The 288,358-nt window shown below is 45.7% G+C and overlaps 1 protein-coding gene across 1 annotated transcript; it reads right to left on the bottom strand.

Annotated features, from left to right (window-relative positions):
- Positions 1–47,934: 47,934 nt before the first annotated feature.
- ARV1 (ARV1 fatty acid homeostasis modulator) lies at positions 47,935–205,321 on the bottom strand. Its single transcript, XM_078649077.1, has 5 exons — positions 205,096–205,321; positions 182,920–183,039; positions 135,100–135,253; positions 109,343–109,567; positions 47,935–48,447 (listed from the first exon to the last, which is right to left on the bottom strand). Exons 1-5 carry the CDS (start codon positions 205,183–205,185, stop codon positions 48,341–48,343), a joined length of 696 nt encoding a protein of 231 aa, XP_078505203.1. The 5' UTR covers positions 205,186–205,321; the 3' UTR covers positions 47,935–48,340.
- Between the last annotated feature and the right edge of the window lie 83,037 nt (positions 205,322–288,358).

Genomic DNA, 288,358 nt, shown 5'->3' with positions numbered 1-288,358 from the left:
GCTTGAGTAGAACATCAAGGAGGGAGGCCAACACTGTGGCGATGCAGACCGTACTACCCACTTTCCAGGTGAGAACATAACCCACGCGAGTCTCTCTGGGGCGGGACTTATGGTTCTCCCCTGCCCAAACTGGAGACCTCCTGGTTGGACCTGAGCCCCATGCTACCTACACCTACTGACTTCCTGCGGTGCTGCCCCTGGTAGCCCACCCACCGATGACTGGAGTGCTGCTTGTAATTGGTCGGGCTCCTTAGAGGCATTGCTCTGGACTGCACGGGACTCACCGTGGCAACTGCAGCTCCATTCTCTTTTCGGGGAGCATCTTTTATTCTGGGCCCATACAGACCGGAACTCTGCCAACTAAGAAGTACCCACCCCCAACACGAGGGCCCCATAGGGCTACCTGAGTGCGCTACTTGGCCCTCGTGGCTGAGATCTGGGGCTGGCCCCATGATAGCACGGATTCTCTACTACCGGGACAGGGACACCATTCTCAGAGTCTTGACCGCATCCTGACCTCTGCTACGGGGACACCAAAGTGCTTCTTTTTCTGGCCTGTACCTGTGCGGTTCAGCAACGCCGGCGCTCATACACAGAGGTTAAGCAAAAGCTTTGAGCAATGGAACTTCAATACTGCTTGCTGTTCCCGGCACACCTCTGGGTTATCCACTTGAACAAGTCGCATTTCTTCAAGTCTTCTGAATCTACGTGGCAATGGCTCATAGAGAAACGCCCATTGCATGGCCTTGTTGCCTCCCCCTCACTACAACGGGAGGTGCCTGGCACCCCGGGAGCACCGGTAATGCCTAAGCCGCACAGACATCGCACCCGATCGTGGAGGGAGCCCAAAGTTGGACAATCGCTCTCTCCCTCAAAGTCTCTTCAGGAGCATCCCCATCTCTCTTGTCGACAGACCTCCAATCCTGCCTCTGGGGGTGAAGAAGAGGAAGTGGCAACCGCTTTGCAGGTGGCCTCCCTCCAGGTCTCTACCACCCTCCACACAGACTCTGATTTGTCACGCAGCCCCACCTTTGACTGCCTTTGATCCCTGTCGGCTGCGCATCCTCTTGACCTAAGATTTACTCCATTTGCTTGCTAGCAGCGGTCCGAGGACATTCGGGCAGCCAGGATACTGTGGCTGTTACTCTTGGATGCCTTGGGCCACGCAAGATGGAGCATTGACAGCTGGATATGATGCTGCAGAGCTTGTGGATGCGACAATCTCCCCATCTCTTGTATGCTCATTGATCCGCTTGCGGGGTCTAGCATGCCCTGCAGTCCTGTAACAAGAGGGTGCCTGACTCTAGTGGCTTTGTACCCTCCTGTTTTGTATGCTGCTTTACTCACTTCTCTGCCATGCTGTTTAGTTATCTTTCTCTTTGACTCCCGGACCCACTAGATAATTTAGGGGGCCTGATCTGCCTGCATGATGGAGGCTGTGGTTTTGACTTCTCGTCTTCCTATGCTATGATCGGGTTTTTTCTCCCCTTCAGATGTACATGACATGCCTTTTTTTTACAGGGCGACAGATGCTTCTTGGATAGAAGTGTGGGGAGGGGTGGGTGTTGGGGTGTGAGGTTATTTTTACACACTGTTGTTTGATGTCTTTGTTAACCTCCTTAGGTTTTGGCACAAACACTTACATTACTCTTATGCACAGTCCTGGGGTGACACCCCTTCACAATACTCCATTAGCACACTCCTCAGGTTTTCACTGCAACCAACGAGTCCTGCATATTGGGCTGACAGACGCTCATCCTTTAAAATAATCCCCACCTCACACCCATATGACTTTGCGAGTCATGTTGTGGAACGTTAACGGCGTGTTGGACCGAGTGAAGCGAGCAGCGGTTTTTGCTTCGCTCATCACAACCACCTTGACGTCTTCAGGAAACCCAACTCATGGGGTAACATTGCCCCTTCTTAGCCCGTAAGGGATATGATAAGGTCTTCCACGCGGGGTGCACCGTTCCTTCCCGCTCGCGGTCCAGTGCATAACAAGTGACCCGCAGGGAACTTAATTTGCTTTGGAGGGTACCTTGGAGGGGCAAGTGGTCCTGCTAGTGTGTGTCTATGTGCCACCCGCCTCACTGTCCCCTGGTCTTTAAGACCTCTCTCACCTTCTCACCCGCCTTCCACAAGGGCTGACAATCCTAGGAGGTGACTTTAATGCATTATCCGACATAGACAGTTTCAGTGCCCCCACGACCTCCCGTGGGATTGGCGCCCTCCATCTCACTGACTGGACCATGACACTGGGTCTCTGTGATGCCTGGAGATTCTGGCACTTCCGTTGTCGGCAATTCACACCCACCTCGGTGGCTCACCACACTCACTCTCGGATAGACCTTGCCTTCCTACCCGCCCTCGAGTGCCAATTGTTGACTCAGATTCTGATTCTGGCCCGCGGTATTTCAGACCACTCCCCCTTGTTCCTTCATCATGAGCGCCCTCTGGTGGGACAGCCCCCCCATATGTGGCGTATACATACTTGGTATTTTCACGATAAGGAATTCACTCAGTCCCTCGGTTCTAATCTGCGACATCAGTTCAACATTAATGTGGGCACGATTGACTGTATGGGAACCCTATGGGCTGTGAGTAAAGGTGCAATGCGAGGCTCTGCTACAAGCTACATTAGGGCCCGGGAGTGTGTCGTTCTGCTCTTGTTGCTCAGCTAGAGGCGCGTTCCCTTCAACAGGAGCAGCAGTTGGATACTAACCCCCAGACAGGCGCCCGCCAGTTAGAACTCATCCAGGAAGACATTCGTCTGCACTCTCTTGAAGCAGCCAAACACCTCCGGCAGACCACAACGGCTAGAATTTATGGCTCGAGGACAAAAACTGTAAACGTATTTGTTGGCCCGTCTCTTGTCAACAGGCCAATAGGATCGTTCCCGAGATCCTAGGGGAGGCTGATCAGGCCCAGTGGTCCCTCCCGGTGATAGCTTAAACTTTTGCCCACTACTATCGAACATACTCCAAGACAATAGGCAGGGGCGTGACCATACCCCGGTCTTTTCTTGACTTACTGTCCCCTTCCTCAGTTGCCTCCCTCTGAGGCCCACATGCTGGACGAGCCCCTTACAGCAGAAGATCTTGGAGAGAGACTATCCGTTATGACGTAGGGTAAAACCCCGGGCCCATATGGCTTTCCCATGGATTACTAAACTGTATTCCAGGAGACGCTCATCCCCTACCTTTCCTAACTCTGTCATGAGGTCTGTCACGTGGGGTCCTTTCTGCTGGAGCTAGACTCATACACTATAGTGGTGATAACTAAGACGCAGCCTCCCTCCTTGTGTGCAGATTATCTCCCCATATTGCTCCTCAATTGTGAGGTTAACATTTTAGAGGCAGCTCTTGCAAATAGGCTCAAGCGAGTCCTGACTGAGCTGGTGCAACCAGATCAATGTGGTTTTATGCCATCCCGGAGTACGAGAAACTGTATCTCCCGGCTGCACGTCTGGCTGAACTTATCAGTGTGGATCCCCTATACCCCAGTTGGGTGTGAGACACAGGCCATGAGGGTTGCATTGCACTGTGCGGATGAGGTCCTGCTTTATCTTGCCCGTCCAGCTGTGAGTGGACTCTGATGTCCCCTGCTACTTGACCACTTCGAACATGCCTGTGGATGAACCCCTCTAAGGCTGTACTGGTCCCCTTAGACTGGCAAACGACTATTCATCTTCGTCAGCTCAGTTTTAAATATCTGCGCATATGGATCGCTTTGCACCCAGAGCTCACCTTGGCCCTTAATCTCCGGCCCCTGGTTCGGAAAACCAAGTCTGACCTCATTAAGTGGCATGCCCTTACCCCCCAATGCCCTGGGGCGCATCACCCTTTACAAAATGAAGATCATCTCATGCTTCTTTTGTTTTTCAAAGTTTACCACTTCAATTACCCACATGGTTCTCTGCACTAGATGGTGCTGCTAAAACATTTTTGTGGTGGACTCGCGGCCACGCATTGCCTTTGTGCACTGTCACGGGAACCCTATAATAGAGGCCTGGGCATAATCAATCTCTATTGTTTGTACTCCCATCTCCTTGTCCTCCATGACTGGTTTAATGGGGGATGGTTTGATCGCGCCTACTCACCTTTTCAACTTTCGACAGGCATCGGACTGGATCTGGAAACGTTTATAATGCAGTACCCGTGCACGCCATTAGGTGGCATCATGCAGGTCTGTGCTGGTGTCGTTCTACTCTTGAAATGATGTGTGGAACCTCATATAGGCACAACTCACGTGTGGACGTCTGTTGCTTTCTAGGCCGTCAGTGCTCAAAGATGCAGAACCCAACATCAAATTTGCTGTTCATCAGTGCACAGATCACTATCCTTGGGTAATGTTTTAGTGAAAAGAGCCCAGTTCATAGAACGGGGAGGATGAGAAGGTCAGTGACGAATCTGTGGTTAGACTGAACATCTATTGGAAAGATGTTTACCAATGGTAAGTAACTTGTTCTTCTGATAGATTGTTCTAACTGTGATGCCTCGCCATTTTAATTTATCCCAGGTGTTGAGTCTGTAAAATGGCTTAAACCAAGAAATCCTGCAGGACAGAGTGAGCAAATGCTCATGTTGATGGACCTGCCTGCCCAGACAGTAGTGCTTTGTGAACGTGTGGAGTGAAGCCAACATAGCAGCTTGGCAAATGTCTAGAAAAGCACTCTGTGTGCCAATGCAACGGTAGCAGCATTGGCTCTGGTGAAATGCACCCACAACCCTTCTGGGGACTACTTCTTGGGCAGTGTATAGTAGATTTTAATACAGAGCACGATCCACCAAGAAATGGTCCCGTCCTGTTCTGCCTTGCCCATCCTCACTTAAGAGAATCCCAGAAAGAGTCTCACAATGTTCCCTGGTACGATCGATGTAAAAGCTTTGGGCCCTTTTTGGATCCACAGGATGGAATCTTTCCTGATCATTATAGGGTAAAATGCATGTAGGGTTATGCTTTGCCTGTTGTGAAAAAGAGCCCCTTTCAGAAGAAATGAAACTCCAGCTCTCAGGACAAGCTTGTCTGAGAAGAAAGTAGTGTATGGCGGGTTGACAGAGAATGCTTGCAGTTCACTGACCTGCTGTGCTGATGTTATAGTGATAAAGAACACTGTCTTGAGGGTGAGAAGCCGTGGTGGACAGCTGTGCAGCGGCTTAAAGTAAGTACACTTCAGGAAGATGGGGACCATGTTATGGTCCCCTGAGGCATGATAAAGGGAGAGGAAGGAAACCAATATTTCAAACCCTTCAAAAAAAGGGTAATTTAAACAAAGACGGCTGATCCCACAACCGCAGAAAGACAAAGACCCGCAATATACCTGTTAAGTGTACCCAAAGCAAGTCCTTGCTGGGTTAGGGACAACATAAAAGTAATGTTTTGGTTACCCTGGGTCAATCTCCAGACATAATGATTTTGTCGAGGAACCCGCTGGCTGCCATGAGGACATTTACAACCTCGGGAGGGAGATCGAGCACAGTTGGCTGTCGCTGCTCAATCGCTAAGCATAGAAGTTAAGATGGTGCAGGCCAGGCTAATGCAACAGAAGATCCTCTCAAGGCAGTGGAATCGGAGGACAGATGCTCATGCACAGAGGTTCATGACACAACACTTTCCAGTCCTAATCCAGTGCCTTAAAAATGCATAAGGCCTGGTCAGTCCTGATTTTCTTCAGAAATCAGAGCTGGAGAGGTAGCGACTGAAAGGCGTACTAGAGCCCCGAGCTCCACTTTAGGTGGAGCGCGTTTGGAAGAGAGAGTCACCTTGGAAACTCAAACATGCAAAGGTGCTGACAAAGCACATTCTTGGTAGTGGCGAAAAGATCAAGCCATGGTTCTCCGCATTTATTGAAGAAACCTAGTGCTACCTCCAGATGCACTCGCCATTAGTGATCAGCTAGGCGTCGACAGCGGAGTTCACTCACCCTGGCATTTAGAGATCCAGTCAGGTGGTGCACCACAAGGAAAATCTCTTGATATTCCAGCCATTTCCATAGGTGTAGTGCCTCTTGGCACTGAGACCACCCCCATCCCGTCCTGCTTGTTGCAATACCATATGTCACATGGTGGTGGCATTGTCTGAGAGCACCTGCACCAGTCTCCCTTTCATGGATGGTAGAAAGGCATTCAATGCCAAGCGGATGGCCTGCAGCTCCAGAAGGATAATGAGAAGCATGGACTCCGCTGGAGACCAGATGCCTGTGATCTCCACCCCTCTCAAGTGGTCAACCCAACCCTGAAGCGAATGCAATGGTCAAAACACTGAATTCTGGGTGGGGGAGGGAAAGTGGGCTGCCGCTGATCCATTTGCAGTGAGCAACCACCTCTGCAGGTCTGTTGCCATCTCAAAAATCTGGACATGATTGGAGAGTTTTCCTTATTCTTATCTGATACTCTGCTCACTGGAACTTCAGATGTGACTGCAGAGCCCTTAATGCGACTGAGAATGCTTAATCAGCAAGTAGCCATCAATCCCAGCAGCCTCAGAGGTATCCTTTCTGAGATGCAGGGCAGAACCAAAATATTGTGTTCATAGCTCGAATATACTGGACTTTCCATTCCAGGGAAAAGCACGAAAATTGCACTGTGTACATAATTGCTCCAATGAGGCGGAGCGTCTGTAAAGGAGTTCAGTGTGACTTCAGCATGTTCATAGAAAAACCCAAGTGACGTTAGGATCTTTGCCATTATCTGGAGGTGGGTGACAACTACCTGGGGCGAGACCGCCTTTGGCGTACAGTTAGCGACATAGGGGAAGACTGCAACCCCTGATCTCTTATGTGCAGCAACCACCGCCATCACTCTCATAAGTAACAGAGATGCACTGGTGAGGCCTAAATAGAGCACAGTGAACTCAAAATGCTCCTGCTTTGACGCAAACCACAGATAGCACCTGTGGGCCTATAGGACGAGGATGTGGAAATAAGCATCCAGCAGATCCAACGGTACCAACCGGTCTCCAGGGTCGAGGACACACAAGACCTGTGCCATGCTGAGCATCTGAATTTGTCCTCCGCCGGAAGGAATTGAGAGGGCGACGGTCTAAAATATTATGAAGGCCTCTGTCTTTTTACATCACCAGGGAGCAGTGGGAGTAACGACAAAACCCTGTTGCTGATGTCAGCACCCTCTCTATGGCTCCTTTAGACAGAAGGACCTGCTCTTCATGCTGCAAGGGGGTCCAGTGGTCCCTGCCCCTATTGTCCATGTGGTTCTGGGGTACCATGGGCTCTGGAACAATAGGTTGAAGCGTTTGCCAGAAAGACTGAACTTGCTGGCATTATTGGAAGCTGCTACCGTAGCCATGGAAGGGTTGAAACTGTTTATGTGGGTGACGTGGAGAGGTGCAGCCCAAGTGGCTCAGGTCACAATCTTTGTGGAATTCGAAGTGGTGCTGACTTAAGAAGTCCGAAAACACAATAGCCTGCACTTCGTTGCAGGCATCGGTGTCCATGCTCCAGGGTCTGGCGTGGGATCAGAGTCTTTAAAGCCGTTGATGAGGAAACCGTTGTGGGTCCAGAGGGTCCATCTGGTGCTGAGGGAAGATCTACCTGTGGAGTCCCAGTGGGAAACCCTCTCAATTTTTTGGAGTGCTAGAGGGAGTCGGTAATGAGCCGCAGCATGGCTTTACTGAATTTTTCGATTTGCCACAATGTCGCTGAGGGCCCTGGAAATTGAGGTTGCCTTTTTGCTCCTTCCACAGCACCCATGCGTATAATACTTGCCTCAAGTGGCCTTCAACACCTTTCCTTCTAAATGCTAGTTGTCAGGTTGCTGTTGGAAGCTGAGAGACGGCAGTCTTAGGATCATTTTGTAGGAAGGTAGGCAGAAGGAGTAATAGATAATACCTTACTCTCTATTTGTGGTAGTGTGGGTGAGCAGGTAGGCTTTATCAGAAGGTAGTGTTAAGCATTTATTGTACAAACTCAGGCAAGAATTGATAGCACACACTCGGACTGAACGTAGATCAATTGTTTTATATAAAAATATTATTTAATTGTATTTATTGTCTAGAACCAAGGAAGCCTGGCACAGGTAAGTGTGGTACTATTCAAGGCAGATTGAGCTATACAAGCAAGCTGAATGAAAATTACTTTTTTACAGGTTTGTAAATACTTTGAATACTGTTGAAATTACCGTTTGATTACTTTGCAGATTGTTTTAAGTTACTTTTCCTACTCAGTGTGATATGCCTAGATATCACACTGGGACACTTCCTAGAGAAAAGGAAAGTAATTCAGTTTTTGTACATTTGCAGTTTTTCAGGGTTTCATACAAACCAACTCCACAGTTGAAAGAATTTTTAAAGAAAAGTAGTCAATGCAATCCTATGGGAGGAAATGAAGTTATCTGTTTACAGCTAAGTACGTGGTTGTGGGAGTTGGGTTTCTGGGGTAATAACCAGGGTTCACCCAGGGTCGAGAATGCACTTGCAAAGCACTAGGGCAGCCGGGTGCAGAGTGCTGATGCCCAATGTTTTCGAATGGGGGATAGTGTGCCTCTGATTGGTGGCTGCTCACGAGCAGGCCACAAGGTTGTGGGAGCACAGCTCCTGATTTTAGGCTCGGGGCAAAAGAGGATCCAATTTAGAACACAAAGTGCACCCACAGCAGCACAGGGACGTCCGGGTGCAGGGTGCTAGTTTGCCTTCAAGTGCCCTGTTGATTTGAATGGAGATTCCCCAGTTGCAACAAACACTGCAGGCTCGGGACGAAGATCTTCTGGGGGCAACCACCAGTTGGAGAGGTAAGTTGGGATGCCTTGGAATACTGGTGACACCGTCGGTTGGGCCACCCTAGTCCGTGGGACTTTTGGTGCAGGGGTTTCTTTAGGCATCAGGTTTTTCTTACCGGCTGCGGTTGGGGGGGATCATCCAGAAAGGAGCAGAAGGCGTTGGATGGAGACTTGAGGCAGTTCAGGGATCACCAGATCCCATGTCTAGATCGCCGGGGAGACCTCCTTGTGATGTTGGGCAACTCTAACTTGGGACGTGGGGGTCGGGTGCAGAGTGGTGCAGACTGGCAGATTTGTCTGGAGCCAGTCTGTGGGTAAGCAAATCCGGTTTGGGAAGGCAGGACAGGTCCTCCGGGTTCTTGGAGGCTGCTGGCTGCAGAACACACCGGGATTTCACTGTAGTCGGTCGAGGTCGGGACAAGCCAGCAGGGCTGGGGCCACGTCAGTGGGTGTCTTCTTCTTCAGTATGGCTCTCCAGTTCTTCTACTTCTTGTCTGAGGAGACAAGGTTCAGGGTTGTCCCGAAATACTAAATTTCGGGGTGTTACAGGTAGGCAAAGGTCGAGACCAATGGATCCCTTCCATGGGGTGGGTACACCCCCTATTATGCCACCCTCCAGTGGGAACGGGGCATAAGCCTCACTCTGATTGGCTGGGTCCCCCCCATCTTCAAGATGGCGGGGACTGAGTTGTGCTTCACCTCGCCTCCCCCACCTGAGGGGTAGGGTTGCCAAAGGTGGGCACACCTCTCCTCCTAACTTGGTTTTCCTGCTGATTCTCCTGCCCAAAGTGGGGATCAGAACCGGTGGGGGCCTGTTGCTGGAGGCAGAAAATGGCTGGGGTAGCTCAAAAAAGCGGCAAGCCTTTGGCACTTCCCCTTTGTTTACCCTGCCCATCCTGGGGGAGGAGGCTTGGCACCTTGTTCCAGGATGTGCTTTGTTTCAGGACCCCGAGAGCAGCAGGCTTTCGGCCCAGGGATTCAGAAACATGTCTGATGGTGACAGCTGGCGAGCAGCCACTCAGCCAGGACACTCGACTTAGGTCGTTTTTCATGGGGCATCTCTAAGATGCCCTCTATGTGCATTTTTCATTAAATCCCAAACCAGCATCAGTGTGTGTTTAACGTCAAGAGAAGTTTGATGCCAAACGTCCCCGTTTTCCGTAAAGCTATTATAGTGCTGTGGAGTTCGTAATGACAAACCCCCAGCACCATACTCTTTATGACATTACTGCACTTACAGTGTCTAAGGGGTACAGGGCTCATGCACCTGTACACTCACCACTGGTATAGTGCTCCCAGCTAGAGGGGTGGCTTACCTATGCAAGGGCAGTGAGTTGTGGGTATGGCACAGGGGGGGTGTTGTGTGTATGTGTAAAGATATATATATATATATATATATATAGAGAGAGATATATTATATTACCTACTGGCGGTCGCCAGTAGGTATATATAGTTAGGATTTTTTCTCTATGGGATTTTTGAAAATTCTATGTCAAATAACTTTGGCGTTTGTGGACGGAATTGGCTGAAATTTTCAGGAAAATGGCACATTTTGTTTCTGAGCAGCCCCTGAAAATTGGGGGGGGGGTTCGTCCAGGGGGGGTCGAGAAAAAAGGGGGGTCCCAAAACGTGTTTTTAACATTGAGTTTTCCATAGGGCGGTTGGCCTCATTTTTAGCCCGAACGGCTGAATGGATTTGCACGAAACTTGGCAAAATTGTAGGGACTGGTAGCCCGATGTGCCTTTTGTAGGTCTCAATATATGTGCTACAGTGGATTTTGAGAAATTAACGTTTAAAAAAAGATATATATCTGTAACAGCGGACCGGGCAGCGCTCCAGTACGCGTACTTTTCGCGCAACGGAGCTTTGTGAAGCGAAGCTGATTGGTTCTCCGGCATCTGTAAACATTCCAAACAGTCCGTAGCGGCCGCCATCTTGTCTCTCGGTAGGATCGAGAGACAAGAGGAGGCCAAAGCGAAGGGGCAAATGACCATAAGGGGGCATAGTAGATCCTCGCTGACCCCCTAGGTTTGATGTGGAGGTTTTAAAAGGGCCCCGCGGGGCAAAAAATAATAATAATAATAATAATCGAACGGCTGAATGGATTTGCACGAAACTTGGTAAAATATTAGGGACTGGTAGCCCGATGTGCCTTTGCTAGGTCTCAATATATGTGCTCCAGTGGATTTTGAGAAATTAACGTTCAAAAAAAGATATATATCTGTAACAGCGCTCCGCTTCGCGTAACGGAGGTTTGCGAAGCTGATTGGTCATTCTGTCACTGGGCTATAGTTGGGCTACATCTGGCTGATATTTGGGCTACATTTGTTTTTTTTGTCTCTGGCGGCCATCTTTGGGCTACATTGGGCTACATTGGGCTTCATTGGGCTACATTGGGCTACATTGGGCTACATTTGGGCTCCAACATCTATATAGGCCAATGTAGCCCAATATATATTTTTCAAAGTTAATTTTCGGAAAAACCACTGGAGCATATATCTTGAGACATAGCAAAGGCACATCGGGCTACCAGTCCCTACAATTTTGCCAAGTTTCGTGGAAATCCATTCAGCCGTTCGAGCTAAAAGTGAGTCCAACCGCCCTATGGAAATGAAGGAAATGAATGGGTAATTTGTAATTAGCAAATAGCTCATCGCAAACTAGGAATGGTAAAGAATCGCTATTTATTCCTTAAAGTTCGCTATTTAGGAAATGCAAAAAACTTTGATGATACATATGGCGGTTCATCTCTAACAAGATAAGAAGCATAGGGATAGATTTATGATGACTGGCGCATCACCAGGGATGTGTTAGTCATTCTGTGCCGCTGTTCCGTCACCTATGGTGTGCTGCATTTACAATGCGGCGCATCATGGGGCAAAAACAGCACAGATGCGTGATGTATCTGTGCCGTAAAGGTGGCGCATTGCTGGAGTTGTATCGCAAGTGTGATGAAGCTCCAGCAAGGGTCGGGGGTGCCCCTGTCGCAGGGTTTCTGTTCTCACACAGAACTGTGGACAGAGGATTGGAACCTCGGCGAATTAGGGTGTCCCAAAACTCACCTTAGTAATCAAAAACCCCTTAGCAAGCTAGGTACAGTGTCACATTGGATATAACAAACTCTCAATGTTTAGACAATCCAGAATATGAACTTATAGTACCTCAGGATACGTGGAACTCATGAACAGTCGGTCGTTATATATTTCTTAGAAACCAGAACATGGAGTTAAGAAGAACACATGTGTATTTGAAATGTTTATTTACTAATGCCGTCTTCTCAGGCGTAGTATCTTAGATAATACAAGTACACATATTATCAGTAGCAAAATTACCAGCATAGTTACTAGTACATAAAAAGCGAATGGTGACAGTATGTTAACATGCTGTAAATGAATAAGAGTTAGCAACACTTATAAGCAGCCACGGGCCGTGGAGGGAGTTACGGTGGGGCAGGGAGGCGGGGAGGGGGAGGGGCAGGGTGGAGAGGGCTCCACCCTGCCCCTCCCCCTCCCCCTCTCCGCCTCCCTGCCCCACCGTAACTCCCTCCACGGCCCGCGGCTGCTTATATCTCACCCTCCCTAATACACATATTATATTATTTGCTAAGAAGGTCTGTTTGTGTTGGTTTAGGGCGTGCCCATACTTTAGTGTCTTAGATTTGAAGGAATCACATCAGCATACACCAGCTCTCTCTTCATGTGAACCGCATCAAGTGTTGTGTATGTGTGTTCGGCAAAGCAATATAAAACCCGCCTCATGCCCAGAATTGGCAGAAGCTGCACTTATGTTATGAGTATGAAGTCGTGGAGATCAGACCTCATAACAATTCTGTATCGTGTTGTTCTTGAAACTTCAGCACTCGCTGTACAGATATAGTTTAACAAGCAAAGCAGATAGTAGAGCAATAACATATTATTCTCATGTAAACCACGATGAACTACTAGGTTGAAAGCTAAAGCAACAACTAAGTGTCGTGTGCAGAAGTTGCAAAAAAGGAAAAATGGCGTTTAAACCGGTAATGAGCCCATGCTAACTTAACACGGTGTAAAGATATCCAGGACCTAGATGACACCTCCCCATGATCCGGAAACGAACTGAATAAGATAATAGAAGTGCCATCTCATGAGAGCAGATTGCAACTTTATATGTGGACGGTCCGCAAGGTAAAACATTAAAAACTAGGAAAATTTAATGCTAAAGAAAAATAAAACAGCCAAGTACTTTATCGAGTCTTAAGCCAATAGGCAAGCTAAATAATAAAAACTTGACAAATAAGTCAATGAATTGTCAATGAAATGCTAGTACTCAGCATATCAAACATGAAAAAGGTCTATGACATAACTGTGTATGCAAAATAAGCTGCAACAGCCTCCAATAGGAAGTCACCGTCTTCATCCGAAAAGAGTTCAGCCATCCAATTTAAAAGCGGAAAAGAACATACGTGCTCTCCCAGCACCGGATCCTCTATCACCATCAGAGGACAGCTCGGTGGGTTTTCAAGAAAGCTCTGTTCCAAGAAAGACTGTGTTGCCGCCAGTAAATTCCAGGGACCAATTAGTCCATGCATCAATGCCACAGCCATAATCCTTTCGCCAGGACAAACCAACTCGTGAGTAATGATAGGAGTCATCAGCTGATTAAAGTCGACGTCAGGAGAAACCGGTCCGCAGAGACACAAATCAATGGCCCAATCGAAATCACAGGTCAGGCAGTGAAATACAGGCTGGACACAGGTGAAGTAGGAGAATCGAAAAGATAATCCATATGCCGTGCTTAATATCGCCAACGGCATTGTGCCATAATATTCTAGCATGCGATTGCGGAACAGTGTCAGCAGCTGCAGGGCGGGAGCTTGCACAGGAGGGACATCCATATTTAAAAATGTAAAAAAGCACAAGAGCGTCCGCTGGTAATGCAAGTAAAAATGGGAATCCACGAAGCAGAGTGGAAAAAATAGAATGAAAGAAAGCAGGGATGACTCCAAAGATTTTCTCAAATGAAGTCACGAGACCACTGGTAACAACTTTAAAAAAGTGCGCCAGGGCCTTTGTGGAGGACGCGTTAAAGATAGTCCGAACCATGTCGCTGAAATGCAAAGGCGAATCAGTATTTAAAAGGGTCTGCACCTCTGTACGGGTGTTCGCTATGTGAAGCACGAAAGTTCCACGGGCCGAACTCAAGGCCACCTCTCTCTGAGACAAAAGAGCTCTTATTCTTGCCATGCCGTTGAAATGTGCTCCCAAGGTTGGTATTTGTGGCCAGATTGAAAACTCCCTATGTTCATGTGTGGGAGGAAATAGAACATTTCTGCAGCAAATAACCCGTTCACTTACTGTTACGATAAAAGGAATACTTTTAATTAACCCAGAACAATCTTCATTATTGAGCATCAAATAACTACCATTTTCCAACAACTTGAACGTGGGGATGATAGCAGGAACTGGCGTGCCTTGCAACACGCAAGCCATATTTGGTCGGTGTTTGTTGCATGAACCGTGTAACTGTATGTGCCTACACATTAGTGAATGATCTGGCGTCTCAGTGCATTCCTCTCCATTCAGATAAACTTCTTGATCATCTTTGAAACATCTGTATGTGTATGGAAGCGACCAGACCTCATGAAGAAAAGCACTACCTAAAGGTTCATAACGACCTATTGGTATATATTTCATACAATTTGAAAACTTATATAAAGCAAAAGGCAGCGTTATTAAACCGTGGATAAGGCACGTTGCCAAAAAACCCGCAATCCTCTGCTGATGATGTCACTGAGCATGTCATGAATGATGTAATATGTGACATCATCAGCAGTGGATTACGGGTAATAGTATCTCTAGTTTACTCCCCTATAGCTGTCTTTCTTTTAACATAAGTGTCTGTTTCCTTCCCTTATACTTACTGTTCTTTTTAAAAAAAAAAAATTTTGGTTCACTTCCGGTTCGCGTACCGGCGAGCGAACTGGGAAGCGAACTACGAGAAATAGAGGTTGGCACAGTTCCAAATATTGTACCAATTTTTTAATAACGGGGAGGTAGTTCTGAAAATAACTTTTTTTTTTATTGTTTTTGTTGTTTTATATTTTTTTTATTATTTTTCTGAACATTTTTTTACTTTTTTGAATTTTTCTGAACAGTTTTATATTTTTTGGGGTTTTTCTTGCAGGGGGCAATGAAAACGATTCATTGTAAAGGGCTCAACAGGAGCAACAAAACAAAAAAAAAGTATTTATTATTTGGGGCGTTTCGTACAAACTTGCATATGATAGTCAATAGCTCTGTTGATCAGAGTGATGCTTCTTTCTCCGTAGCAAATGAATCCATTGCAATGTACGCAGACGTGTTTTACTTCATGAAATCTCGTTTGAATATTTGGCACCATCTCCCTGCCCTCTGGTCCCGTTACTTCCGGTACAACAGATCTTCTGGCCATAATAGGGAGATTATCTAGGTCGTTACGAAACTGTGCAGCACTGTAGTTGTTAGGATGCCACCTAGTCATATGGCGATGCATTGTGTAGTTTCCGAAACTGTATTTTTTGTCGGTCCCTCTGGACAGTCTATCTTGACATATAAGGCAAGTTACGTATCTTGCATTTACTTTTTTCTGACCTTTGGGAATTTTAAAAAATTGCCAAATGAAGTTTTCTTTCCGGTGAGACGTCCTGGGCTCCTCAGGCAAAAAGTGCCTCTCTTCGTGCTCGTCTTCCTGTTCCTCTTCTTCCTCTTCTTGCTGAATTATAACTTGAGCAGGTGGTCCACTCTTCCTTGGATGTGGTGGAGGTGGTGGGGAAGCACCAGCTGAAGCTACTAAAGAAGCCATTGCTCACTGGTAACAAAGGGTCTTTCTCTCACAATGATGAAAGTCAGAGTGAGGAAAGAAGGAGGGATTTTCATCATTTGGGAAAAACAATAGTTCTCAACCAATGAAAAGTGTTCATTTTAGATTATATGACCTAGTCTTACATCATTAGGAAACCAAAAGTGAAATGAACCAATGAAAAGTGTTATTACCAAGTCACATGACCTGCTGTGTTTACGTTAAGCGCTTTGCAGGGCCTCCCGGTTTGCTTCCAGAAACCTGTGCTTTGCGACTCGGTAAGCGTACCAGTTCGCTAACGTAGCACGTCATATGACGTATCACGCGACAACGCGAAACGTCATGCGGACGGGAGGCGTCACGATGTTGTTTTCTAACGCGGCAGTTGCGGTAAAGAAACGTTTACCGGCTCGCGGTCTATTTCGCGGCATCAAGGTCAGCTAACGGGAAGCTTCCCGATTCGCGAAGCGGGAACGAAGAAAAAAAAATATTTAAAAAAAAATTATTAATAAACATATAAAATATATTTTTGGATTTAAAGAAGAATACATTTTACAGCTACAGATATTAGCTGTTAAAAAACCAATGAAATTCACTGAAAAAACCATAGGTTATAGACCATATATAGTTAGGAATTAGCATTTACAAAACCTTGAAAATTCACTGAAAAAACCATAGGTTATAGACCATATATAGTTAGGAATTAGCATTTAGAAAACCTTATTTTACTCACACAAAACCATTGAAATTCCATATATAGTTAGTTGCACTAACTATATATCGCGCACCCGCAATCCACTGCTGATGATGTCACATATTACATCATTCATGACATGGTCAGTGACATCACTGATGACATCACTGATGACATCTCAAATGACATCACTGATGACATCTCATTTGACATCAATGACCACATCACTGATGATATCATTCATGTGACAATACAATGCATCTCCTCATATTTTAATATAACCTCTGTTTCACCCAGTGTTAAATACAGAGTATAATTTTTGAAACCATTGACACACCAATACTAGTTACTACATATGTACTCACTGATTCCTACGTCTACACACACATTCACTCATTCACCCATACAATCATTCATACATACAATCACTCATCTTTACAACACTATCATATGCACTCATACACCTATACAGACACTCACACTCTGCCACTCATCCATGGAGTTACTCACACACCTAGTCAGTCCTGTAAAGAATCAATCACACTTCCATTTTCTTGTCTATATAGTTAAACATAGAGCACCTTATATTTTCAAACATATACTAACACATACTTACCTTGTTATACAATCATTGATATAAGTACACATTGATCTGCACAGAGTCACACACCTCCCAGCCAGCCACACACACACTCAGTCTCCCATACAAATACTTGGACAATCAATCAATAACCCATATAGTTACTCATATAGCTATTGATCAACACATGCAACAGTTTACAGAACAACAGACATAATGATGCACAAATTAAGACAGTTTAGTAACTAACCCATGCACTCAGTGAGACACATTTAATCACTCACTCATACAGTCAGTCATGCACCTACTAAATCCTTCGTCCAGACACTTATACATCCACTCATTCTTCAATATGTAAGACATATTTAAACTTTACAGAAACATAAAATCACTGGATGTTGTTATCAGTGATGTCATCAGTGATGTCATTTGAGATGTCATCAGTGATGTCATCAGTGATGTCACTGACCATGTCATGAATGATGTAATATGTGACATCATCAGCAGTGGATTGCGGGTGCGCGATATATAGTTAGTGCAACTAACTATATATGGAATTTCAATGGTTTTGTGTGAGTAAAATAAGGTTTTCTAAATGCTAATTCCTAACTATATATGGTCTATAACCTATGGTTTTTTCAGTGAATTTTCAAGGTTTTGTAAATGCTAATTCCTAACTATATATGGTCTATAACCTATGGTTTTTTCAGTGAATATATATATATACTATATATACAGGGATTCTAAGGCTGGCACAATAAGTGTTGCAGGCCTTAGAGGCCTTCCCTTGTCACAGTGCCTATGGTACCTTTTACAAGGGGTTTACATGTGGCCAGAGAGTTGCCAATTGGGTTTTGCAACAGTACAGTTTAGGGAAAGAACATAGGCTCTGTGTACCTGGTAGGCAGGAACCCAGGGCACACTTAGTCAGAGTACATAAACAGTTTGGCAACCATGCAAATAGGGGCACTTTCCTACACCTTTACCTCAACTTAGGTGCATAGGATACCGTTTTCTTTGGTTCGCTCCTTCTCAAAAAGTCGGTGGCAGGAAGTTGACATCAGTTGTTACTGCTTCAATGTTATGGTCCAAACAGATCTCAATACCCTCACTGAGGTAGAGTTGGTTCAAGCTTAAGAGAGGTTGTCAGGACATTTTGGCTGGTGCAAATTCACCAATGATTTTCCACCAGGCCCCTTCTAAAGCGTTATTTTTCATTGTTATTTTTGTGCAATGAGTGAGTCCCCTTTTGTACCCCATCTCTGCACATATTTAGTAGTAAAATTCAGGGCGACTCCTGGAGGCAGCATATAGAGTTAGGAGCATCTGAGGCAATGTGAAAGTCAGCAATGCTACATGAGATCTGAACAAAAAGTACTCAAAAGCAACAACTGCCACGCAAGTGCTCCACCAGTCCAAAACTTTAAAGCACTCTGATTACTTCCCCGCCATGGTATCACAGATTGTATACTTGCAGATAACAAATTTCTATTGTTACCTTAAGTGTTTCTTCATCAAGACACTTCTTGCGATCTCTGTGGGAAGAGTTAGAAGTCAGCAGATTGCTGCAGTCCGCTTCAAGCCTATGAGAAATGAAGATTCAACACTTCCGAGTGTTATCACTCTTTATAGTCACCCAACACTAACCACAGAGACCCTGTCAGCCGCTCATCTTGTCTGTCCTCCCAGTCAGCCCAATGTCTCAAGCTATCACATTTTTTAACAGAGGGAGAGAACTGGACAAAACAGCCTTGGGGCAATCAAGTTTCTCCACAGAGACTGCTCCCCTGGCACCTACCCCAGAAGCTCCAGTGCTCAAGGAGTGACCGACCCCAACAGGTATCTCTAGCACAACTCCTAAGGGCTTCGCTGCCTAGTGGGAGGGAAGGTGCCATCCAGTCAGTCCCACCTGATGGCTTTGGAACAGTTCAGCCAGTACCAACTCTTTCCCTCTTCCTCGAAAGTCAGCAGCATACAGGGCCAGTCTGGGGGAGGGAGGGTACCTCCATCAGCTGCAGTAGCTCAAACACAAGGAAAGGGGCGTTAATGCAGCTCCCGTATTCAGCATTGCATAAGCGCCCTCATGAGGCTGCCGCACACAAGCCTCGCCAGCCAAGAGGTAGCCCAAGGGACAGGAGGGGGGCCCGCTTTCCTTGTTGCGTGAGCAGCTCAGCTGTACGGCAGCAGTTGGTTTAACACACTGCAGACTACCCATCAAGTTCTTCTGTTTCTGATGGCAAAAATCAGGGCTTCGCTATTTAAGTGGCGCAAGACACTACAGGATGTAGAAGCAAGGGTCTGGGAGCTCTGTTGCCCTGCAGCCATATTTATCTGTGGCTAGGCCACACCCTTCACAAAAGTAACATTTTGAACAAGACACATTAAGGGAAAAATGTACATATTCAGATAGATAGAAAAATAAATTAGATGCCAAAACATAATTTGTTATTTTACAGCCCGCACTAAATAAATAAGCTTTCAAGAGAATGTATTTGTGATATAGCTAATCTGCATTATAAAACAGCCTTCAAAATGAAAATGAAGTCGGAGGGTAACATATTTTGCCAAACAAGCCTGTCTAGGACGACCTGGTGGAGTGGGCCGGGCGCTTGTGGTGAGGTTGAGAGCAGCACAAGGAGATCCGGCGGCCCAGGCCGGGACTGCCTCTGCAGACGGAGCCGCCAATTGTGAGCTACCAACCGAGACCCTTGACGGCAGACCCCCTCATGTTTACCGGGCACCTTTGAATACTGCAGCAGTGCTCCCTCCTGGCCCCTGAACACTGCGGGCTGGTGCTGGGGTTGTGCTCTGGGCCCGCTGCTGCCTCCTTTGCGGGCTTCAGATTAGCTCTGCCATCTTGGGACCCCTCGTGGGGAGCCTAAGCACTCGATGTGGAGGTCGCCCACCTGAGGCCACGTGGAACCAGACTCCCTGGTCCCTGCACGGCTGGACGATTGTGCCCCAGGACCCATAACCCTGCGCTGGGCCTCCCCTGGGCCGCCGCTCCTGGTCTGCTTGTGGAGACGGTGTTGGCTGCCTCAGCCCAGTGGTGGCTCTTGAAGACATCGCTGAGGCCTGAAAGGAGTCGCAAACTCTGCACCTCTGCTGACCCTCGACTGGACCTATGGACCCGGCTGGGCACCTGGACATCAGTGAGGGACTTATATGACGGCGCTGGACACAGCTGCTAGCTCTCCTACCTTCCGTTGAGGCAAGCAACCACAAGATCAGAGGTAAGGGGTAGGATCGGCTGCGAGGCTGCACAGCAGGCCCCTTATCCACACCCTCCTTGCAAGCGCTATCTGGGGCTTCCTGTTGGGTCCTGGAACCGGGCCTGACTGCATCGGATGTGCACGCTGCTCCTGCACCCGAGCTGAGGCCTCCACCCTTCTTGCTGCTAGAGATCTCTGCGCAAACAGGTCCTGAGGGCTGCTGCAGCAAGTTAAAGAGCCTTGCCATACCGAGACTTCCAATTACCTGACTGGCCCTCCCTGATCTTGCAGCCGCCACCCTCAATGAGCTGGAGGACACTTTTCTACCCCCGGTCCACCAGTCCTGTAAGGACGCACACTCCGCGGCGACCGCCAGGGCCCCATGGAGCCCCCTCATGTCCTGAGGGAAGGGTCCTATGACTGGCAACACTGAAAAGGGACATCTCTGGCTAACACCCAGTGCTCCCTCGGGGACCCCTACGGCACTGATGCTGCTTTACACCTGGATCTGGCTGGCATTTTTAGCCCTGCAGCATTACCCTACCCTTCCTGTCCACCATCTACACACCAGAACATATAAGATTAATTCAGCTCCCACTCTGTGTACCGGGTGATACTCCTCTGGACATGCCACGCACCGATGCCGGAAGAGATACCCTGTACACCCCGGCCAAAGACAACCCTGTGGCTCAAATCTAACCTTCCCCACTGGCCAACACAGAACCTGCCGAGGCAACGGCCACCGACGACCCTGCGCCAGCTCCTCTAACGCAGTCCTACATGAACAGCTTTCTACAATTAATCAAAGTGGAAAATCAGGTCCCTTAAAACTGAATTTAAAGCCTGCCTTCACGAGCTCCGGTGGGATGTCGCAGTAATTGGGGATCAAGTTGACGATCTTGAGCGTTCATTGGATGTACAAACGGAGGATCATGAAAATCTATGGCGGCACTGGAGGACCAACACATCTACCTGCAGCTGAAGCAGGAGGACTTAGAAAATAGGAGTAGACTTAATAAACTCTGCATTGGAGGGGTCCCCAGTGGAGCAGAGGGATCGGACATTATGACTTTTAATGCAGAACTACTCCAGAAGTTTAGGGGCAACAAGCGCCCATCGCGTTGCTGGTAACCGAGGCTGCCCTGACTTCCCTCATGATATTCTTACGCGAGCCCACTTCTTTGCTGAAAAGGCAGCCATCCTGCATGAGGTGCGAAGCACCACAGACCTGGTCTACAATAGCTACCCCATCCAGGTTTTCCAGGACATTGCTCCTGTAACGCTACGCCGGCGCTAAGACTTTAAGCTGGTCACTGATCAGCTCCATGACCTCAATATAAAGTACCAGTGGGGCCACCCTTTTGCGCTAATCTTCACCTGGGAGGACAAATGTCGGAACTTCTGCTCTCTGCAAGATGGGAAATAACTCTTACTGCTCCCGACAATGTCCAGAGACACCAGTCCCGGGCTGCCTCCAGAGATTATATCAAGCCTGAATGGTCCATGATCAACCCCCAAAACCCAGAGCTTGCACCAAAGAACAGGCAACTTCCCAAGCGAAGGAGGTTATTATCAAACACCTCCGTGCCATGGACAAGATTAATCACTGGCTCGTTCCCTCACGCTCTCTGAGTAAATGATCATACTACATCATATCGGCCCCAACCAGGCCATGGCTCGCACTTTGGCCTTGTCCCGGGGACGCCCTGGTCTGGTACTATGGAGCGTGCTGGATGGACTCTCCGCCTCTCTCGGGCCCACTGATCTCCAGCTGGATCTTCTGAGCGGGGAACCTCTCGTGCCACTCCACCCCCTGGTGAATGACAATTTGCAGACAGGTCAGCCTTCCTACTGTAAGGGGCCATGTATGGCACTCTTTGTCTCCCTGCTCAAGCCCTGCTGTGGAATGCGGCGATAAGCACATTGATGTCGCTTCCACCCATGCCCTGAACGTTCAACTGGTCTCCTTGAAGAGCGACTTCTTCAGACTGGCCCTTGTTTTGACTTTTGAGCTGTTCCAGGATGATGCTATACCTTATAGGCCCTGTTGGCCACCCTCTTTTAATCACACCTTGCCCCCCCTTTCTACCCTTATCTCTTTACCCGGGGAGAGACGAGCCAGACGGGGGGCCTCCTGAACACCTACCCCGCACACTTTATTCTGAGGGAACTCCATTCCTCCTGGAACATAGGCTGCACACATTGCAACTGACCCCCCCTGCCCACTAACATGACCACTCATTAAATTGTAGTGCCTTAATATTAAATGACTTAACTCCCCCCAACAAGAGACGAAAGGTGTGGCACTGCCTACTTATACAAGACCCCAACATCATCTTCCTCCAAGAAACCCACCTGAAATCTTCCGACACGTTGCATGGCCCACCCCAAATACCCATGTCAATTCTGGGCATTCTCCACATCCAAATCAGCTAGGGTTGCAATCCTATGTAAATCTAGATGTGGGTCCACGGGTGGTGCGGGACAGTGAAGGCCACTATTTAGGAGCGGGGCATCTAGTTGTGTTCGAACCTCTAACTCTGCTCAATGTCTATGCACCTAACCAATTGCAAGATGTTTTCCTGAGATCCCTACTAAAGGGGCAGTTGACGCGACAGAAGGGACATGTGATCCTCGGGGCGACTTCAACCTAGTCTGGGGTCCAGACATGGATCAAATCACCTCCTCCTATCAGGGCACAGGGGCAATGTCTGCCGCCCTCAAACGGGATATAACTGACTTTGGGCTAACAGAGGCTTGGCAATATCAATTCTCTGTCTCCCAGTACTACTACTTCTCCCACGTCCATTGCTCTCACTCGCGTATTGACTACTGTTTTCCCTCCCTCTCTCTGGTGCGGGCCCTGGAATCAGCTTCCATCTCAGATATCTCTATAATGGACCACGCCCACCTAGCAGTGGTCCTGCAGAGCACTGGTGGAGGCATTGGTTCCCACTCTTGTTGGAGACCCCCCACCCCATCCCTCGCGACCCTGTTGATATCGTGGAGATACGCCGGGAGATTACAGGCTTTTTTACTCAAACTTACTCCCTGACACCCCTGAGCACAACCCTCTGGGACGCGTTCAAAGCGACTATTCAGAGGGTTCATCTCCTATATAGCCATTTCCCGATCTCGGGAAGCACGCCTGGTTGAAACAAGCCTGGTTATGGACTTCAAGAAACTAGAGCAGCTGGATCACTCAGCACCCTCAAGGCAACATAAGAAACGCCTAGCTATGCTCCGGGCCTATTAAGGGTCCCTCAGACAAAGCAGCACAATCACTTATTACACTAAAACAGAAATTCTACGATGGGGGAGACAATGTGGGAACATACCTAGCTTACCACCTCCGCATCCATGCTACTAGGGTCTACATATCTAAAGTCACAAAAGCAGACTCCACCTGGGCCACATCAGAACACAACAAAGAACAGTCATTCTGCGCCTTCTATGAAGACCTCTATACCGAGACCTCCCATGCCCCGGAGGAGATATCCTTCTTCCTTGCCGCATACCCCTGGGACACCATTGCCTGTCAGCACGCCCAACTCCTTGATGTCCCAATCACGTTAAGATGAGCTACACAGGGCACCTTCCGCCTGGGAAATCTCCCGGGCTGGACGGCTTCCCTATGTCATTCTACCGCATCTTCCTCCCCCAGCTCTAGGACCACCTCCTCTACCTCTTCAACACATTCTCTGAAACCTCGGGTCCTACCCCCACAATGTCAGAGGCGGAAGTTGTCCTCATCCCCAAACTAGGAAAAGATTCTAGTCAATGCGCATCCTACTGACCTATCGACCTGTTCAACACTGACACCAATATACTGGCGAACCGCCTTGAGGCGTATCTCCCCGGGTTGATAGACCCGGACCAGGTTGGATTGACACAACACTGCTGGAGAGCAGATAACATCCGCTGGGTGGCACATCTCACCGAGAAGGTCCAGCGCTGGGGTATCCCTGGATACAGAGAAAGCCTTTGACCACGTCGATTGGCATTTCCTGTGTGCATTCTTACAAAAAATAGGCCCAGTCATGATTTCTAGGCTCAGGCATCCCCTGTATCCCCCAAGGATCTGCATCAATGGTCCTCTCTCCCCATCCATCCCTATGAACAGGAAAACCAGGCAGGGGTGCCTGCTCTCTACCTTGCTCTTTGTCTTATCAGTGGAACCCCTCGTCATCGCGATACGTCAGTCGGCGGAAATCACAGGCATCCTCTTTGGAGGCCATGAGCACAAAGTAGCCTTTTTTCGCAGACTATCTCCTACTCTCATTAACTGACCCTAGCACATCCCTACCGGTGCTAGCCTCCCTCCTCCACTCCTTTGAGAAGGCTTCAGGCTTCAAAATCAACATGGCCAAATCCCAGGCCCTATATCTAACTCCCTCTCCTCACGAGGTGCAACACCTCCAAGTCCTTGTGACTGGGCTGCCCACTCGATCCGATACTTGGGCCTAAACTTAACTCCCTCCTGGTCCCAGGCTAACTGGCCAGCCTGCAGGCGGGATGTCCTGGAAGACCTCCGCCAATGGAAAAAACTCCCAATCTCGTGGCTAGGCCACCTGAACACAGTTAAAATGTCTATTCTACCAAAAGTACTGTATCTATTCCAAACCTTGCCAATGCCTATCCCCCAAACGGACATCCAAAGGCTCCAATGCTACCTAAATTCCTACATTTGGGGGTAAGGGACAACCGCACTTTCCCAATAAACTGCTTATGCAGCCCCAAGAACACGGGGGTCTAGCCTGCCCCAACCTTTTGGAATACTACTGGGCATCCCACCTCCGCTATATATTGGAATGGGTTGTCCGCAAACGTTTGCACACACTTGGTAACCTCTAATTAACCAATTCTCCAAGCTAGAGCACTCTCGCTATACTCCCCCTAGGTTACGAGCCCTCCAACTCTTCGACAATGCAACCCTGCCATACGACAGAGTCCACAGGCTGGACCTGTGCTCTCCAGGTCCGGAGAGGAAACCCGTTCCTACTCTGTTTCCCCAGTTGTGTTACTTGGTCACCATTGAGGGCTTACCCTCTCTTAAAGCTTTTGATAAGCTGTATATCCCTCTAGATGTTGGGCCGCCGATTTTTTTTTCTTTCAGTACTTATATGTGATAATCTAATATAAGGCGTTAGTTATGGTGTAAGCTTGTACCCACATCCTGCTGGATATTCCTGCCCCTGATGCACCTACATTCAGCCTTTATTTAGAGGCGGTGAGGTTACCCCCACTTTCCCTCCCCATGGATTCGAATGTCTTAATCCTTGGAGCATTTACCTACTATTACCTAGTTTGATTTGAGTTGTGGAGTACAAGGGGTTCCTAAGTACTAATTCTCTTCTCTGAAACATTCACACAGTCCCCCCTACCAAATCGCCTAGCCGCCCTTAATCAAGCTGTACAAGAATGCAAATTGCTGGAGACCCAACTAATGCATATTTCCCTACGGGCAATTATGATTAAAATCAATAGAAGCTGCTCTGATAATAAAGCCAGCATGAATCCCCAAAATATTCCTAGACAGGCTTACCTCTATTTTTCTTTTCAAAATGGCAGACAATATCTTACTCACTTCTAGCCAATAAGCATGAACTCCTGGGCACTGACAGAACAAGTGCACATCATCTGCTTTGGCCAATCCGCATTTTGGGCAGCACCTGATTTCCCCTCCTATTCTGGATAGTGTCTTGGGGGACTAATATACCCTATGTAAAGTAAAAAGATGATTCTTTCTTTATGGAGCATATTTAATAAATGACCAGAGTGCATTCATAGATACCTGCCAAAGAGATGTTAAGTCAGTATCAGGTAAAACATCCCTCCAGGGGTGTGTTATGGCAATCTTCCTCCTGGACCAGCATCCAGTACCATTTAGTGATGTCTTTTTTTGGAAGGCGTTACCACATAATGCTGTCTCACGATTATTTGAGCCACCTACAAGTACTTGACTTTGAGCCCAACTTGTTAATTACAAATATATTAATTGTGACATCTGGTTATTAGTTTTCTTTGATAGATGTTCCCAGTAGATTGCATTATGCTCATCCGTTAGTTGGCCCCATTTCTCAATTGGGGCTTCCATGAGTGGTATGGACAGTGAGTCTTGTAAACACGCAGGAATCCCAGGTGATTTCCAGATTTGGGCCAGCTGGCTGTAGTAAGGTAGTCTAATATTCTTTGAACGTGGATCCATAATTTACATGCCGTGCTCAGAAACTTTAGGCGAACCTTTTTGAAAAATTTAGGATACCAGTATTTAAACAGGAAACTGCTGCCTTGTTCAGCAAAGTCATAAGTTAGAGTTCCATAGCATGGCTGAGTCGTTTAGCAATTTTCGGTTAGCAGCTTCTAAATTTTTCAGCTGAAAAGCCCAACAGTACATCTGGAAGTTCGAGCCCACCGTATATCTTTTTTTTTTTTTTAAGTTCAAATTTCTTTATTTGGTCTTACACAAGTAACACAGCCGCACGCCTACAACCCTGGGGCTGGCAGCATGTATCAAGCAGCAGGTTCAGTAGGATAACACAGCCCTGTGGCCGTGAACCCGGGGGTCCGGCGGCAAGTCATAAATGCATATAGTGAGGGTGATCAACTCGTGTAGAATAGAAATGATAAAGCATTCTGTTTGAACTCAGTTTTGATTTTAGCATATAGTGCAAACTCACAAAAAAAAGGAAAACCAAACATTGATCACTGCGCCACAGCATTCTCCCTCCCGTCACTGTACACTTATATTTTGGCCTTTAATAGCGTGTCAAACCTGTCACCTTTAGCGGTCGCGCTTTCAGATAATCAATTAAATAAATCCAGTAGTCCTTGGGCCTAGAGCTGGCCGGGAGTTCCTCCTCATAGGTCGTCAGTGTGTCTTTGCAGTAGGTGAGGTCCTCCAACCATTGCAGCAACAATGGACACCTCGAGCCGCTCCAGCGGAGCGAGATTCTACGTTTCGGCATTAACAACGCTATAACACAGAGCTTGCGTTTCGTCGCTCTTACCTGGGGGACAAGGCCCAGTAAGCATACCCGTATTGGACATTCAATGTGTACCTCCAGCATAGCACTTAGAGATTCCATCACCTGAACCCAGTAGTCCGCAATTTTCGGACAGTGCCAAGCCAGATGAATGAAGTCGGCATCTTCCATTCTACATCTTTTACATCTAGAATCTGCACTCAAACCGTATTTATAAAGTCTGTGTGGTGTAGAATACATTTGGTGTAAATATTTATAGTGGATTATTCTCAAATTACCATTCGGTGTCAGCATGTTAGTTAGCATACATGTTGTGGTCCATTCTGCTGTGGATAGCGGTTCAATCAAGGTATTGTTCCATTTGTTCCTCAGTTTCTCAGTGTTGCCTGCAATATCCTCCTGTAATCTAGTATATAGTCTAGAGACTATGTGAGCTGCGGTGGGTGCCGTTAATAGAAACTGCAGTGAGGTCATTTGCTGGGGTTCTACTGGATAGGTTTTGTAGAGTTCTTTCATTGCCCTTTGCAGTCGGTAGTATGTGAAATTAAACAGTAGTGTTGAATTGCTGATATAGCTCAGTCTCTCTAATGGCTGAAACTGTCCCTCATTGTATAAATCACCCATTTTGGTTATTCCGGCTTGTTGCAACATACCCATGCCAGCAGCCTCTTGGGTGACCGAGAGCGCCGGGTGATGTGCTAATGGTAGGTCCGGTGAGTATAGTGGAAGTTTGCCCGCCAGGTACCAGGCTGTGTTAGTAGCGTCTATAGTGTTTATGTCACGGGTGTGCAATGGTGGTCGTTTGTGTGGTAGTATGGCCGATAGGGGAATAGGGGAAGCATCTCCCGTCTCAACCGCAATATGCGACATGAACGGTATTTCATGATACCAATAGTGTGCAAATTGTGCTTGCGCACATAGATAGTAAAGAAAGAAATCCGGAACTTTGAATCCTCCCTTCGCATATGGCAAAGTGAGCGTCTGCAATTCTAATCTGGCTTGCTTGCCTGCCCATATGAGATTTAGGACTAATTTGTTTATATTGCGGAAAACTTCCGCTGGCGTCTTGATAGGAATGTTGTTGAATAAATAAAGGAATTTAGGCAGACGTACCATTTTTACTATGGCAGCTCTGTCCGCCAGTGAAAGTGGCAACTTGTTCCAGTGATTGATTTTCTCCTCCAAATCAGAAATAACCCTCCCATAATTCATGGGGATGACCAGTTCAGGGTCTCTGTGGTACCAAACGCCTAGATATCGCGTGGGTTCCTCCCGCCACTCTAGCGGGTAATCTAATGCAAACGGGACAGTGCTATCTGATAACGCTATTACTTGGGACTTAGACCAGTTAATTTGCAGGCCGGAATGCTGACCGAATTTTATGTATTCACGCAGTAAGGGGTTAAGGTTTTGGACCGGATCTTTAACATAGAGCACCATATCATCCGCATATAAGGATATGGGGAGGGGTCGTGTTGGGAATTGAAGTGCCGAGTAGTGATGGTGCTGTCTAATCTTGCACGCAAGTGGTTCTAGTACCAGTGCAAATAGCATTGGGGACAGGGGCATCCCTGCCTTGTTCCCCTATCTATTTTGATCGGGTCCGAGACATAGCCGTTCACTTTTATGCGGGCCGCTAGGTCATTATATAGCATCGATATCCATTGCGTGAACATGATCAGAAAGCCCATACGCTGCAACACTGCATGCAAGTATGCCCATTCAATTGTGTCAAAGGCCTTGGCGACATCTAACAGGACCGCCGCAGCTTTGGCCTCAGGTGATAAGTAATGTGATAGAGCAAATAACGTTTGTGTATTGTGTGTCGTGGACCTCGCTGGGATGAAGCCGGTCTGATCCGGCCTAACTAGCAACAGCATTAAGGGCTTGAGCCGTGAAGCAATTACACTCGCAATAATCTTGGTATCTACGTTTATAAGTGATAGCGGCCTGTATGAATCAGTGTTCTTGATCTTTACCCGGCTTCAGCAGTGCCACAATAATTGCTTCGCGGAGAGACGCTGGCAGAGTTTGCTTTTCATGAGCATCTCCATACATTCTTACCAGATGTGGGGCTAACAAATCCGCGTATGCCTTATAAAACTCGCCTGTAAAGCCATCCGGACCCGGCGCTTTGCCGTTAGGAAGGGCTTTAATTATGTCAGTAACTTCCTCAACCGTGACAGGGCGGGATAAGTATTCCCTATGCCCACCTGACAGCCATGCAATTTCCACGTCCGCCATGTAATCTAGCATGGCATCCGTCGACACATTGAGGCGCGATTCATACAGCTGTCCATAAGTGGCCGAAATTCATCCAGCATGCCCTTCATGTCATATTTGACATTGCCCTCAGGGTCTCTCACTGTGTGAATATATTGTGCAGCATGCCCGTGCAGATTTTTTGAGCTAGGGCCCTACCAGGTCTGCCTCCATCCCCGTAAGCCCTCGCTTTCCAACGTTTCGAGATATAGTTAAGTTCATCTGTGGCAAACTCCTGGTAATCTGACAGAACCGTCTTTATTTCCCCTAGTATGGTGGAGTCTTGTGAATGTTCATATCGTTGTTCTAACTCACGCAATTTAGATTCTCGAATATGTAATTGCTGTCTAATATCTTTAAGGATTCCTGCAGTGGTGCTAATGCATTTTCCCATTATTGTGGCTTTGAAAGCTTCCCATAGCAGCCCCGGGTCCTCAGTAGTTGGAGCGTTGAGGTCAAAATATTCCACTATAGCTGTGTGAATTGTGTCTGTATATACGGAGTCTAGAAGTGTCGCGGCATTAAACCTCCAGGTGAAGGGGGGAGGTGTGTAATATGGCATTTGTAAGGAGAGTAGTACTGGGTTATGGTCAGAAAGTGTGCGCGGTAAATGCTTGATGGAGGTCGTCCATAGAGAAACCTCCCCCGTCCCTAACCAGTAGTCAATTCTCGACCAGCTATTGTGCGCTGCAGTTACGTGTGTGGCTTCTGAGTGGTCTGTGTGTCGTGTCCTCCAAATGTCGCTTAGACGCAAATCTTTTATAGCATTCTGTAGCGCCGCCAGTGCCTTTTTGTGTGGTTCTGCAGTATTTGGTGAGCGGTCTAGTCCATCCTTCAGTGCAATATTTAAATCACCTCCCCACACTAGGTTCGCTACGCGTATTTCTGAAATGTTGTGCCATAGTTTAGTGTAGAACCCAGGGTCGTCTATGTTCGGACCATATGTGTTTATTAACGCTACATTCTGATTACGAATAATGCCAATCACTATGACATATCTACCTTCTTCATCTGTGAGAACACTCGAGACCTTGAAGTGCACTCCCTTGCGTATAAGGATACACACACCTCGTGAATAGGAGGAATAATTTGAGCAGTGTACCGCTTCAGCCCATCTATTACCTAGTGTTGTTGGCGCAGTAGCTGCAATGTGCGTCTCCTGGAGAAATGCAATATCCACCTGGAGCCTATTAAAATAAGCCAATATTTGGCGGATTGTTTTGGGGTTATTTAAACCCCACACATTCCAGGTGATTAGGTTCAGCTGCGCCGATTTTACCACATTAGCGAGTACAATATGTGCAATCCCTTAACTTGGTGACCCACGTCTGAAGTGCCGCATTATTTGGTAGAGCATTAAAAACAAGGCAGTCAGTAACGACGTTCATTCTGTGTGATCTGGAGTTTGCAATCGTCTCAGGTACAGTGATCCATAAGTAACAGCCCCAACTACCCCCTCCCTCCCCCTCCCACTTCAGCATCCCAACCTTGCCAAAGCCATTTCCCTGAATTAAATATACTGTAGAAAAAACTTGTGTTGGGGGACACCCACATAGGGGGTCCACTAGGTGCGCACTTCTCCATCCACATAGTGGATGTGGACGGGTGCTCTGCTTCAGTTAATGAACGTGAACACAGTGCTGCAAATCATATAACATCTGGTGCAATGATCAATTTGCAATGGGGGAGTGATAACATGCAACATTTCAGCATTTGGTCATAGCGAGCAATACCGCCTGGTTCTCCACCCAGTTCATGGCAGCTGAGTTCCCCTGTTAAGCCGCAACTTGTCTGTCATGTAAACAAAGGCAGTATGTGTAGTAGTAAGATAGCTATCATGCCATAATTGGGCGTGCGTAAGTTGGCGCACACTGAGCCGTCCAACCTCCCGGAACTCCCTATCTTCTGGTAGTGCAAAAGGGTAGAGTTCAGCGACAGCCAGGTGTGGAGCCACTGCGAATATTAACATTAGTACAGTTCGCTCGACTGTTATCGACTAACAAAAAATATAGCAACTATGAGGCATAGGCAATAGCTCTAAATACTTTAGCATTGGTGGCAGTATTTAACAAAGGTGGCGCTCGTTCTGTTATAGGGTTCTATACAGATTAGGGAATTCGAGTCCACCGCCTCGCTGTCTCAGTGATGAAACATTATTACCTGAATGGCGTTGCTCAGTCCTCCTCGCTCTGTTGGTCCTCTTGCCCAGCCGTCTTTCGCCGTCGGCCAAGTTTTTTTATATATTCATGTGCTGCTTGCGGCGTGGGAAGTATTGTGGAGCGGCCTGCATGAGTTACTTTGAGTTTTGCTGGGTAGAGCATGGAGTAGTCGACTCCTAGGTCTCGTAACTTTTTCTTTGCTGAGTGGTATTCTTTTCAGGCCAGTTGGACTGCCATGGTATGATCCGGGTAGAATTCCAATTTATTACCTTGATGAGTGATGTCTCCTTTTTCCCGTGCCATTCTGAAGACCGTGTCTCCATCCCTGTAGTTCAGTAGACGAGCAATGATGATGCGTTGGGGAGCACCCGGCTTTGGTCGAGGCGCAAAGGAGCGATGTGCACGCTCCACCAGGAACACTGGCGATAATTCCCCTTCTCCGAAGAGGTCTTTAATTAAATCTTCCACATATTTTTCCATTTTCCCAGTGTTCGTCGATTCCGGAAGGCCTGCTATACGAACATTATTGTGGTTGGACCGCGCTTCCAAATCCTCTGTCTTGTTACATAGTGCTTCCAATGTTTTCTCCATGCTGGCGCAGGACTTAGTGGTGTTACTGGATTCATCCTCCACCGCCGACAGCCTCGTTTCCGCCTCTACTAATCTCTCTCCGTGTTTGTCCAATTTGGCGGCCATGTTGTCCACTGTTTGCGTTAGATTGTCCAGTTTCCCATTCATTTCTTGTAGACTACGCTGTATGGCTCGGAGCACTCCCTCCATTCCGTTGCCCTCTTCTGTTTCATTGTCCCCCTCCGCCTCTGACAGAGCAGCGGCCCCCTTGGTTTGCTTTTTTGCCTCAAACTGGAGCTTCGATTGCTGTTTCTCTGGTTTACCCATTTTGTTTGTGTGGCACAGTAGGCCCCAGTTTTCACGCGGGACAATGCTGATGGTGGATAGCGCTCCAGTTGTTATGGCCACTCGAAGACAAACGGGCCACTTGAGCCGTGATGTGGGTGTGATGCAACAGGTGCCAGGGGGCAATGACCAGGACAACAGTTTTGCGAGTAGCGCGTCGCAGCTGTTCATCACACAGGAACACTCAGAATCATAGCCAATGATACATATGGGGGACACATCAACATTTCAGTTAGTGGCCGCGGGTTTCACTTTAGGAGCGTCGGATCCGTCGGCTACGCGCTAGTGTGGTATAGCGGATAAGTAAAAGGCGGGCGCAGGTTGGGCACAGTTGCAATAAAGGCCGTTCCCCCTCCCAGTGTCCATGTTAGTCAGACAGGCAGGCTTAACATCGCTCACGGACGGGGACCGATGTCCCCGCCACCACCTACCACCCCCTCGTCATCTTTTACGCTTAAGGCCCACGTCGCATTGCACCAGAGCCTGTACACGTGTGTTGTGCGTCGGTCACTTTAGGATCCTCGAGCCGGTAGGAAGGCAGAGCGTTGTATACACGTTTGGTCTGGGAGATCTAGATCAGCGCCCGGTCGCCACTGCAACTCAGTCATCGAGTCTTGCCGCTGCGGGAGTGGTGCCGCCTCAATGCGCCTCATTCGCCAATACTGGTTGGATGCAAGGGCAGAGCGTCTCATATCATGCGGTTGGTGTTCACAGCGGGTACAGGCATTAAAAAATCGTCTTCGCTCCTTTTACAGTCTTATCACAATCCCTTTTGTGTTGCGTTCCACCGGAGCCGCCATTTTGCCCGCTATTGATGTCTTGTGAAACGCATCCCCTCTGGTACTCACATGACGCCTATTATGTGGTGAGGTGTCGATCGCTCCCTCCTACAGCCTCGCCAAGTCCCAGAGAGTCTGCAAAGATCACCTCAGGACAGACCCCATATGCCGTGGAAGCTCCTCATTGCTCCGGCTTCACATCGCGGGCGCCGCCATTTTGGGACATCAGCCGAAGCGCTCTCTTTTCTGCCTCACGAGAGGCTCTTCAAGGGGTTATCAGCACAATGAACACCCGCTTGTCATTGCCCAGGTGTTCCGACGTCGATATCTTCTTATAAAATTTATAGCACTGCCAGCAGCACAGCGTTTTTCGCGGCAACAGTCACCCGTCCGGCGGAGCTGCCTCAGGAGCCAGCCATTCCGCAGTGCGCCCTCTAACGCACCCGTATATCTTTTTTTTGCTTAGCTTTTTCCAGGTGATTCTTGGATTCTTGCTAGCCCAGATAAGGCTGATCAAAGTGCGTTGTAATTTCCTAAACCACTTTGTCTCGAAGTGCAATGGTAAAGCATTAAATATAAAGGTGAACTTCAGGAGGATCATCATCTTCATCAGATTTACCCTGCCTATGATTGAGAAAGGCAGGTGAGACCACAGTTGTAGAAGCCTCCTGGTCTCTCGCATGAGTTTCCAGAAGTTTATCTGGCCATTTCTTCCAAGTTTTTGACCCCCTGGACTCCTAAGTATCTTATCCCTCTTTTCACAATTTTTTCCCCAGGGTGGTACTAAGTTGTACATTCCACGCCAATATCGCCGTCTTTTCTTCATTGACCTGATAAGCTGCTACCTTTCCAAAGTCCTTTAGTAAATGCATGATAAATGGAAATTATTCTATGGGATTTTGAGTATATATGATTAGGTCATCGACGTAGAGAGCCTCTTTCTTAACCCAGCCTGGATGTTGAAAGGGCCAGATCCTATGTTCTTTCCTGATTCTCCTAGCTAGGGGCTCGATGTATAGGTTGAACAGTACCTCTGCCTATCGTAAATTGTTTAGTGAGGGAACCATTGATTAAAATCTTTGCAGAGGGGCTTCTATATATATTTTTTATAGCGTTCTGAAACGTATCCCCTCACCCATCATCACTCATTACAGCATAAAGGAAAGGCCAGCTAACCCTGTCAAAGGCCTTGGTGGCGTCAACTGGCTAATGGAAGGTTTTTATCTGTGGCCAAATCTATAGCACACACCAAATCATGAGTGAGGTCATTTAGCTGCCTGCCCTTCATGAACCCTTTCTGTGAAGTCCCCATTAGGTCTCCTAGAACTGAGTCTAATCTTTTAGTCAGTATATTAGTGTATATTTTATAGTCCTTTTTAAGTAAGGATATCGGTCTGTAGGACTTGCACTTTTTGGGATTTTTGTTTAGTTTCAGAGTTAGAGTAATTATAACATCTTTCCAAGAATCCAGGACAACAGTTCTTCTATATAGACTGAATTAAGTAATGAGGTTAATGTGGGGGTTATTTCATCTGCCAAAACTTTGTAGACTACACTAGGGATTCCATCATGCCCTGGGGCTTCTTCAGATGTTATTAGTTTATTGAGAAGGAGTTTCTTATCTTGTGTGAGTTTTGGCAGGGGATCATTTAGAATCCAATTAGATTATTGCTACTCAAATATTTGTGTCTCTTCCTTATATACATTCTGAAAAAAGACAATGAAAGCGCTCCCAATACCTTGGTCATCATAGCAACTTTCAACCAACCCCTCCAGGACTATTTCCTTTATCGAGTTCCTTACTAGGTCCCTCTTAGTCTTCCATGCCAGTAACTTCCCACAAACCTCCCCATATCATAGTTTGAGAGTTTACTTGCAAACCATGTTTTCTTTACTATGCCTTCAAAGTGCTCTACTAGGTCTTTTTTCCCTCGTCAATTTGTGCCTGAATATTATTAATTGAATCTAAATCAGATACATCTTGCCAATCTTTTTGCCAGGGAGCTAGTCTCTTCTCTTTCTCATCGATTTTGTTATAATTTCCTTTCTTCCTACGGATGGCTTAGCTGGTTATTCTACCTCCGACTAAGGTTTTTTACGTATCCCATATAACACGCAGGGGGCGGAACCTGCATTCAATGCAAACTATTCTTTGGTGTCTCATTTCAAGTTTTCTAATATTTCATGTTCGTCTAGAAGGGACCTATCTATTATCCATCTGGATCGAGGCAACTCATGGTCTGATAAGTGGGCTGGCTGATGTAGAACTGCCTTAACCTTATTACTTAATCTGGCGTCAATCAGGAAGTAGTCTACGCGGGAAGCCAAGCAATATTTCTTTATTCTTATTCTGAAGTGTAAACCCTTTATTTCTACCAGCTTTCTGTCTCCAGGGGTCTATCCATCCCAGATTCTTAATCACATTTTGGATAAAAGTCTCATCTTCAGGGTCTTAACTGTTGGCCTAGGAGTTGATCGGTCTAATTCGAGATCGAGCAAGGTGTTAAAATCCCCCTGCCACTTTAATGGGATTATCATCATTCAAAATCTGTTGGAACAGATTCTGTAATGGTGATGGGTCATCTATGTTTGGGCCATAGTAAATTATCATAGAAAATTTGGTGTTGTGCACTCTAATTGTAATAATGACCCATTTCCCTTTAGGGTCTGAAACTGTTTTTATTATTTTAGCTGGGCCGAATTCTTAATCAAAATTGCTACCCCTTTGACATTGCAGTTCTGGTTAGTACATGCAAACTGTTGGACCCACTTATGTCACTTAAGTATTAACTACTATTCTGTATGCCGCAGATGCATCTCCTGAGCATTATTAATTCACTTTTTGACTGTTTAAGAAATTAGAGGATTCTCCTTCTCCTACTCTCAACCCATTTATGTTCCACCTTAATGATGTGTTTTTTATTGTTGTATAGCTCCTATATATCCTTATATCGTGTTAAGTTAGCATAGGTACATTTGAGATTTAAACGCCATTTTTCCTTTCTTGCAACTTTTGCACACGACCCTTAATTGTTGACTTAGCTTTCAACCTAGTGGTTTGCCGTGGTGTATGTGAGAATAATATGTTATTGCTCTGATATCAGTTTTGTTTAATAAACCATGTCTGCACGGAGAGTGCTGAAGTTTCAGGAGCAACACGATAAGTAATTGTTATGAGGTCTGATCTCCACGCCTTCATAGTCATAACACAAGTGCGGCCTTTGCCAACTTGGGCTTGAGGCGGGATTGATATTGCTTTGCACGAGAATTTGTTAACACACTTGATGCGGTGCACATGCAGAGAGAGCTGGTGTATGCTGATGTGATTCCTTCATGCTAGGACACTAAGGTATGGGCCCGCCCTAAAACAACCCAAAGAGACCTTCTTAGCTAATAATATAATATATGTGTTAGGGAGGGTGAGATATAAGTGTTGTTAACTCTTATTCATTACAGCATGTTAACATGCTGTCACCATTCGCTTTTTATGTCTTAGTAACTATGCTGATAATTTTGCTACTGATAATAAGTATACTTGTATTATCTAAGATACTGCGCCTGAGAAGACGGCATTAGTAAATAAACATTTCAAATGCACATGTGTCTTCTTTACTCCATGTTCTGGTTTGTAATGATAATATAACGAAAGAGTGTTCATGAGTCCCACGTACCCTGAGGTACTGTAAGTTCATGTTCTGGTTTGTCTAAACATTGGAAGTTTGATATGTCCAATGAGACACTGTAGCTAGCTCGGTAAGGGGTGAGTTGGTTGCTAAGGTAAGTTTTGGGACACCCTAATTTGCCGAGGTTCCACTCCTCTGTGCACAGTTCTGTGTGAGTACAGAAACCCTGCGACATGGCGCCCAACGGTTTCGGTGGTCTTATATCATGACACTCGAGTAGTTTATCGTTCATGCCTTAACCCCTTCACATCCGTTTCCGGAAAACGGGGTGTCGGTGAAACCTACCTATTTTTTGAAATAGGTCTTTATTCAAGCTTGATTCTTTCTTAAACGGTTTCTTTGAATTACTACCCAGTTGTGCTACAAAGTATTCTTTGTGTTTTCTTGTATCCAGTGTTGTCATGGCGGCGGTGGCTATTGCGCAGCATAGTCGCGTAGCGGTTCGCAACCATCTTCAGACGTACCAGGTCCCAGTAGATGGGATGGCTGTGATTTTCGTGGTATGTGCAGATCCGGCGTTTCCTTACGAGTTGTTTTACTCTTGGGTTACGTTTCCGGCTGTGGACGCTAATTCTGGTTTGTTCCACTCCTACACCGCCTCGGATGTCCCGGCTGAGTATACGCCGTACAGGGCATTGGAAATACCTATTGATCATTGGCAGCATCGAGTTTGGTTTGATGGCGCCCTCCCCCACTCTTTGTCCGCAGCGAGGTTAGGTCCGCTCTCAATTCCAGGTACGAATTGGCCTGCGTTGGGTGGCTTTACCCCGCACCCGAATCACGGGGCTTGTACCCTAGCAGAAATTCGCAGGCTACATGTTGTTTCCGTGATTCGTGCTTTAGTGCAATACATCGGTCGACATCTTCCTGGTGGTCCCCAGGGGGGTGCGGCCGCTCCCATGGATCGAGGCGGAATGCGTCTCAATCCAGTGATGGTTAATTCGGTTTTTGGTGCGCGTCCAGTTGACAACGATGACTTCCCATTCTGGCTAGCAGAGAAGTTTGATCAACTTGAGGCGGTTTTTCCGAATTCTACTCCTGCTGATAAACATGGAATGTTAACGATTACTCTACCGAAGGATATAACTCCTGAACTTGTTGACTGTGAAAGCTGGGGAAAAACATTTGCGGCAGTTTATACAAGGTGCTTCGGCACCCCGTCTATGACTGCCCTGCCTGAAATCATTAGACGTGTTCAGAATGATCACGGTCCAGAGGCAGCGGTTGAATTGGGTATGCGCCTGGGTGGTTCTTTTGAGATTGTAAGTGATCTCATTCTCTCCAATGTTAAAGGAGATGCAGTTAACTTTCAGGTGTCGAATGCTTTGGCTGCTCTGCCCGATGCCGACAAACCCCGCCAGTTAGCAAAGATTGTGGTGGCCGCTTATAAGACAATTGGCCGCACAAGTTGAGGTCTGAAATATTTTCCAGTAAAGGAGAAAAAACAACCTCAGGGACGATCTGCAGTGACAGATGTCCAGCCCAAGTCCAAAAAACAAAATTGGCCTAAGAAACAGACACAGGGGAAGAAGAATACACAGACTCAGGATTCTTTTCCTGCAGTACAAGCACCTGCGCCGACAGAAAAAGTTTATGATTTGCGCGATCGCGCGATGATTAAATCACCTGATCGATTTCAGGGTTCTGATCAACGCTCTCCTCGTTCCTTTCAGGAAACATCGGCCCCGAAGACCGGTGGAGGAGGAGGGGGTGGACGTGGACGTGGTGGCCAACAAGGACGTGGTCAGTCCCGCCAGACGGACGGCGCAGTGAAGCAGGAGGATTCTACGCCTAAGCGTCCGCAGTTTGCGAAAAAGAAAGTCGCAGCCTTAACAGCGCATAGATATGCCACAGATAGTGAGAACGCGGCTTCGGAATCTGACGTGGGCTCTGACCTTGCTGGACAGCGCGGCGGAGATTACCATAGTCAGAGAGGCGCTCCGTCCACTACTGAGGGTGACAGCGACTGAAGTGTTTGTTGTAATAGAAACAGCCGGTACGAGATTAGCTCCCCCTGAAAGACTTTTTGAAATTGTCCTGTTAATTGAAGGTGACATACAGCGTACTGTCAGAGGGGTGTTTTGGGAGAACCTTTCGTCTACGTACGACATTTTGCTTTCCGAGGCTGACTGGCCCCCACCTTTTGTGCTCGCAGCGCCGCGAGGGGAGGAGGTAATCCTTCCCAGTTTCGCGCACACTGTCTCGACTGAGCATGCGCAGCATTTTGCAGAAGAGTGGGCTCGGGCTCTTGCACCGGCTCTCTACCGCAACCAATGTGGTTGGGACAAATTGTCCCCTTGCCACGAAATTCCTTTGCGGTCTGAGCCGCAGCCTCGGCCTCAATATCCCATACGGCGTGAAGCTAAAGCGGCCGTCGCAGAAATCCTTGAACAATTGGAATATCAGGGAGTTATTGAAACGTGTGTGTCACCAATGAATAATCCCCTTTTTACTGTGACCAAACCTGACGGATCATATCGTTTGGTATTGGATTACCGGCATTTGAACTCGCATTGCCGTAACTGTGCAGTACAGAATACTCACGGCTCTGAATAATTCCTGGGACGGTGGGTTTCACATACCTCACTTTTAATGAAGGTGACACAGTACCTATTGCTTACAAGTCGCACTTGTACACTTCGGCTGAGTTGCGGTTTCCCACAGTGGAAAAGGTTTTAACTGCTGTACAGATGGCAATTCTTAAGGAACGAGCACTGTCTCAGGGGAAACGCATGCTTGTGGTAACACCCTGTCCTCATTTGGAGGCAGTCACGAAAGCCAGTGTACCAAATTCAAAAGCTTTGCACCCTCGGTGGATTCAGTGGGCTGCGTCATTGTCATCCACGGATGTCATGTTTATTTTTGACGCCTCCTTACGGTCGCAAGAGTACTTGCAGTATGAATTTGTTCATCCTGCTCCTCTGGCTATGCGACCTTTGGAGGACTTCCATTGCATCATTTACACTGATGGGTCGGCGCAGGTTGCGCATGGCTCTAAACATGCCTACGTTTCCGCATGCGCCATTGTGGTCGGTGCTATGTTGAATGATGAGTTCATTTCCAGGGAGGTGCACACGATGCCCCTGGGCGATTGCACCGCACAGTTGGCATAGCTTCGTGCTCTATTACTAGCGTTAGAGTACGCGGATCCAAGTGTTACAACTCTGATTGTGAGTGATTCTTACTACTGTGTTCAGTCTTACAATGAAAACTTGTTCTTTTGGATTCAAAATGATTTTCATGATTCCAAGGGTAGCACAATAAAACATAAAATGATCTGGGTTCGAGTGGCAGAGCTTAAGGCTAAGTTGCCACTCGTTTTTGTTATTCATACTCTCGGTCATCAGCGCGTAGGAGTTCACGCTGTTGGCAACTCGCTTGCTGATGAAGCAGCGAAATCAGCAGTATCTACATACTTAGTTGCAGCAGTTACTAGGTCTAAAACCAAGATTGATAGCGACATCTTGGCAGCAATTGCTGCCTCTGAGAAGGGAAGTAAACATCCTGCGGGATTCCCTTCGAAGTATAAATACCACTTAAGTCCCGAAAAGGTTCCTTTTGTGACAATTCCTGATGTTGGGGAACGGCTGATTCCCAACTCGGATCGCAGAGCAGACTTGATTACAGCGGCTCATGAAGGTGTGGCGTCTGCGCATGCGGGCGTCTCGGCCACTGTAACTCAATTACAATTACGTTTCTGGTGGCGGGGACTGTACAAACAGACGCGTGATTATGTCCTTCTGTGTGACATATGCCAGCAGATTAAACCTTCCACTGCTACGCGTCCGCCACAGACTCAGTTGTACATTTCTAATAAACCGCTAGGCTGTGTTTATTTAGATCACTGCGGTCCTTTTTCATCTGATACTGCATATAAGTACATCTTAGTAGCAGTTGACTCATGCACACGCTTTGTGTGGGTATGGCCACATCGCAGCGCTGATTCACGGACTGTCATTAGAGATTTGCGTATCTTTATAGGGATTTTTGCCTGTGGTACCTTCCATTCGGATCAGGGTCCGGCTTTCGCCTCTAAGGCGTATAAGGATGCCATGACTTCGATGGGGGTCCAAGTCAAGTTTTCGTCACCCTACAGACCTGAGGGTAATAGTGTAGTTGAACGAATGAACCGTGATTTAAAGCAATCTTTGACAGCCCGAGTTATAGGCACTGGCAGAAACTGGCTGGCTCACCTCTATGGCGTGCAGCGTGCTCTTAATAATCTCCCTAGAAGGTCTCTGGGTGGGCGGACCCCATACGAGATGCTCTTTGGCATCAAGATGTACGTACCTGACCTTGACGGTCTAGACTTGGTGGTTCGCGCCACTTGCTTTGACGCAGATGAACATTGCAATGTTTTACAGAATCTACAAAAGACCAGAGACAGTCTTGCAAAGGAACATTTGCCCTCCACGTCGGATGATGCGTTGCAGATCCCGGTAGCTGGCTGGTTACCTCAAGTTGGCGAACTGGTTCGAGAGAAGATCGATAACAAGAAAGAATTTGGTCCTTCCTATCGAGCTCCGGTTCCCGTCCTTGGAGTGAAGGGCACAAGAACAGTCATTTTACCACCACTTCCTGGTCGTAAGGAAAACAGGTTTATTTCAATTGACAATGTCAAGATACACAGAGTGGCCGATTCTTCTTAGCATGACACCGGCTGTTTCCTGTCCTTCCATTGTGAGAAATTCAGTTATGCCCACTGCTTCTAATATTGAACCTGAAGTGGCCATCGAATTACCTGCTGTTTCCAGTCCATTATTAAATAATTTACCCGGAACTAACGTTGATGAGTTGGACTATACATACCCCACTGATTTGTCCATGCCTGACCTGCAAGCTCGTTTAGCCACGGAATCCAGATTTTCATTTGACTCTGCTTCCCTTGCCTCGAAAAAACCCTCTCAAATTGCAGTATATGCTAGCCTGTTTAAAAAACATTTTTTGATACCTCCTTGGACATACATTTGGCTGGTCCTTTTTTCGGTTTACCTTTTTATGTCAATTGGTTTTGTGTTTTATTTTTTTCGAATTATGAATGGACACTATGTCGAGGAGAGAACTTGCATTACTCATTTAAATGGAACTTTGGCCCCACTTTCCTCTTCACATTCTACACACAGATTAAAAAGAGACTTGACTTTGGTTAACATCACAGCATGGCCTGTTCTGGATGGAATCGCGTGGGATGCAGTTCGTTTTCAGATTCATGGCCCAACGGAAGTCGTTAATGTTCCTAATGTACTAAGAGTGAATATGGGGGATGTGGTGAAACAAAACATTCGGTCTGATGATTGGGATGTTAATGCTGTGGAAAGTTTGTTTTCTGATTTGAAATACTATGCTGCTTTTGATGCTGAGGATTTATATTTAGAATCTGCTAATTATGGTGAATTGTTCTGTTACCAACATTATGGCAATCACTTCTTACACAAAACATCTTCCCGAAGGGATGCTGTTAATTTTACTCAGTGGGAACATTGCCCGGCACCTACACAAGGGAGTTCAGAAACGTTTCTTAAAAAGTATACTTATTTCACTGACTTTAATCAGTCCAATCCCGAGTCCTTTTATTTTAAATTTCACAAACAGCCACTGTCCAAGGTTAGACTTACCGATACAAAATTGTTGTATTCGAAGGCCTTCCTAGATCAATTAGTTACTGGGGGCTATGAGTTATGGAAGGAAACAATAGACCTTAAATCGGTTTGGGGTTCAAGGTCCTGGCAGGTACGAGGCACTGAGGCTTTGCACCGTGCATGTCTCATCCCGAATCATATGTTGTTTTTAAATGAAACCATTTCCCAGACCACATGCTTTGGATTGGCTACATCTAAAAGGTTAAACACCCCGTCTTTCCCGGAGTTGGAGGAATATGAGGATTGGAGTAATTTTACTCAATTGTCCATTAAAGATATACAGGCTCTGCTTCTTAATTCCTCCTTTAACATTTCCAGTATGAATCCTAAGGGTTGGCTGCTTTGGCACCGTAGTGCTGATTCTTGCCAAAAAAGATTTTTAAATATAACTGACGGTTTAAAGACTGTTAGATCTGATCCCCGGTTTGATTTGAGTCATACTGTCACCTCTTACTCTGTGGGCAAGTTGTGTCAAGCTTGGCTGAAACATTCAACTTTACCTGCGGTTAAGTATCACCTTTCCAAACTGAATGCAGACGTGGATTTGAATGATTTCATTAAAGGCCCAGCTGGTGGCAGGTCGAAAAGGTGGTTATATGGGGTTTACAATGAAATTTGGAAACTGTCACAGATTGAGGCTGCTTCACGCCTTAGGGCTATTGATCAGGCGAATCTTGAGAAAGTGCTTGCAGTTGTTGACAATAGCATTAACGTGCTTTCCTCTAGAATTTACACATTAGATAATATTGTGTCGTCTGTTGTTGATATTGTGCATGATGAAGTGTCAGTGTTATACCATGGTCAAAATCAATTACGGTCAATCATGCAGTTTGCATGGACACTTCAGACTCTGAAAATGGGTAAAGTTCCCTGGGGATACATGAACGTTTCCTCTTTATTTGCACCGTTTAATTTGACAGACAAACAACGCTTGCTTTCAATGCGTGATGCTTCCTTTTCTATGCTACATATTGAAAGGTTGGAATCTTTACCTTTTTCTGTGGCAGAAGCCACTGCTGCTACGTGGCTTATCCACGGTTTAATAACACTGCCTTTTGCTTTATATAAGTTTTCAAATTGTATGAAATATGTGCCAATAGGTCGTTTTGAACCCTTAGGTAGCGGTTTTCTTCATGAGGTCTGGTCACTCCCATACACATACAGATGTTTCAAGGATGAACAGGAAGTTTATCTAACAGGGGATGAGTGTACTGAGACGCCAGATCATTCTTTAATGTGCAGACACATACAGTTACACGGTTCATGTAACAAGGACCGACCGAATATGGCTTGCGTTTTACAGGGCACGCCAGTTCCTGCTATCATCCCCACGTTTAAATTATTAGAGAATGGTAGTTATTTAATGCTCAATAATGAAAACTGTTGTGGGTTAATTAAAGGTATAGCTTTCATAGTAACAGTAAGTGAGCGAGTTATTTGCTGCAGAAATGTTCTTTATCCTCCCACACGTGAACATAGGGAGTCTTCCATTTGGCCACAGATACCGACCTTGGGAGCAGAATTCAGCGGCATGGCTAGAATAAGAGCTCTATTGTCCCAGAAAGAGGTGGCCTTGAGCTCGGCCCGTGAAACTTTCGTGCTTCACATTGCTAACACCCGTACGGAGGTTCAGGCTCTTTTAAATACTGATTTGCCTTTGCATTTCGGAGCCATGGTTCGTTCTATCTTTAACGCATCCTCCACAACGGGCCTAGCACATTTTTTTAAAGTTGTTAGCAGTGGTCTCGTGACTTCCTTTGAGAAGATTTTCGGAGTCATCCCTGCCTTCTTCCATTCTATTTTTTCATCCTTGTTTGGAGGATTCCCGTTTTTCCTTGCATTAGCGGCTGGCGCTTTGGTGGTTTTCTGCCTTTTTAAATATGGATGCCCTTCCTGTGCAAGACCACGCGCAAGTGCTACTGACGCGGTTTCGCAACCGCATGCTTGATTATTATGGCACACTGCCGTTGGCGACTCTAAGCACGGCGTTTGGATTATCTTTTCGGTTCTCCTATTTTACCTGTGTCCAGCCTGTATTTCGCTGCCTGACCTGTGATTTCCTTTGGGCCATTGATTTGTGTCTCTGCGGACCGATTTCTTCTGACGTCGATTTTGATCAACTGATGAGTCCTATCATTGCTCACGAGTTGGTTTGTTCTGACGAAAGGATTATGGCCTTGGCGGTGGCACATGGACTAATGGGTCCCTGGGATGTGTTGTCGGCAGCGCAAAATTTCTTGGAACGAAGTTTTCTTGAAAACCCACCGAGCTGTCCTCTGATGGTTATAGAGGATCCGGTGCTGGGAGATCACGTATGTTCCTTTCATCTTTTAAATTGGATGGCTGAACTGTTTTCGGATGAGGACAGTGACTTCCTCCTGGAGGCTGTTGCAGCTTACTTTTCATATACAGTCTTATCATAAACACTGCCTCAAATTGACATGCTGATTGATAGCATTTCCTTGATTTTATTGACTTTTGGTCAAGACATTTTATTTTTGCTTGCCTATTGGCTTGAGCCACATTATACTTGTGGGCTATTTTTTAGCATTAGTTTTTATAATTGAATTTTTATTCATGCTCGTTTATTGTTGGATTCTGCTCTCATGTGATGGCACTTCTGTTATCTTATTTAGTCCGTTCTCGGATCATGGGGGGGTGTTGTATAGCTCCTATATATCCTTATATCGTGTTAAGTTAGCATAGGTACATTTGAGATTTAAACGCCATTTTTCCTTTCTTGCAACTTTTGCACACGACCCTTAATTGTTGACTTAGCTTTCAACCTAGTGGTTTGCCGTGGTGTATGTGAGAATAATATGTTATTGCTCTGATATCAGTTTTGTTTAATAAACCATGTCTGCACGGAGAGTGCTGAAGTTTCAGGAGCAACACGATAAGTAATTGTTATGAGGTCTGATCTCCACGCCTTCATAGTCATAACACAAGTGCGGCCTTTGCCAACTTGGGCTTGAGGCGGGATTGATATTGCTTTGCACGAGAATTTGTTAACACACTTGATGCGGTGCACATGCAGAGAGAGCTGGTGTATGCTGATGTGATTCCTTCATGCTAGGACACTAAGGTATGGGCCCGCCCTAAAACAACCCAAAGAGACCTTCTTAGCTAATAATATAATATATGTGTTAGGGAGGGTGAGATATAAGTGTTGTTAACTCTTATTCATTACAGCATGTTAACATGCTGTCACCATTCGCTTTTTATGTCTTAGTAACTATGCTGATAATTTTGCTACTGATAATAAGTATACTTGTATTATCTAAGATACTGCGCCTGAGAAGACGGCATTAGTAAATAAACATTTCAAATGCACATGTGTCTTCTTTACTCCATGTTCTGGTTTGTAATGATAATATAACGAAAGAGTGTTCATGAGTCCCACGTACCCTGAGGTACTGTAAGTTCATGTTCTGGTTTGTCTAAACATTGGAAGTTTGATATGTCCAATGAGACACTGTAGCTAGCTCGGTAAGGGGTGAGTTGGTTGCTAAGGTAAGTTTTGGGACACCCTAATTTGCCGAGGTTCCACTCCTCTGTGCACAGTTCTGTGTGAGTACAGAAACCCTGCGACATTATCTAAACTAGCAATTTTCCAATAGTATCACGCTTTCCATGCTTCCTATTCTGTGTGATTTTCGCATAAAAGGATCATGTTTTTTTTCTCCTAAATGCTCTTAACCCAGTGTGCTATTTATATAGTGTGTATGAAGCTTCCCTATCCCAGTCCCGCTGCCCACTCCCCACCCACCCCAGGTGAACCCTCCCTTCAAGAAAATTGGGCATAATCTACCCAGCCACCCTCGACTCTCCAAGCTTTTATGTGTTTTGGGAATGGCCATGGATTTAGCCTATTTATGTCCTTATTAGCTTGATGAAGCTTTCTACCGCCTCAGGGTCTTTAAAGGTATGCATTTTATTGTTCCACATCAGTTTTAATGTAGCAGGGAATTTGATTTGGGTGGTAGCTCCTAGGGATTTAAATTCCTGTATGTACCCCCAGCTCCCATTGACGTGCTTGGGTTTCTTTTGCAAGGTCCGAGCGAATACGAAAAGACCATCCGTCTTTATTGTAAGATCCAGCTTTCAATACTTCAGAGAGTATCTTTTCTTTAAAGTAAGTGTTGAAATTGACGAGAATTTTCCTGGGCTTGTCTCTGTTAAGATTACGTCTAAAGGGATCTCTGTGAATTCGTTGAATGTCCTGAAAAAGATCTAAGTCCCGGACTTTTGGTACTATTTCTTTAATCACGGTTATGAAAAACCCTTTCAGATCCTCGCCTTCCTTTCCCTCCGGCACGTTGAGGAGCCTTAAGTTGTTTCTTCTAGAGTTGTTCTCGATCATTTCGATTTTTTTCTTGCAGAGCTTTCTCTTTCTCCTTGCAATGTTGTATTTCTTTGCTGTTACCAGCTACCTCCCTTCTCATGTCTTCTGTGGAAGTTTCGAAGTTCCTAATCTGTAAGTTTTTTTCCAGATTCTCACAAGCATCACAGATTTTGGCTTGACTTGCTTCTGACATTGCCCATCTATTTTGTAATTCCCCAGAAAGAGTTTGCAATAGCTCCCCAATGTTTTCTTGCATCAAAGTATGTGTAGGTGCCCCCTCGTCTGGTGGAGACACAGCCAGCATGGGCTCGCTCTCAATAGGGGGCATGGATCCAGGGAATGGAGTGCTCTCTTCTAAACCTCGATATCTGTTAGTCTGAGGTGCAGATTGCTGGAGTGAGGAGGGCTCACAGCTGACGCCTTAGCCGGCCGCCATGTTCCCCGGGGCTCCGACTCTTGTAGACCTTGAGATACATTGCATGTGTTCAACATTCATATCTTGCTGATGTACGATGCCTAACAGCCTTACACTAATGCTTCAATGACTTACGCTTTGTATGGTGGTGACTGTTTATTTTTTTCCCTAATCTTCACTAAACAGATTCACACAAAAATACTGTTTGCAAAATTTGGAACACTTTACTTGTACATCTACCCCTGATTTTTCAGTGATCTAATGCTTTGCCTTACAAAAATTAAAGGTATGCACCATTTAAAAGGAAGCTCATGTACGGGCAACCTGGTTCTCTCCAGATAGTTAGGATAGGGCAAATACAAAAACTTCTTCACCTAAAAGTGGCCACAGCATCAACTACATTTGGGGACAGAGTGATTTGAGCACAAAGTGGCTGTGACACACACCTGATCGGGTAACTGTGTAAGAACAAACATGGACTATTAATATACTATTTAGAAAATCTTAGTTGACACTCCACCTGGTGACACAGGTAACCACATGTCTACTAAGCACACTCAGACTGAGAAAACGGTTCAATCGAATTAAAGTTAGATAAATAGTAAATAACAGAATACTTACATAACATCTGTTTTCCAGAGGAATTGGCTGATACCCAGCTTAAAAAAAAAAGAACATGCCAAAAAGAGAGAAGGCTTTTTCGACAAATGCTATCATAATGGGATACATGTTTAGTAAAAGATATAGCAACTATAAGCTACAAATCACAAACTTACTGAGTTTTTTTCTTTTGGTTCATTGCTACTTTCTGATTTGCCCATAAAAAGTTCAAATATGAAAAAAGTAGCCTGGTCGCACATATTGAGTTAATCATGTGAACAAAATGAGCGGAAGAAAAGAGTGACACAAATTCTTTCAGCGAGTAATTTGAATTTACACTTCTCCATACAATGTCTCTTGAGGTCCCACATCTCCCTTAATTCATCTTGAAGTAAGTTTTTTCTCTGTATAATGTTTATATTCGGCCTGCTCTCACAGCAGATGTTTTCCAAGCAGTCTATATTGTGGGTTGAAATCAGAAAACGTTGCATGTTTCTGATTTCTGCAGTTTTGAAGACATGTTCACAAACTCCATTCCATCTTCTTGCAAGAATCTACGACAATGTTTTCCAAAATCAATCCAGCGCTGATGGCCAGCAAGGACATTTTTTGACTTGTGTTCAAAGTAACTGAAATATACAAATGGATACATTATGTAAGGCTTTATGAACCATGCCTGTTAATAGTATACGTTTGTCCTGAGAAAACTCATATCGAATCCAACAATTTCTACTGTGCATAATCAGACTCAATGAAGTGCTCAACAATCTCTGATACAATTTATACAAACACTGCTGTCTTACTTATTTTTATTTAAAGTGTTTTATAAAGCACGCACATTACCCAGTGGTATCAGAGCGCTGTACATAGGGTTGAAGCAAACAAGATGAAAGGTATAGAAACAGATACCTCTAGAGTAAAGAGCCCCTTTGGGCTGTTGCAACAAATATAATAATTATAAAACTGTCAGTCCATTAAAATTCCGTTAGTCTTCACAGCTCTAGCGACTTCGTGGTGGGTATTTGCTGCTGCTCTGAAACTATTCAGAACCACGTACCCAGAGGATCAGTGTTCGAGGGATCTCCAGTAAACAACGTGCCTCTTACCAATCTAGAGGTTGCTGGCATTGAGACGTCCCTTGTGCCCTGTCTCTCCGAAAGTCTATGCCAGGAATCTATTCATTAGGATCTTTTTTTACCTCTTTCTTTTTTGAAGAAGTGGATCGATGGATTTGAGAGTTCCTTTGTTGGTAAGGAATTTCAGATCCTTGGTGCTGCTCCGGAGAAGAATCGTGTATACATTTTTTGCTTTTGGAATCTAGGAGGTTTCAGGCTGAGAGAGTTAGCGCTTCGAAGGTAGCGGCTGTCACAAGATATTCAAATCTTTTCTGCCAGGTAAATTGGTTCTTTAAAATGTAATGCTTTGTGTGTGAGGATGGCAATTTTCAGTTGAGCTTCTGCTTTAAAGTTTAGATACCTGAGCAATGGGGTGATGTGGTCACAGTGTCTAGTTTCTGTTACAAGTCTTGCTGCCGCATTAACAGTTGCTTTGAGTGGAGCTGTTCTTGTTTTGGGTAGTCCTCACAGTGTTGCCGCATCATATTCTAGTCTGGAGATCACAAGTGCTTGTACTGCTTGTTTGAAGTCTGAAGGTAGTAATGGTGTCAGTTTTTTCAGTATTCTGAGTTGGAAAGTTGCAATGCGTGGGGTCGCACTGATGTGAGCTCTCATATTTAGACTTTTGTCCAGTGTTATTCCCGGGGATTTAGTGGAATCAAGATTGGTAGGTGTGCAATTGAGTGCGCCTAGGTGCTTGAGCCAATCATGGACGAGTGAGGAGCTGTTTTGTGGGGAGATAAGAAGGAATTCGGTTTTCAGAGAGTTCAGCTTGAGGCTGTTTTGAGAGATCATCAACAAAAAGGAGCAAAAGAGGGAAAATTATAACCAGGTTGCCCTCAAATCACTGAACCATAATACACAAGACCTAATTATAAAAGAACACTATATCTTTTTAAGGACACCAAGGGCAGTCTGACACTATCTCTGCCCAGGAGCTGGCTTTGTCAAAATGCCAGAAATACCTGGTTCCCAGTGTTCAATTTTAAATTGTTTGTCAATACACCAAATAACATCTCATCTTATGAGAAAAAACTGGAAAAAAGTGTGAGAGGTCAAAAAGTACCTCATGTAAGTATCACCAAGGGAGCTGCTGGTTGTTACTCACCAGTTTGCTTACGCGATCATCATTGGTAACTTGCATTACCGTGAAGAAAGAAAAAAGCAGTGTCCTAATTTTGGAGGCGAAGAAAAGAATAGAATTAAGTGGAAAAGAATGCAATATAAATGCTAGTGTCATTCTTCGCCAACCGGACCCCAATGTGAGAATGAAGAAAACTGCTTCTCCAAGCTAAAATGAGTTGTGACTCCTGTTAGAACTGGGGGTCTCTAGTTGGCAGAGGTAGGTACCACTGTCCAATTAGGGACCCTTGCTTCTAGTAAGGAGGAAACCCTCTGAGATAACCCCTGCTCACCCCCTTGGTAGCTTGGCACGAGCAGTCAAGGCTTATCAAAGGCAATGTGTAAAGTATTTGTACCAACACTCACAGTAACACAGTGAAAACACCACAAACTGACTCCACAACAGTTTAGAAAAATAAAAGTATTTTAATCTAAACTACACAAGACCAAAACAACAAAAATCCAATATACACAGTTCAAGATTGTGGTTGCAAAAGAGTTCTTGAAGTTGCGATAAAATAATCCACAGTTGCGTGAAAAGTTCACAGTTGTGTCACGTTTAGTCAACAGTACCTTTAAATGCGGCAAAGTTCCAAAACAGAAGCTGGTGTGATGGAAAATAAGCGATGCGTCACTCCTGAGACCCTGGGGAGGCGATGCGACAACCCCGCTGGATGATGCGGGCGTATTGCGGTGACTCCGGTCTGTATGGGGAGTGAGGCGGTGGCTTCCGGTGCGGAGGTTCCGTAGTGAAAAAGCTCGCAAAGGCACGATGCGATGATCTCTGGGGATGCGAAGATCAACGGGGCGACGATGCGTGGACCAGCGGTAATCTTCCTCTCTCAGCTCCTCGATGCCATGGCTCTGCGACGACACTCGCAGCGACGTGATGCGTCCGCAAGCAAGCGGTGCGACGATCTCACCCAGCGACGACAGATCTGTTACGACACTCGCAGCAACGGTAATCTTCCCGCACCGGTCTGGTGCGTCCCGCAAACGAAGGATGCGACGACTCTGCAACGATCTCAGCCTTCGTAGCGGCGGGAATTTCCTCGCACTGACTGTGATGCGCTCCGCAAGCGAGCGACGCGATAAAACTTACAGAAAGTCTTTAAAATCTTGGTTTCCAGCTTCCCAACACAGGCACTACTTCCAGAAGCACCACAACTGGCCCAAGCACTCTAGGAAAGACAGAACTCTCTCAGCAGAGTTCAGGGAAGCTGGGGGTGAAGTCCTTTTGTTCCTGAGACTTCTTAACAGGGAGCTAGCTCTTCTCAGGCCCTTGGAGATTCCTTCAAGCAAGGGGACACAGCACCAAAAGTAAAGTCCTTCCCCTCTCTTTGGCAGCAAAGCAACAGCAGGTCAGTCCAGCAGAGCAACAGCAGGACAGTCTTCCTTCTTCCATTTCAGCTTTCTCCTTGGCAGAGGTTCCTTCTTGATTCCAGGATGATTTAATTTTCTGTAGTCAGGGGTCCTGTACTTATACCCCTAAAAGTCTTTGTTCTCTTTGTGCAAGTGGGCCCTGAGCCCGGTCTGAACCAGTTCTGGGTGTTCCTTGAGCACTTTGTTTTCCTGGCCTCTCCTTTCCTTTCAGGGAGAGGGGCAGGGTTGTCAGCCGCCCAGCAGGAGGTGGAGCCAGCATTGTGGAAGACAGGCACAGCCCTATTCAGGCCCAGGGGCTATCCCCTCCCACCACTCAAGATGCAGATGCAGTCATTCGGCCTAGGGCTGACTCAGCCAGCCTCGTGGTGGCTCCCAGCCTCTGTCACTCTCAAACCAGACAATCAATTCACAAACGGGCCAAGGCACACAGAAAGGTCAGACAAAAGAACAGCAACTTTCTAAAAAAGCTGTTCTCAAACACAGGATTTAAAAACAACCTTTCCTAAAAGATGTGTCATTAAATTCTGAGTTCAGGGATACCAGACTTTTATGTCCTTTGCTGCTCCTATGGGAAGATATGCTGGGAGCCACTGTAGTAAGCATTCCCCTTGATAGCCTATGGGGCAAGATAGCCTTACAATAGTGAAAAACGAAAATGGCTGTAATTCACTACCAGAGCATGTCACCTGCACAAGTACATGCTCTACCTTTCACCTACACTGCACCCTGCCCAAGGGGGTGCCTTGGGCCTTCCAGAGGGGTGACCAATGTGTACAGAAAGGGAAGGGTTAGGCCTGTTCAGTGGGGACACTGGCCAGGAGGACATGGCAGTTCACAGACTGCACACAGGCACTGCGGTGGCAGGCATGAAACACCATTTTAGGGCTACTCATGTGGGTGGCACAATCCGTGCTGCAGGCCCACTAGTAGCATTTGTTATCACCAGCCCTGGCACACTCAGTACACTTTACTAGGCACTTCTTGGTGACACAAATATGCCAATCATGGATAACCAATCACAATAACAATTTACACAGGGAGCACTTGCACTTTGACACTGAAGAGCAGTGGCAAAGTGCCCAAAGCATCTAAACCAGCAAAAACGAAATCCAGCACAGCATCAAAAATACAGGAGTTAGAGGCAAAAAGATAGGGGGGAACCACGCCAAAGATGCCAGGTCTAAAAACTCCCTTGCAGGTATACATACTTTATTGATTGCCGTGAGCACACTCAGATTAAAAGAACGGCATGTGTTAGACCATTTCAGTTAGGAAAGGCAGACATGTTTCATTGCCAATTATTTGCGGCAATTTCATCAAGGCTTGAGGACCAGTCTCCATCTCACTGCTTCAAGCATAGCCTGTACTGATTGGCAAACGATAAAAGAAAGATGGTGCCAACCATTAAAAACACATTAAAATTGTTTATTGGCAACATTGCCCAGACGTTGATGCATGCGAATTTACTAGGTAATGCCATATTTACCAGCTGGTTGCTAACAATGTTCGTACCAGCGACACATCATCGGGGAAGCGCATACAGCTTTTAGCCACACATCCCCTGCAGAGAGTAGCAGTCGCCGCTCATCAACCTGTGGGTATACGTACATACATATTTGTGGATCTGCACTGATCAAATCTCCTGGGTGTCACCCATATTTTCCATTTAGTTCGTCAATGCCCCCCTCACATCTGTACATCTATCCCGCTAGGTACTATTCTCAATCTTCAAAGCCTAGCAGTACGATCGTATTCACGCTGTAGGCATCACTATGTTCTATATTGTTCATATTTTGCGGAAACCCCCACACAACACATCGCAGCACTCAACAGTACTTTGCAGTGACCAGTGCTGTCACTTGTTGAATTACCAGGCATCCTCACAACCCACAATCACGCTATCATACTCTTACCGCACTTGGGAATGTCTCTGTCTTGCACTGGTTCCGGATGCCCGGAGTGCTTACGCGTTCCTTCAAGAGCGTGGTGTGCGTCCCGGAAGAGCAACAAAAAGCCCACCCATTGACGTCAATCGGCATCCGCCCCGTAGTGTGAGGCAGGACACTGGTACACGTCCTGCTCACCCGCAGGTGTCATCTTAGAAAGATGTTAGTTAGGCCAAAACTGTGCATGAGGAATGACACTTATGAATTCATATCTATGTTGTATTGCGCCATTAAAAAAAAAAATCTTTTATTACTATCTTCTCGTGTTTGAGGGTGGGTTTGTACATTCATTTTGTAAGGAATGACACATTCACTACAATGAGTTGCTTAACTGAGCAATAGTGAGCTGGCCTGATTTAGTAACACTGCAATGGGAAACCTATGCACTTTGCATGATAGAGAAAAATATGTGGTTCTCTAACAAGGTCTATCAGTCATGTTCTACCTATGACTGATAGTTATGACCATAACCCCCATGTGCCCAAGTGGGTCCCTAGGTGTCCTAAAAGGTATACATCAAAGTAATGATAACAGTGTGATATGATGTAACATTACAACAACCTGTATTTTGAATTGTAATGAGGATCCCATTCTATCCTTCCCAGGCATACCCTAAGTAGTGCGAGATCCTCTCACATGCTAATGCCCCTGGTATGTCCCACCCACAACAGGTTCCTATCTGCCGACCTTGTTCCACTAAATACAGTAGTTCAATCCTATTCGGTCCACCTTTTCTGAAAAAATCCAATGCATCTTCTTCCTACCAAGTACATCTTCAGCACTATCTGTGTCTCCCACTATTCTCTCAAGCACTGTCCATTTCAGATCCCTGAAATAGTGTTTCTGCTCCTGATAATGCCAAACCAGTGACAAGGTTAGTTTTCCTGTCTTGAGGGTGCTGATGCGTTTGAGTATCCTCACTTTCCAGGACGTGAGACCAATATAGTGCAATCCACACGCACAAGTGAATCTATAAATGACATTTGTGGTGTTGGTTGCTAAATTAATTTAGATGCCACGTCCTGCCATCCGTCAACTGGACACTTTTGGACACCTGCGTAAGATCACACACTGAACCACTCCCACATGGGAAGTGCCCCGATGGTAAGCCTGATTTCATTACAAGACCGAAGGCTAACATTATGGAATAACTTTTATGCTGCCCACACATGCAGCCCTTTAACGAACATGTATTACATCATGAGGTGAGACATTCCATAGAACATAACAAAACATTGTGGTAACCAGGCATCTTCCTCTTTTATTTGCTGTCCTTGGACAGCTAAGTATATGTTTATTCTATCTCTCTATATTGTACTATTCTAAATATAAGAACTACCATTATAAGATATTGTTTACCGATTCTATCAAACCCAAAGATGACCTCCTTAATTACAGGTAAGGAACTTTTTGTTATACTATATGAGTTGTATTTTGCATTTTGACCACCTTTTCGCTGTAGGGAATACCTTTCAGCATAGAAGGTGAGTAAACGACCCCCTTCGTATTGTCACCCTTCCAATTTGTGGTCGGGTTTGCTTATTTTTTTCCAACTGTTTAATTTATCCATCGCAAATCTTTAAAAAGAAATAAAAAAACTTGATCAAGCGCTCAGCGCGAGACTCGTCTTCTCCTAACCCCAGCTGACTAAATAACCCAGACCGAGTGGCTCGCATCCTGCCTGTTTACCTTCGCGACCTGCGAGCCTCCGAATGTACCCCGGCCTCGGCTGACGTTAACGGCTGGGACCGTGTCAGTCACGGCTTCCCCTGTTGTTCACAGCTTTCTGCTCTGCCTCGCTGGGCGGGGCGGGGCTTGCTAACTTCCGCCTCTTTTGCTCGGACGGGCTCCCTCTTTGGGACCAGCCACAGTTATAGACGATTGATAAAATCTCCGAATGATTTTACAACATCCTGGAGACTGAAATCTCTGAGCAGCGCATGCGAGCAGCTGCTCCTTAGAAGCGCATATTTCTTCCGTAGGTACCAACTGGAGTACAAAAGTCCTTAAGTCCATCCTTGCAGTGGTGCCAGGTGGCGTATCCTTCCAGTTGGGAATTCATCTGTCGTCATCATTCCCAGGTCCATTATGTATTCCTCCAATATACTGGATCTGGAGAAGTCTGTGCCGGGTTTTCGCGCTGACCGCCGACTGCGAGGCTGTGAGGAACGACGCTGAAGGACGCCGAAAGCGCTGTCTCGCGCCCCGTGGCTTCCCAACTCTGCCTGAGGGGGTGTGCTGCGCCTGGGATTCACGGTGGTTGGCAGGCAGAGAGCGCACGGAGACCGACGACCCTCTGATCGGGACCAGCGTGTGGAGGAAACTGTCCCGGGAGTGGTATTGCGCGCAAAGATACAACGGTGCGCGCGAACAAAGAGACCGCCCGAGCAGAAGGCCGCGCGATTTGCAGGCGGGAGAGGTTAGCCTGCCTGCCTGCCTGGGGCCGCTGGGGAGCTTGCGCCTGCTTTAAGCCTGGTGTTTGAGCTACCGAAGGGTCCCGCCGGAGAGGCGTTAAGAGCGCCCTGAGTGCTACGCGGAGCAAGTGCTGGGAGCACACAGCGAAGCTGCTGCACAGTGGGTTGTGTGCAGAGACAAGGACTGGACTGTTCCCATGGGGCACAGGGTCAGCGCTGATTTGCATATCGCCACTGTCTAACCCAGGGTGGTGTGGAGTGGAAAAACGATGGATTTGGGCCCAGATCTTTGGACTGGGGTGAATGTGTGACATTGATCCACATTCTGTCCATCATTGTTGTGTTTGCAATTACCGCTCTAAGTGTACTGGGGATGCTCAGACATGAGTCCCAGGCACTCCACACCACTGGAATCAAGCTAGCCGGGCTGATGAGAGGTGTTACCTCGAAACCGGGCCGGTCCTCGGATGCTTGTTTCCGTTCTGGGAAGGACATGGCTTTTGTAGTTCGGACTGGACTGTTCCCATGGGGCACAGGGTCAGCGCTGATTTGCATATCGCCATTGTCTAACCCAGGGTGGTGTGGAGTGGAAAAACGATGGATTTGGGCCCAGATCTTTGGACTGGGGTGAATGTGTGACATTGATCCACATTCTGTCCATCATTGTTGTGTTTGCAATTACCGCTCTAAGTGTACTGGGGATGCTCAGACGTGAGTCCCAGGCACTCCACACCACTGGAATCAAGCTAGCCGGGCTGATGAGAGGTGTTACCTCGAAACCGGGCCGGTCCTCGGATGCTTGTTTCCGTTCTGGGAAGGACATGGCTTTTGTAGTTCGGACTGGACTGTTCCCATGGGGCACAGGGTCAGCGCTGATTTGCATATCGCCATTGTCTAACCCAGGGTGGTGTGGAGTGGAAAAACGATGGATTTGGGCCCAGATCTTTGGACTGGGCTGAATGTGTGACATTGATCCACATTCTGTCCATCATTGTTGTGTTTGCAATTACCGCTCTAAGTGTACTGGGGATGCTCAGACATGAGTCCCAGGCACTCCACACCACTGGAATCAAGCTAGCCGGGCTGATGAGAGGTGTTACCTCGAAACCGGGCCGGTCCTCGGATGCTTGTTTCCGTTCTGGGAAGGACATGGCTTTTGTAGTTCGGACTGGACTGTTCCCATGGGGCACAGGGTCAGCGCTGATTTGCATATCGCCATTGTCTAACCCAGGGTGGTGTGGAGTGGAAAAACGATGGATTTGGGCCCAGATCTTTGGACTGGGGTGAATGTGTGACATTGATCCACATTCTGTCCATCATTGTTGTGTTTGCAATTACCGAGACAAGGACTGGCACATTGGTAGACTCCTCTCTGGGGGGTGTTTGGGGGACAGGATTGAACTCTGATTCCCACCTCACAGGGGGGGGGAGCACCTGCCCTGCCTGAGTTTGAAGAGAGTGTGAAGGAAGCAATCCAACAGTGGCATCTGGTCTGGAAGGTGCAGGTCTTGAGATCAGAGAGCAACAACCAGTAGCAGCAGCAACCAACAGCGAGCAGGCAGCTAAAAGGGAGCAGCCAGCAGATGTAGGAGTAGGGAAAAGGAAAGAGAGCGCGGTCACCCTTAGGGTTGACGGCAAAGTGCATGCCCAGTGAGTGAGCGGAGCGGCCCAGCTTGCAGCTCAGCAGCTAGCCCTGCTCTCATCATTATTACTCCTGCATCCCAGCCTGTTTGCGCCATTCGTGTCTCCTACGCTGCCTACACAGACAATTTCGAAGGCCTAAGACGGAGCATTTGGCTTTCTGTAACTTACCTGGATACAGCTAAGGATGCGATCTGGAATGCAGAGGGACATGACCCCACGAAAGAAAAAGAAGCAGAGTTGCACACAAGACATGGACTGTAGACACAGTTCAGATACTTGACCTGTCGCCAAACATATCTGGAAGCACTACAGTCAACACCCTCCATCAGCTCTCACAGGAAGCTGGATCCGTTGGCTATAAATCCTCTGGCATACAACCAAAAATAACGTCCAAATTTGCCTTTCTGAAAGACGCAGGGTGAGCCATCTTCTCTAGCAATATGAAAATCAAGGGCTTACCTGTTCCTTTGAGCCCCACTGTGACCATCTGCAAGGGAAGCCCTGGCGGGAACATCGAGTTTGGCAAAATGCAAAACAACACAGTCACAGACACCAGCAAGCTTGAGGAGCCAGGCACATACCACGGGGGAGGAGACTAACACTACCACGTTGGGCAGATTTGGGGTCCCACCAGCTGCCCCGGCTGAAGGGTGTATCAAAACCATGACTACATTAATTACCCCAGAGATAATGAACAACTTCGCAGCCACTTCCGCGGCCATTCCCCATGCAAGCTCAGACCTCATGTCCGAGCTCACCAATTCACCAATAAAGCTCGGCATACAGGGCTGTGTCAGTGTTATAACAGAAGGGAGAGTGGAAACTTCTGCAAACACACTGTACGTACCACAAGCGCATTCATTACAATGCGGGACGGTGGGAGAGAGCTCGCCCAGTGCTCACCCCAGGGGCAGGGCTGGAGTATGCCTTTGCCATATGTGGAAGATGCTTGCATCTTGGAGAAAGATCTTTCCTTTTTTTTTTTTTTTTTTTTTGGGGGGCGCTAGAGGGCGCACAAGCAGAATGGCCGCACTGTAGTGAGGCTCCTGCCGCCTGACTACATAATCCTGCATTGATCCTTTTCTCACCAGCGCCAAGCCTCTTCCCACTGCCAGTGCCTTGTGATAAATACTGTGGAGCAGACTCGGTGAAACTTTGACGGCGATCGGAGGCACCGGCTTGAAGTTCTAGCTGTGGAGAGACTGCACCGAGAGCTGGTCCGGAGCGTGTCGGCTGGCGCTGCCCGGCCTCTGTGATTACGGGAGGCCGCGGCTGCCCACGAGGCGTGTGGGCCACACCAGACGGCGTGCAGAGGTGAGCCTTGCTGTGTGTCATCCCCTGGCCCCAGCGACTTGATCGGACTCCTGGCCGGCCCTGTACCCTGCTCTTATCGCTGGTGGCGCTTGGCAGGCACAATTGATGTCGGACTGGAGGTCTGCTCTGCCTGCTGGTGAGCTCTGTGGACAGTGGTGAGCCATATGTCTGTGGGGGAAGGGCGGCCGACCGTTAGCGCATAGGGGGCTGCTCTCTGGCTGTGGATCGGCTGCCTGTCATCGGGGCCCCCCACCTACCGAGCTCGCGCAGTGTTGGGCAGCGTCTGCTGCATTCTTCGAGACCGGCTCGTCTCGCCTGCCCGCGATCTCTGCCCTGCCGGCGGAGGCTTCTCATCGAGGTGGCGGCGGCTGTACCTGCATCGGAAACGGACCGCGGCTGAACACCTGGTCGGTAAGGAGCGGGGGCTGACTGTGCGCCCCCGTACTATTGGCGGGGGGTCGTCGCTGCCACATCGTGTCCCTGCAGGGGCCCCTTGCCTGGCCCTCTGGAGGGCTCCTTTGCACGCTGAGCCTCCGCTGCGCTCTGATGGCTGTGGCAGCGCCCGAATAGACTGACTGGGCTAAGACTTCTACTTGCTGCGGGCCACGTGGGTCCCGTTGTTTGGCCCTCCACATCCTCATTGAGCTGCGCGGCGCGCTGGCATATTAGGCCTGGCCTGGCATACGGGAGCAGCTCGCCTGCAGCCTGGGGCTCTTCAAGAGTGCTTCCTTACCTCTGCTATATGGAAAGTGATTTGGAACTAGTCCCTATTGTTGGAAGTGGAGCTGACTGCAGGAGGCTCTTCCCCATGGCCTGAGGTACACGCTCTGCATGCCCCTCATACTTATGTGCATGATCCACAACTACTGCGAGTACCCGCCGGATTTGCCCTGCCCATCCTCCGGAGCCTGTGCTGCACTACTGGGGACTCCAGGACTACCGGCTTCACCGAAACACAACTTTAATATGGTTCCACTGATTTCTTCTAACTACTGATATCGTTTTGCATCTCACATAGCTGTACCTACCTGAGCCTCCCTACAAGTGTGTATGCAGCTCCCTCTCTCTCTGCTGACGTTTTGTGCTGACTATATCTAGCCTACACGACCCCTTCACATTGCTTGTGCGGAGACCCTGTTGCTTGGCGCTGTGTTAAGACGTACTTATCTATCGCCGCTACAAGGAGTGATTGTGCTGCACCAACCATGGGAAAGCCAGATAACAGACAATCTAAGTTATCCTTCGACTCTACAGCCCCCAAGAAAGGACTGAAAACTACATCGGAATCGGGAGAGCTTCACGGCGCTGTGTCATCTGGTGCGGGTTCCGCCTCGGCGCCAGCAGATATGCAACAACTGATGCAGGAAATGCGCCAAGGGTTTGCCACCATAGTGGATAAAGTAGATCGGATCTCTTCTAGGATGGATGCCATCGCGCAAAAAATAGATATTCATGAGGAGCGCATCACGGAAGCGGAGAGGCGCATCTCCACTACTGATGACACCACTGCCTCTCACACGGCGCAACTCTCTAGGATGGACAATGTCCTTAGAGTTATTGCGGCTAAGAACGAGGAATTGGAAGCCCGAAGCCGTCGCAATAACATTCGCGTGGTGGGCGTGCCGGAGTCCACCAACACAGGGCGCATGGAGGAGTACGTAGAGAGGCTGCTCCTGGCGGCTGTGGGTACTGACGCATTCTCCAAGCAATTTATTGTAGAAAGAGCGCATCGTTCTTTGGGCCCGCAGCCCCAACCTGGAGCTCCTCCTCGACCCATCATTACGCGCCTTCTCAACTACCGTGATCGGGATACAGCACTGAAGGCGGCACGCACCAACCGCACCTTATCATATGAAGGGGTCAACTTTTCCATCTACCCAGATTTCACACCTGTGGTGCAAGAACAACGTCGCAAGTTCCTTGATGTAAAGCGGAAGCTACGAGACCTGCAAATTGATTATGCATTGCTGTACCCAGCCAAGCTACGAGTCACTCACCAGGCCAAGCAACATTTTTTTACGACTCCACAACAAGTGAGCGAATTTCTGAAAACCCTGCGCCATGCGCGCTCCAGTCGCAGGGGTGCTGACAGTATGCCGCAGGAGGATGCCCAATCGCTGAATGGTGATGGCTAAAGGACAGATTTGATCGCCTAGGTGCCTTGCTGATCCGCCGCTTCCATCCTCTGCCTGATGAACTGCCTCACGTTATAATATGTACTGCCATCGATCTGGTACACAGTGGGTGGGCGTTGGTATGCTGGTGGTACTGTGACTCAGGCACCACCCCCCCTCCTTAACCGCGCCAGCCCCGGGCCGTACAGGACGCAGGGCGCGGTGGTGGGGAGTGGCTCTGTGCCGCCCTTGATGACCCCCGTATGGAGTACCCCCTGGAATGTGTTTGCTGCCTCGCAGCTGTTGGGATGGTTACTCATTGGTGTGGGTGGTGGGGGGGATGTGATTTCTGGCAAGTTTGGGTTGCTTCAGTGGGAGGTGGGGGAGGTGGGGATCAATGGGTACGGGGGGCAATTCTATCGCTTCCGCTTTGCTTATATTCAGCTGCTTGACATGTTTGACTTTAGCATGCTGATGGTTTTTCCTGGGTGGGGCGGGGGGTGTTCAATTTGGAGTATGTTGTTGTCTGACCGAAAGTTCAAAGTGTTCTTGCGTTTTATACTGACAGGATGTTATGCAGATTATCTGCGAGACTGTTCTCCCGCAGGGCATTGTGTACACACGAGCATTATTCCGCAAGCCTCTATTGGTATACATTTTCATTCACGACCTGCACTGTTGATCCATTGGCTCCTAGCGCCTCGATTGCTAACTGTTGAACCATTACCTTTCCATGGGGGACGCTGATTTGAATGTTTTAACGTGGAATGTGCGGGGATTGGGAGACCCCAGGAAGCGGCGCCATGTACTATCATACTTAGATCGCCATTCAGTGCACATCGCCCTTCTCCAGGAAACCCACCTCAGGGTACAGGCATCCCACACTTTTGCTTCCAGATGGGCGGTACACACGGTGTTCTCATCCTACTCTACCTATGCTAGGGGCACGGCGATACTTGTGAAAAGGGGTACGCCCTTTGCCATGACTGGTGTAAGGGTGGATAGCCAGGGGCGATATTGTATGCTATGACTCTGGTATGCTGCTATGGCCCTAACATTGACGACCCACACTTTTTCACAGAGCTTTGGGCAACAGTGGTGGGAACAGGTCCTCAACACATTATTTGGGGAGGCGACTTTAACACTACTATAGACCCTGCAGTTGATAGGTCTCTTCCTTCTCCGCACCATTACACTAAAGCAAGGGAGACGCTACGATCGGTGCTCACTGAATATAATTTTATGGACGCTTGGAGGCATTTACATGCGGGCTCCAGAGAAGGTACACATTTCACAGCACAGGCACGCTCTTGGGCGCGACTTGACTACATATTTTTGACCCCGCAGCTCTCTACTTCACTTACTAAGGCACTACACCTCCCCAGGACGTACTCTGACCACTCACCTGTGAAACTCACATTACGTTCAGCTGATCTAAGCCCCCCCACAACGGCATGGCGGATGCAACCTACGATGCTGCTTGACGCGGTGTTCCAGGAAGAATTACGCTGTGAATGTCTTGAATTTTTTCAGAGAAATAAAAACTCGGTCGCTGACGTTGAGACCATTTGGGACTCGTTTAAAGTGACTTTGCGGGGGCTATGCATTGCCAAGGGCTCTGGGGTTTTACGGAGCATTTTGACACGATTGCGGTCGCTTGAGGCAGATCTTACACGCCTCGAGGCGTCCTTGGCTAGGGGCGCTGACAATACTACCCTCTTGGCTATCCGTGAAAAGGTCTCTGAGTATACTGACGAGGCTGATAGAGAAGCAAAATTTAGAGGCAGGTACTGGGCTGCTAGACGCTATGGAGAGGGCGAGAGGCCAGGTAAAGCCTTGGCTGCGACAATGAAATTAGCTAAAACACCTAATATCATACTGGAACTTGAGGACCCTACCGGAGAAGTGTATTTAGACACGGCTCGTATCCTCAATATTTTTGTAGAGCATTATAGCTCGTTATATACCTCCACTAGAACTGGTAGCTTGTGCCTGCAAGAATATCTGGCTGATGTATCACTTGGGTGGCTTAGTGATGCACAAAGAGCGTTCTTAAGTGCCCCTTTCGAGGTGGATGAGGTGCGTGATGCTATCATGAGCATGCAATCCGGGAAAGCTACGGGACTAGACGGAATCCCGATAGAGTTTTACAAGACTTACATAGACTTTATGGCTCCTGTACTGAAGGAGGTGTACGAGGACGCTCTTGAGGTCGGCCACTTACCGCCTTCCATGCGTGTGGCGCTTATCACGTCGCTGCTCAAACCCGGGAAGACGGCAACTAAATGTGACTCTTATCGACCCCTATCCCTCCTGAACTGTGATGTGAAGATTCTTGCAAAACTAATAGCGACTCGCATCAGCCTTTTGCTCCCAGCCCTGATCTTGCCTGACCAATGTGGTTTTGTCCCTGGCAGAGCCACTTCGCATAATTTGCGTACCTTTTTTTCGGTCCTTGATTCGGTCCATGAAGACCTGCCTATGGCTGCCATATTTCTTGACGCCACTAAGACTTTTGATTCCCTGGAATGGGACTATGTATTCCGTGTACTAGAAAGGATGGGTTTTCCGGCGATCTTTATCGCCTGGATTCAGCTCCTGTATGAACGACCGGTAGCTAGAGTTCTTATTAATGGCAACTCTCCTCGGAATTCCCGGTTACCAGGGGCACTAGACAAGGATGCCCTCTGTCGCCGCTTCTTTTTGCCATAGCGACAGAGCCCCTGGCTGCAAAATTGCGACAACATCACAAAGACAAGGGCCTGCGTTGTTTTCAGCGTCAGCTGCTGATATCCATGTATGCGGACGACATCACTCTATATGTGCGTAATCCATGCGACAATTTAAACCCCATCCTCAGAGAGTTTGTACGATTCGGTAGACTCTCTGGAATTCAAATTAATTGGGGTAAGTCATGCATATTCCCACTCACGGCGTCCACGGTTAGGTTCGGGCTGGACTACCCTATAGCTTGGTGCGAAGGAGACTTTAAATATCTGGGCATCAGCATCGAGAAGAATAGGGACGATATACTTAGAGCCAACTATGGCATAGCTATGATGCGCATCACTGATAACATAACCAGATGGATCACGTTGCCCTTTTCTCTAGCCGGTAGGACGTCCTTAATTAAAATGGTGATTCTCCCCCAGTTATTGTACCTTTTTCTGAACATTCCATTCTACCCTGGCAGATATTTCTTCCGGCAACTTCGGACGGAACTCATTAGGCTTGTGTGGGGAGGGAAGTCGCCTCGCCTGAAGTGGGAAACCTTGATTAGGCCCTATGCGCAGGGTGGGTTTGGAGTACCGGATTTCGAATTGTATTACCAAGCAGCTCAAGCCCATTATGCCTATTTCTGGATCCGCCAACCCCGTTATATGCCCCAACTGGCTGTGGAACATTGGCTGGCTCATCCTATTCCCATAGAAGGAACACTCTATGCCCTAGTACCAGGCAGAGATAAGACGCCTACGACAGTAATGAGCACAGTCACGGCGTGGTCTCGCCTTACTGCTAGGATGGAGGCGGCGATGCTGTATGCACCTCTGCTACCTTTGGTTTACCACCCAACATTGCCCCTGCTACAGGAAGTGGGTTTTCGCAAATTGCTATCTAAAATACACGTCACAACATGGGGGGACCTGTATCACGATGGCAAATTCCGCTCTATGGATCATCTCTATGAAAGCATACAACCGACCCCGCTAGATGTCTTCCTATACATCAGACTGCGTCAAGGTCTAAAAGCCCTCACACCTGACTTCCCTAATGAGCCCCCGACACTTCCCCCACTGCAACTTTTATTACAAAATGACGCCCCTTCTAAACTTGTGTCTACGCTCTATAGATCAGTACGCGCACATATAGACTACCCGACTTTGGCTGCTAGGCTGAGATGGGATCAAGAACTGGACACTCCGCTAACAGACGAACAATGGGGATTCTGTCTCCTGCAAACGGAGCGCATTTCTGCCAGCAGCAGGTTTAGGATTCTCCATTATAAATACATTCACCGACTATACTACACCCCGGTTAGAATGCATAGATTCCAACTTCGTACTACTGACACCTGTGACAGATGCAATGCCCCAGGGGCTGATTTTCTGCATTTAGCGTGGGAATGTGGGGAGGTGCAGCGGTACTGGGGTCAAGTATTCGCAGCCTTATCTAAAATGATTCATGTTGAACTGGCCCCCTCCCCTGTCTTAGCTTTGTTGGGATATGTGGAGCCCCTGCAAGCCGCGTACCGCAAATTCATTGCCCTGGCCCTCTTAATGGCTAAACGCAGAGTGGCGTGTCGATGGGGTAGAGGCAGAGCACCTAAGTTCAAGAATTGGCTTCACGATCTTACATATTGCCAGGAACAACTTCATGTATATTCTGAACTGCTACCACCTGCCTCGCGACCCAGGGACATATGGGCCCCACTGCAGTGCTACTTAGCTCAGGTGCATAATGACGCATTGGTTGCGACAACGCCTTGAGACTTTACACTGGCGAGCTGAGGTGTGGGTAGGATTTGACCTTGTGAGTCTTCTTGATTGCTAATGAACCCGCAATGCCCTTTTCCTAGGCAAATACAACTGCATACCGCGGAGGAGGATGCTATTCTCACTGTTATACTGGGGTGTGTGACCTGGGGGGGATTCTGACAGGCAGCACCCATCAGATCTGTTCACTGCTGTTAAGTCCCCATTGGGAGCATTTAGTTCTCAATATGTAAATCTGGACTATATTATGAGCGACTATTGCATATACTGCTGGACTAATTGCTGTTCTTCAGATGGTTATTTTTCTTTCCAAACGTTCTAGGATATGGATCAACTGATATATACATGCTCTGTGGATTGTACCTGTGTACGTATAAATGCCTTTTTTATACTGTAATGTACCTGAAATTGCCAAAATAAAGTTTAAAAAAAAAAAAAAAAAAAAAAGATCTTTCCTTTTTAAAATCAAAAGAATGGGAAAACTTGCTTTCATCATAGGCTAAGGACGTTCCCAATTACCCTAAGCACTCACCGGTCCTTAATGGGGGAAGGAGGAGGAATTCAAACAAGAGACGGCATGGGCCACTGCTTTGGACATTTTACAAAGGTCAGCGGATGCCATGACATACCAGGCCAATAAAATGGATATACAAACCAGCCTTTTGAACACACTGGCGATGCACGTCGCTAATATAGATGACAAAATCACCAATTTAAGTAACCTGATAAGACGGGCTCAAGCGGATGCCGACCCCCAGCGATAAGGCTGAGACTGCTCACCATTAATTGGCAAACTAAGTACGCTCCCAGAGATTATGACAAAGCTGGTGGTGGGCTTAAAAAAAATTACAATTGCAAAGCCTCCCCCCCCCCCCCCCCCCCCCCAGTAAAAGAGATGGTGCAACAAGCCCTGCCAACAACGTTAAGGTGGCGGCAAGCCCATGGGCAAGGGGGGTCAAGGCCAGGGATATGTCATCGCCCCCAGAAACACCCGCCACAAGCAGCGGAATGACCAACCAACAAAAATCCCCAGCTGCGGGTAAAGCAGAGTCCATTTAACCACCTCTATTAGATCAGGACACGGAGGATTTACACTGCAAGGGGAAAAGGCAAAGAAAGCGAAAGGGCCGTAATAAGATCCGCCGTATCATGCATGACTCCAGCCTTTACCCACTGTTTAACACCCACACACAAGCAGCCTCAACCGGGCATAACGATTCAAAAAGAACAGATGAGGTAGCTAAGGAATCAGAGAACCCAATAACCTCATCTGGCAACGCCAAAAAGCAGCAGATTGGCTCTCCATCCCTTAAGGAGGAGAAGGCTGCCGCTGGGGTAGACCCTGAGCCCATGGGAAAAAAGGGAAAAACAGGGCCAACTGTTAACAACCAACTGGCACTCCCGGGCCCCACATCTTTGCCTTGGGCAGAGGGCCCAAAGAGCACCAGGCATACAGACTTTTCAGGCAGCACCAAATCGCCTAATGAGGCCCAAGCCAGCAGCCGACATGTAGAACACTTGGGTAATTGCATTACACCCAATCAGGTCAAGGGCAGCGAGGCGCAAATCGGCCGTGGTGCAACCCAAAAGAGCCCTATAGTACCGAACAGGTTGACTCCTCCACCAGTTCAAAAGGCAACTAAGGATGCACCCCCAGACCACCCGCAGGAACCGTCTCTATGCACAAAACGCTGGGGTCAGAATCACTGCCCGGGCCTCCTGAGGTTCTCTCTGGGCAGGGACCTTCTTATAGGGAACGGAGACAAAGAAACCTCACTAATGGCGATCCAGAGACCACTTACACTGCAACCAATTATGAAAGTCTTCAGACCACTAGGCCATCTCACGGAACTACAACTTTCACTCTATTCTATCCAGAGTACAAGTCCAAAGGCAGCTGTGACATACTAAATCGTGGGAACATCATGAAACTGATAGAAGCCATAGGCCTGTCAAACGAAGTCACATCACAAGACATTACCTCCATAGAATTTATTGCACCAGGCCAGGGTCAAACAAACTTACCAAGGTCACCAGGCTGGTGAAACACGTTCAAGCAGTGGGCACAAGCTTTTGAAAGCTTTACGATCAACTTAAAACGTATCAAGTGTTCAGTTAATAATCTCCAGCTCGTAGCAACGGAGGCAAAACACATGATAGTTAACACCAGCAGGATAACTGAAGACCCAATTGCAATCTGGACAAGCTACACAAGGAATTTGATAGCTAGGCATGCAAAACCGACAAAGTATACAAAAGCGATCGGGTCCCATCAGCCAACCCCCTGTGGCCCTGTGATACGATCGGCTAAACGCAGCATGAACATGGCTATGGTGAGAACCTAAAAGGAAGCCAATGGACCCACTAATAATAACTAAACTGAGAGATGCCTGAAGTCACTTGAAGGCTGTTAAAAGGGAACATCGAAGGGATCATTGGAATTCCTTTTGGGCCAAACTATACTATGACATAAGGTCAAACAACCCTTTGAGGTTTTGGCGCACCATAAATAGCTTAGGGGGCAGTGTCCCTAAAGTTGCCTCGTCAAACATACTGGAATCTGAGTGGTATTTCTTCCTGCATAGTCATTTTAATGACTCACAAGACTTTCTGCCAGATGTAGGTGGCCAATTACCGGTCGGTAACGGCCGAATTCGGCCGTTACCGACCGGTAATTGGATTTTGAGATGTAGGGCATGCATTTACAGAATCGGTATTTTACCGATTCTGTATTTACCGATTTGGTAAAATTACCGAATCGGTAAATACAGACTCGGTAAAATACCGATTCTGTAAATGCAGATGTAGCTGGCACATGTCAGAGTGCCACAGGGCTTTAAGAATCGGTATTTTACCACCCAATCCAATTGGGTGGTAAAATACCGAATCCAGGTGTGCATGCACATGTGTGCATGCACACCTGTGCCATGTGACACACAGACATGCCCTTAGGGCATGTATGTGTGCCACATGGCGCACATGCCTATTTTTGGGGTGCCAGAGGGTGTCAAAGTGACACCCCCTGCACCCTTGCTAAAATCGGTATTTACCGATTCTGTAATTACAGAATCGGTATTGCCCATTGATTCCTATGGGCTGCAAGGCCCATAGGAATCAATGGGCAATACCGAATCGGTATTTACAGAATCTGTAAATACCGAATCTTAACGATTCAGTATTTACCGAACGTGAAATACCTACATCTCCCCCCCTCTATTTTACCACCTCTTAAATACCGATTCGGTATGAATCGGTATTTAAGAGGTGGTAAATTAAAATTACCTACTTCTGGCCCTATATCCTTAATCAGGCTACTGGTACAGAGGGCAACAAAGCTCCGGAGGCTCAAACTTGGACGGAGGGAAACTCGCCTCTAGAGCGTTTCCACAAAGCGCCAATAACCGAAGAGCGTTTTCACAAAGCGCCAACAACCGAAAAGCAAATCAATAGTTACAACCAAGTTAACATCATAGAATATAGTGCAGTCCCAGAGGATCAAAATCCAAAAGCAGATCACAAAGGGACGGAGAGATGGGGCCCCAGGACCAGGAGGCATCCTTCCAGCTCTGTATAAGGAGGATCCGGCTTTCTGGGCTTCTAAGCTAGCTCCACTCTACTCTACCATCCTAGAAAGGAACATCATCCCACCCTCTTGGCAAGGATCGATCCTCGTCACAATTTTCAAAGGAGGAGACAAAAAATCTCCAGGAAACTATCGGTTGGTTGCACTAATCGACAAGGAAGCGAAGTATTTTGTAGGGATATTGCTCAACTCACTTCGGGCATGGGTCACAGTACACTCAATAATCCCACCAAACCAAACTGGATTTACAGCAATACCGGCACTACGGTCAATCTTATGGAACTTTCTTGTTTAATTGACCAGGCAGAGACTAGCACCAGACCGTTTTACATGGGGTTTATCAACTACAAATAGGCGTTTGACAAGGTCAACAGGTCAAAGCTATGGCAGACGCTCTCTTCACTGAACATTTCAAACGGATTACTGAGGGCTGTGGAGCTTTTGCATCAGGACACATGGGTCAGGATCAAGATTGGATATGGCTCCAGACTGTCACGACCAATTTCGACAATGCAAGGCTGTAAGCAAGGGTGCGTCCTGGCCCCCACTCTTTTTAACGTATTTCTATCGGATCTCCCGGAAGCCCTGAATGCAGTCCACTCGCACGCACCCAAACTAGGTAGTCTCCATTTGTCAAATTTATTGTATGCTGACGATGCTGTCCTCTTAAGCCACACAAAGATAGGTCTACAAAGGCTCCTGGATGCAACTGCCACATACTCAAATAAGAATGGGCTTCAGATAAATAAGAAAAACTAAATCCTGTGGGTTCGCCCGGGAAGGCCCAAGAAGCTGTCATGGGTCTTAACCCGTTGGCTGCTGCCGTCGGCCATTGGCCGACGGCAGCACTACCTCGCTGGTGCTGCCGTCGGCCAATGGCCGACGCGACCTCGCCCGTTTTTTAAAACGGCCGCACTGCCGCCAAAAAGCGGAAGCAGCCAACGGGTTAAACTCGGAAAGTATTGAAGAAACCTAATGCTACACGTGTTTAGGAGTCTTCTTCAATAACAATGGAAGATATAAAAGCCAATTGGGCGAGCAAAACAAGAAAGGAACAGCGCTAGCATTCGCACTTGGCTCCATCCACAAGTAATTACTTGGCCCAACCTTCGCTCCAACACTTCAGGTGGCCCAAGCAAAAGTCATTCCATCTCTAACATACGGAAGCGAGGTGCTAACAGGACCGGATTGCGGCCAACTAGATAAAATCGTTGCAAAAATGTTTAGAACGGTCTTCCAGCTACCGTCACACACTTCACTGGCACAAATCAGGCTGGAACTGGGCATCTGAAAACAATCAACAGGCAGAATGATGACCTTTCTAATGAGCTGCCATAAGCTGAGGTCGTCAAAGAAGGGCAGTCTAGCGCAACATTTATGGACCAACCTGAACACAAAACTATGGCTAGCAGGGGACCGCTATATGTCCAGCGGGCTTACACCCTCGGCCGGAGCGAGGTGTGGGACCTACATGTAAGCCAAAAAGAGTTCAAGAGGCTAGCAAAAATTACTGCGAAAAAGCTTTCCTCAGCAGAAGACCGGGCAAGCCTTGCAGCTAGAAGCCATGGTTGGATGACCCTCAAGACATATGATCAGCTGAAATCTCAGAGCTATTTAACTTTCTCCTTCAGTGCTCGCACCAAGCTCCGCTTTTTAAAATTGAGAATGGGGGTGATTCAATTGATTTGCCATCTTCCCAAATGGAAAAGAGACCGTGCCCTGGAATCCTGTCGGCTTGGTGGCCATCATAGGGAGGACTTAATGCATGTACTGTGCCTGTGTCCTAACCTCTTGAAGGAAAGAAGGGCTCTTCTACGGAGGGGCTGGAACGACAAGGAGGTTGATCGTGCAGAGCTACAGTATTGGCCTGTTTTGATTCCCGGAATACCAACATAAATTGCACACTGGTGAGGTTTATGGACCGCGCAGCAAAAAAACTAGCGATGGGGAAATGCTTAACGTTACCTCGGCTGAAGATTCAGACCCCTGGCTCAACTCAATAGACGTTGAACAACTCTTTTTGCAGGGCAGCCAGGCACATGAATAATTGTCGGAAATACCAAAACAAAACGACTATCGGAAGGGGAATGGGGCATAGGCTGGCTAAATCTGGGACTCAAAAGCTACTTCAACTAGGACTATAATGGCTCCTTAAGGAAACACCATTATAGGATTTATGGACAGTGCACTTACAAGAGAGTTTTACTATTGGGATGTTAGGTGCTTTTATCTACAGGAACCAGGGTTCCTTTTAACAAATTTAATAAGTGCTATATTTTTACTTTTTGTATTTTGCAAAGGTTTTATCAAATCATGCAATAAAGTTTTCATACATTCAACCAAAGATCGGAGTTTCTCTGAAAGCCCGCTCCGTCTCGCGATGTGTGTTTCCATGATAATGCACAGCACAGAGCCCAAAGGCGAGTGTTACGGAGCCGTTATAAGGAAAGGACAGCTTTTCAGCGGTAGGAGAGCAAATATTACATTACTATGTTTTTTTAAGGAACAAATAGCCTTGAGATCAGGGCAGACAGTGTATAAACACTGCACTGTACCCTGCTTTACGAAATTAACGCTCAAGAAGCGTTCAATATATAATTAACGCTCAAGAAGCGTTCTATATATAATGAACGCTCAAGAAGCGTTCTATCTATACAAATAACAATTATTAAAAGGGAACGTTTTTTCTTGTCCTAAATACCTTTAAAAAAATAAAATTCAGAAAACGAAATACAGTTTAATGGGGATATATTGCCCTTACAGAGAATTCTTTAATGAATTTATTTAAGAGACAACTGAAATCCGCTCTGAAAGAGGAAGTAGAGGCAGCTTTTACCAAAAGAAAAAGGACCACATTCCCATGGACAACTCAGCTGATATCTCTGAAGAGGAAAACCCTCTACCCAAGAAATGAGGTAAGGCTTTGAAAAAGTCAAAGCACCTTGAGTCACATGGTAGCCTGCACGCTACAAAAGACCCAGTGTTATCCCTAGGTAGCCTGTGCGCTACAGATGAGCTGGGTGCCCCTAGCAGCACAAAGAGAAAGAGCGACCTTCTTGGCGCAATAAGTGCAGGTGCCCCTCGCGGCACAAAAAGACCACGTGTCCTTCTCAGCACAAAAGACATCAGTTCTATAACCGATGATGACTATGACTATTTGATATTGACGATGAGGAACGAATATATATTGGATCCACTCGAAAAATTTGTGATGACCTCCTTGATGAGGATTTAGAACAACCCAGTAACTCCAGCTCTATTAAGGACCCAGCTGGGATGGAGATGTTTAATCCCTCTCACATTACTCCTCCTAGGGGATCTGACTGGTGGCCCTTGGACCACATAGCCAAGTTGATCAAATTCTGGATAAGAACACCACATGATAAAGATACATGAAAGCTAATGAGGTCAGAATGCCCTAGACCCTTTTTGGATAATGAGTCAGGAATGATACCAAATTAAAGAACCAGAATTATTGAGCTTCCTGTTTAAAACAGGAAGGGACCCTAGGAAAGGTCTGGAACATAGCTGAGGAATCCTCTATTAAAGGCACTCCAGTGGATACCGAAATCCTCAGAGGATGGAGCCAGCGAATCCTATGCCTTCTTGGCAATGCCACTGCAGGCCTTACCTTGGAAAGGAGAAGAGCTATACTGATGTGGAAGTACCCCAAACTAGGAGACCTGGCAAACAAGGATGTCCAGGGTGACCCGAATGGGTTACTCTTTGGAGAAAACTTTGTTAAAACCATGGGGAAACATGTTTCCACCATCTCCACCTTCAGTAAGGCCCAGTCAAGCATGAGATGCATGTTTGGAGGTAGAATTTTTAGAAGGGCTGACAGGACGGGCTGGTTGTCAGCTGCGGAACTACAGGTCTCCCTTCTACCAGCAGAATCCAAGTGGCTATGGAAGATATTTCCGCAGGAACAATTCCTTCTTTCCGCAAAGAGGTCACAGCAATCGCACACGAAGCAGAGGAAGATTCCCAAGCTATGGACAACAAGGTAGGGACTCTTCCCTCTGGTTCTTCCCTCCCACAGGTAGGGGGAAGGATTTGCCTTTTCTACCAGAATTGGTCTTTATTAACAAACAATGTTTGGGTACTAGATACTATAAAAGGATTCAGAATCGATTTTGTTACAACTCCATACCACATTATCCAACCCAGAGAACTTACCCTAGACCAAGAACAATCAGCTCTGGTAGACACCAAAGTGAGTCAAATTCTATCAAAAGGGGCGATTTCCAAGGTATCAAAGACTGGTCTGCGTTTAGTGAGCACAATTTTTCTAGTAAAAAAAAGAGAAAGGTTGGCGTCCCGTAATAAATTTGAGGGAAATAAATACTTTCCTTGTGTACAGACACATCAAGATGGAAGGTATCCATCTTCTGAGAGACATCCTCCAAGAGAAAGATTGGCTCATAAAACTGGACCTCAAGGACGCTTACTTTACAATTCCTATGGACATAGAGTCTCAGAAATACCTATGGTTCATATGGAAAGGTGTGACCTACCAATTTCTTTGTTTCTCCTTCAGCTTCTCCTCAGCACCATGGTGCTTCACCAAGGTCCTGAGACCAGTGGTGGCCTCTCTGAGGAGAAGAGAATTCGACTAGTAATATACTTAGACAATACTTAGACAACATTTTGCTGAAGTCTCAAAGTCAAGAACAACCTTTTAGAAGGTTTAGGATTTATTATCAAAACACAAAACCTTGAATTCCTAGGTTTCCAGGTAAACACCATTTCGGCCCAGTAACAACTTCCCTTAGAGAAGTTGTCCAAAATAAAAAATGAATTAAGTTATGTTTTATTGAAAAATGTAGTGAGCTTGCGGGACCTAGCGAGAGTAGTTGGTCTCTTATCCTCTACGATCCATGCAATCTCCCTAGGACCTTTTCATTACAGGGCCTTATAGAGACTGAAATCGTCAGGGCTGAAGAAGGGCCTTTGGTAGTCAGACAGAGTTCCCCTGTCATTGGAGGCTCGAGAAGACTTTTTTGATGGTGGAACAATCTAGAAAGCTGGAATGGGAAAGCAATATTTGGGAACACCCTGGATCACACTCTGGAATCAGATGCAAGCAATCTAGGCTGGGGTGCCTGTCATAAATAGCAGGTAGTATACACGCACAACACTAGAGATGGATGTAAGAAACGAGTGAATAGGGACTACAGCTCCTAGAATACCTGCGGAGAGGCTAGCACCGATCACAGGGTAATATAAGCCCCGCCTTTACATGATCAGGTGCTTGTCAATCTTTCTTTGCAGTAACATAGAGCGACATCGCCCTTCGTCCGGGCTGGAGTGCCTTGCCAAAGGAACTGCCATTTCTTGTTATCCGGGCTGAGGAGCCTTGTGCTGCACAATTATGGTGCTCTCCTCTTCAGCCTTTTAAAGCATGTCCCTAAGTGTATGCGTGGGCGCGCTCAGCGAAAGAGCCATTGGGAAACTCTGCTTCCGCTGTTTCTGCATTCCTACCCGACCGCGCTGGGGCGCATTTGCATATTTCACCGCACTGGAGTGCATTGCACATTTTCTCCACGTGGATATAAGGACAACTCTGACCCCATATTCTTTCAGTCTTCCGAGGGCCCTTGGAGACACACAGAAGTGGCACAGGAGCGCTACACAGAGTAATTAATGGCCGCCTTGTATAGTGGATGTTAAAGAGGCATTTACATCCATCGTTCATTCTTGGGTTGGAGGCAGAGGCTCTGCCAGGACTCAGCTTTATCAAAGGAACGGAAAGTGTGGGGTTCCTACAAGTCCAGATAAGTACATTGTGTTGAGCAGTGACATTTTCTTCTCATATCGTTTATGGAACATTAATTTGGTTAACAGACTTGTTTGTGTGTTTCCTAGCAAGGAGGGTTATCTCATGATCGCTCATTTCCCGTAAGCTTGGATATTTATTCTTTTGGTTATCTTTGTTTTCTGTCTTTTACATGAGGCTGTTTGCCACAATGTGGAGTAAGTGTGTACATGTAGATCTATATATTATACCATGCATGTGGGCATGTATAGGGAAGCACAACACATCTTCTTTTTGTCTTGCTACAGGGAACACAGGGCTAGATAGCCTGAGTAATGAGAATAGAACTGGAGCACTACGTCCTGACGAAGGTCTCGCCTCTCGTGTCTACTACAGCCACAACTTTATTGTTTCTTTTGTCCCTTTTTTCCCTTTCCCCCAAATGGTGTTTCCTGTTTGAGTGCTATTATTTATATGCTCTCTGGACACTCCATGACAGGGAATAGGGTGGCCTAGCATCTTCCATCGCCCGCTGTACTCAAGACCTAAGGTTAGTACATTTCCAGTCTGAACTTGACAGATTGACAAGCCCACCTATACCTACGGCCCGGGCGATGGATACCAATACTGTGCTTACTTCAGTACTGGAGTACTTGACCGTCTTGCGGATGGAGGTAGATCCTTTCTGTGGGGAGAACCTAGAGTTAAGAAACAAGATGGGTTCTATGCGAAGAGAAGTAGCTGGATTTTCTCGCAAAAGCCAAACTAGCAATAAAGGGGGTTCATAAATAAAAGGATGGACGTTGCTGCCTCCTCTTCAAACACATAACACGGACACTCATCTACTGGGCCAAGCTCAAGGAGGGGGAGAAACTGGGTCTGGGCCTTTCACAACCACATTTTCAAACCCTTCCCCATCCGGTCCCTCCTCTATACAGGTGATTCAACCCATGCAGTTGCCTCTGGCCCCACCGGAACGATTCTTTGGGGACCCCAAGATATTTTGTAGTTTTTTGGGAGATTGTAGACTACATTTTATGTGTAAACCTTCAGTGTTTCCTAACAATCAAGCCAAAACAGCGTTTGTCATATCCTATTTGGGTGGTAACGCAGCTAGTTGGTCCTTCCCCTTAATAGAGAGAGATGACCATGTGTTGTATAATTTTCCGGATTTCTGCATTGAAATGCATAAGCTGTTTGATAGAAAGGCCCATCAGTTGTCCCAGGATGGAGAACTAATCTCCCTAAAACAGGGTTTACAGGACTTGCTTACATATATCACTTCATTTAATAGACTTCTTGTGGAAACTAATTGGCCTACGGAAAAAAGAACTTTGTGACAGAACCCCCTCTCAATGGCCGACGCCCCAACAGCCTACCAGGTTTAGATCGGTACTGAAGGTGAAACCGCCTAAGAAACCCTGGACAACTAAGGTTGACCCTAGGTTCCCAAGACCTGTCCTCAGACCCATACCCTTTGCAATAAACAAGATAGTGCACCCACCCCCTCACAAGTTTGGAATCGAGAACACGTCTGACTTCATATTCCTCTTCCCCATCACATCTATAGGAATGGGTTTTGCGGGTAGTCTAGTCTGTGGAGGGCAAGGACGTAACAAGGAGACGTGGAACACAGGATGGATGTGCCACGAGGAAGGGAGAGACAGCCTCATATGAACCGAGCTGATCATCCTGTCTATAATATATGGGCCAAAGAATTTGGGTTTTAATCTAGTGTTCCCTTTCATTCTGAGATGTTTCGTGTTTAACCAGACTCTATCCCCCACCTGATGAGAAGGTGCTGGAGAAGGTTTCTTGTCTGCATACTGTTTGTCATACGCATGTGCCTTGGCTAACTGCGCTTTGGCCTTCTTTAACACTGCTCTTAAATGTGTGTGATGCTCCTAAATGGAGTGATGTTTAGACTGCACAGGCCATTCAAAGGGCAACATATTAGGATGGTGTTCATTCAGGCAATAAAAAGGGGAACAGCCCAAGGTGGAATTCTCAGAATTATTGTAAGCGATCTCCACCATCCATAGTAGCGTCCTCCATTCCTCTTCATGTTGTAGCATAAAACATCATAGGTATTGTTCAAGGGTTTGGTTGAGTCTTTTGGTTTTGCTGTCCGTCTGCGGGTGATAGCTTGTGGACAGACGGGCGTCTACTTTCATTACGTCACATAGCGCCTTCCAGAAGCGCGAGTTAAATTGCATAACTCTGTTGGTGATGATAACAGCTGGTATACCATGTGAGTGTATGACATGCTGTAAGAAGGTCTGGGCCAATTCTATGGAGGTTGGTAGCCGTTTCATTGCTATGAAGTGATCCATTTTTGAGATGGTCTATGACTGCCAAGATGGTGTTGCTGCCTAGAATAAGCAGCAACTCAACAATAAAATCCATCGAGGGAGTATGCCAAGGTACTAGAGGTATCGGTATGGTTTGTAGAATCCGCTAGGTTGTTGATGCTGTGCCTTTCCTTGGGCACAGATGGCACATTCAGTAACGTATTGGGTTGTATCCGCCTGTAATGTGGTCCATCAGAAATGCCGCTTCGGGGGTTGAACGGTTTTCCGACTGCCCAAATGTCCTCCCAGGGTAGAATCGTGAATCCAATGTAATACCTGTGCCTGTAAAGATCAGTCCAGTACGTACAATCTTTTATCATGGTACAGTAAGTTGTTGTCGACTGTACAGTGTTCAGGGTCCTTCTGCAACCGCACCTGTTGATCCACTTCAGCTGTCCGTTTTCTTCCTTCGTCCAAAAAGTCTTGCTGAACGGTAACCGCAATGATTCCCTCCTGAAATGAACACTTTTGCAGAATGACAGGAGGATCGTCCTTAGAGGTCTTGCTTTTCTCCATGTCATGCCTAGGTCTCGAAAGGGCATCAGCCTTGCCGTTTTGGGGTCCTGGTCAGTACTTTATCACGGAGGCATAGTTTTAGAAGAATAACAACTAGCGTAGCTGCCGAGGGGTCAGTGCCCTTGCCGTCTTCAGGAACAACAGGGGTTACGATGGTCAGTGTATATTTCAACTGTATGCTGAGCCCCCATTAGGTGGTGCCTCAACTTTTCACAGACTCTTTTTATGGCCAAAAGCTCCTTGTCAGTGATGCTGTAATTCACTTCACAAGATGTCAGTTTCTTCGAGAAGTATGCCACAGGATGTAGCTGCCCTGTGACGGGGTGTCTCTGGGATAGAATGCCCCCGCCGCATAGTGTGATGCATCTGTTTCTACCACGAACGGAAGGGCTGCATCAGGATGTCTCAACCCAGGGCCGAGTGTGAAGCATCCCTTCAGTGTTTGAAAGGCGTGCTCTGCGGACTCATCCCATACAAAAGATACTCATTCCCATAACAGGCGTGTTACTGGTTGGATGATTTTGGAAAAGTCTTTTATAAATCTCCTATCGAAATTTGCGAAGCCTAAGAAGCCCTGCAAGGCTTTGACACTGGAGGGTGTTTCCCATTGAGTTATGGCCTGTTTCTTTTTGGTATCCATGCATAGCCCGTTGGTTCCTATGATGTACCCCAGGAATTCTACTTCTACAGCGTGAAACAGACATTTCTCCAGCTTCACAAAGAGAGAAAAACGCTGTAGTCGTTGCAGCACCGCCTTCACATGAGGGACATGTTCTTCCATGGATGCCGAGTATATAAGGATGTCATCAATGTATACAATGCAGGAAGCATCCAAGAGCCCTCTTAATACCTCATCCATAAAATACTGAAATGCGGCAGGCACATTGCACAAGCCGAAGGGCATCACCTGGTACTCTTATAGTCCGAACTTTGTCCGAAAGGCAGTCTTCCATTCATCTCCTCGCCTCAATCGCACCAGGCGATAGGCTCCCTTTAGGTCGAGTTTGGTGAATACTCTCGCTCCTTTCAACTGAGCCAACAAGACAGGAATCAAGGGCAACCGTTATCTATTTTTTATAGTTACTCTATTGATTGCCCTGTAGTCTACACAAGGGCTCAATCCTCCTTCCTTCTTAATTATGAAAAACAGAGGCGAGGAGGCAGGAGAGGAAGAGGGACGTATGAACCCTGACAATAGCAGTTCTTCTAGGTATCGCTGCAGGTGTATGGTCTCCGGTTTTGTAAGAGCATAGATCCAATTGCATGGAATGGAGGGTCCTGGCACCAAGTTGATCCTACAATCGTAATCCCTGTGCAGGGGTAGCTTCCCTGCTTCCTGCTCACTAAAGACAGTATGAAACTGTTTATATAAATCCTGTAACGTAGAAACACAAAACAAAGTCTTGTCATTGCATCCGATGGAAAGATTAGCAGGGTTTTCTTCTGGTTCTATGCTGGATACTTTTTCCCGGGTGCAGTTGTCTCTGCAGAATGAAGAGTTCATCATGACAGTACGTGCCACCCAATGCATCGTAGGATCGTGATGAGTTAACCACGGCATTCCCAGTATGAGCTTAAAATGAGGGGCATCGATGAGGTCGAATTGAAGTTTTTTCAAAGTGGCTCTCTCCGACTTGCAATTTAATCAGATGCGTGTGATAGCATACAGGTCCTTACGTCAAGGCTGTTCCATCCACTGCCTTTAATGGTTTGGGGAACAACTTGCGTATACAGGGAACCCCTTTTTCCTGGGCATACCTCTGATAGGTAAAGTTGCCAGTGGCTCCTGAATCACACAAGGCATGTACAATCACAGGCTCACCAGGGTTTCGTTCTGGCTCTACAGTCTTTGATAAGGTGTCCAGGCTTCCCGCAATACATGAATAACCTTTGCCTCCGTCTCTTTTCCCGTTCTTCCTGACTTAGGGGCCCTCTAAATCTACTGATCTGCAGGGGTTCTGTTCCATCACTGGTGTGCAAGTGTTCCTCAAGCACAGGCTTAGGACGTGGTGCGTTGTACCTAACGTCAGCTCTGGTTTTGTCTCCTTTTCGTTCCTGAAGTCGGTGGTCTAACTGCACAGTGAGGTCTATCAACTCATCGCAGCTTTGGGACATATGGCCTACTTATGCTAAAAAGTCTTTTAGTTCCCCTCTCAAACACCGAAGTTCATGGTCACCTATTAAGGAATTTTTTTTGTAGGCACTGGGAAATTAAGTGATTTGTAGAGAATCACAGGATGTTGAACAGACGGTCTAACTGGAACCTGGTTCCCCAGCTCCGAAGTCAGCAGCTTTGAACATTATGACACATCCTCTCCCCGCTTGTAGGGTTTCATGGTTAGCAGTTAGTTCTGTTATAGGTGGTGCTAATAGGAGCAATGGTCTGGGGCAAGGTGCCTCCTGACTAGAGCCCCAGCACTTATTTTTTCACAAATTAACCACTGGCATCTAGTAAAACGCAGGTTGAGAGACTGAAGTGGAATGGACTTTAATGAATACAGGCACCTGATTAGTTATTACTAATGTACTAAGTATGCACTGTTGCTTATTCTGTGGGCTGTCTCAGGGGCTCTGAAGTAAGCTGGAAATACTGTCAGTAACTTCAAGCTAAATTTAAATATTTAGAGAAGGCGCGTCAGACTAGAAGAAAAGACCAGAATATTTATAGTAAAATCGCTTGCGCAATCAATTAAAGACAGACCACTAACTTTTCAAGCAAAAACGTGGACCTTGTGCTTTTGTGCTTGGCGTAACCTATGCCCCAGAATGTTACCACAAAGGAGAATATAGCAAAAAAACTCTCTGAAAGTTTATAATGCCTATTTCAAAGTTACATACTCTGCTAAATCAGTTTACATTGATTTGAAGCTGAAAAGGAATGATTAAGAGTAAAATAAAGTGCTGAAATAATACCGCTAAATTTCACTTTTTGCGCAGCTAAATTTGCAAATCTATGCCGCAATATCCTGGGGGGTCTGACTTAGGACCTAAGGTTAGTACACTTCCAGTCTGTACTTGACAGTGCCAGACTGGGAAATATGGAAACGAGGGAAATGGTCCCAAGAGGAACTCACACTACACATAAATTGCTTAGAGATGTTGGCAAGCTTAACTGCATTAATGAGCTTCAAGTCAATCCTAAAACACAACGTGGTCTTTATCAAACTGGACGTTAGGGCTGTCTCCTCCATCTTATAAATACAAAAAGGGGAGACCCAAGGAGCTATATGAAGGTCCAGTGTCCGTGCTCCCAAACCAATATCTCAACAACAAAGAGGACACTGTACCTAGACGTGAGATGCAAAAAGTCATCTGAAATGTCAGGGTGCAAAAAGTCACCCATTCAGTCTAAAGTAAGAGGAAAAAAAGGGGAAGACAAGACTAGGTGTGAAAAGAGACAATATTGTCCATAGTAGCCCTCACACACCCATAGGATGTCATGCTTCATCATCGGGCCATTTTGCTCCACGTAGGGCCGGCGCTGCAATTCCCTACGGGCCCCATACAGGGACACTTTGGCGGAGATCTTTTAGGACAGCCGGATGGTGCATGCGGGTGTGCGGGGTATAGTTGATAGAGGGAAAGTGCGTGCCAAGTGAAGGTAAGGGTAGTAAAAAGGTACATATGCAACAGTTTGTCATATGGGTGTACATATAGCTGTGATGGCTTGTTTTTGTAGGCATGTTAACCCCAAAGTATCATAGGTCGACATGTTTCACGCCTTTATCGCCAGGGTGGTCGTTGGCGTTTCATCAGGACCAAAAAGCTTAAAGCAACATGTGCACGTGAAATGTGTTAAAACCCTCTGGATTTAACATGGCGCCCTATCTTTATTCCATACGAACTGTGTTTGTGGTATCTCGCGTGCTTAGTTCCTGTTTTATCTTTTCTGTGTTGATAATGTGCACGCTAAGGTGGCACACGGTATGGCATCAAGTAGTTACTGGTGCACATATACATATATACATATATATCTGTGTCTTTCTTCTTTTCTAGGTGTTACAGAAGCGGGACACTTATTGAAGATATAGCCTGCTCCAAGGTATATAATCTTTTTGCCCGCCATGTTAAATCCAGAGGGTTTTAACACATTTCACGTGCACATGTTGCTTTAAGCTTTTTGGTCCTGATGAAAAGCCAACGACCACCCTGGCGATAAAGGCGTGAAACATGTCGACCTATGATACTTTGGGGTTAACATGCCTACAAAAACAAGCCATCACAGCTATAGGTACACCCATATGACAAACTGTTGCATATGTACCTTTTTACTACCCTTACCTTCACTTGGCACGCACTTTCCCTCTATCAACTATACCCCGCACACCCGCATGCACCATCCGGCTGTCCTAAAAGATCTCCGCCAAAGTGTCCTGTATGGGGCCCGTAGGGAATTGCAGCGCCGCCCCTACGTGGAGCAAAATGGCCCGATGATGAAGCATGACATCCTATGGGTGTGTGAGGGCTACTATGGACAATATTGTCTCTTTTCACACCTAGTCTTTTCTTCCCCTTTTTTTCCTCTTACTTTAGACTGAATGGGTGACTTTTTGCACCCTGACGTTTCAGATGACTTTTTGCATCTCACGTCTAGGTACAGTGTCCTCTTTGTTGTTGAGATATTGGTTTGGGAGCACGGACACTGGACCTTCATATAGCTCCTTGGGTCTCCCCTTTTTGTATTTATAAGTATTTGCACGGCGGATCAGCCGTAGACCCTTATGTATCTTTCTTCTTCTTTTTTCTTCCTCTGGAGCAGGCACGCGAGATACCCCTTAATTTTACACAATTGGACCTGCCTTTGGCCAACATTGTGAGTGGTACCTATATTTCTTATACCACCACCGTTCGTTAAGGAACCCTTTAGGTATTCTGAAATACTGCCCCATCATGGTTCCTTTCCTTATAATACAATAATACATTAATATTTTCGTATTTTGAGTGGTCTACTAGCAGCTTATTACACTACACATGTTTTTGATTTTTAGGGGGCCTGCGTATTCTGTAGGCTCTCACCTGGACTGCAAGACGTGGTCTGCGTTTATCATATGATTTTCCATTTTATTGAGAGCACGTATGGAACAGGAAGCTATCCACCCAGCCCAGGGACCTAAATAGTGTTTCCCGGCTTTTTGCTCCTGTGAAACTAACACTCTGCGCATGTGCGGAGGATTAGTTATACGCTTTGTGCGCTAGCGCACCTTACTCGCGTATCTCGCGCAGACGCTGGTCTTGTAGTCACCGGAAGCTTTCCGGCAATATGCCGCATTCTGGGTGCATTCCTGCCCTATTTAACAAACACAGAGTTCCGGGCTTATTCTTCACTGGCCTCGGGACGTGCAGGTGCTCCCTTGGAAGCACCCTCAAAAACGTAAGTGTTTATTAAGCCCCATGGAGGATTTTTGTGCCCTGTAACTCTAGGACTATTCCGGCGCGAGCTACAGGTGCCACTCAGCTACTTACTTTTGCCTCTCTCCCCCCCCTTTTTTTGCTCAGTGATCGTAACTTTGGTACGGTGTGGGCGCGTATTGTCCTTGCCAGTAGGGACACCCCTCAAGAACGAGGTGAGCATACCATCATTTAGTATGGCGAGCATTCAATTTGGTCCCACGAATAACGAGCATTTGTTCTGGTCCCTGAATATTGTTACTACTATGTGTTCTAGGGGATAATTTTACTTGCATTTGACATTTAGGACCCCTACAGGCCATTCTACTAACGAGTCGTTAAGACTTTGTCCTTAGTATAGGGCGCCCTATCTTTATTCCATACGAACTGTGTTTGTGGTATCTCGCGTGCTTAGTTCCTGTTTTATCTTTTCTGTGTTGATAATGTGCACGCTAAGGTGGCACACGGTATGGCATCAAGTAGTTACTGGTGCACATATACATATATACATATATATCTGTGTCTTTCTTCTTTTCTAGGTGTTACAGAAGCGGGACACCTATTGAAGATATAGCCTGCTCCAAGGTATATCATCTTTTTGCCCGCCATGTTAAATCCAGAGGGTTTTAACACATTTCACGTGCACATGTTGCTTTAAGCTTTTTGGTCCTGATGAAACGCCAACGACCACCCTGGCGATAAAGGCGTGAAACATGTCGACCTATGATACTTTGGGGTTAACATGCCTACAAAAACAAGCCATCACAGCTATAGGTACACCCATATGACAAACTGTTGCATATGTACCTTTTTACTAACCTTACCTTCACTTGGCACGCACTTTCCCTCTATCAACTATACCCCGCACACCCGCATGCACCATCCAGCTGTCCTAAAAGATCTCCGCCAAAGTGTCCCTGTATGGGGCCCGTAGGGAATTGCAGCGCCGGCCCTACGTGGAGCAAAATGGCCCGATGATGAAGCATGACATCCTATGGGTGTGTGAGGGCTACTATGGACAATATTGTCTCTTTTCACACCTAGTCTTTTCTTCCCCTTTTTTTCCTCTTACTTTAGACTGAATGGGTGACTTTTTGCACCCTGACGTTTCAGATGACTTTTTGCATCTCACGTCTAGGTACAGTGTCCTCTTTGTTGTTGAGATACTGTCTCCTCCATCAACCGCTTGAGAGGGGCAAGGTCAAGGTTACTTGCAGATCTAGCCAAGAGGATTTGCTTCTTCTGCTAAAGTCAAAACATTGTTCTAAAAGCAGAATTCATCCCTGGCCATCTAAAAACGAGGGCAGATTGCAATTCGAGATTCCTAAAAGACTCGAGCAACTAGAAACTGAATTCAAGTCTTCAAAAACATTCAAGATTTATGGGGCCCTTTCCAAGTGGATCTTTTTGCCAGCAGACTAACTTTTCAGATAGATCTGTATTTCAGCTGGAGGCTGTCGTGACCAGACAGCTGGGCACTAGGACCCACGGGTCACGGACTCTGGGGAAAGACAGCGGACACCACATCCCGTCAAGGGGCCAAGGGGCAGAGTACTGGGAGCGGGGACAAGGGAAGGATGCATCCACATGAGGCTGTACGAGAATAGAAATAAAAGTACCTGATTGAACATACCGAGTGTCCTGTCATCATTGGGGGGACCCTCTAAGACACCACAGAGGCCAGACCTCAGTGGCGGCCAGTAAGTTTGGGGGGGAGGGGGCGGACGGCACACACACACACACACACGCTCACATACACATAACACTCACAACCAGGCGCACAAACAAACACATTCATTCACAACACTCTTTCCCAAACATTCACACATGCACGCACGCACGCACGAAACAATGTAAAAAGAACTTAAATCACACTTACCTTTAGCCAGCTCTGCTCTGCCTCAGAAATTCCAGGAGGCTTGGGACTGCTGCCTTCCCTCAGCCAATGAGGGAAGGCAGCAGTCCTATCGTCATCACAGATTGGGATGGGGTCAGGGAGACTACTGACCCCACCCCACTCTGTGATGAAGTGTCACTGATTGACACTCAACCCTGGGCGCTTCAGGGCTTAAAACTGAAGCGCCCAGGTGCGAGGCAATCAGTGACGCTATCCCTCGTCACTGAGGGGAGGGCCTCAGCAACCTTTGCTGAACTGAGAAAGTCACACCCAACAGAGCTGTGACTTTCTCAGCCCAGCAAAGTTCAGTTCAGGCAGCCAGCGCTAAATGCGCATGTGTGTCTCCTGGCTGCTTAACCCCTTCCATGCTCATGACGAGCTCAGCTCGTCATGCAGTACACTGCTCGTGTGCTCATGACGAGCTGAGATCGTCATGAACAATGGGAAACAAGGGTCTGCAGCACAGCAGGATAATCTCCCTAGCAGCCAAGGTGTTAAACTTTTGTTCAGCCTGACAGACACTGTTCCTACGGGGAAAAAGGGGGCGGGCGGGGCCCTTCTGCCCAAATGGACCAGCCGCACCTGCCAGACCCCCAAGCTGCTGCAGTGGACTTTCTGGTTCTACCTTGGAACAAATGGAGATGCTATGCCTTCCCTCCCTTCGAACTGATTCAGAGAGTTTTGCTCAAAGTTCGAATGGAGCGTTGCCGCATTGTTCCAATTATGGTTTCCAGGGGTGATGGAGTTGGCAATGGAGGTCCCACGCCTTATCCCAGGGAATTTAGACTTCTCCAGGGGCAAGAAGGAGAGGAACACCCTCCTCTTTTGTAAGGAAATATGAACCTTCTTGCCTGGAGGATTTCAGCGGCTCACCAAGATACTCTGGCCTTTCAGGAGAGGCTAAAAGCCTACAGGATGAGTCATGAGCACCGGGAACAAGGAAAAGATACACTGGTGTATGGAAAAAAAGGTGTAGTTGGTGCCTGGAACGGGATCTGGATCCCCTGGACACTCCTGTAGTAGAGTTAGCCAATTACCTAGCAGGTCTATTTAATTCAGGTTTATGCTCAGAACAGTAAACTTTTACAGATCTGGAATTTCAGCAGGCCATTCGCTGTTAAATGATTTTTCTATTGGTACCAATCCCTTAATACGTAGAGTAATGAAGGGAATACGACTTAAGCATTCTCCAAAGGCCAAATATGATTTACAATGGAATGTTAATCTCATCTTCGACCTTTTCACCTCTTGGCCAGATAACTGTTATCTTTCCAGAAAACAATTATTAGTAAACCTAGCAACATTACTTTGTCTAATATCTTTTAGAAGAGTGTCAGATGTTAAGGCTTTAGAAACCTGTAACAGAGTCTATTTCCCAGATGGAGTACTTTTTGAGATATGGAAAAGGAAAAGAAATATGTCTGAAAATATTTTTTATGCTTACTTTACTGATTACCTCAAAATATGTGTGGTGAGTTGTATGAAAGTGTATGAACAGAAAATGAATAATTATAGACCTAATAGTGAACGTCAATTACTAATATTGTTTGTAAAACCCTATAAGGCAGTCTCTTCTGCTACAATTTTGAGATGGGTTACAACAGCAATGTTGAAAGCAGGGATAGACTTATCCAAGTTTGGCGCACACTCTTTCTGTGAAGGTTCCCTTGCGGATATTCTCAAAGCAGCAGACTGGTCAAATGCTTCCACATTTGTTAAATTATACCTTAAACTTGTGGAACATATAAGCAATATAGCATTAAAAAGCATTAAACTTGCATAATGGTAGCCTCCGGTCTTGTAATGAAATGACGATTCTCCAATTAGCATACGGAGAGAATCTTGATTTCATTAAAGGCTACAAAGATTGGCATTATCCATCCCACCACTCCCTGGTGGATTTTTAAAAGATTGTATTATTTGTTTTATACATACGTAATTGTTAAATTTTACGACTTACTTTGTCTTATAGTTTTGAATTACTAAGCAATAGTTATTACTTGCTCTCCTTCTTTTTTTCCAGACACCGTGTCACTGTGAGAACTCTTTTCTTATCAAGTGTAATTAAAATGGAAAGAGTAGAATCTACAAATACTTTACCTTGTAGCAGCTCTAAAAGGAAGATGCCTGATTACCACGATGTTTTGTTAGGTTCTGTGGAATGTTTAACTTATGATGTAATACATGTGCTTTAAAGGCTGCATGTGCTGGTAGCAAAAAAAGTTATTGCATAATGTTAGCCTCTGTAGTCTTTAATGAAATCAAGATTCTCTCTGTATGTTATTAGGAGAATCGGCATTCTCTTTTATGCTGGATTGGTCGGGTGTGGACCAGCCGGTCTCTTAGATTAGGTGCTCTCCTAAATGCAAACCTTGGAGGAGAGGCATCTTGGTCTTACTTATGTCCAGCAATGTCCAATGCTTTCTAAAAATCTGCCTAATTTTAGTAGACAGGGGTCAAAGGTGGTGATCACTGGTAAACAAACTTCATTGCGCCTCTCATTTCTTTCTAGCAAAGCCTCACGGGTGGGGTGTTAAGCGCTCTCTTTGCGTGCCCGCTTAACCACCTTAGTTGGATAAGCTCTATTTTCAAGTCTTTTCATCATGTCCTCAGATTGTTCCATATACATTATGTAGATGTACAGTTCCTACGATATCTGAAAAACTGCTCCATGGGAAGATTATCCCGCAGGGTCCAAGGATGGAAGGAATGATAATGCAACAATGAGTTTCTATCAGTGGGTTTTTGATGGACAGTTGTGTGAAGTTTATTGTCAATTGCAGCAATGTCCAGATCTGATTAGACAGCCGAATGCCTACTGATGGTCTATGTAAACCAGAGGCAACTATCTGCCTCATTAAGCCATCTCAGGAAGTCAAGCAGTTTATCCTCTGGCCCAGTCCAGATACACAACTCGTCGTCAATAAACCTCTTCCAAGGAGAGAAGTTATGTTGGATGGGGTTGGAGACATGATGGACAAAGTGAGGAGGGCATTCACTAATTAAATTGGAGTTATGGGTGACACCCAGCAGATTTGATCAGTGCATATCCACTAATATGTTTGTACGTATACCCACAGGTTGATGAGCGGCGACTGCTACTCTCTGCAGGGGATGCGTGGCTAAAAGCTGTGTGCTCCCCCGATGGTGTGTTGATGGTACGAACTCTGTTAGCAACCACCTTGTAAATACGGTATTACCTAGTATATTTGCCGGAATGAATGTCTTGGCAATGTTGCCAGTAAACAATTTCAATGCGTTTTTAATGGTTGGCACCATCGTTCTTTTATCGTTTGTTAATCACCACAGGCTATGCTTGAGGTACCAGTGAGGTGGAGACTGGTCCCCAAGCCCTGATGAAATTGCCGCAAATAATTGGCAATGAAACAAGTCGGCCTTTCCTAACTGAAATGGTCTAACACATGCCGTATTTTTAATCTGAGTGTGCTCACCGCAATCAATAAAGTATGTATACCTGCTGGGCTGTTGGACGCGCGACTTCTGCGCGGAAAAAGAGAGCGCTGGGCGAACTGTGAACTGTCCCGACCGCTGGAGGGACTCCTTGTCCCAGGAATACCTAGGCTAAGCTGTCACCTGCTCCCCTGAGCAACGCCCACCACTGCCTGCAGCTACTTAATTGGCCATTATATCACCTGCGCAGAGCGTCCCGGGAGAAGCCCGGGACAAGGGCGGGACCGTCTACGGCCGTCCGAGGCCGGTGGAGGCCGGGCTGGGCCCACTCTCTTTCGAACACAGTATTAAGTATTGAGACAATCTATTTCCTACTATATATTCATTCATATGGTTTTATCTTTTAATTAATATTATTGTTTAGAGCCTGGATAATCGTACTGTTACTCATTGCTTTTTCTCTTTACCTTTCACAATCCTTGCTGTACCTCACTATGGCGGTCCGTCCAAGGAACGTGAAGAAGCTTTCATTTAGTAACATTGGGGGGGTCCGTGTCTGGTACACTAGACCAATTTATTACTAGAGCAGCTGTTGTATTAGAAAGGGAAATTGAACTGACTGAGAAGAGGTTGTCACTAGAGCTTCTCCCATCGAAGAGATCTTCACTGGGCACAATTATGGCAGCTGTAACCCCAGAGCAGTACCCTGTTAACGGTGTCTTGTGCCAGGAATCTGGCTCTGAATATGCTGGGATAGAAGGGTCCCTGGTTTGTAGCTCACTAAATACAACTACTGATAGTATCTTGCTATTAGAAACCAGACCAAGAGACCCCAATTCTACTACCATTCCCAACTCATTCCCGGTTAATGCGACATCATTTCCCTCACTTGTAAACGCAAACAAACCCAAAATAGCCACTGGGAAAAGAAAGCGTGTGGGAGGAACCCAAAAGGGTAGATGTGCCAAAATAACAAAAATCTCAAAAACAATACAACCACCCCACATTTTGGCAAATTCCCGCCCCACCACCACTGCTACCAGCAATAAGCTAAATGTGTCAAAATCCCGTTTGCCAGCGGAAAAACATCTATCTAAGGGTTTTATGGATACACTGGAGCAGCTGTTAAAATCAGTGATTCTCCCTTTACTTGAAAGGGTAAAGATAATAAATGAGAATGTGGGGAAACTAGAACAAGCTGTGCTGGCTAATTCAGCAACCCTGGAAAAAGTCACTGGGATTGCCTCGGGCTCTGAGCCCTCGCCCCCCGCGAGAGTGGCCATTGATCGTACACGTCTCCCCTCAGTTACCCAGCAGGACCTACCAAACATCCGGAATGGCCAACAAACTTTTAATGCCCATGACCACGGCAGAATAAAATCAAACGCCAGGGATCCAAATAGTGTGGGATCCAAAAATACTACCAATGTTGTTAAGGAAAAGCCGGTCACCCCCGAACTGAGAGCAGAACTAAAAACTAAAGGGCCGGATGGCCCAAGGAGTATGGGCCTGACACAGAAGCTTCCGTGTATTAATCTACCCCCAGAGTCGGTACCATACACGTTAATCTTATCAGGTGTCCCTGGGATTCAAAACCACAACCTAGAAACCCACAGTGAGCTGAAGAACAAAGTAATTCACTGGTTGAATAGAAATAGGCCTCCTCCAGCTTTTATGAATGCTGAGATCCTGCATGTTAGAAGGGTGGCCTGGTTGGGGCATAGAATCAAGGATCTGCAGGGTGACTGCATAATCGTGAATTTCAGGGACCCTAGAATGGTTAGATTCATATGCAATGAAACTGGGAATAGGGGATCCAGTGGAATACAAACCCATGAATTGAGTTTCTTCTATCCCACTTCCTTTTCTAGCCCAAACCGGGCTCATCAAAATAGCTGGGCAACGATATCTAGACGCCCATTTAATGCTTGTAGACAGGAATTCTTTCCTCCCATGATGAATAGATTTGAGTCATTATTTGACTTGGAGGGGGTGGACTGACTGGGATTTTCCAGTAACAGCAACAGGGTCGGATGGAATATGGGACATGGTGAGAACTACTGGACAGATAGCAAAACTAGTGATAGTAGAGAGGGCGTACCACTAGTTGGGGGATCTGAGGTTCTTAATGTAGCCGCCATTGAAACCCCAGTCAGCATTATCGTCACACCAGGGTGGGAAAACAAGGAGGTCCCAGATGAGATAAACCCGCTATGCACTAAGCTAGGGACAAATCTGGGAATGGCGCCACTGGGGGAAAACTCGCTGGAAGAGGGAAATCTAATGGGCATGGCTCCTGCACACATAGTTCATGTTTGATCCAGCCTGGTTAATGTTTGTACTTTGGATCTGCCTCAGGATATGGTCCCACCCAGCCCTGTATAGCATACGATTCACATTTGGTCAGGTTGATCTCGTGGAACATTGCTGGTCTTAGGAGCAAGATGCCATCAGTCGAATGGTCAGACCTGGTGGAAAACCATGATATATTGGTCTTTCAGGAGACATGGGCAGTGGACCCCTATATCACCTGGGGTACATAAACTTTTATAAAGCAGCACTTAGAGGCATGAAAGGTTGACCCTCAGGGGATCTAACTATCTGGGTTAGACAAGCAATCAATCTCAGAGTTTCTGAATTGGTAGTTGATAGCCCCATATCCCTGGTCCAGCCTGACTCTAAAGAAATCATCATTGTAAATGTGTATACAAGGGGACAACCGGGAGGGCGCGGCTCCAGGACTTTTATCGAACTGGATACTTTCTTGGATTCAGTTAAGCCAGGCTGTAATGTAATAATTGCAGGGGATTTTAATTGCTCGTTTGAGCCGCTCCACTGTGATGGAGAAACCCTTTTAACAGAGAAGGATGTCCAGTGGAACATACCCCCCTCGATCTTAAGCCTATTAAGAAATGGACGGAATCTGCACTGCAGTGGACGAGCCTCTGCCTAGAGCGTGGATTCAGGGCTGCTAATGGTCGGTCTACTTCAGATAAAACGGGAAGGGCAACGTTTAATAATGGCCTTTACACAAGCAGAATAGATTATATCCTCATTAAGATTGAGTATTGGGGCATACTTGAGGATATGGTGATTTTGGATCGCCCGGAGAGTGATCACAACCCCCTTGTGTTGAGTCTCCGCTTAAACTGAGCCATAGAGCCCAACTCCCAGATTGGGATAGTTACTGCGGATGCCATCCTTACAAATGATACTCGCAGGGTTCGGTGGGTGAGGATTATTATTGATTCTGGGGCTCGGGAAGAGATCAGGCGATTGGTAACATGGGCCCTCGGTGTATTGCGTTCACTACCATCTCAGGAAGTCATCAATGGGAGGATAACTTCTTTACATGTAGACCTCTTTAATGACCTTAGAGCCCACTTTTCTAAGCCCAGCAAGCCCCATAAACATTCCGCACAACCCATGTGTAAGTCATGGTATAACAAATTGTGTCTGGCCTCTTATGGTAATTTGGCGCTTGCTATTAGATCTAAAATTATGCCCGATATTAGGAGGGCTAGATTGGACTATTGTAGAGTCCGCAAACGGGCTAAACAAGATTGGGACACTAAACACTGGACTGGACTACTTGGCACTAGTAAAGAGAAAAACCTAACTAAGTTTTGGCACATAGCCAAATGGGGAAATAACTTCCACTCTCAGGTTCCGACCAACCACGTTCCTACTGAGGTTTGGGTGGAGCATTTTGAGTCCCAGTTTTCTGGACAAGACCTGGATAATGATTATTTCCCCATTGACCTAGGTCCCACACCGAACCTAGATGCTATAACATTTGACAGTAGGGAAGTAGAGGCAGCTTTGAAAAGGATCTCTAGCGGAAAGGCCCCCAGAATGGATTGCATCCCAGCCGATCTTTTTAAGTATGACCCTTCGAATTGGATCCCGTACATTGTATTTCTGGGAAATGCAATTGCTAGGGGTGCTAGTATCCCGGACTCCTGGCGAGGAGCCGAGATCTTGCCTATTTATAAGAAGGGGGACCGCTCCATTCCGGGGAACTACCGTCCAATCAGTCTGATTGACTCTATACAAAAAATCGTTGCAAGGATGGTCCTGGCAAGAATCCAGAGCTGGATAGACCTTGAAGATATATTATCACCCTTACAGGCTGGGTTTAGATCCTGCATAAGCACAATCGAGCAGGTCTTTAGGTTTCTTCTGATATACTGGAAAGTAGTCAGTTTAGGTGGTGGTACTATCTATGCCGCCTTTGTTGACCTTAAGTCAGCATTCGACCTAGTTCCCAGGGGTAAACTGTGGGGGGTTCTAAGAAGTCTGGGGATGCCACAGGAGCTCTTGAACATTGTAATTAAACTACATGAGGCAAATTTCGCACAAGTCCGCTGGGGGAAGCATGGGCAGGTCACTAATAGATTTCCTGTGTCCCGAGGTGTCAGGCAAGGTTGCGTTCTAGCGCCAACCCTGTTTCTGTTATTCATAAACAGGGTTGTGCAGTATTACACAGCCTTTGCGGCTGATGCCCCCTCTTTGGGTGGCACAAAGTTTCCGCTACTTATGTTGGCGGATGACACGCTTATACTATCACAGACACAGGTGGGCCTGCAAGCGGCGTTGATTAAATTTTAGGAATTCTGCCATGATCATGATTTACAGATTAACGTATCCAAAACCAAATTCATGATCCTTACAAAAAATAGGCCTGTGGTTGGTCATGTCATAATGAATAATACTAAGTTAGAGCAGACTAATGTCATGACCTATCTGGGAATTCTTCTAGAGAGCAAAATGAGCTGGAAACCCCAGATGGATACTCTATCCCTCAAGCTTGCCCAGCTTTCAGGGTGTTTGGTCAAAGAGCAGAGATCGTCGTTGACGAAAAGGATTGGACCCGCATTGAAAATTTATAACTCCAGGATAGGTTCAGCGATCTTGTACGGAGCAGACCTATGGGGATTTGCGGACCTTTCCGCTTTGGTTAAAGCACAAAATAAATTTTTAAGGAATTTAACTGGCCTACCCTGCTCCAGCCCCATGTTGCCGCTACTAATGGATCTGGGTAGCCAATCGATTGATGATATTGCTCGCTTTAAACCAGTAGCCTTCTGGAGGAGGATCTGGTCCATCCCCGAATTGGCACCTTTTGCAAAATCAATTCTAGATGTCAGATCTATAATGGATTCGGTCAATATCCCTTGGTTTAAACATGTCAGATTACTCCTAGAGACTATGGGCTTGAGAAATCTGTGGACTGATCCTGCTAAAAACCGTTTTCCACCAAAAAAGGTATTTAAAAGTATATACTGGTCAGTCGTCCGTCAGAAAAACATTGGACAAATATCACCCTCATCTCTGTCTGGTCGGTTCCTGGAGTTTAAAATCGATCCTTCTCTGGAAGATTATTGGGACACTATCACCAAACCTAGTGATAGAAAACTCTATCATCCTACTAGAACATTTATTAAAAAATGGAAGGGCCAGGAGTCTGAATTTTGCCACTGGTGCCCCGTCCGTAAGGAGTCCATCGCACATATACTTTTTGAATGCCCGGCGTATGTGGCTCCTCAGAAAAAATGGCTTAAACCCATTTGTAGTAACATGGGTACTAGGGTTGGGTTGGAAGCCTTAAGGATCATTAGGCCAGAGACAAGCGATCCTATTGTAATCGCCGTAGCGCAATTCTTAGGATGGGCATGGGTTATTAGGGCTAAACAGTAAGCAATTGATGGTTTTACGCGCCACGATCTGATTGTTTTTAATATCATGTTTTTTATGTAAAGCCAAGAGCATACATGTCATTTTACTTCCATTTTTTTAAATTGATGCGTATATCTCTTTTAAATGATGTATTTTATTATTGTACAGTCTTTTATGATGAAATAACTCGAAATAAAGACATATGAATGAATGAAATGTATACCTGCAAGTGACTCACAACTCATTTTAGCTTGGAGAAGCAATTTTCTTCTTTCTCACATGGGGGTCAGGTTGGTGAAGAAAGGCGAGCATTTATATTGCATTCTTTTCCACTTTATTCTCTTTTTTTCACCTCCAAAAGTAGGACACTGCTTTTCTTTCTTAACGGTCATGAAAGTTACCAATGATGATACCATGAGCAAACTGGTGAGTACCAACCAGCAGCTCCCTTGGTGATGATATAGTGAGGTACTTTCTGACCTCACACTTTTTCCTGGTTTTTCTCATAAGATGAGAGGTTATTTGGTGTACTGACAAACAATTTAAAATTGAACACTGGGAACCAGGTATGACTGGCATTTTGACTAAGCCAGCTCCTGGGCAGAGACAGTGTCAGACTGCCCTTGGTGTCCTTAAATAGATATAGAGTTCTTTCATAATCAGGTCTTGTGTATTATAGTGGTTTTTACTAAAGTGTTATTTATTTGAATGACGTCGTTTAGGGCGGCGATCTTTAAGTATAGTTGTGTATCGTCTGCCTACATGTGGAATGCAATGTTCGATTGGTTGAGAATTTCCGTTAGTGGTTCCAAATATAGGTTTAAGATTGTGGGTGAAATGATCGACCCTTGGGGGGCTCCACATCTCACTGGTGAGGAGTCAGAGAATGAGTTGCCAAGTTTGATGCACTGTGAGCGATCCTGTAGAAAGGAAGCAAACCAAGAAAGCACTTTCCCAGACAACCCCATTATGTGTTCTAGTACTTTTAGTAGGATGTTGTGATTGACCTAGAAGAGAGAACGAGGAGGATGAGTAGGCACGAGTCGTTGTCGTCTAGTATCTTAAGTGTGTCATCCGTTATATGCACGATGGCTGATTCAGTGCTGTGTCCATATATATATAGCATTGATCCATTGGATTCAGAAGGAATGAACAATTGAGCACTTTGAGATAATGGCAAAGAACACAGTTTTTATCATAACTTTTTTCCTAAATATTGGGAAAATAGGTCAAATAGTGAAAAAACAGTATCAAGGATGCTGAGCATGCAAGCACAAGCCACCTCCACAAAGAGCAATACATTTACCACTTATATGAACAGTCAGTATTTCTGAGCTACAACATCTGGAAAAACCTATTCATTTATTGGTGATTTCTTAGACTCACTTATAGCACAAGAGAAACGCAGGGCAAAAAGGAAAAGGGGCGGGTAAAAGGAAACAGGCTATCAAGTATGGTGCTTTCACAGTTTCCATTTGTCGCTTTCCAGGACCTATTTGGCAAGTAGCATAAGGCGTCAGACTTGACTACCTCAGGTGTGTCATGAGGCGGAGTCACTGTCTCGTGGTTCCAGTGGTTTGGGGTTCATGTGGAGTCTAGGTGCAGTGTAAGAGCTCTATTCCAGCAAAGGGGCACTAATACTCCGAATCCTCCACAATAGGTTGATACTAACCATTGGCAACAAAAGCAATGATGAAAAGTTAGTGTTATTCTTTTTAAGACCTCTTCGAGCAACACAGTCCAGGCGGATCAATATGGGATGCAAAACAACAAGAAAAAGAACTACTGAGATAAACTGGCAAAATTGCAGCAAAGCTTTTTCAGTTAAGCACTTAATTACAGAAACCTGTGTCCAAGCTGCAGGTCACATGTTGAAATCCTTAGCCTTCGACACTCCAGTGGATAATAATAATAATATCGCATGCCCTTAGACACAGTTCAGTTTGTGGTGCACTATGTAAATTTGGTCAATAGGACTAGCAATGTTGTTTAACATTGTTAATAATGTTGCAGTCCCCACTGTATATCACTCCCTGCCTCCTGCTGCAACTTCATAATTCGCACTGCCCAACAAACCCCTGAGCTGTCCATCACCCTGTATTTACCTGATGCACTGCACCTGGTGTTCTGTTAAGACAATTCACTGAGTCACCCGTTAAGGGCCATTACCCAGTACTCCTTGCGGTGCATCACTAGTGCTCTGTTCAAGCACATCATGGTGTGCTCCATGCTGGAAAGCATTCTGTGCCTCTGATGATGCGCAGCACAAGTCGACTCTGGCTGCACATAGGTATGTATTAATGTTCGTCAGTGTTCATGGATGCCTGCATGTTTGGAGGTCTGTGTGCGCAGGTGCATGTACATCCGCTGAACTTTGTGAAACGAGTGTTCCCAACCGTGTTAATCTCTTGTAAGTGAGCAAGTTCTGTAACGCATGCATCTCCTTATCTTGAAAGTCCCTGTGTCCATGCACTATGCAATAGCCTCAGCTACAGGCTTTTTCAGCGCTGGCTTTGAGAATGTTGATATAGGGGTTTGATTTCAACCCCCTTTCTCTTTTAGAGTCCAGTGCACATGGTATCAATACAGTTTCTCTGCCGGTACCATCACAGACAATTTAGGTAATGTACATAATTCAACTTGGCAAATTGAAAGTCAAATTTCCTTCACTTGGCCCTTCATTCATTATTTCATGTCTTGGGCTAAAAGTTCAGTTCCATAAGTAAATTCGCTTTATTCTTCATTGCTAGCAGAAATGGCTAGGCAATACGGCACAGCCAATCAAAGTGATGACAAAAACATTCAGGACATTCCTAAATAGAGTTTTTCCCTTGACAAAAAAAGACCAGAACGCTTCTCATACATCAAGCATTAACAACCTAGGATTAATGGTGGATTCTGAAGTTTAGGCAATCAATATGTACTATCCCCCCTCAAAAAAAGCGACAACCATTAGTGCAAGTCCAGTCAAACACCATCGCTCCTAAGACAAAGCTCCTGAATCATACTGAAGAATCCAAGGAACACGAATCTTGGCCAAAAAAATCTGCATTTGATTCGACTGTCATTAATCCTTGTGGACTGCACGCAGACTTCCGATAGAATTGATACTATAGAGGAGATGGTTGTATCAGCAGCTGCAGTGCTACACTTCAGGGCTCCTGGCCATGACGGCCCGAGACCCAAAGGGCACAATATCTCAGCCCATTATGGTGGCATCTGCGGTTAGCACTAGGCAACTAGCGCTTCGGTTCCAACTCACTTGTGCTTCCTCGTCGCCAGTGTTGACTCGGACGCTCCAGAGACTGAGCTCATAAACCGTTTGGAACACGGAGTCTCATGCTGTTTTTGATTGAGGTAAACTCCAGAGTGATGATACACTCTAGTGACAGGCTATGCACCAACAGAATTCCTGTCAGGCATGGTGTGGCCTGAAGGTAAGCTAAGATCGCTTGCTGAGTTGTATGCTCCCCTCCCCCTCAAAAAGTTCATAGCAAGGGAACACATCACTAGGATTGCCGAATTTTGCAGAGAAGGCCGGTGGGCAAATATGCCTGCCTAGAAACGATGCACAATGTAGCTGATGGGCTTGCCCCTTCATTTGCAACATATAAAGAACCTGCCCAGGTTCCCCATTCTTCTGTATGAACGTACCAGAGTGCCACCTGGTGCTTGAACCTAGGTTTACTGCCCATAGGTACCCTTTGGAAAACGAGTCAGATGGGCTGCCAGGATAAAGCGAGGAGAAAGTGCCCTCGCATTCTACAGTGGCCCATAGACAGTTCTCTGCCCACCACGGTTATGGAACTGTAAGGAGTTAAATCCACAGGTGTTTCGCACTAGGTGAGAGGATTAGCAGATAACCAGTGAGCATCAGGAAGATAGTTCGAACGGACAATACCCTGGAGGCACCAGATTGTAACCTACGTCTGGCCAGGTATTTCCATCTATATGCACAAATGTACTGCTCCAAGGTGTGGCAGATATGCTAAATGCCTTAGATAAGGGTGTCAATTTGGCACTGTTTACAGAGATGTCATCTTTAAATGTAGCTTTTTGCAGGAATGGAACTGCAGCACACATATTATAAGGACCATGGGCAGCCACAAGGACAAAAGTGGTTCTGTCGGTGCATTCTAAGAATACCAAGTATTGTGTTATGTGGGCAGTTCAATATAGTGTTGTCATCCCATGTACCCATCAACAACTTGAAAAGGTGTGTAATTATGGGTTATCTGATAAGCGAGAACAATTAGACTTGGTAAACCTTTTTCTTGTACCTAGATATCACACGTGAAAGAACTTTTGGCCTGCTCAGTGTGGGTGGTCCACACTAAATATTTTGAACAGTTGACCAAGAAAGCCGATATAACAATCAATATTACTTACATTGGCATTTGTAAAGCACATAATCTGTCTCTAGTATAGCACTGGAGCGCCGTTCGGTATTCTGGGGGATCACTCTCCTCCATGTGATTCTTAAGTTCCTAACACACACACAGGAGTGATATCACTCAATGTGTCAGTACTTGGTGAGCACACTGGGTTTGCTTAATATAATACAGCTATACACGGACTCAAAATCCCTGGATGCAAACCTCAAACAGTGGAACTTTGACAACAAACTCAATTGATCTTTCATTATTATAGGCTCACATTGGGCTACAGAAGGCTTTCCACAACATAAGAAAATGTTACACAATCTCTCATGCTGGCATGTTAAATATATTATACATGAGATAAAGTATTTCCTGCTATACATTACAAGGATACAGAAAGTCACTGAGGACTTCTTTGACTTTATAGAGGACCAGGGCTGAGTTTCTTTATAAGGTCATGGGATTCCCTGCAGTGGGTATTTTATTACTTATAATATGAGGTCCTTCCACAAGTCACTTAAATCATTGGTGCCTTGCTTTTTCATAGGAAAACGATTATGTGGTTTCAGACACGAAGAATATGATTAGACTACGTATTGCAAAATTAAACACATCAAAAAGCATTTAAAAATGTGTTGCCAAAAGATATAATTATCAGTTTAAGATAAGTCCGATTTAAAAATGCTGTCGGTCGGGAGGAGGAGCTACGCTAGCAACCAAGATGGCCGCATAAGCTCCCAGCTCCTCCGACCTCCGATTCCAGCCTGAAGATCCTGTCTTTAATCCTGATTTCTCGCCCTGCCTTCGCGTCTATGAACCGGTCTAGAACGGAACGCTGCTATCCCGAGCTTTCTACCGGTTCGGAGTACAAAGATACGGTGTGTGGAAGTTTGTGGCCTAATCCAACTTTGAAGCCTGGGTCTCAATTACTGGCCCAGCCAGGGCTCAGTTGAACAACATCGGCTGTGGTGGAGTGGCAGGGTCCGGTCTGCTGAAGCAAAAAAAAAAATTCGGATCATTGTGATTGACGGTCTGTATCCTTGGCGAATATCAATGGAGGGGTGACGGTACACGACTGGAGTGGTGGACGTAGGTCCCTGGCCCGGTGGCCCGGAACGGCCCCCACTGGCGCTTGCTGGGCTGGGATCTCTGATTTGCTGTGGCGACGCCCGGAAACCCACTGTCACAAATGCTTAGTCCCCCTTGGCAGTGCTCCGTTCCACAGTTACCTGTTTCCCACGGAGAGACCATGCTCTCGGGGGACGTGAATTGGCCTGAGACCGATCAAGACATGGTGGAACAGACCGACACCGAACCGTCACTAAGAACTGTACTGGCGGCCTTACGATCGCTTCATGTTTGTCTGGAAGCCCGCTTTCAAGGTGTGATGGACAGACTGTCCGAATTTGTGCAAGTCAGGCCGGACCCTGCTCCACTAAGAGAAGGGGAAAGACTCGTGACACACAAGATGGCCGCATTGATGGAGAAAGCAGATTCCGCACTGTGGGAAGTTTCGAAACCCCTAACAAGAGTTTGGTGTGACAGTAGTGAGCTTGGTGCCACATTTTGTTTGTTCGGCCCACGATCGTCGATTATTGTGGGAAGAACACTGGATACTCCCTTTCCGGAGCCTTTCGATGGGAACTGCGACTGGCGGGGGACTGCAGCTCTCCCCCACACATCGATACCACCAAGATGGTTGGTGACACACCATTGTGAGACTATAGTGGGGGACTGTATCTCTGCACCTGATGGCGTTTTCTGCATTTTCATCTCCCTACTAAGTCTTGGTTCGAACTCTGCTATGGCTCTGCGGTGTTCTGATTATCCTGCGGAAGTGATGACTCGTCCGGAAGGGGTTCGTATGTCAGTGCGGAAGGGTCAGGGATGAGATGGAGTAACCGTCGACGGCACCGAGTCTTGCTGGACATGGGGTTTGCTAGTATACAATTACCAGAAGGCTGGGCAATGTTTTTTAAGTTTCCCCTGTAGCATTACGTATTTTGTACCAATATAATTTTTTGACCATATTTGGGGATTCTTGGTTCTGGCGGGGGGGGGGGGGGGGGAGACCGGGGGCATGTATGGAGATGCCCTCCTCAATTTTTCCTACTATTAGGGTTTTAGTTTCGTTGGGGCGACAGGCACGCTGCTAGTGGGGTTAGGCTGTAGCCATCTGCAGGGGTGCAGGGTGGGGGGTAGGAGGGGGGGGGGGTTTATTTTGTCTTTATTAATTTCTATGGCCCTTTTTCTTTCTTCTTTCCTTCCTTTTCTTTCTTCTTGGATCAGTGTTGTTGACTAATCATCCTGATTCTTATCGTTCTATGGTATTTAGTGCTTCTGCTTTCTCTATCATCTTACTTTCGGTGGGCGGGCCCAGAGAACTGGCATTTAACGTAGAATATACACTGTGTTGCTATCTGTATTGATGCATATGCATTAGCGCCAGCGTCCCGGTGATAGCAGTTTTTACGATGTATATCCTGCTTCTCGACCTGTCCTTCGTAGTATTTTGTTTGATTATATGGCACCTGATCCGTTCATTTAATATTATAAAATGAAACCTCTGTCTCATCCTGTGATTGAATTATGCGTTCCGATACAAGTATCATCCTGATTCGCTGCCGGACCTTGGGTCGTCGGCTGATGAGCTGTGCTATGCCATGACGTAGTTGGTTTTTTTTGTTGTCTAGCGGCCGGCCCAAGTGGTTGTAGGCCCAAGCTTGTATTTTCATTGAACGTGCTAATAAAGGTTTTCAAAAACACAAAACAAAAAAACAAAAAAAAAAACAAAAAAATGCTGTCGGTCAGAACGTGTAGAAACATGGGAATGGATTTTATTTTTCTTGTAATGACCCACAGAACAAAAAATAAGCATCTTGGCAAAAATATCTCCTCTGTGCTGATCACTATTGATTTTAAAAACGATCAGAAGAACAAAAAGTTAGTTCTCCTTTTTCGTTGTTTAAACTGCAAATGTATTTATGCTGTTTGACCAGCCTCTTCCCATGTCTGCTGGCTCTGACAGCAGGCATAATGACATCACAACTCAACTGTAATAAATGATTACAGTTGAGCTGCTAAGGCATGTTTTTATTAAAGGTGATTAGAAACGTCACAAGTTGCCTGTAATAAGGGCACACGAGAAGAGATTTTACACAGGGATTGTAAGTTCTCATGTATTGTAACGAAGTTTTAACCAAGCTGTATAAACTAGTCATAACTCAATGTGCCCACATATGTCTTAGTTTCACATTTTGCCTAGCAGGTAGAACCACACTCCTCTGTGGTTTCTCCTCGCACTGACTACAGGTATACAGGGTGAATATCTTATTTCTATTCCAATTCTTTACCAAAAAACTAAGATATTGGCCACATTCACATTTGACTATCGCACAAACCTCACAAACTGACTTTAAAACTGTGGGAAGCTGGCTTTTTATTTAGTGCACCAAAATGACGTACACTATGTAGAAAGTCCAGACGACCCGTATTGGTTTACAGGGCTTAAATTAATAATCCCAAATGCTCTCTTTGTTGTAGTGTGGGCGAGCAGTTCAGGCTTATCAGAAAGCGGTGTTAAGCATTTGCTGTACACACAGAGTTAATAAATGAGAGAAACACTCAAGAAGAAACTCAAGACCAATTTATAAATATAACAGATTTTTATATAATTTTAGACACTAAGATCATTAGAATCAGGTAAGTACTTTAGATGTTATAAGAATAATTTACGCGCCAGGACAGTCTCGACTAACAGTGCGCGATACAAATCAGCCTATAACATAACATAACATTTACAGTAGAAAATAACAGTGTTAGATTTGTAAGGAACAAGCCTCGAAAGTGGTAATGTTAGTCTATGAGAGAAACATTCACTGCATAGGTACACTTACAGATGACTTACACGACTGTTCTTCTGGATTTAAGGTAAGTAGAGGCCAAGGTACAAGAAAGCACCAGCATCAAGTTTACCTGCCCTGGGGTGTCCGGGTGCAGAGGTGCTATACGCGGTGGTAGCCTTAAATGCTACATGCTAAAGTCTATGGGGAAATTACCTGTAAGAAAAAAGATGCAATGGTGACTGGGGGACCAGTACAGCAGATCCCAAGTGGCGGCACGGTTTTTGAGGGTCTCAGGACCACAGGGACACCAATGGTTTACTCAAGCCTGGGGAGCTCAGGTGCAGAGTTGTTTTGTCCAGTGGGTTGGTGAGTTAAAGGCTCTCACGGTTCTTGGTGAACCTGTAGAAGAGGGAAAAGACACACTGTCGGACCACTCTTGGTGTGGTGCTGGCCTTTCTTGAAGTCCCTCGACATCCAGGTACGGTTTGGCGGCAGTGATGTTCCGACTGAACACAAACAAGCTTTGGTTTTTACAACTGGTGGCCTGGGTATTGGTGCAGGGGGGGTCCTGGAGGGTCTAGCAGCTCAGTACTCGCTTGGGAACTGAGGCTGACCTCTAGGAGCCTCGAAGTGCTTCTTCTGGGGGCTCTGATCCCTCGGTGGGCCCAGGGGTTGACAGAATGCTGTACCAGGCAGATGCAGTCGGTGAAGAGGCTACTCCACTCCAAGGTAGATGTTGCTGGGTCGATTAAGTGCAGGGCAGATCTCCAAGGGTTTGGGAAGGCTGTTCTGCTTCTGGACGAGTCAGTCTCAGTGATTGTCAGGCCAGCAGCAGCCAGGCAGGGTTTTGTGCCAAGTTCAGTGCTGATCCACAGTTCTTACGTCTTCGGCTCTTCTTTGTCATTCTTCTTTAAGGCAGACACATCTGAGTTCCTGATGTAAGGGGGCCACCTAAATACTAAGTTTAGGGGCGTTAACCGAAGTGAATGGTAGCAGGCAATTGGCTACTTACCCCTGGGATCACTACACCCCCTATATGACTACTTCCTGCAGAGAGTGGGCATAACCCTGTCCCAGAGTTCCTAATTCCACCAAAAATAAGATAATGATACCTTCTTTCGTGGAGCACATCAGGTAGCCCACCTTAGGTGTGTGACTAGCCTGGAAGTGCAACACACCTACTTGCATAGCTAATTGTCCACCTTTCCTGGTGTCAAATTAGCCTCAGGGCAGGGGGTGCCATTCTTCAGGTCCGGAGGAAGCCCGGGCTGCATATCAAAGTTGGAAGAGGCTTTGAAGCCTCTGGCCTTGGTATGTAGATTAATTAGCCATCCTGCTGGAGGAGGTAGTAGCACCTCAGGAGCTGGTATTGTTTCCTGACCTCAGAGAGCACTGGCTCTCACCTACAGGGGTTCAGACACTTGTCTGTGCTGGCAGGCTGAATGATACCAGTCAGCCAGCACACTAGAAGACTAGTGGGGTTCAGAGGGCACAGAGGTGCCCTGTGGGTGCCTGTCATAATAAATCCAATACTGGAATCAATATGATTTTCTTAAGACAAGGTGTTTAATACCAAACACCATAGGTTTCAGTGAAGCCATTGTGTAGCTCACAAAGACCAGTGCCCAATCCATACCTTAAGATGGCTTCCCTATTCACTAGCAATATCTAGTAATTGGACTAGACACCACAGGGGAATATCTGCTCATGCAGATATGTCCTCACATAAAATATAATACACCTTGCCTTAGAGCTCTAAGGCCTGCTATAGGGTTGCCTCACATATATTATATGCAGTGACTTTGGCATGTGCACACTGTGTGTGCGCCATGTCGTGTTTTCACACATTGTTAGCAACCTGTCAAACAGCCTGCAATGGCAGCCTTCATGCAATTTGTATAATGGTCCATTAGGGTGGCAAAATACATGCTGCAGCTCTTAGGGACCATCTTTAATACCCATGCTCTAGGTACCAGGGGTATCATTTACTAGGGGCTAAAAGGGGTGCTAGACAATATTCAACCTCTCTCTGTCCTAAGGCACCAGGCCCTTCAGAAGAATAGACCACCTCGCCTGTGCGGTTTCATAGATTACAGCACTTCTTTGGAAAGATTAGATAGGGCTATCCTCTGGATGAAGCTTGCGTCGTGGCGTATGCCAACGAATTTGCTAATAGCTAATACATCACTATATACAGAGACCTGGGTTCGGGTGAAAACTAGCGCAACAACAGTAACACAGAAAGTAAAAACAAACTGTGGGCTAAAACAGGGTTGTGTATTGACACCTGTTGGTTAATTTGTATGTGGCTGATCTAGGGAAAGTACTGGGCGGATGCAGTGTGGTTCCCCCTAATCTAAGCGCAGTCGGATCACAAATAGTTCAATACGATGACGATATCGTGGTCATACCAAGTCGGGTTTGCAAAGGGCTTTAAACGCTCTGGGTAGATTCAACAAGGCTAACCACCCATTGGTAAATCAGTCCAAAACTAAAGTCCTGATATTCGGGGGTTACCGAAGGAAAGAAGCTGGCAACTTGACAATTGGAAGGTAAGACCATTACTGCAGCAAGGCTTTATAAATATCTGTGTGTGGTTTAGTGAATCTGGTTCTGCTGTTGCTCAAGTTAAAGATCTTAAAAAGAAAGCGGCAGCTATTACTTATGGAATTGGTCAACTGAATCGCTTATTAAGTAGCGCTTCTGCTTACCCTATTTTAAGAGTAATAAAGGCAACCTTCACCCCAGCCCTGCAGTATGGTCACTTTGTTTATCCTGGTGCACTGGATGATGCATTGGAGTTATGTCACATTAGAGCATACTAAAAAATATTCCATCAACCACGACACATCCGATGCTCTGGATTAACACTGGAGCTAGGGTTAGTAATTTAATCAATCAATTGAGTGTAAGGCACCCATGTTAATAGATTTTATCAAGTGTAGGACAGCTCTCAAGAATGCGTTAAAAAAATCTTTCAAAACTGATTTACGAAAAACCTGGTAACCCATGGTCTAGACAACTTAATGAGGCGATTCTATTATTTAAGATTGAGGAGTCTGCCTTGGGGGGGACGGTGATATCCCGTATCTGGCATGGAAGACAGCTATTAACAAGCAAATGAAAGAGTCTTCCTGGCAACAGGACTTATGTACCGTCGAGGGCCGAGGATTGGCACAACCCCTAAAGGATTCCTATCATGTTGGGAAGCCACACATTTTTTTCCGGATCTCATTAATGCAAATACTCGGGATGAAATCCTCTACATGAGCGTGCTTGTACTACCAATAAGAGATGTTAACCCGCGCTGGGCTGGCTTAGGGGGTGACATCAATTGCAGGCTATGCTACAACTATCGAGAATCATGGTTTCATTTTTTATGCTGTTGCCCTTCCCTATATCATCAAAGGAGACTACTGTTAAAACCTATCTTTTTGGCAGAGGGAGTCCGTTCTTGTGCACAGGCATCTTCCTTTTGCTTTAGCAGTAGATCACCTGGGGGGCTGGGGAGATGTGCTACATTTGTGAATATTTTAAATAAAATATTATCGAATAGCCTTTCCACTGAAACAACATCCGTTAACAATTACATCATTTACAATTCGTCCTGAGCTACCTGTTCAACAGTTGGGATGTAAGTAAGAGCAGATCTGGAGAAACGTGGCCCCCTATGATGGATGGTGCCCGTTAGTGAGGTTTAAACCTTCTTAGAAGGAATATTTGGCATTTTATGGCTCATAAAAGAAGATTATGTTGGACATTTTCTGGGTTCCCTTGCATGTTGGCATTCCCCTCTGGAGATGGAGGCACCAGGAGGGTAGGTCAGAAGCAATAGGAGGGACAAGTCCAGTAGGCATTAAGCTCAAGCAGGTATATCGGAGGCTCTAAGTATAAGACTAGAGTGCAATAATCATCCTGTCCTCCTAGATTGTACTACTCCACTGGATCCCGTGGAAAGGAGTTAGGCATTATTGTAATTAGAATCACCATAATTATAAACCAGATCTGTGTATAGATTGCTGACTCTGTATTATGAACATTTTATATTGAATATGAATTTTAGTGGTATGAGATTATTTTGTATTTTTATGAAGGAAATTGCTTATTTAGATTGGGTTAGATCTAGGCACTTGGCACTTTAATAAGGTATATTGCGCAGAGTACCTGAATAATGGAACATTGCTGATTTTATTGTTAATTAAGTACTTGAAAATGTAGTGTTTCATGTTGATTGTTTTCTTTATTTCATGTTTAATTGTTATGGTTTTAATCAACTATACAATAAAATGCTACAACTTTACAGGGGTGCTACAGTGTATGCCAATAGTAACATCATTAGACAATTTTACCTTGTTTTTAGGGAAACAGCACTGCCACTGAGGCCTGGTTAGCAGGGACCCAGTGCATACCAGTCGAAAACCATCAGTAACAGTAACAAAAAGTGGGGATGACCATAACAAAAAGGGGCACTTTCCTACAAACACTTTCACAGGTTATCTGGAGTACATGCATAAGAGCTCATCCACACTCCCCTTTACAAGCCATACTGAACAGGATTCTACAGACCACTACACTAATCGGAAGTTCCCCCAATTACTTAGATCATACTCACATAAATCAATGGCCATGTTTTCTACACAGCAGAGGTGTGGTTATGGAGGCTTCTGGATATCACAATTTTCTCTTCTTTGAGTAGCCCTCATCCTGAATCGTTTCTAAGGCTCTGGAGGCCTAAGCCAATTGTGTGGCTCCCACGAGAAACTGTGAGGTGGGCAGCATTTAAGCGCCTAGTGATTCATCTTCAGAAATGTCATGACCAGTTCTTACTGAGCAGTGCTCTTTAGTAGGCAGTAGGGGTGAAAGGTGGGACTGCAGCAACTATTGTTTATGGTGAGGAAGTTTCTAGGCCAGGCCTGTCCTTTTGTCTTTTACTGATTACTACTTCATATAGGGTGATTAAAGTCAGGTGCTGAAAACTCAGAGTTCATTGTGCCCATTTGTGGGAGCTCCTGCTTGGCGACAGACCCAGTGCTACCTGCTGTGAAAAGCATCACTTTACCCGAGGGCTTAATCAGGAGAGCAGCCTGAGAAGGAGACTTGAAAGAGTATTGCCTCCACACGATTTTCAAGTCGGAATAAGTAGGTCTGCTTCCAATGTCTGAAAAATGTGGATAAAAGGGGGATGCAAACCAACCCTCTATGTAAACCAGTCCCAAGTTCTTCTTGATCAAGGAAGCAAATACTCCACAGAGTACTGGAACAGTTGCTATAACCAGGCCTGGAGTCTGCCTGACAACCAGTCTAGCAGAGGTGAGAGGATATCACCTGAAGTCACCACTTTCTGCTGAAGGAAGCCAGGATCCTGACTGAAGAAACCTAGAGGCACATACACTTGCTGAAAAAAGGGAAGCAGTGTCCTGGTGCTACAGGAGATGACGCTGTCCCAGAAGGAGAGGCACATCTTGCTCTTGACATGAAAACAACCCAGAGGCAGCTGACAAACTCAAGAGAGTGATCCAGGAGTGACCCGTGCTGAGATGGGGTCCCATTTACTGGTGTTGCCATAGCAGATGTCAAAAAGTGCCCGAAGTGGGAAGCCCCAAGCGAGGTCTGACTGCCACAACAAACAAGTAGGTTAAGAGCAGAGCTCCTACTAAAGAAAGCATAGTATTCATCCTTGAAGCATGAGTTGAATTAGACTATTTTTGCTCTTTCCTACACAAGAGGAGAATAAGAGCTAGCTGAACATCTAGAGAAGCAAGGGTAGGATTTCCAAGCTTTCAAACTGGAAGGGAGAACTCTTGATTTAATGTCTGATTTTTCTCACCTTAGGGTTGTTGAAGCAAAGAAGATATTTGCTTCTTGGTCAGTGCCTAAAGCATTTTATGTTAAGTATTTTGGTTCCATGAAATTAATTGCTTCATCTGTAAGGCCTTTCTAAGGGTGAAGGGAAAATGTTGTGAAAGGAACATGTCTAGATTTTTAATTAACCAATTCAGCAGAAGTGTCAGAAGGAGGATAATTTTTAGAAGTCGATAAAGAATAATGCATGTCTGTCTAGGTGAAATTACTAGTCTGGAGTTGGGATCATAGGTCAGATGTTCCATAAGAGGTGTAATTTGTAAGACACTGATGTCACAATCTTGGAGACATGTTTCAGTAACAATAGATTAGAATCTAGGGTGAATTCTGGAGGGTGGGTGGGCAGAAATGAATGCGTTCACAGGAGCACTGACAGAGAAACCCAGTTCGGTATTCTGACAAGAGTCACTTTTGTAAAAAATGTCAGACTCCTGCTCGCTCATGCTTTTTGAAGAATGAATACATTTAATGTTAGATTCTAGTAAGGACTGATTTTATGAGTTCGTGTTAATAATAGAAGAGAGCATTGGGCAGTGCATATTGTCAGCCGCATAATATTACCACTTCATGCATTAATTGACAAACATGGATGACCAAAACACAAAAGAATACCTCAGGATAGAAGCTACAGGGGAGACGCGGAAGATTACATTTCTTTTTCTGACCGAAAAGAACATGGTAATTGCTCCTTGAGTAATGGGTGTTGACTTGGCTGGCTTTGAGAGCAAACGAGAAAGATACATATTTAAGACAAGATTTGAAAAGGAAGAGGTTAGTAGAGGCTGAAAACTTAGGCTACTGACTGCTCAGGTAGGACTTGGAGCATGCAAGATACCCAGAATGTTCACATGATAAAAACATGAATCATTTTGTGTACTAGAAAAACATCTTTTTTCACCCATGATGGGCCCTCTCACTGGGTAGCACTGTGGGTACCTGATAAATGTGGCTCATTAGGTACTCAGCTTTAAATGGGAGTATTATCCTACCACTCTTCCATTCCACCTGACCCTGAGGGACATCTTCATTGGTGGCTTAGAAGGTAAAGATATTACACGAAGTTTACAGTTCAACACAGAAGTGTACTAGACTGGATATGAAAGATTTTGTAAACAGGTGTTCAGCATCCCCAAGGCTTAAAAAGATGAAAAGCCACCTGTAGTTCACCTTGGGATAACAATGTCATACAGAAAACAATCACTTAAAAATGTTGGAGCTGCTTTTTTACTATAACGGTTTAAGATGATGACTATATACATTTGAACGCAGTCTGCAGCAGTAAACATATAGCAAAGATAACAGATAATTACCTCGAATTGCTTGAAAGTTTGACGTCAGCACAAAGAGTTTGATGAGTTTCAGGCTCACAAATGTGTAATCGTGTTCCCAAATGACAGCTGGGATCAGCAGCAGCTTCCCATAACTAGACAACAGAAGTGCTTTCAGAAGAAGGATAAAATCCAATTGTGTTTTCAAAGTCTCACATGTCATAAGAAATAGGGCAGCAAAGATGCCCAAAAAATAGGCTGATTGTTCTGAAAATGAAAGAAGAACCAACAAAGCATTACATACCCCAGTTTTCTCTTTTTACTTTTCTTGACACAAATGGATAGTTTTTGTATCTATTAATTTTTTCCAATACTTATACCCATATGGGCCTTTGATGTGAGGGAAACTTCAAAGAGTGGGTCTGAAGTGCACCAGTATCCTCTTCAACACAGCCCTCACTCCAGACTATCACTAGGGGGTCATCAGTCCTTTGTGTGGGGTCAGACCACTACCATTGGAAGTGTAAGCCCCTTCGTCCCATCTGCCCAGGAAGACCCATCGGAGTTCAAAAGGATGCTAAATCTCGGGGTGAGCGGAGCTTGCAGAGTTTTACTCCGCGGAATTCTACAAAGTAACCTAAAAACTCCATGAGCGGCAGAAATCCAATCACCATACAAGTTTGTGTGAAGTAAATCAGTTGATCCCCCACTTCAGAGGTCCGGGGTGGGTTCCTTCTGTTCCCCCTGGGGCATTGCACTCTTTTGGGAGTGTCATTGTATTGCGTTCTATTCGTCCACATTAGCACTAGCAGTAGCACATTTAGGGAAGACGCAGCGTTTTACCTTCTACGCCATGATGCAAGCATAAACCTGGTTTAAGTTGGCGCGGCAAGGAGGCCCGTCAGTTACCCCAGGAGACAAGCCCAGCACGTTTCTATCAGTAACAACCCTCAAATTTTTACAAAAAAAGTACAGTCAGTAACCCATGGTCCAAAAATACAGACCCACCACTTTGATGACAGCCCAGACGTTAGTATCTAACACCAATATCACCCACATGAGCTGAAGAACTGGAGGTGGTACGTGAGGGGTGTCAACTGTCAAAGAAGACAAACTGGTGCCAAAAAGAACTAGGTTTCCCAAGGCACTCCGTGAAAGCTGCCTTGAAACTGAAAGTTGAAATTTTAGCCTATGCTTGATGCCTTCACATAAGCGATGCGTGCCTGCATCACAACATATGAAAGACATGGAATGGGGCATTCATCAATAAAATTGCCAGCAGTTTTTTCCTAGCTTTGCAGCATATTTATTTGGCAAAACTGCTTTGTGAGGGTGTATCACAGAAGAAGGGTTCTTTTTATTAGGGGTGAGCAGGCGCACAGGTAAACTCCGCTCCACTGGCGGTAAGCGGATTCTTTTTTCAGAACTACACGCTCCCAAGCAGAGTACAGAGTGGCAAGACTCTGGGAACTCTGCCGGCGGAGCGGAGTTCATGCCCACCCTTAGCTAAATCCCACCTAGCCCTTCCTGTGTCTGTGGATGTCTAGAAGGAATTCAGAAAAGGAACTTTCACCTAGCCCAGACGTGTATTAGAGACAGGCTGTTAGGCACACATGCCCATACATTGAATGTATTAGTCCACTAAGCCACCAGACCCGGCTTCTAGTACAGTGGGGTAGAGTACACTGGCACAGAGTAGAGTGGAGCAGAGTAGAGTAAAGATGCATGGAGTGAAGTGGGGGATAGAGTACTGTGTCATAGAGTGCAGTAGTGCACAGCAGATCAGAGTGGTATAGAGTAGATTAGCGTAGAGTACAGTACTAATAGAGGGGATTGGCGTAGAGTGGAGTAGAGTGGCGCAGAGAAGAGCAGCGCAGAGTAGAGTGGCATGGCGTAGAGTGAGTGCCGTCAAGTTCACCGGTGTAGAGTGAAATGGTGTAGAGTAGAGTGGTGTAAAGTAGTGTGGTGCAGAGTGGAGTGGTGCAGGGTGGAGTGGAGTGGAGTGGTGCAGGGTTGAGTGGAGTGATGCAGAGTAGAGTGGCATAGATTGCATTGAAATAGGCCAGTCAGTCAGTCAAATAGGCTTTATTTCGATAAAAGCATATCTTTAAAAGCAATACATACAACAGGATAAAAAAGATAAAAAGCCAAACATATACATACAATCATAGCTAAGTGTAAATAGAATGGCAACAATAAATTACCTAAGACGGTCTAACATAGTGACCAAAATTAAACAATTTCATTGAGCCTTTTTGACCTGATCACCCAAGCCCAACCTAAAAACTTTGCCATGCCACATACAAACAAGGGGCGGGTATCGGACTTCAGAATTCGCAAAGTCACAATATAATTTCTGGTACCCAGCTCCTTGCACAGGGGTTTCAGCCACCTAGATCGGGGAACTTTATAGGCAGGGTATTCAAATAAAAGGTGGGGCACCGACTCAATCCTAAGTGCACAAAATGAGCAAAAAGGAGTAGTTTGGGCCGGGATTTTCCAACGCGCGGTCAGTTCCCCCACTGGAAGTACTCCTATTCTAAATTTAAAATACAAAGCCATATATCTAGGTTTCGAAATTATGTCGAGGTAGAATTCTCAGAGGGCCACGTCCTTCACCAGGATAAATTCGCTGGTGGATCTGCATAGATTGGGATCAGTGATTCTCCTATCCGCTACCCAATTCCAATAGACTCTCTTCAGGACAGACTTAGGGGGGGGGGGGCAGTTCTAGTCTGCCAAGCCTCCCCCAGTCCCAACTCCCTAAGCAGGAATTTAACGTCCCTCAGCCACCTTATTTTTGACCAACCGGGCAACGATAACACCTCCTTCAGCCCTTCCGCATAACTGGAAAGTTCAGGGACTCTCCATAGGCGGGCCCAGCGTAGAAGGGGGCGCAATTTTGCCTGATCTTTAATTGGGCGGCAACCCATGTCCAAAAGCAGGGGCAATGTGGGGGTACTCTGTGGGAGGACCATCAGGTCCTTCAGAAATGTATTCTCTGAGCAGGATAACTGATCAACATTCAGGGAATCCCAAAGCTCTGCCCCATAGGGAGCCGCACTAACACCTCTTGCCATATAAATATCCAGCACGGGGGCAATGGGTTTAAAGGAGGATGACCGCTGCTCCTTAAGGAGAGCCCTCACCACCCTTTTATGACTCAATAACATCTTTTGGAGATGGGAGTCCCACCGCATGGTATCACTAAGACGGATGCCTAAATAGTCAAACTCCTTAACCCTTTCCAAGGGCACCAAATTTAGTACTGGTGCTCGTCCGAGCTTTTTCGGGGGGTTCAAGACCAGATATTTGGTCTTTTCTGTATTAATTTTTAACCCCTTGATCACGCAAAAAGATTGGAAACTGTTAAGGAGGTTCTGTAGACCCACCGGGGATTTTGAAATCAGGAGGGTGTCATCAGAAAAATAATAAAGTGGGTATTCTCCTGCCCGCCAGGGAAGGTGCATCAGCAGGGTGTTCCAAAAGATGCTCCACCACTCCGTTCACATACAATGAGAACAGAGTGGGGGCAAGGACACATCCCTGGCGGACGCCCCTGTTCACTGAGATTCTATCAGTCTTTTGACCCTGCTTACCCCACCTCACCTGCGCGAAGTTCTCTGAGTGGAGCTTCATCAATAAGGATAGTAGGTAAGCGGGCATTCCCAGATCGGACACTACCTTCCACAGGCAACCACGGGGCACTAGGTCAAAAGCAGTCCGTAAGTCAATAAAGGCAAGATACAGGCTGCCTTTGCCTAGTACAACCACTTTCCAATAAAGGAGCAGTAGTCTAAAAGTCTGCTCAATGGTCCCGGTGCCTGACCTAAATCCTGCCTGAAAATCAGAAAGTATTTTATTATCTACTGCCCACTGGAGCACTCTCCCAAGGACCACCTTTCCTGCCACCTTCTGGGAGGAGTCAATTAAGCTTATGGGACGGTAATTTGCTGGGTCGTCCCGAGCCCCCTTTTTGAAGATCAGGACGACCTCAGCTCCCATCCAGGAGTCAGGGAGAGTGGCACCAAAATAAGATGCGTTAAGCAGTGAAGAAATAAGTTTCCCCCATTCAATCAAGTTGAGGCGTAGCAAGTCCCCCGGTAACCCATCAGGGCCTGCTGCTTTATTGGGGACAAGGGCTTTGAACACATCTTCCACTTCCTTGGCTGAAAAGGATAAGTCCTCACTCAGCCCAGGGGAGCTGGAAAGACTGAGGTCATGCTTTTCGGCAAAGCCGACCAAATTTGGTCATCAGACTGGTGGCCAGTCTCCCTCGGTCCGTGTCCAGTCCCCAATCCCTTTGTCAGGAATCTTGGAGTAATCATAGACGATAAGTTAACCATGTCGGAACACATCAGGAAAACAGTGGGAAATAGCTACGGCCAAATGCGCAGTCTGAGGAAGATTTTTAAATGGATCCCACTTTCAGCACGTATGCCCCTAGTCCAAGGACTCTTTGTAAATAGGATAGATTATGGAAATGCCCTTTTTTCAGTCATCAACGTAACACTACTGAATAGACTGCAAGTCCTCCAGAACACTGCTGCTAGGCTGGTACTAGATCTACCCCCTCGTACCCCTTCAGCCGCCTGCCTCAAGACTCTGCACTGGCTACCTATACACACACGCATAAAGTTTAAATTATGCTGTCTAGTCCATAAAGCTGTAAATGGTCAGGGACCTGTTTATCTCGAACATAAGCTCAAGGCCCATGTCCCAAGCAGAACGCTGCGTTCTTCCAGCAAAGCCCTTCTCTCTGTACCCAGAGTTCGAACAGTCAGAAATGGAGACAGAGCCTTCAGTAAAACTGCCCCAGAAGCCTGGAACTCTCTCCCCATTCAGTTGAGGTTAGAGCCTGATCACGTGAAATTTCGAAGACAGCTAAAAACCTGGCTCTTCTAGCTAGTTGAGCCCTCCTACTTCCTGGATTTGTTGGTCATGATGTTCCTTCGCCTGCTAGCGCTCTGAGACCTTCGGGTGATTTATGCGCGATACAAATGAAATAAAATGGAAATGGAGATGGAAAGATGGAAAATCAGACACCCCCATCCTATCATCCTGGGTGGAAGTATAAAGGAGGGAGAAGTGGTTAAACCATATCACCTCAGGTAAGTTGCATGTTATCAAGGACTCAACTGGCCTATTCCCGGTCCTAACTAGGTCCCAAAAGCCCCTGGAATCCCTCCTGGCACTAGCCTCTTTCAAATTGGACCAAAACTCACTGTCCCACTCTTTCTTTGCTACGCTAATGGCGTACCTATACTCCTTCCTGGCAGCACGAATCCGCTTGTATCCCTTACTTTTAACTGCTTCAATTAGGACCCTTTTCGCCCTCCGGCAATTCATGGAGTACCACCCAGGATCGCCCTTGAGTCGCCGACGAACACTAACGGGAGGACCCGGCTATGTGTTAGAAATAACTCACCCAGGGCTTTAGTAGTGTCACAAAAGAAAAAGGATACCTCCGGATATTCCAAGCTGGTGGTTTCTAGCCTGCTCAAAGCCTTAGCCATGATTGATCCTATTTCCAGAACCTTCCCCTCATCCAGGGCAACCTTATGCCAATTCAGGTGCCTGCCACAGTTCGAGGGACAAACTTCGCCAGTTGTCCGCAACACAGACTTTTCCTGGGAGCCTCTGCACACCAACCACATTGAGGACTGAGACAGAGAGAGTGGGTTGTGGTCACTGTCCGTAGAGGGAAGTACTGCCATATCCCGCAATTGGGCCCAGAGCTTGAAGTCCAACAAGATGTAATCTATTCTAGATGTATGGTCTACTCTGTTGAACGTGTGGGCTCCACAAGGGTCCGAAGGAGTTCTTCCATTCACCGCCCTGAGACCAAATTCCAATGTTAGGGCATTAAGCTGCATTGCCCGTTGGGACCACTTCTTAATAGGTGCTATTGACAGGGGGGGAATACCCCTCCTTGCATCCTCATCTGAAGTACCCAGAATGTCATCTGCCGCTAGGGGCTCAAAGGTGCAATTAAAGTCACCAGCGAGCATAATATACATATCAGGGCTGCACTGACTAAGTTCTTCTTCAAGCCCTAATAGGGTTGGGGATGGCGAGCACCCTTTGGAGCCTCTAACATAAATATTAAAGATCTCCAGAGACCGCCGTCTAAGAGGCCCTCTGACTGATAATCTTAGCAAGTCAAGAGACTTGGATTCTCTGTGCCTGATCTGAAAGCCCAAAGAAATGCTTATCCAAATGAGCAGGCCACCAGAAGGGCGACCTCTCCCTGTGGTGGGAGCGATAGCTGGGACAAAGTAAGTTATATAACCGACTTTATAACAAGGCTCCAGGCTCCCAGGTCTCTTGGAAGATGCATATTCCAAAAGACTCAATGAAGCTATTCCAATCAGGGAGATCTAAATTTCTGGAGATGCCCGCAATGTTCCAGCTAACAATCCTCAGGTCGCTATTCGTTAAAACTTGCTCTCCAAGGAGTCGTGGTGTGGGCGTGCTAGGGCCAGAACGGGGATCCATTGATAGGCCCTCCGACACCCCCAATGTGCAGTGTTTGACGGGGAGGGAGCAGCCGGGTGTAACCCCGTGTGGGACATCAGGCGAAGGAGGAGTAGAGAGTTTGAGTGAGAGGATGGTCCCAGGTATATCCTGAAACAAGGTCAAATAACAACTCCCAGAACTGACAGCTATAGCAGGAAGCGTCTTGGCCGATTGTTGGTTGTCAGGTCAGCAGCCCCACCCCGGCCAATAGGGGCTTGGGCCTGGATTCTGACTAAACGCTCTTGGAAAAGGGAAATGATGATGAAAATACCTGTTGTCCCTACCCCCCCAGGTTGGCGGACTGGCAGGCCATGAGTTTGCTGAGTGGGGATTAAAGTAGCTAAGGTCGCGAGTGCTAATACCTGAGCTACCCTCGCTAAAGTGTTGGTTACAAATAAACCTAGCTACCTTAGCGTCTTTAAAATTGACCAGAATACAGACTCCCCTTAAATCCTTAGGCCTGGTGCCAACCCAACTAACCCGTCTCACATGGAGAACCTGGCCGTCAAATGAGCTGGGCAAAGGTCTATTTTCCCTAAGCCAAAACATAGTTTTGTTCTTAAGTTCGTTGTACGATTCGTGTTTACCCAACTTGAGCATGGGGACCCCAGTAAGTATGGCTACAAAGGGCTGGCAGTCGGGGGGTAAATTAACATGGGGGATACTGGGTGCACCCCTCTCCTCCACTTTCTGCAATTTAGACAGGGGGATTAAATTGTCAGTCCTGGCCCCATTGCCTCCCTTGCTGGTGTTAGAACTCTTGTTTTGAGAGGAACGCCTATTAGCGGGACCTGAAGGCCATTTAACCAAGTTTGCGTTGTTTTTGCAGGTCGTTTGGGCTATAAGTTGAACAGAAGAACTCAAATCAACAGGCCCTGCACTCCCATGTTCCCCATGTGTACCCTCTGTGAATGCGGTAAGTGCATTCGACACTGTCACCCCCGATGCTTCCCCTGGTGTATTAATAGCAGTATTATCATCTATGGGTATTGCCTGGTGAAAAGTGTTCCCCGTAAACCCATCGTCCCTGATTTTAGAATGAAGTTTAATTAAGGACTTGAGAGAGAAAAAGTTGTCAAGAGTGGCCTGCTCAAATCTGTCAAGCCGCTCCGACACCCCCTTCACTCTCTCAAGAACCGGGAGAATTAAGGATTTCATTAATTGCTCAATTGGGGCAAATGAGGGAGCCTCAAGTGGGGTACCTGCAGTAAGAGTGGATTGATATTTGGCATTCGTCTGCTTGCATGGGGTACAGGGCGACTGCCCTCCCGAGAGCCCTCGAGGGCCTAAAATACACTGTCTCGCCCCCATCCCAGGCCCCCTAGATTTCGCACACCCCTTGATGTAGTTTAGTCTCAACTTCTTAGGGGGTTTGAGTTGGCTACCCTTACGAGGACTTATAGTGCGTTTCCTTTTAAAGGGGACTGCTCCAACTGCTTTTACGGCTGCTGCCCCCGAGTGGGGAAGGGAACCTTCTAGGGGAACAGCAATGCACAGGGGAGCAGGAGACACTGGTGGCTCAGCAGGCAACGGTTCAGACGCGGAGCTTACGCGCCCACACAGTCCTAAAGTAGAGAGCCTGTCAATGCTAGCCCATATAGCATTTACCTTTGGGCAGTCAGAACCAGGAGTAACAGAGTCAGAAGGCACAGTGATATGTTCTGGGGAGGAAACTAATGCCAGGTGCCCCAAGGATGAACGTCTGTGTACAAGAAGTTCGCGAGAAACACGGCATTCCTTAAGGGCAATCTCCTTCTCTAGGACCGAAAAAGCACGAGTAATGAACTGGTCCATAGTGCCACTTATGCTACCCCCCCCCCCCCCCTTCATGATTTTACCGGATCGTGTTGTCATTGGCATAAGGAATCCCACTGATAGATGAAACTGGCCAACTACTGGTCGTACAAATAACAGTCAACAATAATGATATAATGTCCAAAGCCCAGAGGAGACCAAACCTTAGGGGGGGGGGCCCAGCCCAGCCCCGTTCAGCCACAGACGGCCACAGACGGCCCGCCCTTGTCCCGGACTTCTCCCGGGCTCCTCCCGGGACGCTCCCGCGTAGCAGTGGCCCGGAACTATTATATAGAGCACACTCTGTCCAGGGGGCGGGGCTGCCCAGCGAACGCGGACCAGGTGGTACAGGTGAAGCAGGGGCTCCTGGTAGATGGAGTCCCTGCAGCGTTCAGCGCAGCCCTCCTGATGCCTTCCTCAACCCCGGGACAGGAAGGAGAGCGACAGCAGCTCTCTGATAACCAACACCTCCTGAGAGTCCAAGTATGAAGCAGCACCCGCGCAGCGGGTGCGGCAAGTCGTAGGCTTCCTCCTCCTCAGGCAGAATGCGATGGCGGCGATCCTTTCCAAGCACAAACAAAGTAAGTTCCCAATAGGTGGAAGGAGGTGGGGGGTTTAATACACGCTCTGTCCAGGGGGCGGGGCTGCCCAGCGAACGCGGACCAGGTGGTACAGGTGAAGCAAGAGCTCCTGGTAGATGGAGTCCCTGCAGCGTTCAGTGCAGCCCTCCTGATGCCTTCCTCAACCCCGGGACAGGAAGGAGAGCGACAGCAGCTCTCTGATGACCAACAGCTCCCCTGAGTCGTATGCTTCCTCCTCCTCAGGCAGAATGCGATGGCGGCGATCCTTTCCAAGCACAAACAAAGTAAGTTCCCAATAGGTGAAAGGAGGTGGGGGGTTTAATACACGCTCTGTCCAGGGAGCGGGGCTGCCCAGCGAACGCGGACCAGATGGTACAGGTGAAGCAGGGGCTCCTGGTAGATGGAGTCTCTGCAGCGTTCAGCGCAGCCCTCCTGATGCCTTCCTCAACCCCGGGACAGGAAGGAGAGCGACAGCAGCTCTCTGATGACCAACACCTCCCCTGAGTATAAGTACGAAGCGGCACCCGCGCAGCGGGTGCGGCGAGTCGTAGGCTTCCTCCTCCTCAGGCAGAATTCGAAGGCGGCGATCCTTTCCAAGCACAAACAAAGTAAGTTCCCAATAGGTGGAAGGAGGTGGGGGGTTTAATACACGCTCTGTCCAGGGGGCGGGGCTGCCTAGCGAACGCGGACCAGGTGGTACAGGTGAAGCAGGGGCTTCTGGTAGATGGAGTCCCTGCAGTGTTCAGCGCAGCCCTCCTGATGCCTTCCTCAACCCCGGGACAGGAAGGAGAGCGACAGCAGCTCTCTCATTGAAATAGGGTGACGTAGAGTAGGGCAGGGCAAGTAAAGTGCAGTGCTATAGAGTGCAGAGGTGTCCAGCAAAACACACAAAATGATGGACGGAATGTTGCACAATGGCAAAACATTCACCCCCAGTTACAGATCTGGGTTTAATCCATCGTTATTTTGCTCACCTAGCCACCCCAGTTCAGACATGGCCATATGCAAATCAGCCTTGACCCTGTGCCTCATGGGAACAGTCCAGCCCGAACTGCCAAGCCATGTCTTCCCTGGACCGGAATCAAGCATCCTAGGACCGGTTTCTGGCTATCAGCCGTCAGCAGCCAGGATAGCTTGACTCCAGTGGTGTGGAGAGCACGGGACTCACGTCTGTGCAGAGGTGTCGCGTAGAATGCAGTGGTGCAGAGTAGACTACAGTGGCGTGGAGTTGTGTACAGAGGAATGGCGCAATGTGGAAAAGAGTTGCGTAGAATGCAGTGCTGTACAGTGAAGTGGTGCAGAGCAGATTAAGGTGGACTGGCGTAGGGTGCAGTGGCACAGAGCGGAGTGATGCACAGTAGAGTGGCGTAGATTGTAGTGCATACAGTGCATTGGCATAGAGTGCAGTAGAGTGGCAAAGAGTAAAGTGGTGCAGAGTAGAGTTGCGTAGGGTTCAGTGGTGGAGAGTGCAGTGTTGCAATGTAGTATGGCTTAGAGTGAAGAGGTGTAGAGTGTAGTGGTGCAGAGTGCAGTGCAGTGGTGCAGGGTAGATGGGAGTGGCATGGAGTGGAGTAATGCAGAGTACAGTGGCATAGATTGCATTGAAATAGAACGACGTAGGGCAGGGCAAAGTGCAGTGGCATAGAGTGCAGTGGTGTGTAGTAGAGTGGCATAGAGTGCAGTACGGTAGAGTAGAGCGGTGCAGAGTACAAAAGTGTAGTGTGCAGTTGACTTAGAGTGCAGTGGCGTACTGTGTTTCAGAATAGAGTATAACGGTATAGAGTGCAGTGGTGCAGAGTAGATTGGCACAGAGTGCAGTGGCGTAGAGGGCATTGGTTTTGAGTGAAGTGGTGTAAAGTGTGTAATCGTAGAATACAGTGGTTAGAGTAGAGTGGTGCAGTGTAGAGTGGCATGGCGCAGAGTGCCCTGGCGCCCAGTGCAGTAGCACAGAGTAGATTGTTTCAAAGTAAAGTGGAGTGATGCCTGGTAGAGTACAGTGGCATACTGCAGGGTGGGGTAAAGTGCAGTGGTGCAGAGTAGATTAGTGTGTAGAAGAGTGGATTGGCATTGAGTGCAATGGCGTAGAGTGGAGTGGTACAGAGTAGAGCACATATGCGTAGAGTGCAGTGGCATAGAGTGCAGTGTTACAGGGGTGAGTGGCATAGAGTGGGGTGGCACAGAGGAGTGGAGTGGTATAAAATGCAGTGGCGAAGAGTCTAATGGTGCATAGTAGAGTAGTGTGGGGTTGAGTGCCCTGGCATAGAGTGGAATGGTGTAGAGTACAGAGGTGTTGAGTAATGTGAGTGGAGTGAAGTGGTGCAGAGTAGAGTACAGTGGAGTATGCATGGTGTGGTAGCGTACTGCCATTACAGACACCACATCTTTAATTGAAATTACCATTAAATTTGCACCTTTGCACAGACATACAGTTTACTTATAAAAGTATACCGCACACAAACGATGTGTGGAAATGTCTTCACCTAGTATTGACTTGTTTTGATCGTATTCAAATATTTGTTTCCACCCAAATATGTGCTTCTGATATATTCTGATATTTTGTAGTGTGCCATGCTAGAAAGAAAATTACACTGTACAGACTACTTCAAGCCAGCAGTAGCCAGCATAATTGTCACACAAATCCTCTCACTTTGAGGTCAGAGAAAGAAAAGTAAACACCAAGCTCCCTGGAAGACAGAGCCTAGCATTTGACCCCTGTCTTTGAAAGCACAGCAAATGTGACAAGATAAGAAAAAGATTTAAAGGCCTGTTTGCAGAAATCCAGCACTGGTGGAAGAATACAGTAAATGGAGTTTGGGAAAGGGAAGGGACGAACTCAAGCTGGACAGCCTAAAACAAATAGAGCCAGCAAATAGAAATCAAGCGAATGTGAGGGCGTGGCCAACAGCATGGCCGGTTAGGGCGTGCTAACGCAGAGCTCCTGCAGAGCTGCTTCCAGATCCGACGAACTACTAACTTGTGCTATCCAAGAAACAGCTGTGATGAATCCGGAGGTGTCCTACACCAGTTAGGGGCAGGATACCAGGGGAATTTCTGCGCTCCGGACGAGAAAATCGCTCCGGATTCACCCGCTCGTGTGACCCGACTACACCAAGATGGCGGCCGTCAGCGCCCGGGAGTACTGGGCATCGAGATAGCTGGATCCTCGCTCCACCGCTGAAGGATATCAAGTGTGGGGGACGAAACAGAGAGCCTGCACACCCTGAACAGACCCTGGAGACAGCCCCCCCCCCCCCTGCGGAGACCGAATACCGCGAGAAGACCTGCACCAAGATGGCGCCTGAAGTCGCGGAGGAGCTCCGGCGGTGCTGAGAGGCATGATTTAAGTCCCCGACTGGCTAGCGAAGGTGGAGTAGTGACGGTGGGGGACCTAGCGGAACACAGCTGCGCTCCTGGGAAACGCTGCGAGTCACCCTTCCACCGACGGCGGAGCGCCCTAGCTGCGGGGGCCGAACATACCCTGACCACTGTACATCGGGCTGCGAGCCGGTTGCGGCCCCCCCCGCTGCTGGATCTCTACTTTGGTCTGGCTCCTGGAGGAAAACGAGTCACTTGGAAACACAATAGGCGGAAAACGCTCGCCTGTGCCAGGATCCCGGAGACGGCGAGGGAGACTGGCGGGGCCCCCGGGGCCGCTGCAGGCCACACGGCACCACAGCGGTCACACTCCCGAGAGCTTAGCTCTGGCGGCTGTCTCCCGGCCTGGGAGCGGGGCCCGCTGCTCGTGATCCCGGGGACTACTGGACGCGGCTAACAGATAATAGTGTGGAGACAGATAGTCCCTCCTGCCACCGCCCGCCGGAGTTCCGGTCAGCTGGATAAGTGAGAGGTGGACGTCGGTGTCCCGTGCGGGCAGCGAGTTGAGGCTCCTTCACCTGGCACCCTTGGGACGACGCGGAACCGGCTGACCGTCCTCCGGGCTGTGAGTGGCGCCCGGGGCCTGGGGTGCCTCGCGGTTCGCCCGGGGAGCTTGACGAGCTGCCCCAGCGAGCCATGGGGAAGAGAAATATCCCTCCGAAAGGGCCCAAACAGGGGACCATGGACAATTTTACTGCCCCGCGCACGGCGAGCCTCCACGACGCGCCGACTGCGCGTTCGGACACCGCGCTGCTGATGGAGGCCATCCAGGCCTCGCGAACAGATATTCAGGAGTCCAGAGCAGCCCTGGAAGTAAAGATAGGTGAAGTATGTTCGGAGGTGACACTCCTGCGACAGGACTTCCGGAACCTATCCGACAGGGTTACCTCGGCGGAGACGCGGATGGGCGAGGCGGAAGACTCGATCACTACCCTGCGCAAGGACATGGCGGAGCTGCAGGCATCCCATCGCCAACTTCTATGGAAGGTAGACGACGCCGAAAATAGAGCGCGACGGAACAACCTCCGCTTTGTAGGCTTTAGGGAAGGAATTGAGAAGACTGATATGGTATCCTTCCTACGCACGTGGCTCACGAAAACTTTCCCGACGGTGCAATTCTCCCCCTGCTTCATTATTGAGAGGGCGCACAGGGCCCTCCTAGCAAGACCTCCGGAGGGAGCAAGACCGCGACCAGTCATAGCGCGCTTCCTTAATTTCGCTGACAGGGACCTTATCCTGAGAGAGGCGAGGAAACTGGGTGAGATCTATCTGGAAAATGCACATATCATGGTCTTTCCGGACTATAGTCAGGAGGTGCAGAAGCAACGCCGCGCCTTCGACTCTGTGAAGGCGAAACTCAGAGACTTAAAGATCACATACATGCTCCTCTTCCCAGCAAAGCTTAAGGTGATATACAAGGAGCAATCGCTTTTCTTCACCCACCCGGAGGACGCTTGGCAATGGCTGGAGGAACGCCCGATCCTCAACAGCAGGGAAAGAGTTGGCCGAGATCCGCCAGAAAGATCCTTACGGAGTGCAACCCAATGGGAACTACCGAAAGCACAAAGGCTGAAAACATCGAGGAGGTCAAGGAGGCAAATCCCGACGACACCCTACAGTGGCCGAGATGTGGGACATTCACGGAAAGGGCGCTCGGCCTCTCCGACGGGTGATGCCGGGACAGGTTCAAGATTTGCTGGACTACGATCTACTGCTCGCTCGGAGGACGGAGATGAGGATGATCTGGATGGCCGTACGTCTGGAGAGGAAGTAGTAGAAAAAGGGAGTCAATCCGCACACCCGCTGGTGGAGGAGATTCGAGTGCTGGAACAGGACATCTCTGGACAACTAAGTGCGCCCGAATCAGAGATGCAAGACTCCAAATCCTGAACTGTGAGGACTCAGGCCACTGACTATACCTGGTGGAGTGCAGATATCCTCACGCTGACATGATCTTTGAATGGTGGTGCGCCTGGCACATGGGAATGGCAGCCCGACAGAGGAGAGCACGCAAGTTGACACGCTTCCCTGTTTTACACGTTTTATAGTTTTTTGGTTCTTTGTTTCTTGGGTACTTGGTAGGGAGGGTGTTTGTGGGTGGGCGACAGGCCTACTCTTACGGAAAGTTATGTCCTGTCCAAGGATAAGACTGGAAGGGGAGGGAGGTGGGGAGTGGGGTGGGAGAGGGGGTTTTCAAGTTTGTTCGGATAGGGGACCAGGGGGGGACAGATGGGGGGGGTACAATTTCACTGGAACCAAGCAGCAGCACACACTGAGCCCTCACATCACCTGCACATGCCAGGGTCAGGCCACATGCAACTACCACGTAGTCCAATGGCAAGTACCGTAGTCACCCCACGAGAGGGAGATAGGAGATTGAGCATCCTGACATGGAATGTCAATGGCCTGGGTTCGAAGATCAAAAGAGGCCTGGTGAACGCTTACATTAAGAGGGTGGACCCAGACGTCACCTTCTTGCAGGAAACACACATCAGGGGTACTCTGTGCGCCTTTATCGCTAGGGGGAGACACAGGGTTTTAGCGCATGCGGGATATACTTCTGACTCTAGAGGGGTGGCAGTCATCGTAAAAAAAGCCTCACCATTCTGCATTACCCGCACCTGGCTTGACCCACAAGGAACCTATGCCGGAGTACAGGGCACCTGGAACAGACGCACCTACACGCTAGTCTCGGTCTATGCACCACCTAAACTACAGTCCCGTACAATCACGGCGCTTAATCATATACTCCTAAATACCTCTGACACGATACAAGTAGTGGGGGGAGACTTTAACGATGTTATGAACATTGGACTTGATAGATCTGGGGACATGACTAGAGGCGAACACCAGACCACACTCTGTAGTCAGATGTCCGCCATAGGACTAACAGATATCTGGAGGTGGCTTCACCCGACACAGCGGACATACTCATTCTACTCTGGGGCGCACAAGGTGTTCTCACGACTCGACTACATTTTTATGTCCCACCAGTATCTGAGAGCAGACGATATTGCAGAATACAGGGCCAGGGGCATATCGGATCACTCGCCGCTGTATGTGAGAGTGGGTCGGGACCAGGGCAGAGACATGGGCTCTTGGCGTCTGGCGGCATGGGATCTGCAAAACGCGACCATAACGAGAGCCATCCGGGCTGACATTAAGGTATATCTGGCAGAAAATTAGGGTACGGTAGACTCGAGTGTCACCCTGTGGGAAGCCCTGAAGCCGGTACTTAGGGACAGGATACAATCTGGGCTGGGTGAGGAAAGACGGAGACTTCAGGCAGAGGTGGCCGCTCTAGGACAGGCTATCCTAGAGGTGGAGAGGGATTATCTGACTCATAAAAACACCGAGACCCTTAGACGGCTTCTAGATGCTCAGAGCAATACAGAGAACTGCTGTTTGCTCCACGGACCTTTGCCCTCGGATACTCGTGTGGGAGCCTCTCACTCTTTGAACGCCCACACCTCGCCGGACCCGCTCCGCGGGTCCCGCATCGCTCCTGAAGCCTGAGGGGAACTGTTGCTTCAAGGACAAGTGCTAGCTGGGGAGTTCAGGGCTGCTGCTGGGCTGCGAGCGAAGACCGGGACTACAGATCCCAGGAGTTCCCGGTCGGCCGATCACCATCACCTGGCCCGCTCTCCCTGCAAGCGCCGCCCCCAGCTCACAGGTGGGGTTAAAACTTCTCCCTTTACCCTCCTCTGTGGGACCTATCTGCTGTTTGCTGTTTGCTCCACGGACCTTTGCCCTCGGATACTCGTGTGGGAGCCTCTCACTCTTTGAATGCCCACACCTCGCCGGACCTGCTCCGCGGGTGCCGCATCGCTCCTGAAGCCTGAGGGGAACTGTTGCTTCAAGGACAAGTGCTAGCTGGGGAGTTCAGGGCTGCTGCTGGGCTGCGAGCGAAGACCGGGACTACAGATCCCAGGAGTTCCCGGTCGGCCGATCACCATCACCTGGCCCGCTCTCCCTGCAAGCGCCGCCCCCAGCTCACAGGTGGGGTTAAAACTTCTCCCTTTACCCTCCTCTGTGGGACCTGTCTGCTGTTTGCTGTTTGCTCCACGGACCTTTGCCCTCGGATACTCGTGTGGGAGCCTCTCATTCTTTGGACTGCAAGGCCCAGCATTCTCCACTTTGCGCAGCTGGTGCCTCTTCCCCCGGCGGCCACGCCCCCTGCCTTCACGTATTTTATCGGCGCAGCACCACCGCGCCGCGGGACACGCGCGGGACGCAGCACCGGGCGAAGACCGGGCAAAGAGCGGGCCGTTTGAGGCCGTTCGAGTACGGAGGAGAACGGGCCGGGCCCACCCCCCCTGCCCGTTCATCCTATTCAAGGATCGAATAGAACGTAACCCCAGATAAACTGTGTTTTGGTAGAAGGTATTTTACCTTCACTGTGTGGGTTTCATAGAGCTACACGTACATTGGATACTATTAGCGTGATACAATATAGGTACTGCTGGCCCAAGTAGAAGTAGATTGAAACATGCCTTTAAGATCAGGTAAAGATCGTACAGTCCAAATACAAACAACCAAGGGAGTTGTTTCGGGCCCACTCGATGTTTTTATCACCCGAGCAACAGGGATATTGGAAAAGGAAATAGCGATGGTGGAAAAGAGACTCTCCTTAGATCTAATTAGCGGTAAGCGCTCCTCGTTGGGGGGGATAGCAACAATTCATAGTCCTGCTGCCCATGCTTCATCAAATGCATCTGTTACTACTGAGGCACTGGTTCACATAGAAGGAGAGGGGGTGGGTCCTTCAGCTCCTCCGGTTAATGTTGACCAGAACTTGGATGATACTCAGCTAAGCAGGGGGGATGAAACTCAGAACAGTGGGGGGGATGAAACTCAGAACAGTGGGGGGGACGAAACTCAGAACAGTGGGGGGGATGAAACTCAGAATAGTGGGGAAAATGACGTTAGTTTGGAAATTCTACATTCATCTAATAATGCTGTCTTGAATCTTCCAGTAGAGGTGGACCCCTCGGGATCAGGATTAATATCCCGTAAGAGAAAGCAAGTTTTGAGTCACCAGGGGGGGAGAGATCATAAGATGCCCAAACTAAATGATCCTTCTGGAATCGATACTTCCGCCCCTGTGCATCCCCCAGATTCACTACTACCCTCTGTATTCCCTAACGTGCTATGCCCTCCCTTTATTCCTTTGAGGTCTTCTGATCCCTGTCCAACATGCCTTAATAGTGACGAAGTCCTATTGGTAAAAATGGAGGCCATGATTAAAACCCTCCTGCTCCCTGTTTTGGAGAGAACAAGGTTGATGACCACAAAAATAGATGCTCTGGAGACGGTAGTGAGCACAAATTTGGGCCTGCTACAAAAGCTAACTATCTCCAGTCCAGTGGGAGGGGTTTCTACACAGTCAGTAATTAAAACAAAATGTATAAACAATGCTTCCACTAGTAAAGTCAATAACCCAGCACCTACAGGGGTAGCCATTATTAAACCGACAGCGGGGGGAGGCCTAGAGATAATCCCAGCACCGCAGCTGTAGGTACATTGTCACAGGCTCTTAAGAAAAAGGTCATAGCTAAACCCAACCCAGATAGGTCCCAAGTACCCCGGTCGGCTGATCGAGTAAAACCTAACCCTAGCACCTTATTACAGCCACCCCCAGGGAAAATAGTTAATCACCAGACCATCAAAACCCCAATTGTGGGGAAACAAAATAAACATACTATTCCCCGCGCAGACTTACCCCCGGAGGCTACCCAATACACAATAGTGTTAACTGGTGTTGCCCCGTTAAAAGTTGGAACTACGGAGTCATATGGGGATTTACACAATAAAGTGATATTCTGGTTGAATAAAAACCGTCCCTTGCCACCATCATCTCCCACTGAAATTCTTTTCGTAAGGAGAGTGGACTGGGTAGGATATGGCACTAAAGATTTGGAGGGCGATTGTATATTAATATCGTTCAAGGACCCTTGGGTGGTGGATACCATTCGAAGGGAAGCCAGGTTTGCTAGACAGGGGGACGTACAAACTTTGGGGCTTGCTTATTTCTACCCCCAAAGACATAGTAACTTTCCATTAGGCCCCACTTACATGAGACCACCAGTTAGGAGGCGCCCTATAGTAAGAACACCACACCCCCAGCAATATCCTCTACTTTTTAATCATTTTGGGCCCCTTTCAGACCTTGAGGCTATAGACTGACTTCATATTCCGACTAAGAAGATTAAGTCTGTTGAGGACTGTGGGAATGTGGCAGTGATGCCAAGATGGGGGGTCCCACCTCTTGTAAATAATGGAGAGGCAAGTTTGTGGGTACAAGCAACTGAGGAATATGCAGCAGCAGCTGCTGAGGATTCAATAGATGTTATGTCAGTGGGGGTAAGTTTGGATAATGTTGACAACAAGGAGAGTAGGGTAGGAAAAGGGAGTGAATTGGTGACCCCGTCCGTATCAGTAACAACGGTTAACCACCCAGCTCCCATCGCAGTTCCCCCATCAGAAACATCTGAAACATTCAATATAGTGTCCTGGAATGTTGCAGGGGTTAAGGGACGTATGCACTCTGAAGACTGGCTGGAGTTTGTTGACAAATTTGATGCTGTTTTATTACAGGAGACTTGGGCACCAGATCCAATTCATAGGACAGGTTTTGTAAACTTTTTCAAACCAGCTATTAGGGGTAGTAAAGGGCGAGCATCAGGGGGGTTGGTGATTTGGGTGAAGCAGTCGTCTGGCTATCATCCAACTGAGATATCTGTAGAGAACCCGGACCTTCTGGCCATTAAATTAAGTAAGGATGGCCATCGGGACCTGATTATTATTAACATATATGCACGAGGCCTACCTGGTGGTCGCTGCCCTGGTACCCTGGATGTATTGGACAAATACCTTGCTGGACTGGATAGAGAAAATGTTATTATATTAGCAGGAGATCTGAATTGTACTTTTGAGCCTCTTTATGTTGCTGGGGACAGCTGGGGGTCCGCAGAGGACACAGCATGGAATATTCCGGATTTGATGACTAATAAAATTGTTAAAGTGACTGAGGCTGCCTTGAACTGGATGGCTCTATGTCTAACCTGGGGGCTATGGGCTGTAAATGGCCGCTCTTCATCTGATCTAGGCGCCAATTATACATTTGACAATGGATTAAGGAAAAGTCGGATAGATTATTTCTTGTTAAAGTTGGAATTTTGGTATCTGTTGGTAGACATGGAAGTGGTACCCCGCCCAGAAAGCGATCATAACCCCTTGACACTCAAGATAAGGTTGCAGGGAATGAAGAGATTGAAGGAACCAGACTTCTACCGGACAGGGGATGTTGTTTTGACTAATGACCGAAGAAGGCTAAAATGGTCTAGGCTAGCGGGGGATGACACCCTACAGGAGAGCATTGAGACTGTGGTTTCCAACATGTAAAAATAAATTTCGCCCGATGATTCAGTGGGGGGTAGCTCTGAGAACATTATTATTGACCTCCATGAGTGTTGTTTTGATCAGCTTAAGCTTCTCCTTTCTCTACCATGTCAGAAGGGAACCGTTAAATCACACGCACCCCGCCAGAAATGGTACAATAAAAAGTGCAGGGAGGCCCATAGTCATCTTGTTAAAGCGGTTAAGTCCCGAAACATGTGCGTTGTAAAGGCAGCTAGGGTGCAATATAAGAAAATTCAGTGGGAAGCTAAACGGGAGTGGGAGGACACGTATTGGTCCGACCTCTTGGTTGCCTCTACTTCGAATAACCAAACTAAATTTTGGGATTTAGTAAAATGGGGCAAGGCCTTAGACTCCCGTACTCCTACAAACCATGTGCCCCCTGAAGCTTGGGTGAAGCGTTACTCGGCCCAATTTAGTGTTGAGAACTCTGTACCCCCGTTTAGTTTGGGTGAGGTGCCCTTGACACCTATATGTGGGGAGAAACTGATATTCTCAAAAATTAAGGTAGAGCTAACTATCGGCCTGACCCAGCAGGGGAAAGCACCAGGGATGGATTTAATCCCTGCTGACTTGTTTAAAGCTAACCCCGCCCTTTGGGTGCCGTATATAACTAAGATAGCAAATGCAATAGCTAAAGGGGCAAGAATTCCCAAGTCATGGAAGGGGGCGGAGATCCTCCCGATCTACAAAAAAGGCGACAGGTCCAACCCGGGCAACTATTGCCCGATCAGTCTCATTGACTCCCTCCAAAAAGTCATTGCACATATGGTTCTGGACAGAGTTCAGGGTTGGATTGAACTAGAGGATATCCTTTCTCCTATGCAAGCGGGCTTCAGATCGGGTACGAGCACCATCGACCAGGTGTTCAGATTTTGTCTGATCTACTGGAAGGTGGTTTTGCTCTGCGGTGGAACCATCTTTGCCGCGTTTATTGATCTGAAGTCCGCTTTCGATCTCGTGCCGAGGGATAAATTGTGGTGTGTTTTGAGGGATTTAGGACTACCAATGGAACTACTTGATCTAATAGTTAAAATGCATGAAGACAACTATGCAAGGGTGAGGTGGGGAGATCAGGGACAAGTGACGGAATCCTTTCCTGTGACCCGAGGAGTCCGTCAGGGGTGTGTCCTGGCGCCAACAGTCTTCCTGTTATTTATTGATCAGGTAGTCAAATTCTTCGTAGACACTCCCACCGATGCCCCCTCGTTGGCAGGGACAAGGTTCCCAATGCTTATCTTTGCCGACGACACCCTACTCCTCTCCAAAACACGTAGTGGCCTACAGCGGGCTTTGGACCGCTTTGAGGAGTTCTGTGTCATTAATGACCTAAAGGTAAACGTGGGCAAAACTAAGTTTATGGTCCTCACTAGGAATCATTCTGCCCGGAGCTCTGTAAGTATGAGTGGAGACAACTTGGAACAAGTTGAGACCATGACGTACTTGGGGGTTACCCTGGATCGTCGCTTGCGATGGAAAGAGCAAGTAGGCGCCCAACAGCTTAAATTTGCCCGACTAACTGGCTGTCTTGTGAGTGAGCAAAAGAGATCGATTACAAAACGGGTCACCTCAGCATTAAAGATTTACGACACTAAGATCAATGCTGCAATCCTATATGGCGCAGATCTCTGGGGATACATGGATCTCTCAAGCCTATTCAAAATTCTGTGTAAATTCTTACGGAGTCTGGTAGGGTTACCCCAATCCTCCCCCTCTATACCCCTTTGCCAGGATCTTGGGTGCAACCCAATTAACGAGATGGCAAGATTTAGACTGGTGGCCTTTTGGAGGCGTATATGGACCTCCCCTGATCTTACCCTCTTTGCGAAGGAATTGGCTGAAGTCAAGTCAATTAGGGGTTCTGGGAGAATTCCATGGCTACAAACGGTAAAAACCATTCTGGTCGAAATGGGTCTGGAACAGCTGTGGGTATCTCCGAGTACTAATGCCTTTCCCTCCAAACAGGAATTCAAGGCATTATATTGGGCCTCGGTCCGCCAATCGTTGGTGACTGTTTCCAGCTCTACTAGTCTAACGGGAAGGTTCCTGACCATTAAGTTGGATCCCTCCCGTGAGACTTATTGGGATATTATCACCAGACCGCTGGACAAGAAACTTTACCATCAGTTTCGGGTAGGAGCCCTGCCACTGAATTCTTTCACAAAAAATTGGGTTAATGGAGGAACGGAATTTTGCAGTTGGTGTCCAGGCCACAAGGAAACAGAGGGTCATTTCTTGTTTGCATGTCCGACCTATTTAGCGTCACGAACAAAATGGTTAAGACCTCTGTTTAAGCGCCTCCCATTCAGAAGATCATCTGAGGCTATTTGGGTTTTAAAAACTAATACCTCAGAGGTGTTCGTGGTGAGCCTAGCCAAATTTTTAGGGTGGGCTTGGGCCATCAGGGCAAGAAGCAGAAAAAGCCATCAATAGGGCCTCCCAATTTAATCATTTAAGTATAACCGTTTTCCTTAAATGTAGGATAATGTATACTGTATTAGGAATGGTTTTATTTATCTTGTATTTAAAAAAAAAAACAACAAAAAAAACCTCTTTTTTTATATCTTCTGGTCAGGTTTGTTGTCGTATTTCTTGGCTGTTTAATAACTTTTTAACTTCGAAAGTGTTTTTAGTACAATCTGAATGAACTTTGACAATGTCGCTGCTACTGTAAAATGCTATTATAAAGGAATATTGTCAAGATGTTCAATAGTCTTAAACATGTTTTAATTGTTGTCTTTTATGATTTTGATATCGAAATAAAGACTTTAAAACCTGAAAAAAACCTGGTAACCAATGAAGCGAAGATCCAGTCCCTTGCCACCCTTCACAGGTTATACGACGTAGGGTACAAGTCGGGGAAGCTCCTGGCGTGGCTCAGCAAGAAAGAGCGGGCGGCGAGGTGGATTGACAGTGTAAAAGACGCAGATGGCGCTACTGTCAACACCGATGCGGAGATAGCCGAAACTTTTGCTACGCATTTTGAAACATTCTATGCAGCCCGTGACCTTGCCACTCAAGAGGAGGCGTTACAGTATTTAGACGCTACAGTCCTACCGGTCCTGCCCCCCGAGTTCATTGATGCCCTGGAGGCGGACATAACGGTGGATGACATCACGGAGGCCATTGCCAGACTGAGAACGGGCAAAACCCCGGGCCCTAATGGCTTCCCGGCAGAGCTCTTTAAGCGTGCGGCAGACCTTTTGTCCCGCCATCTTAGGGGCCTCTTTACTGGTGCCTTTGAGGAGGGAGAGCTTCCCCCAGACCTCGCTAGGGCTACAATTGTCCCAATCTATAAGGAGGGCAAACTGCGAGAAAGTTGCGCCTCATACCGACCTATCTCCCTACTGAATACGGAAGTGAAACTGTTAGCAACCATCTTGGCTGCCCGCTTGAGAGCGGTTATTACAGGTCTGGTTCATTTAGACCAATCAGGCTTCCTACCAGATAGGGCCACTAAATTGAACCTTAGAAGAACCCATAACTGGTTACAAGAAGTACGGGACCGCAGCGACCCCCATTGGTTCCTCTCCTTGGACGCCGAAAAGGCGTTCGACGCGGTGCACTGGCCTTCCTCTTTGCAGTATTACATAAGTTTGGTTTCGGACCGAATTTCATTAAGTGGGTCCAACTCCTCTACACTGCTCCGAGGGCCAGGGTGAGGGTGAACAGGACCATATCGCGTGAGTTTCAGATTCAGAGAGGCACTCTGCAGGGATGCCCCTTTCCCCCCTCCTCTTTACGCTCACAATAGAGGTGCTTGCCGCCAGGATCCGGCAAAACAATGACATTTGTGGGTTTACAAGCAGCGACGCTGACTCGATACCAGAAGGAATCTCGTTATAAGCAGACGATGTCTTGCTGTACGTAACCAAACCAGAAACCTCGGTCCCAGAGCTCTTCCGAGAAATAGAACGATATGGCGGGAAGGCCGGGCACAAAATAAACTGGCACAAATCCGTACTTTATGACCCTGGGGGTCGTAACCGATGGGGGAGACTATCAGAAAACCTACTGACAACCACCGAAGGCTTCCAATACCTCGGGATCTATATTACCACGAGTGAGACCCTCTCGTTCCGTAGAAACCTAGAACGGATCATACTTAATGCGGTGGCAGATATGGATCGGTGGAGACAGCTCCCATTGACACTCCTGGGCAGGGCGGCTATGTATAAAATGGTCACATTGCCGAAATTCCTCTATGCGCTGCAAAACGAATACTATCCGATACCTGCATCGGTCTTTCACAGGATCCATGCGGATTTGCGATCCTTCCTTTGGCTAGGCAAGCATGCCAGGGTGGCCCTGTCCACGCTCCAGAGGCATCAATACAGTGGTGGGATCTCCCTTCCTAACCTAGAGGCCTACTATTGGGCAGAACATCTAAAGCCAATAAACGACTGGCTTCATGCCCCGGCGGACCACCCGACATACGTTCTGGAAAGAACGAGAATGTCGCCCAAAAACTTACTATGCTATCTTTATGGGACCTTTAGAAGGACTCCCCTCCTTCCGGCCACGTCCGTAACACTCTCCGCATGGACGAAGGCCAATCGACGCATGGGATGGGATAAAAAGCCCACCCGGCAGACGCCATTGTGGCATTGCCAATGATTGGCGGAACTTCACAGACTACGAGGTTTCCAAAGGTGGGACGACATTGGCATCTCTACTATAGGGGATGTAATTGCCAAGGGGGAGCTCAAATCTTTCCAAGTCCTCAAGTCAGAATTCGGGCTCCATGACACACAACAGTTTAAATATATACAACTACGGCACGCCTGGAAGGCCCAAAATATCGCACTCACAGATATTTCAGAGTATGCACCTCTGGAGGGGAGGCTCCTTCAAGAGCAGATACCGGAAAAGGCGGTCTCCCTGACATATAAAACTTTAACTAACCATATGCTGGGGGATCTGGCAAGACTAAGGGCCAGCTGGGAGGCTGAGGTAGGCGAGATGGAGGACCTAGACTGGGAAATGGTGCTAATGCATCCCCGGGAGGTGGCAATCAAGTCACGACTGCGACTTATTCAGTTGAATGTACTCCATAGAACCTACTATGACAGACTGCGGCTATGCAAAATGGGGAAAGTAGAGGACCCACGTTGCCTTTGATGCCATCAGGGAGTGGGGGATTTCTACCACACAATATGGTCTTGCACTATACTACAAACATACTGGACCCAGGTGTTCAAAGATTTAGAGGAGGTCCTAGGGGCTTCGATCCCACAAGATCCCAAGCTAGCACTGTTGGGCATGAATAACGATGTAGATCTGACACGCCCACTTCTTATATTTTTGGTCCTAGCACTGGTCGTTGCGAAGAGGGACATCGCAAAGCACTGGGGAGCGCCGGAGCCCCCGGATCTGGAGGAATGGAGGAGAGGGCTAGATCTCTACATGGCAGCCGAGAGGGTAACCTATAAGGCTAGGGGATGCCCCAAAAAATTCCGCAGAGTTTGGTCTAAGTGGAGGCACTACCATGGGCTGGATGGGGGGCTGTAAGGGGGGGCTTCCTTGGACGGGTGTAGGACGGGTTGTCAGGACAAACGGGAGATATACACAAAGGGGGTGACAAACACTACTGAACTTGTGAACTATCGTAGGGTACCTGCGATTTATGGCTCAGAACGGTGAAGGGCACTACTGGCACTAGCGGGGGAGGGGTAACTGCTGCAAAGTTTTGTATGTAAATTGTTGAAGACATGAACCCTGTGTTTTATTGTTTATTGGGGGGGTGGGGGGGGATCCAGCAAAAAGAGTAAAAAGCAGATGCTTGGAATGCCCATTGAATGCACAGACCTGTATATAAGTGTGCACCAACAGCGCTCTAATGAAACTACCTGATTGTTTGTTAGTGGCTCCCAGTGAATCTGCAATAAAAAAAAAAAAGAAATCAAGCGAATGTGAGTTACAAACCACAAAGCCCATGGTAAGCAATCAGTGGAATTCGTTCAAGGGAAGCTTTCCGAATGCCCCCAAGATGTCATTAGCAAACCAGCTACACTTCGACCTACTGAAAAAAATTGACTTCCCTTTTTAAACCTTAATAAACAAGACTAGGCAAAATTATCTAGCTGTAAAGAGATAACTGAAAATGCTTACCGAGACATGCTATTCCAAACATCCTGTAAAAATCCCATTCTTTAGCATATCGTATGATGTCTTCAGGGTCGGTGGTCTGCGTTGATCCCTGCAGATGCAACCATCGGACGTATGCTTCACAAAGCAAGCAAAATATGCAGAGCTTACCATGGATCTAGAAATGGAAACAGCACAACTACCATCAACTGTGGAAAGTTTTAGGGGAAGAATTTGATTTATGTCGAGAAAGAAGTGATTTAAAATGGGACAGTTCGTACCTTTGTGTTTAACATGCTGGTCGAAAAAAGCAGTATTTGGAAATTTTAGTATTGCATCAGGAAACAAACTAGCAAGAAAACGATACTTATGTATTTTGCCTAACCACTATGAAACTGCAGCATTGAACAAAGCAAGCTTGGGTAGCCAAGCGCAAACTTGACATTCTTGACCGAAACACCGTTATATGGGAATTGTAAAAGGAAATTCGCAAATTGAAGGCCTAGATATCAAGCATATCCGTAACCCCATATTATTATATCGTAAACAATTTCTAGGAATATTGACTACAATTTAGACTTAATCATATAAATATTAGGGCGAAATTAAGCAGACAAGTGAAAAAGTATCATGCACATGGGCGTAGGAAGTGTGGGGGACGAGGGGGATATATCCCCCCAGATTTTAAAGTGGGGGGGACACGGGGGACAAAATGCATTTTCCCTCTCCCTTCTGTTTATCACAGGGCCATTAGCGCGCAAAAGCGCTAACTAATGGCCCTGCACTTGACCTGCCAGGAGTCAAAGAGTTTATAAAAAAGAAAGAAACCCACACTTCACATTTCACACCATTCAATTTCGGATGAAAAAAGATAAACAAAACTTAATATGTTTATCTTGGCAATTAATTGCGCCGTTTTATTCAGTAAAAAACAACCTTTGCTGAATATTCTTTAGGTCAAGAGAAATACCATTGCCTTTCATGTACTGACCATGAATGTCGTGATGTCTAATTTTTACAACACAACGCAAAAACATAAATCAAATTACATATACAATGTGGAAACATATAACTAATAAATAATGTGCAAAAAAGTGATGCCATATCACACAAAAGGGAAGAAAATGTCAAAGTATTTTTCAATCACATCATAATGAGCACTTAATCACAATATTTGACCGACAAGCGGACTTCCAATGAGTCTGCTGAAAACACAACCACCACTCGGTAGAAGTGTTAGTAGGCTTCAAATTCCTAAGCGTTTTATCTATATTTCAAGACTTAGGACTTGATCCTGTTCGCCTACGCGTTTCGAGTTTGGGAGGATTCTTCACAAACTCTCTTCAGGGCCAAATGAATTCTTTCCCCCGTTTCTTAAACCTAATGGTGAAAACATAAACAAATTGTGGACACTCATTATAAATTGCTCCCCTCAACCTGCTCCATCCTTCTCATATGTACAACTTTTCAAATGGAACGTACCTCAGGGGACTTGAGGTAAGTTCAGTTCATCCAAAACAACTTTCATGGATTCGTCGAGTCTGTGCGCCTTTCTAAAAAAACGTGTTTTCACATCAGGTACTGATTGTGTGCAGTTTTAGCAAGTTAAAATACAAATAGAAAAAAGACCAATTGTCTCATACCTGAATCTAAAGTGAGGGGAGAGCCTGTTGTATTTCTGCCGTTTCCTATTTTGAAATTTTGCCACTCGTTTTTTCACATAAAGCACTGAAAAAAATTTTTGGGGAATGCGGATTACTCACTTTTTAGTAATCTGTATCACCTTACTCCCAGATGTTATGTGCCGGAGCATAGGGTAACTTACTGAGTTTCTTTATGGTCGTCTGAAATTGTGAGTGTGGGCGGCTCGCGGGCCCCTCAAGAACGTCTTCGTTTCCTGAAGGTACCAGGGTGTGTCGGTTCCCCCTTTAGGCTGCCATCGGGTTCAGTGATCCTACATGAAGGAACACGGGCGCTAATTATTTGTAATGCAATCTTTCATTGTGCTTGTGAAAGGCTTATCAAGCGTTGAAAGCCGAACACGAGTCTTGGCTTTAAATCGTTGTGACGAAAGGCGCGCGCAGGATTGTTTACAAACGGCGCGGCAGCACTTTCACATCCAGATTCTAAGAATGGATTTATAAAAAACGGGGACGCTCTCTAGTTGACAAATAGTGTGGAGCCTGCCTCTCTGTTACTGAGACATAGACGCTGTATGGTATAGCGCTGGCTCACATTTCCTTATTCAGTCGGACTGTCTGCACGTACCTATCAGTTTGGCAGCGTGTTCCACTTCCTCATTCCATCACACAGAGTGAATGGGATTCAGTTGCACCGGCCTGTCTAAGAGGTCCGCTGTTTTCTTGACCAATCACGAGTAGCATGTGTTGGTCTTCCAAAATGGTGCATTGTGGGACTTGAAGTTTAGGTGACTGTGCACCATTCAAAGTCTGGTGATTTCACTAATTGAGTTGAGGCCAGTATTGATGGTGTCAAAGCGAAGTATCAGGTAGGCCTCTTTGCGCAACAGTGCCTTCTCAACATTAGGCGATCTGTGCTGTGTGTCCATCCCAGCTAAGACTGTCCATTTGAAATCTGTTTCTTTGTGCTTAGCGGCCAAAAAATGCTCGACTATTGGGGCATTTTGGACTTTTTTCTTTAGTCGTGAATGGTGTTGCGTTATCCTGACATTTACTTGCTGGCATGTTTTTCCTATGTACAATTTATTGCATGCACACAGAATCCCATAGATGACATTTTTGCTTTTGCAGTTTGTGTGTAAGCTATGTCTCCATTTCCTGCCGTTATGGCAAAATTCATCTCCTTCTACAACATTGTTGCAGGCCACACAAGTGCCACATTTATGGTGGCCTGTGATGGGTTTAAGGTTCCATTTAGCTATCAAATCACTTTTTGGTTTCTGTATGTGACTGTCAGCTCTAATAATCTGTTGGCCAACGCTCGGATTTTTCTTCATTGCAAAAATTGGCTTTTGTAAGGGAAATTCCAATCCCTCCAACAAGTGCCAATTACGCAGTATGATTTGTCGAAATTTGTTCATGTGGGCCCCATAGGTGGTGACACAAACAAGTTTCTCCAACTCCTTTCTGTTTTTTACTTTCAGCAATTCTTCTCGTGGAGTGAAGCGTGCTCTTTTCTTAGAATGCTTCAGAAGTTTTTTGGGGTAACCCCTTTTGGCTAATTCGTCACAAAAGGTGTCTGCGTGTGCATTGAACTCATCGAGTTCAGAGCAATTACGTCTAATCCTAAGTAGTTGACCATAAGGAAGGTTCTGTTTCAAACACTGCGGATGTGCACTTTTGTAGTGTAAGATTGTGTTTTTGTCTGTTGCTTTCTTGCATAGGGTAGTAGTGAACTTACCCCCTTCAGTGCAGACCGCCACGTCGAGAAATGTCATTCTTTGATTACTGCAATCAATGGAAAATTTAATATCAGGATGTCTCAGATTTAGCCATTCATGAAAGGCCATGAGCTCTGTCTGGCTCCCCTGCCACAGGAGCCAGACGTCGTCAATATACCTTAACCATTGTTTGATGTTTGTACTGTAGGGGTTATCCTTATAAATGAATTTCTCCTCATACTGTGACATGTACAGCACTGCCATTTCAGGAGCATAGGGACAACCCATAGCTGTGCCCTTGACCTGGACAAAAAATTCGTTTTCAAACTTAAAATAATTACTTTTCAATGTGATTTGGGCCAAAGATAGAATAAACGCGGTTGGAACTCTATGTGGTCTTTCACGTTGTTCCAAATAGATTTCCATCACCTCAAGGGCCTCTTCTTGGGGAATTTGAGTATAAAGAGAGGTAACGTCTAGCGTTACCATCAGTTGCGTTTCTGAGTCAAATGTCATTTCATTGAGTTTATTAATGAAGTCAATAGTATCCCTTAGATACGATTTGACCTCAGGCAAAAAAGGCTTCAGGAAAAAATCAATGTATTTTGATGCCGGCTCAAGGGCTGAATCACAGCCGGAGACAATTGGTCTACCTGGGGGTGTTGTGTTGTTTTTGTGAATCTTTGGTAGAAAGTAAAGAACAGGTGTTCTTGGTGACTTTTTGTTTAAGAATTCGAATTCTTTTGGACCCAAGAAGCCACTTTCTAATGCCTGTGATTCAGCCCTTGAGCCGGCATCAAAATACATTGATTTTTTCCTGAAGCCTTTTTTGCCTGAGGTCAAATCGTATCTAAGGGATACTATTGACTTCATTAATAAACTCAATGAAATGACATTTGACTCAGAAACGCAACTGATGGTAACGCTAGACGTTACCTCTCTTTATACTCAAATTCCCCAAGAAGAGGCCCTTGAGGTGATGGAAATCTATTTGGATCAACGTGAAAGACCACATAGAGTTCCAACCGCGTTTATTCTATCTTTGGCCCAAATCACATTGAAAAGTAATTATTTTAAGTTTGAAAACGAATTCTTTGTCCAGGTCAAGGGCACAGCTATGGGTTGTCCCTATGCTCCTGAAATGGCAGTGCTGTACATGTCACAGTATGAGGAGAAATTCATTTATAAGGATAACCCCTACAGTACAAACATCAAACAATGGTTAAGGTATATCGACAACGTCTGGCTCCTGTGGCAGGGGAGCCAGACAGAGCTCATGGCCTTTCATGAATGGCTAAATCTGAGACATCCTGATATTAAATTTTCCATTGATTGCAGTAATCAAAGAATGACATTTCTCGACGTGGCGGTCTGCACTGAAGGGGGTAAGTTCACTACTACCCTATTCAAGAAAGCAACAGACAAAAACACAATCTTACACTACAAAAGTGCACATCCGCAGTGTTTGAAACAGAACCTTCCTTATGGTCAACTACTTAGGATTAGACGTAATTGCTCTGAACTCGATGAGTTCAATGCACACGCAGACACCTTTTGTGACGAATTAGCCAAAAGGGGTTACCCCAAAAAACTTCTGAAGCATTCTAAGAAAAGAGCACGCTTCACTCCACGAGAAGAATTGCTGAAAGTAAAAAACAGAAAGGAGTTGGAGAAACTTGTTTGTGTCACCACCTATGGGGCCCACACGAACAAATTTCGACAAATCATACTGCGTAATTGGCACTTGTTGGAGGGATTGGAATTTCCCTTACAAAAGCCAATTTTTGCAATGAAGAAAAATCCGAGCGTTGGCCAACAGATTATTAGAGCTGACAGTCACATACAGAAACCAAAAAGTGATTTGATAGCTAAATGGAACCTTAAACCCATCACAGGCCACCATAAATGTGGCACTTGTGTGGCCTGCAACAATGTTGTAGAAGGAGATGAATTTTGCCATAACGGCAGGAAATGGAGACATAGCTTACACACAAACTGCAAAAGCAAAAATGTCATCTATGGGATTCTGTGTGCATGCAATAAATTGTACATAGGAAAAACATGCCAGCAAGTAAATGTCAGGATAACGCAACACCGTTCACGACTAAAGAAAAAAGTCCAAAATGCCCCAATGGTCGAGCATTTTTTGGCCGCTAACCACAAAGAAACAGATTTCAAATGGACAGTCTTAGCTGGGATGGACCCACAGCACAGATCGCCTAATGTTGAGAAGGCACTGTTGCGCAAAGAGGCCTACCTGATACTTCGCTTTGACACCATCAATACTGGCCTCAACTCAATTAGTGAAATCACCAGACTTTGAATGGTGCACAGTCACCTAAACTTCAAGTCCCACAATGCACCATTTTGGAAGACCAACACATGCTACTCGTGATTGGTCGAGAAAACAGCGGACCTCTTAGACAGGCCGGTGCAACTGAATCCCATTCACTCTGTGTGATGGAATGAGGAAGTGGAACACGCTGCCAAACTGATAGGTACGTGCAGACAGTCCGACTGAATAAGGAAATGTGAGCCAGCGCTATACCATACAGCGTCTATGTCTCAGTAACAGAGAGGCAGGCTCCACACTATTTGTCAACTAGAGAGCGTCCCCGTTTTTTATAAATCCATTCTTAGAATCTGGATGTGAAAGTGCTGCCGCGCCGTTTGTAAACAATCCTGCGCGCGCCTTTCGTCACAACGATTTAAAGCCAAGACTCGTGTTCGGCTTTCAACGCTTGATAAGCCTTTCACAAGCACAATGAAAGATTGCATTACAAATAATTAGCGCCCGTGTTCCTTCATGTAGGATCACTGAACCCGATGGCAGCCTAAAGGGGGAACCGACACACCCTGGTACCTTCAGGAAACGAAGACGTTCTTGTGGGGCCCGCGAGCCGCCCACACTCACAATTTCAGACGACCATAAAGAAACTCAGTAAGTTACCCTATGCTCCGGCACATAACATCTGGGAGTAAGGTGATACCGATTACTAAAAAGTGAGTAATCCGCATTCAAAAATTTTTTTTTTCAGTGCTTTATGTGAAAAAACGAGTGGCAAAATTTCAAAATAGGAAACGGCAGAAATACAACAGGCTCTCCCCTCACTTTAGATTCAGGTATGAGACAATTTGTCTTTTTTCTATTTGTATTTTAACTTGCTAAAACTGCACACAATCAGTACCTGATGTGAAAACACGTTTTTTTAGAAAGGCGCACAGACTCGACGAATCCATGAAAGTTGTTTTGGATGAACTGAACTTACCTCAAGTCCCCTGAGGTACGTTCCATTTTAAAAGTTGTACATATGAGAAGGATGGAGCAGGTTGAGGGGAGCAATTTATAATGAGTGTCCACAATTTGTTTATGTTTTCACCATTAGGTTTAAGAAACGGGGGAAAGAATTCATTTGGCCCTGAAGAGAGTTTGTGAAGAATCCTCCCAAACTCGAAACACGTAGGCGAACAGGATCAAGTCCTAAGTCTTGAAATATAGATAAAGCGCTTAGGAATTTGAAGCCTACTAACACTTCTACCGAGTGGTGGTTGTGTTTTCAGCAGACTCATTGGAAGTCCGCTTGTCGGTCAAATATTGTGATTAAGTGCTCATTATGATGTGATTGAAAAATACTTTGACATTTTCTTCCCTTTTGTGTGATATGGCATCACTTTTTTGCACATTATTTATTAGTTATATGTTTCCACATTGTATATGTAATTTGATTTATGTTTTTGCGTTGTGTTGTAAAAATTAGACATCACGACATTCATGGTCAGTACATGAAAGGCAATGGTATTTTTCTTGACCTAAAGAATATTCAGCAAAGGTTGTTTTTTACTGAATAAAACGGCGCAATTAATTGCCAAGATAAACATATTAAGTTTTGTTTATCTTTTTTCATCCGAAATTGAATGGTGTGAAATGTGAAGTGTGGGTTTCTTTCTTTTTTATAAAGTATTCGGGCCCTTACCCCACTTCTGTCCACATGGGCCAAACTCTTTTTTGAAAGACAGGAGTCAAAGAGGCCACCTGCCCTCTGCCCTTTGTTATGCTGCAGGAAGGCTCGGCGTCCTGGTGTGGTAAATAAATAATTAATTACCGGTACTATTTTTCTATACATTAATCAAAACAGATAGCTCAATAAATAAGAGGCAGGATCCGTGGAATCTGAGTCAGAATGGCTTTAATCGGATGGCTCGAGCCTAAAGACCATGAAGTGGCATGCAATGGAATGGAATGGCAGCTGCAACGTCTCATTAACAGTACATAGTATATATAGGAAAACAGTACAATTACATTGTATACAGTAGGCGTAACAAGTGACAAACGTAAGATAAGAACACATGGGCGTACAAAGAAGGCGTGCACAGGGCGTGCACGGAGACATGTGATGAAAACGTCACAGAAGTGTCATAAATGGGTGGGTACATGGAGGGGGCTACCTGGGCAGCTGGAACCTTTAACCTACTGGTGCGCGCAAACGGGCCATGACGTGTAACTGGGGAGAGCTGGGGGCTCTGACTTCTGCACTAGAAGAGGAGACTAAAGTCTGGGATGTCAGGACGACATGTACCTATAGCATATCTGGTATCTGGTGTTTGGAGTACATGTTGATAGAATCTAAATGTCATCAGGGCAAAGGCTACTTGACACTAAGGCTGGTGCATGCATATATTCTACATGTATTGCGTGTGCTATGAATCTTCTATGGATATTAATTCAGTAATTCTCTTAGAGGGAGACAGGAAGACTAGACTATAGCTGAGGATGTTTATGCGGTTCGTTAGCTTAGGAATGTGAAGCCGGGGAGCTGAACTGATAACTAGAGGCATAACATATTCTTGGCAGACAGGCAGGCAGGCCAGGCCGGGTACCGCGCTGCTTGGCAGAAAGTAAGCGAAAGGTCAGGGATGCGGGAGGGGCTGCATCGCTCCTCGGAGTGATTTCAGGAGACTGGAGCTTGAATCTGGTGTCCGGGCCCTTATGAGGCCTAGAAACGAGGACAACTCGATGAATTAACGTGCACAATGTAAAACGTTGGCAACATAGGCCTAATACTCGTTGCTTTCACGAGGACTGGAAACTAGCATACTAACGTTGGACACAACTATAATTGCGTCTTTATTCGGTCAAGGGGGAACATATGCATATCGATCATGCACATATAACATATAATGGGGAACACGTAGGGACACATGACAAGGCAAAATTCAATTTTCCTCATTCCCTCCTTGTGCCCTACGTTTCCTTCAGGAAACATCAATATTCATGATACCATCTATCTGTTCATAGAGCATCATTTGCTCGTCTCGAATCTTTTTGGAATGGGACTTAGGACTTGGAATACAAGAGGTAGCGCACAAGCCGCAAATCGCAGGGTCACATTGTAAACATAAACAACAACTGAATATGATCATTACTACTATTCCTAGGAATGACAATACTTTCCATCCCCAGGCAGATATTATACTCGAGAGCCAACCGGACCATGTCCAGGTGCCTGGATTCTGGTGTAACTGATGGGCTATTTTGTGAAGTCTGGTTATAGTTGAATAAACAGACGGTGCGTTATTAGGAATGAAAATGCAACAACTAGATCCGATGACTCTACAAGCTCCGCCCCTATCGGCCAGTATGACGTCAAGGACGAGATGATTTTGAAGCACGACAAATCTCATAGCAGATTGTTCTTCAGTTAAGTTACCTAGAGCGGAGGTAGTCTCATTCACTACTGCTTCAAGGGTTCTGGTTAACCTACGTATTAACTTACTATTCTGGACAGGACCTATGAAGAAAAAGAAACCTTTATTGAAGTCTTGATACTGTTCTAAGGCAGTTTCAGTTTGATCGACAATTGGGGACTCAGTCTCCCTTCTATGTCTAACGTGTACTAGATGTGTATTTCTGTGATAATCGGATGGGGCTAGGAAAACTGGTGGCAGTAGGAAGGCAATGTAACATGTTCCATCCCAATCGAGGGGCAGGCGTACATATGCGGTCTGACCACACACAAAATACGAATGACGCGAGGCTTTGAAAGTAGACTTCCCACTGTCACTATACTCGACCACAGTAGTACAATCACTATGTCCTAGATGTACTGAACCATTCTTTCTGACACATAATTCGCCTTTCACTGGTAGGACTGTAATAGCAGGCAAGTCTGGAGTAGTCTCGGACTGAACATTCAAAACCATGAAATTCGAGGAATAATTACCTAGATCATATACTTCATTTTCTAGATCTAACCCTGTTCTATGGGAAAGACCTTCCTTGTCTGGGAAACATGTTCTATTCAAAAGGGACTTATCGTCTGAGGATGACGTTATCGTAAACCATGCTCCACACGAACCATTGTGTGAAAACGGATAGGGAAAGAGTGGCAGAACTCCCTTCGGTGTCTGGAAAGGGGGGAGTCGACCACACACCCAACAATTAGTGGCATTGCTAGTCTGGTGTGAATAGTGTAACATTCGGATAAAAGTATTGTTGCGCATGGCAAGTCTGTAGGATAACTCGTGAGGAGGTAGTTCACTAAACGTGTGCTCTACTGTATCATTAGAAAACAAATGTACATGTGAATCAATAGGAGGAAAATATACATGTAAAACATAACTTATGCATGTAACCGTAAGACTCAGAAATAACATAAACAGTAACGTAATTACGCATCGACTGCGCAAATTTTTACAATAACGTATTTTCTTGGAGTTTCGACTAACTCTCTCACTATGGGGGTCTATCTCATACATGTCAGGAACCTGTCTAACCGCTTCACCCGAGAGGGACTTAAACAATTAAACTGTCTGACTTGCTAGACCTCAGTTTTAGTTTATACTCCTGCTGCGGAGTTTTCTCTAACAGGGGGAGTTTAGAATCAGTATCTGGGCAGTCCTTGAGAACGGGGCAGTCTTTGAAAAAAGTCTTTGGACGGAGTCCATGAAAACGTTTAACGTGACTGGAATGAATCCAGCCCTTGCGGCCCTCCACTTTGATCGCTGTCCTTGTGGTCATCAAAACGAGCTTCGGTTCTTTCCAGCGGGGCTCCAGCGGACTTGAACGATCAAAATTCCGGATCAACACCAAATCACCTGGAACGACCTCGTGCGGTTTCACTTGCGTGTTGTCTGGAAAGGCAGCAGCGACCTGTGAACGACAAGAGAGTAGTGCAGACATCAAGGAAGCCAGGTAATCTGTCAGCATATTACTGTCAACATCTGTAATTTTACGTGGCATTGGTGTACCCCACATGTTCGGGGGACGACCGAAAACAACCTCAAAAGGTGACAGACCTGAACGGGAGTGAGCGACCATTCTCATGTAAAAAAGGGCGACTGGCAGTGCTACCATCCAATCTACGCCTTTTTCTGCGCAAACCTTGGCAATGCGGATTTTCAGAGTCTGATTATGCCTCTCGACGAGGCCAGCTGCCTCGGGGTGTCGTACACAATGGAACTTCCACTGGTACCCTAACAGAAGAGATACTTGTTTCATGAGTTCGGATGAGAACGGCTGACCGTTATCTGAATACACGACCCTGGGCAAACCATAGCGGGGAAAAAACTCACGAACCAACTGCCTAGCAGTGGTCGCGGCAGTGTAATCTGGGACTGGATATGCTTCCGTCCATCTGGACAAAGCGCATACTACTACGAGGACATACTTGAAACCTCGACATCGATCCATCTGAATATAATCCATCTGGAGGACTTCAAAAGGGTGGTCAGGAGGATGGAATCCACCTTGTTCCACCGGAACACCTTTACCTGGATTGAACTGACAACATATCATACAGGTACGTACTTTCTGTTTGGCTGCTGCTCGTAAATGCTTGTTAAACCAAATGTTCTGGATACTGTCTAACATGGCTTTCTCTCCTAAATGTGCTGGACTATGTGCGGTTTCAATAATGATTTGAACCATAGAGTCGGGGAGAAACCATGTGGCTTTTCCCTTCGTCAACCATCCCTGATCTGTCTGGACCCCTCCTTGTTCAGACCATTTCTTGATTTCATCGGGAGTAACATGTGACTGTATGTCTAGTACATCTCGTGTAGGGTCTTTAACTGTCATACAAGTAGTCTGATCTGGAATAACTGTCTTTATCGTATTAACTGGAACGTCTAGAGTCTGGGCTGTAAGCTTGGCTGTTCGATCTGCTAGATCGTTACCTTGGGAAATGGTGTCAGTAGCTTTCGTATGTGCTTTGCACTTCATAATGGCAATGGCTTTCGGCAAATGTATTGCTTCTAACAGAGCTTGGATGAGGGGGCCATGCTGAATCTTGGCTCCATGAGAGGTCATGAAACCTCTTTCTTGCCAGAGTACTCCAAAGTCGTGCACGACTCCGAATGCATAACGGGAATCTGTGTATATGTTTACTTTCAGGTTCTTGGCTCGTATGCAGGCTTGGGTCAGAGCGATGAGCTCTGCTGCTTGAGCAGACAGGGTGTCAATACGATGTGTTTCTATAACTTCAGTTTCAGTAGTCACTGCATACGCGGCTACTAACTCTCCTGTACTTGTTCTCATACATGAACCATCCACATAAAGTGTCAGGTCGGGATCAGGTAATGCAATGTCAGTCAAGTCTTGTCTTGGCTTTGTCATGATGTTAATAACTTCCACACAGTCATGTGTGGCAGGGTTTGGAACAGTCGAGGGTAACAGTGTAGCAGGATTTAAAATATTGCAGCGTCTGATTTCTATGTGTGGCTGAAACAGTGTCAGTTCATAACCTGTTAATCGTGCAATTGTCAAGTGCTGAGTCTGTGTTCGGTTTAAAAGAACTTCCACGGAGTGTGGAACTTGTACTGTCAGGGAGTGTCCTAACACTATGGAATCACTTTGTCTGATAGCTAGAGCTGTGGCTGCAACTGACTTGAGGCACGCAGGCAGAGCCTGGGCTACTGGATCCAATGTGCTAGAAAAATAAGCACAAGGCTTGTGTTGTCCTGCTTGATCTTGTGTGAGGACAGACAATGCTGTACCATCACATTCAGTAACAAAAAGTGTAAAAGGCTTACTGTAGTTCGGTGTCGCTAACACCGGTGCATTACATAAAGCTTTCTTTAATTCATTAAAAACAAGTGTATGTTCCTGGGTCCAAGGGAGGACAGTCGATGTGGCTGCCTCCTGTGTCGTTAACTGTATCAGTGGTTTAGCTAGATATGCATACTGAGGAATCCATTGTCTGCAGTAAGAAGTGAGGCCGATAAAAGCTCGTACCTCCTTCTGTGTCTTGGGCTGTGGAAGATGTGCTATTAACTGGATACGGTCAGGTGTCAACTGTCTACCCCTCTTGGACAGTAAGTGTCCAAGGTATACCACTTGCTGGACACAGAATTGCAGTTTCGAAGGGGACACCTTGTGCCCCATCTCGGCCAGAAAATACAAGACTGTAAGTGACGCACGTTCGCAGTCACGTTCTGTACGAGCTGTGATCAATAGATCATCGACATACTGGAGCAGGGCAGTGTCAGTTGGCATGTGAATACTGTCTAGTTGTCTCTTAAGTGCTTGACTGTAAATACTAGGACTTTCTGTGAAACCTTGAGGAGCTCGTGTGAATTTATAGCTTCTTCCATTTAAACAGAATCCGAAAAGAAACTGGCTGTCTGGATGAATGGGGACACTAAAGAATGCGTTCTTGAGATCAATAACAGTAAAGAACTCTGCTTCAGAATCAATGGCTGTCAATAGGGAAGAGATATCTGGAACCACAGGGTACTGGGGTATGATACATTTATTAAGTTCTCGAAGGTCAATCACTAGTCGATAAACTGGAGGTGCATTTGGATCAGTACGTTTAGAATCGGAATGATAGGAGAATTACATACATTGGAGTCAGTTTCTACAACCACTCCTTGAGCAATGAGCTCGTCATTAATTTTCGATAAGGCTGCTACAGCCTCAGGTGGCAATTTGTACTGTCGGATTCGTGGTAATACAACACCTTGTTTCAGAGTGACACGATATGGTGTAATGTGCATACAACCTACATCAGTTGGACCTTGCGCCCATAAATGCTGTGGTACATTCAGTAATCTCGAATCAAAATCTCGTAACACATAATGACCTTTAAAATCACGTAAAAACAATCTCACTCCTTCCGGGGAACAACATATGACTGCACCTAACTCTTTCAATGTTTTAATACCAAGTAAATTTTCGGGACAGGATTTCGTAAGTAACAAGTCGGTAGTTCGGGACAATGGACCAACTTCTAGGGAAACTGGTTTCGATATTTCATTAACAATAGGCTTTCCTGAAAATCCCAGGGAAACGTTTCTTGAGCCTGAGAGTGGAGCCCCTGGAACCTCGTCATGACTGATGGTAGTCCTACTTGCCCCTGTATCAATCAAAAACTTTCTGTCTTTCCCTAATACTTGACTATGTACATAGGGACCCTCTTGATCTACAGGAACCTCGATGAGAGGCAAGCCAACCTCCCTCTCTAGGCTGTTTCATGAATACTGCTGATATTCTGGATAATCTGACTGCGCGTACTGGTACATCTGTTGTGTAACGTGTTGTGTGGCAGCTATAGGCTGCGGTACTGGAACTGTCTGTTGTGCGTTCTGCGGTGGCTGGGAATTCTGCGGAACTTGTTCTTGTCTAGGAGGACGTGGTCTCTCTTTCGTCTTACCTGTAGCTATGTTGTGTTTCAGAACTGCACATTCGTTTATATAATGACCTGGCTGTTTACAGTAATTGCAGGTCCCTTTAACAGGAGCTGCAGAATGACTAGTCTGATTTGTACCCCTCTTCTGACTATCTGGTTGAACAGACTGTGCAACTAGTACTTTCATTTTCGTGTCTTTCATACGTCTCCTTTCGTGTTCTTGCTCTTCCCTGATTCTATTCTGGTGATACTGTAGCATCTGGCGCATCTGAGATGGGGTATTAGCTTGCCAAGTACTCTCGACTTTCAATACTCTATTTTTAACTTGCAGTAAAGAATTCTCAACTAGTTTGGTAACAAAAAGATGTGGATACGACTCACTACTTGTTTTCAGACCGCTATTTATAATGAAACATTTCTCAAATCTGGAATAGAAATCACTAGTGTCCTCGTCTTGTTTCTGTTTACAGGCTGAAATGGCATCCCAATCTTCCTTTTTCGTGGCTAGTAATCTTGGCAAGACTTGTATTAACAGTTCGGGCAATTCTTTGGCTTTATCCCCAAGACCAGTACCTGGGACTCGTGCATTATCTTCGGTCTCTAATGCGGTCCAATCTATCTTTTTCTCTCCCACCTCCCATTCTTTTTCCTTAAGTTTTTCATATATGCCCGCAGGCAACAGGACCTTTAACATTTTTATGATATCAGGATACGTGTATTCTCCCATACGGAGCATGTCCTTTAATTCTCGATGGAACCCTGCTGGATCTTTATCGTGACAGGGTATTAACTTTTTCATTTCTAGTAGTTCTATTTTCGTGATAGGGGTGTAAACAAATACTCGTTCGAGATTACCCCCCTCTCCCTTAACTGGATGTACTTCTCGTAACGGATTCTGTCTGTCTATGTAGAACGGAGGTGAAACAGGAACAAAATGCGGAGTCAAGAACGTTCTGTATTTGTGGCGCTGTTCTAAAATGACGCTAATTAAATCGGTACCTAGACCTTTCCATCTGTTTAGGAGTAACTCGTTCAATACTTTGTATAAGGGACCTGGATCAGAATGCTGACTCTCGTACAGTGTGATGAGGTGCTGGATCATGTACATACCCACCAGTCGCTGCTCGCCTGGGGGCAGTTTCAGAAACATTTGGCCACCACTTCGTCTGGAAACGTGGCAGAGTCACTAACCCATCGGACTGCTGATCGGGCTAGTTCTTGTTCATGCATGGTACTAAGTTCATGGTAACCTATTCGTAATTTCAGAACTTTATCGGTAGCCTGGAATACTTGTTCAAGAGAACACTGTTCAGGTACGGGAGGAGGAAAAGCTTTCTTATAATCTAGGCGTTTGTGTCTATCTGACGGTCTCGTTCTACCTACATACGCTATTCTGCTGGGATTTTCGGTGTCTACATCTTCGTCTGAAGAATCATTCTCTTTGTCTGCTACTATTCTTGCTTTCTCTCTCTCGTGTATACCTATAATTTCTTTCCGGATCTTTCTGTACATGGTTTCTATACTATTTTGTGTCTTGTGTTTTCCGTCTGCTATATTGTCACTCCATTTTGTCAGGACTTTCATCTCTTCTGGACTTTTATCGGGACGATCCTGTTCTCTTATTAAACAATTTATCAGAAATTGCAAAATCATGCCTTGAGTCTCGACTTTCCTGTGTGCCATAACTTCGTGAATACTTTCTGGGTTCTCCCCTGTTCGGATAAAATGATATATTCTGTCTAAATGTTCTTTCATATCTGATATGGTGATCAAGAAGTTTGCAACTCGTCGTAAACGTACGGAGTATAATATCATGTGATCTTCGCCTGGCACTGGGTCATATCTACAATCAGTAAGGAACTTCTTGAGGGCTTCATACGTAGCCACTTTTGGCGTACGCTGTAATGCTGCATCTCTCAGCGTCAGGCGCTTTGTTTGAGGCGGGGTGGTAGGAGCACCTCCCCCTGCCCCTCCTGAACTGGAATCGTCAATTAATACTGGATGTGCGGCTGCTGGTAACGTGACTGGTACAGTAGGGATACGTAATGTGGGTTGATCCTGGGGGACTGGCGCATGGACAGGACCAACGACTGGAGGCACAGGAATTACATTATTAACAGGGGGCTGGACTTGAACTTGGACTGGCGGGGTAGGGTCTGTATTAGCATATTCTGGAACAGTGTCATCTAAATAGGAAGAAAGAAAAATTTCAGCTGCAGTCGGTTTATGACGCAGCTTAGTCGGAACCAAGGGTGGCGGTAAATTATGGAGTGCTTCCGGGGTCGCCTTCGGCAAACCCTCGGCGAGAAGAGGATACATACCTTTAATAAGGGCCTTTCTCTGTCTGTCTGACTGTTCTGCTCTAACTCGTTCACCTTCTTCTAGTAATTCCCTTTCTTGGGCTTTTTCTGAGGATTCCCTACTTAATTCTGCTTTTCTGAATTCTTTCTCGGTTCTTTTATGAGATTCTTTGCGCCATAACTCTATGGCATCTTTCTGAGACTGTCTGGCTTTCTTTTTCCATAATGCTTCTTCTACTCGCATGATGCACTCGGCATCCCATGTTCCTGATACAGGCCATCTATATTTCTCTTCGAGATGCTTGGTGTAATCAACCCATAAATCTAGATACAGTATGGCATCTAAGCCATGCTTGTGATACATGAAATGTCCAGGACTGTCCCTGGGAGGGACAGGAACTGATTCTTCGAGTAACCCTTTTCTGGTTTTTTCTGGTAACCCTTTTCTGGACCAGCGAGAGCCCTTCGGTCAGAACATGGAAACCTTATCACGATCCCTAAGGTGAAGAAGGCCCGCGCAGGCGGCCGTCGCTTCTCAGTCAACACAGCAAAAAAATGGAACTCGCTCCCCCCGAATCTCAGAGCAGAACCAAACCTCCTACGATTCAGGAAGTCCCTTAAAACCCTACTCTTTCCCTGAATCGTCAACATCCTCTCCCCTTAGGAGGCCTAGGTTCAGCGCTGGGATACCCACGGGTGACTACGCGCTCTATAAAAACCTAAAATAAATAAATAAATAAATCTGACGTAATTTCGAAAACAGCGGCATATTTGAACCGTACTTGAACTTGAACACAATACACAATGAACACAATAATGAATAGCAAAACAATCATTCATACCACGACATCAAGAACACATTAATAACAGTTCGAACAGAATACTACCTGATACATTGAAAAACACAATACTTGAATTTCTCGAGAACGGACTTACTAGAATTACTGGATGCACTGCTAAAACAGTACAGAACATACCGGTCTCCTAAAGAGACACGTCATACCGTATCCACCTAGGTGAACACGTCGGACCGGATCTGTGTACCCAAACCCGTCGGACCGGGCACAAATTAATGAACACCCGTCTAGATACCCCCAGCAACGGTACTCACCGGGAAGCAAACTGAAGGCCTCGGACTGGACTGGACTGCTACGACGTCTGGTTACTGCTACGCACTACGCATGCGCTTCGGGCTTTGGGCTTCGGTTACAGGTGGGCCTCCGGATACCTCGGACCTTGCTCTCTCGGCTTGGGCTCTGGTCGGAACGACCCGCCTTCCTCACCGCCTCGTCTGGATGCCGGACCGCAGTCTCCGTCTCCTCCGTGGGCCTGAGGGAGACTTGAAGCAGAAATATCTGCACGTGCACGGTAGAGGTTCCGTCACGGCTGTAGAAGGGTCAGGGGGCCTGCATTACATCGCCGGCGCGTGGGGAAGGGGCTCGTCCCTATTCGGGCGCCATTTTATGTGGTAAATAAATAATTAATTACCGGTACTATTTTTCTATACATTAATCAAAACAGATAGCTCAATAAATAAGAGGCAGGATCCGTGGAATCTGAGTCAGAATGGCTTTAATCGGATGGCTCGAGCCTAAAGACCATGAAGTGGCATGCAATGGAATGGAATGGCAGCTGCAACGTCTCATTAACAGTACATAGTATATATAGGAAAACAGTACAATTACATTGTATACAGTAGGCGTAACAAGTGACAAACGTAAGATAAGAACACATGGGCGTACAAAGAAGGCGTGCACAGGGCGTGCACGGAGACATGTGATGAAAACGTCACAGAAGTGTCATAAATGGGTGGGTACATGGAGGGGGCTACCTGGGCAGCTGGAACCTTTAACCTACTGGTGCGCGCAAACGGGCCATGACGTGTAACTGGGGAGAGCTGGGGGCTCTGACTTCTGCACTAGAAGAGGAGACTAAAGTCTGGGATGTCAGGACGACATGTACCTATAGCATATCTGGTATCTGGTGTTTGGAGTACATGTTGATAGAATCTAAATGTCATCAGGGCAAAGGCTACTTGACACTAAGGCTGGTGCATGCATATATTCTACATGTATTGCGTGTGCTATGAATCTTCTATGGATATTAATTCAGTAATTCTCTTAGAGGGAGACAGGAAGACTAGACTATAGCTGAGGATGTTTATGCGGTTCGTTAGCTTAGGAATGTGAAGCCGGGGAGCTGAACTGATAACTAGAGGCATAACATATTCTTGGCAGACAGGCAGGCAGGCCAGGCCGGGCACCGCGCTGCTTGGCAGAAAGTAAGCGAAAGGTCAGGGATGCGGGAGGGGCTGCATCGCTCCTCGGAGTGATTTCAGGAGACTGGAGCTTGAATCTGGTGTCCGGGCCCTTATGAGGCCTAGAAACGAGGACAACTCGATGAATTAACGTGCACAATGTAAAACGTTGGCAACATAGGCCTAATACTCGTTGCTTTCACGAGGACTGGAAACTAGCATACTAACGTTGGACACAACTATAATTGCGTCTTTATTCGGTCAAGGGGGAACATATGCATATCGATCATGCACATATAACATATAATGGGGAACACGTAGGGACACATGACAAGGCAAAATTCAATTTTCCTCACTGGGAAGGGCAGAGAAGGAAAAAAACTCTCTCTTTTCTTTCATACTCAGAGAAGGCAAGCACAGTGTCAACTTCTCCCGAGTCCTGATCTGCCTTGGCAGCGGCCCTCCTCCCCCTCTCTCTTTCTTTTTCCTCTATCTCTTTCTGTCTCGGTCTTCCCCTTGTTAAGTTCTGATTTCGAGACAGCTCTTACGTTCTCTCTCTTGGCTCTCTTTGTCTTTATTTGTTTCCCTGTGAAATGGATCCAAAATCGGAAGAACACTTTGGCTGGAAATGTCCCCATTTGCTGATCGTTTTATAATTCCATAGAAAAACCTCAGGACGGAGAGAAAAAATTATTAAATACCTAAATAAAGCGATATAGACAGGCCAGATTGTTATTTACACCCACACACATTAGCACCACTTTACATAGTTTGCCAGTGAAAGCGCTATTTTTTTTTTCTTCTTTCTTTGAAGAACATTGTTTTTTGAGGGTGGGGAAGTGCACCATCCCTAAAGGGACTGCAGTACCTGGTTGATGAGTGGAGTAGAAACGTTTAATATGATCGTTTTCAACTGTTTTAATTATTTTAGCTTATAAAATGTGTACTGCGGCTCTGTGTTCGGGATGTGGTCTTTTTTTAAACCAAACTGCTTACATTTTTTTTTTTTTTTTTTTTCCAGGTAGCTATTTTATTTCAACATCTTTTTATTAAGTCTCATTCTGAGACACACATAATAAAAGGGTCACAATGACACAGCGATAAGCCTACAACCCTCACGGGGCCGGCCGCGTTATATAGCTCGTGGCGTGGACTCTGCGTGGGTCGGTACCTCCAATCATACTCGTCGACCTGCACCTCAAGATCAGTCCAGATCCCATTAAGTCGCTCAGAGGGGGGGGTCCAAAATCGCAGTCCAGCACTCCCCAACTGCTTACATTTTGAAAGGATATACGCAATGGACGTTGAAACGGGTCCCTTCCTGACTGGTCCTGTAGCCATGTTCTGAAATTTACAGGCAAAATCACTTACTGATTTCTGAATAATGAGTTTAAAACTGTTAAGGTAACCATGTTGTTCCTGAATACATTTCACATGTTTTGCTTATTCTTGCATTCCTTATGAGTGTTTGCTTTTTCCAGGGTGTTCTTCGTTTTTTTCAGGCAGCATTTTACTGTTGTCTAGTGCATAATTTAAATTTAGTTGCAGCACAATTGAGTTGTAGCTCAAGGCAGTGCAAGTTTCTCTCAGTGGGGCAGTATGGTGTTCAGTGTGGGAGAGGATGTCGCACTCTGGCCAGAGCTGCTGAATTTGGAACTTGAGCATCATTTTCAGCCTTCATGAACAGTCCACCAGACCACACTCCTGACAGAGCTCATTCTGATGCTACACCTTAGAAGGCCCGATAGACCTTAGAAGCTCGGGTGTCTTAGCACCCGCAGGTGGACCCTAATGGCGGCAAGTGTGAGTTAACCTTGAAGGCCTGTACACCACAATCCATACTACAGTTCACCTCCAGTCTTGGGAGCAGGCATACAAAGAAGCACACCCTAGACACACCATCGACAGTGACTGTCACTGAGGTCACAAGATCCTTGAGGCCAATCCACCGCACCCATTGGTACCTCCATTGGACTTTTTTAGCAGTAGTGGTGCAACTCACAAGGGATCAGTAATGAAGGATTTGCATGCACACCAAACTTAAGGGGTGATTATAATGGAGGTGGGACTGCCCCGCCACCGCCATCGTTGACTGCATTACCGCCAGCAATATTACAATGGCGGGTGGTTCCCTGGCGGTCGGAAAGACCACCGCCACACACCCAACTGGCACCTTAAGCCCGCCAGTGTGGCGGAGGGGCTTGTGGTTCCTACAATGCTGGTGGTGCCTACCAGCCACCACAGTAGGGATTACGATACCCTTTACCCGCCAGCCTATACATGGTGGTTAACCCCCCATGAAAAAGTTGGTGGAAAGGGACATTGGGGGCCTGTAGCAGGCCCCTGTCCCCTCAGCCCCAGACATGGGACCCAGGGGATATCTAAGATGCCCCCCTACATATCACTGCACCATGTGGCAGGCACCTGATTGTGCCTGCCACTTAGTGCAGTGATATATATAACATGTCCTTTTTTACATTGAGGCGGATGATGCAGCCATCAGCACCTGCGGCAATGTAAAAGATAGGCCCTGCGAACGCCATAGTGGCGGTCACATTGTAATGCCTATCGTGGGGCTGCCACCTTGAAGGCCAGCGGTCCCATTCCCCGATTCGATGGCGGACGGACTGAAGTCCTCCTGCCATCGTAACCAGCTTCTAAGTTTGCAAACTTCATGGTCTCTGCTTCATGCACAAACACTTTTAACATGTGCAGCCTGCTTTCGGGCCACTGGAGTTATGCAGCAATGGAGGCCAAAAAGATGTTGCAGTGTTGACTAAATTATGCCACAATAAAAAGGCTGCAGCGTAATGCAGTGCATTTTTATGATACTTTATTATTTTGACATATTTATACATACTAACAGCCTCTGCAAAGCTTTTGCCTCATTAGTACCTGTGTAACATACAAATGCAGCAGTGGGAAAGGTGACCAGTCAACCTTTGCAAAGGGCCCTACACTTCACAGCAACATAAGTCACATTTCTCTTAGTAATTTTTGATCTGTTTGAGCAACAAAATTGTTTGGGTCAAATCTTTAGATTATGCAGCAGATGATGTATTATGTGGCAAATATGAAATGCATTGGAGCTATTTCGAGAATGTGTAATATGCTAAAGAAGAACAATTAACTCACATCAAAAAAATCATGAAGCTAATGATGAAATGTGAATACATTTTGGAAACGTCCAACATTGTGGAAGCTTGTTTTCTCGAGCACCGAAGGTGTGCACAAGACACAGCGATGTAACCAAATTGTGTGGTGGCACATTAACCACGTGCAAATATGACACAGCCATAGTTAAGAGGAAAACATTTTTCCACTTAACTTAATTTTGCCCCAGGATTGTAGTTGATCAATTTGCAAGTTCCCCAAAAGTCGAGTTTGGGCACAATTTGCATTTTAAAAGCAGTCCTACAACACAGGGCTACTTGTAAACTGACCTCAGGCTTCAGCAGTGCACACATGCAAACGCAGAAAGGGCTGCGGGCCTCAAAACTGCCATGCCCTATTATGTTCTAGGGACTTAAAGGTAGTTCTAATCCCCCTGCCCTATTATGTACTAGGGCCTTATAGGAGAGGCCATGCCAATCATAGTGGTACCCTAACCCATAGTGCACCCTAGTGTATGTAGGTGTTTTCACAGTATCTTTAGGTGTCTCTTTCAGAATAGCACTGGCCCTGTGCCTGTTCAGGCAGAGGCCAGGGTCAGTCAGGTACCACCAGTACCAGTCAGAAAAACGTTGGGGAGTGCCCAGGGCAGAGGATGGCTTTGCAACACTATAGAAGCACAAACTCAGAATTTAAAACATAACACCATGGTTGTGGGGTTCTCTTTAATAATCAGAATTGATTTCTATCCTAATGAACCCATATTCTAACATTAGGATAAGGAAAGACTGGGGAAAATCATAACGTTCTAATCTTTGCCTTGAAGTTTTCGTGCAGTTCTTTGATGATGGTTAATAGCTCACTGTTTTATGTTAGGATTTTAACTTATAAACTGCAAATACCAAAATAATCTCTCAGACAAAAGCAGTAACTCACTGACCTATTTACATGATGTGCATTTTGTGATCTGCGTGGTACACGTTCTTTGCAGCAGGCATATTACCCCACTGTGGCTACCTTACCAAGAGTCAAACCTTCCACTAGACAAACCTCTGATCTCTCAGAATAAAGGACATTAATCACCAAAGTTATCTTCACATTTTTATTGTTGCCTGAAAATTGCTGGAGACCAGGAATGCAGCAGCAGGTATTTTTCAAACCATAATGCACTTGCAAACACGACGCCCCCACCCTAACTCCGTGACCTTTGTTTGCTTGGTGCATGAAGATGCAAGATTCATATACATGTTTTTTTTAAATTTGGTCTGATTACTATATGAAATAACAAACAAGCATACATGCAAACTGTGACAACATGCCTGCTTTTCTCAATATTTCACTTCAAAAGTATGTGATTGTATTTGTTGAACGGGCGGTGATTTGTATAGGGTCACTGGGAAGTCCACAAGGTTGTCCCTGTCCCCCCCAGAATTTTAGTGTCTCCTACGCGCCTGATCATGCACAGTAGAAGGCATGTATTTTTTTCTCGCCAGATGCAACAGAAAATGACATTCTTCCGATATCTCTTATAAGTTACTCAATGCAGTACCTTTTGTGCCCTTCATCCTTCAGTTGCTTACTCTATCAGTCATGTTTGCCGAATATTGCCGGCTCCCACATGGCCTATTGGCAAACCCTTTTTGTTCCTTTAGCAAGACCTGGTGTATTTGATGAAGGATTTTGCTCCCGCCTGGTGCCTTCCCATTGGTTTACTACAGTATCACTGTCATATGCTGCTTCCTAAATGGTTTATGAAGCGATATGTCACTTCCGTTTTTACCCCGTGAGCGCTGGTCAAGTACAGTTTCATTCCGCTTCCATTCTTCATGTGTTGTTGCGAGAACTCTTTTTTTATAATTGTTCCACCACGGCATGCCAAACTGTATCTTTAAGTATGGCAGCCACGCCTTTCTTTAGCTGTGCACAGCGCGACTCGCCCTCTTTCATTTGTTTTTAATACTTCCACCACGCTTTATCTTAAACTTGCAGTTTCAGCGCTAGAACCATCTATCTTCTTCACCCGGTTCGCAGCTACTCTGTTGCTGCGGGCAACCTGGTGCCTGATATTCAGTTCAAAATCTTGTAAGTTTTATTTTAACAGCAAAACACTGGGCAAACAGCAAAGTTTTATTGTGTGTAGTTTACTTTTGTTAAGTTTTCATTTCACAGCCTGGAGCGCTGCCTGGTGCTGCTGCAGTGCGCTCTTGCACTTCCTGTTCCTGTTCTTTGCCCTGGTCGTGCACCTGTCAGCGGCTGTTGGGGGATGAAGGTGCGTGGGTGCCTTTGACTGTTGAGCCCCCCCACCAAACCACTGCCTCTGCTGCCAGGGGTGCAGTTGTCCCAGGGGACCCACTGCAGACTGCTGCCAGTTAATGCCGGTGTGGGCATGGGTCTTGTTTTATCGGAAGGAACACAGTGCTTCCTTATGAGCAAAAAACGGCCCGTTGTGGTGGTCACAAAGACCCATCTTGCTCGACACGTGATGAGCAGGGATTCTGGAAGTTGTAGTTCACTGGGCTCTACATTGGGGAAAAACTATACACCCGGCTTTCTGATTGGATATTGGGCTCCGGTGAGTGCTGTGATTCAGGGGTGCATTGCTTCTCTGGTTAAAGGATGTATCCTTCTTCAGAGAAAATAACTTCAGCCCTGATCTCTGGCCGCCCTTTACCCTTAGTGCCCGCACTCTACTCCTAGCCTCAGGGCTTCCCTTACCCCTAACTGCCTGCAATCTAGGGCCCTCATCAGGACTAGGTAGCAAAGCTGTGTGCCTGAGCCCAACGGAAGGAGAGCCGAAGAGTGAGCACAGGAGTGAGAACGGAGACTCAGCATTCGGGCAGTCTGGGGGTAAAGGCTGTGGGGAGGTGCACAATGATTAACACCACCGTGATACTGCAGTTTGGGCAACTAAAGTCCACAGTATCTGTGCTGCACTGAGCTCGTCGGAGCTTGTGTTCCACACAGAACCACCGACCCCTCTCAGAAGCTTGCTCCGCAAGTGCCTGCACATGCCTAGAAAGATTCTATCTCCCCAAAGGAACTTTGCAACGCCCAAGAACTTGCAGACCCCCCCCCCCCCAAAACAAGCATTGGCATAGAGCAATAGGTCGCTCCTTTGCGACCTTATAAGTGTTTAGCCATACAACAGTTGATGTTGTTGCACCAGAGATATTGTGCTGGATAACTAAACACTTATAAGGTCCCAAAGGAGAGACCTATTGGCTATGCTTTTTTAGGTCTCGCTTATGCAGCGCGCATGCGCTGCATAGGCAAAAATACCTTTTCCGATCGCCATGGCTTTTCAGCCAAACACGTGCACGCGTTCCATTGCCTTCAATGGCAACGCGTGCACGTGAGGCGATTTACTTGCGGGAGCGAGCGCCGCCATATGGTAGCAATTATCTTTCCCACAAGTAAATCATGCAGGCCCCCCTCCTCCCACTGCTTCTAGCGCGCGAGCGCGCGCACACACAACTCCAGGGTTAGTTTTTTTTACATTAACTTTAAGCGCGAGGCGCGCGTGCAGCCAATGCTTGTTGTTTCCTATGTTGTAGATGTGACTATGCCATATTGTGACTGGCCCGTGCCTTTGAGCCGCACTGCACAAATGACGTCAAAATACTGCGCTAAAGTTTTCCTCACCTTCAGTTCCCGGTTGGGGAGAGTGTTCGATAGGTTGTCGGTAGCTGCCCGTTCCGGGCCCTTTTTGCCCTATCTGGTCACCACCTCGCATGCCGTAGCAGGTCCCCTGAAGCTGCTGGTCACCGGGATTCCAGTGGTGGCTGTGAAGTTGCAGCTGCTTGAGATAAAGAAGCCCTTCCTGACCCGCGATTCGCTACTCGGACGGGCCCCGGCGAGTGGACCTAAAGCTATCGTAGGCATCAACGGTGAGAGGATACTGGTGGGGTGTGTACTACACATGGTGACCGAAGCAATAGAGAGACAGTAGAGGAGACGCAATGATAAAAAAAATCGTCGATGAGGTGTCGGAGGAAGGTCACCGGCTAGTGTTGTAAATGGTCCCTGCTGATGGCTATCGAAGCCCTTTCAGGAGAAAAACTTGACGGGAGAAGGACATAAGTGACGTATGCCTTTTCGCCCTCTACAATTTAAGTTTACTGCTTATGCGGTTAAGCATATGCACACTTTGAGTTTTGCTGGTTGAGTTGCTACATTTTCCCCAAGGCTGCATCGAACACCCATAAGAATGTATGCAGTAAAAGAGTAGATATTTCCTCGATCCAATACTTATGTCTGTGCTTGAAAACATAGATTCAGATTAGCACTCAATTGTCCCGCCGATTTCCCTTTTAAATGTGGGATGTTATTGTACAATAAATACATTATTTTGTTTAGAAACTGACTATCTCCCCAAACACGTGCAGGCTATAATTCGATACTTACTGCACCAGGTGATCTATGGGTTGGTGGGATTTAAGTAATGCACATAGTTTAAGAGAGCTTGTCCACCTATTTCTTGTACTCTGGACATCCCTTTTTATGTCGAAGTCTATCAGACAGTACAGCTGTAGATTTGCAAACAACATCTTGGGACATAAGGAGAGCGTCCTGGGAATGAATTTCGCCCGTTGTTTACCATTGGGTATGTAACTCACACTTGCTTTCTTTTTGTTTTAGGCTGTCCGGCTCTAGTGCGTCCCTTCCTTTGCACCAACCCTATTTACTGTATTCTCCACTAGTTCTCCATTTCTGTTAACAGGCCTTCAAACCCTGTTCTTATCTTGTCACATTTGCTGTGCATTTAAAGACAGAGGTCAGATGTCAAGCTATCTCTTATATGGAATTTGGTGTTTACTTTTCTTCCTCTGACTTAAAAGTGAGATTTATATGACAATCATGCTGGCCCTGGAGGAGTATGTTTAGTCACAATGGGGTAACCCTGAGTCCCTCAGAACCTGGGTATCTGTGTAAAATCTACAACTGGTTCTGTCAGGTAGTGACAATTGCTTAGAAATTCAAGAAATTAATAAAAAAACATACATTTTAGTTTATTGTAAAAAATGCTTTTAGTGATTAGGTTGGAACACAAAAGACAGACAATTATGCACTGTGTCAAAAGTATTTACTTAGAGCATTATTATGCAGTTTATAAAAAGGCTGTCAACAATTCAATTGAAGACAAGCATTGGCATCGCCAATAGGTCTCGCTTTTGGGACCTTATAAGTATTTAGTTATGCAGCACAATATCCTTGGTGCAATAACATCAACTGTTGCATGGCTAAAAACGTATAAGGTCCCAAAGGCGAGACCTATTGGCTAAGCCAATGCTTGTTTTCTTGGTTTTCAGGCACTTGCTATTGTGCATTCCGTGTTAGAATGCAGGACCACAAGTCCCAGAATGCAGATGAAAAGTAGCACTCCGTAAACTGTGCACACACCTGTTAGGTAATGTTTGATAGATACCTTTACCTCGAGCCATTTGAGTGGGCCTAGTGTTCTGGGGACTGGGGGAGACGATTACTCCCTGAATCAATCCAGACCGATTTTAGAGAAAGCTATCAAAGGACCCTGTCTGAAATTATTCATTAGTCGTAAAATTGGAGGAGGGTGGTGAATGGCAGATGGTCGCGATGGAACATAAAAAGTAACGTACTATGCGGCGCCATGTACAAAGGATCTGGCCACCTATCACCTGCCAACTTGTAGTGCATGGCGCTTCGAAACGACAGAACTGCGACCTACAGCCCTAAATAAAAGATAGATTAGCACTTGGACCATCTTTTTTAAAACTTTTTTTTATATGTGTTGGGGGGTGGCAGTAACTCAGAAAGTGTTTAAGTGACTGTACCCCACCTGCTGTTATCAGCTCATGGGGGCATAAAGCGCAATACAAAGAGCTCCGTGTACATCATTGTCAATTAGCGCCTCTCTCCACTGTTACTTTGCATAAACAACAGACGCGTCTGCATTTTTTTGTTTCGTATGGATTGTTTCTGTCGGGAAGCGTGAGGAGCGACCTTTAGTTTCTCTAAGTACAGTTTCTGGAGTTTCTTGGGACTTCCCAAGCCAGCGTCTCTGTCTGCAGGGGATCCCTACCCTTTTGGGATCCACTTAAACGCTCTAATTTTTTGGAGTGGACTCACTGTATGAGGGGGTGCTTCCCGCCTCTAGCTCTGCCAAGGTGCCTCGACTCCCTTCAATGTACCTGTGGTCGCCCCCTCACCTCCCAGCACGGGAAACAGAGGAGCTGTGTGCTCTGCCTGCTGGGGTGGGGCCGGGCTCACCCTTGGCTCCCAGGCAGGAGGTCAGGTATCACAGGTGTAAACAAAACGCCAAGTGTTCCCAGCGCTTCACAATGGACGGCTCTGATTGCGTCGTTTGTTTAAAATCAGAGCGCTCCCTGCTCAGCAGCTGTTGCTATTTTTTCCCACGAGCTCCGGAGAGAAGACAACGTATGTTTGCTGAAGAGAGCATTTTTTCGTATTTAACTTTATCATTCTACTCAACGCTCAGAAACCGTCTTAAGTCAGAACCAACAATAATTTGATTGGATCTAAATAAATTGGCCATAAAAGTACATTGAAAAGTAGCAACTGCATTAAAAACAGTCTTAGGTAGGCGAAGAGCGTTGTGCAGGTAGCCGTTTTCTTGCAGAATGCATAGTCTCTTAGCACATATCGATTTAGTTATTGTGCCAACCCAGTGGCCACAATAAATATTTCAACGGTTACGTTATGGTATATCTTGTGAAGAGTCACCTTTTGTATCTAAATTTCTGAACATCTGAGTCCGCCCGTGAAAAGGTCCGCAAAGAGATGTATAGTTTTAAAATATCCGACCTGGAGCTCAGTTTTAGAACGATTCAACTCCTCTTCAAGGGCCATCAATGAAGCATGTCACAACAGGTCTCAACAAGCGCTGAAAGACAAGCGCGGCCCGGCGGCAGCGAAAGTTAAAGCGACGCGCAGGGCAACGGGGGCGCAGCTTCGAGGCTCAGTCCATGTACAGCGTTTACCTTGCGGGAGCAAGCTCGATAATTGCAAACAGATGGCGCCGCTGCTCGCCCCGCAAGGTAAACGTCGTGCATGCACGAGGGCTCATTGGAAACAGTGCAGAACATGCACAAGTTTCCAAAAAAGTCTGGAGTGATTACAAGAGGTCACGCCAAAGCAGCGCTTGTGCGCTGCGTCGGCGAGACCTAAAACTCCTATGGTCAAAGTCAGTGACTACCTATCCACTTATCATAACACACCCAGAGTGTGCACACCCATTACAAATAAATTATCAACAACCTGAGACTTCTACACCCTTTTCCAAAATCTGATTCTTTTTCCTCCACCTCAAACTTGTGCAGCTTGGGAACCTCACCCAGAGGCTATTACTTTACTCCAAAAGACCATAACCCTGAGCTTGTAGGTCTGTGTGCTGCATCACTTTCAGGGGTGCTTCTTGTGAGTGGTGTTGAACGGTGTGTTGTGAAAGTGCACTATAGGGATCTAGTTTAGTCTTTTAATTCTGTTTCTCCTCTTCTGATTTGTCTGCCTCCTTACACCTGCCTCCTGCAGTCGCCCTAGGCAGCCTAGACGTGCTAGTTGTGAGGCGCGGGCAAGTGTAAGCTCAAACCAGCATTGAAAAATATCATAGGTTATCTTGAAGCCATCTTACATGAGAAGCAGAATGGGTATTACCTTTATAAACTTACATAACTGGCAGTTAGTATGCTTTATAATTGTATTTCAACATTGTACCTAGATCACACACGTTTCAGCTTTTTATTTTCACACTTTCCAGCATCTATGAGCTCATTAGATAAAACCTCAGGCAACAAGGCCACAAGCATAAGACACATCTATTTTGTGGAGTTTGGCAAATTCCAAACACCATTATAAAAACTCTTGCCATCTGTTAGTTTGAATATATGCCTGATAAGCAATAAAGCGAGCAATTGAGGTAAAGCTTTCAGCTGTTTTTCCTGGACATTGAAACTTCTTAGCAACCAAAGTGATGTTCAGAACAAAGGATTTGGAACTCTAATTGGTCTGTTCCTAATGAGAATAATAACTGGCACCGCCATTTCCTTTCCTGTATTAGTGGTTGATAAAGTATTCCTAAAAATCTTAACCATATTAGTTACAAAGTTGTGTTCTACACATAGTATAAGATGATTGACATAACATTTAGTGTGACAAAACTGCTTGAGACATCATAGGGATCATTTATCCAAGATGAACTCCTCCGCATGCAGCAGTGTGTCAGCTTATTAGGATGAGATATACCTGCAGTAGATCCCTTTATTCATACAGAAAGCCTTCACATGAGAGATCTTTTACTTCGCCTCCAGTAATGCAGCTCTAGGGACACTAGGAACTCTTAGCTGCAGCTAAGAGCAGAGGGGCCAGGTGAGGCCAGGGGATTTAAAGAGACTACCATGAGGGAAAATTAAATAAATAATGAATTTTCCCTCTTAGTCTTCTCCTGAAATACCCCCTCACCTGGACCTACCGCCCCACCACTCTTACCTGCAGTGGCCGCGGCTGGCTAGATCCTTTCACAATGCCTCCATTTTTAAAATGCATATAATTTCAATAACTTACTGCCCAAAAACTACAAGGAAATACCCAATAGCAAGGTACTAGATTTCCCCAGAGTACCATCTCAGACATCTAGCATTCTTTCATGGACATGTTTTATTTTTTTCATGACACAGTGCTCTGTCTGCAAGAGGATTTAGAAGAGCCGTTTGCAAATACAGCTCCCAGGTACTGTGAGGGTATCACGCACACTATTAGAATTCTCAAACCAGTATTTTTGCAAAACCAAATGTCATAGGTAGCTTACCCAAAGCTCACTATGTCTGCCACCCTGTTTCCCCTCCAATCCCCCACATGTTTTTATGATGTAATTTCAATGGCTGGAAAGTATACACATCAGTAGTTTATTGTCAAAACCTCTGACAACTCCCGCCAGGCTAAAGCAAACACTTCGAATCCAGTGGGCGGGAGCTGTGAAAGTGCTCCCGCCTGTTGGAAGCAGAGGTTTCATCTCTTTCCCTGCCCCCAGACATGCGGGCAGGAAAAGGGATGAAACTTTTTTGCTTTTGCACACAGGGAGCTGCATTTGCAGTAGCTACCAGGGTGCAATTGCAATGCCAGCTCCCGCAGGAGGAAGGGCAGCTGGCTGGCACAGTGGTGGCCTTGATGCTCCCCCACGATCCCCATGCTGCACACTGGGTGTCCTGGGTGAGCTCCAGGGCACTCCGGAGACATGGCCGTGCCCTGTGGAGGATGGGATCCCTGGTACCCAAATCGGCATGGGGAGAGGTGCTGTGTGGTACCCTCCCCCATTTGTTTGTGGCTAAGCCCCGGGAGATGCAGTCCCCGGGGCTGAGGGGTGCCACACTGCTCCTCTCCCTATCACATTTTGGCTAGGCCCTCAGTGATGAGGTCCCCAGGCCGAAATTGGCCCAGGGAGAGGGGGGTGCATGGCTCCCCTGCACCATCACATTTCCGCCGGGCCCCAGGATATGGGGTCCCGGGGCTGAAATCTGCCTGGGAGGGGGGCCGATTATAAATAGATGAATGTCAGGCCCAGGGGATGGAGTCCCCGGGGATGAAATCAGCACGGGGAGGGGGGGCACGTGGACCCCTGCCCCATTTAATTATGGCTGGGCCCTGGTGGATGGGGTCCCTGGGATCAAACTCAGCCCAGAAAGGGGCCGCACAGCCCACCCCTGTGCAGAGACCCACTCATGCACCCACTCACAGACCCACTCAGACACTCAAGCACCCACTCCGGCTCCCTCACACCCACCCCCAGGCCTACTCAGAGACTCATGGACTGACTCACACACCCACTTATAGACCAACTCAGAGACTCCCACTCACAGACTCATTCAGAAACTCATGTACTCACTCACAGACTGACTCACACACTCAAGGAGGAACTCGCAAATCCACTCAGACACTCTCACACCCACTCATGCACCCTCTCAGACATACAATCAAACACTTAACTACTCACATACCCAGTCACAGACCCCTACAGCCACTCACAGATCCACTCACTGACTTATACAGCCACTCACACACACTCAATGGTTACAAGTTAGGAAAGAAAATGTAACAAAATCCTCTGATATATACACACACTGTAGTTATAGTTAAGGAGGTAGGAATTTGTAGTAATCTACCTTCTATGTCTTCTATCTTGCATGCTCCCACTATGTCATTCCCATTCCCACAGTGATAGAATATTCACGTTTGAATATTCACCGGCTCTTCTGTGTTGGCAGTTTCCTGGGTCTTGTCTGTCTTTTTTAACTAGGACAGGGGCCACAGTCATTAAAATTGTTCTGAGTGGACCTCCTGCCCTATTTTACCACACCCTATTTACACTTCACCCACACCTACACTCTCTTAGGGCCCTCACACGCACCCCACCCACCGGCATAAAGGAAATAGATCTCCACCAAGCAGGCCCCATCACGGGTGTCTGATCGGGTATTGCACTGCCAACCCGATAAGGAGCAGACCCGATGATGAAGCAAGACACCTAGCTGGCTGGGTGTGTGAGGGTCTTTATCCGAAGGAGCGGTGCCCTCTCCATCCCATCTTGTAACTTGCGGATCTCCTTGAGCGTCCGCACCTGACACTCCTAAATCCTGCATCCTCTGTTAGGAACTGCATACTGTTTTTGTACTACTGCTGCTGAGACTAATGTTCATTAAAATACACTTGTCTTAACACAATTGTGTGTGTGGACATTACTTCAAATTGGCGACGAGGACTGACCATTAGTATACTTCCCAATGTGTGCTTATGCTTCTCTGGTGCCATGGGACATATTTTGGTGAAGTTTGATCGAGAATTCTGGCACATAACGCTGATGGGATCGTGGATCTCTGCGTTTATCTGAAGCATTTGGAAACTCAGTCAAGGTATGGAAATATGTGATTGACTTATTTCTATTGGAAGAAAGGAAATTAACCGCATGCGCGCTGCGGCGATTTTCACGCTACACGGCTTTTTTCAAAAAGCCGCATTACATGACGAGCTCAGCTCGTCATCAGCGTGCGAGCGGCGCAACTGATGACGAGCTCAGCTCGTCATCAGCACCAAAGGGGTTAAAGTCGAAAGAAACTTATCTGGAGGAGCGCTTGAAAGAGCGTCTTAAAGCATCAGAATTGTATCTGGAGGAGTGTTCTTCTGAGCCTCTACAAGATCCACAGTTCCGTGAGTTATTTGTGGGATGCATGTGTTTTCACGTAATCCAACTTTTAAAGTGACTCACCAGATCGTCGTTACGAGCGGTTGTTGATCTCTGGATGAAGTTCTCTGTTCTCCGTCTGCAGCGTGAATGATGACGCAATCGAATGTTCTACAGTCTTGGTGATTGTACTGTCACTGCTAAATTTTGGCCACGCATTCAGAAAGAATGATGTTCCGGCTTTGAGTCTACGTCTACAGCGTCTTTCCTCATCACGTCGCGTGAAGGTCGTTTTCTCTTTCTATGTCTGTGATGCATTGTCAGCTTTAATCTACAGTGGACAGTGGATTCTCTCTTCACATTACATCTGTGACGCTCGGTCAGCTCTAATCTACAACGCATTCTCTATTCATGTTATTTTATGAAGGGAAGGCCAAAGGTCAATCGTAACGCCGAACAATCAACTTTAATGTTAACAGCAGCTGTGTTTCTTCTTTATTATTAATGGTTATGTTCCCGATACATCTTACTTTCACTGGATGACTTCAGCGTGTTGAAGGTCAGAAGTCTTATTCAGGACGCTTTGCTTCGGTTTTGTTAATATGTTTTCAAGCTTGAACACGGCATATTATAGCTTGGTGACTACAATGTGTTAGGAATAAATGTACAGTTTATTACGGACAAATTATTGCAAGACAGCAGATCAACAGCTGTGCTCCTGGTCACAAGTGAAACTTAATTGGGTCATTATTATTACTATGGTGTGGCAAGTTATACATAAGTATTTTCATGGCGGTGTTCTAGAGAAAAGGTCATATTAACAACAAGATATGTATTGGTTTTTTTTTAAAGAGGGGATTCTAACATATTTATTCAAAGGTAAATTAGGAAAGTAATATAATATATGTGTTAACACAAAGGTATTCATTTTTGTGTACTAGCAAAACTTACAGTAATTTTAAAATTGAATAATATAATTGATATATAGCTAAGATGCAGAATGTACAAGCTCCTCCTCCATTTTTGCAGCTTCCAGGTGAACCACCGGTTAAGTGGAAAGTGTGGTTTAGGGCTTTTGAAAAATATTTAGGTGCAATTGGAGGTAGTAGATTTATTGCTCAGAGGAAACGGTTTATATAGCACAATTTAGGTTTTGAGGGACAAGCCGTTCTGGAACATCTTCCTCCTGTTGAAGTAAGGGAGGGGGAGGAGAAATTAGATGAATTCCAGCAAGCTATCAAAAGCCTACAAAAACAATTTGATGTTGAAAGTAGTTTAGTGGTAGCTAGACATAAGTTTTTTCATAGGGAACAAGAAAAAGATGAGAGTATAGTTGCTTATGTTGCAGCACTTCGCTTACTTGCATCCGAGTGTGAGTTTGAACATTTCACATCACAACTTATTCAAGACCAAATTGTTGTTCATACTAATGATGGGAAAGTACAAGAGAAGCTGCTCACTCTCAAAAATCCTTTATTAGATGAGACAATATCTATTGTGAAAAGTATTGAACTTTCTCAAAAGTCAAAGAAGGAGTTAAAACCAGATAAGAATAGGTCGGTGTTGTCAAAGAGAGTGAAGAGAAAAATTTGAAAGTTCAAGCTCCGTTATTTAATCCATGCACTGAATATAAAGGTTCAAAATACATGCCTAACAGGTTTGAGAAAAAGAATGTTATTTCTAAAAATGTGTGTACAAAATGTGGGTTTGCAGCTCAAAATATGAAAATATGTCCAGCAAAGACTGCGTCATGTCACAAGTGTGGAAAACAAGGTCATTTTGCTCAGGTGTGTAATGAAAAAGGAAGTGTGAGTATGGTTTATGATGAACAGGAAAAGGCATTTGAGTGATTCTGAGGTTGTAAGTTCATTATCCGAACTGGTGGTTGTTGTACAGGATGAATCTGAAGATTGTGTCGATCCAATGGTTTGAGATTTTAGTGGATAATAAACCCCTTAATTTGTTAGCTGATTCGGGGGCACGGATGACAATGATTACTGATGAACTATTTGAGAAAACTTGGAATGAAAAACCAACTAATCCACCGGATAGGAGTCCAGTTTCTTATGAGGGAAGAAAAATGTAATTATCTGGGTTTTTTTTAAACTTCCCTGGTATTTAAGAACAAACACATTGAGGGTAAAGTGTATGTAGCAAAAAAAGGACTTAATATTCTAGGATGGTACCATAAAAGATTATTTGGCATGATACTTAGGCCAGGCACAAAAGAACAGGTTTCGGTGGTGGAAGAATACAGTCTTGAGGGAACATCTGTATCATGGTTTTCAAAATTTCCTAAAGTTTTTGGAAATGAGTTAGGGTGCATTACTGGATTAAACATCTTATTAAAGTAAAAGAGGGTGCTATTTCTATCAAGCACAAGTTACGTAATGTACCTTTTAGTGTTAGAGATCGGTCAGCGGAACTCAAGAAAATTTGTGAGTCAAGTGTAATTGAACCTTTGGTTGTCTCCCTTGGTAGTTAGGCGCAAACAAAATTGGAGTCTTAGGGTCTGCATTGACCTTCGTAGTGTCAACAGTGAAATTTGGGTAGATTCTCATCCCCTTCCCCGCATTGATGACATATTGTCTAAGTTTGCTGGTGCCAAGTATTTTTCAAAAATCGACTTGGTATCAGCCTATCACCAAGTCAAATTAGACCCTTCATGTAAACATGTTACAGCATTTGTTTCAGCCATAGGTACATTTCAATTTAGGAGGATGCCGTTTGGGCTAGCTTCTGCGGCGTCTGTATTTCAGCGTATAATGGAAAGGGTTTTAGAGGGTGTTGCTGATACAGTTGTATACCAGGATGATATTCTTGTAGCAGGTGACACGAAAGAGTTACATGATCGGAATTTGTGTACTGTTTTGAAAAGGTTGGAAACAAATGGCATTGTGGCAAATAAACTTAAATGTATCTTTGGTGTGCAATCCATTGAATATCTGGGACATCAGATTTCAGGTGAAGGAATAGTACCTAGGGAAGGTCTTATTCAGGCAATTGTTGAGGCTCCTAGTCCGGCCTCAAAAGAAATGGTATCTTCATTCTTAGGAATGTGTGAATTTTATTCAAAGTTTATCTCAAAATTTTCAATGAAAACTGCACACATGAGAGATCTACTCAAGAAGAGAGCTTCTTTCAAATGGGATGAAATCTGTCAAAATGAATTCACTATTTTAAAAAAGGAATTGGGATCTTGCAAAATGCTTACACCATTTGATCCTAGTTTAAAATGTACTTTGTCAGTTGATGCTAGTTTATATGGCTTAGGGGGTATGATTAGTCAGTTTAAACAAGGAAAGGAATTTACTGTGGGATTTGCATCACGGGCTTTACGTCCAAGTGAGAAAAATTACTCTGTAATAGAGCGTGAGCTACTTGCATGCTGCTGGGCCATTGAAAGGCTTAAATGTTTTTTGTGGGGGAGAAGTTTTAACCTACTCACAGATCATAAACCTTTGGTTCCTATTCTTCAAGGAAAAGTGGTGAAAGATCATACTCCACGTATTGCCAGGCTTAGCTCAAAGCTATTACAATACAGTTTTAATGTTGCACATATATCAGGTGGTAAAAATACACGCGCTGATTTTTTATCTAGATTTCCAATTCCTCTTTCTGTTCATGATTTGAAAGAAAACATTGACGAAGATTGTCTGATTGCTGCTGTTGACGCTTGTTCAGTAGGGTGTTTTATTGAACATGAATGGTTTTCAGCCATGGATGCTGATTCAATTCTCAAAGATGTCAATAGTTATATTGTTTCAGGTTGGCCTAAAGAGAAACACTTTGAAAATCATTTTCATCCTTTTGCTAAAATTGCTGATGAACTCACTTTGGAGGAGGGTGGTATGATCATGAGAGGTGATAAGTTTTTCCCACCTGAGTCATTGAGAAATCGTATTATTAATTTTGGACATGAGGGACATCTTGGACAAACTAATACGAAAAAGAGAATTCGCAATTTTTATTGGTGGCCTTCTATGGATCGTCAAATTAATTCTGTGATTGAAGATTGTTTGACTTGTAATGCTAGTGATAAGGTGGTAAAGACTGTTTCACCTCCCACCCAAGATGTCATGTTGCCTGATGGTCCCTGGTTAAAATTGGCAGTGGATTTTGTAGGACCTTTTAATATTTTGCCAAGCAAATATAAATTTGCCCTAGTTGTTGCTGATTATTTCAGTAAATGGTGGGAGGTTCATTTTATGTCTGATCCAAACTCTATGGAAGTTATTACATTTTTTCAAAGTTTATTTGCAAGAGAGGGATTTTCCAAAGAGATCGTTTCGGACAACGGAGTGCAATTTACTTCGAAAGAAATGTCTGATTTTTTGTCTCAATCAGGTATTATTCACAAGCGAGTGGCCTTATATCACCCACAGGCAAATGGTTTTATCGAGAGGACAAACCGCATTTTAGTGGAATGTATTCAGTGGGCGGTATCCTTAAAAATTGACATCAAGGAGGCAGTTCAAAGTATGTTGTGGGCTCATCGTACCACACCAAGTGTTATCACTGGCTCAAGTCCATTTAGGCTATTAAGGGGTAGAGAAGCTTCATTCCATTTGTGTCCTGCATGGATGAAAAATGGGGTTCTTTTATCCAGAAGAGGGGTGCACAGGAAGGTTGTAGTTCAACTAGTCAATTGGAGTTGGTTGTTAGGAAAGAAGGTTCATTCGGAAAAGATGACTCTGTAAATCAGCCAAAGTTGGATAATCTCAAAGTATTCAACTCTAAAACCAGAATAGGTGATTGGGTCAAAATCAAATCACCTTACAATGTACCTAAAGGATTATCAAAGTTTGGTTCTCCAGTGAGAGTTGATGCTCTTGCTCGGTGTGCTGTAAGAGTCAATGGGAAAAACTGGTGGAACCTCTCACGAATATACAAACTCCCTGAGAAAGTGGTGTTTCAACTTGGTCTTAATCAATCTAATAATGAAATTGATATAACATCTAATTCTAAAGGAGGTTTGAACTCTGATCCAAAATTGAAATATGTTCCTCCTCTGAGGAGTAGTAGGATCCGTGTTATACCTAAACGTATGGATCTTTGATCTATGATTTTTTGATTGGAATTATACTATGTAGGTTTATATGTTTTTTTTGTGAAGTATTATTTCTACTGTTAATGCAATTTTTTATATTTTTTTTAGTTTTTATTTTCAATTGTTCATTTTTATCATTTTTGTTGTTATTATGTATTCACACTTATTTTTAGATTCATTGTCATGATTATAATGTATTTGTCTGGATACTGATCTTATATTTTTATAATGTAAAAGTTTTAGAAAAGAATGGAGATGTTGTAGTAATCTACCTTCTATGTCTTCTATCTTGCATGCTCCCACTATGTCATTCCCATTCCCATAGTGATAGAATGTTCACGTTTGAATATTCACCTGCTCTTCTGTGTTGGCAGTTTCCTGGGAGCTGCTGAGACTAATGGTAATTAAAATACACTTGTCTTAACACAATTGTGTGTGTGGACATTACTTCAAATTCCTTTGAGTTTTGTCTCTTAATAACTTTCAACCAGTTTGACGAATCTCTGCGAAATTTGCAGACCTATTGCACCCATTACATTGCACCCATTACATTGAAAGTTTTGCGACGTGTGCTCAGACGGGTGCAAAAAAGGGGGGGTTCCAAAACACACTTGCACGCCAATGTATTTTACATAGCTTTTATATTTCACGTAGCACAAACATGGCTGAAAGTATTTAAATTAAATGTAGCTGGATTAAACATTCTGGTGCTCAGAATATTGTTTTGGGTACTACAGGTCAGCAGAGTATATATTTGAATTGAATTGAATTGAATGTGGGTTTGTAGAGCACGTAGTAACCCGGAAGCATCCCAGCGCTAAAACCACGACACCATATATTTAAGTTTTAAGGGATTTTAACTTGGAAATATCTGTTGTGGTATTTTTGCTAAATATTGCAGTATTTTGTGGTATTTCGCAGCAGTGCAGCGGGACATAGCAAGGACAATTCATTAGGTGAATGGCTAATGATTTCCTTTACAAAAGGTTATGGCGGCCATGATGTTTTTAGGTACGGTTTGCCTGTGTTCTGCGTTACACCTTCATATCTAAGTAAGTATTAGGTTTGGTATTTTCCCCTACCTATTATCACTTTAGTAAAGTAGTAATAGGTAGGGGAAAATATGTATACGTTTCTATATATGTAAAAAAAATATAGAGTACCTTGGTACTGCTTAGGGAGTACCATGGTGCCAAAATACGTTTTTGTTTTTAAACTGTAAAATAATTAGAAATGCACTGTAATATACTATATTTTACAAATATAGTATATTGAAGTGTTTTTCTATATTTAACATTTAAATATGCACAAAAAAGGCAACACAGTAGTGCGTTAATACATGACAATTACTACGCTACTAACAAAACAAGCATTTGCAATGCAATAGGTCTCGCATTAGGAAAGTATGAGCTATTGGTATTGTTAATGACACATTTTTTAAATATGTGTTGGCTTTGAAAATATATAAATTAATAGCATTATTATTCACAAAGCCAATAGCTTACACTTTGCTAATGCGAGTCCTATTGGCTATGGCAATGCTTGTTGGTAGCAAGCAAGGACAGTGCTGTTGTGGTGCTGAGTGATGATGTGGTTGGGCTGAGTGATGTGGTGGTGCCCCTGAGTGATGTGGTTGTGTTCCAGAGTGATGTGGTGGTGTTCCAGAGTGATGTGGTGGTGTTCCAGAGTGATGTGGTGGTGTTCCAGAGTGATGTGGTGGTGTTCCATGTCCCCGAGTGATGTGGTGGTGTCCACGAGTGATGTGGTGGTGTCCACGAGTGATGTGGTGGTGTCCACGAGTGATGTGGTGGTGTCCACGAGTGATGTGGTGGTGTCCACGAGTGATGTGGTGGTGTCCACGAGTGATGTGGTGGTGTCCACTGGTGATGTGGTGGCGTCGCCGAGTGATGTGGTGGCGCCGCCGAGTGATGTGGTGGCGTCGCCGAGTGATGTGGTGGGGTCGCCGAGTGATGTGGTGACGTCCCCGAGTGATGGAGGGTGGTGTCCCAGAGTGATGGAGGGTGGTGTCCCAGAGTGATGGAGGGTGGTGTCCCAGAGTGATGGAGGGTGGTGTCCCAGAGTGATGGAGGGTGGAGTTGGAGGTTGGAGTTGGAGGTTGGAGTTGGAGGTTGGAGTTGGAGGTTGGAGTTGGAGATGGAGGGTGGAGTTGGAGGGTGGAGTTGGAAGGCAGAGTTGGAGGGTGGAGTTGGAAGGCAGAGTTGGAGGGTGGAGTTGGAGGGTGGAGTTGGAGGGTGGAGGGTGGAGTTGGAGGGTGGAGCTGGAGTTGAAGGGTAGAGTTGGAGTAGGAGGGTGGAGTTGGAGTGTGGAGTTGGAGGGTGGAGTTGGAGTTGGAGGGTGGAGTTGGAGGTTGGAGTTGGAGAGCAATAGGTCTCGCATTTGCATGAGTTTGAGAAATAGGCATTGTAAATAAAAATGTTTTTTATTTGTGTATTGTTATTTACAATGACAATTTCAATACTTAATTTTTGTTTAATGCGCTACCTATTGCATGTAAAATGCTTGTTAAAAAATTATTTTTGAGCAAAGCCATAATGGAACAATAAAAATAAATTTACCCTTGAATGTTGTTATATTATTGCTTAAAGGCCTACACTGTAACGGATTAAAATCCCAAAAATTATTTTGTACTTTATCACGTGCAGAAGAATAGCATCCTAAAAAAAATCATTACAAAAATCTGAGTAAAAACATAAATATATATCTTTTTTTTTATTATTTATACAAAATGATGGAATATGGATGTGCTTAAGATTGAGCTGTATACGGAATTGACGGTAATTTTCCTTTTAATGTTTGTGCTTTCATGACTTTAACTGTCGAATAAAGCTTCATGAAATGAAATATCTTTTGTTCGTGTTGGTATTTAAAAAAAAAAGTTTTTGTGAATGCTGGCAAATTTTAATGTTTATTTGATAATTTCTTTGTTAACAAATATTCTAGCAGTAACATACGTAACATTGCAGTACCTTATGTGGCTAATAGAGGTTTCTTTAAAACTACAGAGGGACACCTAAAACAGCCTGTGGTTTATTACTTATGGTACTGTTGTTATATTTTGTAACAAAAACACAGTAAATTTAACCAATATAACATTTGCAACAGTAATAGCTTGCTTTATTATTAAAGCAAGACCTATTGGAATGTACATTTTTATGAATTATGCTGAAATAGTAGTTTAGTAGGTGGATTATAAGGTGCATGCATAACAACCAAAGCACATAGTTACAGCATGCAACACCACCTTACCCTTGCCATGGACAGCAGTGTCCCGTCCCTGCCAGACCTCACATAAAAAGCAAAGTGGGCCAGGAGACAATATCAATCAGACACTCAACACCATGCGCCTCGCAGAAATGCTCTCGAGTTTGTCATTAAATTCCAAAAAATAACATTAGCACGGCACTGACAACACTCAAATGCTTAATATCACAATGGTCAATGGTCTCCATTAAATAAGCTAACACAAAAATAAAACTGTGTAGACCTGCTTTTAATAAGAGCTCTGGCACCACTATAGTCACAAATTAAGCACTATGAAAGTGGCTCTAATGAAGCCAGTATTCACTTTATCTTTAGGCCAAAATTATAACAGTATATTCCCCTGAGCCAAAGCGATGTATTTTATAAGTATTTGTTTTTCAGTTATTAAGTTGTCAGTTTTGGTTTCCAAACAATATTTTGTACAGTTTATCTGCGTGTGGCTGTAGATAAGGCCTGTTTTCATCTTACATGCTCACGCTTTCGGGTACATTTATAATGTACACAAGTCTCATATAGAAACCTGTTTTGTAACGGTGGTCGCCTTAGCTGCAAGACAGCCTTCAAAATTAATAAAAACAGCACAGGTGATGCAAGGCAAGAACGCACACGGTGTGCATTTTGTTTTTGTGGACAGGGATACGCCCAAAAGTGGAAACAAAAAAAGGGAAGCACCATGACAGTGCATCTTGACCATTTGTGTGTAAAGCTGCATATACTGCGTCAAGTTGCTAAATGATGAAAACATAGGCACTTGCTAAAAGAGAGAAGGTTGGCTGAGACAACAAGTCTACAGTGGTGTGAACGAGTTGAATTGTGTCTTTATATGTTTAAAAAGAAGTATGCGCTGCTAAAGAAAAATGGACAACTCACTTTCAAGTTAAGATCGGTATAATGGTGGTTAACAGATTCTATCCGGCTCCCCTACATTAAAACATATTTAAAATGCGCACGCACCCAGTTGCTTAAAGAAAGGTGCATGCGTCAACAAGTCTGTGGTAGTGGGAGAGCTTTGTATATATTTAAATGTGCATTTTATTGGTGAGGAAAGTTAACACTTTCCATCAGGCTACCTTTATATTGGAAGCTCTTTGAAATGCGTATGTATGTAGTTTCTAATGAGAGGGTGTGCAAGCCAAAGAGTCTGTGGTAGTGGGAACCGTTTCTATAGTTTGTCAATGTGTTTGTAAAGGTGTGAATGTAGACGTATTTTCCTGCTTAAACAAAAAAAAAGAATAGTTGAGACAAGAAGTCTATGGTGGTGTGAACGGATTCAATAGTTTCCCCATTTGTTCCACAAAAAGTAACAAGCTGTCGGCATTGCTGTGGCCTGGGGGCGGGGGAGCGGGAGCGCAATCCTTTGAAGTCTAATGGGGGGGGGGGAGCGGGGGAGCGCAGCCTTTCAAGTCTGATGCGAGACACAGACAAATGGTGGTTTGTGACGTACCTGGTTTGTGCGCGTGCATAGTTCACATGAACAGTGGCTAATCCGACGTTTTGGCAGACTTTTCGGACTGCTTACTAGAAATCTCGAAAACAAGCATTGCTAAAAGCAATGCTTTAGGTCGAGACCTAAAAAGTGCTGTTCACCCTAGACTGATGTAAAAATATATATACATTTATAAATAATAAATTACCTTTTACCACTTAAATAAAAGCCTAATACTTACCGATATGTTAGACCCTAACCCAGTACACAACAAAACTGTGATTAAAAGTACATGGCTGCCTTTTACCTTTGGAAAGCACAGCCATCAGCCAATCATATAATGACCTCTCAGCCCTATATACCACGAACCTACCACAGTATACCGCAGCACAATATATAACTATGTTTTTTACAACTTAGAAGTTTAACACTACTTCCACTATTTGTATATACTACCAAAAATTAACATTGACACATCATAATGTATATTCCTGCCACATAACATTTACATCCGTTCACATACTTTTACGCTACATCTGTTTCAATTAACATGCCATTCCACTCTACGCCACTCAACTTCCTGTCACTCCAATATGATCTATTACACTGTAGGCTAATCCACTGTACCCCATTCCACTCTATGAGACTCCTCTCTACACTACTCAACACTATTATACTGTACACCACTCTATTCTATTGCACTCCAGTTTATGCCACATCACTGTACGCCTCTTCACTGTACACTACTCCACTGTATGCTATTCTACTGTACGTATCTCCACTCTACGAAACTACACTCTATGTTATGTTACTCTACTGAATGCCAGTCCACTCTGCACCACTTCATGGTACACAACTGCACTCTATGCTATTTCACTGTAACTCCACTCTAGGGCACTCCACTGTGCTCAACTGCAGTATAATCCACTCCACTCTACCACAAAGCACTTTATGCTATTACACTGTACAACATTACAGTCTACATCACGCCACTAAACGCCACTCCACTGTACGTCACTACACTCCATGCTTCTGCAGTCTACGCTATTCCTCTGTATGATACTGTACTCTATGCTACTCCACTTTATGCCATTCCACTGTACGTCACTAAACTTAATGCCACAAAACTCAATGTTATTCCACTCAACACTACTCCAAGCTACTCAACTGTATGCCACTCCACTCTACACCACTCCACTCTACATGGCTCAAATGTATGCTATTCCACTGTACTCCACTCCATTGTGCCACTTCCCTCTACGCTATTCAACTTGACACACCTACACTGTACCTCACTCAACTCTATCTAAGCCCATTCTACACCACTCCACTGTATGGCTGTATGGCACTCCCCTCTATGCCATTCCACTCTACACTATTTTGGATTGGAAAACTAGAGAGTTCCCGCTATAAAAAACAAACAGACCGCAATAGCCTTTTACATTTCAACAGCGCACATCCGCGCTTTCTGAGAGAAAATCTTCCGATAGGACAATATTTACCAATTCGAAGGAATTGCTCTAATTTATAGGATTATACTGATGAGGCAAAGATTTTAACAAAAAATTGTCTGAAAAAGGCTATCTTAAAAAAGTTATTGAGCAAGCAAGAAAAAGAGCACGTAATACACCTCGAGAAGTACTATTACAACCGATGTTATAGAAACAAATATTGCGATCATTTGTGTTACCACATATAACTCCTCTTCTAACTCTATAAAGAGAATTATACAGAACAACTGGCGTATCAGGACATCAAACAGTTTGAACTTTGAAAAAAATAAAAGCATAATAAGTACCCTGATCCACACAGACAACTGGGAACCGGTAACAGAAACACAACTGACATTGTGGAACAGCACACCAGTGAAAGGGCATATTCCCTGTGGAGATTGTGTGGTTTGTCCGTTTACCAGACATACGAAGGAGATTGACCTGGGCATTATAGAAAAATGGGAACAAATAACGTGATTTATGTGATTACATGTCCATGTGGACTAAATACGTTTGAATAACCGCACATACGATCAAACTCAGCATTGGGGAATACAGAAGTACCATCAGACGTGGAGTAGTTGCTACGAAACTGACAGCACATTATGTGGCGTTTAAACACTCCGACAAAGACCTAGAGTGGACAGTGATTGAGAAGGTTACTGAAGGCCCGAACATCACCAGAAGACTCCTTGAACGCGAACAGAGATGGGTGTACAGGATGGGCACCGACAAAAAGGGCTTGAATGATTCTATTCCTTGGAATGCCCTTAGATGAGCTTGTCTGTAAGTATTTAAGGACAAAGGTATGGTTGTTATTAGAAATGCAATAAGTGTATGAGACTTCATCCATTATGAATATTCTGGAGGGATGTTGTAACTCAATGACATTTATTAAGTATGTTTTTTTGTACTCAATATCCTTTAGAACTCACAATCATCATGAAAAATCACCAGTATGTTTTGACCTACTTAAAAAGAACAACACGCTTAAAAAAGAACAACATGCTTAAGAAATAACAAAAACCTTCTAAGTGCAGAAATATCGCATTGCAGTTAGATGGGACCTGGTTTGACACAGTTTCGTTTTGTAACAAGCTTGATTTAGCTATGTATATGATGTTGTGTCTCTTAATAGGAGGTTTCTTACATATATTACTGCTCTGAATTTCTAGACCCCTTTCAACAGATACATAATCACGTAAGCAGGATTTATATTTTAATTCCCGGCATCCCGTCAGCCTACTACAATTGTCCATATGGGCCATTTTGAATAAATCTTGATTTGGTCCCCGCAAAAACAATCAAGACTTAGTTTTATTATTAATAAGACTGTTGTGTGCAGAATGAATTTTATGGGGCATTTCAGAAGAACAGGGCTTTAACCGCATGCGTGCGGCGGCTTTTCTCATGCTGTGCGGCTTTTTTTAAAAAGCCGCGTTACATGACGAGCTGCGCTCGTCATGAGCATGCGAGCGGCGCAACTCATGACGAGCTGAGCTTGGAAGGGGTTAAACTATGACAGAGCTGGGTCTAAACTACTACTCCCGATACTCTAATGGCTTCGTATCGGGAGCGTACTGACAGTGACGGCATCAAGTAGCGCCTGGTGCATACCCTGATTCGGTCCCCGCACAAACATCAGAATAACATTGGTACATACTGTATGTTTATTACAACTTAAAACATTCTTCCATTACAGACAAGATCATTTTGTGTCAAATTAATTTTTCGGGCACTATAGCAGAACGTGGTTTGAAACCATGATAGAGCCGGGGTTTAACTACAATTCCTGATACCCTAATAGCTTTGTATCGGGAGCACACCGGAAATGACAGCTTTGACTAGCGCCTGGGAAGGGATTTCAGCCCCCGCCCAGATACCGGCGTTCCTTTAGTATTTATGGCTCGGGTTCCCAACATACTAATGGGAGAGCAAGCGAGAGGAGATGGTATTTAATTTAAATTTAATTTAAAACATTTATAAAGCGCAGCGTGCACCATACGGTTTCTTGGCGCTAGTGGATAGTTCGACACCTGAGGAAAATAAAACCTGTCGTGGGCAAAAAGGGGGATTAAACAGGGAAGGCTTGTTTGAAAAGAAAGGTTTTTAAATCTTTGCGGAAAGAAAGATAATGGGTTGCAGAGCGAAGATGATCAGGGAGGGAGTTCCAGAAAGTGGGGGCAAGGGTGGCGAAATTGGTTCCGCCCCACTTTTTGCGTTTGAAACGTGGGGTTTGGAGGAGGGATTTGGAGGAAGAACGGAGCTCTCTGGTGGGGACGTATTCATTTAATAACGAGGCAATGAAGGCAGGGGCAGTGCCTTGTCGGGCCTGAAAGACCATACAACCGGTCTTAAACAGGGAACGTTCCTGAACAGGGAGCCAGTGGAGCTCTTTGAGAAGGGGTATGGAGTGGTGGTACCATGGGAGACCATAGACCAGGCGGGCCGCCTGGTTCTGAACCAACTGGAGTCTCCGCAGGCTATATGCTGGAATGCCGTTGTAGATGGCATTGGCATAATCTACATTTAGGTGTACTGCTAAGAAAGGACTTGTAAATTAGTAAGTGGAAGGGACCACGTTTATGAGCATAACTATGGGGGTAAGTGTCGACTCGAGATTCTAACGGAATCGACATGTGTTTTGGTTTTACCTGTATGTACAGCAAGTTGACCGAATAACCATTATCTCCCTCCTGAGACACGCGAAATACCCCCGAGTTGGGAAAGACAAAATGAATGTTGATACCCATTGCACATGAAATAAGAGTGTGTGAAAGGGACTGTGTGAAAATTACGATATAACAACAGAATCAGTGTTTAACTGCGACATAACGAGGCAAGAGGAAATACTCACATATGGGAGTTGTCACTGCAATAATGTTGATGGCGTTCAAACAAATATTTTTCTCACCTATAATAAGGATTCTTGTTACAACGTGATAATACGCACGACACCCAAGGGGGGTGGATTGAATTAATTGAATTCACGTTGGTTCATATGGTTGTAGAAACTACAGGATTACCCGTGCATGAGTTTGGGAATTACATATGAGCATGGAGTGAAATGGCATTTTAAGACTGAATTTGAATATTTATGTTTAGTCTTTGTGTTTCTCTTTCTTTCTCTCCTTTGTTTTATCTCCTAATATGTGTAATTTTTCAAATGCAAAAGGTAGGAGGATAATTATTCTCCGCATTATTGAAAAAAAGATTTTTGGAATAAAAAATATCGAACATTTTGGTATTTTGTGAAGGGAACAGCTATCTCCTAAGAGCTCCCTGAAAGACAGTCGAGCCCACCCAGATCTTTAGGAGTCTGGGTGAACCCGATGATAAAGCATGACACCAATAGGGTGTATGAGGGTTAATCAATAAAAGGAAATCTTTTTCCTTCCCACGAAAGTGGAGTTCATTACCAGCAGGAGATTTAAAAACTTGTTAGAGCCAAATTGTTGGTTTAGATACATTTGTGTGATAAGTCTATACTAAGGAGGATGTATCCATACATCTATCCTTCTTACCCCTGATGGTACCAGTAAAAACATTTCGCTGTTACCTAGCGGTTAGAGAACAGGAAAGGGCCATCTTATGCATGAATGACTACGATGGAGGATCAATGGGTTAGTGTTCTGCAAAGCCCACATTGACAGAATGAAACACAATTTAAATCAATTATAAGGCGCCAGCTTACAATTTCAACCACTACTACATAAACATATTAACATAAGACATAACACACCAGAGAACTAATATAAGATAGTCATACGTTTATCTTGGTGTTGAAAAGGATATGTCTGTAAGCCTGGGCCTTGCAAAGGATGGCGTTAATTAAGATGATGACAGGGTCGTACTCTATGTACTTATCCACAGGCTTGTGGCAGGATTTCTGAAAAGAGCAAACAGAAATACATAAGTCAGGGCAAGCAACGTTCAATAAACATCTAAAATTGTTAGTACAAATTGACCTGGGATTAAAGGTGGCATATCGAACTGCAGCAGCGTTGATCAGCTCGGGGGCACACTCATTACCTGTGTTTCATCCAAATTCGTCTAGAGGTTCCTTGAAAATTTATCACAACAAATGTTGGCACAGTAACAGTTTAGTCCAAAAGAATAAATAAATAAAACACACAACCTACATAACAAAATAAAAATGTACAGTAGAGAACAGCAGTCTTTCTACATTTGTCTCCATTCCATTATGGATTCAGTGATGGAATTAAAAGGCAGTAGGCCTCCGCAACGAGACAAAAAGTGTCCTTCAACCATATTAAGAAAACCAGCCGTTGTCACCTAACCTTCCCACCTGTGCTTCTCCTGGCGTGTCCCTCAATAAGACCAAGTGGAATACTGCAGAAGAGAACCCTTTAGCTAGAGGCCAGGCAGAGATGTGCTGTTTCCTATGAGCCTTGACCAGTGGCTACGGAGGTAATAAACAAGAGCTGATTCGTTGCCAGTAAAATGTCTAGAGAGGCAGAAGCAGTCTACAAACTTACTTTGCTCAAACATACCTGACTTATGTTATGATTTGGGGATTAGTTTGTGGGTTGTGGGTGGCGCCTTCGGTCCTCCCACAGACTCATGTAACCATCTAACCAAGTGACCAGACGTCTTTTGGGGTGAGCACTCAAATCATTAAGTGGAGTGATTTGTGTTGAACCAGCATGACCATCTGTAGGGCCACCACCAACACCCTCATCAACTACAGAGCTAAAGTAGTGCAGCTGACATTCCCCCCATTTGTCTACACAACTTTGACCTCTGCTCCATATAGAATGCGGTTTGTATGTGAAGGTTGCAACCCAGGCACATGCGGAGTATTGGAGCAGCGTAACATGCAGCGGTGGTCAGCATAGCATAAGGCTGTGGTCGGCAAACATGGAAAACTTACAAACGGTGAGAAAATGGTAAGAGCTGAAAAGATAAACTAACTAAAAGCCATTCAGAGTTGGGGGAGATCTCTAGGATGACACAGCTTAATGGGGGAGGGGGATCTGCTGTAATCAAACGAAGATCCGACTCCAGGCTAACTTAAGGTAGTATTTATTGAGATAGTAAGTTGAGGATAAAAGGTACAAAGAAAGCCCCGCCAGGAGCAACCTTCCTGCTGCTCAGCCCATACTCCAACTGACAGCCTCACTCACTCAACATTCAACAGCATCATCATGCACCAACATTCCACACTCACACTTGAAGAGCAGCAGGTACAACACTTCTCCCTTCCTCACAGTGAACAAAAACACAATGCAATGGTACAAGGAAAAAGCACAAATTGGTAAAATAACATGCACAGAAATCTGAAAATGATCCATTGCGAAGACCTGAAGATGGTTAAGGGCAAACCAGTTAGGATAAAAAGCAAGGAAAACACAGTACAATGGGCTTTGCAAGTTAACATCAAAATGCAGAAAAGCACAGGAAAAAGTGTTGTTCTGTGGCAAGCTTTCTTCTGCACCATTGTGGTTTGGTTCCCTGTGTGTTCACTTTCATTTTCAGCCTGGCCAGCTGGTATGTTGGTGGCATGAGGGGTTGGTTGGTTGTGCGTGGTGTAGCAGTTTGCTGGTTTGTTTGGTGTTGTGTGGAAGGTATTTGTTTGTTTTGTGTGGAAAGGGAGTGGATGTGGGTAGGTGTTGTCTTTCTGCTTAAAGACTGATTTTCCTTGTGCGGATTGTAGTTTTCATCTTAGTGAGTACATTGGTGGGTATTTTTCATTTATTATTATTGTATTTCTGTATGTTAACGTTCATGCAATTTGTCACTTTTTCCCATGCTGTGTACCCCCCCCCATCCCCCCCGCTGCTCTGATGGTGTTTTCTGCTGGGGCAACAGTATCCAGGCCCAAAGTGGTTCTCAAGGGCCTTACCAGGAAGGTGATACCGAGGTGAGGCATGTGGTGAAATCACTGGCCCATAGCAGCCCGGCTCCTAGCCCTAAGGAGGACATGAGCTGCGCAGGACACTGTAACCCCACTTCACGAGGCAGCCCTGTGCCTGAATGCACATCAAGCCGTCCTGAGTACTGAGCGTGGCGTCTGGCAGGTGTCCACCGCTAAGGGGAAGACGGAAGACAAGCCACGCAAGGGAAAGCCGACATCAACCAGGCCGCTACCACCACACATAAATAGAGAGCGTCAGACAGCCTGCGCAGCGCGCTGAGCACGCGTCAAGATGGCGTCAATTCCCGCCCTCAAGCCATTCATCGTCGATGGAGCTCCGTCGTCCCTTGCCCCACGCTGGAGGGACTGGACCGAATTTTAACATTTAATCTTTTGACTGCAAATTACTGTTGAATGCGAATTATTACTTTTTCAACTAAAATACGTGTGTTTAAAGTAATTTCTGTGCCTGAAATTGGTCAAAATTGAAGCTTCTGAGCAAGCAAAACTCTGTAAAAATGGCAATTTTGGTCACTGTGAGGGTTTAAAAACTTGTTATTCAACATGAGGCACGATCCAATTGACATTTTGAATCATTTTTGGTACAGTCCAAAAAATCAATTTTCTGAAGAAAAACGATGACCGCGGAGCTGTCGAACGTTCCCAAAATGGTCAATTTCGATGAAATTTTAACATTTAATCTTTTGACTGCAAATTACTGTTGGATGTGAATTATTACTTTTTCAACTAAAATAAATGTGGATTCCGGCACGAACAAGAGGAAGTCCAAGGACAGATAATCTAGGGCTGTTTTTCATCTAAACTCCGAGTCGCCATCCTCCAAGAAGATGGCAAGCCCCTCGCAGACATACTCAAACTTGGCCGCTCCAAAGAACTGTCTCAGGCGAGAGCCTCCCACAAGGAAGCAGCCCTACACCGACCCATCAAGACAGAGCAAGTCAACACGGCGGAGAAGGTGAATGTGGTAAAACCCAAAGCGAGACAAAGCGGAGGAAAAAGGCAGCCAGACAAGAAGAAGGAGTGTGAATATTGCGGAGGCCAGCCCCACCGCATGCAAGACTGTCCGGCGAAAGGAAAGAAATGCAGCGCATGTGGGTGGATGAACCACTTTGCAGCGGTATGCAGGTCCACAAGAGCCAAGAAGGAGGCCGCACACGCCGTACAGGAAGAACGGGACAGTGAAGACATGGACGACGACACAGAAGATTACCCAGTCCACTACGTGTTCGCTATCAACCAGCCACAAAGAAAGAAACGCCGCCTCCCGAAGTGCCGCATCAAGATTTACCAACAAGAGGTGAGAGCCACTATTGATACGGGGGCATCCATTGAGCTGATGGCCGCTAATGTGTACAACCAACTGCGCGCAAGACCTTCCCTATGCGAGGCAAGAATCAGAGTATTTGCGTATGGCCAGAAGACACCCATTCCCCTGATAGGGTGTTTCAAAACAGAACTGCAACACCAAGAGTCAAAGGTACCCACCACTATGTACGTCACGAAAGAAGGCAGCGGCATGCTATTAAGCGGACAGTCAGCCGAAGATTTGAAACTCATATCGTTCGCCATGGCAGTGCTGGAGGAGGAATTAGACACCATCATGGAGGAGTTTGATGAAGTGTTCAAAGGCATTGGATGCCTAAAAGGGAAAGAAGTATCCCTCCATATCGACCCGTCGGTCCAACCGGTTGTGCTGAGGCACAGGCGCATTGCGTTCCACTTGAGGAAGAAAGTCGAAGATGAATTGGAGGCACTGGAGAAACAAGGAATCATAGAGAAGATCAGTGGACCCACCACATGGGTATCCCCGATCGTAGTCGCCCGGAAACCAAAACAGCCTGGACAGGTCCGCATCTGCGTGGACATGCGCCTCCCAAATGAGGCGGTAAAGAGAGCGACACCTAACCCCCACCATAGACGACATCCTAGGGGAGTAAACGGCGCAAAGTGGTTCTCAAAGATGGATCTTTGTTCCGGTTATCATCAGCTACCGCTCAACCCCGACTCGAGATACATAACCACCTTCTACACACATGTAGGCCTCAGACGATATCGGCGCCTCAATTTTGGAATATCAAGTGCCGCAGAGGTATTTCAAAATACGATCCGCGAAGTCCTCAGTGAACTTCCGGGAGTCTTAAACGTGAGCGATGATCTGCTAATTTACGCATCGTCAATCGAAGAGCACCACCAGAGGCTGAGGGGAGTCCTCCAAAGAATCAATGAATCCGGCCTAACCCTGCACCGAGAAAAGTGTCAATTCCTGCAGAACAAGATTAGCTTCTTCGGGTACACATTCTCGAACCAAGGAGTGGCACCGGACCCAGACAAAGTGAAGGATGTCCAAGAAGCCCCGGCCCCAACGAACATCTCGGAAGCAAGAAGCTTCCTGGGTATGGTGAATTTCTGTGGGCGCTTTATCCCCGACCTCTCCAACCTCACAAAACCCCTCAGGGAACTGACAAAATCCATGGGGCCCGGAACAAGAGCAAGCATTCCGTGACACGAAGGCAGCTCTGTCAGCGGACACCACCCTGTCCTACTTTGACCCCTCCAAGCTCACCAATGTGGCCGTGGACGCCAGCCCCTACGGCTTAGGAGCGGTGCTGGCTCAACTTCAGAGCAACGGAGAATGGGCGCCCATCGCCTATGCTAGCCGTTCCTTAACCGACACGGAGCAGAGGTACTCGCAGATAGAGAGAGAGGCCATCGCCATCCATTGGGCCTGCCGACATTTTCATGTCTGTGTATGGCCATTCCTTCACGGTATCTACGGACCACAAACCGCTCATACCCCTGTTCCAGGGTTCGGTGTCAAAACCGCCACCAAGAATTGAGAAGTGGATACTCCAACTGCAAGGGTATGATTACCTAGTGGAATACAAGCCGGGATCAACAAGAACACAGAGGAATATGTCCGGTTGGTGACGGAAAGATCACAAACCCTACCCATGAGCCTAGCCACCATCATTGAAGCTTCCGAGAGCGAAGAGTACATTCAACTAGCCGCAGACGCGGTCCGGTACGGTAACTGGCGCCCCATCCAAGACTCTCTGAGTAGGAGGACACCGCAAGCCAGAAAGACACTGGAATCTATCCTGCGAGTCAAGGAAGAACTGTCCCTCGACAGCCAAGGATGCCTACTACGGGGTCCCCGACTTGTCATGCCAGCCAGCCTAACCCCACAGGCAGTGGAATGAGCGCACCGAGGACACCAGGGCATGGTGAAAACCAAGAGCAGATTGAGAGCCAAGGTGTGGTTCCCCGGGATGGACGCGATGGTAGAACAAACCGTCAGAGCCTGCAACTGGTGTCAAGCGGCGGGGCAGCCAGATCGTCCTCACCCAGTCGTGACTGAAGACAACCCTCAGAGACCGTGGGAATGCGTGAGTGCCGACTTTGGGCACCTCCCTGACGGACTCTATGCTTTGGTAATCATTGACGATTTCACAAAGTATCCGGAGGTAGAGATCGTGGGAAGCCAGACAGCCACGGAAGTCATTGCCAAATTTGAAAAGACCATCGCCACCCACGGTATCTTTGAAGTGGTCAAGACGGACAATGGTCCCCCCTTCCATGGTCAAGAGTTCACAGAATACTTAAAGAGCTGGGGAATTCATCCCGCAAAATAACTCCATGCTGGCCCCAAGCCAACGGGGAAGTGGAAAGATTCATGCGCACACTCAATAAGACTATACGCGTAGCGTTGGCGGATGGATCACCATTGGAGAAAGCCATTTACAGTTTTCTGAGAGTGTACAGGATGACCCCACACGTCACGACAGAGGCAGCGCCAGGGACAGCAACCATGGACCGAATAGTGACTGACACACTCCCAAACGACCCAACCTGGATTCCGGCAAAGGCCAACGAGGAGAGAACCCTAGCTAACCGGACTCACTCAAACGACCAAGCCAGCAAATGGCGGGGAGCCAGGGAGTCCAACATCCAACCCAGAGATCAGGTGTACGTTAAGGATCGATACCCAGGAAGCAAGTTCCGACTCCCGTTCGAACACCGGCCATGGACTGTCACCCGCCGGTCTGGCACCATGGTGACCGCCCAGAGAGGAGCCGAAAACGTCACAAGGGACATCTCATTCTTCAAGAAAGCACACCTTGGTACACCACTTCACCCAGGGCACGACCTCGAGAGAGCTAGCCCGAGTCCACTGAGAGAGGATAAAGAAGTGGATCAGTACCCAACTGAAGAAGAGAACCGGATGGACCAAGACACTCAATCACCGCCAGCCACCCCAGGGGAAAGCCTGCTAAGCTCTCCGTCACCAATCGTGGGAAACAACACCCCAACCCGCTTGACACCCGTGGTGGCCCTATCCAGAGGAGGACAGTCCAGATATAGTCTGCGAAGAAAGCCAGCACCCTCTTCCCAGCTAGCCGACTATCTGGTGTAGTGATCTAAGGAACTGAGACTGTCAGAATGGTAACAGATCCATCGTTTTATTTTCTACTGTGTTTTGATATTTTGCTGTTTAATAAAGGTTAGAAGGAATGTCGTGTTCCGGCGTGCGAGGTAGCGGTCTAGCATACCCGCGCCGCCGAAGTACGCCAGTGCTGACGCATGACGTCAGGCGCTGGATTCAATAAATAAAGAGGTGGGGCTACACGACGGCAGTCGGGAGCCACGTGTAAAACATAACGCCGGCTCCTGTGACAATTAGCGCTGCGGGCCGCCGATAATAGTGCGAGCTCTGCACAACGCTACAACAATCTTCCCCGGCATAGGACTCAGGATAAATGGAAAGTTGAAGAAGAAGGCAGCACGCAGACTGACGGCGAGCAGGGTGGCTCCAGGCACGTCCGTGTAGCACAGCGTAGAAGCTGCAGAACACTCTGCGAGTCGAAGAAAGGGCTCACACTAGAAACAACGGACGAGGAGAGGCCGTCGCAGCTAGGTGACAGTTGCCAACGAAATTTTAAAAGTTTGAAAGCATCAGACACAGCGGTCGAAAGTTAAGACATAGTTACCTCAGAAGCACCAAAACACTGCACAAATCCATGTAACACAGCCGACTGAAGGAAACACATCGGCCGGTGGAAACTCATCTTCACAAATCAGCTAATGACACGAACTTTGGAAACTACTCACTGCTGTTGCGGCAATTGACACAGACAACACTTGAGGCCAAACGCAACTCCATAACCCGCACTGCGAGCCCCTCACGCAATGCTTCTCAAGGCACAAACAAAGGGGCTCCTCTGTCTACCAAACAGGGGCAGTGGGGACTTCTTTCAGATTTGCTCTGAGTACTTGCCATTGGTAATTCCACACGGGGGCTCTGAGGGCTTGAAGCTCCTCACGACAGGGACACCTCTTCAAGTGGCAGCACCCAAACGCTCTTCCCATAGGGAAGCTCCTTCTTCCTCAAAGCTGTCCTTGACACAGACTAGAGGGAAACGTCATATTTGTCGCTCCTCTGGGGAACTCCTCTTGAGGGAGACACTCTCCCAAGGTAAATCGACACAGACACCTCTTCCAAGGTTACAGCAGCCAGGAAGAGGGAAAGTCCAGCAGGAACTGGCACACCTGGGCTGAGGCCACGGTCTTGTGGTCACTGGTGGGGCTCAGGGCTGCCAGCTTGCTGTACACGCCAAACACAGATAAAAGAAGAGCTTCTTCAAGTTCAACTTTTTCTATTTCAAGTTAATTTAAAGCTTCAAAGTCCAAATAGGAAGCACACGCAGGTTCTTCTAAGTAAAATTGTTGTCAAAATGTTGTAATCAAACGAAGATCCAACTCCAGGGTAACTTAAGGTAGAATTTATTGAGAAAGTAAGTTCAGGATAAAAGGTTAAAAGAGCCCCATCAGGAGCAGCCTTCCTGCTGCTCAGCCCATACTCCAACCGACAGCCTCACTCATCCAACATTCCACAGCATCATCAGTCACCAACATTCCACACCACACTCACACTGGCTGAGCAGCAGGTACAACAGAATCCTAACTGCCTTAAGGGATAACGCCCAGGCTGAGTCCTAGAGTGAACAAGGGCAGCTATCCAGAAGTCAGAAGAGACTATGGAAGTGAAGCCTGAATATACCACAATAAGGAAACTAGCAGGGATGAGATAAGCTTGGCAGTGGTAACCCAAGTTTCCTGATTTCCCCATAGTAAATGTGTTATGTCCGTTAAGAGAGTGCCACGGGGCAAGGAGGAGCTACTGGGTCCACCCATGGTGGTTGAGACCTTTTATTCTTGATGTCCAGGGGCCCAGCATACTGTGGGCTCTGAGTAACTGTATCCAGATATTACAGAGCAACGAACAAAAGACTAAAACAACCCAGGACTATTGGTGTTGCCAATACTTAATAGCAAAATCAGATCATGGAGTAAACCCGATGATTTTGCTAATAATTCGACTTGAACATTTCAATCCTGAAAGTATTAGACTGTGATTTGAATAGTTCTTGGACTGTCAAAGCAGTAGTTATATTTTGAGTGTCTCATTCACACATGTTCTATCATTCACACCATTTTCCTCTGCTATTTCTCACTATTATCATCAACTTACCTTGCTTGTGGTGCACCATACTGTGCTGAGTGCAGGCAGGCTGAGCCTGGTGCTTCCCAGAGAAGAAGCCTGTTCTTGGAGTTAACTTCTGATCTGGCCACCGCATTGTGTCCCAAGACTGCTGCACAGGAAGGTCAGTCCTGTCTCGCTGTTAGCTGCTGATGGTGTCGTCCTGCTGTCATCAGGAAGTGCTCTCTGTCTCCCTCTCCAGCTTCAGGTCCTTCGACAGGGCAAAGGCTGGCTGGTCAGCCACTACTGCTGGGATGGGACAGCACATTCCAACACAAGTGACATGGGGCAGGTGGGAGTAGTTCCCTAGTTGCACTAGTAGTCATCCATTAGACGTGGATGAGCCAACAAATTAACCTTGTGAGCAGAGCTCTGGTTCTAAGAGACCATGCTTAAGTTGAGCCTTAAAAATATTTGGCTGGGAAATTATGAAACGAACATCATTTTAGAATATGATACAATCTCATCACAATCCAACAAGCACTGGCGTTGCCAATAGGTCTCGCAGTAGGAAAGTTGGAGCTATTACAATTGCAAATAACAATGCCTTTTATTTTTGTTTTCTTTTTTAAAAATTAAAGGGCTTTGTCATTTACAAAACCAACAGCTCCAACTTTCCTACTGCGAGACCTATTGGCAACGCCAGTGCTTGTTAAAAATTAAAGGGCTTTGTCATTTACAAAACCAACAGCTCCAACTTTCCTACTGCGAGACCTATTGGCAACGCCAGTGCTTGTTATCATTTAACACAATTCGACCTGCTGTGTGTCAGACAGGAGTACCTCTTTCAATCATGGGTTTTACTTGCTGTGTGTCAGACAGGAGTACCACATTCATTTACTTGCTGTGTGTCAGACAGGAGTACCTCATTCAATCATGGGTTTTACTTTGCATTCTGGCACTTTTATTTTGTTTGCTCATTATAAATGAAAAACCACACGAGGTAAGTAGGACGGCTTCTGCATTGTGGAGGCGATGCCTCCCTGTCATGCCCTAAGGCTGGGTGTGCTACACCTTCTTAGGCTGACCCATTCTTATTCTTACCTGATAATGGGCAAGTTTGGGAAGGGGATACTGCGACCTCTCTAGATTAACAGAGCAGCGTGAGCAGGCCCTAACCCTGGCAAACGTATGGGAACAAAACCGGCCCACATTTAAGCTTGGGCACCAGCCGAACGCCTTCTTCGCAACCCGACCCTGTCCAAATATTGGCAATGCAGTCGTAGGACTGGAAGGAACACAGTAATCAAATAGACAACCCCAAAGCCATTTTACAGTAATAGCGTTAAGGTGGGCCAAATAGAATGATACAAGCATTGAAAATGCAATAGGTCTCGCAATAGAAGAGTTTGACATTTTTCGTTTTGCAAATGGATGAGTGGTGTTGCGTGGATGAGTGGCGTTGCGTGGATGAGTGGCGTTGCGTGGATGAGTGGCGTGTGTGAGTGGCGTTGCGTGTGTGAGTGGCGTTGCGTGTGTGAGTGGCGTTGCGTGTGTGAGTGGCGTTGCGTGTGTGAGTGGCGTAGCGTGTGTGAGTGGCGTTGCGTGTGTGAGTGGCGTTGCGTGTGTGAGTGGCGTTGCGTGTGTGAGTGGCGTTGCGTGGATGAGTGGGGTTGGAATGCAATAGGTCTCGCATTAGAAAAGTTGTAGTTATTGGTCTTGTAAATGACATAATTTATTTATTTTTGCGTTGTTAAAATTGCTAAATTGATGGCTTTGTCATTTACAATGCCAATAGTTATAACGTTTGCAAATGTGACACCTATAGCATTTGGAATGCAACATGTTTTGTATTTACGTGACTTATATGGCAGCTCTGGTCGTTATGCTACATCTCTAGATAGTTTTATCTTCCGCAAATGTTACACCTATTGTAACACAATATGTGTTGTGAGGGTGAGTGAGGGTGAGGGGTTGAGGGTGAGGTGTTGAGGGTGAGTGAGGGTGAGGGTGAGGGGTTGAGGGTGAGGGGTTGAGGGTGAGGGGTTGAGGGTGAGGGGTTGAGGGTGAGGGGGTGAGGGGGTGAGGGTGAGGGGTTGAGGGTGAGGGGTTGAGGGGTTGAGGGTGAGGGGTTGAGGGGGTGAGGGTGAGGGGTTGAGGGGGTGAGGGTGAGGGGTTGAGGGTGAGGGTGAGGGGGTGAGGGGTTGAGGGTGCGGGGTTGAGGGTGAGGGGTTGAGGGTGAGGGGGTGAGGGGTTGAGGGTGAGGGGTTGAGGGTGATGGGGTGAGGGGTTGAGGGTGAGGGGTTGGGGTGAGGGTGAGGGGTTGAGGGTGAGGGGGTGAGGGTGAGGGGTTGGGGGTGAGGGTGAGGGGGTGAGGGGGTGAGGGTGAGTGAGGGGTTGAGGGTGAGGGGTTGAGGGTGAGTGAGGGTGAGGGTGAGGGGTTGAGGGGGTGAGGGGTTGAGGGTGCGGGGTTGAGGGTGAGGGGTTGAGGGTGAGGGGTTGAGGGTGAGGGGTTGAGGGGTTGAGGGTGAGGGGTTGAGGGTGAGGGGTTGAGGGTGAGGGGTTGGGGGTGAGGGGTTGAGGGTGAGGGGGTGAGGGGTTGGGGGTGAGGGTGAGGGGTTGGGGGTGAGGGTGAGGGGTTGAGGGGGTGAGGGTGAGTGAGGGGTTGAGGGTGAGTGAGGGTGAGGGTGAGGGGTTGAGGGGGTGAGGGGTTGAGGGTGGGGGTGAGGGGTTGAGGGTGAGGGGTTGAGGGTGAGGGGGTGAGGGTGAGGGGGTGAGGGCGAGTGAGGGGTTGAGGGTGAGTGAGGGGTTGAGGGGGTGAGGGGTTGAGGGGGTGAGGGTGAGGGGTTGAGGGGGTGAGGGTGAGGGGTTGAGTGGTTGAGGGGTTGAGGGTGAGGGGGTGAGGGTGAGAGGGTGAGGGTGAGGGGTTGAGGGTGAGGGGTTGAGGGTGAGGGGTTGAGGGTGAGGGGTTGAGGGTGAGGGGTTGAGGGTGAGGGTTGAGGGTGAGGGGGTGAGGGTGAGGGGTTGGGCTGAGGGGTTGGGGTGAGGGGGTGAGGGTGAGGGGGTGAGGGTGAGTGAGGGGTTGAGGGTGAGTGAGGGTGAGGGGTTGAGGGGGTGATGGGTTGAGGGGGTGAGGGTGAGGGGTTGAGGGTGAGGGGTTGAGGGTGAGGGGTTGAGGGTGAGGGGTTGGGGGTGAGGGGGTGAGGGTGAGGGTGAGGGGGTGAGGGTGAGTGAGGGGTTGAGGGTGAGGGGTGAGGGTGAGTGAGGGTGAGGGGTTGAGGGGGTGATGGGTTGAGGGGTTGAGGGGTTGAGGGTGAGGGGGTGAGGGTGAGGGGTTGAGGGTGAGGGGTTGAGGGGTTGAGGGTGAGGGGGTGAGGGTGAGGGGGTGAGGGTGAGGGGGTGAGGGGTTGAGGGTGAGGGGTTGAGGGTGAGGGTGAGGGGTTGAGGGTGAGGGGTTGAGGGTGAGGGGTTGAGGGTGAGGGGTTGAGGGTGAGGGGGTGAGGGTGAGGGGTTGAGGGTGAGGGGTTGAGGGTGAGGGGTTGAGGGTGAGGGGTTGGGGGTGAGGGGTTGAGGGTGAGGGGGTGAGGGGTTGAGGGTGAGGGGTTGAGGGTGAGGGGGTGAGGGTTGGGGGTGAGGGGGTGAGGGGTTGAGGGTGAGGGGTTGAGGGTGAGGGGTTGAGGGTGAGAGGGTGAGGGGTTGAGGGTGAGGGGGTCCTTGGGTTTGTAAGCAGGGCACGCCAATCTCCTCCCTGCCAGCATGGCCGCCGTTTTCAGCACTGGTAGTATTTTTTCTGGTTTCACACCGGAACCTTCGTGCTCTTGGTGCGGGTGACCGGGGGAACGAAAACATTACGGACATGTTCCGGAAGTCCTGTGTCAAGCAGGCAATTTTTGATGTGAGGAATGTGCTAGCCTTGTGGCCCTTGGCGGATAATGGAAGGTAAGGAAGGGCTGAGTACGAGAAACGGTGTGACAGAGGGCGGAGGATTGGGGTATTAAGAGGTTTACATAAAGACACCAAACACTGATCATATTATTCGACAAGAGCCTAGAGGTAGTTGGTTTCGGCGATCAAACGATACAGGGTATCTAAAACAAATAGGACATATAAACCAAGGGGACACGGGCGGGCTGCACGCAGGGCACAGGAACAGGGCACTAAAGACTGAGGTCGTAAGCATTATCGCCGATACCCGAATCTTAAGAATTACCGGTAATATACACCAGCTGCCATCAGAGCCAAATTGGCCTGGGTCTGAATAAGAGGAGGGTATGATTTCACGAGTGACAGAGGGAGATGCCAGGCAGGGATGGGAGAAGAGGCAGATAAAAGTATGGCTAAAGCAATGATGACCGATGAGGGTCTAAACAAATAAATATATGCAGTACAAATTCGGGGTCTTATTTACAAGCCCCGTACGTCACTTTTACCTTTAAAAAAGACGCAAAAGTGGCGCTAGGTCTTGTAAATAAGCCCCTCGGTGTTAGTGTCTTACTGAAGGAAGGGTCTTCCTAACTCTTCAGTTCTTTCTTGAGCGGTCACCCTTTTCGGGTTTTGCGAGAAGCCTTGCTTTATAAAATGCGCATCCCATTATATAAGAAGGGAAATCAGGTAGGCAGAGCTTGGCAGTTATAAGAAATAGACCAGACTGTTTAGCAAATACGTCTTTCCAGGTCAGGCAAGAGACCGGGACCAACTAGACTGGAAATGAAAGGAAACAAGACGGAGGGCATTGCTGTGGGGAGGGGGTGGAGGAGGAATGCACACGGCGGGCAGGGGAGGGGGCGGAGCTGGGAGAGCGGCATGTGGGTGTGAAGAAGCCGGGGCCTTTGAAGTGAAGCTAAGCTTCACTTCAAAAGGTGTCGGAGGAATGCGGCTGAGGGAACAGACGGCGATTTGGTGATGTGCACGCGCATTTTAGGTCAATGCGCAAGCGCATTGACCTAAAAGCCACGGGCACAGCACCAAATCGCCGCAGTTAGGTAAACTTTGTTTAAATCGCAATAGTCTCGCTCTGCTCAATGCGCATGCGCATTGACAGGCGAGACCTAAAAAGGTGTATTTTTTTTAATATATGGAAGTGTTTCACCGTAGATCAGATTGTATCTTTCCACACGTATTAATTAAACATGTAAGAGTTTTTAAACATGAAATAGGACACTTCCCTGCCCCGCCCTGAGGACAATGTTATTAGTGAACTAAGAAGAAAGTCTGTTGTCAAATGTACCCCATATGTGGCCTAATTTTTTTTAATAGATGCCTGCAGCACCACTGTAGCCTTTTACATAAAAAATAGCAATTTTTATATGGGGCACATCTGTGGCTCAAATATTTGAAGGTGCTGTCTTGAATGATTTTGACAACAAGCATTGGCAAAGCCAATACATCTTGCCAATCCGAGAGCAATTGGTGTTGTCAATGTCTTTTAGCCATGTTGAATAACAGTGAGTCAAGCCGCACAACATGGTATGGGGCGAAGGACGGTTGGGGAGAAGGTAAACACTCAAAATAATGGTGGGGCAAGTCAAGCAACACAACTTGCGAGAGGATGGAGCGCAGTTGTTATCTTAGCGCCCATGCACTAGCTGGACCCTGAAAATATTTGCTGTGTAAATCGTGCAACACACCACTTGAAATATGAAAAGTTTCTTCAAAATTCCTAAAACGTGTCTCTGTTTTTAACATGTGGAACGTACGATTTACATGCCTAGATATGAGCAGCACTTACAGCAAGTAAAAAAATGTAGCAAACATGAAATAATGAAGTGACTTAATTGAAATACTCTGATAAAATAGGGTTGCATGAAGTTTAAATGCTGTGTTCATTATTACAGCCATTGCTAGAAGACAATGTAATTTATATGGAGTTCGGGAGTTTCAAAAAAATATAGAGGCAATTATTTTCCAAGCGTGCCACTGAATTTCCATAACCACTAAGGGCTAACAGCTCAGCAGCACACAGGAAGGTAAAAAGGCAGTGCTGCTCCATGGGGTGGGACACCAGCCTAGGCTCCCTGCCTGCGGTTTGCAGTCATCAGCTCTGAGTAACTGTATCCAGATATTACATCAGTCCTTAGCTAATTAGAGTTAACGGGGTGACCCTATGGCCCTCAGAACCTGGGTATTAATAATATATAAAACAAGTAGTTCTATTGGGTAATACAATTACTACGATCTATGTATTCAATACAAAAGCAATGCTGTATTTCTATTTTGTTATCAGCCGATTCAAAACAATTGTTGTGAAAGAAGGAATGAAACCTTACAGTAGGAACACACAAAAAGAAGAACATTTTTTTGCCAAAAATAGAGTTTTTTACTCTTCAGTTATTTACAATGGGATTGAATATGGCTGTTAAGTTATGTATGTTATGTTACAAAACATTTATATCGCACACGGATACTCAAGAGTGTCCCGGCGCGGTTGGTGAACATAAACAGCAAAGCAACAGAGATTAAGTGACTTGATTAAAATGAAAAGTCTTCAACTGTTTCTTAAATAGCAGTGTCCTGAATCCTACGCAGCTCCAAAGGGAGGTAATCCCAGGCCTCCGCTGCTTTAAAAGAGAGAGAACTGCCTCCCAGACGGACCCTGCGGAAGCGGGGGACAACTGCCAGACGCTGAACAGCAGAACGAAGACTTCTGCATGGGACGTAAAAGGCAAAACGCCTCCAGAGGTAGGCCGGGCCTAATCCATGCAAGGCTCTATGAGCCAGAGAAAGGACTTTAAACTGGACTCGATGGACCACAGGGAGCCAGTGCAGGTCCCGTAGATGCTGTTTCAAACTTGATCTCCCAGGGATTTGCAGCACAACCCTAGCTGCCACATTCTGCATTGTTTGTAGTTTTTTTATCTGATACCCTGGAAGGCCAATGTACAGACCATTAGCATATTCAGTGCGGGACAAGATGGGAGCCCGAGTTACAATTTCCCTATCCGACCTAGGCAGCAAAGGGAAACATTTTCTGAGTGATTTTAAAATACCAAAAGACGCCCCCGCAAGTTTCTTTGTCTGCATAGTAAACCTAAGGTCCTCCCCAAACCAGATTCCCAGATTTTTTACAGGGTTGCCGGATGAATTAGGGCAGGGGTACTCTGAAGGCCACAGAGTCTCCCTAAAGTAAGGAGAAAAGGAACCGTAGAGAAGGACCTCAGACTTATCCTCGATACACTTCAACTGCGCCCTAGCTAGCCATTTAAAAACGGCTGAGAGACAGGTCTGGGATACAGTCGGGGACAGATCGCTTTCCCTCCAAGTGAAGAGAAGCTGGGTGTCATCCGCATAGGCTATGACTTTCGCTCCCAGCTCCTCTGCAAGAAAGATCAAGGTTGTACTATAGATATTAAAAAGCAGAGGGCTCAGAGTCGAGCCCTGCGGAACTCCAGTAGACACCCTCCTCGAGGTCGAGGAAAAAGGTGGCATCCAGACTTGCTGGGTGCGGTCTTCCAAGAAGGATTTAAGCTAGTCCCAGACCTGGCCAGACACGCCAATGCTCGAAAGCCGGGTGAGAAGTTGTTGATGGGGGACCGTATTGAAAGCTGCAGAGAGGTCTAATAAAATCAAGGCCGCTCTGCCGCCCGCGTCCAGACATTCCCTTATTGCCTCCGACATTTCCACAAGCGCAGTCTCTGTGCTGTATGAAGCCTTAAATCCAGATTGGGCTGGGTGAAGAACGGCAGAGAGACTCCACGAAAGTGGCTAGCTGTCTAAAGACTGCTTTCTCACACACCTTGGCCACTGCCGGAAGAAGGGAGATAGGACGATAGCTAGTAAGTATATCCGGATCGGAGGAAGGCTTCTTCAGAAGCGGTAGTAGTTTAGCCTGCTTCCATACCAGAGGGACAATACCAGTCTGAAGGGATAGGCCTATAATGGCATTCGCCTCCGGATTAACCACCTCTGCAACCCCTGCAAGCAACCTAGCAGGACACGGGTTTTTAGGAGAGCCAAATTTGAGGGATATATGGATGGATAGTGAATCCGCCAAGGTAATCGGCAGGAAATTCGTCAATGGGGGAGCTAACAAGGGGGGAGTTGGCATGCTCGAGATGTGGAACTCAGCCTGTCCTAAACAGTCGATTCCTAGGCTGTCCTGTTTTGCCTGGATTTTATCAATAAAAAGCCTGACAATTTCTCGCACCACTCTGCCGAAACAGGCAGATCCGTGCGCTCAGCACTAGGAGTAAGGAAACTCTGGACGATGGTAAAGATTTCCTTTGAATTGTTTCTAGAGCGAGCAATGCGCTCTGCATAGAAATTGCTTTTTGCCTCCTTGATGGCTGCATAGTAGGCCCTCTGAGCCCTTCTTTTTTTTTTTTTTTTTTTTTTTAAAACCTTTATTGTACAATGAAGCTCACAAATACGGGCCTACAACCCACCAGGGCTGGCCACCACATGTTAGAAAACATAATAACCGAAAATAAGTTCTTTACAGGATACGATATCAGGAGCATAGGTAAAACAATAAAAGACATCGAGCAATCAGAAAGAACAGGATAATAAAAGGTTAATTTTCTAATGCGGGGCGGGGTACAGAAGAACAACGGGCCGTGTAGGAAACAGCCAGGGAGGAGGGGCCGCGGCAAGCCGCCATCTTAGGAACACAGAATGAAAAAGAAGCCATACAAACATCGCTATCCAAAATAGAAACAAATTCGGAATATAAGGAAACGAGAATGGCAATAATCAAACCGCGCCCATCCATCACCGCCCCCACCCAAAGTGAGGAGGCATGAGCAAAGGGCCCGCAGTGTAAAAACAATACGAAACGCACCCCGACAAAAATAAAAAGACCCTCATAAAGGAGGAAAAAGGGGAGAGAGAAAAAGGGATAAAAGAAGGGACTCCCCCAAACCATGCACCCCCAGGAGAGTAAACAGGATAATAGAATCCGGCCAGCAACGTATCAAAAATCGATACCGAATAACCCAGCGAGCCACAATCATACACCCACCGGAGTACAAAAGTCACAGAAATTCCCCAGGGGGACACAGGAGGAAACGGAGTCCCGAAAAAGTGAACACACAAGAGCCATAGAACAAAAAAGGGAAAATAAGGGAGGAAAAAGACCCCCCAGTGCAGACAGACCCCCCCAACCCACCCCGAAAGCCCACCCTGCACCCCTGCAGAAGGCTACGGCCTACCCCCCGGCAGCGTGCCTGTCGCCCTAAATAGAACCCGAAATATAGCGGAGCAAAGTGAAGTCGGAATCAAAAGACAAAAATGGGAAGGGAGGGAAGGGAACAGGGGATGGGAGACACACACACACACATATACGGGGGAGGGCCGGGAGACAGAAGTAAACGTACCCCACCACCCGCCTGAATGAAGAACCAGGTACCCGGGAAGCCAAAAATCATCGGGTAAAGTCCAGGAGCACTAGCCAGTCATACATAACCATACCGGGACATGTTGACCCTCCAAATCAGTGCAAGACTACCGCACATAGACTCCAGCATACATCAGCCCTGTCCTTGTTTGTCCAAAGTGGAAACTTCCCGATCCAGCGAGGACCAGGCCACGAAGAACAGGAGACAGACAGCAGGAAGATCCGACGGCAGTCCAGAAAAGGAACGGGAAATGAGACACGGAAGATCCAGGAAAGTCACTAAGTGGAGCAAACGATGCAGGCACAAGTCCAAGGATATGTCCAGAGAAACCGACCCATCTGGGCCAGAACAGGAGACATCGCCGGGCAGCGGCGGCCGAAAGGAAGCGGGAGAGTCATGAAGGTCCGGCCAAACAAAATCCAGCTCCCGGGCCCGAGAAAAAGGAGAGAGCGCAGGAGGAGGAGGCGCCATTAAGTCCCACACATCCGCAGACGCGGTCGTGACCGGAGCCAATCCCGCCAGGATAATTCCAGCCGCACCCCGCGGCGGCGAAGTCGCAGTCAGCCGTGGGGGCCCCAGAGGCCCGTCGTGGGGAATCACCTCCGAAGCCATAACAGGCGCGGTTGTACAGAGTCGCCAGGAGAGCAAGGCGTCCAGGATCTCATTAAGTGTAGAAAAACCTTTACAGTGTCCGGCACCCGGGTCATGCGGCGGGCCCCCAGCGCTCGCCCAGGCCCGGCCAGGACACCCGGGGCCGGTCGCCATTTTGAGAGTCCAACAAGGCCGCTCGGTCGACAAACTCCGCCGGGGCGGCAGCAAGGCAAGTGAAGTCCCGCCGACCGGCAACAGAGCACCCCAGGCAGGAAGGAGGGCCACCAGAAGAAAGGGGTGCGCCGGCCGCCCAACGCCGCCGGTCCCGTTCTCCGAGTCCGGGCGGTAAAATCAAAATGGCCGGACCGGAGAACAATGGGAGAGCAAGCCGGACACACAAGGAGCTCCGACAACGGAAGGCAGCGCCTCCAACATAGGTCTCCCTCCAACGGGATGCGGCCAGGAAGGACCTCCGGCCCACACGAACAACGGCCTTCCGACCACCTCCACAGCGCCCCGAAGGGGAGATCCGCAGGCTCTGTCCGGCCCGGGAGCCGGGAAGAAGATCCAGGCCAGTCCGCCCTCCACTCCCCAAGACAATCGGGGAGGCACTGCACCGGAACCACAGCAGCCAGGACAACCGGAGCAAGAGGTAAGTGCCTGCAGAGCGTTGTAGCACCAGCACACAGCAAAAGGGGCTTCCCGGGGCAGGGGAACAACAGGATGAATGTGAAAACACAGGCGGGCGAACGGAGCCGAGCTAAAGCGCGGCCATCACGGTCGCGAGCTAGGCTCCTCCCCCCTCTGAGCCCTTCTTAATGCAACTTTTGCCGAAGGGCAGTAATGCAGGCTCCAACAACGTTCAAGTTTTTTACATGACTGTTTTAGTTCTTTAAGGTTGCTACACAGTAGGGACTATTGTCACTACTGTGACAATAGTCACAGTAGTGACTATTGTGAAGAATAAGTGACATGTGGTGACACATGAAGTCAATGGTGCATTTTATACATAACATACATAAGTGACATAAATACAATGGATTCAAAGATTATTTTGTTCCGACCCTTAATTTTTAAACATGAATAATAGACCCAAGGATTTTAGGTTAGGGTCAAGGAGACCGTATGGACAAGTATGACAATAACAATCGACGTTTCGACCCTGGAGATAGCGCAGAGTCAAGGCTGCTCTTCTTCAGGACTCCAAAAAAAGGTGGAGTGGACAGCCTCAAAGAATCCAATCAATGGAATTAGAAGACTGTGATCCTAATGGGACAATCACTATAGATCCGAGAACAAGAACCCTGCTGATATTCAGGGCATATTGACGATCCTAAATTTGTATCCAAGGGTAATGTGATCGGTTAATATCCACCATCCTGTGATTCTGAATACGAAGGAATTGTTGAAGACCTCCAACAGGTGGTGGTCTTAAATGTGAGTAATCACTCAAACATGTGACCTCCACCAGCCGGTTGGAGTCTTGTGATGTTGAGTATGCTTGATAAGATATCGCCACCAAAAGCTGTTGAATACTTCACAGCTTGTGCTTCGTCTGCCGTCCGACTGTAACTACGTTGAGTCCTTAGCTAAAGCAAGCCTTGTTACTGAGCTGTGTGAGGCTGAGAGTTCCCCTCCTGCCACAGTGCTTGTGTTGCATCCTGTAGTTGGCAGTTTGCGTACAACATTCACATCTCAGTACCCCCAACTCACTCATCTAAACTCAGGGGTGAGGGCAGAGCAGGCGGGTGTGTAGATGAGCTGTGACATTGATAAGGCACAATATAGCACTGCATCACAAATTACTTATTCAAAGTGATACTTTTGCACAACTGCTATTCTGAACTCACATATTTGAAAGCACTTTCACACGCGCTAATGAACAAAACGGTTTTGTTGAAATATTATATTTTGCCAAAAGCACACATTTTAATCGGAGAAGCCACAATTTATCCAGGTTTTCTGGTTTCACTTTGTACAATTCAGTCAGGAAATAGGTATCTATTTGTTTTTCCTTAAGCCAAGGCCTTTTACTTGAGCACTAGTTACATTACACAAATACTGTTTATAGGCATGGGGAGATTAAGTGATGTGCCCACAATCACAGTATGTTGAGCAGATGCCAAGAGGGGGGCTGGGGAGTTGGTAGACATGGACACGGAGCAGATCATAATTCTGTAAAAGAAGACAATCCGCAGGTAGACCAATACATTTTAAGTGCCCCCAAGAGACCTCCGGGACCAATCACAGGTGAAGTGGAGGTCAGTAATAGAGCAAAGAAACCAAAATTGAAAGCAATTCAGGACCTGTGCTCACTGCTGTACACAAAGGAGCCACCAGGTGACCAGAACTTCCCCAGAGAGGGCATGCTTGCAAAATACATCAATGATGCCTAAAGTAAAAGAAATAAAAGTAAAATAACACACCAAACAGCTCCTGGCATAAGGGTTGCAGGAGCGCCTTGTTACACTTGGAACTGCTTTTAGTTTCACAGGCACAACATGAATGAGGGTGGGTGGGGGCATGGGCGCGAAGGGTGGGCAGGGGAGTTTATGAAACAGGGAGTGGGCAGGTGGGGTGGAGAAGGAAAGGAAACAGACTGTGGCAGAGAGGAAAAACACAAGCACTTTTGTGGAGTGCTGGAACACAGAGAAAAGTAGCAACAAAAAGCTGAGCAGCAAATGGGCACAAGTACTTGGTCCATGATCCAAGATCCAGGGCAGGGCCAAGGATAAGGACAGGGCATGTCACAGGCATGCCTACACAAACCAGAATTAAGGAAATGAGAGTGATGCTGCAGCAAGCAAATCAAAATCTGTGGACGGGCTGTAGGCCCACTATGTGTAAACATAATGTGGACAACAAGGACCCCCTGATTGGAATTAATAATTCCTCGGACAGGGAAACAAACAGTGTGTATATAACTAAGTACAATCCTAACACAAGGAAGGGTGACTGCAAAAAGAAACCTGTCAATGCATTTCAGTATAAAATGATGTTCTTTTTTAATAGAATCTCCAGTTAAAAACAAATATCATATACAAATTATATCAAATTAACACACAAATTATATACAATTCATAAAATATTGTCACATAGTCTAAAAAAAGGGGGGGCACAGAATTCATAGATTATCTAGACAGTGGGCGACAGGCAGCTCTGCATTTTACTGTTGGCAGTTGTACATAGCACAATCTATGCCCAAAGGCATCCGAGCGCTTCTTAACAGACACAGGCTAGATACACGTTTTTTTTCTGTCCAGGGAGATTTATACGGGTTTCACAGGATGAGGCAAAATTGTTGCTTGTGCCAGGAACGCTTCGCCTGCTGCAACTTGGCCAGCTGGAAAAAGCAATAAACGGGTGGTCGCTAAGGGGGCACCTGCTGATGTGTCAGAAGTCTGGTAGCAGGCGAGCTCCAAGGCCATTCGTGCCCCCACCACTCAAATATTTAGTGTCTCCTACGCCCTTAAATGTTGTAATTTCGTAACTTAATAATGCCAGCGGCGCTCCCCTAAAGGTGCCATGAAAGCAGAAACATAGAGATATTGTTTAGATGGCCATTGTTTGAACGCCCCGGAAGCAGCATCCCACTGTTGCGCCCCAACACACACACATTCAAGAAAGACCCGGAAGTGAACTCACGCATATGGTGAGCTTCAGTACTCCGCGGTTGTAGTCTCTGTACAGTTCTCCGGCTAGCTGGCTGCATTCGATGCACCGATATGCCTCCATTGTACTCCTCGTTTAGGGAGTGGTACCTTTTCGAGTACCGGGACAGTTTGCAATACTGTGGGAAACAGCGATGAAGGGTTGATGTAGGACAGAATTCAAGCGCTCGCCATTTCTATCGAACTGTCATCCGCTTCCTCCTTCGTGCTTGGTAGTCATAGAAACAGAAAGAGGACAAATGGGGACATTGTGAACTACCGTTAACCTCCGAAATTGATACCTCGTTTTATTTTGGGCATATTTTAGTATATTTTACTTTTAAATAATTATCCACGGTTGACGATAATTATAAATGTAACGTTAATCGTTTTCTTTTTTGATCAGTAGATACAAAAACATAAATTTTCACTTAATGTCTTTTACAAACATAATTTGTCTTGTGATTTATTGCTGTCTCATATTGTATTTAGTGAATCTTTTGTCGTTCTAAAATGTTCGGTGTTTTCAGTGAGACGATGCTTCTTGTTTCAAGGGAATCTACAGCTCGGACGTATTAAATGTATATGATACGTTTTCGCCACCTATTGACCGTAATAAAAACTGCAAGCAGCAGTTTTCATCCTTGGTCTGCTTGAGAAAGGGCTCTTTTACGTGCTCATTTTCTGCATCATAGCAGCCTCAAGAAATCGTGCGAATGTTAATAAAGTACGTACACCAAAATTTAAAATTTGCTAACATTCGTGCCAAGAATTTTCAATTCTATTAAGGACAGGAGGTGAGGATTATGCTTTTCTCAATTTCTTTACTGGACACAGCAGCCAATGAAAACACAGTAAAGAAAACAAAAAAAACTACCCTACCCATAAGCACTGGGCAACCATAGAGTACATAGAAGGTATATAAAGTGTCATAGAGGTTCTCACTTCCTCTTTCTTTGTCCAGAACCATAAAGAACAACAGAAGACTCAAATCCATTAGGAACGTCCAAAGGAGAAGTCATCATCCAGAGGAAGGGACGAAGGCACCTCCCAAAGCCACAGGAACAAAAGTAGACCCACGAAGAGTAGAAACTCGCATCACATCTCATTTAAGGTCGGAGCCTGGAGGAAATAAAAACAGAGCCGTAAAGGCCATTCCAAAACGAAGGAGTATAAAATTCAAAATAGGGCGGGAAAAAAGTCATATAATAATAAAGAACATTACAGTTATAGCAAATATGAATACATCAATCCAATGCATAGATTGTCAATAAGGGTGGGATAATCCTCGCCTCCTGTCTTTAATAGAATTGAAAATTCTTGGCACGAATATTAGCAAATTTTAAATTCTATGTCAGGACGGAGGCTCCGATTATGCTTGTTCAAAGCTCGCCCACTACAACAGAAGCAACATCAATAATCGGTTTAAAATAAAATGTTTTGAAAACAGATTCTGAAGACCAATCAGCGGCCTTCATGATATCCTGGAGGCCAACCCCTAAGGAAAAAGCCTTTGAAGCCATAGCTCCCCGAGCAGAATGGGCCCCAAAGACGGAAACGTCAATGCCCGCTTCTAACATGAGCCAGCGTACCCACCGTGCCAAGGTAGCGGGAGAGACAGGCTTAAAAGGCTTTTGCAATGCTATAAGCAGTTGACCCTGCAAATCATGTCGGAAAGGTGCAGTACTCACCTCATAATCCTTAATGCATTGTACTACACACAGCTTGGGATTGTGTGGAAAAGAGGGATAAGACACAGAAGATGTGTTACATTTAGTACGGCGAGAAATGGAAAAAGAAACACCTTCCGGTGAGAAAGTGCACCCGGCAAGATCCAGTGCACGAACATCTGACACGCGCTTGCAGGACAAGAGGCATAGCAATATTGTCAATTTGGCAGACAATTGTTTCCGAGAAAGCATTAAATTAACTGGCCAGGAGTTCAAAAAACGTAAAACCACAGAGACATCCCATAATGTAACATGCTTAGGGCAAGGAGGTTTTACCATCCGTATGCCTCTGAGCAATTTGGAAACCAAAGGATGTTCCCCAATAGGTTTAGTATCCACTGGAATGTGACCAGCTGATATAGCAGAACGAAAATTATTTACCGTTCTGTATGCCAAACCGGAAGAAGCAAGAGAAGCAAGAAAATTTAGAACTAAGGTGACATCTGCCGAAGAGGGATCCACTGACCTCTGAGTACACCAATCACACCACCGTTTCCAAGCTGACGCATAACGTTTGTGGGTGTTGGGGGCCCAAGCTTCGCCGATAATTCGGGCAGCGTCAGAAGAAAGTCCTGCGATTTGCCAGCGTCCCCCAAAATCCGCCACGCCACAAGACGGAGATGACCCGACAGAATGAGAGGATGGGGCTGCAGAAGAGGGTCCAGCAACAGGTTCCACCTGTTGGGGAGAAGGAGCGGCGGAGAGCAACTCATCTCCAGAAGAACTGGAAACCACGCCTGAGCCCTCCAAAGAGGAGTGATGAGAATCAGGTCCGAGAGAAAACGCCTCGTGCGGGCCAGAACCCTGGGAATCATCATGAAGGGAGGAAACGCATAGCACAGGAGAGGAGGCCAAGACTGGAGAAAGCTATCCATGGCAAGGGCCTCCGGATCCGGGCGCCAACTGTAAAACAGTGGAAGCTGACTGTTCAGGCGAGAGGCAAAGAGATCCAAGTGGCATTGGCCCCAAACCCGGACCAAGGTCCGAAACACCCGAGGGTGGAGACGCCAGTCGCTGTAATCCCGGAGGTGGCGAGAGTTCCAATCCGCAATAAGATTGTCGCGTCCCGGAAGGTATTCGGCAATAATCGTGATCTGGCGTTGTAAACAAAGATGCCAAAAGTCCTTGGCGATCTCCGAAAGGAGTTTGGATTTCGTGCCCCAAGTTTGTTGACATACCTCACCGCTGAGATGTTGTCCATTCGGAGGAGAATGCAACAGTTCGTCGCTTGAGGGGAAAAACAGCGGATCGCAAAAGAGCCCGCAAGAAGCTCTAGACAATTGATGTGGAGGGATAATTCCTCCTGGGACCAACGCCCCCCTGTCGTCAGAGAATCGCATCTGGCTCCCCATCTCCAAAGACTCGCATCGGACTCGATAAAAACGTCTGGAGTCTTCCCGAACAGTGCTCGACCGTTCCAAGACTCCATGTGGTCCAGCCATCACAACATTTCCCCATGAGCATCCCCCGAAAGGGGAATGAGATCTGAGTAACGAAGGCCCTTCTGAAGATGCCTGATCTTGAGGCGCTGAAGAGCGCGATAATGTAAGGGACCCGGAAAAATGGCTTGGATGGAAGAGGACAAAAGGCCCACAATCCGAGCCACTGTCTGCAAAGAGACCATTTGTTTGGACAAAACCATGCGCAATTCTCGTTTGATCGCTCTGATCTTCTGACCTGGAAGAAGAAGCTGACAGGCTATGGAATCGATGCGGAACCCGAGGAAATCCATCTTCTGTGAGGGTTGAAAGTCTGACTTCAGTTGATTGATAAGAAACCCTAGAGATTGCAAGAGTTCTATGGACCACTATAAATGAAGTTGCAGAAGAAGGGGGCAATGAGCCATCAAAAGAATGTCGTCTAGATAGACAATCAAACGGACTCCCTGGGCCCGCAAAGATTCCATCACTGGTCTCATGAGCTTCGTAAAGCACCATGGAGCGGAAGAAAGACCGAAGGGGAGTACAGTGTACTCGAACCATTTCCCCAACCACTGAAACTGAAGAAAGCGACGGTGGGGAGCATAGACCGGCACAGACAGAAAGGCGTCTTTCAGGTCCAAACGGACCATCCAGTCCCCTTCTTGAAGAAGATCTCGGAGAAGATGGCTACCCTCCATCTTGAAATGACGGTAGATAACCCCGCCGTTGAAATCTTTGAGGTTGAGGACTAAACGGGAACCTCCCCCTTTTTTCTCCACCAGGAAGATATTGCTGACGAAACCGTCGGGATGACGGGAAGAAGGAATGATGGCTCCTTTCGCCAGAAGAGATTCGACTTCTTCGGAGATGAAGTCCTGATCTTGTCGGGAAAAAACAAGGGGTAAAGGAAGGCGGTGTTGAAGAGGGCGTTCGTAAAACTCTAGTTTGAAACCTTGCACCGTCTCCAACACCCAAGCATAGCTGGAGATTAGCTGCCAATTGTGGAGAAAATATTGCAGTATGCCCCCCAGAACAACCTCTGATGCTAGAATCAAGCTCACCTGAGTTGGAGGAATCTTGACGTCCTCCTTGGGCACCTCCATAGCCGCCTTTGCCGTAGTTGTTTCTGCCCTTGCGAGAGGGATAGAATCTAGATTTTCCAGAGCCATAGTTGTCCTGGGCTCCTCCTCTCTGGGACTGACCTCCTCGTTGAGTAGGTTGGTTACCTCCCCGGCCAGACGAACGTCCCCATCGTCCGGCCCGTCCGAAAACCGGACGGAAGGCACGACGCAGGTTCGATTGCGCCTTGTCAAGGCCACTGAACGTTGCAACAAAATTAGTTAGTTCTTTTAGAAAGGGGGGACCAAAGAGAAACCCTTGTGCTAAGGGACCAGATTCGGAAGATGCAAGATCCGTTAATTTAGGGTCTAATTTCATCAGAATGGAGCGACGGCGCTCGCAGGATAGGGCACAATTAGCATTACCTAAAATGCAGATGGCTCTCTGAGACCATCCTGCTAACTCATCGGGATCAATCAGAGAGTTTGCATTTTTTGCAGAATAAGCCAAGTCCAAAATCTTGGTCAATAGACCCAAGAGATAAAGTAATTTCTCCTTGCAGGACCTCCACGACCTATCCAGACCTTTCTTCGGGTCTTTGGCATACTTGCGCATATAAGTAACCATAGAGGGATCTACCTCGGGAGTCTCCGCTAACTTGTCCGCCAGGTCTGGTCGGGGACACTCAGAGCCCAGTCTGGCGCGTACATCTTTCCCAAAAGGACGACGAATATGTGTCTGTACATAGTCAGTACCCCAGGAGAGGGAAGCCATGCTGAGGAATTTGGATGAACAATATCATCCGGATCAAAGGTCAGTACCTGTGGGATAGAAGGGGCATAGACGAAGTGTTCTTTGCTAGCCTTCTTTTTGGGAGGCGGATCCACAGGATCTGAAGAAGAATCAGTAGAAGATGAGTCATCAGTCATGTTTGAGACTTGATGCGTCTGAAAAGACGAAGCAGATCTTTTTGAAGTCTTGGAGGTGGATAGAGTTTTAGCCAATTTCACAAAATCCTCCTTATGCGGATTTTTAGGTGACTTCTTGGACCGATCTGAAGAAGGAATCCAACCTTACTGACTAAAGGACGGGGAAAAATAAGGAACATGCTAGAATATACCCCTTCAAAAGTGATACAGTATGAGGATTTAGCCAGTCTATGGAGACTCGAAAAGTAACATGTAACTATAGGGAAGGTAAAAAGTGGAACACGCTAATATATCAGAGCAAACATTTCATTTAGCTAAGGGAAGGTAAAGAAAAAGGAACAAACTGTATTTCATGAACTGAAAACAGGAATGTACTTAAAGGATGGGTAAGAAATGGAACATGCTAGATTAACAACTATAATGTATGACCTTTTCATTTGTCAGTGTGAAGAAAACATGGAAAAACAATATGCAAGACCACGTTTTATTAGAGCAAGGGAAAGAATGAAAGATGCAGAATAGATTTCCCAGCACTATATTTACCTAGAACGGTGTGAAGACCAACCCTGGCCACGGGTCAGTTAAGGACAGGAGAAACCCCAAGGAAGGACAGTCGCCAGTAGGCCAGCAGGTGCAGAATGGACACTCCAGGACAGGACAGGAAAACCAGATTAGGATCAGGACAGGACCACCAAGGTAAGACCAGCACCCGCAGTTCGGAAGCAAGGCCTGCGCTCCACCCTCTCTGCAGCTATCAGTCAGAACCCCGATTGGGTTATCGAATTCCCCAGCAAAGTGCTCCGCCAGCACTTAAGGTTTCCAAAACCCCACTTGAGTCTATGGAAATTACGGACAGAGTGCTCCGCTGCTCTCTGTATCAGTCACCTATTGAGTGCGTTGGGTCAGTGACAGGTCAGCTATTCGGACAAGTCGGACAATTTCTCTAGCTAAACCTAGGCTAGTTATACTGTTTTCGGGTCAGTGTACCACCCCCCAAATATTGCAAGTGTAAGAATCCCCAATTTCGATTGGTCCTCAAGTAGGACAGGTCAACACACCAACCAGGATAAACTTCTACAAGTCCAAATTTGCATCTTCTGGGACCGCCTATTCAATTTGGGGTTCCCATGACATATTCTACGAAATACAATGGATTATATACAATTGTTTAAGTTGCAGGACAGTTCAGCTTCGTTCTGCTGGGTCGCAGGTCACTTTCTCATGAGCATCTTGACTGTGGCTGCCAGCTGGCTGAGTTCCACTAGTACAAGGTTTTCTTCCCTCTGCCAGGATGACATGCGCAGTAAGGAATTCTAAGATGGAGTTTTGAATCCCTCCCAGGCCCAAAGGATTCGATACATGAAAAGTAAGCAAAAACAAATTAAAACACAGAAATAAATGAGTACACTGTATACCAGGAATCCTTATATGACTCCCCTTACTTTATACTAACTTATAGCATTAAAATTAGTGCAAACGAACAGAAATGCAGAAAGCGATAGTGCAAGCTTCGGCATGTGAGAACACAAAGCGGCCATCTTAAGTCAAGTGCGCAAGCGCAAAGATTCCCACCAAAACTGCGAGTACGTCACGTCATGTCACGTGATTGTGACCAACGCATGCGCAGAAGAAAACCCCGCCAAGCAGCGGCCATTTAAGTGGCAAGCGTGTTAAGGTTAATAAACACATAGGCAAGCATCACTAGGATACCCAAAATGTCAGAATAAATGGGAAATTAGTAAGACAACATGTTAGTTATATTTTATTACTGTTATTCGAGGTTCTTGAATACAAGCAAGACGCTTTATGTGCGAATTCTTGCTTCATCAATCCCCTCTTTGATGATATTTTATATCATCACAAATCATTTAGAACCAGATGCCAACTTATCAAAGTTTGCCCAATTCAATTTCTTCAAACATTCTGTTCAATTTCTCTTTTGTTTCTTTATTAGGGTGAGAATTTTTTCACCCTTTTATAAAGCTGGTTATTAATTTCTTCTAATTCAAGTTCATCCACATTTCTCTTTACTCCTCTCTGGTTCACAGTATACTTTTTCTGGTGCTTTCGACATTTACAACAAACGAATATAATGAACACTACTAAACCTATTCCCGCAATGGGCATTAGTACCTTAATCAGAAAACTTCTACCTAAATTAGCAAACCAATGACCTACGGCGGAGAGACCATCAGTAAGTCTCTTCCAGGCACTGTCAACCTCCAGTGGTTTGAGTTCTTTCGCCAAATTAGTAATGTTCCTTACATACCTCTGGATTTCCACACTTTTATCAGGTATGTAAGTGCAACAATGTTGCGCTTTCAACATTCTACAGACTCCGCCCTCTTTTGCCAATAGAGTATCAAGGGCAAGTCCGTTCTGTAAAACCATTGATCTGACCGCAACCATTTCGGTATTGACCATCAGGAAACCTCCATCAGTATCGGTAGATAACCGATCTACTACTGTTGACAATTTGCAAATTTTGTGTGTGTTCAGAACCACTCCCGCTGCAGGTATTATTGCGCTAAAAATATCTCCTACAATTTCACCAGCACTTTCTCTTTTATTGCGTACTAATTGGTTAGTTTCTTCATTGTTTCCAGTGATTTTCCCCACATGGTATATCTTTGGGAAGACAATACCAAAGTAGCAACTCCCGTACCAATGGTCGGGCAATTTGAAATAAGCCTTGTTCCCACAAATAAAATAAATTCCAGGAAACACAGGCTCTGTCCCATCTTTGAAACCCCAACCTCTAATTACCTTGTAATTATGTTCACATTCACTGGAACCAATGAAAACACTGTTATAATAACTAGTCATTTCCCTTTTAAGACAGAGTTTCCCCTTCTTTTCGAAATCCAAAAGCATCGCAGCATTAGGTCCACCATTTGGGGTGCTCCCTATACTCTCTGCCCATTTAGGAACCTTCTGGTTCTTGTCTTTGGCTTTCTTTTGGAAACTCTCTCTTCTCTACCATGTCCAGAAATTCTTTTTCCTTTTCATGTAAAGAACAGGTCAGGTTATTTTTATGTGCATCATCTATATTAATTTTTCCTACAGTTAGAAAATAATCACTCATGTATTTAGCTACATCTCTAGTCGTATGTACAGGGTTCAGGTTTCTTCGAACAGGAAGTTCAGAAAATGTCATGTCAGAGTTTGAATAGTAATACTGTAAAGGTCCTCTTTTGTAAAATAAGCTAGTTAGTATACTACAGGAAATTCCATAGGTTAAGGGCAGGTGATGATAAGTCACGCCTTCAGCCACAGAAGTAGGTAGCTTGATGCAGACATAACAGTCGTCTATTTCCATAGTTTCTACTTAATGCAATAACAGGTTTGCGAAAACATTTAAATGAGTCTTGTTCTTAATCTTGTTAAAGTGTAATCCTCCCTCATCTGGTGCTTCTAAGTCTAATTGTCTCCGTTTCAGGCTAAGTGGTTTGTCCAATGTGTCTACTCTTCGTGGTGTAATTCTAGTGTGTGATTCTACAGTGTCGTCAGGTAAATTATTATTTGGGTACAAACTTGGGTTTTTGCTCATCATAGAAGGAAGGGTTACTGTTAGTCCTATCCAAAGGATCAGTACTATTGCTACACTACATAAACATACTTGGCAGCATGTTTTACAACAACTTCGTCTTGGTCTCCCATTCTCAGAAGAATCAGACATTTCGGCTCAAAAGAAGCTTCAACCCCTCTTTGTAACTCTGCACAATTTGCTTATTCAAGTAACCTTTTCAGGGTGGTTCTGCTTCGTCTTCGCTCTGTTCAGCAATCAATTCTCCGTCACTTTCAGTACTCGCGTCACTTGTTTCCAGATTTTCAAATTCTTCCAGTACGTAGTAAGTCCATTCAGGGCTCGAATACTTGTTATTCAGCTTTTTAATGCGAGCACTTCTTCTCCTTTGCTTTGTCACTACTGGGTCAGTTTGACTCGAAACCTCATTTATTTGGTTAGGCTCTTCGTTTATTGTCTTCAAACGCAATCTCAGCCTTTTTACAAATCGAGGAACTGAGTCACCTGAGTCTTTTAACTGGCACTGTGTCTTGTCCTTTTTCAAACACTCTTTTGTTTTCATTCAGTTGTGGCACATTTGAATCAAGTTCAACTCCTGTATTGTTCCCTAACTGACTAGGTCCAGGTCTTTCATCTGTTTCTTCTGCCTGGTCCCTAAACTGGCCTTGTTCAGGTGTTTGCTGAGCTTGGCTTTGATCTGTTTCGGTCTCTTCTTCCTGAACACAATTATCCAACCCTACCTGTTCCTGTTCACGCTCTTCGAACTCTTGATTTTCTTCCGCATGAACTTCCGCCCTAATTTCTATCTGTCCCTTTTCTGGTGCAGGTGTTCTTGGAGGAGTGTCAATTACCTGCTCTCTCCCTATCTGGTCCTCCTCAGAATCAGATTTTACATGGATTTCGATGATCTGAGTAGCTTCTTCTTCTTCTGTCTCGTCCTCACTATCCCAATGTCTATCTAACTGGGCTTGACTCCTAGTTCGTATAGGGTCGATTGTCAGATCGATTAATGGAATCCACTCTTCTTGACTGGAGCTCGGTTGTTCTTCAGCTACTTCAGGACCGATGTTTTGGGAGCCTTCAGCTGTCCAACCGTCAGCTTCAGTTAGGTCTGGTTCAGTCACTTTCTTCGTGTGGCTGGCATGGATCCACCGAGGTACTCCTGCACACTTTACAGCTGTGGTGGTTTCCAGAATCACCTGTCGTGGCTTTCCCCACCTGGGTTCGAGGCAGCTTTTCCGAGTGTGCTTCTTTATTGCGACCCAATCACCTGGATTCAGGTTATGTGCTGGAGTCGTTGGCCTGGCGACGTCTTCTCCCCCAACCTGGCGAGAGATAGAACGCACTTGGTCAGCCAGTTCCTTACAGTATTCCAGTACTAAATCATCAGATATGCTTATTAATTTGTATCCTGGCACCCATGCTTGCCGCATTGCTCTTCCCATCAGGATTTCATGGGGACTCAAGCCCGTGTTCCGATCCGGAATACTTCTGAGACCCATCAGTACAAGAGGCAGAGCATCTGGCCATTCCAGTTGAGTGTATTCCCACATCTTTCCCAATCTTGACTTGATTGTGCCATTTATCTGTTCTACCACTCCAGAAGCCTCTGGACGATATGCACAGTGCAGATGTTGCGTGATTTTGAATGCTTCACAGATCTGTTTTATTATTTCATTCTGGAAATGGCTTCCTCTGTCAGATTCAATTAAGACTGGGAAACCGTAACGAGGTATTAGTTCCCTAAGTAACAATTTTGCTACCGTGATGCTGTCATTTCTTCGTGCAGGGAAAGCTTCTACCCATTTTGAAAACAGGCAGACAATGACAAGTAGGTATTTCATTCCTCGACAAGGGGGTAACTGAATGAAGTCAAGTTGTAATCTAATAAAAGGGCCTTCTGCCTTTCCAATTTTCCCTGGCAATACTATGTTTGGTAGACCATACGAATCATCGCATCTCTGCCCACATGCACTCCATGTATCAGCCTAGCCATAGGAGCAAGCATACAGTCTGGCAACACAGGCATATCATCAAGGTACACTATGACACCATCTTCATGCCTCCTACGACAACCAAAATTTCTCCATCTTTGTCTCTCCTGTGGGTCTGCTGCTTCCTGTAAGTCTCTCACTTCCTCCCATGTATTCACTACCTCTAGCATCAAAAGTTGGCAGCTGCTTCCATTTCCCCCAACCTTTATGTTGATTGCCATTTTGTATTTTGCACAATGTTTGGCTAACCGGTCAGCATAACAATTACCTGCTGTCACATCGTCATTGCCAGATTTGTGAGCAGCACACTTGACCACAGCCAATTCTTTTGGTAACTGGATCGCTTCCAGTAAATCCTGTACATATTTTCCATTTCGGATAGGGGTGCCTGAAGAAGTCAGGAACTCCCTCTGTAGCCACAATTGGCCAAAGTCATGCACAACCCCATAACCATACTGGCTGTCAGTATATATGGTTATTCTTAAATTTCTCCCAAATTTACAAGCTTTTGTCAATGCAATTAATTCGGCTATTTGTGCAGACTTAACTCCATGTAAATAGGATGCTTCCACTGGTCGCTCTAGAGTGCATACTGAGTAGGCGGCACTCAGGCCCCCATCCTCATGTCTCATGTATGAGCCGTCTACAAACAGCTCACAATCTTCACTATACAGAGGGTTTTCTTTAATGTCTGGGCGTGGTTTGGTACTGAACTCAGTTAAATCAATGCAATTATGTGCAAATTCTTCCCTCACTTCCTCTGCAAATGAGCTGGGCAGTAAGGTAGCTGGATTCAGAATGTTACATCGTTCAATGGTTACATTTCCTGCACCTACAAGGATTCTCTCATACTTAGTCAGCCGACTAGGTGTGAGATACTGGGTTTTTGTTCTTGTCAGTAAAATTACAACAGAATGTGGAACGTACACAGTTACTGGATGTCCCATCACAATGGGCTCACTCTGTTCAAGGCTCATGCAGGTTGCAGCTACAGCTTTCAGACAGCCAGGTATTCCAGCTACTACTGGGTCCAATGTGGCAGAAAAGTATGCCACTGGACGCCGAGTCAAACCATGAATTTGGGTCAGGACTGAAAGTGCACAATTATCTCGTGTGTCACAGAACAATGCAAATTCTTTTGAGTAACACCCCAATCTACAGGGTCACTTGCTCCTTTCCTTGTCATCTTTATTAATGGTTTTGCTAGGACTGCAAATCCCACAATCCACTGCCTGCAGTACCCTACAACTCCAAGGAACATTCTGATTTCTTTCTGGGTATTTGGCAATTCCATGTTTTGAATTATCCTGATTCTTTCTGAGGTGACTTTCCTGATACCTCTCTCTATCTGGTGCCCCAGATATTTCACTGATGTGGTACAAAATTGTAACTTTTCTGGTAATACTTTATGCCCCCCTTCACCTAGATGGTTTAGCAAGGCAATGGTGTCAATTACACAGTCTTTTCGACTTTTCGACGCCACCAAAAGGTCGTCTATGTATTGCACCAAAACTGACTTTCTGGGCAAAATTTGGGTCTCAAGGCATTTTTTCAAAATCTGATTAAAGATTGAGGGGCTTTCTGTATACCCCTGAGGAACGCGATTCCAGACATACACGTGACTGTCGAATTCAAATGAGAAAAGAAATTTGCTGTGTGGATGCAATGGAATTGAAAAGAATGCATGACATAAGTCAATGACGGTAAACCATCCGGCATTCCATGGAATTTGGTATAGAATCACTGCAGGGTTTGGCACGACAGGACAACAAGGAACTACAATTTTGTTAACCTTGCGCAGGTCCTGTACTACCCTGTACTTACCACTAGGTTTCTTGATTCCAATTATGGGTGAGTTACATGGGCTGCTCATTACTTCTTGTATGATGTTTGCTTCTAACAATCTTTTTATTTCAATGGCAACTCCTGCTGTTACTTCTGCACTCATTTTGTACTGTTTAATATTTGGGTATGCTGCATTTTCTTTTATGGCTATTTTAATTGGGTCAACATTTTCCATTAATCCTACATCTTTTCCAGTAAAATCCCATACTTCTGGATTCACTGTTTCTTGGAGCTCTTCAGGTAAGTCCTGCATTGTCAGTCTTTTAATTTCTGAGTCTGGTCTTGCTAACATTAATTTATAAATTCCATCTTCGTCTGGGGTTTGAATTTCGACGCCTTTTGGTGTGCAAAAGATAGTACAGTTCATTTTGCACAGCAAATCTCGTCCCAATAGGTTCACAGGACTAGAGTCACAAACAGCAAATCTATGCATCTCTTTAAAATTTCCAATTTTAATTTCCATAGGTTTTGTAACAGGGGTACTAATTAGCTGATTAGAAACGCCCACTACTTGGATTGCTTCTCCCGAGAGGGGTAGGTTTGGAACGTCTGCTGTTCTCACAGTAGAACGGGTAGCACCAGTGTCCAACAGAAAGGTGACGTCATCTCCTTCAACCTTTCCTTCAATGTATGGCCCTGACTGCTCCACCGGCAAGGAGGCGCCAAGCAGGCACTCCTCGTCCTTCCCCCTCAGGCACCGTCAGTAGGTGTCATCACACAGAAATGTGTCATTTAACAGAAATTGTGAGGTTGCTGCATTCTTATTTTCTCTTACTTCCCACACTTCGGTGTCTTCACCCTGCTGTGCTTTGCTCCTGAAATTTTGTCTAGGTGCATGAGGCAACTGATTCTGTTTTACCTGTTGCTGGGTCTTTCGTGGTTTCTCATTCTGCGTCTGTGGATTTAAATCAGTGATTTGGACATTACCATTCTGTACATGAGGACACTCGTCTCTCCAGTGCCCTATCTGTCCGCACCCGTGACAGGGGAACTTCTTCTTGGCCTCTTCTCTGCTCATTTTTACTCTGGGCTTCCCCCCACCCCTGGGGCCTTGATTCTGATTACTGGTCAATTTATTTAGCTGTTGTTCCTGCTGTTCTGCCAATTTTACCTGTGCCCACATGACCTTTTCCTTCAATGCTTTTCGTTTGTCAGCCATCTCACAATATTTGGCGTATTTTAGAACCTCATCAATTGGTTTAGACTGCCAACAGATTCTATTGTCTTTGATCCACTGTGAAATTTCAAGTCTCAAGCCTAATACAAACCTGTAAATGAAATGGGTCATGTCCTTCATCTCAATGTTGTCCAGACCACTGTACGTTTTGAACACCTGTAACAGTCGTTCATAATAGGAATGTACAGTTTCATCTCTATTCTGGGTGGTTCTATCTATTCGGGTCCAATCAGTTTCCTTTGCAGGCACTTTTCCCTTCAGATGCAACATTACCTGGTTGTACTTTTTCATTACCTCGGGTGAAGGAGCCCCTGTGCTAGGGTCCCTCGGGAATTCCTCACTAGGCCAATCAATAGCAATTTTGCATTCTGTCCACAAATCTACGGGAAGTACAATGTCAAAGAAACCATCCAAATCTTTCCAAAGGCATTTTTGTACCTTCACAAACCTTTCTACCTGTCTGTACCAATCTACAGGTTTTTCTCGTAATTTCGGGAAGTCATTTGTAAAGGACACAATATCCTGTCGGGACCATGGAACATGCACATACTTTCCACCTGGCACTTCTCGCATAGGATATAATTTTTCTGCCTTGTCAGCTTCTTTTAAAACATACTCGGAAGCCATCTGTTTTGATCTAATCTCCTCCTTTTTCTTTGCCCACCTCGCTTTCCATTTTTCTAATTCTCCCCATTTTTGCAACAGGTTCAACAATTCTCTGATCTGTACCTTTTTTCCTGACACATTCATGTTTTCTAAATAAATCTTTGTCCGAGAACTCTGCTCTGTAGGGTTTTTGCAACACTTTAGATTTCCCAATATCTTTTCCCATACTAGCCGCGGTGTCCATTAATTTCTCATGGAACACCCTGGTATTACGGGTGATACTCTTGCAGATAAACAGAACTTCATCCCCGGAAAAAGTATTTAGTCTGTCTAATCCCACATTTCCAGCCATCAGTTCTTCCAATTCTATTCTTAATTTGTAAATATCAAATGGTTTCGACTGAGTATTTTGTTTCTCTAATTCTCGACTCCATCTCTCAATTTCTTCAGGAGTCACTACTGTGGCACTTCTAGTACCAGAAGCAGATTCAATCTGCACTTCTCCTGAATTGAAAGGAGTGTTCTTTCTCTGTGAACCCCTCTCCAGCTCCCTTACTGGCAAATCCATCAAGGAAATTACAGATTCACATTCACTGGCCTGATCATCTACAATTAAGGGCTCTTTTCTTGGCTGTACTACAGCCGGGGTAATAATCGGTGTCTTGGGACACCCCTGTTTATCCCCGTACAGAGGAACAACTGGTCCAATAGATACTGGAATTGTCAAGGCTTCAGGACTTGTGTTTAGTTGGGAAATTTTCTGAATTAATTCTGTTCTCTGTTTAGCTATAGCCTCTCGTTCTCTCTCCTGTAATACTCTTTCCAAGCTTGCTTCAGGTACTATTTGCGGAGTCAGGGTTAGGGTAAATTTTGGGGCAGTCGGATGTGTCATACCTGGTCCCTCACCATAGTTAGGTTTCCGGAACGGGTTCCCTGTGCTAAAAGATCTCGGCTCCTCCTGATAAGGAGGTATTAGACAGGCGTCTCTTGTACTTACTGGTCTTACTCCTTCATTATAAGGAGGTGGATTTTTCATTAACAATTCCTCCAAATAATCATCATCTGAATCCCCCCCGGTCATCAGATGCTTTGTCTTTTCTGTCCTTTTCCCTCCCATGGGTTCTTCTAGTGCCATCATAGGGTACAGTCCTTCTACTATCATGTTTTGTCTCCATTGTTTCATGCTTTTCTCTCGGGTTTCTTGTTTCACTTTTGGATACCATTTGGTTAACCCTTTATCCATTCGGGGTTTGTCTCGCTCAAAAGCCTCTATCTCCCATTCCTCTAAGGCCTCATATTGCGTTAATCTGGGTCTGGGATGTAAATCATTCATTCGGGTTCTCAAATTGAACAGAATCCTGCTATTAAAGGTACCATCCAACGGAAATGCCAAAATTCCGTCATTTTTAGTATATTCCACCAAATTTTCTAACCACACACAAGAGTGGTATCCTTTATCAAACATCATGAATGACGCAGGAGTATTAGGTGGAGGAATGACAACTCCTTCTCTAGTTTTGATAGGCTTGTCTTTCTTGAAATAATTCTTTACCATTTTTTACTAAGGTCATTTTCCTCTTATTTCCGTACATAATGCTACAGTTACGACCTTTCCACTTTTCTTTAGCAAACCCTAGATATCTTGGATCAGGTCTAGTCTCCGGAGTATACGTATGCCACATATACTTTTCCGCAACTTACTTTTGTTTACAAAATCACTTCCAATACAAAAGCATCCTTTATTTTCGTGCAACCAATCAAATGCGCGATTTCAAATAACCTCAACCAATGGGTGCGCGGCGTTTCTCGTAAACGAGTTCTCACGCTCCTGTGCTCACCCCTCCTTCACAATTCCGCCTCAACTACACGCCCGCTGTCTCGACCAATACCTGCGCGGCACAAAATGACATCAGCGCAGCTCTGCGACTGACTCCCTCCTTCACAAGGTAAGAAACGCTACGATTTCTACCCTTTAAAGTGCAGGTGCTCAGTTTAATTAACAACGTAAACACATTCGCCACTGTACTCGAGTGTCTAGAAAGAAAAGATTTGTTTCACTGCAAGTAAACTTCTTCTATTTACTTTTCAAATACTGCGAGTAGATCCCTTCTGCCCACCCTTCACACAAGCATCAGTGAACCTGCTACTCCTTCGACACATCCACTGTGGGATATATACTAAGCCAAAAGTTTCACTAGTGAACTCCTTTGCTAACAATTGTAGTGTAGCTCCTATTTTCCCAATAGGCTCTGCGCATTGGAATAGTACCTACAGCAGTAAAGGCCTAGACCAGACGTTAACTAGGTCTACTACTGTCGATACTAGACTTAATTTTTGGGTTTGCCAGCTAAGCTCAGAGTTCGCTAGAAACTTTCTCGAATGTTCAAGGAAGGATTAACTTCCCTGATTAGACAAGAAGGGATTTAGTTTCTGACAACCATAGAACATGACAACTTTGCTCTCCCCTAATCAAGAGTCAATCTCAAGAGTCGTGTGAGCACAAGGCAGTTATTTTACTCAGTCAGTACGTGCATTCTTAGTCTCATCAGAATGTAGAGAAAAGGAAGAGACGGGCGTGTTCAATAAAAAGGTGTTATTTATTGATCAGTCTCTTTTCTCATACATGAGAAATGGATCGATATTATTGCAATACTTATAGTTAAGTAAAGTGCATACATTAGAAGCAATAGTATAAAATAATACTGTAAAAACATTGATATGGTTTCTGAGCCATATGATGTTTAAAATGATTAAAATATATTTACATACACATATACATTTGACTAAACGTACTCAACTGGTGTTTCTAAATACGCCTACCCCGTGTACCTGACCTAAGTCTAATGCGTGGGCGGGAATAGAAAGTTACAGTTTAAGTTAAGTTTGTTTTTGCCAAGTGAATAACTAAAGAATTTTCTGTGAGGGGTTATTCAGTTCTGTACCTGGAAGTTAGGATGAATGAGGAATGGTATCTCTTTCTCTGCTCTCGATATTCCAGGCTGCCTGCGAGGGCTGCCCAGAAGCGCCGGTGCTGGGTCTCTCGGCTTGAGATAGCAGCGCGTCTCTCAGCGCGTCAGGAAGGCGGGGCTGCTGCCAGCGGGGTCTGCTTCTGCTCTCGGCTTCGGCAAGTATGGCTGCTCCGTCTTGTCACCACGCGTGTGTTTGCATAGGGCAAGGTCGGCAATATTTATACCTTAAAGGTGCCGGGATTGACGTAAGGATGGACATAGGTACGTCAATAAAGATGTCATACGACTTGCTCGTTAGCACATTCTTTACTAAAGTTCTCTGTGAAATCAAAACAATGGCCGCACGGATTATCCAGGTTTTCATAGGTTTGATTTGTTATGAGAACGTCGTATGCCTTATCAGGGGCTGGAGGAATGTCGCTTGTCTAATTAGATCTCAAGCATTATGACCTAATCAGATAACACGTTCCTGTGCCGTAGTGTGACTGCGTCAGATAACGGTATCTGCATCATGGGGGATTTCTTGCCTCATGGGCTGACTGTTAGTTAACTTGATAGTTAGTTTAACCAGAATAGGGTCAGGAATAGGGGGATCGATTCAGAACCTATAGAAATACACGACACCCACTCCACGCTAACTATGGTCATATCTACTAATCTATGCATAGTATAACATAGTACAACATACTATAGAGTATAGTGTATACCTTACCACCCCAAAATACATAAATGCATTTTGAAATTTTCAAATATACTGAAAAATTGCAGTCATATATATTGTATGCACTTAAGCTATGAATTAAATGCAAAAGTAAACACGCATTGTTATGCATTATTGCTTTTTGGTATATGAGAAATACACATGAAATGGCTCTTAATATGGCTATACAGAAAGGAAGGTCGAGACCATTTCATCACATAATAAAATATTTGTGAACATACCAGCGGGCAGCTAAAGTCTATAAAGTATCTAAAAATAGAAATCTTAGTTCTCTAGGAATAGTTTCTTACTTTAAGCAGAAGATCAGTGTCCCGGGAAAAAATATATAGAAAAATATTTTAAGGGGCTTGCTGAAAAAAATTGCTGTCCGTGAACTGGAGTGAAATTGTTCATGTGACTTTATTTTTAAAGTTGAAGGCCGAATTCAGGGAACGCCGTGTGCGAGTTTACTCAAAAGTCTCTATTTCTGTTCCGGAGAGAACATCATATCATTCAGGCTTTCGAAAAAACTGTCAACAGCTTCATGGGAAAGTTCCACTAAGTCGGAAATAGGGGTAACCATGCATTCATGCGCATGATTGTCTCCATTGACATTCTGATTTGCATCACTGACAGAAGGTCGTACCTGTTCGATGCTGCTTTCATCTTGAACTTCACTACTCTTCAATCGTAGTGGTGAAGATTCCAGGAATGCCGTCATCAGGATTGGCAGCCTTTGAGGGCAGCACAAAGCGTGAACCTTGGTAGGAACCAACAGTGTATCTGCATCCACCGGCGCATCCGATTGTAGCGTCAGACAGGTGTCTAACACGCATTCTTCTCCGCATAGCAGACACCTTAGTACAGGTAAAACACACCTTTGCCACATTGGTCGAAATGATAGAAACCAAGTCATGTTTAGGTCTCTAAGCCGGGAGAGTCCCAGGATTTTTGATATCCGGTCCCGGTATCCAATGGCTAGGATCGTATCTTCCATTGTCGCGAGAGTTTGATCTGTGACATGGGTTGCCATAATGAAAAATAAGGACTAGGAATAGGATTCCTGCAATTAGTCCCAGGATCATGGGAAGTCCGCCAAAAATCGAATGGACGAAATCTGGAAAAATACCCAGTATGGCTTTGAATGGTGTTAATGCCATCGAAAATACTGTCTTAAATACCTTTGAGACCCCTGTGGTATCAGAAATATTTAAGATTTCGCTCAGGATTTCCACGAAATGTACGGGGGAATTAGTTGATAATAGTGTATGTATCTCTGCAGTCGTCCTTGCGACTTGTAGATCATACGTTTCTTTTGATGACGTGAGCCTTGTAGGCGTCTGAAGAAGCACTGTTTTTATTCTGCTTAAAGTGTCTATTCGAATAGAAGTAATTTTCAAACCGGGCCATGCCCTTGCCTCCCTGTCTGGAAAGGAGCTGGGGAACAAAGAACGTCCACAGCACTTGACCTTCGCCGTTGTAGTTACTAGATAAGGAGTCCCGGGCATAAGACTACAACATCTGCGGTCTACAATAAGAATGTAACTCCCATTATAGAGTCTTTGAAAGAATGGTTCTATTTCAGTTGCAGGTGCGCCTTGCTGGTGACATGAAAGGTTGTATGAATTCCCTTCACAGGCTCCGTGCAAACTAATTCCGTTACACAGAAGCGTGCTGCTTAGTGACATAGCACAATTGTTGCCACTAAGAAACACTTTCTGTCCTTTATTACTGACACATGCATGTGAATAGGGCAGGTTCCAAGTTGTTTTAAGGTACCCCTTTCCCAATTTCTCGTACATGCCAGCCTGTATATATTTTTGGCAGTATTGAAACCTGAAGGTTGAGATTGGAATATTTATGATTCCGTGGATTATCCATTCACTGACAGGTCGTTCTGACATTGTCATTGGTAATCTTTCTAGTTTTTCAATGCTCAAGATTGTATAATCTGAAAAATAGAAATGATTGCCTATGCCTCCAAATTAATTCAAGTACAAACTGACTTCCAGTACGAGTAAACCACAGCTTGTTAGTTTACACAAAACATTTTATGTTTATCAATTTAAATACTCAGTTTACAAAAAGAAAAAATCACAATAAGCAGAACTCAGATCACTATCGACCTCATGTTTGAGCCATATATACATTCACAACAAATAAATACAAAAGTGCTTTAACCAAAAAATATGGTGAACAATTTCAAAAACAATAACTTATTCACAAATACCAACATTGAATACATGGACCAAAGAAAACTTTTTGCAAGAAAACTTTTTACATTAAAAACAATAACTTATTCACAAATACCAACATTGAATACATGGACCAAAGAAAACTTTTTGCAAGAAAACTTTTTACATTTGTGAAGCTAGGGCTCTTTGTACATGTTTAGAAACCCAGGGAGAAAGTAAGAAACATCATTTAAAACAGTTGTTACACTCCCAGAACCTGAATAGAAACTAATCAAATAAATTTCAGGAACACAAAGCAGTTTCCGCAATAAATGGCAATTTAGAAAAAGCAACTGCCGACGCGTTTCGAATCCTGATTCGCAACTTGCAGGATTCTCATCAGGGCAGATTGGATCTAGTCCATGGGCACTATTTAAAACAAAAACAAAATTTTACTATCTAGCGGGTCCTCTAGCCATCAATCTCCGGACAGTGTGGTAACAAAAACAATTTGTACCTTGTGTGGTTCTGCCCACAGTCAATTCTGGATTAGAAGAAGTGTCGTCTGTGCTTGGTGGCCTACACTGCAACAGAGTAATGGAATAAATGAGCGTTGGCCAGATGCGCAGGAAGGGAAGGCTGGAAGCCATCGTTACTCAATTACCTGCGTTTATGTGGAAGCCGGGCCACATCTTTGCCACTTATGGTGAAGTTCTTTAGTTTTCTGAAAAGTAGGCGGTAGAGTGCGACTTAGTACACTATTTATTCGCCGATTCAATACTCGCATAAAAACCTTGGTATTCGAAAAACTCACTTACTTGCGCGTAGGTCCGCAGAGACCTCGAGGTGGGTTCTATTTTGTGGCCCCTGTTCCGCCGTGCAGAGAACAATTGTACCTCTGTGGGGATAAGCGGAGGGCACCATGTTACCGCGCTGCTGTGTGGATAGTAAATTAAGCACAGTCCAATTTCAAAATGTGTCAGCGCTAGTCGCGTTTGAATTGAGAATTCTAACGACTGGGCCACTTACTTGGACAATGGATCGCGGTGACTTCAGTGGGGGTTCTGATTTCAAATTCTTCACCAAGCGCTAGCTCGAATTGATGTCTGCAGGGGGAATGGGAGGGGGACACATTACCGCGTTGTCATGTCAATACATGACCAATATCTAATAGGCAGTTTTAGAAAACGGCAGCTTCCATGCTAACCACAATATGTTAGTTCCGATCAAGCGTGCTTGCTCCACAGCGGTATCACAGGGATGTGAATGTCCCTGGGCGTCGCCGGACAGGTAGCCCAACCATCAAATTTGTGGCGGGCCAATCAGGCGAGAGACCTAGTAATGGGGCATGCTGGGACCTGTAGTGTCAAAGAACAATTCAGATTTTGGATAACCATTAAGGTGCATTATGGGACATGTAGTGTCCACCAGCAGGAACAAAAATGATTATGCTCTATTGATTTCACTAAGGCTATTGAGACCCTTATTAACACTGTCAAACTTTAAGATTAGGTACGCCTCTTTGCGCAACAACATTGTGTCCACATCAAGGAAGTGTTTAGGGTCAATCCATGCCAGTACGGTCCATTTGAAATCAGTCTCAGAGTGGCCATTACTGGTGAAATGTTCCACCATGGGGGCTGTGATTACCTTTTTCTTAAGCCGGGAGCGGTGCTGGGTAATTCGGGCATTAATAGGCTGATTTGTTTTGCCAACATAAACTCTGTTGCATGGGCAAACCACCGCATAGACGACATTTCTAGTCTTACAATTTGTAAAGCTGTCATGCTTCCATCTGATGCCATTGTTTACGAATACGTCACCTTCAATGGTGCTTGAACAAGAAACACAATTGCCACACTTGTGATGTCCGCATATCGGTTTCAGATTCCACTGCGTGACAAGGTCGCTTTTGGGTGCTGTGATATGACTGTCTGCTCTGATTAAATGTTGCCCTATGCTTCTATTCTTGCGCATAGCAAAGATGGGTTTTTGGAGGGGATACTCTAGAGACTCAAGAAGATGCCAGTTATTCCGAATTATGTTCTTAAATTGGTTCGTGTGTTGGCCAAATGTTGTCACACAAACCAATTGTTGCAGATCTTTCTTGTCTTTCTTTTCAAATAATGTCTCTCTAGGAGTAAATTTGGCCCTGTTCTTTGAGTGTTTTAACAGCTTTTTGGGGTATCCTCGTTCTGCCATCTCGTTGCAAAATCTGGTTGCATGAGAGTCAAAATCACAAAGGTTAGTGCAATTCCGCCTGATCCTCAACAGTTGCCCGTAAGGCAAATTATTTTTTAACGATTGAGGATGCGAGCTGGTATAATGCAGAATGGTATTGCGGTCGGTTTCCTTTTTGTGCAAGGAGGTAATTAACTTAGCCTCATGGGTGCTTACCGTGACGTCCAGGAAAGTCATTTCTTTTGGACTGTAGTTGAGTGTGAATTGGATGTCTGGGTGCCTAGAGTTCAGCCACAAATGGAACTGCTCGACGTCCGCCTGGCTCCCCTGCCACAGGAGCCAGACGTCGTCGATGTATCTTAGCCACTGAGTGATCTGTCCTGAGAAAGGATTGGCACTGAGGACGAAACGCTCCTCATATTGTGCCATGTATAGCACAGCCAGCTCCGGTGCATAGGGACAACCCATGGCTGTCCCTTTGATTTGGACGTAGAAGCTATTCTCAAACTTGAAATAGTTGCTGCGAAGAGTTATCTCAGCTAGTGCCACAATGAAGTTGGTGGGTACCCGGTGGGGTCTCTCCCTTTGGTCTAGATATAGTTCGATGACCTCAAGCGCCTCATCCTGCGGTATCTGTGTGTAGAGCGAGGCGACGTCAAGCCTCGCTCTACACACAGATACCGCAGGATGGTCATCGAACTATATCTAGACCAAAGGGAGAGACCCACCGGGTACCCACCAACTTCATTGTGGCACTAGCTGAGATAACTCTTCGCAGCAACTATTTCAAGTTTGAGAATAGCTTCTACGTCCAAATCAAAGGGACAGCCATGGGTTGTCCCTATGCACCGGAGCTGGCTGTGCTATACATGGCACAATATGAGGAGCGTTTCGTCCTCAGTGCCAATCCTTTCTCAGGACAGATCACTCAGTGGCTAAGATACATCGACGACGTCTGGCTCCTGTGGCAGGGGAGCCAGGCGGACGTCGAGCAGTTCCATTTGTGGCTGAACTCTAGGCACCCAGACATCCAATTCACACTCAACTACAGTCCAAAAGAAATGACTTTCCTGGACGTCACGGTAAGCACCCATGAGGCTAAGTTAATTACCTCCTTGCACAAAAAGGAAACCGACCGCAATACCATTCTGCATTATACCAGCTCGCATCCTCAATCGTTAAAAAATAATTTGCCTTACGGGCAACTGTTGAGGATCAGGCGGAATTGCACTAACCTTTGTGATTTTGACTCTCATGCAACCAGATTTTGCAACGAGATGGCAGAACGAGGATACCCCAAAAAGCTGTTAAAACACTCAAAGAACAGGGCCAAATTTACTCCTAGAGAGACATTATTTGAAAAGAAAGACAAGAAAGATCTGCAACAATTGGTTTGTGTGACAACATTTGGCCAACACACGAACCAATTTAAGAACATAATTCGGAATAACTGGCATCTTCTTGAGTCTCTAGAGTATCCCCTCCAAAAACCCATCTTTGCTATGCGCAAGAATAGAAGCATAGGGCAACATTTAATCAGAGCAGACAGTCATATCACAGCACCCAAAAGCGACCTTGTCACGCAGTGGAATCTGAAACCAATATGCGGACATCACAAGTGTGGCAATTGTGTTTCTTGTTCAAGCACCATTGAAGGTGACGTATTCGTAAACAATGGCATCAGATGGAAGCATGACAGCTTTACAAATTGTAAGACTAGAAATGTCGTCTATGCGGTGGTTTGCCCATGCAACAGAGTTTATGTTGGCAAAACAAATCAGCCTATTAATGCCCGAATTACCCAGCACCGCTCCCGGCTTAAGAAAAAGGTAATCACAGCCCCCATGGTGGAACATTTCACCAGTAATGGCCACTCTGAGACTGATTTCAAATGGACCGTACTGGCATGGATTGACCCTAAACACTTCCTTGATGTGGACACAATGTTGTTGCGCAAAGAGGCGTACCTAATCTTAAAGTTTGACAGTGTTAATAAGGGTCTCAATAGCCTTAGTGAAATCAATAGAGCATAATCATTTTTGTTCCTGCTGGTGGACACTACATGTCCCATAATGCACCTTAATGGTTATCCAAAATCTGAATTGTTCTTTGACACTACAGGTCCCAGCATGCCCCATTACTAGGTCTCTCGCCTGATTGGCCCGCCACAAATTTGATGGTTGGGCTACCTGTCCGGCGACGCCCAGGGACATTCACATCCCTGTGATACCGCTGTGGAGCAAGCACGCTTGATCGGAACTAACATATTGTGGTAAGCATGGAAGCTGCCGTTTTCTAAAACTGCCTATTAGATATTGGTCATGTATTGACATGACAACGCGGTAATGTGTCCCCCTCCCATTCCCCCTGCAGACATCAATTCGAGCTAGCGCTTGGTGAAGAATTTGAAATCAGAACCCCCACTGAAGTCACCGCGATCCATTGTCCAAGTAAGTGGCCCAGTCGTTAGAATTCTCAATTCAAACGCGACTAGCGCTGACACATTTTGAAATTGGACTGTGCTTAATTTACTATCCAAACAGCAGCGCGGTAACATGGTGCCCTCCGCTTATCCCCACAGAGGTACAATTGTTCTCTGCACGGCGGAACAGGGGCCACAAAATAGAACCCACCTCGAGGTCTCTGCGGACCTACGCGCAAGTAAGTGAGTTTTTCGAATACCAAGGTTTTTATGCGAGTATTGAATCGGCGAATAAATAGTGTACTAAGTCGCACTCTACCGCCTACTTTTCAGAAAACTAAAGAACTTCACCATAAGTGGCAAAGATGTGGCCCGGCTTCCACATAAACGCAGGTAATTGAGTAACGATGGCTTCCAGCCTTCCCTTCCTGCGCATCTGGCCAACGCTCATTTATTCCATTACTCTGTTGCAGTGTAGGCCACCAAGCACAGACGACACTTCTTCTAATCCAGAATTGACTGTGGGCAGAACCACACAAGGTACAAATTGTTTTTGTTACCGCACTGTCCGGAGATTGATGGCTAGAGGACCCGCTAGATAGTAAAATTTTGTTTTTGTTTTAAATAGTGCCCATGGACCAGATCCAATCTGCCCTGATGAGAATCCTGCAAGTTGCGAATCAGGATTCGAAACGCGTCGGCAGTTGCTTTTTCTAAATTGCCATTTATTGCGGAAACTGCTTTGTGTTCCTGAAATTTATTTGATTAGTTTCTATTCAGGTTCTGGGAGTGTAACAACTGTTTTAAATGATGTTTCTTACTTTCTCCCTGGGTTTCTAAACATGTACAAAGAGCACTAGCTTCACAAATGTAAAAAGTTTTCTTGCAAAAAGTTTTCTTTGGTCCATGTATTCAATGTTGGTATTTGTGAATAAGTTATTGTTTTTAATGTAAAAAGTTTTCTTGCAAAAAGTTTTCTTTGGTCCATGTATTCAATGTTGGTATTTGTGAATAAGTTATTGTTTTTGAAATTGTTCACCATATTTTTTGGTTAAAGCACTTTTGTATTTATTTGTTGTGAATGTATATATGGCTCAAACATGAGGTCGATAGTGATCTGAGTTCTGCTTATTGTGATTTTTTCTTTTTGTAAACTGAGTATTTAAATTGATAAACATAAAATGTTTTGTGTAAACTAACAAGCTGTGGTTTACTCGTACTGGAAGTCAGTTTGTACTTGAATTAATTTGGAGGCATAGGCAATCATTTCTATTTTTCATATTGTGAGGCCCTGCCTACCCTCCTTCCCATTGGGCCCAGCCACTTTTGTGTGTCCTGATCAAGATTGTATAATCAGCACCCTTTTGCGCCATACCGATTTGTCTATCAGTAAGGTTAAAGATTTGGAATAGTGACGTTGTGTTGATTAAACGCCAAGGCACATAGCCTGAACGCAGATTTTGTAACGTCCAGCCAAGCTGTACAATAGAACGCAATTGTGACTGACCATGTTGTAATAACAGTAAGTCTTGTGATAATATATCGATTGCTGAAGACACAATGCTGTCCAATGAAAATATTCTGGAGGACAGAGTCATTAACCCATTGTCCACTACAGAAAGTGTTTTTTCCAAATTAATACGGTCAATTTCCCGTATTCTCTCTGCTGTTTCAATTTGAGTAACCTTCCAGGCCTCATTGTATGCTGCATATACAGAGGCTGCTATGAACCGCTTTTGACGCTGTTTGCGTGGTCCCGGTATGAAATCACGCAAGTCAGCACCATCAGTAAGTAAAGTTAGGTGTTGCTTAATTTCAGGCAGTGTGGAAGTTTGAAGCCATTGAAGGCATAATTTGCCCACACTGTAGGTTGTTATTATCCCTGGGTGATGTCTTTGGGGATATCTTGGGTCTGGCCTGGTCATTTTGAAACCCTGTGTTTTATTCAGGAATCTATCTTGACAGTGATTTGTATCTGTGGGCCAGATCAACCATTGTTTCCAATCAGGATGTGTTCTGTTTTGGTTAAGTATATGGTTTATGTCTATTTCTTCATCTGTATCAGAGTTATTGCTAAACATTGTTGGCTTTGGAATAGACAGGTTATTTAAATCTTTGATTTTGGCTAAGCCAAGACAGGTGGTTTGTTGAACAGTGTCATTTAAAAATATCATTTGTTCTGGGATCATGCAGGCTCTAAACAAAGCTTCTAAACCCTGTACTTGCCATTCTTTTGTACCCCAAACACTTTTCAAATCAACATTTTTGTCCCAATAATCAAATCCAAAAGTATTCATTTTTTCAAAGAATGAATCTGAATATATCAATTTTGTGTTGGTTATCATGGTTTTCATCCCTGTCTTGTTTGACAATTTGTAATAAAATGTTTCAGCATTAGTTATGTTAAAACCTGAAAAATATGAATATTTGTCATACACGGTTCTAGAGCTCCCTTTTGGAGGTGTAGCACAATGTTCCCATTGATTATAATTTAAAACATTTCTAGGTTGTGCAGATTTATGCAAAAAATGGTTACCATAATGGTTATAGCAATACATACTATCATAATTTGTAGAACCTTGCAAATAATCATGTTTTGTAAATTTAGCAGACATTACTAAGTCAGACATCATATTGTTTCAAAGTCCCAATCATCAGCAAATGAGTTTGGTTTTGCAAAGTCACTCAAAGAGATCTTGATTTGGTGTGGATATTTCAGGATCTCGACCGGACCATAAATTTCATAGTCAGTGTTGTCCCAGGCCACCCCACCAGGTATTGGAATTGCTGTGAAGTTGGCTGAAGAAAGTTCTGAAGAAAGTTCTCTTTTCTCGACGTGCGAAGATGTGTGTGGTTTGAGGACCAAGTTGATGTTCTGACTTGCTGTGTCCATTTTAGCATATTTTCCCTCACTGAAGCGTCCCAAAGTAAATACCATGATGAGCCAAAGTATGAGGATAAATGCACCAAAACCCACCCAAAATTCAATCCATGGAGAAATCAGATATGTTTCTTTCAGTTGGTTCAAAAGTTCCTTAGCTTTGTCTTTAAAGGATTTTGATGATGGCTGTGTCTTTGATTCACTGAGGCCTTCAGAGGAATCATCGAAGTTGATGAAGTAACCGGATGCAGTTCTGTCAATTGTTCCAATTGCTTCAGGATTTTTGTTTCTTGCATTGTCACTTGGTACTTCATTGTAGATTGGTGTGTCTCTGCTAAATGTCTTTATTTGGGTTTTCAGAGGTCTGAGTTCTATTGCGTTGTTGCATAGTCCTTGTTGTTCTTCTGTAGGCGTTTCGAATGTGATGAGCCTCTTTGTTAGGACCTCTGTACTGGTAGCAAACCTTGGTGTTCTGCTACTTATTGGGAGTCCACTTGGCCTACCGTTTGTTATCGGCCACATGTTGTGGTTTTACCAGGTCGATGGATACAACTCGGTTCTCCTTTTTTCCAGCAAGTGGCGGTAGTACAACTGATCTTGTCCCGTTGACAGACAAGACAGGAACTGCTTTTCTGTAAGAAGGCCCAAATTCCTTCTTTACCGCGATCTTCTCCCTGACTAGATCCCCGACTTTTGGAATCCAGACAGGTCTTGCTGGGACAGGTGGTGATTCTTCAGTGGTCGTTGGCTGTTGTTTCAACTGTATGTTGCTCAGGTCTTTTCTTGTTTTGTTTAAGTCCTGCAAAATAGCCAAACGGTCTTTGACATCAAAGGTTTTTTCTATTACCACTGAAGTCTGACTATCAAAGTCAGAGATCAACATCCTAGTTCCGAATAATAATTCGTACGGACTGAATCCCTTCAGAGAATTTCTTGGCAAGTTATTTAGACTACGTTGGACACTTATTAGATGTTTGACCCACCCAGCTCCCGAACCTAATATCCTTTCTATTATAGATTGCTTTCTGCCTTGGTTTTTTCTTTACACCATCCCATACACTCAGGAAGGATGTGAGAAGATTCCCGCTGGGCTGTGCTCATTTGGCCATGTTTCCCCCCCAGGCTGGATTGCCTGAGTGAAAAGAAATGGTCGAACGTAGCATGCTCTTAGCGTATATGCCATTTAGACTCGCAAATCTTGTATAACAGTCCGGACGTCAGCCGAGTGCTGTGGATCTACATTATAAGTGGAAACTAGCCTGTATATGTTAATCGCAAGCCATTCTTTTTAGTGGTGATGTTATCTGCAGTCAGATTCCACCGTATTTTATTTTTTCTCTCCCCACTGCGATTTCTGTTGCAGTTTGGGCAGTTTTTTACAAACATGGTATGATGTAGGCTCATGCCTGGCCACCAGTACCGTGATTGTAAATCTTCCAGAGAATCTTTTAGTTTGAGGTGTCCAAGACCCTCACCCATATGTGCGTCTGCGATTAACAAGTGTCTCCTGTCCATGTTTGGAATCACTCTATCCCCCACTCCAGGGATTCGAGCAAAAGGGACGGAGTTTGCATCGATTATGTATGTATAATTGAGTGGATAGTTGATCGGTAACGCTGAGCAGTCGCCTTTTGATGACGTTTTCACCGCCAGCCATGTTTCACCGTCAATGTATCTTAATGTACGCTTTTTTCGAACTACGGGAGCCGATTTAGTGGCTGCCGCTGCGGCTGCTTCAGCCAATGAATTCCCTACAACGTGAACGCCATCACGTTGATGACTCAGTGAGTGAGTCACGTGAGTCTTTGGTAGTTCTTTTTTCAAAAGAGCTACTTGTTCCCAGAGCAGTCTCTGCTTTATTGGTGCATCTGTGTCATCTTTGTAACCGTTCTGAATCCATGTCTGCAAATCGCTGTTATATGATTTGACGCAGTAATATGAATCTGACACTATAAGTGTCGGGAATTCGCGATCCGCATTATCTAGCGCCATTTTCAATGCGATTATTTCAGTTTGTTTTTCTGAATTAGTTTCTACTGAGTGTGATTTTGTTAATAGAGGTTTTAATTTACCTCCGCGCCACACTTCTTTTGTAATCTCACATGTGGGGTTGTATGCTTGTTCTCCCCAAACGGAGGGTTGAGCATGTCCGTCTGTATAGATTACACAGGCGTAATGTCGTAGAGGCAGAATGTCGATTGGCAGAGGATACTTCTTTTTATATTTTAGATTTTTTAATTCTTCTTGTTCTTCAAAAAATTGTCAACCAAGCTATACTTGATAATTCATATCCTTCGTATAGAACTTTTAGATGGGCAATTCTGGATTTTTTGAAGTTGAATTTGTAACCCTCTGCAGCGAACCCAAGTATTATGGTGTTCACTCTTTTCAAGTGAGTCTCCAAGTCATCATCTGTTAAGTAAATGTCATCAACATAAGATAATGCTTCATCATCATATAGTTGTAGTAATTCTGTTACTCTCGCTGAGAATACCCCCGGGCTGTTCTTGTACCCCTGGGCTAACCGACAGAATTGTTTTTGAGTGCCATTTACTGAGAATGCAGTTAAATATCTGCTTTCTGGTGCTATATTTTGACAAAAGAATCCATTGGAGATGTCCAAGGTTGTTTTGTATTTTTTGCGCACTATGTTATTCATTAGTGCAGCACTGTGTGAGTTTTGCACTGCAAAAGTTTTGCAACATGTGTTAAGGTGTCGGTAATCCAAAACTAGACGGTATGAATTGTCTGGTTTGGAGACCGGAAACAAAGGATTGTTCATTTGTGAGGTGCAAGTTTCAATCACCCCCTGGTATTCTAGTTGATCTAGTATTTCATTTACCTGTTTTTTAGCTTCTTGCTTAATTGGGTACTGCCTTTGTGCAGTTGGTTGTGATTTTAACTGGATTTTGTGAGGAGGAGAATCCTCATCCCATCCTACATGATTTTTATATAAAGCAGGTGCTAAGGCCACTGCCCACTTTCTAGCAAGTGTATATTTTTTATGAATCGGTATTTGATTCGAGAAGGCAGGCATAATTACTTCTTCGCCATGAGGGCACTCCCTGACAAACTCTGGTGGCCAGTCTTTTTCAGCTAGAAGGATATCATAGCCCTTGGAGAGATTATCCCAAAATAGTCCCCTTATTTTCCTAGTCTTATCTCCCTCTATACGTAATGTTATCTCGTATATCTTGTGGGGCTTGCTAACTCTGGTATCTGCAGTTTCCACTTGAAGGTATTCATTCGTGTCCACTGTCTCCAGATGATTCATAAGGACTTTGCGAGCTATGCTCACCTCTGCTGCGCTGTCTAGCATTGTCTGAGCCCACTCTCCGTTTTTCAGTTGTGTCCTCAGTATTCTCGGCATTGTTAACTACCTTGATACTGGCTACCTTCTTTTTTGGAAATTGTAATTTCTTTTTCAGTTGAGCAGGTTCCTTGTCTTTGGACTTGGCGTGCTCTTCTGATCGTCCTCTTCTTTCCGATTTCTGCGAGGAATTCTGAAAAGATTGAGAGGGACGCGTATCAATGTCTTGATATCTATCAGGTTTTTTAATATTATCCCTATTTCTAAGGTTATATCTATTCCCAGAGGGGTCACTCTGCGGTGACCTCTGTCTTTGGTTTGGAGATTTCTCTCTTCGCCTAGGAGACCTTCCTCGGGACTGGAATTTCTTTTCTTTAGGATTGGATTGTTTGTTTCCATCCCAGTTCTTTTTTGGTGAATTATTATTATTAAAAAATATTTTTTCTGGACTTGTAGTCAGTTGCGGTTTTACTGGTATTCCACCTAGACTATCTCTGCCTAGTTCTTCATAGGATTTTTCTATGATTCTGGCAATTTCAGCTGGTTGGTCTGCTATATCTGTCTCTTTTAACCTCTGGCGGATCGCCACGTTTGCTGCTTCACCTTTTATGTTGGCTAATAATATAGCCGAGACCTGCTTGAAGTCTTTCAGTAATTTCATACCAAGAGTTAAAGCAGGTTCTGGACCGTATTCATCTTGAATTTGTTTTAGCACATCTGGTATTACCGAAATGGATGGAACACCGTGCGTTTTTGTATAGATGGAAGCAAAGACTGTGCCCCAAGTGTCACAGTCCTCAATGTGTGGTGCGATTCCCATTGGGAGACATATAGTCAGAATCCTGTGTTTTTCCAGCGGGGTGGTGTCAGGAAACACCGCCTCTATTTGGGTAATTTTCTGTGCCAACCAGAATGGTATCTGTTCCCGTTTAACTGGAACTTTACCTAGGCAGGATTGGATGTTCTGTGGTGTGATTTTATTTGTGTTCCCCTGGTGAGGGGTCAGCTGTGGAAGTTTAATCGCTGGCTGAATTGTTGAAGTCCGCATTACATACTGAACTAATTGTCTATGAATTTTTAGTAGTTGTTTTAGCTGTATTAACAGCTCTGCTGCAGGCATTCTTTCGATGTCTGGATGTGGTGTGTATCCGGCTAAGACCGGCCACGTTGCTCCTGGTCTTCCTAAAGGACCGAGCCTTGTTATGTGATTATTATGTTTTAGGGCGCCATCAAATAAGAGCAAATGCTGTTGGAATTTGAGTGGTACTTCCACCTCCTCGAAAGGAGTGTATGTTTCTGGTGGAACCTCTATTTTGTAATAGTGGAAGTACTTTGTTACAGCATTTGCTGCTGGAAAATGTATCCATGTATAGTATACCTCTGTCTGCCGATATTCGTGTGCCTCAATTACGAATATGACTGTTCCACCTCTAGGTGTCAGTCCATTTTCTATAAGTTTTAGAGTTATAGATCTTCTTTTGGCGACCGGGATGAGTATTATATCCGCGTCTGCTGTGAGTGCTGTATTATCAGCTGCTGCTATTTCAGCTGCTAATCTAACTGCCTCTCTTTCTTCATCACTGTCTCCCATTTTACAGACAGGATGGTATTATGTTTATTTGCAGATCATGTTTCTTTATGGAACAAAGATTAGATGCACAATATTTTGGAACTGTTTTTATCCTTCAACGTTGACTTGACCAAAAACCATACATAGGAGTTCCCTCCTGCGAGGTTTTGGAGGATATAACCTTTCACCCACTCCAGACGTCTTTGGAGTATTTGGGAAAAGGGGTCTGAGTGAGAAAGCACGACTGAGTTACTCTAAATGTCTTACGTTAGTTTTATCGCCCTTTCCAAACGCGTTGGGCGCCATGTAGTGTAGCTCCTATTTTCCCAATAGGCTCTGCGCATTGGAATAGTACCTACAGCAGTAAAGGCCTAGACCAGACGTTAACTAGGTCTACTACTGTCGATACTAGACTTAATTTTTGGGTTTGCCAGCTAAGCTCAGAGTTCGCTAGAAACTTTCTCGAATGTTCAAGGAAGGATTAACTTCCCTGATTAGACAAGAAGGGATTTAGTTTCTGACAACCATAGAACATGACAACTTTGCTCTCCCCTAATCAAGAGTCAATCTCAAGAGTCGTGTGAGCACAAGGCAGTTATTTTACTCAGTCAGTACGTGCATTCTTAGTCTCATCAGAATGTAGAGAAAAGGAAGAGACGGGCGTGTTCAATAAAAAGGTGTTATTTATTGATCAGTCTCTTTTCTCATACATGAGAAATGGATCGATATTATTGCAATACTTATAGTTAAGTAAAGTGCATACATTAGAAGCAATAGTATAAAATAATACTGTAAAAACATTGATATGGTTTCTGAGCCATATGATGTTTAAAATGATTAAAATATATTTACATACACATATACATTTGACTAAACGTACTCAACTGGTGTTTCTAAATACGCCTACCCCGTGTACCTGACCTAAGTCTAATGCGTGGGCGGGAATAGAAAGTTACAGTTTAAGTTAAGTTTGTTTTTGCCAAGTGAATAACTAAAGAATTCTCTGTGAGGGGTTATTCAGTTCTGTACCTGGAAGTTAGGATGAATGAGGAATGGTATCTCTTTCTCTGCTCTCGATATTCCAGGCTGCCTGCGAGGGCTGCCCAGAAGCGCCGGTGCTGGGTCTCTCGGCTTGAGATAGCAGCGCGTCTCTCAGCGCGTCAGGAAGGCGGGGCTGCTGCCAGTGGGGTCTGCTTCTGCTCTCGGCTTCGGCAAGTATGGCTGCTCCGTCTTGTCACCACGCGTGTGTTTGCATAGGGCAAGGTCGGCAATATTTATACCTTAAAGGTGCCGGGATTGACGTAAGGATGGACATAGGTACGTCAATAAAGATGTCATACGACTTGCTCGTTAGCACATTCTTTACTAAAGTTCTCTGTGAAATCAAAACAATGGCCGCACGGATTATCCAGGTTTTCATAGGTTTGATTTGTTATGAGAACGTCGTATGCCTTATCAGGGGCTGGAGGAATGTCGCTTGTCTAATTAGATCTCAAGCGTTATGACCTAATCAGATAACACGTTCCTGTGCCGTAGTGTGACTGCGTCAGATAACGGTATCTGCATCATGGGGGATTTCTTGCCTCATGGGCTGACTGTTAGGTAACTTGATAGTTAGTTTAACCAGAATAGGGTCAGGAATAGGGAGATCGATTCAGAACCTATAGAAATACACGACACAATCAAGCTTAGATGAACCTGCTAGTCCTTCCGAGTGACCCTTACTAGGTTATATCACAACAGAAGTTTTGGCAGCGAACTCTTTGCTACCATTTATTCAAACATTTATTCAGAAAACCCTAATTAGTGCTTCCAGTTCTGCCTAACCTGCACCAATTTTCCTCTAGCAAGTGACCTCTCTACGGCGTGGATTCTCCTCACCACCCGTTATTCTATTCCCCGGGGATTCCAGACAAACATGTAACAAATCACTAATGAGTGTATTAGTACATATATCAATATATCAACAAGAAAAACAATTTAAAACATTTCATAATTTTTCAAAGCAATAAACATTTGATCGATCGATACTTTTAGCAGCAATAACATTTTCACAGTTAGCAGCAAATAACCTACCTACCTATCTTAACTAGTCTTACCTAACTTTAACTAGTCCCTAACCATAGCTCTGCTACCAGAAAATTACTGATAGAGCGCGCAGGTCACCCGGCTATAATTTTACCATACACGTATTGGGCCCATATATTTCAATTTTCCATATTCATTAATCAGGTGACCTTGCACTCTACTACCAGTAACCCTTGTTCCTTCCTATTTAATTCCAGTGTACCCGACTTACCAATCCACTGTTACGGGTACCTATGATCACAATGGATCAGGGAGCTAGCTGTAAAAGAAAGGCAGACACACAAAAAAAAATACTCATCTATATTTGCATTCATATAATAACCAGAGACACGGGAAGTTTTAAAACCTTTATCTAAAATTCATCAGTTTCATTAAGCATTAGGTTTACAGCGAATAAACTATCGATAACTAAGATTATAAAGAGCACGTATCCATATAAGAAATAAATCAGGCCAACCATTTAGAATTCTAAAGGAAGGTCAGAACAAGGAACATGCTAGTAAAAATATTTTCAGGAGTTTGACTAGTCATAGAGTGACTAAAGGACGGGGAAAAATAAGGAACATGCTAGAATATACCCCTTCAAAAGTGATACAGTACGAGGATTTAGTCAGTCTATGGAGACTCGAAAAGTAACATGTAACTATAGGGAAGGTAAAAAGTGGAACACGCTAATATATCAGAGCAAACATTTCATTTAGCTAAGGGAAGGTAAAGAAAAAGGAACAAACTGTATTTCATGAACTGAAAACAGAAATGTACTTAAAGGATGGGTAAGAAATGGAACATGCTAGAATAACAACTATAATGTATGACCTTTTCATTTGTCAGTGCGAAGAAAACATGGAAAATCAATATGCAAGACCACGTTTTATTAGAGCAAAGGAAAGAATGAAAGATGCAGAATAGATTTCCCAGCACTATATTTACCTAGAACGGTGTGAAGACCAACCCTGGCCATGGGTCAGTTAAGGACAGGAGAAACCCCAAGGAAGGACAGTCGCCAGTAGGCCAGCATGTGCAGAATGGACACCCCAGGACAGGACAGGAAAACCAGATTAGGATCAGGACAGGACCACCAAGGTAAGACCAGCACCCGCAGTTCGGAATCAACGCCTGCGCTCCACCCTCTCTGCAGCTATCAGTCAGAACCCCGATTGGGTTATCGAATTCCCCAGCAAAGTGCTCCGCCAGCACTTAAGGTTTCCAAAACCCCGCTTGAGTCTTTGGAAATTACGGACAGAGTGCTCCGCAGCTCTCTGTATCAGCCACCTATTGAGTGCATTGGATCAGTGACAGGTCAGCTATTCGGACAAGTCGGACAATTTTTCTAGCTAAACCTAGGCTAGTTATACTGTTTTTGGGTCAGTGTACCACCCCCCAAATGTTGCAAGTGTAAGAATCCCCAATTTCGATTGGTCCTCAAGTAGGACAGGTCAACACACCAACCAGGATAAACTTCTACAAGTCCAAATTTGCATCTTCTGGGACCGCCTATTGAATTTGGGGTTCCCATGACATATTCTACGAAATACAATGGATTATATACAATTGTTTCAGTTGCAGGACAGTTCAGCTTCGTTCTGCTGGGTCGCAGGTCATTTTCTCATGAGCATCTTGACTGTGGCTGCCAGCTGGCTGAGTTCCACTGGTACAAGGTTTTCTTCCCTCTGCCAGGATGACATGCGCAGTAAGGACTTCTAAGATGGAGTTTTGAATCCCTCCCAGGCCCAAAGGATTCGATACATGAAATGTAAGCGAAAACAAATTAAAACACAGAAATAAATGAATACACTGTATACCAGGAATCCCTATATGACTCCCCTTACTTTATACTAACTTATAGCATTAAAATGAGTGCAAACGGCATGTGAGAACACAAAGCGGCCATCTTAAGTCAAGTGCGCAAGCGCAAAGATTCCCACCAGAACTGCGAGTACGTCACGTCACGTGATTGTGACCAACGCATGCGCAGAAGAAAACCCCGCCAAGCAGCGGCCATTTTAGTGGCAAGCGTGTTAAGGTTAATAAACACATAGGCAAGCATCACTAGGATACCCAAAATGTCAGAATAAATGGGAAATTAGTAAGACAACATGTTGGTTATATTTTATTACTGTTATTCGAGGTTCTTGAATACAAGCAAGACGCTTTATGTGCGAATTCTTGCTTCATCAAAATTAGATAAATGATGGTATTATAGAAATAGGCAAGGAAACTCGTTATTGAATACTTTTCTTTATTGGCTCTAAAACTATTCACTCACTAACATATGAGCTCTCCAATTGACAGAGGCTCTTTTTTCAGACAATTCATATTTTTCATCAAATATCCCAAATGTTGGCTTATCCTGATGCTGACTAATTTTTGGCAAATAGAGTGATGGAGCTCGGTCACCTCTTGTGTCTCCAAGTGGGATCAAAATGATGCGTCTCTAAAAGCATTTTACTACCTTGTGTGAGGTGTGTGTATGTTGTGCCTCGTGCATTGAAAAGTACATGTGACCATTATGATTGTAGTGCACTGTGCAGATTAACAAGAAGACACATCTGCTCTGGGTTATGCATGTTCTTTGTTACACTAGTGACAATTAAAATGTAGCCCTGCTGCCATTTCAGCAGAGGTGTGGGCAATAGAGATCCACACAAAGAACTGCACTCAATTTCAAGAGAAACATCATTACCTCTGCAGCTCTCGTCCTTGACCCAGTCCTTAACGAAGAGGTTAGTTACCCAATCCCAGGACATGAAACAAAACAGGAAATGCTAATAAACTATACATCCCTCCACTGGGAACTACAAGAGTGTGGTATCCTGGTTACCTGAGTCTAAGTAACAGGATGCCATAGATTCTGGAATGTGGGTTGGAAGGGGGCTGTGAGCGACAGCAGCGTTACCAATGGCAAGTGGTTGCCACCAGCTTGCTCTCCAATGAAAGGCTCGGTTGTCTGTGTGGTTCTCACAAATTGGCGACAAGCCGGTCTTGAGGCTCCAGAAGAACCATCCACCTGTCTGTGTGCAGTGTCAAGGGTCCCCGAGGTGAAGAGCAGGTGGAAAGGAGTTTTGTGGTGATGTGAAAGGATTAAAAAATTAACTAGCATTCGCACCAAGAATTTTCAATTCTATTAAGGATACCTCAAGTTCTATATCACATTACCTTGAGTTTGCTTTCCAGTGATCCGCACACCTTCAGACATACTTGTGATATAAGCACTGTTTGGGGGTGTATTTTATTTAGTGCATATATATGTTTTGACATCTTGGCGGGGTAGTGTGGTTTTGTAACACATCACAGTGATACGAACACCTTGGGAGTGGTTAAAGTCATTAAATACTGGTTGCTACTTGTTGGAGAAGTATAGCGCTGAGTACCATCTGAAGTCGCTGTGTCAGTGAACAGTATTCTTTGGAGGGTTAGCAATTTTGATAATGTTTCTTCTCTTCCACTGTGAGTCCACAAAATTGTGGACTTACACCACCAGTTCCATTTCTACCATGTCCGGATGATCTTTTATTAAAGTGGCCTGACTGGAAGGAATATTTTTTAAACCACGTGTGAGGTTAGAGGAGGAGAATTCTCAGGGACTTTCCGGGACTATGTCGGGAACACAGTCAGGGACTTGAGCAAGGACTGAGAAGGACTGAGAAGGACTGAGAAATGGGTAGAAAACGTATTGGGCACAGAAAGAGTAGTACAGCGCTGCCCAAGATCACACAAGCTGTCCAAGGAAAAGAAGGGAACCAAAGGGGAAGCTGTACAATATGGCTAAGACTCAGAAAGGAAGAGCACTCACAAGGCAATTTAGGATTCAGCCTAACTACACCCATGACGGATGTGCAAGACATATATATAATACAACATTAACAATAAAGGGAATGTGGGGTAAAGCACTCCGGAGCACCACACGGTAAGACTGAAGCTCAGTAAGTTTCTCACCCACAATTGCTGTTACAGATCCTAACTGAAAATACCCACATATAGGATATGTATGCAAAGGCAGGGTCTGTGGAGCGTATACCTATGGTGATGTTTTACCTGTAACTCAAAGACAATACTCACAGTGAACAAGAAACTCCACCTAGGTAGTCAGCTGTGCCCATGGATCCTGGGGATCAAACAGTAACAGCAAAGCGGTAGAACTAAACTCAAGCACAATGGACAAGGAGCTAGCAAGGAGGAGTGCTTAACAGGAAAGGAAGAAAATCACAGGGTACACTTGGCAGAAAGCAGGTAACAAACATACAAGGTAACAGAAACAAGACAGCAGAGTAGAAAGACAGCAAACTAGAACTGGAACCAAGGAAATGGGAAGAAAGACAGGGACTGGAAAAGGATATACAGAAGGGGAGGCTACAAGGGTATACTAGAAAAGTGCCGGTTCAGGGATCAAGAAAACAAAGTAGCATAGAAGGCAGTGCTGGGACAGGAACAAGAATTGAGCTGAGGCTTAGGAGTCAAGGTAGCACTGGAGGCAGTGCTGGTTCAGGAACAGAGAATTACTAAAGCTTCAGGAGTCAAGGTAGCACTGCAGGGAGTACTGGTTCAAGGAAACAGGAAATAGCTACAGCGCAGGAAACAAGGAATCAAGAGAGCACTGCAAGCAATGCAAATCAGGAACAAAAAATAACAAGCCCAGGAACAGGAACAAAGAATAACTATAGCTCAGGAACTCAGGAAACAAGGTAGCACTGCAGGCAGTGCTAATTCAGGCACAAGGAATAGCTATCACTTAGGAATCAAGGAACAAGTATTAACAATAGCCCAGGAATCAAGGAATGTCAAAAGCTGAGGCAACAAGGATCGGTCTCACCGGAAAAGAGCTACAATGACCAACAATGGGCTGAAGGGAGCTGGGGCTTTAAAGAGCTCACAGTAATCACATGCAGCAGGTGTGAGCAGGCTAGCAGCAGCCAGCCACAGGTGAGCTGAATTCCTCCACCCATCCTTGGCCTGCAGGGGTGGAGAAGAAGCAGTGAGCAGGGAATTCTAGGTAGTGGAGTTCCAAACATGAGCAGGCTGGCTTTCACAAAACCCGGCATGGATTGGGAATGGATGTCAATCCCCACATAGTGTCCAAATGGCTGGAAGTGAGGATATGCATGAAGGGGAGGGTCTGGAAGCTTACTAGAACACTGGAGAGCCCCACAATGCAGTCCCCTAGTGGTGGACATGAGAATGCAGGGAGCTAATTGTGACAAGAATGATGAAGATTTCACATCTTCTAGGAAGAAAAAGATCCTTTTACATAGCTTGGGGCTTGAGGGTCATGTGTATAGTCGTATGGAAAAAAAGGTGAGGCCTTCAGAAGCTGAAGATGTTTTCAAGGATGCATTAGAAAATGTAGACATTCACTACCAGCCAATTGTTTGCGCAGCAATTGACAAGTATACGTTTTTTCAGAGTAAACAAATGAAGACTGAGTCACTAGAGGATTACGTTGCAGCGTTAAAGAAACTGGCAGTCACTTGTAAATTTGGTGCTTTGCACAATAATCTTAGTAGGGATCAGCTTGTGATGCACTCTAACAATGCAGGGATTCAGGAATAATTGTGGGTGTGCGGAGATCACACTTTGAACGAAATAGTAGAAATCATTAAGGAAACAGAAATGTCTAAAAGATGTGCGAAAGCAGCTTTGATGATGAATAATGAAGGGGAAGTAGTGGGAAAAGTTTATAACTCAAAGGAAGATGAGAAAAAAGGTGAAAAACACAGCGGCAAAGGTCCAGGTTCGAAAGGGGTGTCTAAAAATAAAACAGAGGTTTAACACAAGCATCCCACATGTTTTAGGTGTGGGAATAATGGTCAGTTGGCCAGAGACAGACGTTGCCCTGCAATTAAGTCAAAGTGTGCATTCTGTGGAATCATAGGCCACTTCACCAAGCTTGGCAGGAAGAAGTGTGTATGGGGGAATAAGAAGACAGTGAAGTGTGTAATGGAGAATGAGGATGAAGGGGATGGGGAGAATGATCTCTTGAGCGATGAGGTGGTTGTATGCATTGAGGATACTGTTTGTTTTGGAGATGCCAGTTTGGATGTGGGAGCTAATGTAAGGAAAAATATCTTGTGTGACATAACCATTGGTGGGGTACATTAACAGATTACCATACTGCAACACACTGTGTGGGAAGACAAGTTTATGAGGGTGTTAGGTTACTGTTTCATGCCAATGGATGTCCACCCGGTCACATTCACTGGGATAGAAATTCCTATAGTTGGGTCAATTAAAGTAAAATTTGAATTTAAGAACAAGTCAGCTTTGAGGAAGTTGTATATAGTGGATAACGTATCATCTGTATTCGGGTGGGTGGATCAGGGGCATTGGGTATTACCCTTAATCCCAACAGTAGAGACTACTTGATGCTACTTAGTGAACATACTATGTCCATGGAAAGTGAAGTTTTTTAGGGTAAGGTGGGGAAAATGTGTGCATTTGTTCACAAAATTGTACTTAAGGATGGAGCGATACCCATATGTCATAAGGCAAGAATCTTTCCTATTGGTGTGAGGGATGGTGTTATGGCGAAGTTGGATGCTTTGGAAAGTAAAGACATTATAGAATTGTGGAAAAGTAAATTTTGCCATGTTCTGTGTCCCTACGCTTCATCCATCATATGTTATGTGTGCATGACCAATATGCATATGTTATTCCCCATGTCCGATTAATGACGCAATTATAGTTGTGTCCACCTCTGGTATGTCATTTTTCAGTCCTCGTGAATACTACGAATATCAGGCCTATGTAAAGTAATGTTGCCACGTTTCCCAGTGTGCACGTTATTCCATTATAAAGTCCCCGTTTCCAGGCCTCAAAAGAGCCCGGACATCAGATTCAGCTCCTGTCTCCTGAAAGCCTCGCTGAGGAGCGATACAGCCCCCACCTGTATCCTCGACCCTTCACTTACTTCCTGCCTCGCAGTGCCCGGTGCAGCCTGGCTCTGCCTCTGAGTCTGCCAAAAGTATGTTATAGTTCCAGCTATCAGTTCAGTCCTCCTTCTGCATTCCTAAGCTACTGAACTGCATCAATAGTTTCCGTCATTGTCTAGCCTATTCGGCTCCACGTTAGAGAAATACTGTATTAATGGTCATTTAATATTCTTCATCACGCACTACATGAAGAATAATGCATGGTCCAGTCTTAGAATCAAGTTAGCTTTTCCCCTCATGACTTCTAGTTTATATCAACATGTTCCCTAAACATCAGATACCAGATAGGGTTTAGGTACATGTCGCTCCAACCCTCCAGACTCTAGTCTCTGCTCCTAGCACAGAGTTCGTAGCCCCCAGCTTCTCCTAGTAATACGTCATTGCCAGTTTTCGCGCACCATCAGGTTAGAGGTCCCGGCTCCTTAGGTAGCCCCCTCCTATGTTTCCGCCCATTCATGACATATTCTGTTACGTTTGCATCACATGCCTAAGTATACTCCCAGTTACACCTCTTTTTACTGTTATCTTTCGCGACTGCTACGCGTCACGCCTTCTGCTCCACCCACTGCTACGCCTACTGCAATGTAATGCTATGTGTTTGCGCTATGTATATAAGTTGATGTATTGTTATTAAAAGTTAGCGCGCTCATCCCAGACCCGGCCCCCAGCAGCTGCTGGGTCATCCTATGCAGGTTGTCCTGATCCCGTCCTTATGCTGTAATAAACCTGCAGAAACTCCTACTACCTCGAATCTTGACTCTTATTTTATTGAGCTATCTGTTATTCATTCATTCATCCAAAAAATAGATCCGGTATTATTTATTTATATACCACATAATGGCGCCCGAACAGGGACTTGCCCTTTCCCCACGCGTCGGTGAAGCCACGCCGACCCCCTGACCCTCTGCAGTCGTGACGGAACCATACCGTGCACTGGCAGATATTTCTGCTCCAAGTATCCCTCAGGCCCACGGAGGAGACGGAGGAGGCGGTCCAGCATCCGAACGAGACGGTGGAGGAACGCGGCGAGTCCCGACCAGAGCCCAAGCCGAGAGTCCAAGGTCCGAGGTATCCGGAGGCCCACCTGTAACTGAAGTCCGAAGTTCGTCGTCCGTCGTCCAGTCCAGTCCGAGGCCTTCCGTTCCGTGCTGCCCGGTGAGTACCATTGCTGGGGTAGTATCTAGACAGGGTCAGTCTAAATTGACTCCTGGTCCGTGGGTTGGTGGTGCCCAGACTCACAAACGAAGTATTCACCTAGGTGGATACGGGTCTTGATGCGTCCCTTTATGGGACCGGTATGTTCCGTACTGTTACAGCAGTGCATCCAGTAACTCTAGTCTGTTCCGTTCTCGAGGAATTCTGTTCTGTTTCTGTTCTCAGTATTTCAGGTAATATTCTGTTCGAACTGTTATTTATAATGTTCTTTATGTATTTTACTGTTGTGGTATGAGTGCGACGTGATTTTGTGTTTTCATTGTGTATTGTATTGTGTCCAGATTACAGTTCAGTCATGCCGCTCTTTTCCAAGTTACGTCAGTTAAAAACTAGAAAGGGTCTGTTAGAGGAAGCGGTTCCTGTCCCGCCTAGGGACAGTCCAGGTCATTTTATGTATCAGAAACATGGCATAAGCGCCATATTGTATCTAGATTTATGGGTAGAGTATACCAAACAGTTAGAAGAAAAGTATAGATGGCCCGTATCGGGTACATGGGATGCCGAATGTATCATGCGAGTGGAAGAAGCATTATGGAAAAAGAAAGCCAGACAGTCACAGAAAGATGCCATCGAGTTATGGCGTAAGGAAGCTCATAGAAGAACCGAGAAAGAGGTCAGAAAGTCAGAGTTAAGTAGAGAATCCCAAGAACGAGCCCAAGAAAGAGAATTAATCGAGATAGGTGAACAAGTCAAAGCCGAACAGTCAGACAGACAGAGGCATGCCCTTATTAAGGGTATGTATCCTCTTCTTGCCGAGGGCTTGCCAAAAGCGACCCCAGAGGCATCCAGTAATTTCCCGCCGCCATTAGTTCCGACCAAGCTACGTCACAAACAGACCGCAGCTGATATTTTTATTTCGTCCTATTTGGACGACACAGTCCCAGAATATGCAAATCCTGTTCGCGCTCCGCCAGTCCCTGTAAATCAGGCACTTCCCGCTCTTCCAGACACCGGAGTACCTGCTACGGTACCCCCGGTCCAGCCAGCGTTTCAACTTCCCGCTCCGCCACGAAGAATGTCAGTCGACGATTCTAGTTTAGGGGCCGCAGGAGGAGGTCTTCCTCAAACCCCGCCGCCACACAAGCGTTTAACGTTAGCCGAATTACATGCACAAGCATCACAGCGTATGCCTAGATATCAGTCTGTTGCAGAAATAAGAAAATCCCTTGCCGAATGTTGCTATGATCCAGTCCCAGGCGAGGATAATATGGTTTTATATTCATTCCGCGTAAGAAAAGTGACCGAGTATCTAGTCACCTTACCGAATATGAAAGAAGATCTAGACAGAATATATCGTTTCATCCGTACAGGGGATGATCCAGAAAGTATTGGCGAGATTATGTCTCAAAGGAAAGCCGAGATTCAGCTCATGATATTAAAGTTCCTGATCAATTGTCTAATAAGAGAACAAGATTACCCGTCTAAAGATCCCGCCGAAATGAGAATCCTGACAAGGTGGAGTGATAATATAGCCGAGGGTAAACACAAGACCGTCGGTGCCATGGAGAGTATGTACAAGAAAATTCGTAAAGAAATAATAAGGTTACACGAACAGCGTAAAGCAGCACAAGTAAGCGAGAAAGAAAGTATCTCTGATCCTGAAGAGGAAGACGAGAATTCAGCCAGAATAGCGTATGTAGGAAAATCTAGATTTCCAGATCGCCATTTACGTCTAGAACACAAGTCTATTTTTCATCATCCAGCACCAGAACTAGGTTCTCTAGAACAAGTATTTCAAGCTACCGATCACATTCTGAAATCACGAATCGGTTATAGTGAATTAAGTACCATGCATGAACAAGAACTAGCCCGATCAGCAGTCCGATGGATTACTGATTCTACCACTTTTCCAGACGAAATAGTGGCACAAATGTTTCTGAAACTGCCCCCAGCCGAGAAACGACTGGTGGGTATGTATATGATCCAGCACCTCATTACTCTGTATGAGGGTCAACATTCTGATCCAGGTCCGTTGCATGATATCCTGAACGAGTTACTCCAGTATAGATGGAGAGGTCTAGGTACCGATTTAATTAGTGTTATTCTAGAACAGCGTCACAAATACAGAACGTTTCTGAACCCGCATTTTGTTCATGTCTCACCCCCAGAAAGTAAATCATTTTACATAGACAGACAGAATCCGTTACGAGAAGTCCACCCAGTCCAAGGGGCGGGTGGCGTAATGCAACGAGTGTTTGTATACACTCCGATTTCAAAGATGGAACTTCTTGAAATGAAGAAATTAATTCCCTGTCATGACAAAGATCCAGCAGGGTTCCATAGAGAATTGAAAGACATGCTCCGTATGGGAGAATACACTTACCCAGACATCATTAAAATGTTAAAGGTCCTGTTACCCGCAGGGGTGTATGAAAAGTTAAAGGAAAAAGAATGGGAGGTGGGAGAGAAAAAGATCGATTGGGCAGCTCTAGAAGCTGAAGACAAGGCACGAGTACCAGGTACCGGTCTTGGAGATAAATGTAAAGAATTACCAGAATTATTGATTCAAGTTTTACCCAGATTATTGACAACGAGAAAAGAAGACTGGGATGCAATCTCAGCCTGTAAACAGAAACAAGACGAAGATATTAGTGATTTTTATTCTAGATTTGAGAAATGTTTCAGTATTAACAGTGGTCTCAAGACAAGTAGTGAGTCATACCCTCATCTTTTTGTTACTAAATTAGTCGAGAATTCAAGTCCACAAATTAAAAACCGAGTTTTGAAAGTCGAAAGCACCTGGCAAGCAAATACTCCGTCCCAGATGCTCCAGATGCTCCAGTACCACCAGAATAGAATCAGAGAAGAGCAAGAACACGAGAGAAAACGTATGAAAGACACGAAAATGAAAGTGCTAGTTGCACAAACTGTTCCTCAAGACAGTCAGAAGAGGGGTCCGAATCAAGCCAGTCATCCTGCAGCTCCCGTTAAAGGGAACTGCAATTATTGTAAACAGCCAGGTCATTTTATAAACGAGTGTGCAGTTCTGAAACATAATATAGCTACTGGTAAGACTAAAGAAAGACCACGTCCGCCTAGACAAGAACAAGTTTCACAGATTCCTCAGTCACAGAATGCACCACAGACAGTTTCCGCACCGCAGCCTATTGCTGCAACACAGCACGTTACATCGCAGATGTACCAGTATGCACAGTCTGAGTATCCAGAGTACCAGCCATATTCATGAAACAGCCTAGAGAGGGAGGTAGGCTTGCCTCTCATCGAGATACCCGTAGATCAAGAAGGTCCCTATGTTCACAGTCAAGTATTAGGGAAAGACAGAAAGTTTTTGATCGATACAGGGGCAAGTAGGACCACAATTAGTCACGCCGAAGTTCCAGGGGCTCCGCTCTCAGGCTCAAGAAATGTTTCCCTTGGATTTTCGGGAAAGCCAATAGTTAATGAGATATCTAAGCCAGTTACTCTAGAAGTAGGTCCATTGTCCCGCACTACTGATCTGTTACTTACTAAGTCATGTCCAGAAAATCTGTTAGGCATTAAGACACTGAAAGAGTTAGGTGCAGTTATTTGCTGCTCCCCAGAGGGAATACGTCTGTTCCTACGTGACTTTAAGGGTCACTATGTATTACGAGATTTTGATTCCAGATTGTCTAATGTTCCGCAGCATTTATGGGCGCAAGGTCCAACTGATGTAGGTTATATGCAAATCACACCCCATCGTGTGACTCTCAAACCAGGTGTAGTGTTACCCCGAATCAGACAGTACAGATTGCCACCCGAGGCTGTAGCAGCCTTATCCAAAATTATTGACGAGCTCATGGCTCAAGGAGTAGTTGTAGAAACTGACTCCAATGTATGCAATTCTCCGATCATTCCAGTCATGAAACGTACTGATCCGAATGCACCCCCAGTATATCGATTAGTGATTGATTTACGAGAGCTTAATAAATGTATTATTCCTCAGTACCCAGTTGTCCCAGACATCTCTTCCCTGTTAACTGCTATTGATTCCGAAGCCATGTTTTTCACTGTCATTGACCTCAAGAATGCATTTTTTAGTGTTCCAATTCATCCAGACAGCCAGTTTCTTTTCGGATTTTGTTTAAATGGAAGGAGCTATATGTTTACACGCGCTCCTCAAGGTTTCACAGAAAGCCCTAGTATTTACAGTCAAGCACTCAAGAGACAACTAGACAACATTCACATGCCAACTGACACTGCCCTGCTCCAGTATGTCGATGATCTCCTGATCACAGCCCGTTCTGAACGTGCTTGCGAGCGAGCATCCCTTACAGTTCTGTATTTTCTAGCCGAGATGGGGCACAAGGTGTCACCTTCGAAGCTTCAATTCTGTGTTCAGCAAGTGGTATACTTAGGACACTTGCTGTCCAAGAGGGGTAGGCAGTTGACACCAGACCGCATCCAGTTAATAGCGAGTCTTCCCCAGCCCAGAACCCAGAAGGAGGTACGTGCCTTTATCGGCCTTACTTCTTATTGTAGACAATGGATTCCCCAGTATGCATTTCTAGCCAAGCCACTGATACAGTTAACGACACAGGAGGCAGCCGTATCGACTGTCCTCCCTTGGACATCTGACCATACACTTAGTTTCAACGAGTTAAAGAAAGCCCTATGTCAAGCTCCAGTTCTAGCTACACCGAACTACAGTAAGCCTTTTACACTTTTCGTTACTGAACGCGAAGGTACAGCATTATCTGTTCTCACACAAGATCAAGCAGGACAATACAAGCCCTGTGCTTATTTTTCGAGCACATTAGATCCAGTCGCCCAGGCGTTGCCTGCGTGCCTCAAGTCAGTTGCAGCCACAGCACTAGCTATCAGACAAAGTGATTCCATAGTTTTAGGGCATTCTCTGACAGTACAAGTCCCACATTCAGTAGAAGTTCTTTTAAACCGAACACAAACTCAGCACTTGACAATTGCACGTTTAACAGGTTATGAATTGACACTGTTCCAGCCACACATAGAAATTAGACGCTGCAACGTCCTGAATCCTGCTACACTGTTACCATCAGTTAATCCAAATCCTGACCCACATGACTGTGTGGAAGTAGTCAACATTACGACTAAGCCAAGACAAGACCTGACAGACATTCCGTTACCAGATCCTGACCTGACACTTTATGTGGATGGTTCATGTATGAGAACTAGTACAGGAGAACTAGTCGCCGCATATGCAGTAACTACTGACACCGAAGTTATTGAGACACACCGTATTGACACCCTGTCCGCTCAAGCAGCAGAGCTAGTCGCTCTGACACAAGCCTGTATACATGCCAAGAACTTGAAAGTTAATGTTTACACAGATTCACGTTACGCATTCGGAGTTGTACACGACTTCGGAGTGCTCTGGCAGGAGAGAGGTTTCATGACTTCTCATGGAACCAAGATTCAGCATGGTCTCCTTATTCAAGCCCTGTTAGATGCCATACATTTACCGACATCCATTGCTATCATGAAATGCAAAGCACATACGAAAGTTACTGACATTATTTCTCAAGGTAATGATCTAGCAGATCGCACAGCCAAGCTTACAGCACAGACTCCAGACATTCCAGTTAACATGACACATACTCCAGATCCGATTACATGCATGACCGTTAAGGACCCTACACAAGACGTCATAGATATCCAGTTACATGCTACCCCCGATGAAATCAAGAAATGGTCTGAACAAGGAGGGGTCCAGACAGATCAAGGATGGTTAACGAAGGGTAGAGCCACATGGTTTCTCCCCGATTCTATGGTTCAAGTCATTATCAATACCGCACATAGTCCAGCACATTTAGGAGAAAAAGCTATGTTAAACAGTATCCAGAACATTTGGTTCAACAAGCATTTACGAGCTGCAGCCAAGCAGAAAGTCCGCACCTGTATGATATGTTGTCAGTTTAACCCAGGTAAAAGTGTCCCGGTGGAACAAGGTGGTTTCCAGCCCCCTGACCACCCTTTTGAGGTCCTCCAGATGGATTATATTCAAATGGAGCGATGTCGAGGTTTCAAGTATGTCCTTGTAGTTGTATGCGCTTTGTCCAGGTGGACAGAAGCATATCCAGTCCCAGATTACACAGCCGCGACCACTGCCAAGCAGTTGGTTCGTGAGTTTTTCCCTAGATATGGACTCCCTAGAGTCGTATATTCTGATAACGGCCAGCCATTCTCATCTGAACTAATGAAGCACGTTTCCCTTTTGTTAGGGTACCAGTGGAAGTTCCATTGTGTACGCCATCCTGAAGCAGCCGGTCTCGTAGAGAGACATAATCAGACCCTGAAAATCCGTATTGCCAAAGTCTGTAAAGAAAAAGGTGTGGACTGGCTAGTAGCTCTGCCAGTCGCTTTGTTTTATATGCGCATGGTCGCACATTCCAGATCAGGTCTGTCCCCGTATGAGGTCGTATTCGGCCGCCCCCCTAACATGTGGGGTACTCCTAGACCCCGAAGTATTACCGATGTTTCATGTAATATGCTGACAGATTACCTAGCTTCCTTGATGTCTGCCCTCAACTCATGTCGTTCACAGGTTGCTGCCGCATTTCCAGACAATACCGAGGTGGCACCGCATGAAATCGTTCCAGGCTCCCTAGTGATGGTCCGGAATTTCGACAGATCAAGTCCGCTGGAACCACGTTGGAAGGAGCCACGTCAGGTCCTCCTCACCACCCGTACTGCCGTCAAGTTAGAAGGCAGAAAAGGATGGATCCACCTGTCTCATGTTAAACTTTTTAAAGGACTGAAATCCGTTTCTAAAAACATTTCCCAGGATTTGAAGGACTGCCAGAATATTGCTCTTAAGGACTGTCCCGCACAAGACATTATTACAACCCCTCCCTTGTTAGAGAAAACTCCGCAACAGGAGTATAAGTTAAAGCTCAGGTCTAGTAAAATAAGTCAGTCAGTTTGATTGTATAAGTCCTCCCCTAGGTGAAACGGTTAGACTGTTTCTGACATGTATAAAATAGACCCCCATAGTGAGAGAGTCAGTCAAAATTCAATCAGATGTATCGTTTTTCTGAGTTTCATATTATTCATCAGCATAATGATTTCCTGCACCAGCTATGCGTTCTATCTGTATTTTCCAGTTCCTCATGTAAATATGTCTGCTAATGCTACAGTAGAGCACACGTTTAGTGATCTGCCTCCTCACGAATATTCTTACCGCCTCGCTATGCGCAACAACACATTTATCCGTATGTTACATTATTCACACCAGACCAGCAATGCCACTAATTGTTGGGTGTGTGGTCGACTCCCCCCTTTCCAGACACCGAAGGGAGTTCTGCCACTGTTTCCTTATCCATTTTCACACAATGGTTCGTGTGGAGCATGGTCCACGTTAACGTCATCCTCAACAGATATGTCTTTTCTTAACAGTACATGTTTTCCAGACAAGCAAGGTCTCCCCCACAGAACAGGTTTAGATCTAGAAAATGAAGTATATAATTTAGGTAATTATTCGTCGAATTTCATGGTCCTGAATGTTCAGTCTGATACTACTCCAGACTTACCTGCTATTTCAGTACTACCAGTCAAAGGCGAATTATGTGTCCGTAATTATGGTTCTGTACATGTAGGACATAGTGAATGTACTACTATTGTCAAGTATAGTGACAGTAGGAAATCTGTTTTCAAAGCTTCACGTCATTCTTATTTTATTTGTGGTCAAACTGCATATGTTCGTCTGCCCCTCGATTGGGAGGGAACCTGTTACATTGCCTTCCTACTGCCACCTGTTTTCCTAGCCCCATCTGATTATCACAGAAACACACATCTAGTACACATTAGACATAGAAGGGAGTCCCCAATTGTCGATTATACTGAAACTACTCTAGAACAGTATACAGATTTCAATAAAGGTTTCTTCTTCTTTGTAGGACCTGTCCAGAATAGTAAACTGATTCGTAGGTTAACAAGAACCCTTGAAGCTGTAGTAAATGAGACTGCCTCTGCTCTAGGTAACCTAACCGAAGAACAATCTGCTATGAGATTTGTCGTTTTGCAAAATCGTCTCGTCCTTGACGTCATACTGGCCGATAGGGGCGGGGCCTGTAGAGTCATCGGATCTAGTTGCTGTATTTTCATTCCAAATAACGCGCCGTCTGTTTATTCAGCTATAACCAGACTCCATAAAATTGCCCATCTGTTACACCAAGATCCAGGCACCTGGACATGGTCCGGTTGGTTCTGGAATATAATTTCCGCATGGGGATGGAAAGTCCTGTCCTTTCTAGGTATTGCAGTAGCGATCATATTTAGCTGCTGCCTCTGTATACAATGTGGCCCTGCGATTTGCAGCATGTGTGCTACCTCTTGTATTCCTAGTCCCAAGCCCCGTTCTAAATCCCGTTCCAAGACAATTCGAGACGAACAAATGGTACTGTATGAAATGATAGATGGTATCATGAAAATTGATGTTTCCTGATGAAACGTAGTGACAAGGAGGGAATGTGGAAAAGTAAATTTTGCCATGTTCTGTGTCCCTACGCTTCATCCATCATATGTTATGTGTGCATGACCAATATGCATATGTTATTCCCCATGTCCGATTAATGACGCAATTATAGTTGTGTCCACCTCTGGTATGTCATTTTTCAGTCCTCGTGAATACTACGAATATCAGGCCTATGTAAAGTAATGTTGCCACGTTTCCCAGTGTGCACGTTATTCCATTATAAAGTCCCCGTTTCCAGGCCTCAAAAGAGCCCGGACATCAGATTCAGCTCCTGTCTCCTGAAAGCCTCGCTGAGGAGCGATACAGCCCCCACCTGTATCCTCGACCCTTCACTTACTTCCTGCCTCGCAGTGCCCGGTGCAGCCTGGCTCTGCCTCTGAGTCTGCCAAAAGTATGTTATAGTTCCAGCTATCAGTTCAGTCCTCCTTCTGCATTCCTAAGCTACTGAACTGCATCAATAGTTTCCGTCATTGTCTAGCCTATTCGGCTCCACGTTAGAGAAATACTGTATTAATGGTCATTTAATATTCTTCATCACGCACTACATGAAGAATAATGCATGGTCCAGTCTTAGAATCAAGTTAGCTTTTCCCCTCATGACTTCTAGTTTATATCAACATGTTCCCTAAACATCAGATACCAGATAGGGTTTAGGTACATGTCGCTCCGACCCTCCAGACTCTAGTCTCTGCTCCTAGCACAGAGTTCGTAGCCCCCAGCTTCTCCTAGTAATACGTCATTGCCAGTTTTCGCGCACCATCAGGTTAGAGGTCCCGGCTCCTTAGGTAGCCCCCTCCTATGTTTCCGCCCATTCATGACATATTCTGTTACGTTTGCATCACATGCCTAAGTATACTCCCAGTTACACCTCTTTTTACTGTTATCTTTCGCGACTGCTACGCGTCACGCCTTCTGCTCCACCCACTGCTACGCCTACTGCAATGTAATGCTATGTGTTTGCGCTATGTATATAAGTTGATGTATTGTTATTAAAAGTTAGCGCGCTCATCCCAGACCCGGCCCCCAGCAGCTGCTGGGTCATCCTATGCAGGTTGTCCTGATCCCGTCCTTATGCTGTAATAAACCTGCAGAAACTCCTACTACCTCGAATCTTGACTCTTATTTTATTGAGCTATCTGTTATTCATTCATTCATCCAAAAAATAGATCCGGTATTATTTATTTATATACCACAGAATCTGTGGAAAGCACAGAGTGGTTGGCTTCCTTGGTCGTCACAGGCAAGTCCGATGGGCGTTTGCATCTGTTCATTGACTTTAGTGATTTGAACAAAAACACTATAGTCGATAAACTTCAGTTGCCTAAAATAGATGAATTTTTGTCACAGTCCAAATGGATTAAATGTTATTCGACCATAGATTTGACGTTGCCCTGTTACCAGGTCCAATTGCATCCTACAAGCAGAGATCTTACAGCATTCATCACCCCTTTTGGATGCTATAGATTCATTTGCATGCCATTTGGCCTCACGTCAGCGGGTACAGTATTTCAGCGCTTAATTTAAAAAATCTTCAAGGATGAAAAAGGGGTGACGTATTTCCATGATGATATCCTGGTGATGGGCCGAGACAAATCAGAACATGATTTGAGATTAACGTCAGTTCTGGGGAAGTTAGCAGGCAGCGCAGGCAGAGAAAGGTTTGACTGCTCAATTGAAGAAGTGCAACTTTGCAGTGAATTTGGTTATATATGTAGGTCATGTGGTGGGTGGTGACGGAATAACACCAATAAGTGAGTTCATTAAGGCACTCAGTAGTGCTCTGGTCCAAACTCTGAAGAAGCTAGGTCCTTCCTAGGCCTAGCGCAATTCTATGTCAGGACTGGAGGCAAGGATTATGCCTTCTTTCTCCACTTTATTGCATAGCAGCGAAGATGTAACAAAGACTACATTTCCCATGAAACAAAGGGAACATGTAGTCCAACAAGAAACAAGAAAACACCTGGTAACAACCAATCACAGGTCTGACACCAATGTCCAATCAAGGCCCAGGCAGCCCAACATTGTCCTTCAACAGTGTCCTTTCCTCCTCTTTCTTCGCTGCAACGCAGCAAGATAAGTACCCTTCAGGCTTTACTTGTATTGTAGCTTGGTTGTGGTAATGGACATGTTTATTTGGCAAGTGCGGCTTCATGCTTTGTTTTTTCATTGATGTACTTAATGTAGCAAGCGTGTCTTCACGCTGTGTTTTCTTTGATGTACTTGGCTTCGTGCTGTGTTTTCTGGCTGCATTATATGCCATTTGGTATGCGTGGTGGCTGTGCTTTGTTTCAACGCTAGCACGCCTTTCTTTCTTGTGATTTATTTCCCTCCGCTTCAGCGTTTCTTATTTTGTTGTCCTCTCCTGCAGCGTGTGTATTACGCGGAGAGGAGTTTCCGCGGCTACGGGTTTTCCCGTACCTACGCGGTTGGTTGCTGGCGGCGCTCCCGGTCCTCCCGCCTTTAGAGGGCGCGAGAGGCAGTGCAGGCGTGGCGCGCCGCTTCATCTCTCTTCAGAGAGTTTCAAATGTCGCGCCCGCGTCAGTTTGGGAGCCCCGGGTCTGAGGAGAACGCCCGAGTGGTGTATTGCGCTATTCACAGAGCCTTTCATACCGCTACTCTTGTGCCCCACGCTCTGTTGCCTTGAGTAGTTTTTCAAACAGGGCTGAGCCTGTATTGACAGCCTGAAGATGTAGAACGCCTGTTGGTCTAGTATTATTTGGGGGACACAAGTAAAAGGGACATTGCCCAGACCAGTTACTCTGTAGGAAATAGGGTTTTGAGTTTCCCTGTTGCCAGCTTTTGTCCCTGGGCTTGAACCCATTAATTAGCGGTTTTCCGCATGTTAAAGTGTTAGGCTGCCACCCAGCCTTTACAAAGCCTCTGTTTGCAAGCCGGTGGGAGTCCACTCAATTTATTTTTCACAGCTTTGCCTGCTGTGTGGCGTCATGGATTACTATGATGAATATCAGGAGGAGGAGGACCCCCTCGCTGACATGCCCTGTGGGGACGCCGTTTATGAGGCGGTAGAACCTCTATTTATAGGGCTGTCGACCAGGCCATTTCTCCCTTAGAGGATAGTCTTTCACGCCAAATAGAGCAGGCCTTTTCAAAACTCTCTTAGCAGATCGCCCCCCGACTTCTGTCACAGCGTCCCAGGACTCTCTTTCCTCCCTTCCACCTAAGCGTTCCCGTTAGGCGGGTGTAGATGGGGATGCGTTTGACTGTCTTAGGCAGGCCTTTATGGCCAGTCGGCCGGCAGCTCCCTCTCCCCCGGCTCCAGGACCGTCTTCTCCGCCCAATCAGGTTCCACTGCCTACAGCCCCAGTCCCAGCCCCTCAGTCGACACTGGAGACATCCCAAGAGCCACCAAGCATGGCGGACATGTTGGACCCCAAAGATATAGTCCACCCGCGGTCCTCTGAATGGACCCCAGCCGTTAAGGTGGCGGCTTATGTGGCTGCCCATATCCGGCGCCCCTTGAAAAAGGAAGCGCGCAACTGTTTGCGGGCAGAGTGCCCTCGCCCTCCCTTGACGGGAAAGTAGCTTTGACACCGGAAATTGACCCGAGGATGGGCACCTTCCTCCAAAAATTCATCAGGGACCCCAAGAAGGGAATAGACAGATCCTGGAGGGCCTGCCAGGATAAGCTCCTGGACGCCCTGGGACCGATCACAAAAATCCTGGATATGGCTGAGGAGGCCAAGGAGGCCGGTTCTATGATTTCCCCCGAGACTCTTTCAGGCTGGGCGCAACGAGTTGTGATTTTTATGGTCAATGCTAATTGTGCCCTTTCCACAGAACGCCGCCGCTTCCTTCTTATTAAGATTGATCTGAAGTCTGGAGGCCTGGCGGATTCTGAGGCGGGCGCTGTCGCCCAGGGTGGTCTTTTTCACGAGCCCTTCGTTAAGGAGCCTGGCAAATTTGTTAACACCTTCACCTCGCTAGACCGTGCTCAATCCACGATAAAAAAGGGTTTCCCTTTTTTTTCGCAGGACCGACCGAGGACGGGGCTGCTTGGCCGGTCGCCAATAACGCCAGACCAACCAGAGAGGCTCTGGAAACTATCAGGACCAGTCCAGGTTCGGGAACTTTTACCTAACATAAAAAAAAGGGGTAAAGGGAGATGATACCATGGAGGAGCTGCAGCCTCTAGCCCAGGTGAGAGTTCTCCCTTCTTCCCCAGAAGACATAGGAGGGCAGTTGGCACGATGTTTTCAGGTGTGGTTATCCATCGCGCACGATACATGGGTTCTACAGACTATGAGGGGTTTTCACATAGAGTTTGAGGGAACACCAGTGCAAATGTCTCCGCCGCGCCTTTTCCAGTTCTCCATACAGGACGCTCTCCTGGTAGACGAAGAGGTTTCTTCTCTTCTCCGGAGGGCGCTATTTCCCGCACGACACAGCATGCCCGGGGTTTCTTGAGCAACATTTTCCTGGTCGACAAGACCGATGGCGGGAAGAGGCCAGTGATCAACTTGAGCGTCTTCAGTCAATGGCTTATTTATCGCCACTTCAAGATGGAGGGGATCCATCTTCTCAGAGACGTGCTCCGACCCCTCGATTGGATGGTCCGTTTGGACCTCAAAGATGCCTACCTGGTGGTTCCAATCTTTCCGCCCCACCAACGGTTTCTTCAGTTCCGTTGGGGTCACCACACTTACGAGTTCACGTCTCTCCCTTCCGGCCTCTCGTCGGCCCCTTGGTGCTTCACCAAGGTCCTCAAACCGGTAGTGGAATTCCTACGGTCCAGGAGTGTCAGGATGATCGTTTACCTCGACGATCTTCTCCTGATGGCGGCTTGCCCACGCCGCCTGTTGCAACAACTACAGATGGCGGTGTCACTCCTTCAGGACCTAGGATTCGTGATCAACGAGAAGAAGTCTCTGTTGCAACCGACCCAGAGCATTACATTCTTGGGGTTCGTCATAAACTCCACTGTATCCACGCTCAGTCTTCCGGGCAGGAAAGTGACCAAAATCTGTCACGAGCTGCGGCGGGTTTTGTCCAAACAACAGATTTCCCTCCGCCAGCTGGCTCGAGTGGTGGGACTTTTGTCAATCAATCAATCAATCAATGCATTTATATAGCGCACTACTCTCCCGGAGGGTCTCAAGGCGCTTGGGGAGGGGGGGTCCGCTACTGCTCGAACAGCCAGGTCTTGAGCTGCTTCCTGAAGGTGAGGTGGTCTTGGGTCAGGCGGAGGTGGGTCGGGAGGGAGTTCCAAGTCTTGGCGGCCAGGTAGGAGAAGGAACTTCCTCCTGTGGTGGCTCTTCGGATGCGGGGGACGGCGGCGAGGGCTTGGCTGGTCGATCGAAGCTGGCGTGCGGGAGTGTAGAAGTTGAGGCGGCTGTTGAGGTATCTTGGGCCTTGGTTGTGTAGGGCTTTGTGTGCGTGGGTGAGGAGACGGAAGGTGATTCTCTTGTTGACCGGGAGCCAGTGCAGGTCTCTCAGGTGACCGGAGATGTGGCTGTGTCAGGGGATGTCGAGGATGAGTCGTGCTGAGGCGTTCTGGATCCGCTGGAGTCTCTTCTGGAGTTTGGCAGTGGTTCCGGCGTAGAGGGAGTTGCCGTAGTCCAGCCGGCTGGAGACGAGGGCCTGGGTGACCGTCTTCCTGGTCTCGGTGGGGATCCACCGGAAGATCTTACGTAGCATGCGCAGGATGTTGAAGCATGGCGAGGAGACGGCGTTGACTTGTCTGGTCATGGAGAGGGAGGAGTCCAGGACGAAGCCCAGGTTGCGTGCGTGGTCTGTTGGTTTGGGTGCGCTGCCCAGGGCGGGGGGCCACCAGGAGTCGTCCCAGGTGGAGGGTGATGATCCCAGTGTGGGAGGGCAGGCTTGATGAACAGGCGGGGAGGCTTAAGTATAGGTTTAGAAGTAGGTTTATTAACAAAAGTAGAGGAAATAGGTTGTTGAGATATAGTTATTGGTGGTTCTTTCTCTTCATCTGATGATTCCCATGAACTGGTCTGGTCTGATGAAGTTAGGGGTTTTGTCCGGTCTTCTGGTGTTCCTGGGTCGTGGTGTTCTCCCCGGAGGCTCATAGGAGAATAAAGAAATGGAGAAAAGGGACTGTCAGAATGGCTTTAGGGTATTGTTTCAAGGAATACTACAATCACACCATCAGGTGCACTGGGTGTTTTAAGGTGCCGTGAGCGAGGAAAGTGCCAACCACCAAGAAGAAGGCCAATATAATGCCAATCACCAAGAAGAAGGCGAATATAGTGCCAATCACCAAGAAGATAATGTCGCTATAACCAAGGGCAGCAAAATCACTTGTCACCAAGATAAGATAATGTCTCTATAACCAAGGGCAGGATTTCAGTAGAGCAAATCACTTGTAACACGTTTATCACGTTTTTAAATTACACAACAGAAAAGGGTATGCTCTCAGGCAAAAGCGGGATCGGATAGTCTAAGGCGCATGAAATCACAAAGGGACTGTACTGAGATGGTCCCTCTGTTATACGCTGCAACAAACCCTTCCACTCTTTCTCCGCCCTCCACCCTCCTCCTAGTCGCTCCCAAGCCACAGTCACTAACCTGCCTCCGCCGTAACTCTCCTGAGTCACGGCCGCTCCCCAGCCACCTCCGGACACCACCACTCCTCGGACCAGGTTTCGGCACCGTCCTCGGTGTTTTCCGGCTTCCAGGTTTCTTCTGGGTCGGGTCCCGTGTCTTCTTTCCGCTGGTCGGGTCCCGCGTCTTCTCTCTGTTGGTCGGGTCCCGCGTCTTCTCTCCGCTGGTCGGGTCCAGCGTCTTCTCTCTGCTGGTCGGGTCCCGCGTCTTCTCTCCGCTGGTCGGGTCCCGCGTCTTCTCTCTGCTGCTCACATTTTGTTTCCCCTCTTCTTATTGGCCCGTAGAATCCTCTTCCGGTTTGCCAGGCCGGGACTTCCGGGTCACAGCTCTGTCCGCGATCCTGTGGAAACAGAGCAGAGGAATCTGGATCTCGGAATCCTGTACGCCGGCATGGAACCGACATCCCTGGGGTAAGGACTTTCTCACATCCCCTTTCCCTTGCTGTCTTTCTTCTAAGGGGCTGTGACTCTTGTGGATATCTTGACAGAAAATCGGCATTCCCTTGATCTTGCCCTTTTCTATGTCGAGTATGGAACCTATATGGTTGTAGAGACAAAAACCATCTCAATACTCTCTCATTGTGACCTTTGTTTCTAGCCAACCATTCCAATGGTGCATGGTCCGTATACAGAGTGAACTCTCTCCCCTCCAAATAATATCGCAAGGTTTCTATGGCCCATTTGATGGCGAGGGCTTCTTTCTCGATTGTTGCATAATTCTTTTCTCGAGGAAAGAGTTTACGGCTAATGTATAGGATAGGTTTTTCTCCCTGAGGGGTTTCTTGAGACAGAACCGCCCCTAACCCCTGGTCTGAGGCGTCCGTTTGGAGGACAAACGGACAAGAATAATCTGGACTGATTAGAACAGTGTCCGATGTTAAGGATTGTTTCAGATCTTCAAAAGACTGTCTCACATGACTAGGAGGGCATTGTAATATCTGTTCCGTTTTACAGTTCTTCTGCAAGAGGTCAGTCAAGGGTGCTGCCATCTGGGAAAACTGAGGGATAAATCTCCTATAATACCCTAACAACCCCAGAAATGCTCTCAAATCTTTCTTGGTTTTAGGGAATGGTATCTGGGAAATAGCCGATAGTTTCGACGGTTGTGGTCTTATAACGCCTTCTCCTAGCAAGTATCCCAGATACTTGACTGTTTGCGCTGCCAAATGACTTTTGGCTGGATTTATCCTTAATCCTTGGGTGCCTAGGGCTTGCACGATTGTGGTGAGGTGGGTTAAATGTTGTTCCCATGTGTCACTGTATATGACAATATCATCAATGTAAGCTCCAGCAAACGCATCATAAGGCCTTAGAATCATATTCATGGCTCTCTGAAACGTCGCAGGTGCCCCATGTAAGCCAAAAGGCAACATTCTAAAGTGGTACAAACCATCAGGCGTGGAAAAAGCTGTTTTTTCTTTGTCTTCCTCTTTTAAAGGTATTTGCCAATACCCTTTACACAGGTCTAGAGTGCTGATATATTTGGCTTTCCCTATTCTTTCTACCATTTCATCCACTCGTGGGAGGGGATAGGTGTCGAACTCAGAGATCTTGTTTACCTCTCTAAAGTCAATACAAAATCTAACTGATCCGTCTGGTTTTGGTACGAGTACTATGGGGGAATTCCATTCACTCTTGGATGGCTCAATTATTCCCATCTGTAACATTTTCTGTACTTCCTCTCTTATTATTTGTCGTCTTGCTTCGGGTATGCGGTAAGGTCTTAACCTAACCCGTTTATTAGGTGGTGTTTTTATGACATGTTCAATTAGATTTGTCACCCCTGGGGTATTTGAAAAGACAAAATCAAGAGGTCGTAATACTGCGATTAATTCTTCCTCTAAGACCTTGGGTAACTCTGGATCTATACATTGGGTAAACAGGGCCTCTGGGGTTTCTACACAGTGAACGGCCGCTGGAGCTGGTCCTTCCCATTTCTTCAACAAATTTACATGATAAATTTGTGATAGTTTTTTATTGCTGTCTACTTCTATGCGGTAGGTCACAGGGGTGACTTGTTGGAGCACTGTGTAGGGTCCCTGCCATTGTCCTAACAATTTCTGGTCCGATGTGGACATCATAAGTAATACAAGATCCCCCACCTGGAAAGTCCTCAGTTTGGCTCCTTTGTCATATTGTACCTTTTGTGCATTCTGTGCGTTTTCTAAGTTATTTCTAACTATCTCTCGTATTTGTCCTAAATGTGTTTTAAGATTGGAGACGTACTCTGGTAAGGGTTTTGTATTATCTCGTTCGGTCTCCCACTGTTCTCGGGCCATGTCTAGGAGAGTACGGGGTTTGTGCCCGTAAAGCAACTCGAAAGGGGAATATCCGGTACTCTTTTGCTCCTTACACCTGATGGCAAAGAGGGCTAAGGGAAGGATATCCTCCCACCTTCTAGTTTCGAGGTCTAACAGCTTCTTGAGAGTGGCTTTGATAGTGGCATTGTATCGTTCCACCAATCCATCCGTTTGTGGATGATAGGCGGAAGTTCTGATCTGTTTTATTCCTAACTGCTTACATACGTCTTTCATTAGTTTGGAAACAAAAGGGGTTCCCTGGTCGGTTAAGATTTCTTTGGGAAATCCCACCCTGGAAAAAACTCCAATCATAGCTTTGGCAATGTTAGTTGTGTCAGGTCGACGGAGGGGTATGGCCTCAGGAAATCTAGTGGCATAATCGACCATAACCAACACATATCTATATCCACTTCGAGAGGGTAACAGGGGACCTATTATATCCATACCCACTCGACTGAAGGGGTCATTGATGATAGGAAGGGGTAGCAATGGAGCTCGGGGAGGATGATACCGACTATGTCGCTGACAAATAGAACATTCTCTACAATACCTCTTGACTTGCTGATAAATCCCTGGCCAGTAGAAGTTTTCTACAATAGTTTTCTCGGTTTTATCTGCCCCGAAATGACCCCCTAATAGGTGACTATGGGCCAGATATAAAACTTTTTCTCGAAAGGGGTCAGGTACTAGTAACTGGGCTTTGTGGTCGGGGCCACCTTTCCGATACAACAACCCGTTCCTGATAAAAAAATAAGGACCTACATGTTGAGGGTCTTCCTCTTCCAGTGCATTTTTCCATGCCTCCTGAAGTACAGGATCCTCTCTCGGTGCAGCATGAAAATTGCGGTCTGTTTCCCAAGGATTTTCTATTGGAATGACTGGCATTACCATAGATTTTAGTCCTTTCTCAGCTCTTTTCTGACTTCGGCTTTTCCGGGGTTTAGAAGGTGGCCATACTCTGTCTGTATCGTTAGAAAAGGGAGCTGTGTCTAGCCATTCCTTTATTTCCTCTGTTCCAGATTCCTGTAGTAACTGAGGTAGCTTGGCATAATCATTACCAAGTATGGCTTGTTCAGGTAGTCGGGGAATTAGACCTACAGTTAGGGACGTTCCCCTGTCTTGAGGATGTTGTATCAACACCTTGGCGGTAGGATACGGTTTGGTGTCCCCATGTACACATTTAATGGCTACCATACCCTCAATGGGACCAATATTATTCCCTAAGTCTTGAGGTCGGACTACGCTATGTAGGCATCCCGTGTCAGCTAAAGCTGTAACTGGTTGACCATTCACAGATACAGAACATTTGTATGGAGGGAGTTTCTTGTTGGGGGGAGAGCAATAATAATTGCGAGCCACTCCTATTTCCATAGGCTCCTCTCGTTGTGGGCAGAATCTGGCTATATGTCCCATTCCTCCACATTGGAAACACTGGGGTCCTGTGACAGGCGGTCTGATGAACGGGATACTGGGCATAGGTGCGCTCGGAGCAAGAGCAAGTGGTTCAGGTTTCTTTGCTACAAGAGGTCTGGTCGGCCTATGAATAGGATGTCCCCCTGTTTTCCCTACGGTTTCTTCTCTACCCTTCTGGAAATCTTGAGCCCTGCTATAAGCGCTTGCTATCTCAACTGCAGTCTCTAAAGTGAGGTTCGCCTGTTGTCGAACCCAACGTTGAATAGGGGGATGCAAAGAGGTTAGGTATTGTTCCAGATATATCTTTGCCATGATGCCATTCTTATCGGTAGAGGCAGGTTTTAGCCAACGGTCCGCCATGTCTTTGACTCTAAAGTATAGTGCACGAGGTGTCTCTTGTGGACCTTCTTTCATTTGTCGTAGCTTGATTCTATAGGTTTCATCGTCGATTCCCAGTCTCTCTAAAATGCTTTTTTTTATCTCTGCATAGGGGACAGTTCCCTGAAGAGTGGCAGCTTGATAAGCGGCCTGTAGATCTCCTGACAACAACGGCCCCAAATACTGTCCCCATTTATCAGCGGGCCATGAGGCGGCACTTGCCATGCGTTCGAAATTACTGAAGAAAAAGTCCGGATCTTCCCCAGCTACATATCGTTGTAGTACTACGGAGGGCAAAGTTGTCGGACCCCTCTGTTGTCCAAGGGCCGTAGCGAGTTTGTCCATAACTGCCCCTTGTGTTTGTTCTTGTCCGGCGAGTACCTGGTGTAACTTTCCTCGATCTTTCTCGACAACGGTCAAAAAGCGTTCCATAACCTTCCCTAGATGTTCTTGGTTTTCGGCCATCTTTGCTAGGGCAGCCTCCATTTCGCCTTTGGATCCCACTTCTGACACCACTTGTGGGAGGGCAGGCTTGATGAACAGGCGGGGAGGCTTAAGTATAGGTTTAGAAGTAGGTTTATTAACAAAAGTAGAGGAAATAGGTTGTTGAGATAAAGTTATTGGTGGTTCTTTCTCTTCATCTGATGATTCCCATGAACTGGTCTGGTCTGATGAAGTTAGGGGTTTTGTCCGGTCTTCTGGTGTTCCTGGGTCGTGGTGTTCTCCCCGGAGGCTCATAGGAGAATAAAGAAATGGAGAAAAGGGACTGTCAGAATGGCTTTAGGGTATTGTTTCAAGGAATACTACAATCACACCATCAGGTGCACTGGGTGTTTTAAGGTGCCGTGAGCGAGGAAAGTGCCAACCACCAAGAAGAAGGCCAATATAATGCCAATCACCAAGAAGAAGGCGAATATAGTGCCAATCACCAAGAAGATAATGTCGCTATAACCAAGGGCAGCAAAATCACTTGTCACCAAGATAAGATAATGTCTCTATAACCAAGGGCAGCAAAATCACTTGTCACCAAGATAAGATAATGTCTCTATAACCAAGGGCAGGATTTCAGTAGAGCAAATCACTTGTAACACGTTTATCACGTTTTTAAATTACACAACAGAAAAGGGTATGCTCTCAGGCAAAAGCGGGACCGGATAGTCTAAGGCGCATGAAATCACAAAGGGGCTGTACTGAGATGGTCCCTCTGTTATACGCTGCAACAAACCCTTCCACTCTTTCTCCGCCCTCCACCCTCCTCCTAGTCGCTCCCAAGCCACAGTCACTAACCTGCCTCCGCCGTAACTCTCCTGAGTCACGGCCGCTCCCCAGCCACCTCCAGACACCACCACTCCTCGGACCAGGTTTCGTCACCGTCCTCGGTGTTTTCCGGCTTCCAGGTTTCTTCTGGGTCGGGTCCCGCGTCTTCTTTCCGCTGGTCGGGTCCCGCGTCTTCTCTCTGTTGGTCGGGTCCCGCGTCTTCTCTCCGCTGGTCGGGTCCCGCGTCTTCTCTCTGCTGGTCGGGTCCCGCGTCTTCTCTCCGCTGGTCAGGTCCCGCGTCTTCTCTCTGCTGCTCACATTTTGTTTCCCCTCTTGTTATTGGCCCGTAGAATCCTCTTCCGGTTTGCCAGGCCAGGACTTCCGGGTCACAGCTCTGTCCGCGATCCTGTGGAAACAGAGCAGAGGAATCTGGATCTCGGAATCCTGTACGCCGGCATGGAACCGACATCCCTGGGGTAAGGACTTTCTCACACCCAGGATGAGGACTTCCGTCTTGTCTGAGTTCAGTTTCAGGCGGCTGTTCATTGTCCGCATCCATACAAGCAATCTGCCCGAGCCTTCTCTATTACAGAGCTCTACAACGCCTCAAAGGTTTCTTCCTTCGCAAAGAGTATCCATATTCTCACAAATTCTTCTTGTCCGTAGAAGCAAGGTCCGAAATCCAATGATGGTTGGACCACATGGAGGCGTGGAACGGGAGAGCGATCTTCAGGTCCGCCCCGGACATGGTTATAGAATCGGACGCCATCAAGCTGGGTTGGGGGGCCAGATGTGGAGATCTCTCTACAGGACGATTGTGGTCTTCCGACGAACAGAAGTTACACATAAACTGTTTAGAACTTCTGGCTGGATCCTTCGCAATGCGTTGCTGGACAAAAGATTCAGGGCAATCTTGTGTGATCCTAAAAATGGACATCACGGCGGTCCGTTATGTGAATCATTTGGGGGGCACCAGGTCAAAAGCCCTGTCGTATCTGGTGGCAAGTTTTTGGCAGTATTGCCTCGACCATCAGGTCTCAGTCACAGAGGAGTATCTCCCAGGCCGGGCAATCTGGAAGCAGTCTTCCAATCTCGCCACTTCTGGTATTCCAGTCTCCGACGTTTGGACCAGTCGGTGTTCGAGAGGCTGAGCGACCTTTGGGGTCCTTTCTCGGTGGACCTATTTGCATCCAGACTGGATCACCAGGTCCTGAGTTTCTTCAGATGGCGACCGGATCCTCTCGCAGCTGCGACAGATGAGTTTCTCCAGGATTGGAGTGCGAGCTGGGTTACGCATTCCCACCCTTTGCAATGATCACTAGGGTGACTGCGCAAGTTCGCAGACAAGCGGCAGAGCTGGTGGTGATCACCCCGCTGTGGAAGTCACAAGCATGGTTTCCAGTTCTTCTGGAACTTTCTTGGGATTTTCCAATCCTACTCCCCCAGTTTCCGACCTTCCTCCTGAGTCTGGACGGGTCTCCTCACCCTCTAGTGTCCACGAACTCTCTGAGGCTCATGGCGTGGTGGATTTCTGGGGTTGATGGGAAAACACTGGCCTTCCGCAAGAGGCTGAGTCCTTTATCTCTAAAGCGTGAGCAGACATTACTGTCAAGAGGTACAGATCCGCATGGCACAGATGGACCTGTTGGTGTTTGCGACGGGGTTTGATCCCTTGGTCACGCATGTGGTCCACATAGTGAACTTTTTGGCCCAACTGGCCTCTGAGGGTTTGGCCTATCGGTCTATTAACACTTTCAGGTCGGCTGTTTCTTCCGGCCATGTCCCTGATGATGGGGCTCTGGTGGGCGAACACCCCTTGGTCTATCGATTGTTGCATGGCATTCGCCTTTTCCTACGCCCGGAGCCACGTTATTCCGCTCTTTGGGACGTTAATCAAGTCCTTAACCTGTTTTTATCCTGGCAGCACAATAGGTTCCTCTCCAAGAAAGAATTGTCAGCGAACTTGACCATGCTCTTATGCCTCATTTCTTGTAGGCGGGTGTCGGATGTGCGTGCTTTGGATATCTCTAGCAGAATTTCTACTCCAGAGGGAGTGATGTTTACTTTGCTCAGACACACTAAGTGCCATACTAGGTCAATTTCCTACCCACAGTTTCCTGATTCCCCGAAGCTCTGTGTGCTTCATTGCCTTAAAGCTTATGAGGAGGTGACGGAAGAGTTCCGCCCTCCAGGCGAGAGACAACTCTTCATTTTATTGCGAAAGCCCTTTAAGGCGGTTTCTTCACCCACTATTGCCAGGTGGGTTCGTTGGGTGATGCAGGAAGCAGGCATCAACCTTAGCCAATTTGGAGCACACTCCGCAAGGAGTGCCATGGCTTCGAAGGCCTTTAGTCTAGGAGCGCGTCTAGAAGATATTCTCAACGCTGCGGAATGGTCTTCAGACTCCATATTCAAGCGGTTTTATTTCAAACCAATTTTGAATATGGCTCATTTGGTTGTGGGCAAGCTTTGAACAAGCATAATCCTCGCCTCCAGTCCTGACATAGAATGAAACATTTCCTAGCTAACGTAACGGAAAGTTTCAATTCTATTAAGGACTCAGAGGCGATGATTATCCAGCCCTGGCTTCCTGGAGGAGATCCCTCCCCGTATGTCAGTAAGTAAGGTGGTTAATTCTGATGCTTATGAATTTTGCTTCTGATGCACTGTGTCTGACTTTTGTTAGAATTCCTCAGTGCTTCCTCTGGTAATGTGTTTCCTCTTACTCTCAGGCTTAGATTCCAACAAACAAGACGCCTGAAGAGCGGAGAGAGACTGTCTACGCGCTCAGAAAGAGGAGGAGAGACACTGTTGAAGGACTATGTTGGGCTGCCTGGGCCCTGATTGGACATTGGTGTCAGACCTGTGATTGGTTGTTACCAGGTGTTTTCTTGTTTCTTGTTGGACTACATGTTCCCTTTGTTCCATGGGAAATGTAGCCTTTGTTATATCTTCGCTGCTATGCAATAAAGTGGAGAAAGAAGGCATAATCCTTGCCTTCGAGTCCTTAATAGAATTGAAACTTTCCATTACTAGGACATTTTTCATTCTACTCTAAATTTGTGCAGAATTTTGCGATGAAAAGACATAACCTGAGGCAGTTGTTGAAAGTGAGGCAATGATTCGTATGGAATAAGGAACTACAGGGGTATTTTGAGAAGATAAAGTAGGAGTTAAGCACAGCTCTTCCCTTGCAGGGTTTTGAAGCCGGAGCACACAGCATAATAACTATGGATACTAGAAGAGAGGGCTTGAGAGAGGTTTTTACACAAGTGACAGAAGCTGGAGAAGAATTCACAGTAATGTTACTTTGGCTTTCCATGTGTCCCTCTGAAGAAAAATATTCGGTTATCGAAAAGGAGATGTTGGCTGCAGTCTGGGTCATGGAGAAATTCAAACAATACCTTTGGGGGTCCCTGTTCACCCTATCTACAAATCATAAACCGTGAAGTGAAAGTGATAACTTCTAGTGGTAGTATCAAAGTTACTCCGAGGATAGCGAGAATGACTTTTAGGTTGTTGGATTTCATGTATGATGTGGAGTATTTGCCAGGAATAAAGTGGCTGATTGTTTGACTTGTTCTCCTTTGCCCTTCCCGAAGAAACCGAAGATGATTGGAAGACTTTCAGTGTAGCTGTGATCAGGGATAGCAGACATGCTATAATGAAGGAAAAATGTCATCACCAATGGATGGGTAAATAAGAAAGATTACCAAAGGGGGATGATGGACGGAGTGTTGAACAATGCAAGCACTCACCCCCAGTCAACTGATCTGGGTTAAATCGATCATCATTCTTTAGCTCACTCCGCCACCCCAGTCCAGACATGGCCATATGCAAATCAGTCTGACCCTGTGCCTCATGGGAACAGTCCAGCCCGAACTGCCAAGCCATGTCTTCCCTGGACCAGAAACAAGCATCCTGGGACCAGTTTCTAGCTAATCAGCCGTCATCAGCCAGACTAGCTTGTATCCAGTGGCAAAGTGAGAAAGGGACCCACGTCTGGGCATACCCTGCCAACTTAGGGCGAACAAAGCAATACCAAAGGGGGATGATGAACTGAGTGTTGAACAATGCAAGCACTCACCCCCGTCAACTGATCTAGGTTTAATCCATCATCATTCTTTAGCTCACTCCACCATCCCAGTTCAGATTTACAGGAGGTATGTAGAAGTTTGGGGGAGTTCAAGGATGAGCTGTCTCTTAATGAGGGGGGTTAGGTTTGTGAAAAATTTGGAAGTCTGTGCTGATTCCGACAAAACTCAAACTTTGTTAAGACCATCAGTAGGAGACAGGAAGTGTCCAAAACATCCTTGGGAGGACCTTAGTATAGATATTTTGGGTCCCATTCTAGATGTTGGGGGGTGCAAGTATGGCATTGTTGCAATTGATCATTGCTCCAAATGGCCGGAGATCGAAGTAGCTGGAACGATTGACTCCAAAACCAAAATTGCTTTTCTGGAAAAGTTGTTTTTAAGGGATGGCATTCTGAAGTCCATATTGAGTGATAATGGACCACAGTTTATCTCCAGGAAATATGATAGTTTCTCGAGTAGGAATGTTATCCTTCGGACGAAACCCCCGTATACCTTCCAACTGAGAATGGTGGTGTTGAACTCTTCAATAGGGTGGTGATGGGGAGCATTCAGGCATCTATTAATTCTGGTAAAGATTAGGTGAAGGAGTTGTACAACACCATTTCGGCTTTCAGAATGACACCCACTGGGACAGAATACAGTCCGTTTAGGATTCCGAGGGGAAGGGAACCTTTCACTAGGGACAATTTGGCTTGGAATAACTAAGAGGAATGAAGATTACCAGTAAGTAATCGGGCATTCAAAGAAGTGTGTCCTTCAGGGAGGCGGAGCTTCCAGCACATGTAGGTGTTCCACACAGCAGTTGAAGTGGTGTATGCAATGGGGTGGAGTCATTGAGCATGGAGGTGGGGTCAAAGGTGTAACTAAAAAACTAAATATTTTGTTAGTGTTTGTGGTCTTTCACCTTCAGGTATCAGCATTTAAAATAATGTGCATCTTTAAAAAAAAGTTAATTAGTGAGAAACTCGCTGTAGTACATTTTGAAACCTCTATTAGTTAATGTACTGCAGAGGTCTGTGTGTAACTTGAGAGCCACAGAATGAAATCTTGGTTGGCGAAGTGGAGAATAGAGAAGTGTATTTTTAGTGCTACGAGGTCCCAGCCTGTGACAGGAAGCCCTGTGAAAATGTAACTCATTATTTTAAAATTAGATTACACACAGTATAAGATATACTGCAACAAAATGCACGAAACATTTAAAGATAAAATGGTGATTTCAAAATAGAGATTTTAGTAATACCCAGACTGTAAGTAATGCAATTTTTTATATAACTGTCCCTTAAAAGCACACACTTCACAGCTCACCTGGTAACTCCCTATGCACTGCAGTTCAAAAAGAATACATCTTTTTCATCAAAAAGCTTAAAGTGATTCCATCAATTAAAGAAAGTACCGGCTCCCCAGTACCTTTAACATTTGTAAATTGACCAGTTGTGCACATTTGTATTTCTTTCAGGAAAGCAGGCACCCTGGAATTCAGGCTTGTTTAGCTGTCTGCCTGCCTTTGGTTTCACAGCACAGGAGACTCCCAGATGACACTTCAGCTGAAGAATTCAAACTATCAGAATGAACCGTCTTGGGACGGTTGTCTTTTCGAAAGAAGTAGGGGAACGTTTTTTCATAAATTAAAAAAGTATGGGCCTGTCATTTCCCTCTGATCCCACCCACTTCAATCTCTGGTTCTGCAAGAGTGACAGAGGTGTTAGCGCTATTTCTGGGCATGTCAAGCTGAAGCTCTATTTCAGGCCACGGGAGAGGTTTTAAGACTCTAAGGATTTTGGGGCTCCACAACTGGGCCTGCCCAACATTTTGATTTGATATTCAGTAGCAATTTAGGAATTAATGTGAAGCATGTTAGGTTTTACAATGAAGACTGAGCCAATAATATAGTGAACACTATGAAGGTTTATTGAAAGATTAAAGGCATTACAGAAGGCAAAATAAATGGTCAGAGTCAGTCAAATAGTCAATAGCACAATGCTCAGAATAAAGTGCAGGAAATGTATAAGCAAATCCAAAAACAGTTTAGCTCTAAGAAATAAATCAGTTATAAACCAGAGGTCAGTTATAGATTGGCGCTGCAGGACTACAGGCAGAGACTGCCAGGTAGAATGCTTGTATGGCTCTTTAGCAGGGAGCGTCCCTCCTCTACTATACTTTTAACAGACCTGGGTGGCTCATTGTTCGTCACCCAAGCGAGTATTAACACTGCCTTATTTCACTACCTGAAGACTCTCTACACAAAAACAGTAACTGCACGGTGGACCAGATTAATTTTTACCTTAGCACTATGAGAGTGACCACATTTACCTAAAACATAGTGGCTGAGTTAGAACAATAGCTCACCAAGAGGGAAGTTCTGACTGCCCTTGAGAGTAGGCCATTGCGCAAAACTCCAGGATTAGATGGTTTCCACCAGAGTTATAATGCAGCTTCTGGGTAGACCTCACAGATAAACTCTCTGAGGTACACAAGGAAGCGTATCATTGATGTAGGCTCCCTGATTCAATGAGGGAAGCCCTAGTGTTGATGACTGAAGCCGGATAAAGACTTGAATGACCTAGGCTCTTATAGACCTCTCTCGGTGATCAAGGCTAATATCAGGTTATTGGCCAAGACTTTGGCGAATAGACTGAACCAGCTGGTGGCCTCTCTGGTTCATCCGGAACAGTGTGGCTTCTTCCCTGGCCATAACAAGCAAATGAACTTACGCAGACTCTTCCATGTCATGGATATGGTGGCAGATACAGAACTGGAGGCAGCACTGGTTGTGCTAGACATTGAAAAAGCTTTCAATACATTAGACTGGGATTATATGCTTGCCATGTCGCTCCGAATGGGAGTTTAGATGCTGGAAGAAGTTACTATATGCTGACCCGGTGGGCAGAGTAAAATCGTGGAGATGTGTTTCAGAACAGTGGGTAATAGAGAGGCATGAGCCAAGGCTGTCCTTTTATGTCATTGTTATTTGCCCTGGTGGTAGAACGGCTTGATCTTTGACTCCAAGACCAAATGTGAGACTGGGGATCATAGTGGGGAAGGCCATGCACATGGTTTCGATGTACACAGGTGATATATTGCTTTACTTATCCCATCTCAAAGAGGCGATCCCAATCCTGCTACATGAACTACACCTCCATAGGGCCTGTCCTCTTTTCAACTCAATGAGAGCAGGACAGCATTAGTCTCGTTGGCAGCATATGCCATGTTGCCCTGGGAGGAGCTGAGAGTGTAGACTGGGTGTGGGAAATGGACAAATTAGGCTACCTGGGTATCCAGATAACACACTCGCCTGAGCGTCAATACACATAATAAATGGGTAGGATACTCATCGGGTAGGAGGCATCGGTCAAATTCTGTCATAATAATGGGTTGAGTCGAGTACCGCTAGTAGACATGGGCATCTTCCCTCGCTATCCACACAATGCAGAATTGGATTTTTCACATTCAAAACTCAACCTTCAAGGCGCTGGACAAACTGCTTATTTCTTTGGTATGGACTGGTACGTATTAAAAGCGATAAGACAGAGGGTGGATTGGGCCTCCCGGATCAGGAGTTATATTACCTAGTGGCACAGCTCCAGCATGCGACACATTGGTCTGCCAAGGAAGATAACTATGAAAAGATGTTGCTAGGAATCTTGTTAGAGACAGAAATTGTTACTTATCTGATGCAAGGGACACACCAAGGTGTCAAGCTCCCTTCAATGGTTAACAGAGTAGCGGCAGCATGGAACTCGGCGGTCACCAGAGTACTAAGTAGGCTGCCGTTCTCAAGATCCCTGCAGCAGGAATGGACTAAATGTTCTGAGATATTGAAAGAGATATGTCCCTGAAGAGATGGCAGGAGGGCCGATGCTCCACCTTAGGCAATCTATACCTTCGAACTCATAACTTTTATGGATGTGTGTGCGACTTTCAGTGTTGGAAGAGGTCAAATCCTGCAATTCTCTAAATTGAGTAACATGGCCTGATGTATGTGAATTAATGAAAAAACAAAAACTGAGAAACCACATTGGAGAAAACCAAATCATGGAAACCCAATTTTAAGGAACGGCAAATATAAGGAAACACAAAAAAAAAAATCGAAATTTAATGCAAACATTTTTAAAAGAAGATTATGTTAAGGAAAAATTTAAAAATTACATTAAACTTGGGGGGAGTTTAGGACTATTAAGGGGTTTTTGGGTTCAGGGATGGGTAATATTTAGGGGTGATGAGGGGTTACAGGGGTCATGAATAGGTGGAGTTCAGGCATGGAAAGGGGGTTTTAGGCTTCAGCAATGGGTGGCATTTAGGGATGGTGAGGCTTTATTTAGGTATCAGGAATGGGTGGAGTTAAGGGGTGGTGAGGGTTTTTTCACGGTTTAAGGATGAGTGGAGTTTAGGGTTCTGCTGTGTTTTTAGATTTTAGCGATGGGTGTAGTGTATGGGTATTGAATGGTTTTAGGGGTCATGGATGGGCAGAGTTTGGGGCTGGTGAGGGGTTTTAAGGCTCATATATGAACAATACATTTCTAAAATCATATTTTCAACACTATCTCACAAACTCACATAATTCATATCCCATCCACGGTGCCTGTCAGACACCAAAATTGTTCGATACAAAGTCGCTACAAAACCTACAAGGACAGGTTCTCACGAGAAGCCATTGTGGTTCCAATAAGTGAAGCCTGTAAACAAATCATTTTCAGTGGAACAGTGCTACAGAGTCCTAAGAAAGAAACCATTAGTCGTTACCTGGGAAGGTGGCATTACATCTCAAACATTATATAGAAGGATACTAGTGCATGAATCGTCTGTGTGCAGAGTGAGATAGAAATGGAAAAATGACAATGTACTGAAACATGAAGGCAAGCACAGTCTGTCATTTTGAATTTGAGGCCAGCATTGAATAATGTTAGCATAAGCACAATTCGCTAAACAAAATGTCTTTATTTCAATTACATGTTAATTTTTTGTTGAGTTATGCATATAATAATACAACTCTACACCAGGGGTCTGTTCTGCTCTGAGGTGGCACTTCCAGGCTGACAGGGATATTGTTCCAAAATCTGATGAATATGGCCCCTAGGGCAGGGCTGTCTTAACAGCATTATAGGCCACTCGGGCAAAGCAGTGCACTGGGCCTTGCATACACAACCACTCAATGGAATAAAAATGTTTAACGGAAATTAGTTTTAAATTATGGTTTGCATTGGGTCCCTGTACTCGAAGGGGCCCCTGGGCAACTGCCCAGCGTGCACTTGCGTTAAGAAGGCACTGTCCTAGGGTTGTTTCTCCTGCCAAAGGCTGCACTTTGAGACTGGCAGAGACTTTGTTTCAAAAGCTCACGGAGGCGGTCCATGGAAGTGTTTCTTTGGAGGTTTTCACTGAGGGAGTTCTCCCCTGGCAATGGAACACTACTATGCCATGTTATAACTGTGCCACAACTTTTTAGGAGATTGTGCATAGCATTTGAGGGCCACAGAGTTTGGAATTCTTGGTCATGTACAGTATTTTTTATAAAATGTAAGCTTTGCACTTGGTGAAAGTTATGATTGGATAAGTGATAGAGCGCAAGTTCACCTGCTCGATATACTCACCTGGGCCCATAAACTATATACATATATTTAAAACAGGTACACTTACACTCCATCAATTAAAATTTTTACCATTTGGGACTTTTACCATTTGACTTACCAATCCAAGACACCGATACCTAAAGTCCTAGAGGATCAAGGGCGTTAGCAAGAAAATAGGTAGTAGAATAACATTAGCGTTTCATAAATACCACAAACTCGGGAAAAGTTAAAGTTTTTATCTAAGATAAATTCTTGAATGTTGAAAACATAACAATAATCAAATAAATTCTTGGTCTATTATAGTGATGAAGTTTTTAAACAAAATGTGCAATCATTTGGAAGAAATATCATTAAGCATATGTCATGCCTGCAAGGTTCGCGGGTGTTCTACGAGGTTGAACGGGGCTGAAAAGGAAGAAAATACGGGCTGGGGAGTATGCGCGCATGCGCGAGAGAGAAGCGTTGTAGCCTTAAGCCTGCCCCAAACTCACAGGAAATACTTCGCGTTTAGCCAGTGAGAAGTCCCCTACTCGTTCCGGGTCTTTGTGTGGCGTTCGAGGAGCTAGGTGTTCGTGTTGGCGTTCGATGTCCGTTAGGCTTTGAAACCTCACTTCTGGAGTTCGTAAGTTTAGCGAGCGGCTCGTTTCTATTGTTTATTTGTAGTCGGGTGTTTGTTTCAAACTTCCGTTTAGAATTGGATTCCTGCCGTGAATCTTAACGGTAGTGTTTTTGTATCGAAGGAAGTAATTGGCGCTTGTATTTTTGTGGATTGCCACATAGCGTCGTGGTGCACATCGGAGATCCTGACACCTAAGCATTATTAGGTTTAGGAGTAATTTTGTTTGAGCGTATTCACATCATAAACTGGTGAGTGGCATAACGACTAAAATACAATATTATATTAATGAGGTACACCACTTATGAGGTTATTTCAATTACAGATGTATTGAATATTGGTACAACAGGCATACCTTCAGCATTCCAAGGTTTTCACTAAAGCTTCCAGTTTTCAGGCATTCTCCACATCTCTCAAGGTACTAACTCTTTCCTACACTCACATTACATTGGGGACAACAAGGGAGGGGATAGGTTGCACTAATTGTTCTTTTGTATTACTACAGTGTCAGTGCCAGAAAGAAACCTCATCTGAAGCAGACGAGGAGAGTGGAGAGCCCTTACTGCCTTTTTCTTTTCTTACCCTTGTTTTGTTCCCCTGTGTTCCCCTTGGTCAAGTTCAAGTCAAAAGTAAGTTTATTATGACCATAGTCTTTAAACATGTGAAAAAAGCAATATCACAAACTTAAAATATTCACATAAGAACGCTAAAACATTCTACAATTGTTCCAAATTTTGGATAAAACTCTTGCATACCCTTATGCTTGTGCTTGTACCAGCGCCAATAAAATTGCATTTAAACTAAAACTTGGCATTTACAATTAAGATCTATTCATTTCCCTTATTTAAGAATAGTTTCATCATTTAGAGATCATTTAAAATTCATACAGTTCTGCACCTTATTCCTGGTTTCTTAAATCATTCAATACCACTTTTATGTATTTCCCTAGTGCAATCGCAATGGAGGGAAGTTCAGTTAACAAGACCACTGCCTGCGCCCTGGTCTCTATATCATATTTTAGAAATACCGGGCGCAGCCACCGTTTCCGCTGTTCCAGTAGAATCAAGCAGTCCAGTAGGATATGTAACTGGTCTCCTTTTACTCCCAGATTACACCTGCAACACCCTTTCTGGTCTAGCATTTTCACTTTCAGATCTTTATTTGTTAACCATGGGTTAATTCCAATCCGCAGCCTTAGTATCTCCTGCCTGAATCCGCGGTTAGGCAGGGTGTCTAGGTAAGGGAACCAATTTTCATTTTCCCAAGCGCATATCATGTGTGTTACAGATTTCTTTTTAGCTAGATATCCCATATCAGTCAATCCAGATGTTTCCTTCCCCTTAAGTTTCAGCTCACTCCTAGTACAAAGTACTTGATGCGATTCCTGGCTCACCTCTACCTTTAATCTTTTACAGATTTGGGTCAATCTTTCCCTACATGCCTTTGCCCATTTTAGCTCACTCTTTTGAATTTCATTCCTGCACCATTGTGCTACTTTTTGCCCGTCTGGGTCTTCAAGGCATTTCCAGAGTCTTATTATTGCCATTTGTATTAGTATCTCCCAGGACTTTGTGCCTAATTCTCTCCTTATGGCTTGTACCATAGATGATTGTGGGAGTGAAAGGAGACCTTTGAGGCATTCCCCTCCACCAGGTCCCAAGCTCCCTTACCGCTCAAATAAAGGACCTCGGCTCCATACAGGACCTGGGGGGGGATCATTGCCCCAAAGGCTCTTAACATTGGGCGATGAGACATCTCTCCATAGTCCCTATTGAACATTTTTAGGCCACATATTGAAGAGTGTGCTTTTGCTTTTTGAGTTTCCATATGCGTATCCCAATTTAGTCTCCTGTCAAACCATATACCTAGGTAGCGATATTCGTTAACCGTCTCCAGTTTAAGCTCGCCTAGGTACCAATTAAATTTACTTACTTTGTTCCCAAAGCATAGTATCTTTGTTTTATCTAGGTTTTATCTAGGTTGACAGTTAGAAATTTGCTAGCACAGTATGCGTTGAATACATTAAGCTTTCTTTGGAGGCCTCTCTGTCTGGTCTGGTCTACTATTACCAGGTCGTCAGCATATAGTAAACAGGGCACCTTGTTACCATCCATTCTGGGGCTTGCACTCCCCTCAACTTCTAGGGATGCCGGGAGGTCTGACAGGAATATGGAGAATAGTTGTGGGGCTAAAACACATCCCTGTCTGAGACCATTATGTATGGGGATTTTTTGCGTCAATGATCCCACCGTATCCTTGATGACTTACGCCCAGTTTCCCCTATGTAGTTCCATTATTATAGTTAGAAGTTCACTGGGGATATTTAACTTCCGTAGTCTTTCCCATAGACATACACGGTCGACTGAATCAAACGCTGCTCGGAAGTCAACGAAACAACAGAATAGCTTGCCATTTTGTTCCGTTGACTTCTTTGCCATTGCCCACAAAGCTAGACCATGGTCAGTTGTAGAATGACCCTCTCTAAATCCTCTCTGTTCTATGGGGACAATTTGGAACTCCTTTACCCATGCGTTAAGTTGGTTCAATACTATTTTTGAGAAGACTTTTTCTCCTATGTCTAGGAGGTTGATCAGACGATAGTTTTGTGGTGCATCCATGCTTCCTTTCTTATGAATTGGCCTGATTATTGCCCCCTTGCCAGAAACCGGTCCCCGGAAGCTTGTTTCCTTCCCAGTGTAAGAATTGGCTTGGTAGTTTGGTTTGCCCTGTTCCCATCATGCACTGGGACAGGAACAGACTAATTTGCATATAGCCAGGTTCTGAACTGGGATGGTGCAGTGAGCTAAAAAACGGTGTTGGATCTAGCCCTGATCTCTTGACTGGGTGAGAGTATTCTGCTTAATTCAGAAACTCTGTCCATCACCACCCCTTGTTGTTAAATATTTTGTCCACCCTAAGCGTGGAAGGGTATACTCAGATGTGAGTCCCTTGCTCATTGCACCATCAGGATTCAAGCAAGCCGGGCCGACGACGGCTGAAATGCCAGAAACCGGTCCCCGGAAGCTTGTTTCCTTCCCAGTGTAAGAATTGGCTTGGTAGTTTGGTTTGCCCTGTTCCCATCATGCACTGGGACAGGAACAGACTAATTTGCATATAGCCAGGTTCTGAACTGGGATGGTGCAGTGAGCTAAAAAAACGGTGTTGGATCTAGCCCTGATCTCTTGACTGGGTGAGAGTATTCTGCTTAATTCAGAAACTCTGTCCATCACCACCCCTTGTTGTTAAATATTTTGTCCACCCTAAGCGTGGAAGGGTATACTCAGATGTGAGTCCCTTGCTCATTGCACCATCAGGATTCAAGCAAGCCGGGCCGACGACGGCTGAATTGCCAGAAACCGGTCCCCGGAAGCTTGTTTCCTTCCCAGTGTAAGAATTGGCTTGGTAGTTTGGTTTGCCCTGTTCCCATCATGCACTGGGACAGGAACAGACTAATTTGCATATAGCCAGGTTCTGAACTGGGATGGTGCAGTGAGCTAAAAAACGGTGTTGGATCTAGCCCTGATCTCTTGACTGGGTGAGAGTATTCTGCTCAATTCAGAAACTCTGTCCATCACCACCCCTTGTTGTTAAATATTTTGTCCACCCTAAGCGTGGAAGAGTATACTCAGATGTGAGTCCCTTGCTCATTGCACCATCAGGATTCAAGCAAGCCAGGCCGACGACGGCTGAAATGCCAGAAACCGGTCCCCGGAAGCTTGTTTCCTTCCCAGTGTAAGAATTGGCTTGGTAGTTTGGTTTGCCCTGTTCCCATCATGCACTGGGACAGGAACAGACTAATTTGCATATAGCCAGGTTCTGAACTGGGATGGTGCAGTGAGCTAAAAAACGGTGTTGGATCTAGCCCTGATCTCTTGACTGGGTGAGAGTATTCTGCTTAATTCAGAAACTCTGTCCATCACCACCCCTTGTTGTTAAATATTTTGTCCACCCTAAGCGTGGAAGGGTATACTCAGATGTGAGTCCCTTGCTCATTGCACCATCAGGATTCAAGCAAGCCGGGCCGACGACGGCTGAATTGCCAGAAACCGGTCCCCGGAAGCTTGTTTCCTTCCCAGTGTAAGAATTGGCTTGGTAGTTTGGTTTGCCCTGTTCCCATCATGCACTGGGACAGGAACAGACTAATTTGCATATAGCCAGGTTCTGAACTGGGATGGTGCAGTGAGCTAAAAAACGGTGTTGGATCTAGCCCTGATCTCTAGACTGGGTGAGAGTATTCTGCTTAATTCAGAAACTCTGTCCATCACCATCCCTTGTTGTTAAATATTTTGTCCACCCTAAGCGTGGAAGGGTATACTCAGATGTGAGTCCCTTGCTCATTGCACCATCAGGATTCAAGCAAGCCGGGCCGACAACGGCTGAATTGCCAGAAACCGGTCCCCGGAAGCTTGTTTCCTTCCCAGTGTAAGAATTGGCTTGGTAGTTTGGTTTGCCCTGTTCCCATCATGCACTGGGACAGGAACAGACTAATTTGCATATGGCCAGTTTCTGAACTGGGATGGTGCAGTGAGCTAAAAAACGGTGTTGGATCTAGCCCTGATCTCTTGACTGGGTGAGAGTATTCTGCTTAATTCAGAAACTCTGTCCATCACCACCCCTTGTTGTTAAATATTTTGTCCACTCTAAGCGTGGAAGGGTATACTCAGATGTGAGTCCCTTGCTCATTGCACCATCAGGATTCAAGCAAGCCGGGCCGACGACGGCTGAAATGCCAGAAACCGGTCCCCGGAAGCTTGTTTCCTTCCCAGTGTAAGAATTGGCTTGGTAGTTTGGTTTGCCCTGTTCCCATCATGCACTGGGACAGGAACAGACTAATTTGCATATAGCCAGGTTCTGAACTGGGATGGTGCAGTGAGCTAAAAAACGGTGTTGAATCTAGCCCTGATCTCTTGACTGGGTGAGAGTATTCTGCTTAATTCAGAAACTCTGTCCATCACCACCCCTTGTTGTTAAATATTTTGTCCACCCTAAGCGTGGAAGGGTATACTCAGATGTGAGTCCCTTGCTCATTGCACCATCAGGATTCAAGCAAGCCGGGCCGACGACGGCTGAAATGCCAGAAACCGGTCCCCGGAAGCTTGTTTCCTTCCCAGTGTAAGAATTGGCTCGGTAGTTTGGTTTGCCCTGTTCCCATCATGCACTGGGACAGGAACAGACTAATTTGCATATAGCCAGGTTCTGAACTGGGATGGTGCAGTAGCTAAAAAACGGTGTTGGATCTAGCCCTGATCTCTTGACTGGGTGAGAGTATTCTGCTTAATTCAGAAACTCTGTCCATCACCACCCCTTGTTGTTAAATATTTTGTCCACCCTAAGCGTGGAAGGGTATACTCAGATGTGAGTCCCTTGCTCATTGCACCATCAGGATTCAAGCAAGCCGGCCGACGACGGCTGAAATGCCAGAAACCGGTCCCCTGAAGCTTGTTTCCTTCCCAGTGTAAGAATTGGCTTGGTAGTTTGGTTTGCCCTGTTCCCATCATGCACTGGGACAGGAACAGACTAATTTGCATATAGCCAGGTTCTGAAGTGGGATGGTGCAGTGAGCTAAAAAACGGTGTTGGATCTAGCCCTGATCTCTTGACTGGGTGAGAGTATTCTGCTTAATTCAGAAACTCTGTCCATCACCACCCCTTGTTGTAAAATATTTTGTCCACCCTAAGCGTGGAAGGGTATACTCAGATGTGATTCCCTTGCTCATTGCACCATCAGGATTCAAGCAAGCCGGGCCGACGACGGCTGAAATGCCAGAAACCGGTCCCCGGAAGCTTGTTTCCTTCCCAGTGTAAGAATTGGCTTGGTAGTTTGGTTTGCCCTGTTCCCATCATGCACTGGGACAGGAACAGACTAATTTGCATATAGCCAGGTTCTGAACTGGGATGGTGCAGTGAGCTAAAAAACGGTGTTGGATCTAGCCCTGATCTCTTGACTGGGTGAGAGTATTCTGCTTAATTCAGAAACTCTGTCCATCACCACCCCTTCCAGTTAGGAGGCATATTTCCTTCTGTTAGTATGATGTGGAACATCTGTGCAGAAAATCTAGCCCACCACTTTACTTCTGATTTCAGTATTATTGCAGGCAGGTTGTCAGGTCCTGCCGCGCGGGTTAAATTCAGTTCGCTTATTGTGTCTTCCACTTGTTTTGCATTAAATTTAGTTTTGTACTCTTCTGGTATTTCTTGCCATTTTTGGGTCTCTACCTGCTCTATCGGGGTTCTTGCTCCGTACAGTTCTCTTATATACTTCTCCCATGCTGTCTCACTAACTACACACTTTAGTTTGCCGTCTGTTGGACCAATTGCTGCCTTTACCAAATTCCAAAATTTTCTAAGATTTTTCTCTTCAATTGCTTCCAATAGATTTGACCAACATTTCTCTTTGAATGTCCTTTTTGCATTATTTGCCATTTTTTTTATAGTCTCTTTTTAGCTTAGTTATGTGATTTTGTCTCTCATGTGCGAAGTTCTTTTTTTGTCTTCTTTGTGACGCCCGAATCTCCCTTTTTTTGGATTGGCACTCAACCGAAAACCATTTTACTCGACTTGGTGGTTTGCCTCTAATGTTTTTGTCTCTTTTTAGTTCTATTCTTAAGCACCTGACTACTTCCTCTAGTTTTCCTATGAACCATTTCAGGTTTTTGTTCTCTAGATTTTCCGGCTCTATTTTAATTTGCATTGCTGTCAGTTTTGCTTGATATTCCTCCGTGAGTCGAGTCGTCACTCGTTTGGGATAGACGACCTCCTGGGGGATCACTTTTTTTCTGGGTATAGTTCTTCCCCCCAATATTGATAAGTACAGTAGGTTATGGTCGCTGACCTCTTTTTGTTCTAACTTAAAGTCCCTTACTAGGGGGAAATTCCAGGCTTGTATAAAAATGTAGTCAATCGGGCAGTACTGTGAGCCTATTTTAAAAGTCTTCCCTGCTGGACTATCTGTTTTCATTCTGCCATTCAGGCAGTGGAAGCTCCTACCTCCTAAGAAGTGTACCAGTTCTGATTCCTGTTTCGAAATCTCCCCTGCCGGAAAACTGGCAGGGTTAATTCCATACACCTCTAGCAATTCTCTGTTCCAGATGTCGGGTTTTTTTGGGTTTAGTTTATGATTAAAATCCCCCATTATTATCACAGTATCTGATGCATATTTTTCTAGTATTATGTCCACATCCTCTTTAAAGGACCTCATCTCATTCACATACTCGACACAATTTTCCCACTGCATGTATACATTCATTACAGTCAGCATTTTATATCCCTTTTCAACTGTCAATAGTTCTAATCTACTAGTTTGCACCCATTTACAATTCATTTTTAGCGATGTTGCTTCTCTAAGCACTTTTGTTGAAACCAATGTCCTTAGACCACCCGACGGGCGGCCATAGTTATTCTTCGTGGCCGGGCGGCCTAATTGTAGGAATCCCTCGATCAATGGGGTTTCGTCGCATGTCCAGGTCTCTTGTAGGCAGGCAATGTCCGCATTCTTTACTATGTTCTTTATGCAATCTCGTTTTTGTTCATTGCCTAGCCCATTTACATTCCATGTTATGAGACCTAGAATTTGCAACACCCCCTTATCCTATTCTACCTCACTCAAGCCCCCCTCCTCTAACTCTACTTCTGCTTCATTCTCATTTCGATCACCCCTTGGGCTGCTACCTTGTGGACCAGTTATCCCATAGTGCTTTGTTTCCTGAATTATCTATGACTATATTTAGGCAGCTATGGGTTCCTTCCTCATCTCTATAAAGGTGTACCTGTCTCTTCCCCAGACCTGCATGGTATTGTAGGAAGGTGTTATCTATCGGGGCTTTTACTTCCTTCTCCGGGATTATCCTTATTCCCTGGTGATTTATCTCACTAGTGGCCTTCAGGATTGCCATTCTTACCAGGTCTGAGTGGAGTGACATTTTTGTTATTTCTTTACCCTTTCTGTTCTCTACGAAGCCTATTTGCCGAAGATCATATGTACTAATCCCACTCAAGCTTCTACATTTGGCGAAGGCAGTCATAATCTGTGCCCTATTTAGGGGGTTCATTTTTCTAATGGAATTTTCCCTCTTTCCCCACCAACATGTGATCCAGATATACCCATTTGTTATTTTCCATCCTTTGTACTTTCTTAGGGGTCTCATATCTTTGCTGTCTATTATTTGGTCTCTCTAATTGCGTCCCTTTACTTTCCGAACCTGATATTACTTGAACTTGTGGGCCTTCCGTACTATGGACTCTATTTTGTTGGCCTGAAGCTATCCTTACTTGCTGCTTCGCCATCCGAGATGTTATTGGTTTCTCTTTTATGACCTTGGTTCTCTGTTTTTTCCTTAAATCTGATGGGAGTTTTGTTAAATTAAGCTCCGGGTGCCTTAGACTGTTTGGTACATAGATCGGGGCTGATACGTTTAGGCCTATCTGTGCCTCCCTCTCTGGTTCCTTACCTTTCCTCTTGTCTTTTAGTTTTTGGGCTCGCTTCTTTTTTGTCCTGTTCATGGAGGGTGCCACTGTATACACCCCGCGCCTTTTTACCAGCATTGGGCGTCTGGAGATGTATACATTATCTGGTATCTCAACTAGACTATTTATTATACTTTGATCTGTGGGTTGTGGGTGCCCTACTGGATTTCCAACTGGTGCCTCTACTGAATCGATCTCTACACTTTCTTCAACGGTTTGTGAAATAACTATTGGGTTTAACATGTTTGGCATTTGGATTTTTATCCCCGCTAATTCCTCTTTGATCTTTTTTAGGTACAGTCTCTGCACTTTCATCACTTCGTTGTTGGAGAGTGTTACTTCTAGGATTCCTTGTAGCGTCTTCTGTAGCATCAGTATTAGTTCCACCAAAGATGAGGTTGGCGATACTGAAAGCTCCGAATCCTGTGTATGGTTTCTGTCTGGATTTATATGATGGCCGGTTCTTGTCGGGTCTTGTTGCAATAGAGATTTTTGGGCAGCATGCTGATGTGGTGGTTGGTCTGGTGCGCCTCCCCAAATGAGGCTCTGGCTCACTCTTTCGTTTCCCCTTTCACCTTCGGTTCCCAATGATTGTAACGAGATCATCTTTGGGGATGATGAAAGGTGGGGTGCTGGAATATGGAGATTTTGGCTCAAGAGCGTCAGGTTTATTGATATAAGGTCCTCCCTTCCTGCCTCAATCTCAGGAGATTCTTCTTCGGGGTGATCTCCTGATTCATTCCTCTCCTGATTTCCAGCAATCTCCCCTGGCTTTACTCCTTCCTCTGCGCCGTATTCCTCCGCATCTTCCTCGTGGTCCTGGCTTGTTACTGGCTCAGTGGATTTGTAGTGTTTCCCTACAAAATCCTTTATAGATTTGGATGCTGCCATATTATCTTTCTGTTTGGCCGCGGTTTGAATGCAGCCCCTTTTAGCCTGCTGGGCGTTTTTAGTTGCCCTTTTGGTTTTTCTTTTCTTACGTCGCCCCTTGTTGTTGTCCATGACTGAGGCTTGGCTTTCCTGGCTCTCTTCCAATGATAGTGAGCCTTCCAATGATTTCCTCTTTGCTGGGCTGTCCTCTTTGTGCTGTTTTAGCCCTCTTTTCGGTGCCATTTCTTGCTTTATATCTCCTTTATCTGTGGTACTGCTGTAGATCAGTTCTCAAAATCTTTTATTTTTTTAGAGCAATTACATGGGTTCTTGCACTTACCTCTGATGTGCCTGTACTCACCACCCTGCCTTTGCCACTCTTATTAACCTCTTTTACGATGTCTTCTGGGCTTTTCCTATACGTAATGCTCCAGACGCACCTTCTATTCTTGGCTCCTTTCTTGTTCTGGTGCCTCAGGTGTTGTCTTGTTTTAGGCTAGGTTTCCCTTCTATGGAGGGTTATGGGGTCCACTAAGCTTCTCCCCTGCTGTGGTCTTGCTGTCAGTATA

Source organism: Lissotriton helveticus, chromosome 6 (assembly GCF_964261635.1).
Source record: "Lissotriton helveticus chromosome 6, aLisHel1.1, whole genome shotgun sequence".
Lineage (NCBI taxonomy): Eukaryota > Metazoa > Chordata > Amphibia > Caudata > Salamandridae > Lissotriton > Lissotriton helveticus.
The sequence above is the reverse complement of the archived record's forward strand: the minus strand, read 5'-3'. Positions and strand labels throughout refer to the sequence as shown.

Bases quoted from the DNA above. Each gene is read 5' to 3' on its own strand.
- ARV1 (XM_078649077.1), bottom strand. From the start codon at position 205,185: ATGGAGGCATATCGGTGCATCGAATGCAGCCAGCTAGCCGGAGAACTG. The intron at 135,254-182,919 runs GTATGACTATCT...TTCCATTTCTAG, and splicing joins TTTTCAACACCAAGATAAAC to ATCCATGGTAAGCTCTGCAT. The intron at 109,568-135,099 runs GTAAGCATTTTC...TTTCATTTTCAG, and splicing joins GTTTGGAATAGCATGTCTCG to AACAATCAGCCTATTTTTTG.